The sequence below is a fragment of the Chionomys nivalis genome, chromosome 15 (assembly GCF_950005125.1).
Source record: "Chionomys nivalis chromosome 15, mChiNiv1.1, whole genome shotgun sequence".
Classification (NCBI taxonomy): domain Eukaryota; kingdom Metazoa; phylum Chordata; class Mammalia; order Rodentia; family Cricetidae; genus Chionomys; species Chionomys nivalis.
Genome location: NC_080100.1, coordinates 52,313,025 through 52,601,382, shown reverse-complemented (window position 1 = coordinate 52,601,382; position 288,358 = coordinate 52,313,025). Strand labels below are relative to the sequence as shown.

Genomic DNA, 288,358 nt, shown 5'->3' with positions numbered 1-288,358 from the left:
ACTCAGATTGTTTAGGCTTGGTGGCAGGAGCCTCTGCCAGCTGAGCCATCTCTCTAGCCCACACAAAGCCATCTTACCAGTGAGAGAGGAAGGGGTTTGGAGGAAGATGTTCTGAGGGTAGCTGCTCTCAGTGTTGAATTAAACTCTAACTCAGAGCTGGTGCGGGCCTCTGTGCTGGGGAATAGCAAGGCTTCTAACTCATTGGGGTGAGGAGAGGTCGGGCAGGAACCTTTCTAATGCAAAGCCCAGGAGCGTTTTCTTCCCATGGGGATCATGTATTCTCTGAATCAGGTGTTATGACATCTGCCCTTTAAGCATGTGTGTGGGGAGGGTAAGGATGAGGGGGTGGGCTTAGCTTCCTTGTTCTGTTCCTAGCAGAATGCCAACCCCATTGGAATCAGTGCTGCCGGATAGAGTGTCAGCTGTCACACAGTAGAGTGTGTCCCATAACACGGCTGAAATCACTGACATTCACTGCTCTCAGGGTTTCAGCTTTGTTAATCCAGACCTGGTGTTCCCAGCATCCCACACTTCTCTCCTGGCTTCCTGCTTTTTCCTGTAAGAGAAAGAGTACAGGGAAGAGGTGGATGCTCACACAGGGAAGTGTGGAGTCTGCGGGGAATGCAGCACACAGGCGCTCAGAAATCTGGATGGAATGGTTTAATCTCATTGCCACTGCCTTTCAACGAATGCCAGCAGCCCCAGCCCGCAGCTCAGAGGGAAGGGTTACAGGGTTGAAGCCCGTTACTTCCACCAATATTAGTTTTCTTTTGCAAGCAAGGCAAGAGTTATTTTATTTTCAAGAACCCTTAAAGGCATGATCGTATTTTATGTGAGCAAGCTATCCAGCCTTGTTTTGTTTCTGATGTTATTTTTCTGACCCACTTAAGACAAGCAGGCCATATGCCACTCCTTCTAGCCTCTAGCACATGGAAAAGACATTATCACTACGCTGCACAGGACCAACCAGCTCACTGCCGTGCCCCACTCCCACGCTACCCTGCTTTGCCCAGTGATGGTTTAGAAGGGACAATAACTCTCCACAGGCGTTCCGCTGTGACATCTGCCCCCTCAGCAGCTCACAAGGCGTTAGCACAAAGGCTTCCTTTGCTCCTTGGGCCATTTTCAAAGAGTAAACTTTCTAAACAGTCCTGCAGAAATCACCAAAAAGAGAGAAAACAGGAAATTAAATGAATTACTATGAAAGTCTGCATATGAATCAAATTTTATTTTCCAACTAATGAAGATAGCACACCCTGAACACTGCACAATCCTATAAACTAACAGAACATCACGGTAGCAGTAGTAATTGATTTAGCATCAGAATTCATATTACAAATGTTCTCTTTTTTCTCCTAGTGCTTGGTGGAAAAAGACATTTCTCTTAAAAAAAAAAAAAGGATCCAGGAATTTGCATGTGTTTCTGTCACAGGAGGTGCCTTTTAAAAAGTTTCTTGTGCCCTTGATAAATAGATTATGTGCCTTTAATTCGTAGAATAAAATGTACAAAATACTGAGATAAATGGAAATATATTTTGATTAAATCATATTGATCCAAACGCTGCTGTTGAGACAAACACATTGGGTTTTTTTTTCCCCCTAAAAGCTCAAAGCACAAAAACAAAATAAGCAATCAAACAACCAGTGAAACAAAAACAAAACCCCAAGGCAGATCTCAGTGGGAGGAGCTGGGTTGTGACAAATGTCAGGCCCCTGAAGAGTAGGGAACACATGAAGCCAGCATCCTGGGGTAACTGGCAGGCAATCAATAATTCTGAGACCTCCTCCGGTGTCCAGGGCTGCTAGGGATAAACATCACGCTGCCGATAAGATGACCTGCCACCCACACCCGAGTCTCTACACCTGCCCCAAGGTGAGATGTTTTTCTAACCATGGAATCCATAGCAACCACCCCATACTTTAAAAAAAATGTAACTTTTAAAATTTATTTGTTTATATTTATTCGTGTGTGTGTGTGTGTGCGTGTGTGTGTATTTACTGTGCCCAGGGAGGGCATCAGTTGTAAGCAGCTTGATGTGGGTGCTGGGCACTGAAACCAAGTCCTCTGCAAGAGCAGCAAGGGCTCTTAACTGCTGAGCCATCCTCTCCAGTCCCTGCACAATGCCTTAGGGCAAGCTTGCCATAGTTAAGGTGGTTAATCTTCATTGTCCCCCTGACTGGAAACACTTCTGAGTATGTCTGTGAGGATGTTCTCAGGGGAGGCTTCCTCTGAGTGTGGGCAGCACCACCCTAGTAGCTGGGCTCACAGACTCAATATAAAGAAGAAAGGGAGCTGAGCCCCGCGTTCATCTCTTTCTGCTTCCTGGCTGTGCATGCAACATGGCAATGCCAAGCTCCTACCGCCTGTGTCCCCCACCAAGACGAGCCGTACTCCAAGGGTGGAGTCAAAGCAAACCTTTCCTTCCTTAAGTGGCTTTGTTATCTATTTCATTACAGCAATAGAAAAATAATAACTGCACACATTTAATACTTTGCGCCCTAAGTGTGAGGAACCCAGGAGCATCCCTCCCCTCAGTCCCAGGCTCCATGAACCTAAGACCGGGTGTGAGCAGACAGCTGGATTTGGCTGTAACTTTAGACGCTCACCAGGCTCCTTGAGCAAGTGATCTCCAGTCCTGGGGCATTCCTTGCAAGAAGCTGACTCAGTGTCACGTTGGTATGGCCAGCCAAGATGACAAGCCACCAGCTTCAGGAACAGGCCATCTGGAAAAGGTGTTAACCTGGTTTTGCCAGCTCTGGCCACCAGAACCTTGACTCCAGTTTTTCTTTGAGATCTTCTCAGTTGAAGATTCTTTCCAACATGTGGATTTTTTTAAAAACTGAGGACGTAATAATCAAACTTATTTATGTTGATTGTGCCTTTCATTTGAAAAGAGAACTGTGCAGTTTTTCTAAGTCACTAAGCTCATGACACTGGGGTCAGTTTTCCAGGAGAGAAGGGACCAGCTCTCTGGTGCCCAGGTCTCTGGGGCCAGATCTCCCATGACCTTTCGTAGTAACATGAGCTATGGACACCTACATAGACCCGGGCTGTGGTAGAGCCATGGACCCAGACATGGCCTTTGGTTGCAGCTCAGGCCTAGACATCCCATGGCCTCAGGTCAGGCGGCAGCGTAGGCCATTAGAACAGCATGGCCTTTGGCTGCAGCCAAAGGCCTGGACATCCCATGACCCCAGGTATCAGCAGGTCATCCATATCAGCCTCTTCCTCACAGTCCACTTCATCTTCAGGTCCGATTCTCCCCATTTCCCAACCACACACTTCTCCATCACAGTGATGCCCACCCGCCGGGGCCACTTGGAGCAAACCAGGCTGGTGTCCCCTGCACTGCCACTTTCTTCCTCTCTCTCTTCTGTCTCTCCTCGTCCTTTAACTGGTGGGTCGGGGGAGACAAGTTATCACTTAGCATCTTTCTTACAGATCTTTTGACTGATTATAGCCTAAGAAATGACTCTTTACATCACACTTCCTGAGTCTGCACTCAGTGCTGAGACCCCAGTACTGAGAGGGCTGGCATAAAAGAATCAAAGGTTCAAGACCAGCCCAGTGCCTTAGTAAGGTCCTTAGTAAGGGAAAAGAAAAGTGCTTTGGACCTAATTCAGAGGCGGCTTGCTAGCCTAGTGTGTGCGATGCTCTGGTTCCATTTCCAGAACTTAAAAACAACCCATGCAATGCTCATCTATGTAGATGGTACATCCGTATTAATGTGTTATTAACCTATCAGGGAGCCAGCCAAGAGACATGAGCTGCTAAAGACATGCTGAAAGCAGGGACTGTGTAGATAGTGAGAAAGGAATAAGAGAAATGAGATTGTTAAATAGATACAGAGCAAGCTAATGTACACACACACATATACTCACACAAATACTCCTGGACACACACAGACTCTTACACACAGTCCCCCCCCCCACATATACTCACACAAATACTCCTGGACACACACAGACTCTTACACACAGTCTTCCCCCACACACACACACAAATACACACAAATACTCTTGGACACACACAGACTCTTACACACAAACTCTCTCTCTCTCTCTCTCTCTCTCTCTCTCCTCTCACACACACACAAGCACACACACACATACTCTTACACACAGACTCTCTCTCTCACACACACACACAAAACCATGTAAATTTTGTAGCTCTTTTATTTACAAGCTTCTTCTGTTCCAAAGCTATGTCTCAGTTAGGGTTTCTATTATAAGATAAAACACTATGAACAAAGCAACTTAGGGAGGAAATGATTTATCTCATCTTACACTTTCATATCATAGCCCATCACTGAGGAAAGCCAGGACAAGAACTCAAGCAGGAACCTGAAGGCAGGAATGGAAGCAGAGACCATGGAGGGGTGCTGCTTACTGGCTTGCTCTCCATGGCTTCCTCAGCCTACTTTTTCTGTCCCTCAGGACCGCATGCTAGGATTGGCACTGCCCTCAGTGAGCTGGGCCCTCCCGCATCAGTCATAATCAAGAACATGCCTTACCGACTTGCGTACAGGCCAGTCTTCTGGTGGCGTTTTCTCAGCTGGGATTCTCTCTTCCCTGATATGCCTAGGTTTGTGACACACTGACACAAACCAACCAGCACATCATCACACCTAGTTATTTTTCTGCAAAGTCATCTTTAGATTTTTCAGAACTATGCCATGCCTGGCCCACAGGGCTGGTCATTTCCCTAGTGAGGCACATGACCCTTCAGAGGGGTTTTAGATTGATCACATGACCGTATTTTTACCTCATGTCTAAACTTTAGAGTTTTTCCATAGCAGCACACACTTTCTGACAGAGCCTTTCTCCTTCACTGTTGATGAGCCCTGGCCTCTTCTTTTTCTGCTGTGATCATGCCGTCCTTTCTGACCAAGGGAAGCAGAATTACAAGCTGAGAACTGAACCAATGTCTTAGGAGCAAATTGAGAACTGAACCAATGTCTCAGGAACAAGCTGAAGCTTGTTTTCTGGCACGGGGGTCTGACCGGGTAAGCACCAGAGTGCCTGGAAAGTCAACCAAGTGGTTGGATTTTCTGAACACTGAATATAGACCCTGCCAGCCTGTCTCTGTAAGCCGGAATCATGGTACCCAGACCTTTACCCTCATAAAGGCTTCTCCAGCCAACGGTCCACCTTGCTCTCACTACGGCAAAGGATGGGTTTGTCAGGCCTCCATAACCAGAACCTCTAGACAGCCTTGGCATCTTCAGTTTTTTATCATGAGCTACTAATTAAAAGCATTAGGCATTTGAGGGAATCTATAACTTGAAAGGTAGAGGCAGAAAGCAGCCTGAAGGAAATCAGGAAAAAATATTTTAAGTAGCAAATATGAGTTATATGATCAGAGCTGGGAGAAGGTGCCAAGCAAGAGCGTGTCTTTCCACGCTGCCTCCTCCCAAGGGCAGTCAGAGGGCAAAGAGCTCTGGGAAACTGAAAAGCTGAGGGCATCAGGAGGGTAGACGATAAAGCTGAACTCTGACCCCTAGGAAGAAAAGCATACCACACACACATCACACACCACGTGCACACACACACACACACACACAGAGATTATTTAAAGGATGAGTTTTTGTGGTTCACAAACTACGTGGATGAAGGAAGAAGGGAGGAAGTGGGGAGAGGGAGAAATTTGCCAGTGAAATAAATCAAGAAAATTTCCCAGACTAAAGCACAAGGTTTCACACGTTGGAAAGAAAACTCTGGAAGCCAGACATTGGCAAGTGAGACCTTTAAAGTTCAGAACCTAGGCGCTTGCGTAGATCCTTAGTGCTGCTCAGACAAGAGCACAGAATCCAAACAGCTTAAAACAAAGTTTCAATAAACCCCCCTTCTGTGCACCTTCCCTCTGTCCCTGCCCAAGAATCTACTAGACGGCAAACCTTACTCAAATCCAAGAAAAGACTGGGTATAAAGGAAAGTGGAGGGGCTGGAGAGATGGCTCAGAGGTTAGGAGCACTGACTGCTCTTCCAGAGGTCCTGAGTTCAATTCCCAGCAACCACATGATGGCTCACAACCATCTGTAATGAGATCTGGTGCCCTCTTCTGGTGTGTGGGAAGCAGAATGTTGTATACATAATAAATAAATAAATTAAAAAAAAAAAAAGGATAATGGACAATGAGGACTACTGAGAACTCAAGAACAATGGCAATGGGTTTTTGATCCTACTGCACGTACTGGCTTTGTGGGAGCCTAGGCAGTTTGGATGCTCACCTTACTAGACCTGGATGGAGGTGGGTGGTCCTTGGACTTCCCACAGGGCAGGGAACCCGGATTACTCTTAGGGATGATGAGGGAGGGGGACTTGATGGGGAAGGGGGAGGGAAATGGGAGGTGGTGGTGGGGAGAAGGCAGAAATCTTTAATAAATAAATAAACAAACAAACAAACAAAAAGGAAAGTGGAAATTTCACATAGGAGGGAAACAAAGAACTCTCCAGGGTGGCAGAAAAGCAAGCCCACATCAGCTGCACAAGGTCCCAGCTCTAAGCAGAGACACCAGTCAGCCTCGGTGCTGGTCCCACGAGTCTGGGAAAGGGACACTGGGGCCTGTGAGAAGGGAAGCCTCCTGATGACGCTAAACAGCACCTGGAGAGAAGCGGCTCTTGTCTTTAAAGGCCCGTGTTCTTAGAATTCTCACAGGGAAAAGAGAAACCAAAACTTTGGAAGGACATAAAGCAGTGTTAACAACACACATCTCTTAAAGGGCAACGTAGTTGATAACTAGCTCCTTGGCTTGTGTGTGTCTCCTGTTATTTTAAGATAAAAGGAGTCCCTGTGTGAAAAAGGCAAAAGTCAGGCATGATGGATGCACACCTGTGATTTTAGCTACTGGGGACGTTAAAGAAATCAGAGTGATCTTGAGACTGTTGGGGCTGCATAGCAACGTGTGTGTGTGTGTGTGTGTGTGTGTGTGTGTGAAGCGTTCTTTAAAATAACCCAACACTATCGAAGTGTATGATTCAGTGAGTTTTAAGACATCAATGTGCAAATGTCAATTCTGTGAATTGCATGTGGGTCTCTAGAGAGAAGCCCACACCCTAGCCCAATCCTGTTCCTGTCCCTGTCCCCAATCCCCAGAAAGCAATAATCTGTTTCTTGACTCTAAATTCCCAATTCTGAGTATTTCATAGCAACAGAGTCACATGACACATGTGTATTCAAGGTTCCACATGACACAGCAATGTTTGGCGTTGTGCACATGACTCTCATCCCATCGCGAGGGTATAGAGTGTTTTATGTACCCGCTCTCCAGTTGACAGGTATCCTCAGCTCGGGCCGCAGTGCTGCTATGGATTCCTGCGCCAGTGCGTTCTATGGGCGTATGTCTTCAGCTTCTCTGGGTAAATACCCAGCAGCAGAACTCAGCCTTATGGTGTCTCTATATTTAACTCGTCAAGGACCCGCCAACCTGCTCTGCAAACAGCGGCACAATTTTAGATTTGGACCAGCAGTGTCTGGAGAGCTCCAGTTTCTTCGCACTCTTGCCAGCACTGTGTCTTCATCCTAGATGTCCTGCTGAGGGAGACGTAGCAGCCCCTGGGTTTGGAGTAGATGCACATGTTTGCCTGCATGCATGCGTGCGCGTGTGTGCGTGTGCATGCGTGTGTGTGCATGTGTATGAATGTGTATGCATGTGTGTGTGCGTGTGTGTATGTGTGTGGGGGTTCGTGTGTGTGCGTGAGTGTGTGTGCATGTGTGTGTGCATATGTGTGTACGTGCCTGTGCATGTACGTGTGTATGCATGTGTGGGTGCGTGTGTGTGTATGCATGTGTGGTTGCATGTGTGTGCATGTGTGTGTGCATGTGTGCGTGCGTGTGTGTGCGTGTGTGCATATGTATGCATGTGTGGGTGTGTGTGGGTGCGTGTATATGCATGTGTGGGTGCGTGTGTGTGCGCACATGTATGTGTGTAGACGGAGATTGACTTCAGGTCTCTTCTTCAATTGCTTCACCTTGTCTTTTGAAACAGGTTGTCTCACTGACCCTGGAGTTTGCAGATCAGTGCCTTGTGCCTGCCTCGCCAGATGTGGGGTTTCAGGTGTGTGGCTCCATACCTGGCTTTTCCAATAAGTGCCGAGGATCTGAACTTGGGGCCTCGTGCTTGCCCTGCAAACACTTTATGAATGAAACTACCTCCTCAGCCCTCCTCGCTCATTGGGTTTGATTTGCATTTCCTTATAGCTAATGAAGATAAGCCTTCGATCCTAACGGACTGTCTATCAATATATATATATATATTCCTGGAGAAGTGTCTACTTAATTAAGTTCTCTACCTATTTTGAATTGGGGTGTTTCATCGTGGGATACTTTGCTGTATGTAAATTCTTTGTCAGATATGTTCCTTGAAAACTCCCCCACTCAGCAGCTCTTACCTTCCTTGGTAGTATTTGCAGCACAAAAGTATTTTAACTGTGAGGATGCTTTGGATGGCATATCTTAGCCAAGCTGTTAAGCGAGCGCTACTAGCTCAGCAGCAGGAGCTCGGTCCCCTCCCCGCCAGCCTGACAGAACAGGCCCTGCAGCTGCTGTGAGCCCTGAAGGTGATGCCCCTCCGCTCTTCTCCACACCCCCTCACTTTTAACTTTCTTCCGGTCTCCTCTTTCACTGTGCTTCCCCATGGCAGGGTCGATGGTACGAATGCCTTATTTAGGGCTGAATGTTCATCAGTCTCTTTATTCTCAATGCCTTGAGCAGTTCCGAGTCAGTGTCTTCCGCTGCATGAGACCTGGGGTTCCACCAGTCTCCAGAGTATAGAGCCAAACCCAGGCTCACACAGACAGCCCTGGCCAACCTTACTGAGTCACAAAACAAAAACATGGATGTGGAGAGAGGGTTTATAGGGAGGAGGGAGAGGTTACAGGAGCAGGGAGATAAGAGAAGTGAGGGGTGAGAGTTAGCACGATACATTATTATGTGTGTGTGTGTGAAATTGGTAGTGGACAGTGTGATGATCTGTCTCTTTAAGAGACAAGCCATGCCCATTGCCTCCCCCATCTGTCCAGGCAGGCAAGTCTTCCTTTCTGCTGGCAGCTTGAGTCTCTCTCTTTTCTGGCTCCTTCTCAGAGAGGCAGCTTCTGTCCCTCCCCCCCCCCCCCCCCCCCCCCCGCTTCTCTGTTCTCCCCTTCTCCTTTCCTTTCCATAACCACTAAATAAATAACCAACCTCACTCTGCATGGTGTTCATGGTGTGCATAGTGTACCTATTCATCTGTCTCTCGCTTACTGCTGCCACATGGCTCACTGTCGGGGACCAGCCACCTTTAGAGACCTGCTGTGTGGTCTCATGTGCCATCCCTGCCTGGGACCTGCTGCCCCCTGCCTGCCACCACTTGGGGACCTGCATCGTTTCTGTTGCCTGCTGCTACCAGGGATCCTGCAGCAATTTTTAATAATCCATTACAAACAGTTTACAACAGAAGCCCCCAAAAGATTTACACTTACGTTTCTATTAAGAATTTCAGTTTTTGCTAGGCGGTGGTGCCGCATGCCTTTAATCCCAGCACTTGGGAGGCAGAGAGAGGCAGGCGGATCTCTGCGAATTCGAGGCCAACCTGGTCTATAAGAGCTAGTTCCAGGACAGCTAGGACTGTTACACAGAGAAATCCTGACTCAAAAACAACAACAACAACAAATAATAATAATTATTATTATTATTACAGTTTTAGCATGTACCTTGTAATCTTTGATTCATTACAAATTAGTTTGTGTATTTGATGTGAGGTAATTGTCTTAGTTAGCTCTGGCTACTATAATGAAATGTCACAGGCTAGGTGAGTTGGTTAATTATAGATATTTATTTCTCATAGTTGTGGAGGCAGAAAAATCCAAACCAAGGTATTGGCAGATTCATTTCTTAATGAAGTTCCTCTTGCTGGTTTATAGACAGCCACCATCTTACTACGTACCTACACACGCTCTTTATACACAGGAAGAAAAGGAAGGAGAGAGGGGGGAAGGAGGGAAGGAGGGAAGGAGGAGGGAGGAATAAGGGCTCTCTGGTCCCTATCCCTCATCTTATAGGCCCAGTTTCCTTAGTGGGCTTCTGTTTCACAATCTCATATAAACCTAATTAACTCTCAAAAGTTCCCTCATTCCACTGTGTTGTTAAAATGCCAATACATGAATTGGGGGCGTAACTCAGTCTGCAGCAGTAAGTCCTAACTAATTCCTATGCAGCGTCCAGGCACCCTTTGTTGAGAACGCGGTTCCTTCCCCCACTGAAGAGCCCGGATGTGCGTCTCAGCTGCTGGCACAAAACCTCCAGAACTGACATATTGATGTGTATTTGAACAGAAATTATTTTTTCCTCCTAAATCTGGAGGCTGAACAATGCAAAACTAAGATGTCAGCAGGCTTGGTCTTTGGCGAGTGCCGGTCCTCTGCTTCCAAGGTGACCTCTTCTCCCTTCTCTGGAGGCGAGGAGCACTGTCTTCACACAGTAGAGGGGGCAGGAAAGGCGTAATGACAGGAGGACCACACATTTCCATCCCGCCACCTCCTAATGCTCATCTTAATACAGTTGAATTGACTCCTAGGTTCCAACACATTAGTTTGGAAATTTGGAGCGAAACATTCAAAGCAAACACCTTTGTCAAAAACAGGCTATCTATAAAAACAATGGTTTTTTTTGGATCCCCAGTTTTATTCCATTGTCTGATGCTTGCCCAACGCATCTGGACTATGTGTGTGTCACGTATCTTTCTTGATCAGTGCTGCTTTGTAGGAAGTTTGGGTATCAAAAATTATACAATCTCTAATTTTGCTCTTTTTTGAGAATGTTTTGCTTATTCTGGGTCCCTTGCATTTCTATGTGAATTTCAGAACCAGGTCATCAACTATTGAGGAGAAAGATACCTCAGATTTTACAGTAATTGTGTTGTATCTGTTGGCCATCTTTTGCCATTTAACAAAATCAAGGCTTCCAGTCCGTGAGCATATACGCTCTTTCCCAAATATTTGAGAGTTCCCTATTTTCTCCCAATGCCGGTCTCATACTCCTCTTGCTGTCTTCATTGCCAGTGTTTTATTATTTCTGAGGCAGGCATAAAGGGATTGTTTCCTCAACTTTGGTTTCATAGTGTTCAGTGCTAGTTCACAGAAATACTGTTTATTTTTATATACTGTTCTCTTATCATAATTTATTATTTCTACATGTTTTGTGTATATTCTTTTGGGATTTTCTTTATAGAAATAAAGGTCTTGTCATCTGGAAATAGGAATAGGTACACGTCCACACGCTGTCGGTTTTGTTTTTGTGAAGAACCATCCTAACAGACCAAATTCAGTGACTGTTCAAAATGGCACAGTTTGTATAAAACCTGGGAGTACTCTTCTATATATTGTAAATCACCTCTTGATAGCTTCTGCCACCCAGTACAGCATGACGGCGGTGGAGACAGCTGTAGCGCTGATTATGTAGGGGATCACAGCAAGAAATAGATACCTATATGTGCTCAGTATAGACGAAGGATGTTTTTTTCCTCCTGAATATTTTTGACCCATGTGTTGGTCGAAAGGCAGATGGAGTGGCTGCAGACATGGAAGGCCAGTTGTACTTGAAACCTACCATAAGAAGACACACTATAATTTTGAGGTTAACCTCAGTCACCCCTTTTTATGGGGATATGGTGAAGCTCTTCGGTGTGTGGTTAGGGGCAGACCAACTCCTCTGGTTGAGGCTTTAATCATCTATTGCCACTCACTAGCCCTTGCCTCGTGATTCTCAGTGGTTTGGTTTTTTGGTTTTTTTATTATTATTATTATTTGTTTTGTTTTCCTACATGCTAAAAGGAGAAATGTCAGACTTTTTAAAAAGCTTCTTTTTATATTTATTTATTTTCATTTTGTATCACTTGGTACTTTATGCTGGAGGAGGCCAAAAGTGGGCCTTGGATCTCCTGGAACAAACAGTTGTGAACAACCATGTGGGTGCTAAGAAGCAAGCCCAGGCCCCTTGGAAGAGTTCATCTTTCCAGCCACCCAATAGTATATTTTAATATCAAATCCCTTATATTAAAGAGAACTCTCTTTCCCTAGTTTGGAATTTCTAAGGACTCAGATTTATATTTTTAAAACGCAAGATGAAATCAGCTTTTATTCTACTTGTGAAACCAGTCTATATTCACCATAAAATATCAAATATGAGAGTCAAAAGTCACATAATCTTTTTCATGAGTGATATAGCTGCTAATGTTTGCCAAATATTTGCCCAGATTTTCTTTTCTGTGCATACCTGTGCATTCACACACAGAAAATCAGACACAAGCACACATAAAGTCAAGAATATGTTGTAAAGGATAGGTTGTCACCTTTTTATTAACAAATATGTTTTGTTTTGTGAGGCACAATCTTCCTGTGTAGCCCAGCCTGGTCAGGCCCCAACTTGCAATTCCCCTGCCTCTACTTCCCTAATGCTAGGATTACAGGAATTTGCCTCACACTCAGCTTCCATTTTAACTGTTAATGGTTCCACATCATGATGGACATGGAGAATCGACCACTCTGCGTAAACAGTTACTAATAGATATTGTATCTGGAGTCTTGTGTGTTAAAACGTCAACACTTGCCCTACCTTTATATTACGCATCCCTGGAGATGCAAGTACTGAGCCAAAATAAACACCCATGCAATACATTGATATGAATGCTAAGTCCCTCTTAAGAAACGTCCCAACTCACAATCCCAGCAGTGTGAGTAGAAGTGCTAGCTTCCCCAGCACTGAGTATCACCAATCTTCCTAACGTGGACTGATACTTTGGCAAAGAACGGTGTCTTATAATTCTTAATTGAAATTTTTGAGCCTTGGAAATAATGCACAGATCTCCGTGTGTTGGCCGTGTGGTAGCTGCTTTTATTTTGCCTGTCATTGTGCTACAGATCACTTTTCCATAGAACCGTTAGTTCATTCTCATCAACTTATTTAAGCATTCAGTACTTTAAAGACACTTGTTCTCTTCCTGTGTAAAGCACAGAGGCCCAGTCTTGTACAGTTTGTCTATAACTCCTCCTCCTCCCCCAGATCTGTGCAGTTCCAGGGCACCTTATCCAGCCTGTCATGTGCTGCTGCTGTTTCCTTGACATTTGGCTGTGGGAGAAAGTCTGCTCCACGTGAGAGACCCTTCAGTAATGAGGGAGCATACAGGCCGGGTGGTGGTGGCGCACGCCTTTAATCCCAGCACTTGTGAGGCAGAGGCAGGCGGATCTCTGTGAGTTCGAGACCAGCCTGGTCTACAAGAGCTAGTTCCAGGACGGGCTCCAAAACCACAGAGAAACCCTGTCTCAAAAAACCAAAAAGAAAAAAAAAAATGAGGGAGCATACAGGACAAAGAACAACTTCTATTTTCCTCACTCGCTGAAAAGCATTCCCCACCAAGTACGGAAACATCAGTCTTGTGACGCTTCTTCACCGGGTAACATTGAGACATGTCCTGCCCCACCGCATGGAGCTCCGCCATCAAACTGCCTTCGCTGGTGCCAAAGGCATGGCTCCTTCTTTCCAGCCTCCTGACTAGGACCTTGCACACTTCAGAGTCTTCCTAAAACCAGAGAGAGCTCTCACACACAGAGTCCTGCTTCCTGCCATCCCCCTGAGCTGCTCCCCTCACGCAATTCCTCTAGCTCCCATTTTAATGGATCCACTTTCTGTGTGCTTCCTGTCCTCCCCCTTTACCTGTGAAAACAGCCATTTCACTCCTTCTATAAATAATTCTGTAGTAAGGAGCGTGGGCCCCTTGTTGCATCCAGTCCTGCTAGCTTTACCCCCGAAATAATTACATAGAAACTGTATTCATTTAAACACTGCCTGGCCCATTAGCTCTAGCCTCTTACTGGCTAGCTCTCACATCTTGATTAACCCATTTCTATTAATGTGTATCGCCACTTGACTGTGGCTCACTGGCATGAGTCTAACCAGTGTCTGTCTGGGGCAGGAAAATCATGGCGCCTGCCACACTGCCCTTCTTCCTCCCAGCATTCTATTCTGTCTACTCCACCCACCTAAGGGCTGCCCTATCAAAAGACAAGACAGTTTTCTCTATTCAACCAATGAAAGCAACACATAGAAAGAAGACCCACCTTGATGGAGGAAGGTCATTGGTTAATTAATAAAGAAACTGCTTGGCCCTGATAGGTTAGAACATAGGTGGGTGGAGTAAACAGAAGAGAATGCTGGGAGGAAGAGGAAGTGAGGTAAGATGCCTCAGACAGACGCCATAGCTCTGCTCTCTGAGGCAGAGGTGATGAAGCTCCTACCCAGGATGGACGTAGGCTAGAATCTTCCTGGTAAGCGCACCTCATGGTGCTACACACATTAATAGAAATGGGCCAAGCAGTGTTTAAAAGAATACAGTTTCCGTGTAATTATTTCGGGGCATAAGCTAGCCAGGCGGCCAGGAGCCAGACAGGAATCTGCCCGCAGCTCCTTCAACACCACCTACACCATAATTCCCCTCAGAACCAAAGCTTTAATAATCCTGGTCCTGTCTTTGTAGAAAAGCTGAAGAAATTACCAGAAAACTTTTTTAAATTACCACAGAGAAATGCATAGGTTGAAAGTTATAATTTCACTGCTAAGAGACAATTACTTCCGATGACATTTTTCTGTTGGGATTTTCAGACCTTTTTAGTACCTGTATTTCTGGATATTTGCAAACATCAATGCCACAGATACATAGGTTTTCTGGAATGAAATGGATCACACTGTGGTATTGTTGTAAAATATGAAATGTCCATGTTTGAAAATGACTGGCTGTTGCCTTTGTCCACAGTTGACAATACCAGTTGTCCCAAGCATCCTTGAGTCATACCCTCAGCCTCAGGAACGCCTGTGTTTTGTTCCACTCTCTTCTGTAAATAAATGTCTCCACGGAGAATTTGGAGGCCATCCTGCTCTTTCTTTTGGTGACTTCTTTTGTTCTAGGTGGACATTTAAAGAATCCTTCCATGTTAAGTAACTCAAGCAGGCAAAATACCAGTACCTGCTGCTCTGTGTGTGTTTTCCGGGATGCAGACGCAGCCCTGCAGCAGACATCTGTCTGTCTTTCACTGACAGCACATCTTCTGCACCCCCCCCCACTGCTTTGACAATTCTCAGTGTGTCCTTTGCTTCCCATCAGCTGGACTGTATAATTCAGCAAACTGATTATGTGTTGTATTCTCTACTGTTCAGATACACTGTACGTCTGCCTGTTTCTGAATTGGTGGCCGTTGCTTAGAAGCCTCGGGGCTTTTGCTGACATTTGCTCAGTATTGATCACAGTGACACTGGGTAATATCTGTACTAGAAGTGATGGGGGGCTGCACTTGAACTTCATGCAATTTCTCTATCAATACTGGAGTGCCTCTTCTTGTCTGATTAATGATGATCAATTTGGGGGGACTTTCTCCATTTTTATGATAACTATAAGCTACCAAGGAAATAATTTTTGTTCTTGTTATTTGGCTTCACTTAACCATTCACATGTGGTTAGATGGCATCTCATCATTTGGGATGTAGGTGAAATATTTTACTTACAAATACCAAATTGATGGACATATAAGTAATGTATTTATAATTATTTAAAATAATTGTCCAGATCTAGGTTTGGTGGCGACCCAGCACTTGTGAGGCAGAGAATGGGGTGGTCAAGGCCAAAATGGGCTACATAACAAGAGACCTTATTTCATAAAGAAATACACACATTGAGGGATATCAAGGGAAACATATAAATTGGAAAATATATTATCACTATAGATAGAAAGATAGGCTTATTTAATATGTCTATTATCCAAAATTGATCCATAAAATATGTGCACTCTGTATTATCAGATTTCTATAGAAGTCATCAAAATACATACGTATATATATATATATATATACATACAGGAATGATATAAAATATATATATATAATATAAAATAGCTAGAACTGATTCTGAAAAAGAGCAGGCTTACACTCCACTACACTATGCTACAGGATTTTAGGACTTCCTCCCGAGTTAGCGTTGGGCGCATTGTGTTATTGACAGAGAGCAGGCATAGAGGTAAACAATAAAGAAAAAAATCCAGAAACAGGTTTACAAATATTGGTCAACGTATTTTAATCTTTCTTTTACAAAAGCTGAAGTGAAACGTATCTTTTGTGTGTGTGTGCATAGTCCTGTGAGTTTTGACAAACACATTCAGTTACAGAAATATGACTGTACCCAGTGCCTGTAAAGTTCGGGTGGAGAGCACCGATCTTGTCTGGAAAAGAGCCGCATCTCTGTGGTTCTTGTTTTTCTAATGCTTGCCCTCTCTACAGCATTTGTTTGGGTTTGGGTCTGCTGGCGGTGAGTTTGTTTTTGTTGTTGTTGTTATTTTTTCTGTTGCTTCTCTTGAGAAACCCTTGTCAGTCTTCCCACATTTGTCTTTTGAAAATATAACCACTGTTTCCTCTCTAAGCTGCTTCTATGTGTCTTATGGGTTTGATGTGGTTTTGCTCTAATGTATCCAAGCGCAGTTTCTTTATATGTATTTTTGTCTTTGAAATTCCTTGTGTTTGTTTTATTAATGTGTGTGCTTGTAAATACCTGTGTGTGTGTGTGTGTATGTGTATGTGTGTGTGTGTGTGTATGTGTATGTGTGTGTGTGTGCGTGTGTAAACACGAAGTTCCACTCTAGTTGTCTTTTGCACTGCCACTCTTCCTCAGTTGCCAGAACGTTCCATTAAAGCTGCTGTAAACACAGGCTTGGTCGTGGCCCTTTGGAGTCTGAAGGGACTCCATGGCAGTGTTCAGCGTCTCAACTTGATGCAGTAAAGAGGTGATATTCACATGAGAAAGAACTCGGGGGCCAGACACTCAACTCCTCAGAAAGAAGCTTGGTAAACAGAGGCCAACTTTCTCCCCAGCACACTAGAACAGTAAATGAGTTAGGTGTTAACTGAGCCCTGCATGTCTGAAGGCCTGGGGGACAACCAAGCTGCTGCTATCCAGACCATGGCTGGATTCCTCATGGCTCTCCATAGCTGCTGCTATCCAGACCATGGCTGGATTCCTCATGGCTCTCCATATTGCACCTTATTCTCGGTAGTTAGAAACCAGAATGGCTGCTGTGGGATCCACAGAGTTCCCAACAGCACCAACCACAGTTGCCTCCAACATCATTGGTAATGGTAACAGGTCTCAGCTAGACGATGGTAAACACTAGGTTGTGGGCCTTGACTTGGGGTTCTAGCAGCTTCCTGATCTCTGGGCTATGCCTCCACCTTTTACCCTCCAAATCAGCAGTAGATAATAATTTCCAGGTGCACAGCTACTTGTTTTTGAAATAGTTCTGTGTCACTTTAACAGCAAACCAAAGTGTGAATGTTTATTACTTGTCGGGCTGTGGTCTGTTCCCAGTTTGCTGAGTGATTTTGCCGCCTGCAGGCTAGCTGATGGTTATCTTGTCTGATGGTTATCTAGGCTGTTTTTCACAGCAGCAGCTGGACTCTGTCTTCCTTCCAGGTCCACCAGGGTGTTCTCCTAGTGACAGATCTGGGAGAGGGTTCAGGTGGAATATGCAGGGTCTCACAAGTCTGGCTTCAGCATGAGCTCATCACTTCTGTCCCACAAGTCACACTGAGTGGGGACATGTATTCCACATTCAGAGGAGGTAGTTCAGAGTCGCAGGCTATGAGTTCTGAAAGCCTCTTGGAAGCATTGTGGCCGGAAGCTAGGGATGCTTTAAGGGTGCAGCGCTAGACAACACCTCCCGTCAGGTCCTCCAGCCTTCTGTGGTGTTCTCACCAGTCCTGCACGTAAATCTCGGTTTTAAGGCTTTAGGGAGGTTTCCTTTCCTGGCAATGTCACCTGAATCAGTTGTGCCTTATACACACTTCCATTTGCTGTCACCAGAAATCTCCAAAGCTTGGTAGCTTAAAATAATACCGACTTACTATCTTGCTGTTCTGTGGGTCCAAAGTCTGATGGACTCAGCTGGCTTTTCTGGAAAGACTCCTAAAGCCAAAGTCAAGGTTTTGACAGGGTTGTGTTTACTCCTGCAGGCTCTAGGAAAGAGTCTGTGTCCTTGGCCATTGTAGTAGCTTAAATGTAACTTAAATGTAAATGTAAGTTCACACGGTGTGGCACTATTAGGAGGGTGGCCTTGTTGGAGGGAGTGTGCCACTGTGGGAGTGGGTTCTGAGGTCTCCTATGCTCAAGCTAGATCCAGTGTCATAGACCACTTCCTGTTGCCTGTGGGTCAAAATATAGGACTCAGCTCCTTCTCCAGCATCGTCTGTGCCTGCCTGCCACCATGTCCTGACATGGTGATAACGGATTAATCCTCTGAAACTGTAAGCCACTTATAAGAGCTGCCATGGTCATGATGTCTCTTCACAGCTGTAGATACCCTAACTAAGACAGCCATGCAGGTTGCTGGCAAAAAATAGCTCCCTCCTGCTGACATTCTTAGCTTCTGAAAGTTGTTCATACCCTAGGCCTCTGTCTTTTAAGCTCCCAACAATGGGTCTGGTACCTTTCATGTGTCACACTTCCCTGTCTTCTCTCCAACAGACACTTCTGCTTCCCTTGCCTGGTCTTTGAGGGCCCATGAGGTGATACTGGGTTAGTTCCTCCCCAGATAACCAGGTTATAAGTGTCACCGTGTCTTCAAAGTCTCTCTTGCGTGCTACTGTGCTGTATCCACAGGTTTGGGGAGTAGGGTGTGAATCGTCTAGGTTCATTAGTCTTATGATACTCACATCATCTTATGGCACTGCTCATCATCTCACCTCTTGTTAGAAAATGAACCCTGTGAAGTCAGAGGTCATGCCGCATTTGTCCTAGTGTGGTGCCAAGTGTAGACAGAATCACCACATAAAGAAATGAAGTTTTTGAAGAGTCCAAAGAGTTAAGCTACTGACTTTTGTTTTGCCATTAACATTCCTCCATCTCATTTCTTCACATATAAAATAGAGCTAATTGCACTATTGCACTTATTTCTGTGGCTTTTATATTGTTGAGAGTTATATTAAATAACTCATATGTTGGATATCCATGTTTAGGATGTAAAATGTGTTCTCTCTCTCTCTCTCTCTCTCTCTCTCTCTCTCTCTCTCATATCCACCCCATTCAGGCAGAGATAACCTTTTCTATTCTGGATAATCAAGTTTAATTTAAATGATAGTACAAAAGATGGGTGGTTATATGTAGTTTTTTATATTTTAAGTATGACTTAGGACAGAGAAGTAAGAGCCTTCAAACTGAACTTTATTGAGAAGGAAAGAGAGTCAAAATGCTTTTCAAGAGCATGTCCCACTGTGATGGGGCCACAGAATCTCTTTCCTGGATAGAGGGGCTCCTTTTCCACCATCATGATTCCACCTGAGAACTCTAGGGAAGAAAGAGAAGATAAAGTTCACAGGAGACACGAAAATGAAGTAAGAAGTTGACCCTCCCAATGCCAACAGTCATAAATGAGTGAGGGAATGGAGAAGGAGGAGGGGGAGTCCCAGGGAAGGACAGAGCTGGGGAAGGATAACTGGATGAGACCCTGGGAGCAGTCTGCTCTGAGCACAGTTTGGTTGAAGCTGCCATGTGTTTCTAAGATGCTGCCCTATAGAAATTTTATATGAACCATACACATAACTCTAACTTTTCCCAACAGTTATATTTTGAGAGTAAAACAAACAAGTGATCCCTATCTGTAAGGAAGAGTGGGAAATGTGTATTTTGCTTTTATGTTTTTTTTTTAAACAGAGGCTGGCAAAGCAGGAAGAAGTCAGGGATGAACTAAGCCCAACCATGTGTGTAGAGAACCACCCAGTGGCTCTGACATGAGTCACCAGTCCTTTCCTGGGGAACCCAACCGTGACCAGACCTTGGGCTGCTTCCTCTGTGGCCTTTATATGTTATTAGATTAGTTGATCTCAAAGCTTCTGGATGCAGGCATACCCTTAGATCACTTCACTAATGAGGCGTAATTATAGGATAACATAGGGAAACACACAGGGAGTGTCTCAGGCCACATGGAAACTAGGGCATGGTCCAGTAAGCAGCTGTGGTCCCACCATCCCAGTAGATGCTCTGGTGATGTTGTTAGCCAATTCCCAGTGGGTGACGTTAGTGAGGCCCTGTGGGTCCCCATGGGGCTCACCATGATGGAGAGGCATGCCTGTGCCTCTGTACCACTTGAGCAGCCTTTGTCTGTGTCAACGCCAGGTGCCCTCATCCGGCTGGTCAGCTTTTACCACCAATGGAAAGGCGTTTACTGGATAGTGTAGTTGCTCGAGGCTATCTCAGGCTTTCACTGGTCTGTCAATCAATGGCTTCTTGGCTTTATCAGCGATGGGTCAAATGTTGTCACTCTTGGGTACTCTCAGGCGGGATTGTAACCGCAATGGGCCCCAGAGAGAAATGAATAAAATGGTTGGTCCTTGATGTGGCTCAAGAGCATCTGCTAAACTGTGTCAATCTAGCCATGCTTGTATCTGTAGCTGTCTTCTTCTTTATGGGTTTTCATCTTTGTAGTTACCTTTATTCAAGATGAGAGCTCTAAGTTAAACACTTTGACTACCCGGAATACCAAAACATCAGGACAAATAACCAAAGAAAACCATCGCCACCAACAAAATCAAGTACAAGCCACCAGAATATAACGAAAGACACTGATTTCAGTAACAGGTTTTTACTTAAAACCCACTATATCCAAAATCTTTCAGATGCAATCAACTGAAAACAAAGTCTTTATTCTTTTCCTTTGTCTCCGTCGTTGGAACCTGATGTGAGTTTGATATGCCACATCTCAGTTAAAAACAAACTCTTTTCTAGTTCATCATGAGGACCAGCAAGGTGGTGATGCAGGGGGTGAAGGGGCCCGCCACACAAGCCTAGCAACCTGCGTTCAGTCCCTAGGACCCACATAAAGGTAGAAAGAGAGAGTTGACTCCACTTCCTCTGGCCTCTGCTACTATACCTGAGGCTGTACACACACCGCTGCCTCCTCCACTACCACCTCCACTGATAACCATGAGTCTATAGGGAAACTTAAAGAATTTCTGCATGCCACATATAGACTGTGTTCTGGTGCAACATTAGCAGAGGCCTCATATGTGGCCCACACCCAGAACAGGGAGGCAGCACTGCTCCCGAGTTCCCATGACTTGACTGGCATGCAGAGGGTAGGGGTTCTAGAAGTTTTCCTGTGTTTAAGTAAGTAGACAAAAGAGCTGTTTGTAGACTGAGTATAGAGTCAGGCCTTGGCACACCCTGCGTCCATGAACACCATGACTGATAATACGTATCAAGAACCACAGAGCACACTGATAGGTCCCTGCCCATCATCACAAAAGCGTGCCACTCCGGTGGTTGCCAGTCTTAGAACTGAACCAGAATATTCACAATGCACCCAAAGTCACGCAGTTACAAATGCAGTCTGGGGCTCACATTCTTCTCATTTCTTTCTATACCCAGATGTGCCTGGAAGGTGTATCCAAACAGGTGGAACCCGGGAGACAGGCCCTAAGATGTGTATTCAGCTGTGTGCCCCACCCTAAGAGCCAGGAAGAAGCCTACAAGGGCCCTGGAAGTGGACTGAAGAAATCTGGGGAACTACTCCAATGCTTTGGGGAGTTGATGTGCGGTGGGGAAGTGGAGGTTCATAACTCAGAGAGCACATCCCCTAGACCCACGGGCTTGTGTCTTTGGTGTGGCCATGACTAGAAAGGCAGAGGAAGCTCCATCAGGGAGAGCACGGTCCACTCTTGCTTAGGTCTCCACAGATTTGAATTCCCTGTTCTGCCACTGTATAGCAAGTGACATGATTCTACCCCAAAATAAATAGGCCAGAGGTAAAAGCAGAAAATCTGAAAGGCTGACAGTATTCTCTGGAGAGCTAAAGTGGTAAGGGAATGTGTTTATTGAAAGCGATTCCCATATTAAAAATGACCGAACTCAGGTTCTGTTCGTTCTTCTCAATCCATTCAATGGCTGAGAACAAGCGTGGAGATTGTGAGGCAAATAAAACCCATGGCGTGGGTGGCATTTTCTTTGCATTTTTGAGTGAACTGTTTAAACCTGGGGGAGTTCTACTGTACATGCACAGTGCCCTGAGGTAAGAATCCAAACACAATAAGGCGACGATAGTAACACGGCAGCAGTGGTAACAGTGGTCTACTGCATGCTATTCCGACCCTACCTCCTTAGAATTTGCAGAGATGCTGACAGTTTCAGGTCACAGCTCCAACAAATCTCCTCTCACTTCAGATGTCACCTGCTGAGTTCCAGGACTCTGGGCCACTTGCACTTTCTAACCAACTAGATCTATGTAAAAGTTCTTCCTGCCTCCTCGGGTTCAGTAATCCCTCTGAAGACCTCAGAAAACTCAGGAAAGTAGTACACTTGTATTGTGACTTTTATATAAAGAACACAAACCAAGATCAACAGGGCAAGGCCTGAAAGGGTCACATGGGTAGCGGGTCTGTGCCCTCAGGGCCCATCACCCCCCTGGTACCGCTACCAGGAAGCTGGAGCCCGCTTTCAGGCTGCTTTTATTCACAGCATGATTGACAGATACACCAGGTATGTTATTCGCAGCATGCTTTCTTGTTCAACTATCTTTGAACGGCCAGCCCTCAAATAATGACCCAGAAGGTTATTATTAATTATGAAAACTCGATCTTTGCTTAGGTTTGTTCCAAAATAGCTCTTATAACTTAATTAAGCCACATTTTAAAATCTATATCTGCCACGTGGCTCAGTTACCTCTTCTTAGTACGGCATGTCTGACCTGCTCTGCATCCCTTCTGGCATCCCCCACATGCCTAAATTCTTCTTCCCTCTCAGTTCCTCTCTTTCCCCAGAAGTCCTGCCTATTCTCTCCTGCCTAGCTATTGGACATTCAGCTCTTTATTAAACCAATCAGAAGACTCCTTAGACAGAAACACATCTTCACAGTGTGAACAAGTATTTTACATCAGACATTAGATCCTGGATCAGGTTGAGCCCATGTCATATGACAAAATTAGCAGCCTTTGAATCATGTAATTAGTCTTTCTGGCCTAGCCAGCCCCCATCCTGGATCATCTCATAAGCATACATTCAGGCATAGTCTTAGGTGCCCACCATGAATAATAATACCCTTGTTACTCGGGAAACTCCACTGAGCTAGAGGCTGCCTCTCAGATACCAGGGGCTAAGGTCAGTCACATTCCTTTCCACAACTGTTGTAAACTGTTTCACTCTTTTGTCTTTTTGAGGGGCCCACCACTCAGCTCCCTAATAAATCGTACACTGAGGCTTACTCTTAGTTATGAATGCCCAGCCTTTGCTTGACTTGTTTCTTGCCAGGTTTTCTTATCTTAAATTATCCCCGACTACCTTCTGCCTCTGGGCTTTTTCCTTTTCTTACTTCTGTCTATCTTACTTTCAATATTACTCCGTGGGTGGCTGGCTCCTGACATCCCCTCTCCTCTCTTGTTCCTCCTTTTCCTCGGATCTTTTTTTATTTATACTCTGCCTGCTAGCCCTGCCTATCCTTGTTTCTGCTTGCTATTGGCCGTTCATTTCTTTATTAGAACCGTCAGGTGTTTTAGACAGATAAACAAATGCAGCATAAACAAAAGTCACACACCTGAAAATAATATCCCCAACACACAAGTGATGGTAATAATAATGACAATGATTAATTATGAGTGTATCCCACTCCTTCCACTTCAGAGATAAAAACACCCCAAACCAGTTAAATACCTGTTTTTTGAGAGAACCCCTAGGATGTAATTGTTCTAGGCAAAGACCACGCATCAAGTGTGGATCTACTCTTCAAGCCTGTTTTGGGATAGAGAATACTCAGGGCCTCAGCAGCAGCTAAGAGGCTTCCTGTTCCTTGACTCTCCCCATACACACCCTGAAATCTCATCAGACTGTTCATTTATTTTCCCGTAAATCCTTCTGTTGCTAACCAATCCTTGGGCATTTTCCAGTGGAAAATGGAGTTGCTGGCTTTCCCTGTTCACAGTCCAGTAAGTTAAGAGATGGATAAATAGTTGCCATATCCCATACTGATGGAACACAGAAGGGGGATTGACAGAGGGAGACTGTGGACTCATCCATTCAGATGCACTGAGATCAGCGGAGGGAAAGAAACCGGCAAAGCAGTTGCAGGGACTGGAACAGGCAGACACAGTCCCTAGACAGGAGCTACCTTCATGAGAAGGCGTCACCTCAGGGCCACCATGAAGTCAGCAGATGGGAAGCATCTGTCCCTTGGGAACTTCACAATGCAAATCAGGCATCAAAGCCCAGAATGGAAGCAGGAAAACCAAATCCAACTCCTCAGATACACTTCAGTAAATAAACTCTCAGCTTGCAAAACAACAGGTGTTGCTCAGACAGGCTACGGCCACCAGTTCTCCTCATTCCACTGCATCCCTGAGGGCACAGCACTGATCTGGACTCTTCGATTGAGTATTCATTATTTCATTTTTTTTTATTTTTTTGCTTTTTTTTTTTTTTTTTTTTTTCTCTGAAGCTTTGGAGACTGTCCTGGAACTAGCTCTTGTGGACCAGGCTGACTTCGAACTCACAGAGATCCGCCTGCCTCTGCCTCCCGAGTGCTGGGAATAAAGGCGTGCGCCACCACCGCCCGGCTTCCTGGTCGTTCTTAGACTGGTGGATTTCCAGCACTCATTCCTCCGCTGAAATGAAGTCTGTTGGCTTTGGCTGATGTTTAAACAGCTTAAGTCTCTGGGGTCTGTGTTAGGAGAGGATAATTTTAACTCAGGTGATAAATCCACTGGGATTTGGGGAAAGAGAAAAAATCTGGCAGAGCCTTTATCCAGCTCTCGAAGACAGGACTCAGGAACTCTTGGACCAAAGCTGTTAGGAGAGGGACCGGTTGGCACTTCAGAACCAACAGATGAACCCAGTTCAGCCTCCAGTACACAGTGCAAATAGTTACTAAAATTTACCATCAGATGAGGCAGCTGCCAAGAAGAGATCTGTAAGTGACGCTCCTGCCCTGCCAGCTCAGAAGCCCACCGCTTGCCTCAATGTGCTTGTGTTAATCACCCCCACTGTACAGGGTGATTTTACAAGCTTCCACACCGTAGGTGCGTCCAACACTCTCCAGTCCCTTGTCATAGAATTGCCCATGCCAAGGCTACACACAGACATCAGCGGAAAGGTTATTCCAGAAATTCCCCACTCTGTCTCCAAATGGTAGTGCTCCAGAGACAGGTTTAAGCTTTCTGCTCATCAACACAGAAGCCAACAATGACTTAAGGAGAAAAGAAGCTGGAACACAGGGGTAAGTGATGACCGAACCCAGAGTGGAGTGTGACGACCACGTCCCCACCCAGGTTGTCACTTCTTCCACTCCGGCTGCCCTGGGGGTCTCTGTTAGAATTGTTACTGAGCAGAGGTTTGGCTCCCCCACCTCTTCTCCATCTCCACATCCTTCCTCCTGCCTCTGAGATGTTATACCATTTTCAGCCCCGGGATCTTGGTAGTCCCCTGAGAGGCTTCAGGACCTCAGCTAGAAGCAGGCTGTTCCCTGGCTTCTCACAGGGCTGCTTACTCACAAAGATTCACACTGCCAGGTAACAGAAGCTGAGCGGTGGTGGGAGGCAGGCCTCAGACTGTTTGTGTCCCTGAGGGAGTCTCAGAAGTAAGTGTGAACAAGAATGACAAGGTTTTAGTTTTGTTCAGGGTTTTGGGTTTTTTTCTTTGTTGTTGTTGTTTTTTCATCTTTAAAAGTACCTGAAGGAGTGCCTCAAGTCGGAGCTAGATCAACACCATGAAAAGTGGAGGGGAGGTACCCTGGCATCTACGGCCCCCTTCTAGCTCCCCATCTATCCCTCCTTCCCATGCTCATTCCTTTCCCCCTTTTCCAGAATTACGTCGCTGGGGAATTGTGCGAATGCCAGGAATGGATATGTTCCCTGGGCCCACTCCAGAATGGAAGAAAAGCGGGGAGTGGGGCTTCAATTCTGTGCATTTTCAATGTCGCCTCGGCATAGTGGTGGATTCAAGGAAAGCTGTGGGTGTGGGACTAGTTATCCATTGGTTCATTCAGAAAACAGTCATTAACTACACATTCCGCTCTGGACCCTGATGAGGGCAAAATGGAGGCGCCCTGTTGGTCAGTCAACACCAACGATGTGGCTGGTTTCTATCTCTGCTCACCACAGTGGACCCTCATTCCTTTCCTAAGTCAATAAATCCTATTCTAATTAGTAACTTCTGAGAAAATTACTAAGGCATTAAGAAACATTTAAATGTTCTTGGGTCAAATTCTATTACAAAGCTCCCTGTTCTGGCTGATAATGACTATCAACTAGGTAAGTTCACGGTTAGCTCAGATTTACACGTTGGGATTGCTCATGTTCAGATGTCCTATACATACACCCATATCCTTACGTTTAATATCAACCTCACTGTTTTCCTTACAAGCCTTCTCCTCCAGGGCACTCCCCATCCCTGAGCAGCTCCATGCGTGCCTCGTGGGCATGGTGGACATTGATCCTGCAGAGTTCTTCTTGCTCACTCTATTGGTAGTTTTGCTGCACTGGTTAAATACTTGGCACAAAGGAATCAAGGTTTTATTCTGGCTTCAGGGGCTACGTTCCATCATAGCAAGGAAGGCGTGGTAGCGAGGGCAGGGTACCAGCTGCTCACATGGCCTCTGCAGTCGGGAAGCCAAGAGTGGACAGGAAGTGAGGCCAGACTACAAAACTTCGAGTTCTACCCCTGCTGACCTACTTTCTCCAGCAAATCTTCACCTCCTAAAAGTTCTACGACCTTCCTGAATAGTACCACAATCCAGGGACCACCATATTGTCCCCCATGAGCTTATGGTGGCATTGCACATTCAAACCACAGCTCATACTCCCAAGCCAACCACCAGGTCCTGACTTTCCCATAACATAAGAAAGCACATGGCTTTGTCCCTTGTTTGGGTCAGAATCCATCCAAGGTATGCTTTAATCCCAAGCCTTTTGCAAGGAAAACAAACTAGAGCAAGCTGTCAGATACCTTCTGGCTCACATGATGCTGAGTAGTGGCTTACTGAACGCAATCCCAGAGCTCACCCACAATTTACACAAGTAAATTTGCTTTCCGTACCAAACACATTTCCAGTTTAAGTAAACAGCTTCTCTAAAGAACAGGCTTTCTATCCTCTGGGATCTCTAGAAGCCTGTAAAGCTCAGGGTTTTGAGAGATTAAGTCACAACTTCACAAACAGTTGTGTGTCTTCCCCGAGCTCTTGTTCTTTCCATTGTAGGTCTTAACCACAAAGGAGCCATAATTCATGTTTCAAAACATGTACATCTTAATCTTACTTGACATCCTTGCCCCACCTGAATTAATTTTTCGTTATAGTCCTGGGGTAGCTAGAATGCAAATATTCTATAAATTTTTTTTCCTCGTTTTGCTGAGAAGGGCTATAAATAACACACTTAATTTCTTAAAGTGCTCATGTCAACACTGTGATCTATTTTCTTTATAGAGATCTTCATAAAACACCACGGTGAACTGCTTTCAATTTTAACTGAGGTTAATAGGCACTTGGGACTTACAATTTTTATATTATTTTAATAGAATATTTTTATTGAATTTTTTGAGAATTCCACACATGCATTTTGATCATATTCACCACCCCTCTCTTCCCCCTAACTCCTCCTAGATCTACCCCCTTAGTTCCAACCCCGTTACAACTTGGTATCTTTTGTTTTCTTTAAATAGCCCACTAAGTCCAATACTCATAGGTATGCGAGCAGCCACTGGAGCATGATCAAACTCTCAGGGGTCACACTCTTAAGGAAAACTGACTCCCCTCTCCTGGAAGTCAGCAATTGACCATCACTCTTAAGTTAAAGGTAGTCTCATGGCTCACTTTGTATTTTTAAAGGGCCTTACCATACAGCCTCTTCTAACATCTCCACTGCCCTGGTTTCGGCCCCACATACTTTGCCCAGAACACTGACCAACAGCTGCTCTGACAGGTTCACCCTTCCAGCCTTCTCTCCCTCTCTCCCTCTATGTTTCTCTGTCTCTCTCTGTCTCTGTCTCTCTCTCTCTCTCCCTCTCTGTCTCTCTGTCTCTGTCTCTCTCTTTCTCTCTCTCCATTATGCTCATAGATGGGATAGACACATTTTAGCGTAGCATTAGAGCTATGTCTTGAAGATTCTGACATTTATGTAGATTGAGTCATTAAATCCCAACTCTCTTTGATAACTTAAATCTGTGAAAATGTAGATGGTTCCTGCCATCTGTCTCATCACTAAACTGGAACCCAAACAGAAAATCACATGTCCTGTGTCCACCATCTCCTAGTGATCACGATGTGTTGTTGTCATTGTGAGATGTTCCGTGTGGGTGCTGGGAATGGAACTGTGGTCTTCTGTGAAAGCAGCAAGTGCTGCTAATGGGCCATTCTTCAGTCTTTGGTGAGACAGAACCCACATCTCAAACATCTTCGTAACTCTGTGTCAAAGAGTTAGTAAGCCAATAATCAGTAAAGAATTCTGGGCAGATGGAAAAGGAAAAAGCCCCCTGAGCCTATTTCTATGCCTGAAGGGACCTACCTGATATAAATATTTTGGAACACTGGAACCTGTTTGAAGACTTTTGACGTCCGTGGAAATGGAACTTAGCATGCACGCTCATCCCTACCTGTGAGATTCATGTTAAGCGACTACCTACATGTAGCTGTGGGAGCCCAAACAGATGGTAACCATCCTGTTCTCCAGTATCAAGAGCTTCTGTTCTGACTGGTGATTGGGATTTCCATCTGTACACATGCAGACCCAGAAGAAACAACCTTCCTATAGCCTTCACTGCCATGGAAAGGGTCTCACCTCCCTGACTAAAGTGACTTTCAAGAGACTTAGAGAAATCATGTCTTTCCCTGTGCCCAGTTGTGTGTCCACCCCACCCCCAGACTCTGTCTCTCTCTCATCTCTGTTTGGAAGCTGGAAACATAAGGACTTAGCAGCCGTTGAAAGGCAATCACATTTGTGAGAGAATTTAGAAAGTTACCATGAATTCCAGAGAAGATCTCAGGCTCAGAAAGGACTTGGGTGGATCTAGGTTTGTATCTCAAGCTAATGTTGGATGGTCTACCAGGAAGGAAAAAAAGAGGAGGAAGAGGAGCAGATAGAGAAGAAGAAGAGGAGGAGGAGGAGGAAGAGGAAGAAGAAGAGTAAAACATATAAAAACTAAAAGTAAAAAACCAAAGGCAGAAATCAGACCTCTAGAGTTGCAAATATCTCAGGCTAAGGCTGGATGTCTACACCAATTTAAAAAAGAAAAAAAAAGAAGAAAAAAAATAAAACACTTAAAAATAAAAATAAAAAACCAAAGGCATAAAATTGTACCTCTAGAGTTACAAAAATGCAGAAGTCCCATTTCCAACAACAAAAATCTTAAGACATAGAAACCAGAAACAATGTCTTATTTAAAATTAAAAAAAAAAATCAAGAGAAGCTGTCTCTGAGAAAGACCAGATGGTGAGCTTACTAGACAAAACTTCTAAACAATTGCTGCAAAGCTATCCAAAGACCGAAATAAAACAGGGAGAAAGGTTTTTGGGGTTTTTTGTTGTTGTTTTGTTTTTTTAATGTATGAATAAAACAGAAATATCAATAAAATATGGAAAATGGAAACAGAAATGAAAAGAAAATCTAGAGATAAAACTACATAAAATGAAATGAAAAAAATCACCTGGGGGTTCAAAAGCAGATTTGAACAGACAGATGTGGGCCAGGGAGTTTAAAGATGGTTCCACCAAGTTACCTTCTAACGAATAATCAAGAAGGATGATGGAGACTGATGGAGGCTGGCTGGCAAAGCACGCTTTGTATTTACTTGATTGCTCCTATCTATAGTACACTTTCACCTACTTCCTTAGTGTGTCAGAGGTAAAGTCTAATGGCTCAAATAGATTCAGATCATACGTTGGGACAATATAACTTCATTGTTGATATTCATAGGTCATTTTATCTCAGGGGAATAAAATTTGCCTCCCTCTAACTCATTTTTACAGTTTTTGTTTTGAAATAATTATAAACATGTGGAGTTGTAAAATAATACCAAGATTCTCTAGAACTCTTTGCCTAGTTTACCCCAGAAGTCTAATGTAACCATAATATAGAATAAGAACTAGGAAATTAGCTTTGGGATAATGCTGTTTTTTGAACTACAGACTTTAATTTTTGACAGAGTTACATGTATGTTTGTGAATACATGCATGTGGCAATCTGATCACATGCTTGAACCCACTTCTAATTTGCAATAGAATCCCAAGGAGACTGCACGGCAAGATCATTTCATTCCCAGGTAGTAAGAGAGCATGTAACCCAAGCACCTGGGCAATTTTGAGCCTATCCCTCTAGGAAAGCTGGAAGAATTCAAATTTAGGAGAAAACTTATTTGGGAGAGGGAATGCCCTGAGCAGAACTGGCTTAGTCAGGGTGTCTACTGCTGTGGAGAGACACCATGACCACAGCAACTCTTATAAAGAAAACATTTAATTAAGGCAGTGACTCACATTTCAGAGGTTTAGTCCCTTATCATCATGGTGGGACATGAACCCAGGAATCATGGTGCTGGCTACATCTTGATCAGAAGGCAACAGGAAATAGACTGATCCTGGGTGGTATCTTGAGCACAAAAGACCTCAGAGCCCGCCCCCACAATGACATACTTCCTCTAACAAGGCCACACTTCCTCTAACAATGCCACACCTAATAGTGCTGCTGCCTATGAGACTACTGCCACCAGTACCTTCCCATGAGCCTTTGATATCGAAAGAGGAGCCATACACTTCCTTCTCTAGTATAGCAAGGATGTGGCCATGAGGAAAGAACATGTCTGCCAAGTTTTGAACTGTCCACTTTGAGGTAAGGTACACCACCTCAGAACTCATTATCTTCTAATGGGGAGCTTCCTCCATATTTCTGAGGAAATTGAGCTGAGAGCGAACCCAGAGCCTTGGGAGATGTTCAGAACAATCCCATTTGGAGGCTCTTGGTGTAGGAGGTCCTTCCGTATTTGTGTTGCTTTCATTGATTAATAAAGAAACTGCTTTGGGCCTGGTGATAGGGCAGAACTTAGGTAGGTAGGGAGACAGAACTGAATTCTGGGAGAAAGAAAGAGAGTCAGAGAGAGAGAGCCACCATGGAGATGCCAAGTCAGACATGCTGAATCTTTCCCAGTAAGCCATGACCTCGTGGTGACATACAGGTTATTAGAAATGGGTTAAATCAAGATGTGAGAGTTAGCCAATAAGAGGCTAGAACTAATGGGCCAGGCAGTGTTTAAATGAATACAATTTCTGTGTGATTATTTCGGGTGTAAGATAGCTGGGAGGCCCGGATGACAAACATCCTGCTCCTCCTGATACAGGGTGGCTCCCCACGTGGGGCACCAGATGAAGGTGTACGTCACAAAACAATCCCACACCAGTTTGGAATTATAATTAATAAAAGAGTTGTTTATTTAAAGAAAAAACTTACAAGCCGGGCGGTGGTGGCACACGCCTTTAATCCCAGCACTCGGGAGGCAGAGGCAGGTGGATCTCTGTGAGTTCAAGGCCAGCCTGGTCTACAAGAGCTAGTTCCAGGACAGGAACCAAAAGCTACGGAGAAACCCTGTCTCGAAAAATCAAAAAAAAAAAAAACTTACAGATCATCGTCCTAGACAAAAGCCTTCTGCATGACCAGGAAAAGGAGTCTAGTAGCTGGAAACCGAGTCCGGAATCCGAAGCAAGAGAGAGAGCTCACGGCTACCGCTGCTTTAAAAAGCAGCAGAGACCACGCCTAAGTGGGCTGGTATCTTAAAGGCTATTGGCTGAAGGAGTGAAAGGAGCACCCGCTGCAGACTCTCAGTGATATGGTGGGGGAGCTGGTGCTTTCTAGAAGCGTAATTTGGCATCATATTTTAAGTTTGCTGGGTTTTCCTCTCTCTGGCTGTCACTGCCACCATCACCATTTGGTATTTTCTGTGCCTTGAGGAGTTAAGGAAGCTGTGCAGGGAGCCAATTTGGAGGAAATGCTAGAAGGCAGTAGTGCAATTCAGAGTCTGGCTGTACATCTGTTAAAATGGGAAGCAACATGACTGCACCGTGTTCAACCCCTCGGCAGGAATAAGATTAGGATTAGAACACCGGCCTCCCAAATTCAGAGCTCCACACAATGGCATGTGAAGTTGTGAGCTTTGCAACCCTGTCGGAAGCAGGCAGACAGACTATAAGTTGCAGCAATATTCCTGTCAGCTTCAATAATTCAGAAATTTTTTTTTTGCTACCAAAATGACCCTCACACTAAACTGCCAAACTCAAATGGACATTTTTATTTCGTATTGCTCTCTCGGCAGAACTTATTTCAATCAATAATTCCTTCCTTAAAGATTCTGTACCAGTTAAGACTAAATAAGAGAAAGAGAAACCACTTGGTAGTTTAAGCAGAAAGGATTTAATCTAGGAACCAAATGTTTATTAAAATGCTGGGAAGTGTTGAAATGCAACCGGTCCTCCTGGAATATCCATCCTAAGTGGGCTGCAAGGAGTGGTGTACCTCTGTCCAAAGCAAGAAGATATGGGAAGGATACAGAGCACACGACTATGGCTACAGTCTAAGCCTGAACAAACTGCTGCCGTCACCATGACAACAAGCAGACACGAAGCTAGCTAGAGTCTGTGAAAAACTGCTGTTGAAAAAGCTCCACATCTCCTAAAGAAAACAGGCCCCAGTGACAGGATCACCCTCTGCTTCAGTTCCCTGTTATACATCAAGAGTGGGATTTATTGGTGGGCTGCAGCTTTTACCCAGGCCTCTGACTGTATTGCCCTGCGATGTCCAGGAAATAAAAATAGACAGGGTAGAAAGAAGGAGGGACGGGAAGGGCTCAGCAATTGTGCTCTCCTGCCTTCTGTTACAGCACATCTGTCTCCTACTCCCAACTCCGTGCCGTCTCACCTGCCGTCTGTGCCTTACATGCTGTTCCTCTGTGGTCTACCTTCCTGTTCTTACTCTGTATGAGAGTCCATAGTCTCTTTCTGGGAAATTCCATCTGGTAAGTGTGCAAGGTTTGCAACATTATCATCTCCAGCCAGGCCTGTTTCCCCTGTGAGACTCTCATCTCTAACCATCTATGGAATCTCTGCCTGGATATGTCTTAGGTTTGCCAAAGGGAGCATGTCTCAAACTAGATGGATCAGCTCGCCTCCCCAAAGGCATCTAGACTCCTGATTTCCCTATGGTGACAGCAGATGGTTAGATATAATTGAGCTAAAGACCTACTAGGGAAACCTAGGAGTTATATCTAACTGGTCCTCCTCTCGGGGGGCCTCATCTAATCAGTTGCAGGGTCACAAGAATTAGATGTATTAAATCTCCTCTCCCTGCCAGGCCTCCTGAGAAGGCGTCAAAGCTGGCAGCCTAAACTCCAGCCTGTCCTTTCTCAGAAAACCTTGCTGGAAACAGCGCAGACCTCTTAAGTCCTCATGGCTCTCCATCCCCTTAAGATGGAGTTCAGAGCCATGGATATGACTTTCAAGGACAGTATCCAACTTGGTGTTTCCCTGGGCTTTACTGTTTAAACATTGGGATTCTTCCTTACTTTGAAGCCACCTCCTTACCTCCTACACTGAATCTGTTCTGATTGGCTGATCATTGGCAGATCCTGTGTCTCTACCATGAGAGAATTATTTCATGTTTGTGTCCCGTATCTTGGAATTCTGCTCCTCCTTGCCCCTGGAGAGTGTTGCTCAGGGATTATTAAAGTTATTTATTATATATAATTATGTGTATTGTGTAGAGTTATCTATAATAGTTATGATAGTGTTCTTCCCTAATCAGACCAGCTCAAAACCTCCAGCCCTTCCCCTAGTGAGGTCCTCTAACTACAATGATCTCAAAACTCATGGTAAGCAGTAATGGTATCCTTCATGGATACAGTGGTACTCAGGGTATTCCAAGGCTGTGACCAGCTACTGTGTCAGGGCTTTCTCGATGCTTTCCTTGCCTGACCACATGTGAATACCCAGGCTTCTATTGGACTGATTCCTAGAGTGTGCAGCAAAAAGTGAGAAAGAAGATGGCTGTGCTCTCTTCGGGAGCTAGTCAGGGTTTCTTCAAGAGCAACCTGTACCCATAAGGGTGCTTTGGAAACCAGTGTGAAACTCATCTCTATGGAGGTCTTTGTAAGGCTTGGCTAAAATTTACCCAATGCTCACTTGATCTGGCATTCACCAAATTAATTTAATTCCTGGAAATGAGAGCTAACGGGTAGAGAGTGCCAGCTCCACTAATGTATGCGGATTCAGTTGGGGACTATAGATATAATGATCTCCATCTTCTAAATGAGAGGAATGAAAGCACATAGAGGTTAAGCTGAGTGGCTGAGCCAAAATTCTGAGCTCCCGGCCCAGCTCTTTACTGCCAGCTAGAAACCCCCAGCCAATCATGGCAGAGTATTACGGTATTCTAATGTGCAAATTTCATGATTTAGTCAATATGGGAATATTGAATAGATAAAAATCTAAGACAGTATTATAAGGGCTAAGAAATTTTGCTAACACAATTGTTAGTTCAGCCAATGTTGAGAGAAAAGCATCTTGCAAAATACTGCTGAAGTGAATTGTCATGCTCTGGAGATGACTCGTTATTTAATACCCAGCAATTCAGTGGAAAATCGTTAGACAGTTTTATCAGAACTCGGGGCACTGTTTATCTAGTTTGCAGGTATATAATTGAGCAAAAAGAGCCAAATCTATGAATAGTTTGTACTATCCCTTAAATCTTTTAAGAGGAGACTGGCTAATATCTACAATCTAGCCAGTTTAGAGGGTAAAATGGCATATATTTTAAATTTTGGGGTTTATGTGTTTATGAACTCATATTTATGACTCAGTTGTTAAATATTTTTACGTTGTCTCTGCCTGTGTCTCAAGACTTCTCTCACCGTTTCCCAGTCTGTGTTCTAGCAGTTCTGGAATCTTCAGCTCCTCCAGATCCTACCTTCTTGGAGTATTCTTGTCGCCGTCACCTCAATGAGAATTCAAGCTTATTAATCACTACCATTAATTTATAAATCACTTCCTCGGGTAGATTGTCCCCAACCCCTGCCTGTACACTAGCAGACCCTTCTAGATGTCCCAAAGGAAAACCTCAGGAGCTATTTCTGCGGTCACTTTTAGGGGCCCTGTCCCTCTTTCCAGACTATGGGTTCCACAGTGAGAGGTGACCTTGGTACAAATCCCCAGTGCCCAGCAGAAGACCTCTACCACACTGGCAGCTTCAGAGTTCTCAGAGGAATGAGCCAGCATTTGCACGTGTTAATCCCACTATTTGAGAATAAGACCACTACCACATTTTAAGCCAAATTCAAAGAAAGCTTTCACTAAATGCTGGCCAGATTGATGGGCTCTCTGACCAGGTCTATCTCTGGGTTTCTAGAAAATGACCACAAGCCATGCTTTAAAAAGGCAACCACACACGGCCACCGTATTTCCAGTTAAGTCTAATCAGGGGCAAGAATGGACATGTTTCTTTTTTTTTTTTTAAATATTTATTTATTTATTATGTATACAGCATTCCTTCCATGTGTGCCCACAAGCCAGAAGGGGGCGCCAGGTCTCATTATAGATGGCCGTAAGCCACCATGTGGTTGCTGGGAATTGAACTCAGGACCTCTGGAATAGCAGTCAGTGCTCTTAACCACTGAGCCATCTCTCCAGCCCCGACATGTTTCTTGAGTATGTTCCTCCCTCATACCTACATCCAATCAGGTGCAAGGATACATCCTGGCGTATTTCCTGCCCACGTGTGACCAAGCACATCCAGTGGCGGTGCAGAGGGGTCAAACAAACTTATTTAGGGGAGTGAGAACATAAATAGCCTCCGGCACTTAACTTTGGTTCTCACGCATGCGCTCCTCAAGTCACTTTACGTTTGCTATTCAGTTCTCACGCACGCAGGTGCCGATTCATTCCTCCGTTTCTCCAAAAGCTCTGAAGCTGCCAGTGTGGTCAAGATGCTCTGCCAGGCTGTGGGGATGCATGCTGAGGTCACCTCTCTACTACGGGGCATCTAGTCTGGGAAGGAGGACAGGCCCCCCAAAGTGACCACAGCATGGTTATGTTTCTTTTAAAACTGATCATTGACACCTTCCAGAAGTTCAGATCAAATGATTGTTGAAATGGATTAAAACTGGGATTTGCAAACAAGGTTTGTGACTTCCAGGATTTTGCTTTATTGTCATTTGAGATGGAGTCTCGTGTATCCTAGTGTGGCCTCAACACCCTAGTAAGCTGAAGTTGGCCTTGAACTTGTAATCCTTCAGTCTCTACTTCGTGAGGGCTGAGGATTTGCTTGCTGGTTTTGGTTTGGTTTGGTTCTCTTTCTTTCTTTTTCTTCTTTAACATGCATATACAGTGTTTGATTGAACTCTGGTTAAACATGTTTTGAAATTTTCAGACCTCAATGTGCTTAGTGATCTCATAATGCTTCCACCAACTGTGTGTCATTCACAACCTAAGGACTGGAAGGAAACCCGACTTTCAAACACAGTGCCCAGTGATTTCAGCCTGAAAGGTGATATGTCTGTTTTTCGAGAATCTTCCAGTCTCTGGAATGTGCATTGGCAATACTTCTAGGCCAGATTTCTGGGGAACTGGCTCACTTGCCTCAGAAACACAGTTAAAGACACTGAAATCTCAACAAGCCTCTTGGCTACTTCACTTCAGCCGTGTGGATGGCTTCTCTGGAGACGAGCATGTATATTAGCTGGGATAAGCTGGCATCCGTCTAGGAGGAAGAAGAGGATTGGTCATGTAACATAGACCAAGGGTCTGGAAAACCCATGAAGTAGGCTGCCCATACCCTAAGCGGTGGAGTTCAATGCTTCCTCATTTAGTCAACATTTATTCCTACACTGTCCCAGAGACATTTGTAGCCCAGTGTATAGATAAGTAATGATGATGGAGGTGCTTTGTAGAGTGAAAGCAGGAAGCAGCCATGCTCTGGAACGCCAAGGCTTCTTGAGAAGAGGATCTAATTAGCACTGGACTTGAGCTATGTTACCAACTGGGCAAAAGGTGGTAAGACCAACTAGAAAGGAGACAGTGTGAGCCTAGCACCCCAGGAATATAAGATGGTTTTCTCCCGAGAACTACCAGGAACTTTAGCTCAGGAACATGGTGCTTTGTTCTTCATAGGTTGACCTTCATACCAGTGTAGCTAACAGCCATGACTCCTGGGGCCTGTTGTTAATTTTCACCTCAAACCCCAGGGGGATGATGGGTTCCATTCAGAGGTTGCAGGCTATGTAAAGATTGACTTCCTTTAAATGTCCAAAAATACCTCCTCAACCGCAGGGTCATTTGTTCCTTCATACTCCTACCTAACCTCCAGGCACCACTCAGATGAAGAAAGGATCTGAAAGACACCATTGAAATCCTGCCTGAGGAAGCCACGCCCACCTAGCAGTCCCAACCCACCCTCACTTACCTTCACCAAACACCCACAGGCTCCACGTGGCTTTCTTGTTACCCTGTTCTCTCTGATGACCTCCCTTGATGTTAATGTTATTCTTTTCCTTGTTTTAAAAATAAAACCAGAAAAATCTATTTATGAATGTGCAGTGAGAACTTACTTGCCAAGTGACTCGTGGCAGCCAGTGCTGGGATGCTCTCCCCAGGCAGCCTCCAAGGATCTGAATTGGGACTGTCGATTAGAAGACTCTAGAAGCTGAACGGCATCAGTTACAAAGAGCCCACAGTATCTGTTTCTATAGTAACATGCCTGATTCTTGGACTGGTCCAGCCTGAGGTCTGACTAGGCTTCTCCCAAGTCTGGAGTTGACCCTACAGAGATGACTGTAGGCACCTTCTTCTGCCACCGTAGGGACTAAGGGGAAGGAAGACAAGATTTTGTAGGTAAAATAAAAACAAAACAAAACAAACAAACAAATAAAACGATTCTGCAAACAACTTCCTTACACCCAGAACCCTTTGAAGTTGTGTCCTGAAAAACCACGCTTCCTGTCAAAGCTGGTCTGGAATTTTGAAGGAGGACTTTGCAGGTTTGACGTGTCTCCTGTGGGAAGGAAAGTGCGCAGACCTGCCCTAAGCCCCTGCCCCTTTCTCTGCCTTTGCTTCTTGGCCCTACTCAACTACCCCTCACCTTCCCTGGGGAACATCATCTACTCCTGTGGCACACAGGAGAATGGAGCAAGTCTGCCTCTGAGTGAAGGAGAAAGTGGGAAAGGCTGGGCAGAAGCGATGGGAAGTTCTTCAACAAGGCTGTCGAGGTACCTTAGGTCAAAGGTGGCACCAACGAACCATGCTCTCAAAGAGCAGGCTGCCTTAGCATCCTAGTCATACTCAGAGGCTGGGAACTGCCATGGAAACATGGCTCCAGTACCGAGGTGGCGATGGATTGGAGAACACAGGAGGGCCTTTCGTCAATTACGTTCATTGATCACAGTGCTTGTCAGTACTTAGTCCCTGAAGGACATTCAGTAAACCTTTATTGAATGAATGAGTGGATGATTGATCACTGGTACTAGTGAGGTTCCTGAAATTGAATGGCGATCTCAATTTCAAGAACTAAGCCTTTGAAATAGATCGTTCTGGAAATAAGCTCTACTTTCACAGCGATTTAGACTTTGGGGATGAGTTTTTAAGACCCTAGGGGAATTGTTTCAGGTTAGGGCAATGTTCCTGCAACAGAGTGGCGGTGACTTGGAACAGAGTGAGAGACATGGGCACAGAGTGATCCGGAGGGAACTTGTGTTCTAGTCCTGGACAACCCTTTGGCCAATATGGGCCTAAAGGACATAATGGCTTGGCCATTTCTCCAAGTCAACCCAAACACAGACTGCCTTGATGTTGTTCGTGGGTGACAGGTTTAAGGGTGAAGGAGATGTGGGGACAAGTGAGTTAAGGTACAGATGTCAAGACTCCCCGAGATGTGGGGGAGGCAATGCTTTGGCAAGTGGAGGTTCAGAGAAGACAGAATTAGTCACAGCAGAACAGAGCTATCTGCTGAGCAGGGGAGGGCATGGAAAGCACGGACTCTCATCCACGTGACTGTTCATCGCGTGTCCAAAGGGCAATCTGGATCGCCAGACTCTGAAGGGACCAGTCAGCTCCAGCCAATGTTCTTCACTGGGAAAACGTAGGCAGCTTTGCGGTTTGAAGCAGAATGTCCCGACAAAATCTGTCGATCCACTCAGGATACTTAGAACCCTGGCCCTCAAGATGTCTAAAATGCCGAAGCCAAGTTGGCCAAGGCCCTAGGAAACATTACATGTGGCTGAGAACAATGCGTGTTGGCAGAGGCTGTTATGTTTGTGTGGACAGCCCAGTTCGGCCTCAGAGAACCACAGACATGCTGGGGCCTCTGTCTGGGGTCCAGGGGAGCATCAGAAGCACCGAGGAACAAACGTACCATCCTGAGTTCCTGAAGTTTCATCCATCCACATTGGACTGAATACCAACATCAAAGAGCCCAAAAAGACCTGGATTCAAAGCCACGTTCACCAAATTAGCTCATGGCCTTCAACAGTTTGCTGAACTATATGACCTTGTCATCTATAAAAGGATGGCAGGGACCTTTGTCACTGCTTGTTATGAAGATTTCAGGTATCACATTCCAAAAAGCCAATAGCAGGCACACAGGTATTCAGCCACCAACAACCACTCTGACAACTGCTGTTGTTATAGTAGCATTATTATTGTTAGCAGACAGCGCGAACTGGACTTGGCTTTGACATTCACTAACTCTTTTGTCTTCGCCAGATCGTTTAGCCTCTCTGGACCTCATCTTCCTTATATTGAAATTGGAGAAGATACTATTTAATCTGGCACGGTATTATACAAATCAGAGTTAATCTAAGAAAGTGCCTAATTATGTGTCTGGATCAAAGTCATCCTCAGTAAACATTACCCGGGATCAGTTTTCATAGACCAAAGGCAACAATGAAAAATTATCGATGCTGGTTCCTATAAATCAATAATGTCTGAATATCACAAGTCCTTTGAATTATTCTGTGGGAAATAAATTCTCTTTTGAATCTGGTTGCTTTATTCTGGAGGAAGCTGTGGGCCACAGAAGCTGAGGCTGGCTACAAGCCTCCTCTGCACTCCCCTTCCCTGAGACCTCCTCCCCCTGTGCACCGTCCAGGGAGACGCTTCCCAGCCAGCTTCAGGTCCCCTGAGGAGAGCAATAGGCCACTCTTCTTAAACGGCTGCTGAATTTTCAGACCATGAGACTCCTGTCTCTCTTCACTCTGGCCTGGCCCAGCTCCAAGAAGAAAGCAAGCCAGAAGGTGGAGGAGGTTATAAAACCATTTTGTATCCATCCTGTTTTTAATTGATTTCACAGCAGGGGAAGAAAACTCGGTATCTTTCCCTTGTAACCTTTCCATGAGGGAGGCCTTCTCTGGTCAGGAAAGCCGGCTGGGGAGAGCTGGGCTCCATCTGTGTGCTGTGGGCTTTCTTCCCTAGTCTGTAGAGCCCTCTCTTCTAGCGCCATGCTGGACATCAGTGGTTTCTAAGGGCCCCCTGGGGACCCCTTTGCACACTAGCTCCTGGCAAACAAAGAAGCCCTGTCCCTGCCTCTGTCTCAAGCTGCTCTGGTCCCACCTGAGCCTATCTGGTCTCCATCTGGGGCTCCCAGTGCCTTAGCTATGGGTCCTGCTCCTCTTGGCTCAAACCCACAATGGAAGCCCAGTAGAAACCCGAAGTCTCTGGAGATTTTTGTGGATTTCAGGGTTGGGGCAGGGACGGTTAACATTGGATAATTACCTTTGGTCTCAAATTTTCTGCATCTTGAGGCAGGAACTCGGCCCTCAGAATGGTGTGTGGAGTCTTTTATGTGGAGTAGGTGGTTGGGAAGAGCTGCCACAGAACTCACCACAGAGAAAACAACGGAAACAGGCGTGCTTGATTCTGTTCTTAAAAGATGGTTCAACCATCCAGCCATGAGGGAGGGAGTGGATGGGTTCTCTGCTAAATATATATCAGTATCAAGATTACCTCTAGAGAAAGAATCGGGTGACTGAGGACCCAGGACACACAGACCCTGTGCTACATCTAAATCCTCTTGAATTTTGTTTTGTCTTTACACATATAACTATGTTATACATGTGTCCAATATATTACTATATCCTGTATGTTCTCGCCCATAATTTATCTTAATTGTCTTCTAGAACCTTCTTTCTACTGAGCCAATCCTTTTTTTTTTTCTTTATGGATTTTTGAGACAGGAATTTTCTGTACCTTTGGAGCCTGTCCTGGAGCTAGCTCTTGTAGACCAGGCTGGCCTCGAACTCACAGAGATCTGCCTGCCTCTGCCTCCAGAGTGCTGAGATTAAAGCTGTGCACTACCACTGCCCAGCGAGCTAATCCTTTAAGGACTGATTTCAAAAAGTCTTAGCTACCTGGGAGGCTAGGAGACAGGCACTCTTCTCATTTGAGCCCAGTAGATTAAGGCCAGTGTTGGCAACACAGCACAGATTCTTTCTCTAAATATAATATAACAACAACAATGTAGTCATCATTATTATTTTGTCTTCTAATTCTTCAAGCCTTTATAGTACTTCTTGCCCTCTGTGAGCTCTGACAGACTCTCCAGCCAGTCTTGCTAAGGCTGGGCCACTCACACACATGTATCTCCCTTTAGAAATTCGCTGAATGGAGCAACTTACCACTTCCCCATGGATGAAAACTCACATCATTGGCCGGGCGGTGGTGGCGCACGCCTTTAATCCCAGCACTTGGGAGGCAGAGGCAGGCGGATCTCTGTGAGTTCGAGACCAGCCTGGTCTACAAGAGCTAGTTCCAGGACAGGCTCCAAAACCACAGAGAAACCCTGTCTTGAAAAGCCAAAAAAATAAAAAATAAAAAAATAAAAATAAATAAAAAAACTCACATCATTGGCCAAATTGGAGTACTAGAAATAAGGGCATGTGAGACAAATCTAGGGTAAGGAAGAGCTAACACAAAATGTCCTTTAGAACTGAATCAAGGCCTACCCTCATTCTCATTGCTCCCGTGACCAGTGAAGTCCCAGCTGTCAGTGATCTCATTACTCATTAGTGTGTGTGTGTGTATGTGTGTGTGTGTGTGTGTGTGTGTGTGTGTACTGGAGATGCATTTTGGACCATCAAAACTCATAGGAACTTGTAACTCTGTGCACCACTGTGAGCTGGATGTCTAAGACCAAAACTTGAACAGCTCATTTTTTTTTCACTTAAAACATGTTAAGAAAAAAAATAAGTCCAACAAAATACAAAGTGCATATTCTTGTCCAAACTCTCCTCCGAAGATGTTATCCACCTCCCGACCTCCAGACGCACAAGTCCCATCTATTGAAAGCTTGGCTTCCAGCTGGTGACAGTCTTGAGAAGCAGTTGAATCATAAGGATATTAACCCATCAGTGAAGCAGCCTCTTCAAGTTTACAGCTGAATATGCTATTCGAAGGAGGGACCTAGTGTCATTGAGGGGTCTGTCTTTTCCTTGGCATCTTCCTCTCTCTGCCTCCTGTCCACTGTGGAGTGAGTCATTCCCCTTTGCCACATGTCCCCAGCCATCATGTCCTGTCTCATGTCAGGCCCTGCAGCAGCAGAGTCAAATGACCTCCCTTTAAAGTTGCCACCATGGCCAAAACCTAACTGCCATAACCTCCTCCAACCTGTCACCCCAGAGGGCAAGAAGCCACCATGACTTCTCTTGGTCTAATATGTCTTCAGGCTCCACAGTCCACCTGGCTGTGGGAACTCCCCTTTCTTTCAGGACTAACCATGAGCTAGGAAGAATATCTGGTATTACTTACAACTGTAGACAGAAGTTTCTGTCTCACCTGGTCCCAATCCCAAAGCCATTCAGTCCCAAAGAAACACAGAGAGGCTTATATTAATTATAAACTGTTTGGCCTATTAGCTCAGGCTTATTATTAAATAGGTCTTACAACTTAAATTAACCCATAATTCTTGTCTATGTTTAGCCATGGGATTTGGTACCTTTTCTCAGTGCAGCATTTTCATCTTGCTTCCTCTGTGTCTGGGTGGCAACTGCAGACTGAGCCTTTCCTCTTCCCAGAATTCTCCTAGTCTGGTTGCCCTGCCTATACTTCCTACCTGGCTACGGGCCAATCAGTGTTTTATTAAACCAGTACTAGTGACAAGTCCTTACAGAGTACAAGAGCATTATCCCACAGCGCTCAGCAGAGCGGCAGGCAAGGAAATCCTGTGTTCTTGGTTGCTTTTGAAATGGGGTCTTGCTATGCAGTCCCAGGCTGGTCTGGAACTCCTAAACCTCCTGCCTTCACCTTCCAAGTGCTAGGATTACAAGCACAAACCATTGCCCTTGATTTCCTTTTCTCCCTCTTGTTACCATTTTTTGAGGTTTAAGGCAGGGCCTCCTTATCCAACTCAAACAGCTCCACATCTCAAAACCCTCCCTCAGCTTTCTCTGCAGTAGGATGAGAAGCATGCTACCATGTCCCAAATTTGTAAAAGTAGAGGACAAAGGAAAAATGAAGGCTCAGAAAAGGACCTGTGACAATGAAAGATGCGTCAGGGAGATACTCTACTTCTAGTTTTGAAGAGGCCACAGGCCAAGGAGTTTGAGCAGCCTTCAAAAAACAAGAGTCTTGACTGTAACCTAGAGAAAGCCACATCAGACTTATCAACAACAGTCCTACATGAATAAATTCATGCTTTAACACAGCAAGTTCATGGTAGTTTGTCGCAGCAGCAAACAGGTAACTAATACCAATAGGCCAGTGTAAGTCCTCACTTGAGGAAACACTCTTCTTGTCTCATTCTGCTGCTGCTACATCCAGGTGTGTGAGGTCACCATTTTATTCCAAGAACAAGTTCTGTTGGGGACTGTGGACCCCCAGACCCTGAATTTCCTGTAAACAGCTTGTTATGCTTGCAGCTGGTCTGAGCAAAACAACTTGTTTTCCTGTATTTGCTGCTGCTCTCAGAACGAGACCCTCAGGAGTTCCTGATGGCAGGGGAGTGGTTTCTGGTGGGTTTGGCTGGGGCGTGGCTATCAGTCAAGGATCTCTATATAAGCTGCCCTGGAACACAATAAAGGGGGCATTCTTGTTTCAAGGATGACCTGTGTCCCCACGTCTCTGTCTGTGTGCATATGTGTTTAAATCTCCAACCCCTTTCCTGGCTCACGTACCATCACGTAGTACAGGTGAACGGTATAAAGTTCCTTTATTTTGGTGTTGCCATATTGTTTATCCTGGTGATTTCCGAGCTGACAAAGCTCTCTGTCCCAAAAGGAAAGTGTCCATCTCCAGACCCAAATGACAGTTCTCCTTGCCAACAACCTCAACTGTGGGTCTAACTTGGCTAAAATAACTCTTACTGGTGCCCTCTCAAATGCCATGACAGACTTGTCGGTCAGGGATGATTCTCCACATGGTCTGCTTTATATGCCCAGCACCACTATGGAGGGGCAGGCCAAGGCCCCCACTTGCTCAGCTCACATCCTATGCCAACCCCGTTCTCAGAGCTAGGGCTGGAAGAAAGAGCTTTCTAGAGCCTGATCCCCCTTCTGCGTGTAAATATTCCGTGGTTGCCATGGCTATTCAAAAAAAAAAAAATACAAAATCTTTACAAGGTCTCCAGGGCCCTATATGACTCAGCCCATGCCCACACCTGTGGCTCATTTCCCCATGTGATGAACTAGCACCCAGGTAGTTCTGGTCACAGGATAGATGAGGGTGCTGTGGGATGGGCTATGCACAGGCAGATCCTCTTGATTCCATACAGTCCCATGGGTAGGATGTAGTGAGGCTGTCGCTGATGGAGTTGTATCACCCCAGCCCAACCAGGTTATATGTTAAAATCTTAATACCCAGCCTATGGAGCTAGAGCCTCCATCAGAAGTGTTCTGGACTATTCGTTGCAAGTATACTGGGACCCAATGCGATCACAGGGAGTCTTAGAAGTAGAGAGAAAGACAGATGTAATTAGTTAGATGATGTCATTCTGGAGAAGGGTGGGCTTACCCAACATGACTGATGTCCTTATAAAAGAGAAATCTAGACACAGGCACGCACACCAGGAGTATGCCACATGCAGACTGGGTTTATGGCACACAAGCCAAGAATTAGCAGAGCTAAGAGAGAGGCCACTCTACACATACACACACACACACACTCCAAGGGGAGTGTACTGCAGCAACCCCCAGTCTCAGAACTGCAAGACTGTATGTTTCTGTTGTACTCAGGTGCTTGATTACTAGCCTGTTGTTATAGCAACACGGGTAAACAAACAGTAGCCTCACCGCTTTCTCACTGACTTCAGTTTCTTCACATTGCGATCCTGGTGGAAGCACAGAGTTCTAGGTGTGTAAACGTATATATATTGAAGTGTCGATCTGTGTGAGCAGCACTTGTTAGCAAGTGACAAGTGAGAGTACCAAAGCAGGCTGCTAAGAACTCATTCAGAAAGACTCACTAGTCAGTGTGCCTCCCACGGGCTGGCTTTGCTGTCCTCCCCTTAGACACAATGGTGAAGGCTCAAACATTAAACTTTCCAATAAGAACAAAGCGCAGCTTTAATCTCTTTTCTCTGATATCTTTCATCATTTACCCAAGGTTCAGCATCTCTTAATCAAAGCCAAAGTGGACAGGACGCCTTGCAAGCAGTTAAAGAGAGATGAAGTCAGCTTGGCATGTCGAATGCTCGTTTGAGAAAAGGGTTTTTGCAGGGACTGAAGCCATCACTCACCCCTTCCTAGCCAAGAGAACTCTCCAGCTGGGGAGGCAGACTCGCCCTCAGATGAGTCTTCAGGGCCCTTTCCTGAGAAGAAGCTGTCACTGGCCGTAGGAGCTCCATTTTGGTTGGGCAGGGCTGTAGCATAGAAACCACTCAAGGGCTAGCACCAGGCTGGCTTCTGGAGTTCCAGGCCCTGAGAGCAAGCTGCAGGTCCAGGGACACTCAGAGATGGGGGCTTGGTGTGAAAAGCCAGCAGAGGAGATGGAGAGGGTGTTGGAGCCAAAAGAATGAAAAGGAACTGGAAGAGGCCAAAAAGCAGGGGAACGCTGCAGAGGAAGGAAAGAGCCACCGGTTTCTAATCCTGTGTCCTCTGCTTAGGCAGGAGGGTCTGTCTTTATCCTCATGAGAGTCCCTGCTGATATACCCACCAACGCAGAGGTGGCTTGTGTCCCAGTAAGGTCATGGAAGGACCAAGAAGTACCCTGTAAGGACTGGATGATGGCCAGCCCTCCCACAGAACAGCTTAGGAAGGTTCTTCAGGTGTCTGTTGGTTTCATCTGTGCCATAGCATTGAGAAGTGTATGCCGCCATACTGTTACCTTCTATTTCAAAAGAGGAATCTGAGGCGCATGGCCTCCCGCCAGGTAATCCGTGCACTGCCCTCAAACTGGTAAGTGGGAGAGAAAGAATCTGAAGCCAGTCTGGAAGCCTTCAGTGGCCACATTTTCCACTGGACCACTCCAATTTCTAAAATGAAAACCAGCACATCGCGAATTTACCACGACTGCTGTCCGAGCCATACATGGCTCTCTAATTGGGGTTTTTAGGCTGAGAGTTTGTTTTGAAGATAATTAATGAGAAACATTCAGAACCTTGGCTTCAGAGCATCTCCCCAGCGTCCTCCAACTGGGCTTACTAACAATTACTGTTGGCGCTCTGTGCCTTCCCTCACGCCCCACCCCCCTGAGGTGGCATGCAAGTCAGTAAGGTGGATTCTGCAGACCAGGGAGTTCAGCCTCACCGCTGTGTGACAGAAGCTGTCAATCAGGTCCTCTGACTGCTTGTGCCCTTCATCAGCTCCCATTCTTTACCTTGGGAAGCTGAACTATACATTATAGGACAGAAAATCTAGCCCGCTTGCCATTTGAATTTGTGGATCCCTTTCTTTCAGGAAAACACTATCTAAGCTTCTAAAAATCAGTGCGATTGCGTAATGGTATTAGAAACAAAAACAACCGTGGCAACTGTTGCAAAAGCCGCCAGTCCTCTCTCAGGCGATTGCTATGGATTGGAGTCAAAGATTACCTCTGCAAACTGCCTGCTGCTTCCTGTTGTGTCAAGGGCATCAGGGCACAAGAGGGGACAAGGGTCAGCCTGTTTACTGCAAGGGCAAAATGCCTTTGCCACTGTTGCTGTTACCATCGTCTCCTAGCCAAACTCAACAAGCAAGGAAAATTCCCAAATGCCAAGAAGACAATAGAAAATCAAAACTGTAGCACTGAGCAGATACTGAAAGCAAATGGTTCCTAGGGATGCAGCAACTAGGTGCAGCCGCAGGAGCAGGGCCGAGCCTCGGGCTGCAAGTGATAGGAGACAGAACTGATCTTGTTGAGGAGAACTAAAAGCCAGATGGGGCTGTTCCATCCATATAAGGACGAGAAAAACTCTGTCCACTGGTGGAAGGCTGTGGCAGGAAGTTGACTGTCTGCCTGACGTTGTGGGTGGCAGAAGAGGAGACCTCCAGAAATCAAACTTCCAAAATTGTGCCATGTGTGGGTGTTCTTCAGAGTTTTCTCCTAACCATAGCTGAAGGAAGTCAGAGTCAAAAAATAAACATAAAAATTATCTAAGAACGGAGCCAGCCGAGGGAATGCGAACCAAGTCACGCAGATGCCGGTACAAGACAGGCCCGCGGGACTCCACAGGAAGTGGTTCCTACTGCAGATGCGATCAAGGCAAAACCCATCTAACCATGTGGAAAAGGAGCTACCTTGAAATATAGTCAACAGATGACGCATCGGTACCGGGTACACTCCCGAAGCTATACATAATGCAACAGGATGAAAAGGGTTTTAGGTGAAGACTAAAGCATTCAAAACCAGAGGGGACTACGAAAGGCCCTCTCAGGACTGTGTGAAAAGGACATTCAGCTGCAAGAGCGCACAACCGCTACAATGCAGGCTTGAAAGAGCACCCGCAAATGAATGGGGAGTGGGAGTGTATGGAGCCCGGTGGTTGGGCCCACAATGGTGGAGAGCAATGGCTTCCCACACTGGTGGAGAGGAATGGCTTCCCACACAAAGGCACCTGAGGGCAGATAACAAGGAGGCACTATCTATCTACTACAGGAACAATTACAAAAATAGGAAAGACTGCCAAATACAGTAAGAAATATTTAAGAGCTATTGGAGGACATTTTTTTAATGCTGTGTAGAAATGTAAATGAACGCTTGAGAAAAGGTGAAGAGACAAGCTTGCTTCATACACATAGGATCAAAAACGTGTTAATTACTTCCAAGGTAACCTATACATGGAATTTTTAAAAATATTAACAATAAGTTCTTTTAATTAGACAAGATGTCTAAGATTTTTGTGGGAAAAATAAATTAGAGGGAAAAACAAAAGAATGGAGGAGGAACTTACCCTACTAATTAATAAGCAATAAGTCACAATAATAATAGAAGTTACTAAAGGAAAAAACTAATAACCTAGAATCTGCATCCAGCAAAAATACCTTCAAACGTAAAGATAGCAAATAAGGCATTGTTAGGCTACTGAAGCTGGGCACAGTTATCATTAGGGAGGCTTCCCGGGAAAGAAATGAAAGATTTATTTATTTATTGTATATAAAACATTCTGTCTGCATGTATGCCTGCAGGCCAGAAGTGGGCACCAGATCTCATTACAGATGGCTGTGAGCCACCATGTGGTTGCTGGGAACTGAACTCAGACCTTTAGGAAAAAACCCAGTGCTCTTAACCTCTGAGCCAGGAGGTAATTTTTAAACAGATGCAAGCAATTCCAGATAGGAATGTGGATGTGCACACAGCAATCAAGAAAGCCAGGCAGTGAACATGTATGAACCACAAAACCTGTAAGTTAAGCCTTTAAGAAAATGAAAAAAAAGATGTTTTTATTATCTAAACTTTCTGGTAACTGCATGCAAGGTTTACATTCATGTAACATGTATGACATGGGTAATTACAGAGGGTGGACGAAAGAAGCAGAAATACAACACTATGAAGGAAAAGATTATCTCTGAAGAGAGGTTTGCCAGGTTAAAAATTCATATTGTAGCACTCACTACAAAAATAAGTTTAAGGGGGCTGGAGAGATGGCTCAGTGGTTAAGAGCATTGCCTGCTCTTCCAAAGGTCCTGAGTTCAATTCCCAGCAACCACATGGTGGCTCACAACCATCTGTAAAGAGGTCTGGTGCCCTCTTCTGGCCTGCAGACACGCACACAGACAGAATATTGTATACATAATAAATAAATAAATATTTAAAAAAAATAAGTTTAAAAAAGGAAAAAGCTATAAGCAAAAAAATTAACAGAGGAGAAACAGTACAGTGTGTTTTTCTCTTTTCAACGTCAATGGATTCGAAACTGGATCTTAAAAATCAAATAAAGAACAAAGATCATTTGGGGGCAATTAGAAAACAAACAGCAAACTATTGTATTTTAACCCAATTATGTAATAATCACATTAACTATAAATGACTGAGCTAGGGAAAGACACTGGCGAATGAGGGAAAACATCAAGCCCATAAATGGTTCCTATAGGAAAGCCCACTTCTCAGTTTAAATAAGAAAGGCCCCAGAGAAGTTAAAGGCTGGGTAGGAGACACGCCAGAAAAGAAGTAATTATGAGAAAACTGTCATGGTTGTGTTTATATCATCATCAGGAGGAGATGATGTTTGTCCTCAAAGACAAAAGAAACCTTTCACGATGTTGAAGGAAGAGAATCCTGCCAGTGTATATGGTAGCCTGTGGGTATCTATGGGGACTGGCTCCAACATCTCACTAAGACACCTAAGCCTGGGGCTGCTCAAGCCCCTGTCTAACATGAACTATGTATACATTCTGTGTTCTTTAGGGCCCTCTGGATTTATTGTGGTTGCCAATAATAACACAATTAGGATGATGCCCAATAATTACAAGGAAAATAGTCTTGGGTGTTTGGTGCAGATGTAGATTTTCAGATACTTTTGGTTTGTGCTTGGGTGAATCTACATAACCCACGGAGTCAGAAGGCCAACTGTCTACCCAAGCTCAGAACTTCACGGAAAGATCAACTGGGAGCTGAGGACATGACTCAGCGGTTGAGCACCTCAGGCACGCACCAGGCCCTGTGTGGAATCCCCAGGACTGAGACAGGAAAAGCAAAACAAAAACTAATACAAGGGGAGAGGTGCAAGACTGTGACATTTGCTCAGCAATTTACCGGAAAGACGGAAAATTAGGGCAATAAACAGGTGCTGACCACACTCTACGTAATTAACGTTTATAAATCATGACTGTCTGTTTCATGAACTTCACACCAGCATTCACTAGGGTGACAATCATATTGGTCATAACACAAGCTTCGGTATACTTGACATACTTAATTAGCAGAAACACTTCTTCATTAACATACCAGGATTGAATTAGAATTCAAGAATCAAAACACCGTATCTGGAGAAGATATTTAGATATCGGGGGACTAGAGAGATGGCTCTGTGGTTAAGATCACTGACTGCTCATTCAAAATATTCAGGTTAGAGTCCAGCACCTCTATGTGTGGCTCACAACCATCTGTAACTCCAGTACCAGGAAGGTCAAGGTTCTCTTCTGGCCTCCATAGGCACCAAGAATACATACAGTGCATAGACATACATGTAGATGAATCGTCTGTACACATGAATAAAAATAAACTTTTAAACCAAAAATATAAAAGTTTAGAACTTAAACCAAGCACTTTAGCTAATTCATGGCTCAAACAAGAACAAAGAAATTAATGAATATTTTGAACTGAAAAATATTTTGAACATAGTCTGTCAAAATGGAACACAATTAAAACAGTACTCACAGGAAAATCTAGAGCTTTAAATGTTTATCTGGGAACAAAACCCTCAAATCTATAACCCAACTTCCATATTAAGGAGCCAGGGGCTAGAGGGGGGTGGTAAAACCAAACACAGAAGAAACAAAATAGAGTAAATCAATCACTACAGTCTGTTGCATTGATTATAATCAAAATTACTGGACACAAGAAAAAGACACCAGGTCTACAAGATCCGCAGAGATGAGTCTCTGTCTCCCCAGTTTTAAGGAATATTTTTATCCATTGATAATTTTCATACATCTATACACTGTATCTTAATTGTATCCACCCTAATTTCCTCAGGACACACCCAACCTACCCTGCCCATCTTCATATACTCTTCTTTTATATGACTGAGCCCAGCCAGTGGTGCCCATACATTCATGGGTGTGGGGGCCACCCTCTGGAGTCTGGGATACCTAGCAGTAGCCACATCCTGGAAAGAAAATGTCTTCCCTTCCTCTAGCAGCCCTTAACTATGGATAGCTCCTCAGTTATGGGTGAGGCCTTCTGAGTACCTCTCAAATCCATACTAGAATGTTGAAGATTGATTTTATGTTTGTCGTGTGCAGGTAGTCAGCCATGGCCGCAGTGAGCTCGTGAGCACAGTGGTCCCATCACGTCCACAGGCAGGATTTCACAACACTGCTCCTCTTCCACCTTCTGGCCTTTCCCCTGTCTGCACCCTCCCTCTTCTGCAGTTTCCCGAGTCACCAGGGTTTGATGTAGATGTCTCTTTAGGGCAGAGTGCCAACTTCATGCTTTCTTAGGACTTGACCTGTTATGGGATGGGTCTCTGCATTAGCTGTTGTCTAACTGTTTTAAGAGTTTCTCTGTGGCTGGAGAGACAGCTTAGCGGTTCAGATTATTTGTTCTTGGAGAGGACCCAGATTCAATCCCCAGCACCCACATGGAGACTCGCAACTGTCTGTAACTCCAGTTCTAGAAGATCTGACATCCTCTTCTCATGTCCTCAGGTACCAGGCACACACATGTGGTTTGCATTCATACAAGCAGCCAAAAGATGCATAAAGTAAAGCAAATACTAAATATTAAAACAAGCAAATGAATATTTTTTAAAAGATTCTCTGATCAAGGTTGGCAACAGCATTAATTTATAGGAATAACCATTTATATAGAGAGTGTGGTTAGTCTGACAACACGTCCATTTAATAAAATATTAGTAGTGGGTTTTCTGTCTAGGTCCTAAGACCCTCCAAGCATGAGCATGTGAGCATATTTACAGGGGAGGCATGAATTTTCTGTTGTGCAGCAGGCCTAAAATACAATTTTTTTAAAAGGCTGCTGGCTACTCCAATAACAGTCGTGCCACTACTGCACTGGTCTGCACATCTTGACCAGAAGGTCAACGTTGTAGTGTACAGGGTCCAGTACGAGGTGAACCCATTTATGACCTTTTCTCCCCAGGAGCCTGGATAGCACTTCCCCCTACACAAACTTGGAAAACTAGTCGACAGGAAGAAGTCTGCAGCTTGGTTTCCTTTTCCTGTAATGGAAGCACACAGCATCATCAGCTATAGGGTTTTACCATCTAGTTACAGTGCACAACCTAGAGAATGACAACAGTCTGTTATTTGGGGGTCTCTGGGCCTCCTTGGCCAATAACTCATACAGGGGTATCCCGTGCCTGGGCCCTGGGATTTTCATCTAATAACCTTAGCCTTCTGGGGAAAGGCATTTCAATGTGGGTACCTCCTTTCAAAGTCCTCCCTTTAAAAGGTGTACTTTAAAATTAGTTTGCCAAGTAGGGAATTTCTTTAATCTTTCCATTTTTGTTCATTTGATCAAAAGTAGGGTCTAATCATGATCACTGTGGTTTCCTATGTCATGAAGCAAAAACAAAAGAATTTATGACCAACAGACCTACCCGAAAGAATTGCTGATGATCTTCGGGCTGATGACATAGGGAGATGACATAAAGGAAGGCTTGGGATGCAAAGAGCCACAGAAGACAAAGATGCAGCCAGCATCTGTCTATGTTAGCAAGAACGACTCTTCTCTCATTAGAGTTTAAAATGTGTATGACTGTTGAAAGGGGAAAACAATGTATAGCAGATAGTATGTCTACTGTCTGTAGACATAAGAAGGAAGGTAAAAGGACTGAGAGATTTGAAGGGGCCTGTATTTCACCTGAAATGGTCAAATGGCACCTGTTGGTGGAGTGTGATGGTTTGGGGGTGCACATTGCAACCCCTAAAGTATCAAAAGCCAATAGGTAAATAGAAACAGAATACTAATTACCCAAACACAGGTTAACCCAATATAATACTGAATATTAAAATAACCTAAACTAATTTAGAAAATAGAGAAATATAAATTGGATGAAAAACAGAATTTAAGAGTCTACCTTCAAACATAAAGACAGACAAAGGATGAGGGAAATACGCTGAACTGAAACGGCCATGTTCTCCTCAGAGTGACATTCAGAGCACGGGATATTTCAGAGATAATGAGGAACATTTCAGAATAACAGGGGTTCGGTTCAACCAAAGACACAGCATAATTCAGACAGATTGTCAAAGTGTGTGAAACTGGACGAGGAGGGACCTAAGAAGAGATCACCAAGTCTGTGACGGCCGTGGAGATTGCAACACCCTTTGGCTGTTCAGAGAACAGGTAGAGGGGCTGGAGAGAGCACTGACCCCTCTTCCAGAGGACTCAGGTTCAATTCCCAGCACCTGCCTTGTGCCTCATGACCATCGAGTAACTGCAGCTGTAGGGAATCTGACACAGTCTTCGGGCCCCAGCAGGCACCAGGGGCACACATGGTACACACAGAGACAAAATACTCATACATATGGAATAGCAACAAGTGATTCAAAAGAAAAAAGAGCAGGAAGAAATGCAGCAGCGATGAGTAGGATCTGAGCTCGGTCCGCTACCTTGTCTGGAGTGTTTATCTAGAGAAAATCAGCGACGCTGTGCACGATCTGAGCTCCGTCAGCCCCTTGTCTGGAGTGTTGATCTAGAACACTTTCTCCAGTAACCGCACAACGGTCATTCCTGTCAAGCGTCCACAGAACAGTCTCCAAGACAGTCCACATCAAGATATACCACCACCAAACCCAGTGACAGTAACAGCATTGGAAAACTGCACAGGAACCTTTCCAGAAGGCCAGACTCATGCACTGGGCTGAACAGATAAACCAATACAGACACTAAGCACAGAAACTGAGCCTCGGCTGGACACAAGAGACCACATAGCCAGCTCATTAATGAAGCTGTGACCATTGGCAGGGTGATTGATGAGGTTATAATCAATTAAGTTGTTTTCTGTTTCTCATCTTTGTTTTGTTCTTATGAAGCTGCCTGGTCACGTAGCTGACTGGCTGGAGCGGGAGGGGCTGTCAGACAGGAGCAAGAAATTGTGCTGCTCTGTCCCACAGAATGGTGGCTGTGGGTAACAGCGAGGTACTGTGTGCTCAAAAAAAGCTGGAAATGAGGATAAGTGAGGACAGGTATGTTTAACATAAAACATTATGCAATGTATACATATATGGAAATATCATATGGTACCCTTTAGTATATTTTTTTTATGTGTTGGTTAAAAATAAAGATTTGAAAAGCCCCCTTCCCCCCCCGCCCACACACATACACCAAAAAAAAAGCCTTCTTTGGTTCTGAGAGCTGCCTAATTAGTAAATCCTTCTTGTTTTGTTTGCTTTGCTCAGAGAAACGCCACGGAACTTAATTAGTCTAGAATGTTCCTTTCAGCAAGCCAATGCATAATCTCCAAGGATCATGGGGTTCATATGGAAATCAATAAAGACATTTAGAAAATGCAGCTATTTTAAACTTGTTATCAGGTATCTACCTGTTTCTGTGTTCCTTTGCTTTTGGGTGGAGACACTCCACAAGGAGAATAAAACTTGAACTATAATAAACCGACCCCAAATGACAACTTGGTGATCATAAAATCATTGCAGCTTTCTCCGTGATAAAGACCGTGATGAAAGCGGGGACAGGAAGATGGGAAAGCAACCCAGGACCTCCTGCAGCCTCCCAGAAGGACAAACCTGTGACAGCCAACTACGTGAGTGAAAGAAACTCTCCATGTAGGTCATCACACCATTACAGGAGCAGAATAAATCACTTGACCCGGCTGTGAGAATATGGGTGAAATCGAAATGCTTGGTCTTACTTTCCTTACTTGTGAAATACGGGCAATTAGCTGCTTCACAGAGGTTGCCAGGTTTAAACAAGACGACAGGCATAAAGTGCCCCGTCAGCAGAAAAAGCTTACAGATGACTCAATGCTGAAGACCCCCTGGGGTAGCTGTCACAGGAGAGTGGTGAACCAGCTTATACTAGGACGGATGCCAGAGATGGGTAGCCGGTCATCAGAATCTCTGCCCTCCTCCTCCTCCACAGGGTGGAGTTGGTACTTGTAAGCTAAGCACAGGGGAGGTGGGAACGGGTGGTCCCCTGGGGCTTGCTGGCCAGCTCTCAAAGTTTAATTGGCAGACTCCAGGCCAGTGAGAGAAACCATCTAAAAAGTATTAAGGCTGGGAGGCGTTGACACACGCCTTTAATCCCAGCAGAGGCAGGTGGATCTCCGTGAGTTCAAGGACAATGTGGTTTGCAGAGGGAGTTCCAGGATAGCTCCAGGGCAGTTACACAGAGAAACTCTGCCTCAATAAATAAACAAACAAACAAACAAACAAATGAATAAATAAATAAAAATAAAGTTTTAAGAAGGTGGACTGTGCCTAAGGAATAACACATTCTCTCTCCCTCTCTCCCTCTCCCTCTCCCTCTCCCTCTCTCTCTCTCTCTCTCTCTCTCTCTCTCTCTCTCTCTCTTTTCTACCTGTACATAAATTAATGTGATGTCCAAAAGCTGCAGCGAAACCCTGTCTCGAAAAACAACAACAACAAAAAAATTAATATGATGTACAAAAGGTACCATGCTCATTCCATGTTGGTCATTATTGTTAACATCAAGAAATTATCAGACATTATCTGAAAGTTAGGTAATTCTAGGAAATTATTCTAGTTTTATAGCCCATCTCCAAGTGACTGTGGCCATTATAGGTACATTAAAATGCTAAAAGAACAAACCTTTTTTTCAAGCCCTTAAGGTTTTTCATAGAGCACATGTCTTGTTAGAATAGTCAACTAGGAAGTCTAAGAACCAAAGCTGCGGAATCAGTCCCTAAGGAGCAGGAAGTGTGGATTTAATGGTAGCGTGTCACTCAATTTACAGTGACTCAAAGCCCAATTCACCTGCGCTCTCTGTGGTTCCCTGTCAAGATGGCTGATATGTGACATTCAACTGCAGAGCTAGCTGTGGCCAGAAGAGGGCAGTGTTGCATACAAACCTCTCCTCTCTGGAAGCTTCCCGGGGACTCTACATTGTCCATAGTTTGGGGTCTTTCCCCCCACCCCCTTTTCTTAAATTACTTGTCTCTGAAAGAAAAGCCATGACGTTTTAGAAATGTGAGACACTGCTCGGCTTTAGCGGCCTGTGATGCGTGCGTTTTGTTATCCTGCCTGTTTCTGCTGGCTGCAACAGACTCAGATGCCATGTGGAAGTATTGTCAGCTGAGAGGTTGGGGATAGGCACTGCAAGAGGTGGAAAGTGGGGAGCCTCCCAACCCCCACCTTTTCCTGAAGTCTGCCGGTGCAGGTACCTACTCCTCTCGTCTTTTCTTGGGTCACTTTTCACCCACCTTGTTTCTGCCACTGACTCCACCCCCTTTTCTCACACACTATAGCAAACCTGGGAGTCCCATGACTTCCGGTGATGCTGAGCTGTGAGTATGCCTATGATGATATTCGGAAGCCCCTGTGTGAGAGTTGGGACACACTGGTGAGCCCTGTAAGGTAACGTGGGGTCTCGTCTATCACTTCTCTCTTCATATTGCTCCAGCATGGCTCCGGCACCACCTTCCCGGCAAAGCCTCTTCTGGTCCCCTGGACTGATGCCAGCACCCGCGCCGTGATGAATGTGACTTAATGTCAGCTCCTCACTGTAGCCCCTCCTTCTCTAAAGCCTGGGAGTCGGGACTGCTTCTCCTCCCTCTGTCTTCGCATTTCGGGTCCTTTCTCATGGCAAGCTTTGAGGACCTCGAGGACAGAAACCGAGAGTGCTCCAGGGTGGAGTACCCTGACTCACTCAGTGATTAGGGGCTGAACTGGGGTCCAGAAAGTTGTTCCTTTCTTCCTTGAGGGCTTCTGCCGACAACAGCCCCTAGCCTCTGTCTTGGGAACTCCCACTCTCCCTCGCAGGGCTCACATCTGTTTCCCTCCCATACTTCTGACCTTTCAGAGAAAGATGAGTCAGCCACCCTCTCTAGAGACTGTAACCATTCCCTTTGTCTTCAGTCTCTCCAGATCGCATGCACTGTTGGCCCCATCTCTCTTTCTCTTTGAACTTCCTCCCTTGCTTTCTCCAGTGGACTTATCTTTCCTGAGCTTCTGTCCCACCTTCCCCTTGGAGCAACCTGTTGTCCTCCTATGGGCAGCCCAGACTGTCCCCAGTCCTCTATAGACAGCCCAGACTGTCCCTGACCTCTATAGACAGCCCAGACTGTCCCTAGTCCTCTATAGACAGCCCAGACTGTCCCTGACCTCCTATAGACAGCCCAGACTGTCCCCAGTCCTCTATAGACAGCCCAGATGTCCCTGACCTCCTATAGACAGCCCAGACTGTCCCCAGTCCTCTATAGACAGCCCAGACTGTCCCTGACCTCCTATAGACAGCCCAGACTGTCCCCAGTCCTCTATAGACAGCCCAGACTGTCCCTGACCTCCTATAGACAGCCCAGACTGTCCCCGACCTCCTATAGACAGCCCAGACTGTCCCTGACCTCCTATAGAGAGCCCAGACTGTCCCCAGTCCTCTATAGACAGCCCAGACTGTCCCTGACCTCCTATAGACAGCCCAGACCGTCCCTGACCTCCTATAGACAGCCCAGACTGTCTCCAGTCCTCTATAGACAGCCCAGACTGTCCCTGACCTCCTATAGACAGCCCAGACTGTCCCCAGTCCTCTATAGACAGCCCAGACTGTCCCTGACCTCCTATAGACAGCCCAGACTGTCTCCAGTCCTCTATAGACAGCCCAGATTGTCCCTGACCTCCTATAGACAGCCCAGACTGTCCCCAGTCCTCTATAGACAGCCCAGACTGTCCCTGACCTCCTATAGACAGCCCAGACTGTCCCTGACCTCCTATAGACAGCCCAGACTGTCCCCAGTCCTCTATAGACAGCCCAGACTGTCCCCAGTCCTCTATAGACAGCCCAGACTGTCCCTGACCTCCTATAGACAGCCCAGACTGTCCCTGACCTCCTAAACACAGCCCAGACTGTCTCCAGTCCTCTATAGACAGCCCAGACTGTCCCCAGTCTTCTATAGACAGCCCAGACTGTCCCTGACCTCCTATAGACAGCCCAGACTGTCCCCAGTCCTCTATAGACAGCCCAGACTGTCCCCAGTCCTCTATAGACAGCCCAAACTGTCCCTGACCTCCTATAGACAGCCTAGACTGTCCCCAGTCCTCTATAGACAGCCCAGACTGTCCCCAGTCCTCTATAGACAGCCCAGACTGTCCCTGACCTCCTATAGACAGCCCAGACTGTCCCTGACCTCCTATAGACAGCCCAGACTGTCCCTGACCTCCTATAGACAGCCCAGACTGTCCCCAGTCCTCTATAGACAGCCCAGACTGTCCCCAGTCCTCTATAGACAGCCCAAACTGTTCCTGACCTCCTATAGACAGCCCAGACTGTCCCCAGTCCTCTATAGACAGCCCAAACTGTCCCTGACCTCCTATAGACAGCCCAGACTGCTCCCAGTCTTCTATAGACAACCCAGACTGTCCCCAGTCCTGTATAGACAGCCCAGACTGTCCCTGACCTCCTATAGACAGCTCAGACTGTCCTCAGTCCTCTATAGACAGCCCAGACTGTCCCCAGTCCTCTATAAACAGCCCAAACTGTCCCTGACCTCCTATAGACAGCCCAGACTGTCCCCAGTCCTCTATAGACAGCCCAGACTGTCCCTGACCTCCTATAGACAGCCCAGACTGTCCCTAGTCCTCTATAGATAGCCCAGACTGTCCCCAGTCCTCTATAGACAGCCCAGACTGTCCCTGACCTCCTATAGACAGCCCAGACCGTCCCTGACCTCCTATAGACAGCCCAGACTGTCTCCAGTCCTCTATAGACAGCCCAGACTGTCCCTGACCTCCTATAGACAGCCCAGACTGTCCCCAGTCCTCTATAGACAGCCCAGACTGTCCCTGACCTCCTATAGACAGCCCAGACTGTCTCCAGTCCTCTATAGACAGCCCAGACTGTCCCTGACCTCCTATAGACAGCCCAGACTGTCCCCAGTCCTCTATAGACAGCCCAGACTGTCCCCAGTCCTCTATAGACAGCCCAAACTGTCCCTGACCTCCTATAGACAGCCTAGACTGTCCCTAGTCCTCTATAGACAGCCCAAACTGTCCCTGACCTCCTATAGACAGCCCAGACTGTCCCTGACCTCCTATAGACAGCCCAGACTGTCCCCAGTCCTCTATAGACAGCCCAGACTGTCCCCAGTCCTCTATAGACAGCCCAGACTGTCCCTGACCTCCTATAGACAGCCCAGACTGTCCCTGACCTCCTATAGACAGCCCAGACTGTCCCTGACCTCCTATAGACAGCCCAGACTGTCCCCAGTCCTCTATAGACAGCCCAGACTGTCCCCAGTCCTCTATAGACAGCCCAAACTGTTCCTGACCTCCTATAGACAGCCCAGACTGTCCCCAGTCCTCTATAGACAGCCCAAACTGTCCCTGACCTCCTATAGACAGCCCAGACTGCTCCCAGTCTTCTATAGACAACCCAGACTGTCCCCAGTCCTGTATAGACAGCCCAGACTGTCCCTGACCTCCTATAGACAGCTCAGACTGTCCTCAGTCCTCTATAGACAGCCCAGACTGTCCCCAGTCCTCTATAAACAGCCCAAACTGTCCCTGACCTCCTATAGACAGCCCAGACTGTCCCCAGTCCTCTATAGACAGCCCAGACTGTCCCTGACCTCCTATAGACAGCCCAGACTGTCCCTAGTCCTCTATAGACAGCCCAGACTGTCCCCAGTCCTCTATAGACAGCCCAAACTGTCCCTGACCTCCTATAGACAGCCCAGACTGTCCCTGACCTCCTATAGACAGCCCAGACTGTCCCCAGTCCTCTATAGACAGCCCAGACTGTCCCCAGTCCTCTATAGACAGCCCAGACTGTCCCTGACCTCCTATAGACAGCCCAGACTGTCCCTGACCTCCTATAGACAGCCCAGACTGTCCCCAGTCCTCTATAGACAGCCCAGACTGTCCCCAGTCCTCTATAGACAGCCCAGACTGTCCCTGACCTCCTATAGACAGCCCAGACTGTCCCTGACCTCCTATAGACAGCCCAGACTGTCTCTGACCTCCTATAGACAGCCCAGACTGTCCCCAGTCCTCTATAGACAGCCCAGACTGTCCCCAGTCCTCTATAGACAGCCCAAACTGTCCCTGACCTCCTATAGACAGCCCAGACTGTCCCCAGTCCTCTATAGACAGCCCAAACTGTCCCTGACCTCCTATAGACAGCCCAGACTGCTCCCAGTCTTCTATAGACAACCCAGACTGTCCCCAGTCCTGTATAGACAGCCCAGACTGTCCCTGACCTCCTATAGACAGCTCAGACTGTCCTCAGTCCTCTATAGACAGCCCAGACTGTCCCCAGTCCTCTATAAACAGCCCAAACTGTCCCTGACCTCCTATAGACAGCCCAGACTGTCCCCAGTCCTCTATAGACAGCCCAGACTGTCCCCAGTCCTCTATAGATGGCCCAGACTGTCCCTGACCTCCTATAGACAGCCCAGACTGTCCCCAGTCCTCTATAGACAACCCAGACTGTCCCCAGTCCTCTTTAGACAGCCCAGACTGTCCCCAGTTCTCTATAGACAGCCCAGACTGTCATGTTTTCAGCCCTTGCAACTTAAGTATTGTTTTTCTAATTGTGGCCCAAGATGAGTGTGGACTTAGCTCTAACCATCAGGGCAGAGCGACATCTTGGCCACAGAGGCCGGCTTAGAGGTGGGCAGTAAGAGCAGCCGTACCACGGTCAGCTGACCGCAGACACCATTGGTGGAATTGGCGGGAGATAAATTGTTCTTCCCGTGGGAGGACCTAGAACAGGAGTTGTCCCCATAAGGAGTCCCTGAGCCAACACAGGAAAGAATGAAAGGAAGGGAGTGAAAATAATGAGTCTTTTCAATTACATGAATTTATATATCCCCTTTTCATTGAACCAGCTGGAGATCCTTTTCCAGCGTTGCCTGTCCCCACACATACTCCCTGTTCAGTACAGTTGTGTGAGCCCTGCTTTTCATGCAGACTGTCAGTCTTGTGTCTCCTGTAAGCAAGATCAGCTGTGCTCACTGCTGACCCATTGATTGTACTGTTCTTACCAACATAAGACAGGAAAGGTCCTCTGGCTGGGCTGCCGGACCTCAATGGTGATTCCTGAGGTTCTTTGAGCAGCTCCTCTCCTCAGGAGCACACTCTCCTTCCCACCTTGGGAAGATCGGTGCCTCTCATAAGAGGCCCTGTGCCAGAGCTTCTCGGCTCCCCCCCCCCCCACACACACACACCATGACTGTTCTCAGTGAGTGTCTGCTGTGGGGTTTTTATTTTAGTTCAGTTAGTGTCTGTGGGGAGGAGGGGAATGAGGAGAGCAGAAAGCATGAAGACACGCAAGCCAAGAAATCTGCTTTCCTCTGGGTACAGTGGCAGGCACCACTGACAGGCCAATGCCAGAACTCAGTGGGCTGAGGCAGGCGGACCTCTGTGAGTTCGAGGCCAGCCTGGTCTACAAGAGCTAGTTTCAGGACAGGTTTCGAAGTTACGGAGAAACCCTGTCTCAAAAAACCAAAACCAGACCAAACCAAGCAAACAAAAAACCATGAGATCTATCTATATAGCTTGTCATGTTGTTAGCGGCAAGATTTGCACAGAAAGTCTTCGTTCTAAACCCCAATTTCTCTCTCTTCTGATTCGTTTACTTCGGTTTTGCTGTTGTTGCTTTGCTTTTTGTTTTGTTTTGTTTTTGGAAGGGGGTAATTTTATTAGTTTCTTTAATAAATATTTTAAACAGTGTTCAGACTACAGGTACTTGGCTTTCAATGGTATATCAGGGAATAATTGCAGAGGATACTCCCAGAATCCTTTAGACAAGTGGCACCATGGCCTACCCTTCCTAGAGAAAACCAGATATGAAGTCTTAGTAATCAAGAGAACCCTCCCCGCAAAGTGACAGAAGCCAATGACCTGCCTGAGAGAAGCCTTCTGTCTTTATCAGACACTCCACCAAAATATAGAAACCATCACCAAAAGTCCCCACCAGACATCTGCCTTCACTGTCTGGAAGGATTTTTTTTTTTTTTTTCTGTCTAGACATGCCTTGAGCAACTAGAAGAGTAATCACAGGTCCAGCTGGCCCAGATTTTTCTTAGAAGCCCTCTCTGCATTGCAGCATATTTAAAGTGATAGTTTCTGCCTCCAGGGGACGGGAGGTCCGAGGAGGGGATGGGAGGTGGGGGGGGGGAGGGAGATCCAATGAGGAAATGGGAGGTCCGAGGGTGAGACAGGAGATCTAAGGAGGGGACAGGAGGTCCGAGGAGAGGATGGGAGGTCTGAGGAGGGGATGGGAGGTCTGAGGAGGGGACGGGAGGTCCGAGGAGGGGACGGGAGGTCCGAGGAGGGGATGGGAGGTCTGAGGAGGGGACGGGAGGTCTGAGGAGGGGACGGGAGGTCCGAGGAGGGGACGGGAGGTCCGAGGAGGGGACGGGAGGTCTGAGGAGGGGATGGGAGGTCTGAGGAGGGGATGGGAGGTCTGAGGAGGGGATGATGCTGTACATCTGTGCATCAAGTACTCACGCCTGACTATTAATCAGACCCCACTGTGGGTGTGCTCTGCAAAACTCTAGGAAAAGATGCCAAGGTGTGACGCACTGTCCCAGGCGTTCACACACTAAGCTGAGAGATGGGACACGTGCCCACACATACAGTCTTCCTCTCAACTGGAAGCCTCTGGTGGGGGTTCTTACACACGGCCAGAGAGACTGAGAACTAGTATCAGTACCGGAGCCTCACCCCAGGCAGCTAAAAGAGAAATGGCTGGGTGTGGCGCAGCATGTGAGCATTGCCTGTGATGTGATTGCAAGGTGTCGTCTGAGCTCAGAAAAGGTGGCCCACACCCAACCTTTCCTTCAGAGATCAGTTTGCCTTTCTTGATTTCCCCAGCCAGAAGTTGATCAGTCAGTGCTGGTAACTGATCCTCAGGTCCCTTGGACTTCCATTGAAGAGTTGACAGTAAGCCTCAGATCAAGCATCTGAGTGAATGAGGAAGAGGAGAGAACACTTAGGATGGTCGACCCCCTGCAGCCCCAGTTCACCCCCCTCAGGCTCCTTCACTCAAGTGGAGGACCAGGAGCCCTTGATGAGGCCTAGAGATGGGAGAATGTTTTGAAAGCCACGATCTATCGAACCACAGTTGAATCCCAGGGCTAATCACGCAGTTCTTGGCAGCAACTTAAAAGTATTCTTCTTCATAACTCAGAGTTCAGCTCCCGTCTGTATCCAAATGGGAAGTGGGACAGTCATGACCGGAGGGGTGATTAAGGGTAGAGCACTTGTTTTACATGTATGGCGTTCTGGGTTCAACTACTGGTACCTCCAAGTAAAAACAGGCTCACAGCTGGAATCTTTGGGAAGCAGCAAGAATGATCTAGATTGTCTTCCCCAACCTGAATCATTTGAGCACACTGCTGTCCAGCGCAGGTGCAGGGCCCCCACTCACGAGGCAAGCTGGACCATGGCGTCCCAGATCAGACATTCTTAGGCCCTGACAGTGCTGCCTGGCTGAGGAAAGAGGCTCCGTCTTGATTAACGTTGTCTTTTAATTCCCTTTGTCTGACTGGGTTAGATCAGCCAACACTAATGCATGTCCAAAGGATCGCCAACGCTCGCGGCCAAAGCCTCCAATGCCCTGACCCGCCTCTCTAATTGTCCTGACCAATATATCTGCCTCCTCTTGCTGTCCATTTGGGCCAGCCAGGCTCCAAGCGCCCTCCCCGCCTTCCGAACCCTGGCCCAATGTCATTAATTGTGAGCATCAGGGGAGGTGCAGATTGGAAACTTTATACACGAGCCACAGAGAAGGCATGCCTCTGAGGGGAGGAGACGCGCGCTTCCAAGTCGTTGTTCCTAAGCGTCTGGGTGGACATTAGTTCAGAGGTGGCAAGTTTTCCAGAGCCTCAGATGAACGCCAAGGGCTTATTCAGGACCTACTGTTTCAGGAAACAAGAATTTTTTCATCAGTGTTTTTAAAAAATCCTACTCTCAGGCCCATTTTAAGAGAGACAGGCCTTTCAGAACAGACCTCGGTATCACAGATCTTTCCCCTGGACTTCAAGGAAAGTGTTTCAAGCGTCAGTGACATGTAATACAGTAGAGTCCTCTACACACTGCTGACGGAGCTTCCCTGGGCTGAAGGGTAAGCTCAGACCGTGTAACCATCTCTGTTCTCAGGTCTCTTACCCTATACTCCCAAAGGTTTTTATTTCAAATGACACTTCTAGAACCTTCTGGATTGTGCTACCAGTCAAACTCAATATTTTTTCTTTCTCTGTAGAGACCTGATCTGTACTTGGTGTAAACATCGGCCTCTGTAGGGCTGTATACGGACTATGGTAGGGTGGGTTACCTCAGGGAACATTTCAGGTCTCCAACCTCCTGCTGCCCCATACCCTAGGCACCAGATTAGCATACCCAACATTTGTATAAGTTCCAGGCTACAGTAGCCTGGGTCTTTGTTGATCTAGTTGTGTATTAACACTAAGCTGAAGAAGGACAATCCGACTGAAATATGAACGGGGCCAGTTCTGAGGGTTCTGGGTACCAGAGACTCACATCTTGAGGAAGTGGAGTTTGACTTAGTTGAGTAAGGTTAAACTTTAAGATAGAGTGGTTGATAATCCCCAACTACATTTGTTCCTAAGCACACAAATAACTGTAGCTCTCTCCCTTCAACAAGGAAACCTCTCTGCCACAGGAAACAACAACCAAACAGAATGAGGAGTCTTGGAGCCCAGTCCCAGCGGACACATCCACAAAATAACTCCCACGTGTGAGGCTCAGGGAACATTGCAGAAGAAGAGGCAGAAAGATTGTAAGAGTCTGAGATCATTGAGTTTGCCCTGAGATTGTGTCTGCTGGAAATGTCAGAACCTACGAGCAAAGAGCCTTGCAAACACGAGCTGAACAGCAGAGATGCCAATGTGGACAGCCAAAGACCCGGAGGCCTCGACCATACACAAAGAACTACAGGTAACCAAGGAACCAGGAGCAGAAAAATAGTCTTCCTCGGGGAAGAACTTACCAATGGGTTTGTCTAAAACCAAAAGTCATCCCTGAAAACATAGGTAACATTATAAGTAGCTTATGAAAACATAAGTAGCATTATACAAACTGAGCAGATTATATTTATATATTTAGTAATATGTATTTATGAATATATTATCACATATGTAATGAAAAATGATTCCATAAGTTGAAAGAGAACAAGGAAAGATATATGGGAAGGTTTGGAACATGGAAGGGACGTGGGGGATGATGCAATTATGTAATTATATTGAAATCAGAAGAAGGAGAAGGAGAATAAGAAGGAGGAGGAGAAGGAGAAGGAGAAGGAAGAAGAAGAAGAAGAAGAAGAAGAAGAAGAAGAAGAAGAAGAAGAAGAAGAAGAAGAAGAAGAAGAAGAAGATGATGATGATATATTGGCTAAGAGCTCATTTCAATGGCTATAGAGTCATAGCATAGCTCTGGACCCAACCCAGGTGGTCCCTACTCTCATACAGGCTTACTTACAATCTCTAATAAACCTTTCTTGCTATTTATTATGTTTTAATCTGAAAAGTCCCTCCACAGGTTCAGTTTTAAAACTCATAGTCTCCAGCTTGTGGCACTGTTTTAGGGGATTCTGAAAACTTTGTGAAGTAAGGGCCTCACTGGGAGAAGTAAGTCACTAGGGGAGAGTCTTTGGCTATCATAGCCAGCCTCTGGTCCATGTGGCCTTTGAACGTGATAGTCAGCCTTTGGTTCCTGTTGCACTCTGCTTCCTGATCAGCCAGAATGTGATCAGCCAGAATGTGGACCTCAGCTGTGCAATATGCTCCAGCCATCAAGAGCTGAGACGTTCTACTGTGTCCTCCACACCCATGATGGACTGGAAAAGAAACAGTCCCTTCAGTTGTTTCTATGAGATTCAAATGCAGATATTTTTCAGAAGAACTCATTTGGTCAATTCTGCCCTTCCTTGACTCCGTTCTGAACGAGGTTGGGAGGAAAGGGGAGATGTCTCCTTGAAGCCTGTACTTATGGACAGCATTCTCACTTACACTGTTATAATAGGAGGTGACATGGGAGAATTTGGCTTTCTAAAAGACCCTAGCTACACTCATTCCATCACCTTAGCTTCCTCAACACCTTAGGATTTTTAATATGTGTATATATAACTAAATAATTATAATTTTTTGAAATATAGTTTGCATCTACTCTATTTGGCGAAACATTTTTATACCTTCGTTTGCTCTCCTAAAGCATGCATTAGTCACAAAATAATGAGCTTTGTAGTAACATCTCGTTCATATGCATCACGGCTCAGGTGTTACCGCAGGAGATGCCAGGTTGCACTTTCAGGGAGGGAAAGCGGAATAAGCACGGCTTTAAGATCTCTGGCTCAGCTTCACTAACAGACCGTGAGGACAGGATGCTAATGACCCCCAGCCTGGGCTCAAGACCAGCTACCGACATCCGTCAACATTGATCTAAACAAACACAAAACTTTATTCAGATCAGTTACAAAAGAAAAACGATTCCTCATCTAGATTCAGCCTTAGAATAAGTACGAGAAAGTGATTCAGTTTTTATTTTCATCACACACTATATACCAGACCCTCCTGCCACCAACTTTCTTTAGTCTTGGGGTGTGCTGGCACAGCCAGGGTACTTTCTGTAAGAGAAAGGCAGACTGAGGGGTCCTACATAAGCACTCTGTCAGGTGAGAATCTTTTCTCCCCAGCTGCTGTAAGGTGGAGTGAGGCCAAAACTAGAGAAATGTTTCATTAGAAAATAAGGTTGGTTAAAGCAAAGGGAAGAACAGCTTGGGGAGAGGGGCTCAGTGCTGGGATGTTTGTCTAGCATTACAAGGTCCTGGATTTGAGTTCCCCAAACCATCAAACGCAAGAAAAGAATTCATTCAAAACATTAAATTGTACATTATGGCACACTCCTGAGACAGTAGATATGGGTTCAAGGCCAGTCTGAACTATATCTGGGAGCCTGTCTCAGACAACAGAAAAACATGTTCTTCTATGCATGTTTCCAATAAAGTCCCATCTTGGTTCACAGAAGTGCATTCAAGACAAATTTGGCCATTCTTGGCTACCATACCTGATCATTCTGCAGTTTGGCTTCAGTATTTGCTCAATGCACCTTCTCTTCCTCAGTCAGTCTTTTTTGGACAAAACTCTTAAAATGAGTCTTTAACCTGGATTGTCCATGACACACACACACACACACACACACACACACACACACAAAACCTTCAATTATGTAAAAAAAAAAAAAAGAGCTACAGTATTTTTTCATTTTTACTTAATATGATTTTGACATGCTTCTTCTTCTAAAGATATGTTTTTTTCTTTGGAAGAAGAAATGAACTATTACTCAGGTGGCCTGTCTCCAGATAGCAAAGGGAGGGAAAGGTGAGAAAAACAGTGACTCAGAGACCTGGGCCTCATAATTGCTCAATAATCAGGTGCCTGTGGCAAAAATCGTTGATGTCCCCTTGTAGCAGGCTTTCTCCTGGGCCACCAACCAGTCCCAAATCGTGACATGAAGACTTCTTACTAGTTATGAATGCTCGGCCTTAGCTTATGCTTATTTCTTGCTAGCTCTTATAACTTAATTTAACCTGTTTCTCTTCATCTACCTTTTGCCTCAGAGGGTGGTTTTTTTTTTGTTTTTTTTTTTTTGCCTTTATTTCTTCCTTCCTCCCTTTCTCTGACTTCCACTATTTCCTTCATGCTGGCTGGAGGGAAGCTGCCTGCTTGTCTGGCCTCAGGCTTCTCCCTCTCTTTCTCCTTCATTCTCTCTCTCTCTCTCTCTCTCTCTCTCTCTCTCTCTCTCTCTCTCTCTCTCTTCTTGAGCCTAGATTCTGTCTCCTATTTATTCTCTCTGCCCACCATCCGTGCCTATCCTTCTACTGCCTAGATAGTGGTCATTCACTTTTTATTAGACCAATCAGGTGCCTTAGGCAGGCAAGGGGAAACAACAACACCTCTTTACACAGTTGAACAAATGCAGCATGAACACGTGTAACATCTTTGCATAAGGTAATATTCTACAACATCCCCTTTCTGTTATCTCATTATAGAATGGAAGACAGAGTTTGCAAAACATTTGGTGTTTGGATCCATGGTCTGGATCCAAAGGTTACTGTGAAAATCGAATAACTCAGTGTTTGTGGCTGCAGTTGGAGTTAAGAGTTGGCACTCTTTGATCAGGTGAATTTGAGGGTTTCCGTGAAGAAGCAGAGGGTCTCCCTTGCTCTCTTGGTTATCTTCCGGATTGCTTTAGAACACTTGCTGGCATTCATGTGACTGGAGCTTTTGCTGGTCCACTGGAGGTTTTTCATTTTCTGAGAAGGACGATCCGCAGTTCTGGGGCTGTTTCTGGAAGTCCCATTTCAGGAGGAAACCTGGTGAGCTTCCATCTCGACATCTGCAGCTCACATCCACAGGGAAAATGTGACTCACCCAAATGACTGTGTCAAGTGTTCATGGACATTATTCAGAGAGTGGGTGTTGTCTCAGAGCCAAATCACTTGAAATCATAATGACATCAGCCCTGTTGCTAAAAACCTGACTATATACCCACAGGAAACAGGGAGGCGGTAGGTGAGGAGACTCCCATAAAAAACGCCACTGTCCTGGCCATCTGGGGTATTAGACTAATGCAGTCAAAAAATGAGGCAAAGTACTCAGCATGGAGCAAGAGCGCCACGGAAGGTAGAGCAGCAGACCTGCAACGGAGCTTCCAAAAATAACCATACCCAAAATATAAGTAATATGACTCAAGTCCTTTGGGAAGGAGGAGATATACAAACTAACCACAGTTTAAGCTGCATAGGTGGGAAGGACATTGCATATCTGCTCCCTTCTCCTCGATAGGGTACATCTGACGTCACTAACTGGTCATTTCATGGTTTTGCAGATAACATTAGCTGCATCTCAGATGCTTCCTGACACAGCTTAAGTGGCTTCTATCAACTAATCCAATATGCCAATACTCAAGAGACTGTCAGATATGTCCAGTCTAAACCAGTAACCTGGCAGGTCTGCGCATGGCACTTGGTCGCTCAAGCTGCATCATTATGACTAGTGTGTTTCCCCCTCAGCCTTGTCTTACCACGAATGACATTGTATATGTCATCATAACACAAATTGGGGGTATTTTTATTGAAAGACGCGTTGATTTTGCTGTAGACTCTGCCAGAATTGGAGAACCCTTCCTTTCTCTGCTTTTGGGCTTCACTTTCAGTAGCTAAACCTGTTTCCTAAACTTCAGCATAACCTTTTCCATGACTGCCCCTTAATTCCACCCAAAACCAAACACATTTCAAAAGAAAGAAGACAAAGGGAAGAAGAGAGGAGAGAAGCTGTGCTCACTGTCCCTTTTAGTCCAGGGCTCTCTCCCATGACGGCAGTGTGAAGCCACAAACCTACATTTTAATTTTAATGCATCTGTGAATCCAGAGGAATAGGTGAGGTGAAAGCAGGGAATACCCAATAGAGGTTCTGTAATAAATCTTAAAGGAACCAAAAAAAAAAAAATTAAAAAGCCAGGCAGTAGTGACACACGCCTTTAATCCCAGCCTTAGGGAGGCAGAAACAGGCAGATCTCTGTGAGTTTGAGGCCAGCCTGGTCCACAGAGTGAATTCCAGGACAGGCTCCAAAGCTACAGAGAAACCCCGTTTCAAAACAAAAATAAAATAAAATAAATAAGGAAATTAATTAATTACAATGGAGCTCAGTCAAGGGAAGCCTCTGGTGGGGAGAAGAACATCCCACAGCAAGGTAGAAAATGTTCAACAGTGAAGTTCAACATCATCTGGTTCCTCTCAGGACTTTTGGTGAAGTTATTTGAAGGAGGCAGCAGTTTTATGTACCGATAAATAGTCTGCTAAGGGTCTTCCTGGCCCTTGAGAAACAGGGAACTCGGCCCGATCTCCCATAGCTCAGGGCTCTTCTAAGGCATCTGAGCAGGTCATCAGTCATACAACTATGGTAACTCAGCCAACAACTATGCAGGACCAGAAACACGGCCACCTGACTTCCTAAAGATGCTCCATAGAACTGTATCTCCACAGCAGATGAAGACGCTTGCCTGCTCACAGCCAGGCTTCCCCAGTGTGGAGATCAGATGAGAATATGCTCACATGTAGGTATAAGGTAGGTAAATGCAGGACAAGAAAACACTTAAACCTTAATGAAGAGAATAAAAATTCAAGGTTGAATAATCCTAAGTTGAATAATTGAATCATGAGAATGGATTCTGCTGCCTCCGAACTCAGTGCTCCAGAGAAACAATGGGCCCCGTCAAAGAGAGAAACACAAAGTCCTTGATCCACCAGGCAGCAGAGACGATGACCCAGATAGGAGCAAGCTTACCAGAGAGCATCTCATCTAGTTCCCGTGGACAGCCATGCTGATGCGGGACTCAGCCACGAGGAGCACACGTGCTATTGATGTGTGTGTCCATGGCAGGCAACCTGGTTCAACCTAGATCTGAAGGCACATCACAAGACCCAAACAACAACCACCGTCTTAACAAAGAGGGAGAGCAAAGGAGGAAAGAAGGGAAACAGACCGGAAAGTCAGGGTAGGACGTGAATGAAGCGAAATTCAGATGGGTTTGGGACAGAAGCCCCTACGCTCTGACTCGGTGGCATGAGTGGTCCTCTTCCTACTGAAAAGATGGAAGCTGAGTGACAGGTGAGTTATTGAGACCCTGGGGAGATTTGATGAGTTCATCGCTATGAACGAGCACTGGGCCAGACTTTATCCAGTCATAATTAAAGCCTGAAAAGAGAAGTATGATATTCATCTAGAAAACATCTTTGTCAGGTTCTATACTAGATACTGGGAGTACAGAGGAAATAAGAACAGGCCCTGCCTCCTGGGAGACCAGCAGAAACCTGCCCAGGAAATGAGCCATGCGCTGCCCGTGGTGTGCCTGTGGGTAAAAGTCTGCACACACAGCTCGTACACATTACAGGCAGTCGGTCCCTGGGACTGCCATACTCACTACCCTGGCAATCCTAAAGAACAAGGTGTTTTGCCCTTCGTGACGAGCCTTCTTCTGGCATCCCTGCATGTGAATAAGAGACCTGGTGCCTGTGTGTTTCCACAGAGCACATAGGCGTAGCTTAAATTAGACTTGATGTCATGGACAGGTGGACATGAGAGACTGCCCGGTCAGCAGACACTGGTGGGAGGCCCAGGGGAGAGGAGGCCGAGAGATGCTTCACTAAGCTCAGGGCAGAGGGAGCAAATCTCCCCCAGACGACAGCCCGCCTGCTCTTTCCTGGGCCTCCTGTTTCTAATGCTCCCAGGGCCAGTGGCCAGGCATCTGTCCCCTAGCCCACAGACATGACACAAAAGGCCTGAGAAGCAGGACATGGCCCAGTAAAAATGGGTTTGATAACTTTCTGTCCATAGGCCGCCACCTAGAAGCCAGGCAAACAGAGCGGACTAGCCCGACAGTCTCTTGGTTGGTCTTGAACTTCCTTGAAGTATGACTTCCACAAGTCTGGCCCATATCTACTGAGTTTTATTAACAATTGACAAGTTTTCTTTCCTAAATCTTGTCGACTTCCCTGCTCGCTATGATATTTGTAAGGAATGTATTACCTTATGGAACAGATGTGTTTATGAGTGATTTCTAAGCAACAGCAACGGAAAAGAATTGCGGAAGCTCTTTCCTCCAGGGTCAGAAGGGAGTGGATACGAACTGTCTTCTCAATTAAATCAGCAAGCCTGAAGTAAACATTCTTTTCATCCGTCTCTCTTCCCTTCCCGTCCTTGTTTCTGGTTGACTGCGGGTCTGACAGCGAAGCGGGGCTTGTTTTCTTCCTTTCAAGAACCTGCAAGAAATTGGGGTTGATTCTTGTCACCAGGAAAAGCTTTGGAGTTCTGCTTAACAAGGAGACTCATAAATGAAGCCTTCCCTCGACCATCTGCCTGCTGCCTGCCATGATAACAAAGTACTTAAACATAGCAGGCTAAGTAGGAAGGGGACCGTGGAGGCTCTGTGGAAGGTGGCAGCAGGGACGCTTCACAGAGAGGGGCTTCAAGTTGAGACTTGAAGGATGCTTGGGAGTGTGTTGCACACTTAAACACCAGCAAGGGCCCTCAGCGTCCATGATTTAGACAAGTAAAGCATATATATATAGTATCGGGGTCTCCCTTGTAGGACAAGCAGAGGGACTGGACTGGGCATCTATTTCAGCCAGGTGGGGTTTCCTTCCAGAATGCAATTAGGATTCATGTTCCAGTTACTGCCCTTGACAATACCAAGAAGTCCCATGTTCACCATTAGTAATTTTTGTTTAAGGTGAGCTAAAGGCTTGTGGGAAGCTTTTTATAAATTTGGGGTTAAAAACAAAGAGACCGTGCCTCTGTTTACAGTTAACTCTGTATTTCTTCAACAATGTTCATTCTCCAAGCGGGTTTGAGTTTGGGGTTCCCTACACCTTCCACTTTGGGCCGCGGGGCTCCTGCCTCTGCAGCAGCATTGTCTTGTCTTGCCTGCTTCTCTCCCTCCCGCCTTCTCAGCTCTCAGAACCTGACTCAGCCGGAGCTGCGTGGGAACCAGCATGGAATGAGTCACCGAGCGGAGACGCTGAAGGGGACTGATCACCTGGCTACCCCCAGTTCAGCCAGCACATCTTGTTCCTGCCTAGCTGACCATTTTCATGGAAGCTATTTTTGTGAGTGAGGGCACAGCCCTGGACTCCAGGCAGAGTATAAAAAGCAGAGAACACATGGCGTCGTTGGTCAGAATCATGCTTCCCAGGGCACTGGGCTGGGATTTTGACAAGACACAGCTGGTTGAGGGAGTGTGCAGGAAAACTCAGCCCTGGGGTGAGGAAGAGGAGGAGGAGGGGCCCTTTAAATAGCAGGCAGCTCCGCTGTTTCTATAAATGAAAATGGTACCTTTCCACTGAGCGCTGATTACAAAGACCGTCTTTTATTAGACAGCTGGACTAAGCCGTAGGCCAGCCCTTGAGGCTCTATCAGGGAGAATTTCCCTGCGGCTCATAAACATGCCTGGCTGCACCTCTCTGTTTAGTGCCAGGCTGTTTGTTACTGATTTCTGCCTGTGGATTCTGCGCAGGCCTTAGATGAGCGGCCTGTCAGGGATACAAGCAGAGTCGTGGGTCAGAGCCGTGTTTCAAACACTGCCAGACTTAATTACCCTTCCCATTTGTGTTTACCTGAGTGCCCTTCACCCTCCTCTTGAAGAGACTGAAAAGAAACACAGGGTGCTCTGGCCTGGGGTGGGGTGGGGAGGAGAGAGACAGAGAGGATGGGGAAGGCGTCCAAAGCCCTGCAGCTCTCTCCGCAGAGGAATGCCAACTGTGCCTTCAATCGGTTCAGAAGTCCCCCTTGAAAGTGCAGATGGAGGAGTGTGAGAATGGGAGGTGTGTGGCACCTTTTCCCAAACCACCTGCCTTTCACCTACCTTGCTCTTAGGAAGCCGAGCATCTTAGCTTGTGGAAGGTTAAAGTGATCCAACTCATTAGACAACGTCCCTGAAAACGAGGTGGCCCAAGTGGTTGAGAAGTCAACGTGGCTAAGTCAAAACCTCGCTGGCCAGGTCTCCACAGCCTTCACTATTGTCTCTTAATTAGGCATACCTAACAGCAGCTAATATCGCCCAGGAATCTACACTATGCCAGGCACCCTGCTCAGTGTTTCACACCGTCTAACTCCTTACGTTTTTCAAAGCTTTATATTACATCTTCCAAATGTAAGATAAACAGTCCTAAATTCAACCCGATAGATGCAAAAATAAACTAAACCTTATATAACGTATAATTATTATTGCTATCACGGTGGGTTCATATACATACTATAGCGGAGGAATAAAGAGGTCAGAGGATTAAGGTGTGGGGTTTCTGTTCTCCTTCCAACTTTCTATGTGGTAGGGATTGAACCCGGGTTATCAGTCTTGAGCAGCAAGCACCTTCAACCAATAAAACATCTTGCTGACCCTAATCCTAGCAACTCCGTGACATGCTTTATATTTTCAGACCAAGCCACCAAGAACCACTCAGAGTCCCAGCTGGAAAATAGCATGGCTAGAAATGAAGACAAGTGGGCTGAGGACCAGTGCTGTTACCCACTGTCTCGCAGTACCTCCATTCATACTACTGGTCCCTGCCACATGCCCCTACTCCTCACAACTCATTTCATCTCTCCACGTCTTTCAAGACTTTCCCACGAAAGTTTGGGGTCAGTATATTATCCTTCTTGCAAATGACAGATTTCCTTGGTTTGGTTAGCTTCATGTGAGATTTTCCGCTGAGATGTCTGGAGATGTAGAAACCGTGAAAACATATACAGAAGTTCTCCCCAATCTGTCTGCCATGCAGGGAGAAGGGGTGTGTAAAGGCTCTCTGAAGGAACAGCCTTCTTTGGAAACCCAAGAGGACCCAAAGCCCCTAAAAATATACACACCTCCCCTGTCTATTGTAAGCCCCTCCATGAGAGAATAGTAGAGGCCACCACTCAAGAAATAGCCACAAAATAAAGGTCTTTCCCAAACACACTATGAGAGTCCAGTTCTTAGCTTTCACTGTAGCCCTGGGGAGAGAAAATACCATGCCTAGAACACTCAAGCAAACAAATCAGCTAGATGCTCCAAGTAAAGCTTCCTCAATTATAAAACTTCCCTCCTGGGAGGAGGACAGTAGGTTGGCAGAAACCCACATATTCCAGAAGCAGAAGTCACAGACATTTTGTGGTATGTCCACCCCCCAGTGGGAACAGAAGGCAAGCACATTCACTTCCCAGATGGCTAGTGTTGGAAGACAGGGGACTGGCTGGACCCCAAGCCCTTCCCTGACCTGCTCTTGGATTGGGGTACTGGGGTGGAGGCCGCTCCTCTGAGAAATGCATTTGTCCTTTGCTTGCAAAACATCTTTAAGTGATTGATGAACCTGTCCCAGGGCAGAAAGGAATGGCACCAGCCTTTGAAATATAGCCACTTTTAAAAGAAAATATTTCACTGTTTCAGGAAGCCTTGGCTATCTGGATGTAGAACAGGATCAAAAGGGATCAGATTGCCATGGCTGAGGTAGGGACACCACAGTTGTGCAAGATGAGCCATTGTCATGGTCATTTGTAACAAGATGGAAAAAGCACTCACACAAAGTTGTGACCCCTGTTTTCTACATTGGCTAATGTCCCTAGAAGCAGATTCATCTCCCAATAGGAGCCATGACTCTTTCTTGGCGGATTATGTCTGCCTTGGGAAACGGGTTGGAGGCCTCCAGTCTGCAGGTGGGAAGGTCATAGACCATGCTGACCCAGTGCAAATGGGTGGCCCAGGACAGTGCCCAGCTTAGAATCACCAAGAAAAGGAGGTTGACCTCTATCCTTTGACCTGGTGTCCATGATTATTCATCCACAATTAGTTGGACCATGAATTCTTTTTATCTAAAAGGTAGATTTGGGATGAATAGGACTTTTATTGGCAGCTTAAATCCTGTAAGCACCCAATAGCACAGACCACGTTCAGCAGAGCTTCCTCAAGGTTAGGATAACACTGTAGTAAGGGTTTTTATGAGTTATGTTCCTGCTCTGGCACTTATTAGCTGTGTGACCTTGGAGAAGAATCATAGTAATACCTTCTTCACAGAGTTATTGTCGAGATTGATGAGATCAATCATGGAGAGTGTTTCCTATAAAAGAGTTCGGAAGCATTTGCTGCTACCCATTTAGCTATTATGCACCCCTATTCTATCCCTTTGCCTCAGTTAGGGGCAGGGTGTGCCTCCAAATGATCCCTGTGTTCTCAAGGTTGCCTGGATCAGACAGACAGAGACAGGACCCATGCCCCATCTCTTAGGGGACTGTCAATTGGGACACCTCAGACTTACCCTTCTGCTGATCTTCGGGACTCACCCTCTGTCTTCTTAGCTCCTGAGATCTCAGGATCTCAGAAGTGAGATCTCTACTTAGCCCCCCTCCCTCTCCCTTGGCCTGCCTGTTCTATTATTGCCAGCATCCTGGTGGGACAATTTCACGGGGAGGTGGAATCAGCGCATTAGAGTAAGAAATCTAAAGAGACACCATTTTCTGCCTAATCTGTTTTCTCCCCAAGGGTCAATTTGGCTGCACTTTTACTTTGAAAGAAAAAGAACCCAGAAACCAATGAGCAAACACCTTATTATTGAGAACCATCTGCAGAAAATTCCACACAGAGCTTCCAAGGTCAAAGCTATCTGATCTGCCTCGGGCACAAAACAACAGACTGGCAGCCTGAATAGGAGTTCAGGTGATCACGAGAAGCCTGGGCAAGAAAGAGCAAGCAGCGTCTTTCCAACTGCATCTAACAGTTCCCTGTGCAACTCGAATCTTCAAGTTCATATGTGGATTTAACAGAAACATCTATGATCACTTGAAGTAAGCTGAGGGGACAGGGAGAAAGATTGACAGCAACCATGAGCCTGATCTTGGCTCTTCCCTTCTCTCTGATCCCAGATTTTCATTTTTTAGAGAGTGCCATCTGTTCTTCCTGTGACTATCTTGTCTAAGGAAATCATTTTGATTTTTGAAACTGTCTGTGCTCTCTTTCATGCTCCTAAGCCGGTTCTTCTGACTGCATAGAGGTGGGAGGGAGTTAAGAGGCCAGTGTCTGCTATCACATCAAAGAGACTGGCTTCCACAGGGGAAGGCTGGGCCCTAGATTGCTGGGCTATTGTGTAGAATTAGAAGACAGTAGTGGAATTTTCTTTAGATTGCTGGGAGACCTAACCAAGGCGATGGAAGTGTTCTGTCTGTGGCATCAATACAATGGTCAGATGTGGCTATTGCAAGGAGGGAACTACACTTTAAATTTTAATTCATTTCAATTAGCTTACCTCCCAGTCTAAACGCAATATACAGATATTTAAATGTGACACAGTTTAGGAATCTACATGCGGGAGGGGCTTCAGGGAGTTAAGAATCGCTGAGCTCCAACTGCAACAGGCTCAGGCCCACTCCCCACTTTTTCTGGCCCTTTCCTGGTAGATGGATAATCTTTCCACAAACCACTACCAACTCTCTGAACACGTCATGAAGCAGCTTCCTGTAGCATATAGCCACACCGATTTTTAAAAAATGATTATAGTTTCAAACTGCTATTGCTGCATGGGCTTTTCTGATATAACTATATATTCTGCAAATATTCTATAACAATAATAAAATAATAATAATAAAATAATAAAATCCAATTGTTTCATTTAAATGTTAGCTGCAATGCAAACCTTAAAGCATTTTGTTGAGGAGGAGTGTGAGTTCAGCCTCAGGTCAGAGAGGGAGCAAGAGAGCGAGAGAGCTGCAATCCATTAGCAATGTCTGCTGAGGTGGGAGACATGGCTGAAATGGTCAGGCTGGTTCTCGTATTGGCGGATCCCATCATTGGTCTTTGCAGCTTTGCCTCAAGAACTATTGAACTAAATGTATTTTACAGTAACTGCTTCATGTTTTCTTTTTCTTTTCCCAATAGCTTTAGTGTACTAAGTCTCTTGACAAGATAAAACAAAAATAAGGAAATCGTTTTGATTTTTGAAATTATCTGTGTTCTCTTTCATGCTCCTAGGCCAGTTCTTCTGACTGCATAGATGGAGCAAGGAGTTAAGTTTATTTTAATTTTGTTGTTGTTGTTGGATGAAGGCTGAGGTAGGCCAGTGAAATTTTATTAAGAAAAGAAGATCCAGCCTTCACACAAATTTACCACTCTGGGCTGATAGACAACACAAGCAATCAACTCCATTTTTCTCCAAACTCAGTTGTTGGAGAGACTTGTGCACTTTTAAAGAGGGGTTGACCATCATTTTCTCACTCGAGTCTCATAAACTGACATGAAAAGGGCAGGTCACGTGACAAAGAGAAAGATGCTCAGAATATGCAGATGCTTTACAGATGGTCATACGGCTCATTTTCTGCTTGGTGTAGGATTCCAAGATTGAGGCCAAGAGCAGATCCAGCATTGGGAGTACATCTGACCTGTTGTTTTAAGTTCAGCACAGTGGCTGCACCCTAATCTACCACTATTTCAGCCAGCTATTGCAACTCCACAGTTATAGGTCTGTTTCTCCAGCAGCAGCCAGGCCACTCTGGCCACAGCCTGGTGGGGATTCTGTTCCCACAGGCATTGGCTCCGTCGCTGACACTAAAGGCAGCTTTAACTAAATGTCTGTCATTCTATTTATAAATAAGACTCAAAATTCAAGGGCTGGGGTAAAAAGCTGCGAGCTCAGAGAGGCTGAGTAGCAAAAAACTAATCTTCTCTCCTTGCTGGTGTCTTTGAAAGACCCATGCTTCCACTCTGTCAAACCAGAAAAGGCTTTGCCACTCCAAATGCCTCCCTATTCCTCCCTGTCTCTATCTCTTCAGGAAGACCTCTGATGCTCTATGATTACTTTCTGTCAACTAGTTGCTAACTCAGCCTCCTGGCCCAAGGTTAATTTTATTTAATTAACACAAATGCAAACTTGGGGTTCACAGTGTGATCAAATGTTCCCCAACACTGACCAGCAGAGGGAGAGTCCATGTCAGGACGACTGGGACACCTCCTCTACCAGTCTGTTGAAGGCTCAGGAATGAGGTGTAGATGGCTCCCCAGCTCCCTAACACGGAGCCCTGTTGCCACTAACATGGGGCCCATAAGCGACACCGACACTCAAAACCATACAACCAGGGTGATGGGGCACAGAGGGGACCACAGAACACCAACGACATGGTCTGAGATGCCACAGACAGGCCCTCAAATAACAGAATGTGCTTGGCCATCTGTCGAGGTCGGAGACAAGAAATGACGCTTGGGTTATTTTTGCTCCTGCAGCTTATCTTTACCAATAGGCTAGCGAGACTTGCAGGAGCTGAGTCACTCGAAGCTCTGGTCTGAATGCTGTGTTCCATCAGTGTTCCTGTGTTGAAACGTGGAAGCCTGACCTCCAGCTAGCAATGGCATTAACAAGTGAAATCTGTGGGCGATGATTAGGTCATGAGGACCCACCCTCCCCGGGAGTCAGGACACTTCCAACTGAGTACTAAGGGGCTTGTTTGGCTCCTTAGCTATATGAGGGTTAAGCCAGAAAGCAGAAGAGAGCAAGCCCTCACCAGGCACGGGATTTGCTGACCTCTTGACCTTGGATCTCCCAGCCTCTGAAGCTTTAAGTTATCGATTTCTGTTGTTTATACAATGCCCAGACTAAGATATTTCATTATAGCAGCAGAAACAGACAAGATACAAGGTAATACACAGAAAAGCCCAGGCCTGAATGGATGTCAAACGCTATCCCTGGCTCTTGGCCGTGTATCTTCCCTGTTGTTGCTTAGACCGTACAGTCAAGTCTGCCATGCCATCTAAGGCAGAGACAGCGAGGGAGGGAGGCAGAGATATAGCCAAACACATTTGTAAAATGTCCACTGGAAAAATAAACATGGACCTAAGCGAGTCCCAGGGATCAAATGTCCCCTCAAATACATTGTCAGAATGACACTCAGTAGGCCCTTGTAATGAACACTGGCCTTGATTCAGCTTCATGACTGTCTGGTGGCAACCCAGGCCAGGATGTCTGTTCTAGTTGCTTCCAAGGAAGGTTGCCTGGAACATGGGATACTCAGCAAATACTTGTTAGCTGATTATCTAATTTTAGATTCTCACGCATTTACTTTTTTTTTTTTTTCAAAGAAATTTGGCAAAGGAAACCAAAGAACTATTTCTGGTTCCTCTTTAGACTCCACTTTCTTCTGTTCGATTCTGTGCCAATACAGTAAGAATATATAATCCCATATGGAGTAGCTTTAGCAACTTTCTGTGAGATGAACTTCCTTGCCACTGGCGTTTGTGTTGTGAGGCAGACGTGCGAAGAGGTGACGCTACCGGATGGCTCCATTTCTGGACTCTTTATCCTCGAACCTGGTTGGGTATTTGCCCCACCCCTCCATGTCTTCTCTTTCTTCTCTGGGGTCTGATCACGTGGAACTGGAGTTACAGACAGTTGTGAGCCACCATGCAGGTGCTGACGATGGAGGCCAGGTCCTCTGGGAGAGACGTCAACGCTCTTAACCACTGAGACCTCTCTTGAGTCCCCCCTGCAACCCACCTTTTGTTTAGCTGTTAGAGTTTGGATCTTAAGTGCCCCCCAAAGACTCACATGTCACCTTGCTCCTTAGCTGTTGGGGAAGAGATAGGAACTTTAGACGACAGGGCATCGTGAGAGGTCTCCAGGTCACTGGGAGTGTACCCTGTATGGGGCCGGTAGATTGGCAGACACTCTCTCACACGTCCTGGTGAGTGGTTTTGTACAATTGCTCACTCCTGCCGTGACTTGTTCCCTCCATAGAACAGTGGGACCTCAGTCATGGGTTTGAACCTCTAAACGGTGAACCAAAATGAGCTGTCTCTGTACAAGTGCATTGTTTCAGGACAGAGCCACACGTGTGAGTCTTTAGCTGTTAACGCTACTAACACTTTTTAATACCTACCTCATGGATCTTGGCTTTTATTTTAATCATGTGTAGCATAGATTTTTAGGTTGCAGTCTCTACTGGAGTTCTTCCATGTATGTTATTTTAAATCTCTTCTTCTAGTTGTATCTTGGTGTTTTTTTTTTTTAAATATACTCTGAACATTCTTTAATTAGAATTCCAACTTTTCTTCTAACTTCCTATACACAAAATGTCTTTTATGTTTTAGTTTTTTAATTTGGAGCCTTTAATTTCTCTCATTTTCAGTCTAAGGTATTTGAATTATTTTTCCTTTATATTGAAATGTTAATGAAAATTCTGTTTGTTTGTTTGAGCACATATTGGGCTTTAAGCCCATCTTGAGCTCTCCAACTTCTTTCAGTATTTGACTTAAATTTTCTGAATTACTGCCCAGTTCTTCTTAGATCTCTTTGTCTTTCCAGTGGGAAAGAGTGGGGTTCCAGAAGTGCTAATATGGGAAGGTTCAACCCAGCCAGACTAGAGGCCACTTTCCCTTCAGCTGTCTCTGCAGACACCTTTGTTCTCTTAACAGAGAAGCCACCTCAAGTCAGGGTTGTCTAGCAAAGGCTTTCCCCCCTCTCCAACCCTTCCTTCCCAGCCCCCACCCCGACTTGGAGAGTCTGGGACTGCTCCAAGCAGATCTCACTGTGCAGAGGAGAACCCAAGAAAACAACCTCCATCTTTCCATCTCCCCCGAGCACAGAAGATCTTTAAGGTCTGGGATTGTGTCTGAATCTCCGTTTCTCCAAAGTGCTTGCTCTACCTGCTCTGCCATCCTTCCCTGGGAAACAAGGTTTCAGATGACACCTGAACCAACTCTCAGAGCTTTGCTAGGTAGATGAGGTGCCATTTCTAGACAATTTGACCCCAAAATCCTTTGGAGGAAGTCCCAGGGTAGGCTATCTTTCTTCAGCGGTATATACCCCACTACTACGTAGCTCAGTTCTCTGAACCCCCACCCTATTTGGACCCTTCCTTACCAAGAGTCTGTATGTACAGATCACCCTCGTCTCACACCAAAGCCATTGTGCTTGGTAGTGAGCCTGGAGAACTCTTCGGCTCCTTTACCAGAGAGCTTTCTCCTGGTGTAGCTTGCCTGGTTCAGAAATCTTATATGCCCCCTAATTTTAGAAATATTTAAGCACAAGCTGTTATAGCTTGAAAGAGCTTACTTCACTAAGTCTTTGGACCATCTTACTGGGAAAAGATGAACCAAATCCAATCTAAAACCTTTGCCTAAATCCCCCAAATATCTGAGTCTCCAGATAATCTGTATCCCAGCAAAGAACCAAAGCTTTAAACACATTTAGCCTCTGGAATCTTCTTGTTATCCTAGGCAGGAGCCACCAAGATAAGCAGTGTCTACAAGATTAATTTTACTAGGTTATGTTGTTCTTTGGGGGAGCCAAGAACTAAGTGCATTCTTTTTTCCCTGGTAAATATAATCGATTTGTATTTATCACAATCCATGCACCTGCCTGTGCTTCTGGGGAAGACATGGAACTCCACCCAGAAATCTTCATCCTCTAATCAAGAGGCCAGCAAATGGGCTGGACAGAGGTGAGGATCCAGAGAACTAGGGCTATAAACATCTCTCAACAGCTATGAAATCTCATCTTTCCCACAGCACTGACTCGCAATACCTCATCCCACAATAGGTGTCCCTGACAATGTCTACTGCCTCACCCTGTTTAGAGGCCGGAGGCAGGCGCCCTCCAGATCCTAGGGGGGGCAACTTCAGTGGAGTAAGTTGGTCATACGAACCCGAGAGCTTTTGAAAAGTCAATATTCTAAATTAAAAGATCAACTTTTATTTTCTTTTAATTGTTAAAATTATTATTATTATTATTTTTTTTTTTTTTTTTTTTTTTTTTTTTTTTTTTTTGGTTTTTCGAGACAGGGTTTCTCTGTGGTTTTGGAGCCTGTCCTGGAACTAGCTCTTGTAGACCAGGCTGGCCTCGAACTCACAGAGATCCGCCTGCCTCTGCCTCCCAAGTACTGGGATTAAAGGCGTGCGCCACCACCGCCCGGCAATTGTTAAAATTATTATTATTAGTGTGTGTGTGTGTGAGAGAGAGAGAGAGAGAGAGAGAGAGAGAGAGAGAGAGAGAGGTAAGTGCCAGCACCTGCACCATGGTGTGAGTGTGAAGATTGAGGACAGCTTTGTGGAGCTGCCTCTCTTGAGGGAGTGAGCACCTCTAACCCCCTGAGCCATCTCATTGGCTCAAAGACCAAGTTTTAAAGGGAAAAACTATTGGGACAAATTAGGGACAAGGAAGTTTATCACACTATCTATAATGTAGGGTTTAAACAGCAGAAATGGCCAAAAAGAAGTACCAAGAGGTGGGGATTATTGAGTTCACGCTTGTACGTGCAGAAGCTCAACTGTTTCATGGTCGTCCAGATATCATGTCTTCTCTATTAATACAGAGAGATATTCTAATATAATAGATACACTTAAAATCAAAACCAATGATGCTTCTCGATTTCTGAGATATGAAATTGAAAGAACCAGAGGTTTAACAACAAAATGTTTTGTGAAGAAATAATAGAGTGTTAATTATAAAATAAAATGCAAAATTCCATCTCAAAAGACATTTGAAGATAAGAAATGCTTGCCTTGGAGAGCAGAAACAGCTCTGGGGTTCCTTGTCACTTCTGCATTGTTTTTTGGCTCTGTGATGTTTTCCAGCTCTTTTTCAGTAAATCCAGCTCAGCAGTCTGGATCCTGCTCCTACCAGGCTTCCTCATGGGCCCCACCTTGCTCTGGGATGCAGAAAGATTTTCTAGACTGGATTAAAAGAACCTGGAAATTTCTAGCCCTTGTCCTTCCCCTTTCTCTATGGACACTCTACCAGCACCCCAGCTCACCCGAGCTCACAAGACTGGAAGCAGTGACCCCGCCCGTGGAAAGGACGGGTGATGGGATGGGAGGTCCCCAGAGTGGAAGGGTTAAATTCAGAGTTTGGAAGCCAGCTTCCTGGAGTCCTAAGTGCAGCTCTGTGATATCAGTCTCACTAAGGAATGGTAAGTAAAGCACAGAAGACCGGTGCTATTTATTTATTGGACCCCTTCAAAACTTCAACAAATTGGTTGACTTTTATAGTTAAACAATGGTTACACACAGAGGAAATGTAATAAAACACAGCCAGTCTCAGTGGGAAAGAAGCTCCTGGCATGGCAAGCTCTTCATGCGCCTTGGGGATGGGACTGAGCATTCAGGACTGGACTTTCCGGCAACCGGGGAGCAAGCAGACCCAAAGAGGTCTGCCCCCCCTTCCAGCCCTGCTCCTCAGCAGCTCAGTCCCAAGATGTTGCCGGGAGAAGCATCTGCTTCATCTTCTCCTTGCAGCGACTCTTGGTTGCTAAGCAGATCCCTTGGGTAACTATGTGGGATAAAACCTTTGCAGAACTGCCAGCTATCTGCTTCACCCAATTGTCAGAGTGAAAAATGAAATCACTCCTCTCTCCTGTCACCACTTCGCGCAAAGCTTGCATTATTGAATGGTGATGGTCCGGAATGTATTCTCACCTGCTTGCGGGAATGTAAATGAGTTTTGCATATCCTACCTCCCAGAGAGTGGGAAGGGAGAGAGGGGGTGTTGGAATCTCTGGAGCTGATACTTTGGGGATCCAGTGATTGGGGAGCAGTGGGTGGGACAAACCAGCTCACGCCCCACCATTGGCAAATGGGTGCTTGGAACAAGAAAAGACTTCCTTGCTTTCAAATAAGCTCCCCTTAGGTTCCATGGTGCCTGGGGACCCCACTGACACCAAACTATTGAATCAGTATCTCTGGAGGTGAAACCAAGGCACTTTGCTTTCTAAAGAGATTCCTTAGATGAATCTTATAAGCGCTGTTGAAGCTTAAAGAGAACACACACGTGCACACTGATAGATATGGAATGAGACACACGTGTGCACACGGATAGATGCAATGAGACACACGTGTGCACACGGATCGATGCAATGAGACACAAGTGTGCACACGGATACATGGAATGAGACACACGTGTGCACACGGATAGACGCAATGAGACATTATAGGCATTCAAATGAGTGTCAGACAGGAGTGAGATGCTGTGGGTGGGACGGTTAATTTTAACAGAATATGGCTACTCTGAGCCTTAGGCAAGCAGCATGTCTTGGCCTCACCCTGGAGATGCTGATTCAATAGCTCAACTTCAAAGGGGTCCCCGGGCACCCCTAAACCTAATGGAATGGTAAGCTGGCCTGACGGGCAAGGAATACAAGATAATGAGCAGGACTTGAGTGGTGGTGAGAGCCAGAGCTCAGGCGAGGATGTGGGTGGAGGGTGGGGTCAAACTGTGCACTGTGGTTGGTACGTGAGAGAGTTATGACCAGACACGCATTCAAGAAAGGTACCTGTGACCTGTGCAGGTGCATGCCTGTAATCCCAGCACTCAGGAGGTGGAGGCAAGAGTACCAGGAGTTTAAAGCTCGCCTTGGCTACATAGTGAGTTCTGGGCCTGCCAGGGCTTCATAAAATGCCACCTCAAAACAAAGAAACTAGCAGGGGAAAGAGAGAGACAGAGAGACAGAGAGAGAAAGGTAATTCTGAAGGGTAATGCAGAAGGCGGACTGGAAGAAGACAGAGGGGAGGCAGGAAGAACCCACTCTTCCTGCAGCTCCAGGGAGGCTCAGGCGGGATTGAGGGGGTGGGCAGAAACCATGAGCTCTCTCTTGGTCTTATCCACCCTGCCTCTGGCACACAATACTGAACTTGTATGCCGTGACATTGTTCAAATAGTGTGCCTGTTCACTTTTTTAAATTAAGACATATGGAACATTCGGTGTAGCACCAAATATGCGGGTGATATTTATTTTAAAGAATTTAAAAACAGCATTTAAATGAATCTCACAAAATGAACCAGTTCTCAGGAAAGTTAATGAAGTTGCTGCTTTTCAAAGAGGGGTATGAGGGCGCTGAGAGTTATATAAACTAAGACATTTTCAAAAGCAGCTTAGGCCTAGGGGAGTACATCAGTTGGGAGGGTGTTTGTCTGCCAAGCACAAAGTCCCAGCGTTGCCTAAACCAAGGATGGTAGCACACAACCTCAGTCCCAGCACTGGGGATGCGGAGGCAGGAGGATCAGAAGTTCAAGGTCATCCTTGGTTACAGACCAAGTCTGAGGCCAGTCTGGGCTACATGAGACCCCTTTAAAAAAAGAAAAAAAGGAAGACAATAACAGCAACAACAAAAACAGTAACAAAACTCTGTGTCTTTAACAAGGATACAGTTGCTCTGAAGATTAGGGATTATTTCTTTCTAAAACATGCAAACGTATTATACCGTGTGGACCAGCTTGGACAGATGGCTTGTTCTTTCTGGCTGTTGGCCCAGCAGGAAAATGCAAGGGTTGGATGCCGTGTGATCTCTAAGGAACTCTTAGAATCCCAACCTGCAGTGACTTCTATTCCTAGCTAGTTAATATCCTCATCTTTTCTCTCTAGATATTACAGAAAGGTCATTTTTTCCCCATTTCTGTAAGGTCACCTCTTTAATTCATATTCCCGCTCCTGGCAGCTTTTCACCGGTTCTCAGATCCTCCTACACCCAGGGTGGGGCCCCTCAGCCTCTGGCCTTCACTTCTTGCTCAGCCAGCAGTATCTCCTGCTTTCCCCCATCTGTCTTCTCAAGGGCTCATCATTCTCCTCATCCTAATTTAGCCCTTCACTCCTGGGGAGAACGCCATCCACCCTTCCGCTGACTTTTCCCTCAATTACTGCTGGTTTGACAACTTTCCCCTTCTACTGAGCAGTCCTTCCCTGAACTCTCTCACTCAGAATTTGAATTATTTTGCATTCAATGACTTTTCAGCTTTTGATTTAACATTTAGCACTGTTGCCTGTCAGCCTCCCCTCCTTCCCTTCCAAATGCTGAACGAGCTCACGGGAGCTTTGCCCACTGAAAGTCATAATACTGCTTAGAGTGGAGTTTTGCTGAAATTTGAACACAAATTTGACTAGTTTCATCAAACAACGAGGTAGAGACAGAACCCTGGTAGTTCGACCTCATTATTTGCCCTTTCCTAAGTCTTTAACATGTCTTTGACATGGATGGATGGACATACACACACATGCACACACACCATTTTTTAAAACTTTATTTTTGGGGATTGTGTGTCAGGGATTGCCAAACTTTGTCATAGAACACTGATAGACAGCAGAACCCCAATGATGGGAATGAATTAATCTCTCAATGGAGTAGAAACCACAGCAGGGTCTTCCCAGGATTGTTGCAAAACATCTCTTATTTAAATTGAAAAGAGAAAGAAAGAAAGAAAGAAAGAAAGAAAGAAAGAAAGAAAGAAAGAAAGGAAGGAAGGAAGGAAGGAAGGAAGGAAGGAAGGAAGGAAGAAAGGAAGGAAGAAAGGAAGGAAGAAAGGAGGAAAGAAATTAAATCCAAAGGAGAACATACACCATGAAATCTTGCTATCAGCAATCTATTTGGGCAATGAAATGCTAATTGTATCAGGAAAAAACACAGAATGGTCTCACAGAGAGGTGACTGCAAGATCTTTGAGAAAGGATCGTATGAGAAAGTTCAGTTATAACTCCAGAAAGAACAAATTTAAATTGTACTCAGAAGGTAATAACAGCAGAGTTTTCTATTAAGTCTCGAGAAGAGCACAGCACTGTTCTGATCAACGCCATGAATCAACAGGGAAATGCAAACTCAAACCACAAGGAGCTGCTTCAGTGTGTCTGCTGCAGTTTCTAATCTGGAACCTAGGAATCATCGAAATCTGACCGAGAGAGTTCAGCTGGGTCAGTAAATGGAGCAAAGATAGAGGGATGGTTTGCGTGTGTTGGAAGCACCATGGTAACAAGGTGTGTTTGCCTTCATGAAGAGAACAAGGATAAGGAGGACTCTCTCTCTACCTCACCCACTCTATTGTGTCGAGCACTGGGTTTTACATCAGCATATGCAAATGACTTTTATCTATTATGTGGTGTGTGTGTGTGTGTGTGTGTGTGTGTGTGTGTGTGATGAAGAACCACTAGAATACACTTTATCACATTTCAGGACACAGACGAAGAACACACAAAGACTTTTCCATCTGCAGAGACATAGCTATGCTAGGGGGATTTTAACTATGTTTGCAAACATTCTTAAGAGTTTGGTCATTATCATATCATAGGTCATTAGACCAATTGATTTGAAAATGCTAAAAAGTAATTATGCAAAAACATATATGAAGTGCAAAGTAATTATGATAATGAGGTATTGGTACAATGGTAGATACTGATTGGTAGAACAAAATGGGGAATCCACACAAGTCTGGTCAACTGACTTTGATAAAGATGCTAAGGTGCTTCAGCATAGGCAGGGGATTTCTCAGTGAACAATGCCAAAACAACTCCATCTGTGCAAACAAACAAAAGAATAGCAAACAAAAACAAACCAGGTCAACCCAAGGCAGAGTTAGTATTGCTATGAAGAGACACCAGGGTCAAGGCAACTTTTAAAAGACAGCACTTAATTGCTGGCTTGCGTAAGGTTTCAGAAGAGAGACTGGGCCTGGCAATCTTTTTTTTTTTTTTTTTTGACTTTTTCTGAAGTTCAAAAGCCCCACCCCCAGTGACACGCCTCCTCAAACAAGGCCACACCTCCTAACTCCTCCCAAACAGTTCCATTGACTAGGGACCAAGCTTTCAAACATCTGAGCCTATGGGGACCATTCTCATTCAAACCACCACGTTTCATTCTCTGCCCCCATAGGCTTGAAGTTATATTGTAATGCAATATGCATTCAGTCCAACTTCAAAAGGCCCCCGTAGTCTTCCACTTTCTGAAGACTGCTTCAAAGTCCAAACTTTCTTCTGAGACTCGGGGCAATCTCTTAAGTGTAACCCTATGTAGAAGCAAAATCAAAAACAGATCACATATTTCCAACATAGGATGGCCCAAAATATATATTCCAAAAAGGAGGAAATGAGCATAGTGAGGAAATTCTGGGCCAGAGCAAGAATGGAACCCTACTGGACAAACTTCAAATTCTGCATGCCCATGTCTGATATTACAGGGCTTATTAGATGACTTCTCGTATTTCCTGCTCCTTCCAGCTTTCCTGACTGCAACACGCTTCTCTCTTAGGCAGTTTCCACTCCCTATATGCAACTCCTGTTGACAGGTATCCTCTAGCCCTGGCGCCTCCCAATGCCTTGGGGTCTCCAATGTAATCCAGGCTTCACCTTCACAACTTCATGAATGGCCCCTCTGGGCCTCCATGCAAGGACGCCTCTGCCAGAAGTCTGGCCTTAGTGACTGTCCTTAACCACAAAAGAAGTTTCCACAGCATTTTATTTCTATATCCATTTTGATGAAACCAATGACATGGTTGAAGCTGCCAAGCTCTGCTACCCACTTAGGCTGAAACCTGCCTCACTCTGTGACCTACATTTGCATAAGCTTTGACTTGTTAATGCTTTTTAAACAAAGAAAACCTCTCAGGTTTATTACCCTCCTGGGCTACAGGATTAGCTGGGCATGATATTGCCCCAAGGACATCACTCCCTCCATTCCATTTAGCATCTGGGCTTTCTTTAAACTTCTCCTTTCCTTAAGCAGAAGAGTTGGCTCCCACATTAAATTTCTCCTCAAACTATACGGTTTGTATTTCCCTTTCCCCACTTGCTCTATTTCATTGAAGATCTGAGAAAGAGTAATCACTAGTAACCATGGGAGACGGTTGTCTTGAAACTCCTCCACTAACCGAATTAGTCCAAAATTTCATCCTCTGGCAGATCTTTTTTGACAAAGGCAGAAAGAAGTCAAATTCTTTGCCAATATCACAAGAACGGTCTCTAGTGTTATCACCCCTAAAACCTTTTAAGCTGGGTCTCCACAGTGCACATTGCTCTCAGAACTACTGTCTTTCATTCCCCCACCAAGATGACCCACTAATCTCTGCTTAAAGTGATCAACAACTTTTCTAGTTCAAAGTAACAAAATCTTCCATATTTCTCCCACAAACAGCATGGTCAGGCCTGTCACAGTAATACCCCAATGCTTGGTACCAACTTTTGTCTTAATTACTGTTCTATTGCTGGGAAGAGGCATCATGACCAAGGCAGCTGATAAAAGAAAACATTTAATTGGGGCTTGCTTGTGGTTTCAGAGGGTGAGTCCCTGACAATCACGGCAGGAAGCAGGACAGCAGACACCCAGGCATGGTGCTGGAGCAGAAGATGAGGATTAAATCTTAATTTGCAGGCAGCAGGCAGAAAGAGAGAGAGAGAGGGCCTGGCATGAGTTTGAATTTTCAAAATCCCACTTCCAGGGACATACCTCCTCCAACAAGGACACACCTCCTAATTCTTCCCAAACAGTTCCACTACATGGGGACAAAACATTCAAATATGTGAGCCTTTGAGGGCCATTCTCATCCTGGCCACTGTATTAATCAGGGTTCTCTAGAGTAGCTGAACTTATAGAATGAATCATTATTAGAATGACTTGCAGGTTGTGGTCCAGCTAACCCAACAATGACTGGCTATTAACAGAAGTTCCAACAATCCAGGAGTTGTTGGATCCACGAGACTGGATATCCCCGCTGGTCCTCAGTATCCCCTGGAATCCTGAGGAAGTAGGCTCTGTTGTCAGTGAAGGAAAAGGCTTGCTATGGAGGCAAGAGCAAGCAGGCAAAGAGTGAACCTTCCTTCTTCCGAGTCCTTACATAGGCTTTCAGCAGAAGGTGTGCCCCAGAGTTAACTCTTCCCACTTCAAAACCTCTGGATTAAAGGTGTGCCTTCCCACATCAAAGATGCAGACTAGAGGTGGAACTTCCCACTTCGAATTCACAAAGAATCCCTCACAGCTGTGCCCTCCATCTGGGGACTTTTAATCAATCCCAGAGCTGGTTGTGCGGTTGGAACCTCCAGCTCACTCCTGCTTGATTCAGAAAGCTCCATTCTTCTCTCTCCAAACCCTGCCCTCTCAGAGAATCGCCAACAAAGAGAAGGCTCCAAAAAGCCCAGTTTTGATTTCTTGGCAGCTGCCACAGCTCCTCCCTTGAAGTTGCCAGTGGCTCAAGACCCTCCCTAAAGTGGTCAGCTTTTGACCATACTTGGGCACAAATCCAACTTGTGGAGGATAGATACCTCATTACCCCTCACCTATGGGCTATATAAACTCACTGCTAGATGGGGCATGTGACTTCTCCTACCCCAGTCTCTGGGGCTGGGGTTCCCCCCTGGAATTGTATTGCTCAAATAAACTTGTTCTTTTGTTTTTCAGTTCTGCTTGATTTGGCTTACTGAGTTGGCAGAGAAACCTATTATTGTATTATAGAAAACCTATTAGTAGTCAAGGTAACAACCAATAGCCATCACAACTACCACATAAAGCCATAGTTCTGGGATAAAATCTTGGTACTTTTGAATTATTAAGTAGGGACCGTGAAAAAGACAAAGTTGGAGAACTAGATTTTGTTAAAATAAAATAAAAACTCTTGTTCATTAAGTGACTCTGTGAAGATCCAACGAGAAAGGCCCAGGTTGAAAGGAGAATATTATGGGATAAAAAGGGAACTTCACAAAAAATACAGCTAGGAAAAGCTTGCAGGGGAAGTGGTCATCTTTGTCAGGGAGATATGAACGGAAGCTACAAAGAGATACTAACCTGAGCCCATCAGAGTGACCCAGATGAAAGAGCTAGGAAGACAGAGCCGCCAGGTCATGAACTTCTCTGGCAAGTCAGCACTTCTCTTAGAGGTGAAGTTCCTACAAATGACCTCACGACCCAGACATTCTAATCCCAGGAATTCACCCAAGGGAAATGAAAGAATTTCTTGTACACAGACTTGTCCATGACTGTTTGTAGTAGCTGCAATTGTAATAACTCCAAACTAGAAAGAACCCATAAGCCTGCCCACAGGTTAATAAGTAAAGTGTGCTGTGTAAACTCCGCAGTGAACTCCTTCTCAGTAGCGAATAGCAACGAGCTATTTACAGACAATAGAAGAGAATCCCCACATACCTCGGCTGAGTGACGACACTTACCTAAACAAGGGATGTATGCTATGATTCCAGCTATATTGAATTCTAGAGAATGCAAACGAGTCTGTGGTGACAGAAAGCTGGTCAGGGGTTTTGTGAGAACAGATGGAAATGGGGATCAATTATGAAGAAGTCAAAGAAACCTAGACTGATGGATAGGACCCTTGTCTTAGTGGGGTGTATGGATGTCAAAATCCATCAGATCATATACTTTTAAAAAGTTTGATTTTTATTTTATTCTTTAATTTTAATTGTTATCTTCTTTTATTTTTTAAGAAAAGCACTTTGCCATCTAGGCTCTTTATTTCTTTCTGTACATTAAGCCATGAATCCATAGGGAGTGGGCACCAGCAGCTTTTTCTCATTGTGCACTTTGTGGGTGCTCAAACCTGGCACTTGGGTTGGACCCAGGTAACTTTCTCTTTGGCCTCCCCACCCCCCTTTTTTTTAAATTGTTTTTCTTCACCTTTTTCAGGAAGCCATCTTGGTGTTCAGTATGCTCAATCCACACATTAATCCTCTTGGCAAGAATCTTGCCCGTAACTCGTTTGTTTACAGAGATGCCCATAGCACGATGAGTGACGTAGACACTTCCTCTTTTGCCATGGTAACACTTACTGGGCTTTTCTGTTTGAACAGTGCCCATCCCCTTGATGTCTACAACAGCACCCTTCTTGTAGCTGCACGTGGCCAAAGGGACAACTCCATGTTTCCTAAAAGGCCGAGAGAACATACAATGTGCGCCCCTCCTCTCTCCCTTCGTGTCTGTCATGTTCATAAACCATTGGATGATGGCCGCCACTGTTGAAGGGAATGATTGCAGTTGTAATGTAACAGTTATAACTTGTAACATTAACAAGTAAAAAACAGAGGGAGTTCTACATTTGTACTGTTTTTTGCACAGATGAATGTAGTTTTCACCTTACAGGTCTGACAGTAAATGAAGAGAATCCTTTACCCCTATGTTAAAGCTACCAGTGCTTCTGAGACCTGCGCTAGCCACTGGCGTCTTCTTAGTTATGGGTGGCTGGGCCTCTGGCCTCCATCTGTACCCTTATCCCCACCCAGGCCATGAAGGACAAGAACTCTTTCTGACGGCGACTGGGGAGCACATCAGTGCGATGGACGGAGCTCTACGCAGAAACATGGCCATGGTCTGTGGACTTTTTAGCTCATCATGACAGGTGAGCTCTCTTGCATAAGGAACGGCACTCTACGAATCATCATCCAGCATGTAACAGATGAGGAAGGACTCCTGACTTATGCTCAACCGCCACTCACAGCCCAGCAATCTGCTGCATGCTGTGAAAGGGCAGCTTCCTGAATCTCGTTCTAAATCTACAACTCAGCAATGTCAAAGCAGTCAGCATTTTCCAGGTTCTCTCTTAGCCTTCATTGAAGACAGAGGTGACACAAACCCCAGACGCACTGAGGGAAGGCGGACAGGCTCAGAGTCCAGTCTCAGCTTGGGGACCTCTGAGTGCAGGACAGAACTCAGCCACCAATTCAGGGGGTCTCCTATCCCCCAGAATTTGGGAAGGAGGTGAGTTCTCAGGATTCTGAACTCTAGAGAATAAAGGTCAGACACAAATAGAACTTGGTATCATTATTACCCACAGAAGAACTTCAAACTTTTTTTGTTTGTTCATTACAGGATTCATAGGTAGGAGCTTAAGAGGGGAGAAAGAGGCTGTGCCATCTAGTTAGCCATAGAAGTCCGTCAGACGGTGGACAATTGAACAGTGGGGAGGAGAGCTTTGAGAAAGAGGGAAAAACCAAATACCAGAGAAAGCACACTTGAGTTCTGGCAAGCATCCAGAGTGTGGCGAGAGAGACAACAAGAAACAACGCAAAGTTAGGCCTTCCTGGGTTCTCAGGGTGGCTTGTGGGGCTGTGCTGGGTACAGGCAGGACTTCTGGGAAGGGAAAGTATAGGGTGTCATTAAAGACCTAAGCTTTCCTCCTATCTCTTTAGTGTGGCATAGGGTAAGTCTACTTCCCTAGAGGTGGTCTTTTCGCCAGGTGACTAGCTGGCCCAATTGGATTAACTTAATTATGGGATGTCAGAAGGGCAAGTCCCCACCCATGGTAGGTTTCATTCTTTTGTCCAGGGGGCAACATCTTTCCTTCGATGCTCCTGTAACTTTCCCTCCTCTGGAGAGGTAACTCTGAAATCATTTAGGAGCCAGGATCAGAGCTCCTGAACACTCTTGACACCCCAGCCTCTAGTTGGGACAGAACCAGGACATCAGCTTATAGATGAGGACATGAATCAAGGTCCCCACCCCTAATGTGCTTGCTCATTTCTGTCTCCGGTCCTTATCATTCCACCCTCTGGAAAAGCAACCCCAATTTCTGTTTAGGGAATTGAGGTGATGGCTGAATCTGACTTCATCTTGCTGGATGGAGTCACCAGACAATTGGGTGTGGCGATTGGAGTACCCCTCTAATAGTCCTACCTAAGGGACCATGAAATTGGTCTCATGTAGTCCAGGCTGACCTCAAACTTGTTCTGCATCCAAGGATGACCTTGAACCTCTTATCCTCCTGCTTCTGTCTCCTAAGATCTGGACTAACAGATGAAGCTATACCGCCATCTTCAGTTTTTATGGTTCTGGGGTGAAACCCAGGACTTCATGCACGCCAGGCAAGCACATTGAGCTACATCTCTGGCCCCAGCAGAATTTGTTTGAAGGCTTCTTTATTAGGCTGTGACTTGAGAGGTGACTTAGTTGGTAGGTACAGCATTTGCCTCGAAAAGCACAAAGAATTGAGTTCAATCTCCAGAGCCCATATTAAAAACTGGGTGTGGTGTGGTATAATGGCACCACTTCCGGTTTAAGGAACCAGTAACGGGAGAATCCCTGGGGCTCACTGACCAGCCTGGCTTAATTGACAGTGTCCAGGCCAGTGAAAGATCCTGCTTCAAAATAAGAATGAGTGACTCTGGCTTTTGAGTAACAATATCTAGGATGACCTCTAGCTTCTAGGTATGGGTGTACCTGCACATACATGCACAACCCAGCAACACACACATGCACACACACACACACACAGAGAGAGAGAGAGAGAGAGAGAGAGAGAGAGAGAGAGAGAGCAAGAATAAGTAAAAGGTTGAAGTAACAGGCAGATCCAAAGACTATAATGAGCACATCAAAACAAGTGTTCAGTGTAAACTCTATGAAAATGCTGTGTGAGGACCGGGCAGTGGAAATAAGACTCTGAAGCATCCCTGGAAGTTTCCTGATGGTTTCCAAGGGCTGAAGACCAGAAGAAACGTCCCTGAGCCTACTCTTGTCAGCAAAACAAAGTAGAGAAATATGTTCTATGGTGTTTTTTTTTTTTAAATTGCACTCCAAGAAAAGAAACTTTACAAATTATGTAGAAGACATGGAAGAAACAGCAAGAGGTCTCATGAACCCCCTCTTAGCCACACCCCCAATCCCATGGAGCACTCTGGGGCCAGTTCCTTCCGTCCTTCCCAGAGCCCAGGTCCCTCTATTTCAGACACATTCACATCCCTAGAACACATTGTTTTGTGTTTGTTTTTTATGGTGCTGGCGTTCAAAACAAGGCCAAAACACAGACTCCCCGCCCCCGATCTCCTTGAAATGGAACCACTCAACCACTCAGCCCTTGTGTTCCTTACCAGTGACAAATGCAGACAAGCCTGTCCCACTGAGTTCACACTTCCTGTGTAGCAAGGTGCTTGGTGTAAGCCTGCTTTTGGGCCTCCATGGACGTGCGGCTGCGGGCGGGGGTGCTACTTCAGTTTTGCCCCAGGATAGGCAGTAATCTCGGTGTTACAAATATGGCCACATCTAGAAGGCAGACCCCAGAGGGCAAGCGGTGATGTGCTGCACCTGTGAGCTTTTCCCGCAGGCACCAGCCTCTGCTCCTTGTGCACTAGGGTTGTCTGTGTGGGGTCCCCACGCCCAACTCTGCCCTGTATGCTTTACATCAGCCTGTCCCAGGTTGCCCAGGACAACACTGGACCAATGCCTGCAGGTATTGCCCCACCTTGTTTTTTGAGATACCGTCTCTCATTGGGACCTGCAGCTCACTGAGTAGAGTAGGCGGCCCAGACACCTAGCCCAGGAGTCCACTTCTCTCCACCTCCCAGGCTGAGGTTACAATGCACAGAACCACACACAGGGCCCTTTACAGGGTTCTGTCCTTGTGTTTACAGGACAGCACTTTATTGACTGATATTATCCAGCCACTCAGACATTTTCTCACACAGATTTGTTTGACCAAGGCAAAAATTGGAAGCTTTTGAAAGTAATGTTACAAGAAAAGTAAAAACACATATAAATACACATTCAACCAAACACACATAAACACACACATACAAACACAATACACATAGCACATACACAAACATATACAAATGCATATACTCACTTACATACACAAAACACATTTATACACATATATACAAACACAGACATACACACATGTGCACACACATGCACTCATATGCATACCTATAAATACACATACATACAAACGCACACATGCACATACAAATACATTCACATATACACAATCTACATATACATATGAATATACATATATACGTGTACACAATATACACATGCATGCATACACACATACACTCACATATACACAATACACACATAAACATGCATACACATACACACATATGCATGCATACACACACATACATTCACATACACACATGCACATACACATATCCACATAAACACACACATATTTCATACACATCTACACATTCACGCATAGACACACACAGACTCAAGTACACATACATACATGCTCACACATGTACAAATATATGATACACACATGCTCACACATACAATAAAACATAACCATGAGAACAGAAATGTTCATTTAATGATGGCCTTCGTTCTTCTTGCTTGCTCAGGAAGCTCAAGTAGAAGCCCACCCCAATGGACCACGGCAGTATCTGCCTTCCAGGGCTCCAACAGGTAAGGCAGGAATGTCCGATATGTGTTCCCCAAAGGATTTATACCTTCACGCTTCTGCACGGGGCCATTGGCTGCTCTATCCCCTTCCTCACTGAGAAAGGAAGAACGTTCCCCTAAATGCATATGCTGTGCTTCAGACCCACACAAAACAGGCTTGAATCCTCCTTTGGTGCCAGCCCAGGTGGCAGTGGCTGACCAGCCAACAGAAGGGAGGGAGGGAGGTGCTGTCACTGTGACCCTGGTGAGCGTGCAAAGCACAAAGGTTCCTCTCTCCGAATGATAAGGTGTGTAATTTTGACTTTGTTCTGAAGAATAAACTCTAGCTTTGTAAAGATAAGTAGGCGCCTTCCCATGAAACCCTCCATCACCATAGTAACCAAGAGAGTCCCATTCTCTAATCCAGAAGGAGCTGTGTGCTGAAACTGCAGAGCAGCTGGCATGGGTCCTCCGTCTTGGAGTACTCTGGGATGGCAAAGTGACCACAGTCACTTACGATCTTCTTTGCAAAACAGGACTTTAGAGATGGGGTTCCCTGTCCTCTCGACCCTGCTTCTCCTTTTTTATCTCGTCTTTCTTTTTAATTGAGCTAAAAAGTAAAGCAGGAAGCCCTGTGGAATGCTAAGCATTTCCTTGCGGCCGAGTCCCCTTTACTCTAAGGCCTTCCCGTGAGGCCTTGCTCCTCGAGAACATGCCCTGTGATGTTTCCATTTCACTATTGACCCCTGCATGGCCCTGGAAATAAGGGAAGATGACAACGGATGAGAGGAAGGGAAGGAACTCGTGACCTGAAAGAGCTTCACGAGTGTGCTGAGTGTGAGCACTGTGTCCCTCGCTGTTACCTGCATTTGGGGAACTCAAGTACAAGAAAACATAGGTAGTCTTCAACGTTGCATTACTTTGTATTTGTTTTTTAATTTTTTCATACAATACATTTTGATGACGTTTTTCCTTCCCCCAATTGCTCCCAGATGCTCCCCATCTCCCTACCTACTCAACTTTATGTTCTCTCTCTTTCAAAAACGAAACAAGGAATACAAAAGCAAAAAAAAAAAAAAACCAATGAAACAAAAAACAAACAAACAAGCAAGAGACCAATAAGATAAAAATGCAGAGCAAAGCAAAGTAAAGCAAAAAAGTCTACAGAAATGTTGGGTTTCTTTAGATTTATTTTATTTGTATCAGTGTTTGCGTGCCTGTTTGCAGGTGCACTACATGCTTGCCCAGTGCTTCCAGAGGCCAGAAGAGGGCACCATATCCCCTGTAACCAGAGCTAAGATGGTTGTAAGCCATCATGTGCATGCTGGGAACCAAACCTGGGTCTTCTGTACAAGCAACAAGTACTTTTTATTTTCCGAGACAGGGTTTCTCTGTGTAGCTTTGGAGCCTATCCTGGAACTAGCTCTTGTAGACCAGTCTGGTCTCGAACTCACAGAGATCCGTCTGCCTCCCAAGTGCTAGGATTAAAGGTGTGTGCCACCACTGCCCCACAAAAGCAACAAGTACTCTTAACCCCTGAACCATCTCTCCAGTTCCTGGAATTTTTTTTTATTGTCTCTTGGGACAGCTAACTTCACATTTAGATTAAATAATTTCCAATCTGTGGAAATAATAGAAAATAGTAGAAAAATCCTGTAGTTTGTGAGAAGAAAAGTTAAGCAAATCTATTTGTATTTGAAAAGTGATTGTGTTGGCTTCTCAGCTACAGAGTGAGAGACTTCAACATGCACAGACCACCTGTCCCTTCAGCTGGGGTTTAACTCTGCGCTGGTTTGTCAGTTCCTATCAAGAATTTTTAAAATTCCATGTGTGTGTATGTGTGTGTGTGGTACATGTATGGTGTATGTACATGTGTGTGTGTGTGTGTACATGCCAGAGGGGGATATAGCTCTATCCTTCTCTGCTTTATTCCCCTGGGACAGGGTTTCTCAACAGACATGGAGCTATGCTGGTGGCTCAGCAACCCTAGCCATGTGTCTGTCTCCACTTCCTCCTCCTTCAAACCCCACCACAGCACTGGGGTTCCGGGCATGTATGTGGCCAAGCCCAGCTTTTTGACATAGATGCTGGGTTCTGAACCCAGGTCGTTATGTTTACACAGCAAGCATTCTTCCCGTTAAGCCAGCTCCGCATCCCACATTCTGTGCATTTAACCCACAATTCTACATCTAGGAGTTTACCTAAAGGAAGTAATAAAACGTGTGTGTGTGAATAGTTATTAATAAGGATAGGACCTTTGAATCATCTATTATAAATAGAAGTTAGAGGATACATATCTCTATCAGGAAAATGATTGCACATATCTGTGGTAGACTATTAGACACATATTTAAAACTATGTTCTTGAGACGACTTAAAGATATGGAGGAAATGCCGGGCGGTGGTGGCGCACGCCTTTATTCCCAGCACTCGGGAGGCAAAGGCAGGCGGATCTCTGTGAGTTTGAGGCCAGCCTGGACTACAAGAGCTAGTTCCAGGACAGGAACCAAAAGCTATGGAGAAACCGTGTCTCGAAAAATCCAAAAAAAAAAAAAAAAGATATGGAGGAAAATGTAAAGATATACAAACTCATAATCTACGCCAATGTTAGTCTCTGGCTTCTTCTAGCAGGAAATAATTCACGAGGATGCATATAGCTCGGTGGTTGAGCCCTTGCCGAGCACACAGGAAGCTCTGGATTCAGCCCCAGAACCACCTACAAAAAAAGTTAAAACAGATCAAGTGTCTTCCGTACTTGTGGCAAAAGGAAGGGCACAGTGGAGTCATAGCAGCACTTAGGGGCTGGAGAGACGGCTCAAAGGCTAACAGCTCTGGCTGCTCTTCTAGAGGACCTGAGCGTGATTCCCAGCATCCTCATGGTGGCTCACAGACACCTGTTATCCCAGTTCCAGGGGATCCATAACCCTCTTCTGGCCTCTGTTGGTATCAGACACACACATTTGCACAGACATATATGCAGGCAAAACATCCATACACGTTAAATAAATAAATCTGGAAGGGAAGGAGGAGGAGTAAACAAGCAGTCGTCTTTTATGAATAAGGGCTGGGTCTTTCCCACCCATAATTTAAAAAATCAATTTTTACCTTTGCCTCACACCATACACAAAAAATATAACATGAGCCTGATATGCATGAGAAAAATAAATACATTCAAATAACCTAAATGTGAAAAGTAAAACAACTTTTAAAAGGAAATATATGTTAATAGTTCCATGGTCATTCATCAATAGGCAGAACTTTCTTAAACTGAGTATAAAAACCTCTAACCATAAAGGAAAAAAGATACCTTGAATCTTACCAAGATATATATAAAAAAATTCACTTATTATAAAATGTCTTTAGGATGCTGGAAACTGAAGCTGTAGAAATGAGAAAAATGCTCACGAGCACATATCCCAGGGAAAAACTCACATTTAGAATCCACACGGAAATTCCGGTAAAAAGAGAAACGAAGTGTTGAAAATGAGCAAGAGTTGATCAAGAAAGCTTCTTAAAATGCAGGTGCGGAATACATCTTGTGAAGGTGCTCAATTTGCATAACTGTGAGGAAGATGTAAATCCGAGAGATGACAGTGTGGTCCTCTCCATATTCACCCACTTAAAATAAGAACCAAGCAGCAGAGCCAACTGACAGCAAGGATGTGACATGTGAAGCTACTGGAATGCCCAGGTCAGAGTTAGAACAGAGTTGGGTGCAGCTTTGGAGGCTCCTTGGCAGGGTCCCCTAAAGCTGAACACCTCCTTGACACAGCCCCCATTCCTGTCCCCAGGGACTGAGAGGAAGTGTGGGCGTCTCACAAAGCCTTCATGTGCAGAAGTGCTCCTAAGAGTAACAGTTTCAGAGAGTCGAAAGCCAATGTACTTTCCTAAACATACAACCGTAAAAGGAAGCTATTGTGATGGCCTCGGATTTATCTAACTTGTGGAAAAATTTAAATCAAATCGTTGAAAGATTGGGGGATGCCAGAATGTTAGTCCTAGAGGACACCAGAGACCGGACTTCAGTCATGACTCCTCCCAATGAGCTTGCACCACACATGGCTGCTTGCACTTCTGGAGAGAGGGCCATTCCCAGTAAAGCAGGGCATTGCACTCCTGAATAATTGTATGTTCAGAGAAGCACATCACGGTTTAGAGCATAATGAAGTTTTCATAGCTAATATGGGAGTAGACACTTTTCAAAACAAGGGGGAAACCATTACTATCACTAAGCAGAGACTTCGTGGTGTCCAGAAGTATCAACAGATTCCCTTCACTTGTTCTTGAACTTTGTCTGAAGAGAATCATACAGTATGCTTTTTGCTCCATGACACCAGGGTCCCCCACTCATTCCTTGTTTCTTTCCCTTAAATGTCTTTGTTCTTGTCCTTTTCTCTCCCTTTCTGAATACTGCATCATCTGTATTTTGTCCCCCAACCCCTTTGCACACAACGCCTAGCTGCTCACCCTCTGCACTGGTCTGTATTGGTACAACCGCCTCCCTACTTGTGGTTTTCCCCTTTAAAACTTGATAAAACAAGTAAGGCACATGTCAATCCCCCAATCTCTCTCTCTCTCTCTCTCTCTCTCTCTCTCTCTCTCTCTCTCTCTCTCTCTCTCTCTCTCTCTCTTTCTCTCTCTCTCTCCTAAGTGGCAACTCAGATCAGCCTGCACCAGTCAGCTTTTTCCATCACTAAGTCAAGATACATAACAGAAACAACTTAAGAGAGGCTCTATTTACCTATCTCTTTATCATGTTATATGTCTTTATCTATCATCTATCTATTGATCTGTTAAGTTTTTTCTGGCCCGACAAACCTCTCCATCGATGCAATAATACAAATCTGACCAAATTAGAAGAAGCCCAGGTTTAATGGAAGCCAGCGCTCCTAGGTAGCCCTCTGGGAAAACACAGAGAGGGGAAAAGGAGAACCGGGGAGACCAAGGAGAACCAGAAAAACCATGTGTTCATTCTCTGGGGGGCAGTTTAAATACCTGTGGGAGTGGTCTTGACCCTCCCTGGAGAGGGGTCACCATTTGGCAAACTTTCTCGGAGGTGGAGTTCGAACTGAAGCAACTCCCAGGGAAAAGGTCTTGAAATCGAACTTTTTGCCCAACATTCCAAAACGGATGCCAGGACCTGGGGTGATGCTTCCAACTAAACACTATCTATCTATTGATTCATGCTTTAAGGATCTATCTATCATCTATCTATCTATCTATATATCTATCTATCTATCTATCTATCTATCTATCTATCTATCTATCATCTGTCTATCTGTCCATCCATCATCTATCTATCTATCTATCTATCTATCTATCTATCTATCTATCTATCTACTTATCTATCTATCAGTTCCTACTTTCAGGACATTTCAGCTCGTCAGGGCTGGGAAGAAATGACAGCTGGGGAGATTCATTTCATGGCAGCTGGTCACATCATGGCAGTCAACCAACCACCAAGTAGATTACGGGCAGAAGTAAGGCTGGTCTCTAACCCTCAAAGGCAGTTCTTCAACTGACCCTCCACCTGCCAGGCCCCACCTCCCAAAACAGCATATCCTAGCTGAAACCGTGTCCAGTCACGTGTCCAGTCCTGTGTGGAATATTTCAGATTCAGAAACATCTAATGTTCCAACCATTGTATATTGGAGCACCCGATGTCCCTTAGCCCCCACACACACCCATCTGCCTTCATCAGGACACCCCTAGACAAATGTCAGTCAATCAGGGATCATGAACCTTAGAAATCCCTCACCTCAACCTCTGCTACGATAAAAACCGCACCCCCACTGAGCTCGAGACTCTGATTGTGCCAATGCATTGGGCACACAGAGAGTCCACGTTCAAGCTTGAATAAAGGTTCTTTGCCTTTACATATGGGACTTGGTCTTCTTGTAGGGTTTTGGGGGACTCCACAATCCAGGCATAACGATGGTCAGGATGTGAATTTTATCTTCAGGGTGTCAAGATGTCTGTGACACTCTGAGGCCTTCCTTGCATCTGTACGTGAGAAGGGACAGGCCAAAAACAAAACAAAACACAAACAAACAAAAACCACCTTCAAACAACATGTCCCCATTCTGTCTGTGGCACAGAGGTCACTTGCCATGTCACTGAAATTCTTTGCTGCTTCCTAGTGTCCCACAGTGATAAGTACTAATGCTATTTTTAAAGCGATCTTTACTAATGAGATAATGAAGCAAACTCCTTCCCTGAGTTTGAACTCCAAGTCCTGTGGAAATAATCCATTGGGTTTCCTGTTGGACCAAACAATCTGAGAATCCTTGGTATTCCGTATTCCTCTGGGGGCAGAAAAGTAGCCTTGGTACTAGTCTTGAGAGGATACAGAACCAAGACTGCTCCATGACGCTCCTAAAATCATAGAGAGGCCTGCATGTCTGTGTGTGTGTGTCTCTGTGTGTGTGTCTGTGTGTCTGTGTGTGTTTCTGTGTGTGTCTGTGTGTCTCTCTCTGTGTGTCTGTGTGTGTGTGTGCGTGCGTGTGTATGTGTGTGTGTCGGGGGGTCTCTAAATGGCGTCCTTTGGGAGCAGAGGTGTTTCTGACCTGAAATGACTTGCGAGAAAGGCGGCGTCCCACACAGCCGGGTTTGCTGTGTAGGTGTCTGTCGCTGCTGCTTCACACACAAATGCATATTTTATCCATCTTTCTGGAGTTCCGTGGGGGAGAGCTTAGCTCAGAATAATTAAGAAAAAAATGCAAACTAAGAAATAAGCTTGGCTAGAGTTTAATTCGCTAACAGAAGACGAAGTAATAGACAGTGTAAATCGTAGTTCAAGGCAGAATTGATTTCCCGGAAGGTATCATTGATCACCACTTCTGAAGAAAATCTCCCTGGAAGTAGCTCCTGTTTTGAGCAGACTTGAGTGTATCACCTCGCTCAGGAGAATTCTTAACCCCTAGCCTTCAATCCTTCTCCACTATCATTCCCTCTGAGAGAACCTGACTTCAGCAAGCAAATTCCAGCACTTCTGTCTGTGAAACAAAGGGAGCCATTTAGCTCCCACTGACCTGTAGCCCGAGAGCTATTTCAAGGGAGCCCTAGAATCTTCCAGAGGTGATAAGCAGGAAGTTGATGCGTGGTAGTTTTAAGTTATGAGAAAGTGAAGTGGTGTTCAAAAAGAAACAGTAATCTTTTCAGAAAACACTGTCAGCAGTATGTTTTTCCTGCTCACTTGGTGTGAGGCCTCTTCCAAAGCCTGACCTGTGCAGAGAAAATAACACTCACTACAGGTACCTTCAAAACCACCCCACACAATCGCTCCCTTTGTGGTCTCTTCCCAGACATCTCCAAAGACACCCCACCAGTCACTGGATTAGTCACGCCCTTGATTGCTGTAAAATAAGAATGCCCCCCCCCAACAGAAAAACAGTGTGAGGGACAAACAAGGTTTATTTGGGCTCACAATCTCAGGGATTTCTGTCCATCACGGTGGGAAGAGGCCTGGTGGCACTGAGCAGCCCACATCTGGAAGCCAGGAAACGGGAGTGTCTGTACTTACAGTCTCCCCTCCCTTTAATTACAACAGGGTCCTCGGGCTAAGAAATGGGGCCGCCCATACCCCTTAGCTAATCCTGTCTGTCTGGAAAACCCTCCCAGGCACGCCCAGAAGTGTGCTCGGCTCTCCTCTAGGCCTTTCCCCCTCCAGTCAAGTGGATGATCAGGGCTAACTATCACAGCCACCTCCCACGGGGCCTCTCAGATAGCCCGCACCCTGGCGTGCTGTCTGCTCTAACTGGTCAGCCTTTAGTCAGTCATGTTGGGCTTCAGTTTAGACGTTTCTCCTAGAAAGACCACAGAAATTCTCTGAGCTCCACTACCTACATTCTCACTTAGAACTTCTCCCCTGAATGAATTTTAAAAGGACGCAAAGAGACAAAAAAAAATCATTTGTCCCTCCGGATGATTTTGTAGGATTCTTGTCACTCAGCGTGACGACATAAGCTAACTCGTCTTGAGCACTTATTATGCAGCAGACTCTGTGCTAAGAGCACAGAGCATCTCAAATGCCATTCCTCGCCACAGCGTGAGGAGTAGGAGGAGGAGATCTATTAGTGTCACAGTCTTGCAGGAGAAACTCAAGGAAGAAAAGGTTGGATTACATCATTTCAATCGCACAGAGCAAGTGAGTTATTTAGTGCGGACTCCAGAATACATTCCCCGGGCCTTGAGTGCGCCCAGGAGTCTGGGGTTTAAGAGAGAAGGGGATTGTACTCGTCCCGAGTTCAATTATGTCTCCAACCGAACCAGTCTCTCTCTCCACACTGCAGTCCTTTGCTCTTGACTTAGGAAATGCCTGAGAATCCCAAGTGGTCAGTGGCTCTGCTCTTGCCCCCCATCCCCCCACCCCCATAACCTATAGATCCCATAGCACAATGGTCTGGAGTCTGATGGTTTCCTTTCTCCTCGTGTGTATTCTACTTGAGAATGTCATCACTATGTCTGTGAGGCTTTCTGGCAACCACAACTGTAATGGCTCTTACTGCCTCCACTTCATTCACACACCTGAGATCTTTATTTAACCCTGCTGCAAGCTAGAACCAAGTAAAAACTGTTGTTTTTTTGCAACCCAATAAGCCTCTCCACTGACAGAATAATGCAAACCAGACCAAATCAGACCAAATTAGAAGAAGCCCAGGTTTAATGGTTGCCAGCACGCCTGAGCGGCCACCCAGGAAAACACAGAGAGGGAAAAGGGGAGACCACATGTTCCTTCTCTGGGGAGCAGTTTAGATAGCCTATGGGAGTGATCTTGACCCTCCCTTGGGAGGGGTCGCCCATTTGGTGGGCTTTCTTGGAGGTGGAGTCTGGACTGTGGCAACTCCCAGGGGAGGTGGCTTGAAATGGAGCTTTCCACCTAACATTCCGAAATGGATGCCAGGGGCTGGGGTGAAGCCCCCAACCAAACATTCCAGTCTCTTTGGATAAGGGGTGCTAGGGAGCTGAGGTGACACTTCCAATCAAACAGAAACAGTGTTTTGGGGCTCAAAGTACCCTTCAGGCCTGTTGTCTATTTCCTTATGTTCTCTCTGTGCTGAAGAGGATGGTCACATGTGTTTGTCTCATACTATTGCCCTATCTAGACCTTCTTGATTCTTGTTGGGAGGTAGGACAGTGATAGAGTCCCAGCCTAGCACACATGAGGCACCAATGCCACAAATACACTTCTTTTTCATGTCTTGTCCTCACCACCTCTGGTTTTAATCACATACAGGACACCCCAAATGCTCTGTCCCATTCCCATCTTTTGATGGCTGTGTCAATGGGGTCTCCCCATTCTGAAGCTCCGTAATTCTATCCATATGTTGTGTTGCAGATACTTGTGTGCCTGCCATGGACTCCTTGAGGGCAAGGTACTGTGGAATAATCCTTCTGTACACTGTATGAATATATGTCACTATGATCGGTTTAATAAACAAGTTGACTAGCCAGTAGCTGAATAGGATAAAGTTAGATGGCAAAGTCAAATTGAGAGGGAACAGGAGAGATAAATGTGCCATGCTAACAAAGGTACTGCCACATGGAAGATTATAAATAAGGAATATAGGTTAACTTCAAATGTAAGAGTTAGCTAGTAATAAGCCTGAGCTATTGACTGAGCATTTATAATTAATATTCAGCCTCTAAATCAGTTATTTGGGACTGGATAGTCAGACTGGCAGTCAGCATTGGGAAAGAAACATCAGTTTACAGCAAGGATCACATCTTACTCTTCTTCATTCTTGTCCTGGCTAGTTTATGTCAACTTGACAAAAGTTAGAGTCATTTTGGAAAAGGAAATTGCAACTGAGAAAATGTTCCCATCTGATGTGGGAAAGCCTGTGGTGCATTTTCTTGATTGATAATTAATGTGGGAGGGCCAAATTCATTGTGAGTGGTGCTACCCCTGTGCTGATGCTCCGAGGTTGTATAGGAAAGCAGTCAATTCACGGGGAGCAGGCCAGTCAGTAGCACTACCCCAGGGCCTCTGCATTAGCTCATGCCTCCAGGTTCCTTCTCTATTTGAGTTTCTCCCTAACTTCCCTCAGCAATGGACTATAATATGAAAGTATAAGCTAAACAAACCCTTTCCTCCCCAAGCTGCTTTTGGTCATGGTGTTTCGTCACAGCAATAGAAACCCTAATTAAGACAATCTAATGGAAACCAATATGGTATCCTGATATGTAAAATATATACTTGTAAAATACATCACTTAAGTTGAAAGTTGAAATCATTCACATTGAGTAGACTGTAAAAAGAAAAAAAAAAGTTGGCATGGAACTATCCCACGAGAGTGTTTTACTTATTCTTCCCCAGATGGGTCTATAAAAAGCAATTAAAATTCATGTAAATATAGAAACAATACTTAGTTTCCCATGACAAATCCAGTACATACTCAGGCCAAACAATGGGGTAGGTACCTTCATCAGAAAAGGATTCTCTAGAAATGAAACTTGGGATGGAAATGATGTGTAGCATGAGAAGTAGCTGAGAAGTTTGGAATCAAATCTTCTCAGTGGGATACATCCAAGCAGTGACACAGACGTCTGAGCCCATGGCTTCTGGGGGAGGCACATGGCCGCTGGGGGAGGTGCATAGCCGAGAGAACAGTGATGGGAATGGATTTATTTGCATTTTTAAAAATGTGTCCAAAAGAAGAGAAGAGCTCGGGATAATACTTGTCAAACACAAACACTGGTTATCTCTGAGGGATGAAGTTAAGGAAAACTTATCTTCTGTTCAAAATATTTTCCTAGATTTCTATAATTAGTAGAACCAGGAAAATTTACATTTTCTTCAGGATTATGAGGATCATGGATAGTGTGATTGATTACATGCGAAAGTACAGAGACGTGGGGTTTTCTGAGGGGTCCACTGTGCTCTGTAATTGTAGCTGGATCAAGAACAGCTGTATTTCTTATGCTGGACACTCTAATAAACATACATATGCATCATATATATATAAATGTGTATTTTCCATTTATTTGTCATAACAGCCCTGTTATCCTTTATTTTTCTTTATAGCATGTATCACTTTCTGATGTTAAACAGGTTGCTAATTTATCCCTTTTACCGTCTGTCTTAGCCACCCTTCTGCTCCTGTGATAAACACCACAGGGCCATTTACAGGGTTTATGTGAGTTTTCCGGAAGGAGAGTGCATAAATGTGGAAGAGTTGAGAGATCACATCCTCAACTCTTCCACAACAGGAAGCAGAGAGAGTGAACTGAAAATGGAGCAAGGCTATGGACTCCCAAAGTCCACCCCCAGCAGATGGACGGCCGTAAGCAAGATTTCACTACCTCCTCAAACAATGCCACCAACTGAGGATCATGTGCTTAAATGCCTGAGTCTATAGGGACTGTTTCTTATTCAAACCAGCACACTGTCTATCGCTCCTCTCTGGAACATGGACTAGACTCCTGGGAATAAGAATACCTGTCTATTTGATGACTTCCGTGCCCCTGGGTACCTACCATAGTTCCTAGTTCCTTACACTTGACAAATGCTTGCTATGTGCATGCATGAACAACTTTCTGACATGATACCGGTGACTAATCCTATATTTTTACAGCGAGGTCTGTAAGCGAGGCTAAAGTTTACCCAAAGCCACAGAGCTCTGAAGAAGAGCTGTAACCCCAGATCTCGGAGATGCCAGGAGCTGAGCTCTGAGCAGCGCTCTCACATCAATTACAGCCCACCTGTAGTCAATCTGAGTGAGAGACAGTGAGATGGGACATGACATCTCGCAGGGACGCTTCCTTCTGACTAATAAGCTAGGAAGATTTGCACATAATACACTGTGTTCCATCTTCTGCAATAGTCAAAGAGACAGACATGAGCTTGTTCACATCCAAAGTAGGAGGCAGGAGCCCCAAACCTCACACCAAGCATGCACTGAATAAAGAAGTAACAGTCTTTGAAATGGTTCGTATTGTCTTCTTTTCAGTGCAAGGATATTGAACCTGGGGTCTTTTGCCTGAGAGCAAGTGCTTAACAACCAAGTTTCATATGCAGCCCGGGGTCTCTATTTAAGGCCATTTTTAAGAAACAGATCACTGTGAATGTGAGAACTTGGATAGAAGAGATAGGAATGCCCCCAAACCATGAGGTTTTCAGGGGATCCCACTGTCAGCGCAGGAAGAACAGAGACAAGTAAACCCAAATGTATCTGGGCCTGTGACCACTTGGGTCAGTAACACCGACCATGAAGATCATCCATTTAACTTGCTTTAACCACCGCACAGCTTACATGAGGCCTGGGGCTTCCACTGTGAGCGAGCATAAGCTAATTCTCCAGGGTGTGTGGATGTTGAAAGAAACGTGGTCTGAGGCAGTGTACAGTCCAGCCCCAAACCAAGTTGGGAGACTACAAGTGACAGAGCCTGAGGACCCCAGAGTCAATGCTCACACAGAAACTATATTATTTAAATCACTGCTTGGCCCATTAGCTCTAACTTCATATTGGCTAACTCTTACATCTTAATTTAACCCATTTCTAGTAATCTGTGTATTGCCACAAGGCTGTGGCTTACCAGCAAGATTCCAACTGGTGTCTGTCTCTGGCAGGGATACATGGCTTCTCTCCACCTCCTTCCTCCCAGCATTCAGTTTAGTTTTCCCCCGCCTTGCTCTGTTCCCCTATAGCTCTGCTATAGGCCCAAAGCAGTTCCTTTATTAAGCAATGATATGCACAGCGTACAGAAGGGAATCTCACATCAGCATTCTAATTTATGCAGTTTTCATGGGTTGGTTAATGTGGGTGAGACCCATGGATCATGACAATTTGGAGGACACTAACAAATCTAACTTCTGGATCTTCAGTGAGAAAACCAACCCTGTACTATAGTGGTAAATCTGACCCTTTACTCCCCCAACCCCTCCTAAGCACACATATTTCATAGATGCACACACATTAAAAAGTCATATTTATACACGAGGAATGTACACACCCTAGCACACATGTATGGATACCTCTGAGGTTCTGCTTGGTCGGCCACCTCCCTGGGTGAAAACACCATCTCACTTTCCCTGGAGCAACAAAATGGTGCAGTCGAAATGCTAGGAACCCTATGAGCCTGTATTTCTCCACCTTTGGGGGTGCTGTCTTGTCGGGAGGGTGAGCAGGTTGCTCAGCACAAAGAGCCTGGATACAATGGTAGGAGCTCTAAAGCAACCAGGCAGCAGGGGGCTACTCCTTTTGAAGCAGGAGGTGAACAGGGCCACAAGGTTCCTGCCAGAGCTGAGATGTAGACAGTTGGGTGCCTTTTCATCTCTCGGCTTACAGGAAGCCTTTCTGGCCCATTCTCTGCAGGGTTTGAGACCTAGCAAAGGCCAGCCCGGGGAGTCTTTGGGAAATGCCTGTTGTATGTTGAGAAGCACAACACACAAACACCCGAAGAGCAACCTCTCTGATGATATGATTCCCATTCCCCCGAGCCACAATCAGCATCGGTACCTGCGCTGAATGAATTAACGGTGGCGTTCCTTTCCCATTTCCTCTTTCTTCCTCCTTTTGTAGTTATTCCCTGAAGTTTTTAAATACCTGAATGACATGTGGACTCCTGAGGGGTATGGAGGATGCCTTGAGTTATGTTTAAGGAGCAGATGAATACTGCGTGAATGTTTGGTTGACATGAACACACTCATGTCAAGGACCCCAATGCTTCAGATTGTGGGAGTGGAAAACCTTTCCTGGGGGAAGCTCTGAGACTCAGAGGGATGGAAGACCCTTCCTCTGGTCCAAGTACCAGTGCTGGCTGTGGGCGTGGGAACTAGCAGTCACGGCTATCTCCTCCAGGTGATCCCTTGCCCTAAGAGAATTCCACAGAAATCAGCTAATCCTGCATCCTCATTCAACCACATACAGTAAACGCAACTAACTCCTCGATTCCAGTGCATTAATTAAGTAAATGAGCTAAGGGTCCAGGCTGCTCTTGCAGTTGGTGCCCTCCCCCAGAGTGAGCACAACCCGCCAGAGACAAGCTTTACTGTGTCAGTGTGTCCGTCCTTTCCCCATCTCCTCCCCATCCCAGTTATGGTGATCCTCGAAGCCACACAGACTCATGCAGGCTGTCATTTCTCTTTAACATCTTCCAAGGAGTAAAATCCTTCAAGGTATTGGGGTAGCTCAGCACAGCCTAGGAGGTTCACTTGGGTCGAGAACAGATTTTTTTTTTTTTTAGTTACTCACTGGCTCTGTGAAAATCCATTAAAGGGGGGTGCAAAGGGAATTCTAAACCATTCGAAGAGGTAACAGCCCAATCCGTCTTGGGGAGAAGAAAGTCCTTGAGTATGAGGAATCGCTTTACTGCACCTTTTAGTTCTGCGAGGTCCGGGACGGAGCGAGATAAAAGAGGCGGAGATAAGGAAGGCATATTTGCTCTCAGACAGTTATAAAAGATGTCTATTCTAGTAAGAGATCTGCCCGTTTTGATGTTTTCTAGTTCCACTGTCTGCCCTAAAAAAGAAACTCAAGTGAGCAGAAGCTAGAAGTATAAAGAAACAAAGCTAACTGGAGGGGGCTGAGCCTGCTTGCTGCAGCGGGAAGGCTGGGCTGAAGACAGATCAGAAGGGACTTAACAAAGGTAGTGTTTCACATCGGTGGTGAGTTTGTGTGCTTTGAAAATGTCCCCTACTGGCCCCAACTCTTTCTTTTTCCTTTTTCTTTTTCTGCTTTTTCTTTCTTTCCTTTCCTTTTCTTTTTTTAAACATAGGGTCTATTTGGCTATTCTGGAACTCAGTATGTAGATCACACTGGCCTTGAACTCATAGAAATCCACCTGCCTCTGCCTCAGAATTCTGGGATTAAAGGTGTGCGTCAAGATGCCCATATGTACCCCTACGTCTTAACGTAACTATGTCAACCACAGCTTTGTGTTAGCATCCTGGGAGACACCCAAAGGCTCCATGGACATGTTTGGGGACAATCCTGACCAAATAGGCTTGGGAAAAATGAAGGAGTGATGAAATGACCAGAGGTGAGGAAGGGGAAGTCTGGAATCAGAGGAAGAATCAGAGGAAAATGTACCGTGGGCAGGAAATCTAGAAATTTGGGCTAGGGGACAAAACATCGTATGGTCAAGGTTATATCTGAATTGGAATAGAAAGGGTGGATCCTCTAAAGACTGTTGGGTCACCCTGGATCACAGGAGTCAGAAGAGGCTATCAGTTTTGGACCTCATTTAACAATAGAAGCCCTCTTATCAAATGTATTAACCCAATGTATCAAAATATAACAAGTGAGCAGAGAAATGAGAAGGGATTTGAACTCCTGCCCCTTTGGCTTTCCCATGGGATGCCACATTAGGCTACAAGCATTTCTGTGCAATGACGTCCCACACTCAGGAGCAGTTTCAAGCCATGGATCTAGATCCCAAAGCTGGGGTCTGTTGGGTTTGTTGTTGCTTGGATGGCTTTTCTCTTCTAGTGCATGTATTCACATATGCGCTGCAGGGTGTATGGGGGAGGATATGTCTGTGTGAGAACAAGCACACCATACCTGCCACGTATTTGGAGACCAGAGGACAACTTGTTTGAGTTAGTTTTTATTGACCCTCTTCTTCTACCATGTGGAGTCTAGGGAACAAACTCGGGACATCGGTTTCAGCACAAGTACACGAACCGCTGTGCCCTTGTCTTGATCTTATTAACAGTATCATTGAAACACTCCAGGAACTGGACTCAGGACTACAATACCATAAACTTCTAGAAAATGCTCAGCCACTCTTATTAAACACATGCATCTCTACAGAGCTACTGACACTTGGGCAATGCCATGGACCCTAACGTTTGAAAACAAGTGATGTTCTACAATCTTGTCATCACTGGTCACTTCAGAGCACAGTGTCTTGGCCTGTCAGCACGACTGAATAACAATCACTGGATGTATAACTTGCACGTGGTTTTGGCAGAGCACGGGAGGGTCAGAGAGCTGAATTTCAAAGGTTAGGGCTAGTTGCAGAGTTAGAGTCTCCCACAAACCATCCTCACTACCACAAACAAGATTTGAGCTTCCTCGTATCACGGCTTCCAACACACAGTTACAGTGATTTAAGCCTGGAGACAATGTGGAAACCACATGAATCAACAGTGTGTGTGTGGAGGGGGGGTGTAAAAATGTTAATACGTGAGTTGTCGGGACCCCTGTGATGCCGAACTTTCGTCATCTTTACCAGAAACAAAGCTGTCCCAGGAACATGAATAGTTGGGTGCTCAAGAGTTCTCTCAGCAACTGGACACGTGTTCATTCATGGGTAGGAAATGCAGTGAGCTGAGAAGGGATTTCAGAAACCTGTGAGATCGAAAGAAAGCTGCCAGTTTAAAAGGGATGGTGTCTGGTTTTTAAAGTATTGTGTTGGTTTGTGGACTTAAGGTGACAATACTTCAGGCTTTAGGGAAGTGTTCCCAGAAGAACAATAGGAACATGTTCTACTTTGCTCTAACTTTGATGAAGAATTGCCCCTTTACTGTTGTTAAGTGTACATGCAGAGAGAGAGAGAGAGAGAGAGAGAGAGAGAGAGAGCAACCACAGCATTATTCTTCCTTTTACGGGGCTCTATAGAGCAGGTACAGGTCCAGACTGGGATTTTTAGGTATTAAAAATGTATTTTAGAATGTATCAGGAGAAAAAGGTAAAATGTTATTTCTGAAATCAAGAAAATAACTGAACTGCCAAGCACAGAGACACACACTTCTAATCCCAGCGCTCAGGAGGCAGAGGCAGGCAGAGCTCTGAGTATAAAGCCAGTCTGATCTCCAGAGTGAATTCCAAGTTAGCCAGGACTAGAGCCTAGTTTTTAAAAAAGGAAGGAAGGGAGGGAGGGAGGGAGGGAGGGAGGGAGGGAGGGAGGGAGGGAAGGAAGGAAGGAAGGAAGGAAGGAAGGAAGGAAGGAAGGAAAAAGAGAAGGAAGAAAGGGAGGGAGCAAGGGAGGGAGAGAGAAAAATAACTTGAGTGTATAATATTAAAACAAAACCTTAAATATAATTAAAGCATTTCCATTGTTGAGAGCAGAATCAATCAGCTCTGCGTGCCTTCTAGGTCCAGGAATTTTGCATACATACTTTAGGAAGATTTTTGAGAACTTTCAGTATAGAGAGCTAAAAAAATACATAAGCCTACTTTTTCATAAGAAGAGATGCACAATTCCTGATGGCTGACTTTGTGAGCAACCGTACAGGTTCTATGGTCTGGGAGCATTTTTATTTCTAAAAAAAAAAAATCTCTGTGCAAAACCGGCTAATGAGAATCAATAGTAGCATTGTCCCCCTGGAATGTGATGGCATTTTTTCTCCACTGTGTCCTGGTCCAGAGATGCTGGACGAAGCTATGTGCAATAAGTTCACACAATAGATTGTATTTTATGAGAGTCTAGCCATTTATTTAACAAAGTGGAAACCTCTGTTATCTAGTATTTTTCTACTTTGAAAATTTCAGAGAAGTGGGGTTTATGTTCTACAGCATATACAACAGTAAAAGAATTCGTTGTAAATTTAGATCGGCTAAAACATTTTCTCTAATGACTAGGATTCATTATTCTTCAGTGAAGTAAGGTGACATTTTCTTGTGGAAGAAGCCTGTGTCTCTTTGTCAGAGGAGATGTGACACTAACAAACCTCTCCTCTCTAGCCTGGCTACCTGGGGATTTGTTTGACCGATAAAACAGGCAGAAGTCCATTTCTCTGGATTTGGTTCCCAGGTCAAATACAAAGCCTTCGAATTTAGTCAACAAGGCCAACTGTGAACCGAAGGGTGGAGGCTGTGTCTGCACCGTCTCCACTTACCCACTCCGTAAGGTCACGGGGTCCCTGGCTTTCCTGCCATGCTGACCCTGGCACCCTTAGCTATTGTTCGAGCAGGTGTGTGGGAGACCATCTGAATAACGGTACCTGAGAGAGAATGACAGCTCTCCACCCCAAACCTAAATTCTCACTCTCATAAACTCTGAAGACCCAGTATCACTTGTGCCTGGCAGAGTCTGGGGGCTCTAAGCCCAGATGAAGAGTACATTTCCCAGGCTTCTCCAGGGCGAAGGCAGGATGGACGCCCTCGCTAAATCGATGCCTCACGATGAAGAGCAGCTGTCCACTCTCCGCGTTTATAAATAGAAGTCTCTGGTTGGTGTAGTCCAGGAGAATACCCACTCGGCCTGGACGCTCGGTCGCCTGTACCTCGCTCACAACACCACTATAGAAAAACGTGTACCTGAAAGGAAACAGAACGAGAATTTCAATTTTTCAAAATCTCTGGGAATCCTTAAGATTTGAAAAGAAAAATCACTTGGAAATAATCAGGGCCTCGGCTTGTCAGTTTAGCTCACAGGGATGAGTGGCAGTGATGCTGGCCTCGGTGCTTTTTGCTGGAGCCCTTCTAGGCAGCGGCATGCCTAGTGCATCCAGCAGAGATGCTTCGTCATCCTTCTGCTGCTCCGTATTAGGGGGCAGTCCCAGAATAACCAGCCTGTGCCACCCCTGTGATTCTTCTCCACCTTCTAATTCTTTCCCAGCTGCCCACGTGCATTCACTGTCGCATTCACGGCGTGTCATTCTTCCCAACAAAACTCCTTTGAGGCTGCCATGCACTTAAACGGTACTGTGGGCTTGCCTTCCATACAACGTATTAATTTTACATTTTTAAAGATTTATAGGTAACTTACGTAAGGGCCTTTATGAAGCTTAAGAGCAATGCCATTAGTTCTTGCCACTTCAAGCTCTGAATAAAGCCCCACTTTGCCCAAACCAATTTCCCCCTTTTATCTCTAAGTTTTCAGCAGCCAGAGGGAGCTTTAGTGTTACCCTCCAATACAAACACATCCACACGGGTTGTACCGTGTACCATGTACCTCGTTCCTCTCTAGGCCCTCTGGGGAATGTGGGGGCAGACGAGCTCACACTAGGCCACCAGGAATGGGCAGGACAGGAGTGTGTGGGAAGAGGAAGGAGAAAGCTCAGTAGATAGAGTAGCAAGAGCAAAATGGGCGTGGACGTGGGAAAGAGCAGTCGCCATCTGCCCGGCAGGCTGGCGAGGACATGGGACCCTGACAATAGATCTGGGTAGTGTATTCAAGGTGGCAGAGACCCCCAGGCTAGGCAGTTCGAGTATTAAAAGTTGGAATTCTGGATGATTCTTGTTTGAATAGAGACCAGCAGTCCCAAATAGGGACAGTAGCCACTAACTACATCTGGCCACTTAAAACGAACATTTAATGATGTATAAAATTCAGATTATCAGCCTTACCAGTCACAGTTCAAGAAGAGCTGTGACACCATTTTTCTGTTATTATAGAAGGTACTATTGTACAACACAAGTCTAGACCAGTGGTTCTCAACCTTCCTAACACAGTTCTTCTTGTTGTGGTGACCCCAGACCATAAAACTAGTTTCATTGTTGCTTCATAAGTATGATTTTGCTATTATTATGACTCATAAAGTTATCTGTTTTCTGAAGGTCTTAGGTGCCCTGGTGAAAGGGTCATTTGACCCTTCTCCCAGGGATCGGGACACATACGTTGAAGACTACTGGTCTAGAAGGTTCTGAATGACCCAGTGAACTGATGTCCTTCACCTGTGGTTTGGCCAATCACCAGTCAGTCCCGAGATGATCCCCATTATAGTGGCAAGAGGGAAATACACCCCTTAAAATCTTGACCCCATCAGTCTCAGGAGACCTGGGGTACATTCCTGCTTCTGTTGTTTCCTTCATTAGCATACCAATTTCTCGTGGAACTCTTCAGTGAGGGGACCTGCAATTCTCACAGGCTTTTGTCTCTTCGGTCCTGGTCACCAGGATGGTGGGTCCCTCAGGAAATAGGGGCTCCATAGAGGGCAGTTAGGCCACTGGGGAGCCCTTCAAAGGGGGTAGGAAGACTGTGATTCCTTCCTCCTTGTTTTTGCACACCAGCCTTAAGAGACAGTTTTCCTCTGCCTCATGCTGTCACAAGGCCCAAAGCAACCATGACTGTCAGCTAAACAGAAGGTCTTCTTTTGGCTCGCTTGGGCGTGACCCCACTCCCCCCATTTGCCTGTCCCCATTTGGGACTGCTGATGTCTATTCAAACAAGAACCCTCCAGAAGCCCGACTGTGGCTATGACTCTCAGACTTCCTGCCCTGGGGCTTCCATCACCCTGAACACAGCTGACCCCTTTTTACACAATAAACAACTTCCCTCCTCCCTTTGCCTGGTTATTACTTCCTGGTTTCCCTTCTTCCCTGTGTCCTGTAAGTTCTGTTAGCACCAGAGATATCTGTGGGTATATTTTAGAAGAAAATGGGGGGGGGGTATGATAAAATAATGTTTGAAAACACTGTGGCCTTGAGGTAAACAGCAAAGTGGAGAAGGACAAGGAATGGAACCACTGGTGTCTCCCAGGATCATCTTATGCTTAGGTTCAATCAAGAGCCACAGAACCGGTTTAAAGTCACTGAACTAGAAAACTGAGAACCACAGGAGGGCTTGCTGTGCTGCACCCCCAGAATCCTGAAGGGCACAAGTGCCTCGTGTGGCACCATCAGAGCATGAAATCAAGGCACCTGAGACTGGCCACCATGCTGCAACCACAAAGGTAGGAATATTGGCTTCCCAGAAGGCCACACCGGGCTGAAAGAAACAGTGACGAAAGATACAGGAAGAACTCGTCACAAAATGAACAATTGTGTTTCCTACAAAGTTAGTCCTGGGAACTTGTGATTGGAGGGTTTGAGGCTAGCCTTTGGTTTGTGTTCTCAAGTACGTAAAAGATCATCATTATCACCACCACCATCACCCCCATCATCATCACCATCATCATCACCAACACCATCATCATCATCACTACCATCACCATCATCATCATCACCACCATCATTATCACCACCATCACCATCATCACCATCACCACCACCATCACCATCATCACCATCATTACCATCACCAACACCATCATCATCATCACCATCATCATCATCACCACCATCATCATCATTATCACCACCATCACCATCATCATCATCATCACCATCATTATCACCATCACCAATACCATCATCATCATCATCACCATCATCATCATCATCACCATCATCATCATCATCATCACCACCACCATCATCATCATCATCACCATCATCATCATCATCACCACCAACATCATCATCACCACCATCACCATCATCATTATCATCACCATCATTATCACCATCACCATCATCATCATCATCACCACCATCACCATCATCATAACCATCACCAACACCATCATCATCATCACAACCATCACCATCATCATCATCACCATCATCATCATCACCACCAACATCATCATCACCACCATCACCAACATCATCATCACCATCATCATCACCACCACCATCCCCATCAACATCATCACCATCATCATCATCACCACCATCATCATCATCACCACCATCATCATCATCACCACCACCATCACCATCAACATCACTACCATCATCATCATCACCACCATCACCATCATCATCACCATCACCATCATCATCACCATCATCATCATCACCATTGTCATCATCACCATCATCACCACCACCATCATCATCACCACCATCATCATCATCACCACCACCATCAACATCACCACCATCATCATCATTATCACCACCATCACCATCAACATCATCACCATCATCATCACCATCAACATCATCACCACCATCATCAACATCATCACCACCGCTGCAGGGAGCACTTATGAGCCACCATGCCTGCGTGCTACTGTACACATGCAGACGTCAGAGCGGAGCTTTTGGCAATGGCTCTCTCCTTCTACCATGGATGCCAGAGCTTACACTCAAGTTGGCAGGCTTGCACAGGAAGCACTCAGCCATGGAACCATCTTATCAGCCTAAAGAGGTTTGTTTTTTATTAATACCTATTTGGGCTCCTATAATTGCTGAATGTAAATTCCAAGTTTAAATGATTTTAAACTCTGGGCAGGGGCTGAATCCTGACACAGCACTGAATATCAATTAATCATAATTGCTCTGACTTGATGCAGTGTGACTTTAAATAGCACTTGGAGATGGCACCCTCATGAACCATCTCAGAGAGTCAAGCTGTCAAGGAGAACACAGGAGGAAATGCACAGCTGAAGATATGCAAAATCCCAGGCTGGGGGCCTTTCCTGAGAGCCCACAGCAGGAGTACCAAAGGACACTCTTCAAAGTCTATCACTGGAATAAAGCCTGCCACTTGGGTCACATCTTCCAATGCCAAAGCTCTTCCTTGTCTTTGATTTTATGAAACCCTACAACCCCAAAAGGTAGCAGGCCAGGCCTCAACCCTACCAAGCCTTAGTCTATGTCAAGCACTGGTAAACCAAGGCCTTTTGAGATAGACAAAATGCATGAAAGATTGATCAAAGGGTTAACAAACGAATGGAGAGTAACCAATAGGAGGCAGAATCAAGGGTAAAGACAGGACAAAATTCAGACCATCCTGTAAGCATACTTCAGTCATGGTATGTTCTCCTGTGCCCTCAAGACTAACACAGGCTAATGGCTTTGAATATGCACCCACCAAACAATATGGGTTTGTTTTGTAAACTTATCTATAAAGAGACAGAAAAAAATATCTTGACACGTGACAGCTAATTTGTCTCTCTCCAATCTACCACATTAGTGCAAAAGTAGCCATAGGCAATACATAAATAAACGAAAATGACTGCCTTCTAATAAAACTTTATTTACCAAAAAGCTAGCATGGACCAGGTTTGACTTATGTGCTATAATTTGTCAGTTTCTGTTATAAATCAATGCTGGACAGGGTGCCAGGGAGCCACCTCTTTCTCACTCCCACCAAGTCCTTCTCTGTAGAGGGAGCTCGAGCATTATTGTGGTACTTCTCTCCATCCTGGGTCCTTCTGAGCATTATTGTGGTACTTCTCTTCAACCCAGATCCCTCTGGGAATCACTGTGGTACTTCTCTCCACCCTGGGTCCCTCTCAGCATCACTGTGGTACTTCTCTCCATCCTGGGTCCCTCTGAGCATCGTTGTGGTACTTCTCTCCACCTCGGGTCCCTCTGAGCATCACTGTGGTACTTCTCTCCACCATGGGTCCCTCTGAGTATCATTGTGGTACTTTTCTCTCCACCCCGGGTCCCTCTAAGCATCACTGTGGTACTTCTTTACAACCCGGGTCCCTCTGAGCATCATTGTGGTACTTCTCTACACCCTGGGTTGAGTTTAGAAGGGAAAACTTCCAGATTCCTCCTTTCCCTACCTCTTTATCTTGGCTGATGAGGGAATATAACACCCTTCTCTGCCTCTTCAGACATAAGTTGTGCCCCACAGAGCAGGAAAGCTGGTCCCATCCAGGCTCTGGCTGGGTCTATATGGCTGAATATAAGAAGCCCTCTTGTCTAGTTTCTGTGGTAATCAGAATGACGCTTTAACCGCCACACCCTTTGTGCTTGCTGTCTTACTTAGTTTAGAAGTTGGGCAAAGACATAAGTTCCCCATTAGGTCCCTGCCTAGATACTGCAAGTGACCTTTTGATTAAGTTAGGAAAGCCAGGGCACCAGCTTACCTCTGTGGCTCAGAGCAATGCATGTACCACGAGGTCTCCCCTTGTCCCAGGGCCCCAGCCCTCACAGCCGAGCTGGAGCAAATGCCAAGTCGATAAGCTGGACAGTCTGTGACTGTGGTCTCCCAGTAATGCTGGCCACAGGCAGGCAGTTCCTCCCCCAGCACAGAGGGGATCCTGTAAGCAACGTTGATGAGCTCGAGGTTAGCACAGAAACCACCAGCCTTTGCCCCATGCACATCAACCTTACATGCCCCTTTAGGCAGAGGTCTGACTTCAGAAACTGATGACAATTGACTAAAGACACCATCTGTTCCTTATGCTCTGAACCCTGGCCAGACCGACCCAGGATTCACCAACCTCCAGCACGAATTTGACATATGCCCACTGTCTTATGCATGCACATATGGTACATAGTAAAGGGTCTGGGCACCAGGCGATGAGTGGCAATGGCAGGAAGGGAAAGAGCTGCTATAACCTCTGCTCTTAGGGAAGCGGAAGGGAGAGAACAGAGGCAGGTGGGAGAGCATGGCTTACAGAGTTTTCCTCTTCCAGAACCTGCAAAAATAAAGGTGGAATCTCCAGAACTTTTCACATTTTGGGTTTTTGCCACAAGGGCTCAAACTCCATGATGCACCTGCCTCAGCCTCCTGAATGTTGGGATTAAAGATGTGCACGGTCAAATTCAGCCTTTCAAACCTTCTAAAACTGAATTCCAGTATGAGCTGACCTTCCTTGTGGCAGTGACCCCATGGGGCACAGCTTTAAAATGTGAAGACAGCAGGCAAGGCCAGAGCAGAGTATAGAACTGAGCAGTGTGACCGTGGCTTTGGAGAGGTGCTCCACCGTCGCCGTGGTTCAGGGGCCTCCGGGAGGTGAGGTCAAGGCCTCTTTCTGCCTGAGCCTGGAATGAGCCCGAGCCCTTGCAACCACGGACACATGACCTTGTATGCATGGGTTGCTCAGTGGTGCTGGAAAATGGCTGAGACAGCAAGGAGGTGTTTTTAACTTCTCAGTGTTAATATTCAGTCAGCACCCCTCCCTCTGCCCTTGAACAGATGAGAAAATGATTAATACAAGTAAATGTATTTCACAGGCTCCGTGTCTTTACCCAATAACTTCATTTTAGAGAAGTGCCAACTGACAAACCCTCACTCCCTGGAGTAAAGCCAGGCTCCCTGATATTTACGATCTTATTTTCATACTAATAATAAATAAACAAAATTCTATAAAAATACATTCCAGTTTCTATCAGATACCATCTGTGAACTCTTAACAATTCCAGTCTACTTCCTTTTTTTATTACTTTTAAAAGAAACCCCACATACTTCTCTTTTTAAGATTTATTTTTTTGAATTATATGTGTGTATTGTTTTGCGTGTGGATTTGTGAACATGAGGGCAGGAGCCCACACAGGCCAGAAGATGGCATTAGACCCCGAGAATTTTGAGTGGCAGGTGTTGTGAGCTGCCCAACATGAGTGCTGAGGATCTAATTCAGATCATCTTAACCTCTGAACATCTTTCCAGCCCCACCACATCTACTCTGCAATCGTTTTTTAAACTCGTTTTCTCAATCCGTGAATGGGTATAATTTTAGCATATCAGTGTCCTCTGCAGCATGTGTCTGAAAAGTTTGCTGCTATGGAAAAGTCTTTGTACACCGTAAATAGGTATCACTCTCATTGGTTTATAAAGACCTGATTGGGCAGGAGAGCCAGACTAGGAGGATGCTGGGAAGAAAGACAGAGTCTCAAGGTTGCCAGGAAACACCATGAGATGCAGACCAAGCAGGATGGGAAGTATGTAGATGAGGTAATAAATAAATAAATAAATAAATAAATAAATAAATAAATAAATGCCTTGTGGCTGCATATAGATTGATGGAAATGGGTTAATATAGGAACTAGAAAAAAAAAAGCCTAAGTTACTGGTCAAGCATCTATAATTGCTAAGTCTCAGTGAGGTTATTTGGGAGTGGCTGCCAGGACAGAGAAACTCTACCTACACTTTGCCCATACCTTCTCCCATTTGGCCATTTCAACCCTCAAGATAGCTGAGCGAGAAAGAGAGACAGAGACAGAGACAGAGAGAAATAGAGATGGAGACAGATGAGGGGCAGGTAAATTGCCAGGCTTCCCAAGCTTTTGGTTCCTGTTTTCTTTGATGTTACTGCCTTTTGTGGGGGCTACTGGAGGGCAAGATTCTGTGACTAGAACTAAAAACTCAATAAAGTATCTCATTCCTATCCAAGTGGTCAATACCTGGGTTGCTACAGAAAATAAGAGAATCATCACTGGCTTCCGTTTTCCATTGAACCAAAGATAATACCTTAAAGTAGCCAGTGTTTCAACCAAAACCATCTGTGTTTAGGGTCCCAGTAAAAACATTGACACTGCTCCAGGTTGTGAGCTATGTGTGTCACTGCACACCTCACAGTGAACAGTGCCTGTTGCACATATATTCTTCACATAACTGGGCAAGCTCGTTAAACCAAGAATGCACTCAGTTGATACAGTCCTGGGGAAACCCATCTACAGCAGCATCAGCCCAGCTACGGTTGCTTCTACTCACTCCGTCAGCCGCCTCCTCTCAGAAAAGCTGATCACCGTTCCATTAGAGGAGATCTGGAGAGCTGGGTGAGCTGTTTCTCTCAACAAGAGAAATCTGGTTCCTATGGGAGAAAATATGATGACAGCATTGTCACAATGCCAAGCACTAGGCCAGTCCACACATGTCAAACCACGGGCTCCCATTCTCCCAAAGTCAATGTCCTGACTCTGTGCTTGGAAGTCACAGCTGCAACTCCCCATGAGTAAGCATTAGTGGATGCCCTGGGCTGGTCACACCCACCTCCTGCTGCAGGTGGGGTCTATGCTAGGCAATGTCTGCTCCTTGTAGCATCCTCATCACCTGGAAATGAAGACCCTACCCTGGATCTATTGAGTCGGAATGTCTACTTGAACAAAATGCTCAAAGAGCTGGGCGTGCTTTAAAATTGGGACATATTAGAAGAGCCCACAGAGGCTCCAACGATGGAAAGTACACGCAGAGTACTGAGACAATGGGAAACCATCCCTGGCTAGGCAGCTCTCCCATCTTTGCCTACAACTCATGCAAGCCCTACCACCACCACAAACAGGGCATGGCACAGTGACGTAATGTGCCCCCCTCAGTATTGTGTCATCTGTGGATCCACGATGAGACAGCATAATTTCCACCTTCCCATCCCTCATTCCTCATAATTGAAAACTACCCAATGTTTCTGGTTAACATTCTCTGGGGATGTCCCCCCGAAATGTTACTGGACTGTTTTATCACGTATTTGAATTATTCATTTGTTCATTAATTTGTTGGCTCACTCATTTGACAAACATTAATGAGCACAAACGAGGATAAGAAGAACAAAACTAGAAACCCGTCACAGAGTTCAAAGGATAAGAGAATGAGAAAATCACTACACACATCCCGCACCTACAAATTAAGTGCATTCTGAGTGAGTCACAAAGTGCCTGGGGAGATTTCTAAGACCCCAAATGCTCCAACTCGCCTCCAGATCAAATACGTCCATTTCTCTGGGGTGCGACCAGGAGATCGGTATCGTAAGTACTCTGGCTGATTGCTAAGCACAGCAAAGCTTGGGAACCTCTGAAGATTGCAAACAAAGGAGCCATTTTGTTGCTGGCTCAGGCTTGGGGGCCTTGTGGCAAAACCTCTCACTGACAGCAGCTGTGAAGTTGCCTCAGGTGTCTCCTCTGGATGGCAGAAGGGGAGGAATGGAAACACCCAGACATCCCTGCTTGGTGCTAAGCAGAAAGTACCTCTGGTAGAGATGAGGGCAGCTTCGCTCTGCTCGCTCGTCCCGAATGCGTTGATGGCTCTCACGGAGAATAAGTAATTGTCGTTGGGGTGCAGGTTGACTTTCAGCTGGAGTCCTTTGATTCCAGAGAACGATCTAAATACAAAAGGAAGATAATTCTGAAGATAACGCCATACAACTAATACTTCACTTCTGTAGGGAATGGACATCTTTCATTATCAACAAATAACTTACTTATTTTCTTCCCTTTCTAATCACTGACTTAGCAAAACTTAAAAAAGAAGAAAAAAACAGAAAAATCATCATTGTCCACTAAGACTGTTTCTATTTTTGATCACCTTTTGTTCAGTATATATTTTCCAGAATATTTGTCAGGACAAAAACAGACACCATTTTGAAAAACCTTCAGAAAAAAGAGAAAAAAAAGAATACTAGTGATCTTGTGTTTAATGAGCCCCAGGAACATGTTGTTTTCTTAATTGATTTTGGATGAGGTGACAGTTTTGGATTAAGATGATGGGAAGTCTGTTTACGACACAAAGGACCCCAATTATCTCATCATCAGATGCAAACTGTGAAAACTTCAGGGTGTGTGATGATTTTGCACCTGACTGCGCCAGCGCCACCCAGGTTAGCAAGACAGCAGCTCTTCCGAGAAGACAGTATCTTTTCAAAGAAACGATCTTGGCAAGAAAAGAGGGATTCTAATTGCCGCCTCCCCAAGTCCTCAAAGCAGCTATTATTCCTAAATTGCCCACTTAAATTAAAGGGGAAGCGCACCTAAGTGGCATTGGCCTGCAAGTGAACTGTGATAGCCCTACCATTTAAGCCAAGGAGGACTTGCTGAGTTTGAAGGTGGCGCTCTCCGGACCTGCTCATGAGCTGGAATGGCTTTAGGCTTCTTTCCCAGTCTCTTTTCTGTGTGATAATCTGGCCTAGAGCGTGGATACAAGCCCTCAGGCCTCTCCTTCAGAACGCACTTGGAGCAGCCTACAGAGTTGTGAGCGGCCTGGCTGCTGGAGTGTGGTGCTTTCCCGGAAGACAAAGGCACCCTGTTGTAGCTCACTCTCGGGGGCCATGGAGATTGTTATTGTTGTTATTAAAGAAATGTGGTATGAAAGCATTAAAATAAGATTTTTCAGCCCCAGGGGATTTCTACATTTTTTTTTTCCTCAATACCTGTGGGAAAGAATAACATGGAGAACCAGAAAAAGAGAAAATGCATTGTGGATTCAGAAAATAAACTACTTTAGATTATCGTCAGTGTTAGGGGTTGAACCTAGGGCCCATGCCTGTGCTCTAGCACTCCGCTAAACTGCATTCTCAGCCCTTGCTCTGTGGAGACAGAGGGTTACCATATAACCCAGGCTGGCCTCAAACCGATTCACAATCCTCCTGGCTGCTGCCTCCTGAGTGCTAAGATTAGGGGTGCTAAGATTCTAGGCTCAGACATCTGAAGACTAGAATGTCTTCAAGAAAAAACAATGAATGCAGTGCAATCCTGGCCCCGGCCCATGACTGCAAACACAAACTCGCAGTATGGGCCTCAGGAGGGTGGGGGGTAGGGAGCAGGTTGGTTCTGCAATTCTGCTGGGCAGTGCCTGGAAGAGGTCAGCACACACTCCTCAAATGATCCCGGTTGTTATTTCTGGACCCACCACCTCGCCAGGACTCCAGAGAGTGGTATATTTAGCTACGCTGAGAGCAGAGGGGTGAAATTGAGCCATTTGACCACTAATGACTCACTGCGCTATAGTTAATTGGTGAAAACCCATGTCCTACAGCGGCGAGTGTAATTCCCAACTAATATTCTAGAATATTAGCCCATGGCAGATGCATTGCTTGTCTTATTTAAGTTGACAGCCAAAGGAATGTTTTAAATAAACACTGATAAGAATCAGTAATAAAATTATTGTTTTAATACACACACTCAGCATGAACTGAATTTTACACTTCATCTGCTCATTAAATAACGTATGGGTTGTTCATTTGTCATTTTTGCCAGCCCTGCCACCCTAAAGCCTGGAGGGGAAGGGGCAGGGAAAGGAGAGGAAACTTTAGCCCCAGAGACTACACGTCATACAGCGGCCTCGTTTTGTAATGGCAGAGGTGTTATAGATCAAGGCTGTTTTCTGAAGTCTGTCGAGGAGAGCAAACGTCACGTACATCATTAACTTCACACCATGTACCATTACTTGGGTAAAGTACAAAGGTGAAATGGCGCCGAACTCAAAGCGCAGCATCCTATCCCGCCTTCATCACACGAGATGGCCACACAGGTGTGTACGGGGCCCTCACCCTGTCTGTAAAACAAGAGCACCAAGCATAAAACCAGAAGACAGAATGTGAGATGTGGTGGCATTTACTGTCGCAAGTCACTGCCCTCTGCCCGAGCACCAGGACAAAGGCAGGTACAAATGCGCTTTGTCCTGTCTCCTTACTAACCTAGATGTCACCCAAGTTCTCAAGTCAGCCGGGACCGTTCTTCAGCCAAATGAAAACCAAGTTTGCAATGCGAAGTCCCTTGCATGGCTTAGGACTCTTATACCTCAAAACCAAAATCCTGTCAGGATTTCAGCCGAATCCATGTGGAGCTTGGCCGAGACTCCAGTAGACTTGACCTAGACTCCAGTAGACTTGACCTAGACTCCAGTAGACTTGACCTAGACTCCAGTAGACTTGACCTAGACTCCACTAGACTTGACCTAGACTCCACTAGACTTGACCTAGACTCCACTAGACTTGACCTAGACTCCAGTAGACTTGCAGGCAGCCTGGAACTGGACTTAAAGCTGTGCCCAGCAAGTGTTCCAAGGACTCTTGCCTGCTCATCTCCCCAGCAGCAGGACAATTCTTGGTTAGGTTCCTGAGCCGTATAGCAGAGACTGAAAAGGCCCACTCAGCAGGCCACAGGGCTGCTTCCCAATGAAGGACACTGTCCTTCTCTGTAGCGTAGGAGAGCAGCTGAATGGAAGCCAGTGGGAAATGGTGTTTAAGGTAAGGAAGACGTACCTAACTTGAGTCCTATAACTCTACTCTTTCCAAGAAAAGACTAGGAGTTCCGCCCCATGAATGATGTTGGAGAACAGTTCATTTCAGGTAGGGCTTGAAAATGAACTTTCAGGAAGAAATCTTTCGGGACGTCGTGTTTAGAAGAGAAATTGCTAAAAGCATTCCCACTAAGTCAGAAAGAGAGATAAGGTTAAAAATTAAATTGGGAGGTAGGAGGAAAAAAAAAAACTCCTGCCATCTGCAGATGAGATGCCTATTTATCTAGAATCAGCTGAAAAATTCTTCCCTAAGAGTATCCGGTAGGATGGTTAGATACGAAACTAACATAAGAAGCCAGGGTCCAGTTGCCTCACAAGCTTGAAGCCCTAAGCTCCAACCCCAGTACCACCAGCACCTTCATAAAACATTACAACCAGACAGAAGATAGAACTGAAGCTGGGAGAACGGCAGCAGACATGAAGTGTGTAGAAAAACATATGAGTCCCACATTAGGGGCATCTGTTGATGCTACTGAAAGAGACATGCCATTTCTTTTGCAGGAAAACAAGGGGCCACCGCACCTTCAGTTTCCCCGAAGATAATCTATCAATTCAGCATACTCTCTGAAAACAACAAATTGTCCAGAGTCAGTTGGTGGAGGAAGCTACACAAGCTAACTCTAAAAATAAAATTCAAACTAGAAGTAGAAAAAAGCATGATGAGTGGACCACCTAAGCCCCAAGGACCCTAGACAGGAAAGCTCTGCACTGAACACAGTGTGGTGCTCACGCGTAAAGTTCAAGGTCAGAAATGGAGCCAAGTGCGCAGACTCTTGAGTAAGCATTTCAGATCACAAGAAGAAATAAGAACTTCTTTTTGAGACAACCAGATTACCATATGAGAGAGGGGAGAAGGGAAAAAGAGAAGGAAAGAGGGAAGGAGGGAAGGAGGGAGGGAGGGAGGGAAGGAGGGAGGGAGGGAAGGAGGGAGGGAGGAAGGGAGGGGGGAGGAGAGAGAGAGAGAGAGAGAGAGAGAGAGAGAGAGAGAGAGAGAGAACTGAGTGTAGTGGTCCGTACCTGTAACTTGCAATCCAGCACTTGAGAGGCAGAAACTGGGGGATTGCAGTAAATTCAAGGTCAGTCTGGTCTATATAGCAAATTCCATACCAGAAAGGGATACATAGTGAGATCCTGTCTCAGAATCAGTCAACCAATCAAATAAAGTTGGAATCTCTATTTCATACTTCCTAACAAAGTAATTCCAAATGATAAAACAGATTTTTCAAACAAAACTAAGAAAATGGGAGAACATGTATAATATATACATGCATATATTCAGAGAGAAGACATTTTAAAATATTACAAAAAAACTGAACACTTTTTCAAAAGAAATTGATAAATTCAACTAAATTAGCATTTTAAAATATTCATGACAAAAATATGTTTTAAGATTCCAAACTCACACATGAAAGCTAACTTCCTTTAAAAAAAAAAAAACACAAAGAAGAGGAACTATGAATAAAAAGAAAATGGCATAATCTAACAGAGGAGAAATGGGAAGAGAAGCGAACAACCGTAGAAAAGGAAGTGTGCAGCTCAAACCATATGAAAAGGCGCCAGCCCAACAACAGAATCGAACACTTAAACTGCTGTTGTGTGTTCCTGCTATCTAACTGCCCAAAGTCAGGCAAGGTGTGGAGAACCAGGTATCCCTAGTACCGCTGGCCAGGGAAGAAGCCCTGGTAATCCCTATGAAGTTTACCACAGTTTTCAAAATTCAAAAGATACAGTCTTTCTATTTTGAGAAATTCATTCTACAAATAAATGTAGATCAGTGAGCTTGTCTATGCATGGGGTTGTTTCCTACAGTGTGGTTGGGGACAGCAAGAGACGAGGAAGTGTCTCTTCCATTGGTCAGATAAGTTAAAATTACATCCTGGAATATACAATGGAATTGTTTTTAAAAATTGAAGCAGTCCCTCGGGTATGGTTACTCACAATGGTATATGTTTAAGCAGAAAAAGCGAACTGGCAGAAATATGTGCAGGATTGCCAGCATTTGTTGGGAAATTATAGATGCTTTTATCTGAAAGGTTAAAAATGAACCACGTGACAGTCATTGCATTTGGGGACGGGAATTAAGAGATGAAGGATAGATACAAAGAAAATTAAGGTTCTCTGTCTTCCTTTTTGTCTTTTGAATTTGTACTATAAGTACATGTAATGAACCCGAAATTAAAAAAAAAAAAAACCTTTAATAACACTATTACTAGACAGCAAAGAGTCCAAGAGCAGAGGAGCGTGTTTAGAGAATCTGGAGGTATATGTGCCTTTGAGCTCTTTAAAGTAGCTTCTCATGCATCTGATGATGTGACCCTGAGGGAAAGTACACATATTCAAGGTGACTAGAGAGGCTGACAAGTGTGGGGGGCAGCTATTCGCCTCCTGCTGTGTCCTGGGGAGGAGGTGGCCTGTGTACAAACAGTAGGGAGGAATCCAGTGCCACCGCACCCGCAAGCAGCCTAGGGATAGTGCCATCACCAGAGTGCAGAGCAGATGGCTAAGTACGAATTGTTGTTTAAAAACACAGTTGGCTCTTACTGGCTTTCATGTTGGCAGCACCAACATCGAACCAGCCAGTCAATACCACTTATTGCGAACCGTGAACAGAGTGCATGCTGCTCTATGGGAGCAGGGAGCGAAGCGGCGTTTCCCAACCTGCCCGGACACCAAAACTGGCAATTTTGAAATTTTCACTTTTTATCTGACTCTTTTTTTGGTTAGGGTCTCACTCTGTAGTCCAAGCTGGCCTGGCCTTCACTGTGTAACCTATGTTGGCCTCCATCTCCTGAAACTCGTGCCTCAGACTCCAGCGTGCTGGGATTCCAGGCACTGGCCACCACACCCAGCTTCTGAGCTGGGCTCCTGAAGGGCCCAGGCATCTGTATTTGCAAATATCCTAGCTGACTTTTATGACCGCTGAGGTTTGGGAAACACTGTCCTGATAGGAGATGGAGAAGAAAAAGGAAGGAAAGGAGAAATTACATAACATAAGCAACATTAAATATATAAACAAGCCGGAACAGTGGCTCGTGGCTGTAACCTCTGTGCCTGGAAGGCTAAGGCAGTAGGATTGCTGTAAGTTCCGGCTAATGAGCTACAGCAAGAGAGCCTCTCTCAAAACAACAATAAAACTAAGTACAAACACAAAAGACACACTAGTCAGTGGGTGCTTCAAGCTGTTTATAAACCCTTAACTTATCATAAATATAGAAAAATTTTAAGATGGCAAATATCAGTTAAATCGGGGTTAAGAATAAAATTCTTTATATACTAATTTTCCATGATTAAAAAGACTTGGTAAATAAAATTTTAATAGAATCATTTTTCTTTTGATAAATAAGAATATTGTGGGACTCTGTGTTGCTAAATAGCATCATTATTTCATAACAATGCAGAAAACAACACAGGCACTGCACGCTGACAGCCACAGGGCATCGGCTTTCCTGCGACTCAGATCTGTCAGAAAATCAATGTGAGCCAAAGGATCGGGAAGAAGGGTCCTGAATTTCTGTTTTCCCTATCTTTACTCTCCAAAGCCTGGATGATGCTGTTTATTCCAGACAGAAATTCCTCAGAGTCTTGTAATATTCACTTCTCCGGCTCCTCCGAGCTCTCCTTTACTGCCCCCTGGTCGTCTATGTGGACGGTTGCTTGAGGTCCCCAGGCCAGTGCGCTGAGAACAGCAATTTAACACTATGCTTTCAGACACTGTTGGAAATAATTAGTGGGTGTGTGCACATCTTCTGTAAAACTGCTCTTAAAGACGGCCACTATTATCTCAACCGCCCTTACATAAAGATCTCTATGAAAAATTCATCTCTGAGCTGAATGTCATGGAATATAATTGTCTCTCTTAGTGAAATGTTGTACTTCCTTTCTAAAGAGAAATGAGTTATATAACCTCCTTCATCCTCTCTCTCCATCTCTCCCCCTCTCTCCGGCTTTCACTTGAGCTGCCAGGAAGTTCAGATTTGGATTTTATCTCCCACTGAGGTTCCGTGCTCGGCCTCATCTTTCTAACAGTCCTCTCTTCCTTGGCATTCCTCAGTTCTCATCCTCACAGAACTATCTCGGGGGCTCTGTTACATGAGGGCCCTTCACTAGGTCTGCTTTTCGGGAAACTGACATAACATACATGCAGTGCAGGACAGGTTCCAATCCCATTACCCGAGTTTCTAGTGCACAAGCAGGAGGGATGTGAGGTACCCAGTGGCCAGTTAAGTTAGAGTCTTTTCGGTAAAAGGCTTTGCTTAGAAAATGCTGAATGCCAAGAACACTAGGGGAACCCATCACATCACACCCCTCCCAAAGGCCTCTGCAAAGGGACCAGGAAAACAATTCCATATAAACACAGTCGGTTACTTCTTAATCACTCAGTGAATGTGGGCTCTGCCATACCCGTGATCGTCCTACGGCCAGGTGAAACATGTCTGGAGCCCTTTAACCCACAGGCTATAGAGGAGGTCAAAATATTTGCTGCTGGCTGGTGGTCAGTCACCCATCACCTATCTACCTGGAAAGGTACTAAGAAAGCTTTTCGAGAGATTTCTGAAGTGATTCCTCCTTGCTGCCCTTAAGGACAGAGCAGCAGGTGACCCAGCTGGAGCACCTGCCTCTGAGTGGCAATTCTGTTCCTGCTCTATGGTTGGTCCCACAGTTGGGTGCAGGATAATGAACCCACAGACCCAGCACCCATGAAGACCTTTTTAAGGATATTCACCCTCGAGGTTAGGGTTCAGAGAGGATCTCTGGATGCCACAGCCTAAGGCAGAGGCAGGACAGGAAGCTCACCCCCAACTAATTGGTGGAGAATTGCGTCTCACAGATTTGCCATTCAGTGCACAACTTCTCTACACAGCCCACACAGCCTGTCCCTGTCTATATTTCTCTCAGTCATCCTCCTCCACCCACACCTCTGCTGACTCCTCTCTGCAGAGGAGAGACGGAGCAGCTGAGGAAACAGCAGAGCAGTGGAAAAAATTCAAAGTGTTTTGAGCCCACCCAACCCGAGGAGAGCATTCAAAGCAAAACAGGAAGAGTAGGAGACCCTCCATCTCTCACACAAGCCAGGGACTGTCACTCCCTCCCACCCACCTCCAGTCCCAATAGGGACTGACTGCTGGGACCAAGCTTTAGTGCCCACATGCACAAAAAAAAAAAAAAAAAACACCTGCAAATTTTTAGCAGAATTATGAAAGAGACTCCATTGCTCAGCTATTTTAGATATTGTGTCATGGATCATAGGGCACAGTAGGATCACTCATCCAATTCAAACAGCTCCCCCCCCCCAATTCAACCATTCAAACAGCGCTCCCCAATTCAACCAGCATCATTGGTCTTGAATGAGACTATCTAAGAGGTCATCACACTGGGAGAAGGAGCACAGGTCCTTGGGTGGATGGCTTCATTCTGGCAGCTGAAATGAGAGTGCCCAGCCTACAGCACAATCAATGAATCAGTGCCCACCCTCCATGAGTGCCAATGTGTGTGTGCGCATGTGTGGGCATGGGAGTAGGTGTGACTCCTTATGACTCATTCTTCTTTCCTTTTTTTTTTTTTTTACTTCAACTCTTTCTCCTACAGCACTCCAGAGTCTTTAAGGCTCCTTCCCCACCACCCAAGGATCTAGGGTGGGATAAAGATAGAAATGAGAATATAGTTCTTGCTCCCTCTCTTCTGCCAGAGATTCCAGCTGGTTAGATGACTTGAAGTGGGCAAAGACCAAGAGAGATTGACTCAGCCTCATTCATTAGTAGACCTTTGAAGATGTTCACACAGACGAATTTTCAATCCTCATCCACTTTCTGATCTAGGCTCTGGTAAGCAGAGCCACATGAAAAATATGCCACCTCTGGTAGACTTCTCCTTCAGGAACCTCTAAATTAGTTTTTCTACAAACTTGGAACACATGTAGGGGTTATATAACCAATGATTAAATCAATTCTACATGCTTTTCTCTATCAGTGATCCACAGAAAGGTTTTCTGCTAGCAAATTAGACTCATCTTTTCCTATGTATCTGAACTCTGGAGAGAACCCATTCACCATTCTTCTCCTCTTTGTTGGCAGTTTATTAGTTTGAGATTATCCTTAAAGCTGATCCAACTATTCTGATGGCCAGTATTATGTATGTGATGCTAATTGATAATTTATCCATTTCAGGATCACACACATATTCATTGTGCCGCTACGTTGCCAGATACTGCCTCAGTCAGACACCCGGGCTGCAGTTGTACATGCTAATCCCTTCAAGGAGTCAACAAATGGAGGAGATCAGCCAACACTCAGCACAGCTCCTTCCAAGAGACAACACCACCTTAACTATTGGCTTCTATGCATGGAGTCAACTGAGGTTCTAATATGATTGGAAAAATAAGTAGGAATTATTAGGTAGAGGCGACAGGAACAATTTATGTTCCTTATGTATTGATTGCACAACCTGACTAGTTCTCCATAGCTGGCACCATAAAGATTAAGCTATATATAATACAGATAAATGTATTTTGCAGAGTTTTAAAATACCATGCTCTGAAGTGATGTTCTCTCAGAAGATCTGAGACACAAGGCCACTTTCGAAGAACAAAATTTCCCTTGCCTCTTGGATTCTTAGAGTAGAGAACCAAAAGATGAATGCTATCCCAAGTCTCCAAGATCAAGGATGAGCTATTTCAGAATCTAGTGGAGGCAACCTGGGATCTAAAACACCAAGGCTTCTGTGAAGAAGAGACGGCCCTGTTGTGGTAGCTTGGCAATAGACTTGGCAGATGGGCATGGTAGTGATCTGTAGCCAAGGAAATTCTGCTTCCTCCAGAAGATTATCTACTGTCAGACTCAGCAGAAAGCCAGCCATGAGCTGTGGGCTGGACATTGCACTTCCTGCCCCCAGGGCCTTCGAGCACCTAACTGGATCAACTCCGACTCCGACCCAGCTCTAACTGTAACTACACTTGGGAGACGACAACACTTGACAACACGATCAGTAGCTGAGATCACTGCCAGGCTCCTGGGTTCGCAGATTTTTGCTGATTGAAGTACCCAACTGTGCGGAAATGATTTTTGTGTGTGACAGCTGGGGACAGACTGCCACAACCGATGAGTCATTCGAAGCGTTTCTGAACAGGCTGATCGTCCCTGAGAAAGGGGCCTCCTCACGGATGGTGAGAGAGACCACCCCAAGACTCAGAGGTTCCTGAGGTATCACCCTTAGAGCACCCACGCTTTTAACAAAGAGGGTCCCAGACACCCTAAACAATCTCCCAGGGGTAGAGAGTTTGGATCTTTAAATTGACAAGCCTGTGATTAACTCTGCTTACTTTTCAGCAGCTGAGGAACTTCTTAGCCACCTTGTGAGGACGACCTGAAGCAACACACCTGAAGCGCCCGGGCTAGTATCGTTACAGAGGAAGGACTCAAGTCCCTTACCCTCTGTGCTGGCCAGAGTTCACCTCTCAGATGTTGCCTGACACCTGGCAACCTTTTCTGGGAATTTGACAGCACAAGTGCCAAAGGAAGGCTTCCTTCTTAAAGCCTTGCATTTGGGTAGCATCTCACAGTGCCAGATCTCCTCCTGATCCCTGACTTCATGTGACTGGCATAACCCCAAGCCTCCACCCTACCTGGCATTTGGTCTATATCAGGGACTGGCTAACTAATGACTGCTGGGATAGATAGGTGTGTAAGGATTGCACAAGGGGTAACCAACTTAGGGTGAGTAGCCAATAGGAACCAGAATCAAGGGTAAAGCCAGGACTAAAATAAGGCTCTGGATGTCAGCACAGTGCTCTCTCAGGCGGCTCTGTAAGCATACTGAGATCACAACATGCTTGTCTGGGCTCTCAGACTGAAACAAATTAGTGGCTTTACATAGCAATCAACCGGCCAACATGAAAAATGTAATGTATGATAGCGTAATGATTCCTGAAGCTTGCCTTCCAGCAGTCAGAATAAAAGCAGGCAGGCCGCTACTTGTATGTTTACCACACTTCACTTCTGCAGAAATGTCTGCATCCCACCCCTCCCCATGCACCCAGCCCCAATACACACGCTGATCATTATTTAGCAATGCCTGTCTTGAACCTGAAAGAAACTATAATTATTGTTCAGTCGCATGAACCCTTATATCATAACTACATAAACAGCTGCTCGATCGCGGCGCTAATCAAGAGCTTGAATGTACTTTATTAAAAGGTTGTTTAATTTCATACCATTACTCCCAACTTTCTGCTAAAATAGTTTATCTCAGTAAACATGCCTAGAAAGGAAACCAGAAAATATCCTATCAAAATATAAATATCAGTTAGAGTAATCTGAATATTCATCATGGCATGTGAAGGGGTTTTATACATCCGGGACTTCAGAGGTTAAGGAAATACCACCTCATGGATGGGCTAATATTTTCTAACTGACCAACGGATGTGTGGTCCTTTCTTGATAGATTTTAGCTTTCTGATTTCAGTGAGAGAGCCTCGCATTTCTTTTACAGAAGAATCTCTATATTCTTCATGTTCTTGGAGAGGCAGGCCTGTCTCCGTGATAATATATGCGTAATTGGCTCCTTTCTGTTGCCAGTATATCGTGGAGACATTCTGATTTACTTTACACATCAGCTCACTATTAGTTTCCAGGGATAGGTGGGACCTATTCTGATAGAGCTAGTAAAAACGGCACAAAATGTGCATAAATCCTGACTAATGACTGAAGTTAAACATCCCTCAAAGAGGGTTCTATCTTATTAAAATTCGCATACATTTTTCTTCCAAGGGAGTTATTATTCTGCGCTGTAGCATGTGTTTTATGGTAAACGCAGAGTTCATTGATGAATAGTGATGGGGCTGCAAATCAAGTCAACAGCTTAATTGGCTCAGCGGGGTTCGAGGGTGCTATTCTTGCTGGCTAAGCATTTGCTCTGGTAGCCGGAGACCTGGAACATGGTTTCTGGGCTCCAGGCAGTCTCCCTCTGGAGAGGGACCCTTACCTCAGGCCTTCACCCTCAGGAGAGTGCTGTCTGCAGTACTCCAGAGTGTAGGTCTCTGTGGCCTCAGGGTTAGCAGGCCGCCATCTGATGGTGGCCATATTCCAGCACACAGTGCAGTCTTCCGCATGAATCACAGGCGTGGAAGGTGCTGCCGGGACAGAAACAAGTCAGTAACAGAGTAAAGCCAGCTCTCGGGGCAAACCTTGGGTATGGCTTTATTTTTAAGTTTTGCATCAAAAATTTATCCTGAGCTAAAAACTCAAAAGAGATAAAAAAAAAAAAGAAAGAAACAAAAGATCACTTACATAGCTGAATGTCTCTCTCCCTCCTCTACATTACATATTGTCAGATTCTAGCTCATCTCAGTCCCTAACAGTTGCTTTTCTATAAAGTCTATCCTGTTTTCTTTATAGAGCTGCTACATAAACAAATAGAAATATTCATTCCCTTCTCCTTTTACCCAAAAGGCAGACATGATTTTGTTCTCAGTAGGTGGTCAGTACAGGTTTGGGTAGGGGGACTGTCCATTTTTTGAGTCTCATGTAGCCCAGGTTGGCCTGGAACTTGCTGTGCATCTTGAACTCCTGTCTCCACCTCCCAAATGCTGGGAGTATATGTGTGAGCCACCATGCTGAGCCAAATATTTGTTTTTAAAGGCAAGAAGAAAAGATACAGGACTAAGAATAAACTGCTTCCTCCCTGAGGTGGCTGTAATGACCGTAAAGGTGGGACAGCCTTGGGCAATACTGTATCTTCTGTTGCAGCTCTGTGTAAAAAGATTCCACCAATAGACTATATTCCCACTTGAACACCATGGCTTCAACCACTCTGTGTTTTCCTGCATCTGTATAATGAAGCCCAGTCTTACTAGCTTGCAGTTAAAAGCTCTATATGCTAACCCTTTTAAAATGATGTCTTTCCTTATTCTCAAGCTTAAGAAAAGCAAAGGTCTTATAGAGTCCCACGCCCCAATGTATACCTCATGTCTGCTCATTGTTTGTTCAAGAAGACTCTGCTGCAGTTAACACATCATGTCCCACTGACCATGTAAAATATTCTGTGCAGGCACCATCAGCTCTGGGGAGCCATTTCCTTGCCCTGTCTGCTTTGGTACTCCCTTGAGGGCGCTCACGATGATCTAGACTCTTACCAAACATTCCCAGTGATCTTCCGGCTTTTTTAACTCTTCAGCTCAACTCTGATCATCTTGTAAATAGGAACTCAATCATGTTGTTATCGTGCTTGAGGAATGATCATATGGCCTCATGTTTCTGGACCGACCCTCTACCCCTGAGCTCCATCCTAGGCCCCACCTTGGTCTTATTTTATACCATCATTTTGCCCAACATTCAATACAGAGCTAATCCTTCCTAAATACACATTGGTTGACCTCAAGAGTCTGTGAAGAATTGAGTACTACCTTGTAATGATGTCTTAGCATCCACTTACCTGTTCTAAAAATCGCTCTTTCACTGGGCAGGCTACATCCAGTGAAGTTGATGGCCATCACCCACACTTGATAACATCGGTCAGGCTCTAGGTCTTCAAAAATGCAGTAACTTTCCTTCACGGTCAATCTGTATTCTTCTACCAACTCTAGCATGAGACACAACTATGAGTTCAAAGGTGACTTCTAAAGTAAACTAAAAATTAATTATTAGAAAAGGTAGTCTAAGTTGAGCCATGGGGTGCACACCTTTATTCTCAGTACTCGGGAGGCAGAGGCAGGCGGATCTCTGTGAGTCTGAGACCAGCCTGGTCTACAAGAGCTAGTTCCAGGACAGCTAGGACTGTTACACAGAGAGACTCTGTCTCAGAAAACCAAGAAAGAAAGAAAGAAAGAAAGAGAGAGAGAGAGAGAGAGAGAGAGAGAGAGAGAGAAAGGGTAGTCTATGACTTTTGCAGAAGGCTCAAATTGGTAACTTTACAAATATTATTGTGTGATAATTGATAATTATCGCTTTAGGATACATAAGAAAGCAATAGCACTCTAAAAACTGATACTTAGAATGACATATGTGAACATCTATCACAAAATAATAGCATGCTAGGACATGTATGCAATTCATAATCCACAATTAAAGTAACCTGTTTCAAAGGAAAATATCAAACTTGTATAGAGTTTATGTCACTTTAAATTTCAGTAATATAATCTCAAGGAAAGCTTCAAAACCCAATGCCAACTTCCCACGGGAGTCCATCACTGGAAAAGACCACTCTGGGCTTTTACTTGCAACTCTGTAGGACATCTTTACAGACTAGTAAACAAGTTTGCTGTCAGTAGGACTTTCTAGGTTTCAGATCCTGACAGTCGCTCCAGAACTTACTTCAGTGCCACCCTCTGCAAGCTTTGGGGATTAAGAAATGACTGACACACGACCACATACAGAAAACGTGGGATTCAGTTGGGCATCCACTACGAGTAGCTAGAAACTTAGCATGTTTATTCTACACAGGCTCTCTCTTGTTGAACAAGGAGGCAGGTTGACGGCAGACAACTGAACAGGAGGTGGATTCAGGTAACCTTGGTAGGTCTTTAAAGGGGAGCTACCTCAGGCTGTAAATGTCGGAAAGGAGAAGCCTAGGGTTGATAGTCTCTATGTACACTGGTCAATCATTCCTAATCACTCATACTTGCTCACCAAGGGAAGACTTGGCCATCCCTATGGGTCTGAGGCATTGAGGTCCTTGGCATGGTTGTGCTTATGTAAACAACACACATTCAGTCACTCAGAGTTTTATTCTTTCCTTATATATTCACCAGGTCGTCTTCCACACCCCACATTTCAGAATCCTGTTAACTATCAATTTCTACTTACATAGGAAATGGTTAAATTTGATAGGATGAGGAGCTATTACAAGAAGTTGAAATTGGTTCAATCAAGATTTTTTTCCTTTTAAAAATTCTTGAATGGTTTTACTTTAAATATTTTTACAGCAAGTATGTTAAATATTATTGCAAATGCCCACCCCTTTGGTTTTTTTATTTGTTTGGGATTTGGGGCTCTTTGATGCAGGATCTCACTTCATTCTGGAGCTCAGTCTGGCATGGAATGTTCCATTCTCCTGCCTCCACCTCTGGAGTCTAGAGTTACAGGTGCAAGTTACCTACCATATCTAGTGATACCTTTAAAAGAATAGGTTTTTATTTGTTTGTTTGTTTGTTTCACAAAAGAAACTTAAGACTCTAGCTGTCTTTCTTTGCCAAGACCCAGGTCATCCTCAGCTACAAAGCGATTCCAGGACAGTCTGGGATATGGGAGACTCTGTCTTTAAGAAAAAAATAATTAACTTTTAAAAGTGATTTTCTTTTACCGTATTTTCTTTTTTTTTATTTTTAAATTTATTTATTTATTTCTTTATTAAAGATTTCTGCCTCCTCGCTGCCACCGCCTCCCATTTCCCTCCCCCTCCCCCATTCAAGTCTCCCTCCCTTGTCAGCCCTAAGAGCAATCAGGGTTCCCTGTCCTGTGGGAAGTCCAAGGACCTCCCACCTCCTTCCAGGTCTAGTAAGGTGAGCATCCAAACTGCCTAGGCTCCCACAAAGCCAGTATGTAAAAGTGATTTTGAAGTCTCCACAAGAGTGAAATAGTCTACAGTTCTTTCCTCGTTACAAAGTGGGCTCCTGCATTTGTAACGGAATGTTGACGCTGCCACATGCTCATCTGATTTCCCAAGTATGTGAGTCTGTCTTCAACAAGCAACACAGACGCCAGCATTCCCCACGCTGATTCACCAGGAAGTACAGCCTCAAGCTGCCTGGCTCTCAGGTCTTGGTGGAAGTTCTGAGCAGAGAGATCTTCACAAAAGCTCAGCTTGTAAGGCCTGCCATCTGCTTACTACAGCAAACGATGTCACTTCTATCGACCCCTTACTTTGGGCCACTGATACCATCCTTGAGCCACGCCTTGGGGCTTGTGAACGTGAACTATCTTACGGGCTTCTTTGAACCTGCAAACCTGACATCCCATGTTGTGTTTGCGTTGGACTTATTGTGGAGGACACAGCCCTGTGTATGGCTCATTGTCCCTTTACGGAGCAGGACACATCATGCCCCTCTTCAGACTTCAGCACTGGCTAAGCCTTCATTCTCTCTGAGGCTTTGGGTCCTGTTATTTTGAGAGCTCAAAGTCTAACTTTAATCTGAATCCTAATTATAATATTCATGTTGACCATTAGGATGATATTTATGTTTTTTTCCAGGTATTATTTTATACATTGTTCTTTCTGCTAGTATTTTATTATATGGGTGTTGAGGGATTTTGTTATCATTCTTGTTTTGTAAGTGGCTATAAATGCTTTGTGGAAATGTACACATTGAAATATGTACATATTGAAATTATACTATATTATAATTAAAATATACATAAATTTATATGCAGGTATAATGACTATGAAGGCCTGCATCTGTCAGTGCATAGCAATCTTACCGTTTACTTCTTGGTCGTCTTGAGGCTCCTCCATGCAGTACACCTGGAAGGAGTCCACAACATCCTCCTTGTTCATGCTCCAGTACACTGCAACTGTTGTGCTGGTGGCAGAGTTTGGTTCCTGAGGTTCTAGTCTGGGAGGCTGTGGAACTGGAACAGAAGCACAATTCCCTATGACTAGTGTCATTTTATCGATCGATTGTTTCATTTAAAATATGTTTAACATGTTGTTAAAATTTCAACAATATAGAAACTTAAGTGATAAAAATAGCTGGAGTCCCCGTTTCCAACACACAGCCCAACTTCATTCCTTGGAGACAGTCAGTGTTAGGACTGTCTGTATGTCCCTTCGGGATGCTTCCCAGGCATAAGAGCATATGCAACACAAATAGAAATAAACAAAAGTGAACCCCTAACCACGTAACATTATTCTATATCTTATACTTAAAGAAACTGGCAGTGACTAATGGTTTATCAAATAACTTGATTTTACTTCTTAAAATCCCCTCCAATGTGTTTTTTTTTAGATAAGAAGTGCTATACTATTCTATACTGACATAGTTTATAACAATAAAAAGCAGTGAGCCCTTTCCCAACATTGTTATAGTATCTTCAAGGTGAAGGAAGACTTGCATTAAATATTAGGCTAGAATTTTTAAAGCTACAATCCATCTTTTCTTTCTAACATGGTATCGCTACAGATTTTTTAAATTAATATTTAAAGGTTAGACAGGGGGTAGAAGTAACCTCTTAATGGAATTCCAAGTAAATTTTAGATGCCTAATGTAATTATGTGGCTCTGAATTTTAAAGACAACAATATTCTTGAGTGTTTTACTGGAGATTTTTGAAACTTATAATTATGTCTATTGGACATTAATGCAATACAAACCAATCTCTATGCAATTATCTTTCTGAGCTTATTAGACATGATCATTGAACATATTTTATACATCATAGAAAAAGGTTATTCTCACAGTTGAAAAGATGTCACACTTTTAAGATTTGTGCCAACAATTTCCTAAGAGATAAGCTTACCGGAATAATGTAGACCAAATTTATAAGTTGACACTCAGAGAAAAGAAAATAAAGGTTAGCTCAGCAATAAGGTCAAAATGAGAAAGAAAATAAATGGATTTGAAGAATGGAATAAAAAGACAAATTGAAATGATTCAATAGAGATAAAGAGGTAGAGGAATAATGCAATTATAAAAAGTGAGGAACAGACAAGGAGAATGGTCAAGTTCATAGGCTTCACAACTAAGGCTGGCTTTAGGCTAAATGCAAGACCCCCAGCTACTTGTATTATATTAGCCTCAGTTTCTCCATTTAAAAAAAATTGAATGACTAAAACACCATTCCATCCTAGGGTTGTTGCATGAAGCAAGACAATGTGTATCAAGTGTTTAATAAATGTGCCTGGCTGGGGGCAGCATCCGGAGGGCAAGACAGCCTTGGCAGAAAAACAGCAAACGGAGGAGAGAAGAGGGAACTCCTGACAGGGAAGGCTGAACTGGAGTTCCCGTACCTGGTAGGTCACAGTGGCCACTGACACAGGACATGCTGAACAGGCTGCATGGGAAGGTGTATGCCAACCTGCCCTGCCTTTCCCCAAACACTGACAGCTGTATCTTCCAACAGAGAATCCGAACTACCCTCAAAAAGTATTCATCCAAAGAGAGGTAATCCAGCAGGTTTTCAAGTTACCCAGGTTTATGGAAGAGCCCAACAAAACATTTCAGTTGTTATTAATCTTCTTTGAAGCAGTGTGGAGAGCTTGGAGCATGAACAATGTGAACTCTCTTCTTCCCACTATAAATTACACATGGAGCTGGAGTTAACCTTATAAAAATGGCAACATCTTTCTATATCCTTTTCTCTCTAGCACAGCTTAGCAAACCTAAAACTGATAGCCAACCCCACCCCATCATCTCATTTTAAGGTAAAGTCATTGTAGAAGATTAAGCAAAGTATGTAGGCTACAAGTAATTTTGCTTCCACATATGCTCCTCCGTCCAAAGAATTAAAGTTAAAATATCCTTTTCTCCAAGCAGGAAATAGATTTTTCTCTTGAGAATGCGTCAAAGGGAAAGAAGAATATCCCATAGACACGATCTAACAATCATGACTACATTATAATTCATATCTGGCAGAACACTGGAACCCAGATTTTACATGTTAGTAATTATAAGCATAATTACTTTTACTTTTTTTTTACTTTTACAGGAGGAAACTTGAATAAGTGTGATGCCAAAAAATACAAAGGAAATCTTGGTGTTTTTTCGCCAGGAGCTTGGATGCCACAAGAGGAAGCACCCAGTGCAGCCCCTCTGATTGACTGAAAGTGCCAGGAGAGAGTTTTCACAGTCAGGGACCTAAACATTAATCTGCTTGGATTTCAGTGCCTGGGGCCAAATGTAGATTCCACTCAACCTGGTTTGCAAAATTTCCACAGAAGATACAGTCACAGTGACATGCACCTATGATTTCAGCACTCAGAAAACATGAGTCTGATGCCAACTTGGGTTACATAGTGAGACACTATCTCAAAAAGTAAATACAAGTCTCCAGGAAAGCAACCTTAGCCGCAATAGCCAAGAGGTAGAAACAACCCAGGTGTCATCCAGGTGGATGGATGGATGGATGGATGGATGGATGGATGGATGGATGGATTATGGATGGATAGATGATGAATGGGATAGAAGGATAGATGGAGGATGGATGAAGGATGGATAGATGGATGGATGGATGGATAAATGGATGGATGGATGGATGGATGGCTGATGATGGATGGATGGATGGATAAAGCCCATGGCATAGGCATGTAGTTAAGTCTTGAACACCAAAGTCGTGACACACCTTACAAACAGGAGTGAATATGGAGGAAAATAAGCTAAGGAGAATAAGCCAGTTACAAAGATACTATCTGATTTCACTTACTCAAGGCACTGCAAGTCATCAAACTCAGAGAAAAAGAAAAGGAGGGTCTAGAGGAAGAAGGAGCTAGTGTTTAATGGTTTAGGATATTCAGAGATTCAGTGCTGCAAGAAGAAATTCTGGGATATATACGGTGGTAGTAATTGTCAAGACATGAACAGACTTCGTGCTACATTTATACGTTAGTGTACATAATTAAAGATGGCTGATATGCCAGGTGTGGTGGTGCACACCTTTAATCCTAGCAGTAGGTAGGTAGAAGCAAGCAGATCTCTAAGTTCTAGGCTAGCCTGGTTGAGTGCCAGGCCAGACAAGGTTTAATGATAAGACCAAAATAAATAACAAATAAAACAAAATAAAAATAAGATAAAAATGAGTAGTAGTATGGTAAGTTATTTTTTAAAGAAAATAAAGTTGTCTTTTAAAATAGTTATTTTATTAGTTTTTTAATTATGGTATACATGTGTGTTCTATGTGGGCACATGTACATATGAGAACTGACACCCATGGAGTCTAAAAGAAAGCCTCAGAGTCCCTGAAGTTGGAGTTATGTGCAGTTGTGAGCTAAGATCTAAACTCAGGTCCTCTGCAAGTGCAAGACACACTCTTAACTGCTGAGCCATCTCCCCAGCCCCTATATAGCAAATTATATTTTTATCTTACCACAATTAAAAATAAATCTAAGATCCAGAGTCAAAGAGGCCTAGCTATGATGTCATTGATGTTTCTCTTCTCTTTCCCTGTCACGGGGGCATCGGATGAGGTACAGAGACTCAAGGCCTGATTTCCCCACATCCTCAGCCAGTCATGTAGTCCTGAGCAACACGATGCTTTGTGCTCCTCTCGCTCCTTACCTGTCGAGCGGGGAAACTAACTAAACCTTCCTCCTGGGACTGATGTGGGAGATGAGATGACCAAAGGCCCCGCCCCTGTGGTACCTCTGCCTCCCAGAGGGGGAAGGGCCTCGTATCTGAGTGGTTTCATTGGTCACAGAACAAAAACATCTAGACCCTGGGCCACTTACTCTGCAAGGCAGACACACAGCAGCGTGGGCCATTCCCAGGCCTCTCTCCCCAGAAGGGCTTCCTGGGGTGAGGGCTACTGGTCTGTGACTGTGTGGTTCTGTGGCTTCTAAAACATGTAAAAAGCCTCCTTCGCTCACTAGTCTTGTAAATGGGCAGGTGTGTAAATGGGCAGTTGTGTATAACCAAACCTTAAAATGGACAGCAAATACCCTTCCATCTGGGACAGCTCAGCAGAGAATTCATTGGTGTAAATGACTCAACTTTCCACTTTACCAAAGGTGTTGGAGTTTGAGTATTTTGCAGGGAGGGAGTGTTTATTGGGGGAGGCTGTCTTTTTAAAAGACACAGCAGATTCTGGCTGGTTCCTAAACTAGAACCCTTTCGACAAGAATGTGATTTAAACACAGCTGCTGTCTGTGAGGTAAATTTGACAAGGGTACCTCTTGATGAGGACATCTGAGCACCCTGTACAGTAAGCAGAACTCAGTAACCAGGAAAATGGCAGCTTCAAGCATTTAAATGTTGCATTGCCTTGTTTGCTAAAATAGAACATTAAAAAATAATTTGAAAAGCTGGCAGGATGTGCTGACAGCTGAGTGGGAGGCTCCTGGCTACAGACCATGATGCTGAGCTGTGAGTTCTCTAAGCTAATCTGTTTGGCTTGGGGAGGGGAGGGGTAAATAAAGAAGAGGAGGAAGGAACTGAGTTGAAGAGGGGAAAACTACTTATAAGGTAAAATTCATTCGCCGCATGTGAAAGTATTTTATTCCTTTTTACCTATCTGCTGGGTCGCTGGTATGAAGTAATTTTCTTGCACGGAGGGAGAGAAATTCTAGTTTTCAAAAAATAGGATAAAAAAAGAGGGAACCCTTCAGTTCCAGTCACTTCAGCTCTCCTGTGCAGGCCCCAACAGAGTCGCGGAGCTTCCAAGGGAAGAGGATGACATCACAGAGATGAGCAGCTGGCCCCCCGAATCATCTCAGAGCCGAGCTTCCAACCCTGACAGCCCACGCCCATCTTCCCCCAGTTACAGAAATTTGACAGAGCAGTCAAGCAAGAGCTGCCAAGAGCCATCGAGGTAAGTAATACATTAAAATGCTCACCGGCCGCTTGTTTCAACATCTGGTCACCTCGCGCCGAGCTGTCATCGTAGTGCTCAAACAGCGAGAAGGCGGCGGGCATGTTCTCTAAGGAAGCCGTACTCTCCATCGCTGAAAGCAGTCTGCGGAGGGAACAGAGCTCCACTCAGTCGGGAAAGCACCAACACAGAACCGGTGGGAGCAAGGTCCCGGCACCCCTAGGTATCCAAAAGCATCGGGGAATATCTGCATCTAAAATCCATTCATTCGTAGACACCTGGTGATATAAGAGGTCTCATCCCTGGACTCTCAAAGTTGAAAACTTTCAAATTATCTAGCCTTGGATTTACTTCTAATAAATGAGTCTTGAATATGGCTTCACATGAGTGATTATTTCCTAAAGGATATAATATCCCAAGCCAGTCTGGAAATTTCCACGCTATAGGGATGCGGATGCTGTTCTCAACCCTCAACACCAAGCCTCCGGTCGTACAAAAGATAAAACTCACCTACTATGTGGCAGGCTCTGTTCTAGGGCCTGGGAGTCTAAGTGTGAAAGCAAGGACAGCCATTTTGGAAGACAGGCCCCGGCTTCCAAAGGGATGGATTCTGTAACCCAAGCCCTTCTTAAGGAAGGTGCCCACCTGGTGCAGGAGGTCCTTCTTATATTTGTGTTGCTTTCATTGGTTGAATAAAGAAAACTTGCCTTGGCCTTTTGATAAGGCAGAAAATTAGGTGGGCGGGGTAGACAGAACAGGATGCTGGGAAGAAGGCAGGCAGAGAGAGCTGCCATGGAGTCGCCAGAGTCAGACATGCTGGATCTTTCCGGTAAGCCACGATCTCGTGGTTCTACACAGATTATTAGATGTGGGTTAAAACAAGATGTGAGAGTTGGCCAAGCAGAGGCTAGAGCTAATGGCCAGGCAGCGATTTGATTAATACAGATTTCCGTGTGATTATTGCCGGCATAAGCTAGCCGGGTGGCCGGGGTGACAAGCAGCCCGCCACAGCCTGCTCCTGCTTTATACTACACCCACCAGCACAAGCACTGAGCATTTGGGGCCAGGTACCACACAGAAGGTGCGTGCATAAACGACTGAGCCGGGTTTGCTCTGAAGGGGAAAAATGAGAGGCGAGTTTCCAACATGACCTGTCTTTGGCCACAGCAGCCTCAGAGTGGCCCAGGGCTCCTCGTTTGGTGCCTCACACAGGCCTGGAATGCTCTTCTAGCAAGGAACTTTGAGGAATTGCATTGGCTCCCTTCCCTGGACTCCTGGTTTTCCAGCACCAGAACCAGCCTGAGGCCTTCGTGCTGGCTACTGGTACTCTCCACCCGATTCGCTGGCTCAGTGCCTCCCTTCACCTAGCTCAGCTCTCTGTTCAAATGTCGCGCCCTGGAGAAAGGCTGCGAATGGAGCAAGACTGTCCCCACCAGCCTTCCTGCAGCCCCTGTGCCTGTTGTTTGATTTCCTGCTATTTATCAAGGCCTAGTTAGTTCATTAACTGTCAACTTCACAAAAATATAATTTACATGCAGGAGAAGGTGGCCTTGTTCAATATTTTAGTGCAATGCCTTACTTGATGCGTAGTAAGCGTTTAGTAAATATATCTTGATTTAATAAGAGGCCAATGGTTTAGTTTGTGTAGAAATCAGGATCTCACAGGCTTAGTAAATCTGGTGTTACAATAAGGGGCGGGGAGAAGATCGTGAAATGGCTTAGAGTCCCTTCTATGCTTACTATTGTGAAACATGATCAAATTCACTACTATTTGATTTTGGGGGGGGATGCTTCAGTGAGGCCTTCGGGGTATTAAAAATGAGCAGGAATTTCTTAGGCAATAGAGAGACAGTAAAAGTATCGCAAATGGGAAAATGGCACGAGCACCAGCCAGAGATGGCGAGGAGTACAGCTCACTGGAGAGCAGAGCACACACGGGTGCTAGAGAACAGAGCTGGGTGTGAGAGGGGAAGTTTTGTGACTTGAGGAGGAAGGGCCTTTCACACGCCCTGAAAATTTCCATTTTATCTCTTAGGATAAGGGCAGTCACAGAATTGTTTGCCTAAGGGACCTGTAGACAGCCCTGACTAGCCACTGAGGAAAGATTAGAGCCAGCACACAAGGTAGGCAGTCCCCACAGAGGCTGGGTCCCACGAAGCATGCAGAGCCAGGCCATCTCCTCACCCACACCAGCTCCAGGAGGAAGGCTTAGTTGGTATCCTCTCAACAGGTGAGGAGAGAGAGGGCACAACAAAGCATGTGTTGAGAGGCCCTCACTGTCAGCACCCCCAACCTAGATGGAGGAGATTAAAAGCCCATATTAAGGCTTTGGGGTGTAGAATATAAAAATAAACTAAGAAAAATTATAATTTTTTAAGTGGTGATCAGGGCCAGAGAGGAGACTCAACAGTTGAGAGCACTGTTTCTCTTGCAGAGTAGCCAGGTTCAAGTCCCAGTACCCACATAATGGCTCACAGCCCAGTTCCAGGGGATTCCAGTGCCCTCTTCTGATCTTGGGCATGAGGCATGCATGTTATACACAAACATACATGTAGGCAAAACACCCATACCAAAAAATAAAAATCAAAAAAAATGTGGACAATATGCACACTAAGTCTTCTCGATATGTTTCACTGACTAACTCTACAGAAGCTGCCTGTAGATACCACAGTAAAATGTCTGCGTTTTCTCTTGTACACCGACCCATTCAATTTTAACAGCAAGTTGATAGCTGATATCCTTTTACAAGTCAGCCCTACAATGGTGGAGACTCCCCTGTTCACTATTATAGGACAGAAGAACAAGACACCCAGGGGAATGCATCCCCTCAACACAGCAGCATTTGTAAAGCAAAAATGTGGTGTTGAAGATATGCAAATGTTGCGTCTAAATATGCTTGACAGCATTCCTTAATTGAAGCATATGAGTGCCAAAAAATCAATTAATATAAAAGCTCTGTCTTCAGAGATATGAAGTGAGAGAAAAAAGCGGGGAACAAACAAGTAAGAAAATAAGAAAATAAACTAGACTTGGCGCTTCCTATAGAGAGGAAGTAGAAGTCATGTTGAAGACTCACAGTTGTTCATGTTCATAGTGTTTTCTTTATGTGCTCATATTTCTACCAAATCTAGGTTTGTGTTGTCCTTTAATTCACTACGTAAAAATATTGGTTATCCCAACACCTACACAACTCATTGAACATGGAGATATCAAACTGATGGCCTACCTAGAGTCTCCACCCCTACATTCTGGTGTCTTTGGTACAACAGTATACTGTGCACAGTACCAAAAGAGAGACATAAACACCAACCCAGCCACAAACTTTTTGATCCATAATGGTGTCCACCCTGCAAGATATACTAGGGCCATGGTGGCACAAAGTTTGTGGGAGACACCAATTAGTAACTGATTAGTCTTCACACACACTCCATGAGATGGAACTCATGCCCAACACTGCTCGGGTGACCAGGAATCAGGGACCAGATAGCCTAGAGACCTAGGATAAAACCAAATAATGCTGGTCTGAAAACAGAAAAAAAAAATGCAGGGGTAAAATGACTCCTGAAGATCTTCTGCTATCCTCACAGATCAGGGCCTTCTTCAGCCATCATTGGAGAAGCTTCCTCCTACAGCAGATGGAAACAATACAGAGACCCAGAGCCAGAGACCCACTGCAGACAGTGAAAGAGACCTTGGAACACTCAGCCCTAAATGGGATGCCTTCACCAAATCCCTTCCCCCCATACCTCAGGGAACCCCAAGGAAGAGGAGACAGGAAGAGTTCAAAGCCAGAGGGGAAAGCCACTGAGAAAACAAAGCCCTCTAAATCAACAAGAGCAAGAGCTTATATGAGCTCACAGAGATGGAGGCAGCATGCACAGGGCCTGCACGGGTCTGCATGAGATCCTCGGGGCATATATTATGACTGCCAGTCTAGTGTTTTTATGGGATCACTCTGTGTGTGTGAACAAGGGGGTCTCTGATTCTTGTGCCTTCTCTCGGGCTCTTCCTTCTGCTGCTGGTTTGTCGTGTCCACCTTTGATGTGATAGTTTCTGTTTTCTTATTGTATTTTATTTTTGTTATATTTTAAATGAATGAATGAATTAATGAAAACCTGGCCACTAACTAACAACTGGACTGTCATTTATGCCTTCTGGGAGAGGGAAAATCAGTTTTCTCCCATGGAGTGACACTGGATAGACCAGTATCACTCCAGGGCAGGCCTCATGCTCAAGAGTCGTTGACCAACATACAATGGACTCCACTGATTTTTGTGTGTGCTTTTATTTGGTTGCAGTTTTGTATTTTATGGTTTGTTGTTTTGTTTTTTTGTTTGGGAGGTTGTTGTATTGGTTTTCTGTTTGTTTGCTTGTGTGTTTGCTTGTTTGTTTGAGAAAGAACTTAAAGTTAGGTGGGTAGGATATGGTGGGGAGAGGATCTAGAAGGACTTGAGAGCAAGAATATGATTGATGTAGATTTAAATTTAAAAGTTATTTTAAATAATAAAATATAATAAAAAGAAAAAATATTGATTATCCCAAGTAAATTCCCTTGTGATATGCAGCAATAGTAAAGATTAATTCATTGTCAGTTGGGAGTGAAAAAGGAATTAATTAAAATGACATATAAATTACCAAGTTAAAACATAACACCAAAGAAATGGTGTTTAGTATGCAATGGCTGTCATTCATATTAGTGGTGATCAAGTATCCAGAAAAGTAAAACCATCCTTCAGCATTTTTAAAGAAAAGGCGTTTATAAGTTTTCAGCCACCAAGTTTTCTTCCTGATCATTACCTTACACATATGGAAGGGATAAAAATAATTAAATTTGCATCATATCGTTCAGTATATGTGAAGCGGCACTGTGAGTCCACCTATTTTTAACTTAAAAATCAATAATTACATTACTGATTTTTAAGTTCAAAAATATGTGGATCACTCCTTGGGTACGAGTTCCTGAAAGGCATCGATGGGAACGAGTAAGGAGCCTCACACTAACCTACAAACCTCCAAGGAGTGGGGTTGGGACTCCAGTCACCCAGGAAACTTTGAAAATGCCCAGACACGCTTCAAATCAATGAAGCCCTAATGCTAGGGTTTAAGAACCACACAGCAGCAGCAGCAGCAGCAGCAGCAGCAGCAGCAGCAACATCAGCAGCAGCAGCAGCAGCAACATCAGCAGCAGCAGCAGCAGCAACATCAGCAGCAGCAGCAGCAGCAGCAGCAACATCAGCAGCAGCAGCAACATCAGCAGCAGCAGCAGCAACATCAGCAGCAGCAACAGCAGCAGCAACATCAGCAGCAGCAGCAGCAGCAACATCAGCAGCAGCAGCAGCAACATCAGCAGCAGCAACAGCAGCAGCAACATCAGCAGCAGCAGCAGCAGCAACATCAGCAGCAGCAGCAGCAACATCAGCAGCAGCAGCAGCAGCAGCAACATCAGCAGCAGCAGCAGCAGCAGCAGGTTTCAGTTGCTGGTTTTCTTTTGTTTTCTCCGAGACAGGGTTTCTCTGTGTAGTCCTAGCTGTCCTGGAGCTCTCTTTGTAGACTGGGCTGGTCTTGAACTCAGAGATCTGCCGCTTCTAAGCCTGGAGCACTGGGATTAAGGGATGCGCCACCACACCCGGCTCAGCATCAGTGGGCTCAGTGCTCCTCGAGTGACTATTTACAGTGCAGCCACTGTTATTAAACTTTGGCCAACTAATGCCAACACTATCCTTAAATAGGTCTTATAAAGTATATTGGAGCTACATTATAAGCAAATAAGATTTATTCCTGTGGCTTCAGTTATCTGAAAAATATCAGGTTTCCTATTCAAACTCCTTTATTATATACATCCAGATGAATATTTCCAATTTCAGTCTCAGCTGTTTACTCTCTGCCACTGAACTTCAGTAGAAATAAGCTCAAGATAATATTTATAACTCAGAAATGGACATTTACGATTCCACTAACATCATAAAACCTTGGGCTCAACAAGCAGGAGAGAGCTCAAGTTCTTGCTGTTGGACAAAAGCAAAAGGGGTTGGATCAGTGTTTGGATGGCAGCGGAGATAATCCAGGAGACAAACAGAAACCTGATGTCTGTGTCTTCACACACACCACTTTCCAATCATGCTGACACCTTGCCTCTCAGAAGAATGAAGAATCTCTTAGACCAGTGATAGGAGCATCATCAAAACAGAGTGCAACCAATGGGTAAGATTGATTAGATTAGCTGAGCAGAACAAGAAGGGTAAGCACAGAGCTATCTTCTGAAGAGAAAATGAGTGAACGTGCCATTGGGGCAACCCAAGTCCTAAAATGGTCCATGGCAGCAAAGAATGATTGCTTCAAATTCTCATATTTAGCCAATAAATCTAATCATTTATAAATTTTATTTTTGTACTCAGTAGCAGGAGAGATGGTTGAGATTAGATCGAAAATACAGACTACATCTCAGGAAAGCAGTTAAAAATCTACACTACGATAATTGTTATTTAACCAAAGCACATGCAATTTTCTCCTGAAGCTGTCATTTAGTGTTTAAAAGCACTATGTCTAAGAGCGAAAACCCAGCAGCTCCAGTGATGTGTTTGTTGTAATTGGCAGCTCACCCCCGCCCCCCCAAATATCCCACCATGCTTTCCTCAGCCTGCTGCACAGCACCATGCTGCATGTACCTTTCATTGATTTCCTCAAACGACTTGGGTTGGGGGGGGGGGAGAAAGAGAGAGAGAGACAGAGAGAGAGAGAGAGAGAGAGAGAGAGAGAGAGAGAGAGTAATTAACAACAGAGTAAAAGCATCAAGATCAAACATACTAAGCAATCTTTCCACCTAAGCATTCCTGAGGCCATTTGTCTTTGGGACTTAGGTTAAAAAGCAGAAAGGGTGGTACTCAGAGGGGTGAGAACTGTGTGGAGGGAGGGGCCTTCATCAGCAGTTTGCCTTGCTCTCTTTGATAGGCAAGGCAGACGGTGAGCTGTTGTAGTTTACTTCTATTTATTGACAAATATTTTAGAATTCTGTAAAGCAAGGAAAAGATGACTTTACTAGCAGTTATCTTGAAGGACTATCTTCTCTCTACTTCCAATAGTCTCCAATTTTTCTAGGATAGATAAATATGACCAAAAGCATAAACAAATGTTTTCCCTTCCTAATCTGTTCTCCTAGAGAGAAAGAAATATTCTCACTAAACAAAGGTTACTGTGAAGCACAAAGTGCCTTATTAATGTCATACTTCATGAGAGGGTTCTAATTTAAACATATTAAAGCTCTGCCTCAATTAAACAGAAAGCCACGTGATGATTTTAAATTCTCCTTTGAGGATGGCCATATTCACTTGATCTGAATTTGCCCTGGCTAGAGGTGTCTCCAGGGGCCAATCATGAGATTTTATAATGCCTGGTTTTGCCTCAGTCTATCTCCCAACTTCACTGGGGGTTCTGGGAAAATGGGGAGCTTTGAAAGGGGGGTCCCCTCTCAGCACAGAGGGAGAGTTTCTACTTGACAATTAGGCTTGTGTCTGTTATCTGGGGAAACATCTGTATTAGTCCTGGTTAATCATGAGTGTGTAGAGAACCAGCATCTTCAGGAACATTCTAGGGATTTATGAGGAATGACCTGAGGTGCATCCAAGAGAAGATTGTTCTCCACAAGTGCCTTGTTTGACTTAAGGAAACTTGTCACGAGGAAGCTGCTCCTAGCAATATCCCTGTCCTGTTTGAGGAAGGTGTCCCTATTAAGTCTCCCTTATGCATCAAAAGGGAAACAAAATGTTACTGTCAGCTGCTTGGTAAGAGCAGATGGAATGCCATGTGAGAGGTTACCTCAGATGCCAGAGTGTATAGGACAGACCCAGAGACCAGCATGAGGATGCTGGATCACAGGAGGCTGGGCAGGAAAGGCATAAATAAGGCTGTGAGGGGGTTCTCCAATCTCAGAAAGCATCAACCTTCTGTCACATGATGCTAGGGCAGTCTCCTTCCATGCATCTCTCCAGGATCTAGGAAATCGGACCACTAGGGTTTCTGAACCTTTTCTGTAGTGGAAGCATCATAGATGACCAGAGAACTTTGTCACCTAGAGAAACAGATCTTTCTGGGTTTGCTTTGGAGTAATTTCTTGCTTTTATTTTTTTCTGTAGTTTTTCTCGACAGGGTTTCACTATATAGCCTTGGCTGTCCTAGAACTCACTCTGTAGACCAGGCTGGCCTTAAACTCACAGAGAGCTGGGACTAAAGCCATGTGCCCCCAAACACCTCTATTTGTTGTTTGAGACAGAGCCTTGAGGTATAGAACCGACTGGACTTGTACCTGGGGTTGTGCTGCCCGGTTTCCCAAGCGCTGTGATTACAGGGTTGTGCCTCTGGACCCAGTTTATAAACAGATTTAGGATGAGTTTTCAAAGCAGCCTTGTTTCAGTATCAGCACCAAGCATCGGACCTGCTTCCTGTGGTACTTACGGCCAGGAAAACTGTCTCATCAAGCTCCTCGGCTTCTCTCACAATGGTCTCCAAGGTATCCTTGGCCGTGTCCATGCTCTGCAGAAAGTGGACCATCTGGTCATGCAGGAACTCCATTTTCTTCTTCTTCACTTCCTCGAAGCTCTGGGCTTTCTCATCGTACTGTGCCAAAACCTTCTTCATCATTTCCTCGTTCTGCTCTTCCAGGCGTTTCTCGTTTTTGCTGCAGTTTTCCTAGCGGGACAGGAGGACAGCAGTTCTTACTGCACAGGGAAGTAATGCCTTTGTTTTCCCCTCACCTTTTTTTGCTTTGGAAGAACTGGCCTCTGATATACCAGCAAAAGAGTCAAACACTAAGAACGTGATCTAAACTTCCAGCTTCTCTATCAGCTTTGCTGTAATTAACTTTGCAATGGAATTCACTGCAAGAATTCCATCAAAAAGGACCAGAAACATCAAAATTCAAAAAGAAAGAAAAGAAAATCACATCTGGGGAGGATTATGATTTTCCCTCCTCTACACCAGTGTTCTCTGGGAGGGGCAGTTTTGCCACCGTGGAAGAAACTTTATTGCCCACCGGGACACAACTGGCGATTGGCTATCCTCACCAGCGTGACAGGGGAGGAGACAACCAAACACTTATTCACTGATCTACAGTGTCAGCAAGGATTGGACAGTCAGCCTGTGCAGTCCTAGAGCCCTCTTCAGTCCTGATTGACAGCCGCAGGTATCTGGGCCACCTCTAAGTGAGGACAGAATATTCCTACCCACAGTCTTCACAGAGAGGAAAGAAGATAACAGCCAGAAGTGTGTGTGTTCAGAGATGCCCGAGACACCATTGGCCCCAGATACAAGACTCAAGTCAGTGAGCAGAGCATTTCTGGAGGCCACGCAGTGAGAGGCAGGAAAGTGGAGGAGATGATGTATCTTTGTCTCTCACCCATGCAGTAGAAGCAGTAACACATCTTAGTAGCTGTCTGAGGGCTCACTCTCAGGGAGCATCTGCCTTCGCATGCCAGGACCCCAGGAAGTGAGCATCTTTAGAGGAAAATCCTTCATTCTTAAACATAAAGCAGTCTTGCTGCTCACAGGAAGGAGAAACTATAAGAAACTTCACATTGAATTAAGATAACCAACAATTTGAACCAAACACACACACAAAACATCACACACAAAGATATGCACTATATACTACACAACACACACTCTATAACACACACACATTCACACAATACACCACACACAGCACAAGCAAGGAACTCAGGACCGCGAGGGGTGCACCCACACACTGAGACAATGAGGATGTTCTATCGGGAACTCACCAAGGCCAGCTGGACTGGGTCTGAAAAAGCATAGGATAAAACCGGACTTGCTGAACATAGCAGACAATGAGGGCTGCTGAGAAGTCAAGAACAATGGCACTGGGTTTTGATCCTACTGCACGTACTGGCTTTGTGGGAACCTAGGCAGTTTGGATGCTCACCTTACTAGACCTGGAAGGAGGTGGGAGGTCCTTGGACTTCCCACAGGGCAGGGAACCCTGACTGCTCTTCGGGCTGCTGAGGGAGGGGGAGTTGACTGGGGGAGGGGGAGGGAAATGGGAGGCGGTGGCGGGGAGGAGGCAGAAATCTTTAATAAATAAATTAATTAATTAAAAAAAATAATGATGATGGTGATGATGGAAAAAAAAGAAAGCACCATTTCTTTAATGGCAAAAATGGATTCACAAATCTGAACTCTTCCTGTACTATATATTCAACTCTACTAATTGTGTAAGATAGAGTATATGTAGAAAAAAAATAGTGCAATTGTTGCCTTAAAGCAAAAATTATTCTTCTATACTGTGTTTACTTACGAATCTAATTTCAACTCTGTGCTTAAAATGCTCCAAACAACTGAAAAGTTTTTGTCCCTTTTAAAATAAAATGATGGAATAGTTAAAAAAATATATACCACACACACATACATACATACACACTACATTTTATACCACACAATACACAAACACTGTACACCACGCATATGCATACATGTAATTAGTCTTTCTTGTTCAATTTTATTTGGATTCCAGCCCCCAAATAATAACACAGAGACTTAAAATTAATTATGAAATCTTGGTCTTGGCTTAGACTTATCCAACTAGCTCTCATAACTTGTTTCTATTAATGTAAGTTATGTCATGTGACTCTTTACCTCTACTTCATTTTGTACATTTGTGTCTCACTGGCTAATATCCACACCTAGATTCATTCCCTGAGTTCCTCTCTGTGCCTGGAAGTCCCGCCTACCTTCTCCTGCCTAGCTATTGGCCATTCTGCTTTTTAACAAAACAGTCACAATGACACATCTTCACATAGTGCAAACAAATATTCCATAACACATACATACACACAAATACTATACTCCACACACACATACATACACACTACATAGTACACCCCTCCCACACACAAACACTATTGAGCACACACACCACATAATACATACATGCACACTCACTATACACCATACATACTACATACTACACCACACACACATACCACACACATACTACACACAACATACACTTTATAATACACACACCAATTTAATTCCAGATAGTTTACTGTAGATACAATAAATAAAGCAGGATCAAATAGAAAGAAGGATGCTAACTTACCTCAATGGTATTGAAAAAGGATTCAATCTCACTAACAAAAGCTTCAATCCTCAAGGATTTTTCTTGTAGATTTTCAAGAAATTCTCCTAATTGAACCTAAAGGGAAGAATTAAAGTGTCTTCACTGAATAACATAGGAGGGAAAACATTCCAATCAGGGCATTCTGGTTCCCTTAATATCTCTGTAGAGATTTACTATACCATATTCACTAACAAATCAAATTTTGGTTATTTTTGCTGCTTCTTTTTAATGGATTGGACACAGTTATGTATGACAGCCAAGTTTTGTCGAGTTGGAGAAGCAGATCAGTTGGTAAATCACCTGCTTTGCAAGAATGAGGACAAGAGTTTGATTCCCAGAACCACTGTAAAACCAGCTGTGTGTGGTGGTGCTTGCTTCTAATCCAAAAATGGCGAGGTAGAGATAGGCAGATTCCTGGCTCTCTAGTCAGCCAGCCTAGCCTGTTTGATGATTTCCAGGAAAGTGAGAGACCCTGCTAAAAGTAAAAACATGGCTAGTGCCTGAAAAAAAATACTTGAGATTTTCCTCTGACTTCCCATAAATGTAAGCACACATGTGCATGGGTGTTCTTGTTTAATAAACTCTTAATTTGAATTATTACTGTTCATAATGCCTGAAGTCTTCTACAGTCTGAAGTAGAACTCTGTGGTGTTGGTTATCAGTTTGACAAGCTCTACAATCACCTAGATAGACTGTAGATACAACGTGACCCACTGCCCCTAGCTTCTGTCTCCGTGTCTTCCCCATGGTGAACTATACACTTGAAATTTGAAACCAAAACAACGCCCCCCCTTCCTCCCTAAAGTTACTAGTGTCAGGCATTTTCACAGCAACAAGAAAAGCAAGTAACACACAGCCTTTGGGCTGAACTGACCTTCCATGCCTCGGCTGTTTCTTCACATAAGCATGCGCAACCCCAATGTGCCTGGTAGAGCGGAGAGGGTGATGGGGCACCACCAGCCAACACACCAGCACACCGAGTGATACAGAGGACTGTCAACTAAATCTCAAGGTTCTAACCATCTTGGAAGGGTCAAGGTCTGCAGTAGTGGCAACCATGTGGGAATTTTATAGAGTGGCGAGAAGGGTGCCTACTTCAGCCATAGTTCTAAGCCTAGTGGTGTGGTCTGCTGGCCCGACAAACATAACAGAAAACAAAACTGAACAACAGAGCTTCAAGTGCCCCTAGAACGGCGATGACGCTCCATAATGAAGTCTCTTCTAGGGGCCTCTAATTTCCTGTAGATCTCAATTCCCTAGCACACCCCCCTCCCTAGGCTCCTGACACACGGCTACATGTTTTTGTAGATTCTTCTCACACGTTTCCCTTAGAGTTTTCATTTCTAGAATGTCCTCTCTGCCACTGGCTAACAGACGATCTCTACCTCATCAAAGCTTAGCCAAGCTTCAGCTTTTAAAGATACCTTCCCTGGTCCTCCCACATCCCCTCAACTACTGAGCTCGCTAAAGCTTAGTCTCTCAGCATCCTGTACTCCTGAAGACCAGGGCTGACCATCTCACACTTCCCTTTCCTTCCTTCTCACTCCCAATGATTGGCATCCTTCCTGACATAGAGCAGGAGGCCAATAAATACCAGGAAAGTGGGAAAGAATTGAATCAAGGATAAAGATGAATTAATGAAGACAATCACCATGATGGGGGTAGGAAAAGGAGGAAGAGCCGGGGCTTCAGGAAACCGGAGCCAACAGTCTCAGAGGAGGAACAAAAGTCCACCTAGAAGATGCCACCCAATTCTCAAGTTATCATTTTTGTGATATCCCTTTTTCTTAATTTTTTTCAGATGTACTTATTTATGTATATGTGCTTTGCCTACATGTGTGTATGTGCACACATGCCTGCCTGATCAGAAGAGGGCATTCTGTTCCCTGGAACTGGAGTTATAGATGACTGTGAGCCACCAGATGGGTGCTGGTACTGAACCCAGATCCTCTGCAAGAGCAGCAAGTGCTCTTGACTGCTGAGCCATCTCTCTAGCCCCCAGTTTTTCTTACTTTGAAATTTGTCTCCAACACTTAATTTTCATGGGTAACTTAATGGGGAAAAAAAGCAAGCCTTCATGACTAGTCACTGATTCTAACTTTTATCCTTCCCACATTCTTTAGAGAACATCAAACAAACAAACAAATAAACCCTTAAAACGTTGTTTTAAAGATAACACCATCATTCTACTTCTGAATTGTTTTTTTTTAATTGAAAGATTTATATGATCTGAAGAGATTAGAGTATTAATTTTGGACTTTTAAAATTGTCAACATTTTGGCAAAACTTAGATAAAAACAAAACATAATTAAAAGGTATGGGCACATTTCTGTGGAGTTAATACACCTGATATGTGAGATTTCACAACAGAGATTGCCTCACCCCTCCCTCCAAACTTTAACCAGAAAAATGCCAATGAAATTTCACCCTAGAGAAATAAAAGAGAATTAATTTGATAAGAAAAAAATACCCAGATTCTCAAATGCAATCATATTTAATCAAAATGATCCTGACAATATTTATCAGCAACATTACCGAAGGATCGTTTGAGAACCACTGATGGCAGACACTGTCCCTAACAGTATGGACAGACAGGAACGTAAGCCCCAAGGTCAGGCCAACCTGGGTATCAGCCCCAGCTTTTCTCTTGTCTCTTTCAGCAAACCACTTAACCTCTCTGAGCCCATGCCATTATCCGCAAACCGTGATGGGGAGCTATGTGAATAAAATGTACTTTGTATACAAAGAACTCAACACTGGCCTGGCATGGAGAAAGTGGTCAAGTTGTGTTATCATTTGCTAATTTTAAGATCATTCTGGATGCTATATGTAGAATGGAGATGTGAAAATAGCTGATTGAGAGGTAGGTGGGTACACAAAGACTCCATGCTTCTCAACAGCATCCCTGGGGAGGTGGGCTATGATGAGAACCAAAATCTTACAGTTTCAAGAATGTTTTAACACTTAGGGTAGAATCGGTCAGTGCAGTAGATGCATATTTAAAGGACAATATTATTGATGACAGAAATTAACTTGTTTTGTGAGAAAATGTATAATTACTGAGAATAAAAACATTTTCCTTTTTTTTATAACATTAAGGGTCTTTGCTACGGGATAGTAAGCTCCTCGATAGCAATGACCCCCGTGTTATTTCTTGATATCCTGAGCACCTAGACAAATGCTCCGACACACCGTATACCTGTAAGAATAATAGATAAGGTAGCCTTAACTAAGTTCTTAGGGAAATAGTCACACTTTTTCCAGAACGTTGTGCTTCAAATAAATACCAAATATTGGTCATTTTAAAGAAAATGTGAAAGTAACCCAGTGCACATGTGTGATGTGTGTTAAGCTGGCTTACCTTCACAGCACTTATAGCTGTGTCAAGGGCGGAAACCTCGTGATCTTTATGAACACCCACCACCTTGTCCATTTCAGAGACCGGGCTTTTGCAGGTGTAGCAGTAATAGTCAACCTGGGCCTTCGTCCGTTCCTTTTGGGTCTTATCTGTAATGGACTCTGGTGCAGGCCGGTCATTTTCTATCCTCCTTCCGTCCAACTCTTTCTGCTTGGCAGACATACTAGGTCCTTCTTCCTTCATGAATTCATGTTCCTTGGTACGCTTGGATGATTCTGCTCCTTGAGACAACACATCTTCAGGTGTGGATTCTGAAGATGCTTCTTCTGAGAAGATGCCTCGACTGACCACGTCTTGATTCAGAGAGTCAACGAACTCATACTCATCCTGGACAGGGATATTGCGGAGCCTCTCTTCACGTGGCCCAGATGGGATCAACTCTGCTTGTGGCATTTCTGGAGCGTAAGTGGCACCAGCTGCAAATTCTTCCTCTGGGAAAGACACTTGTACTGGGACATTCAGCTGCACCTCTGGACTGGCATTTCCTGCTTCGTTACCCTGACTGCTCGGTTCATCCACACTCTCTAGAACATGACGGGTATCTTCAAATGGAACTGCGTAGCTCATCTTCTGGGTGACTGCTCTGACTTCCTCTGTAATGAGAGCTTTCTGCTGCATCGCCACCTCACTGTGGGTCGCCATGTGGCCTATGGAGTCTCCTTCCCTGACAACAGCCTTTTGCTGTTCTTCCAGATTCTTCTCCCAAAAACCAGTTTCAGGCTTTCTGCCAACTTCCCTTTCTGCGACTCTCAGCTGATGTGAATCATTCTCCCCAACTGGCTTTCCTTCCAGGCCTTGGCCTTGATCTTCTTGAGTTACAGATGTGTCGTGAAGAATGTCATCTTTGAGTACGTACTTCTCAAAATACATACCTGGCCCATCATCAGTGTCAGAATGTCTCCTTGGAAACGATGCCTCCGAATCTGCACTGCCACCTTCAGAGGCCGTCTCCTCTTCGTTCTTCTCCCCAGATGCCTCTTCATACAGATCCTTATATAAAAATGAAAGTGCAGGTGGCTCCTCCAGAAGCTCAGGATTGACAGCCTTGGCGGTGGTAGGGAATATCTGGTTTCTCGATAGAACCCCTTCGTCCACATCAAACAAAGGCATCCCAGGTGATCTGGAGTCCCCATCTCTACTGATAGCCTTCGGAACATTCCTATCACCTGGTGTTTGGATGGCCAGAGATAACTCACTATAGTCCTTTTCTAGCCCATAAAAGCTTTCATCTAACTGTACTAAGTCATATTCGTGTTCTGGGCCGCGTTCATCTGAACTCTCTGGGAAAGAAGCCGCTGCTTCCGTGACTTCCTTAGAGAATCCCTCAACAGTTAATTTCGGTTTCTCTGAGTCTGGGGAGAGGTTATAATCAATCAACGTGTATTTTTCAAAATAATCCTCTTCATTGGAAGCTGCGGGTTGAATAAAAGCGAAGTCGCCTGTTTCTGGCTCGGTGGCTCTCTCCTCTTTTGCTTTATGAGCTTCCTTTGCCTCGCTTTCCACCAGCGATGTGACTTCCCTATCAGAGTCTTCTAACTTGCCCTTCTGTGTCTTACGGGCAGCAAATGCCTCACTCTCATCGTGCAGGGGAACAGTTTTAAATGAGGCTTTCTCCTCCAAATAATGCAACTTATCTTGCATTTGTTCACTTTCTTCCTGATCCACCGAAGGGATGAAGGCGGGAGCGTGGATATTCAGTATCTCACAGCCTTCGGAAATGATACTAAAGGCACTTTTCTGATCCTCCGAAAGTCCGGCGGGCTTGCTGGTTACTGCAAATTCTCCGCCTTTTACTGAGGTGCCTTCGGGCTCCATGGGAGTCGTTCCTTCAGCACTGACGGCTGATGCATGAAGCATAAACCGAGTGTAGTTGCTCGCGGCTGAAGAGAGTGGCTCGTCCCTGTGTGCATCCTCCACAGCTTCTGAGGGATGCTTTGGAACAAGAGCAGACTGTTTCGGCATCCCGGTCAGGCCATCTGTAGACGTCTGGATGGTGTGCACTGTAGGCCTCTCCAACCATGTTTCTAGTCTCTTCACTGCATATTCTAGAGATGTTCCTGACACAAGAGTTTGTGGTTCTCCTGGCGACAGCTGAGTCGGCGGTGCTCCCAAGTGCTCCGCTTCCTCAGGAGTGTGCTCCGGTGCGCTTTCAGCATCCTCAGAGAGAGACCTTGACGGCATGCTTTCAACCGCAGCCGCCACCGAAGCGCCAGTGGATGACTCCGGCATTACTAACTGTCTCCTCTCCTCTTTGAGGCCCACCCTATCCTCACTGGCTTTCTCCAACTCCTGATTTCCTCTCCGAGTCAAAGAATGGCCAACCATTTCCTCTCCATGGGGAGGCTCCACATGGGAGGACTTGGTTTTTTCTACTAAGACTGTACTTTTTTCCAGGACATGGAGTTGGGTTTCTGCTGCCTTTCTCTCCCTAATTTCTGGGTATACCTCTGTGAACATGCGTTCTGGTTGTTCAGTAACTGGTGTTGGTTTAACCAATGAAGGTGGTTGGGTTTCACCCAAAGAGACAGCTGATGCTCGGGGCACAGGCAGGGCTGCAGTTGGAGAGTAGGGCCGGTGTCCCTGCTTTCCTTCTGAAGATGCCCGTGTCTGCTGCTCCTCTTCTCTCCTCTCCACCGAAGCAAGAGTCACGCTGGGTTTTTCTGTGAGCTCTTCAGCTGGAGAGATGCGCTGTTCCAGCTTCTCGGTAGCTTTTGATTCTTCCGGTTGGAAAGGTCGAGATTCCGGCGGCATTTGCAACTTTCCTGCTGCCTTATTTTCCCTAAGCTCCAAGGGAGCCATGATTTCTTGTGTCTCTGCCAGCTCCCTCTTCTCTGCCAGGGAAGATGATCTGATTTCCCAGCTATCCTTCTCCTCCATTGGGCGTTCGACTTCCTCTTCACTGTGTTTCAAAGAAGTGGGCTTTGGCATTTCTTTTCTTGGTCTGTCTTCACCGAAATCAATTAAACTGCCTTTTGATTCCACTGGCAAAATCACTGGTGCTGGCTTCTCTGAGTCCTTCACCCTCGTGAAGTCGGACGGAGCTGATTTTGGCTCTTGTGGCATTTTATCTACTCTGTCAGATGACAAGAACAATGTTTCTTTGCGATCACTGCTTGGTTCTTCCTTAAGAGCAGAAATAGTCCATGTAGATGAAGGAGAGATTTGTGGCTTCTGGTGTCTTTGGCTCTCAGTAACACGAAGAGGAACAGTGTTTGGGGCTTCTTCCATAACCGGTTTCTCACCCGTGGGGGAACAAGGTTGAATTCCAAGATGTTTGTCATCAGCTGATGTAGCTGAGCTTACCCTGGTTGCCTCCAGATAGCCTGGAGCTTCCTTTTTCCTGTAATTTTCAGAGTTGGATTCGGGATGTTTTAAAACTTCTGTACTTGATAACAATGTGGGTTTTTCTTTAAGGTCTTGACTTTTGCAGGCTTTAACTGACACACCATTGGATTCTTCAGCCAGTTCAGCTGTGTTAACCTCAGCAGGAACTGCACTTTTGGGGTCCACGGCTGTCGTTGCTTTCTCTACAGAGGGACGCGACTGCGTTTCTAAGTCTTCTTTGTCACTGACCTTATTATCGGGAGTGCTTGATCCAAAGAATAAACTAGACATCCATGATCTGAAGGATGATATTCCTTTCTTCCCCTTCTCTGCAGGAAGACCTTGTTCAGCCACCAATGACTTCTCAGATGGCCTGTGTGTCACCTCTGGTGTCTTCAGGGGTTGAGGTGTAACATTTGCGGTAACTTCAGGCACAGGTTTACTTTGGGTGGACATGTTCACATCTGGGGCTGGCTCTCTCCTTTCCTCAGCATCATTTACAGCCTTTGATGAAACCCCTTTGGGTTCTCCAGATGGCTTCTCACCAGACACTGGTGCTGTGCTTGCCTCTTGGTCTTTGTCCAGTGTGGGTTCTGCAACTTCAGCTGGAAAACGAGCTGCTCTGGTAGGAATCGGGGGAGCTTCTGCCTTTACCTGTTCCGCGGATGGGCCAGGCTCTGATTTATGGAGAGTTCTTTCAAGAGGTAGTTTGATTTCTTCCTGAGTTTCTTCTTTGCAAGGCCTGGGAAATTCTGCATTTGTTTTCTCTGATATCAAATTTTCACTCTTTGTAAAAGAATTGATCTGCCTCTCCTCTGCTCTGCCTCCCTCCACCTTCCTAGCTGGAACCACAGGCTGTGGTTCCTGAAGCAACCTTATTTCTTCCAAAAGGGAAGCCTCAGTGGATGAGGTTTCTACCCTGTTAGTGGTAGATACATGAAGGGTGGATTCTTGGTCTTGCGATGGCAAATGGGTTTTTTCCACAGCTTGGGACAGAACCTGCTTTCTGATTCCAGATTTGTGGTCTGTATCGAATGGAGCAGCCTCAAGTTTCCCTGGCATCAGATCATTGCTAGCAGAGGACTCTAGCTGCCTGGACCCTGATTTTCTATCTTTGTGCTGATTGGCCAAGTCATCTGGCTTCTCCAGAATCCAGGTGTTATCCTTCGGAGGAAAGATAGTCTCCTTCGCTTTTCTTCCTGTAACATCGGCAGGGTCCGTTCTCATAAATGATTTGGACTGCTCCGAATTCTCTTTCCTATCTGAGAGTTGTTGGATATCCAGATCTGATTTCTCTGTGAAAGAGCTGTTCACATCAGGTACCTTGATAACATGCCCCTCGTGCAGGGTTTTTTCAAGCTCCCTTTGCCCTGCAGGGAGGTCAGAAGAGGCAGTCTCTAATGGAGATATGGCAGGCACAGGGAACTTCCTGTCTTCTTCTTGGTCTCTTCCTCTGCTCCTAAGCTCAGTGGGGCTCATTTCTGAGACAGAAGACCCTGGTTCAGGTACAAGGGGTTGTACTGGTTCTATGCTTAAGGATCCACTTCTGCCTCTACTACCAATGAGTTCTGACCCAGCAGCTGCTGCTTCTAACTGCTTGTGTTTTTCCTCAGGCTCTGGGGGCAGCTTTGCCAGCTCTTGCTTTCCTGACAGGAGACCCCTCAGGACCAAAGATGTCTCCTCTGCTTGTTCGTTTATCTCATCCTCGTAGGCTAAATTGTCGGACACTGAATTTTCACACTCAGGAGACCTTCTCACCCCCTCAGGCTTGTCGTTTGGAGCTATTGCCGGTGAGGCTTCTGATAAGAGCTCACTGTCTTCTTTCTTTACCTCACCGCCCAACTTGGTGCGAAGTTTGGGTTGAGGCATTGACACCTCTGAGACAGACACCAAGTTCTTTTTCTGTGATGAAATCGAGCGTTCAGAATCGAGATCTGGAGGGAATGGAAGGCCTTGTTTGTCTTCTGCCCTGGCTTCCCCAGACACATCTGCTGACGCTTTGGATACTGGCAACTCAGGTTTAACATCTTCAGCGTCTACTTTTGACCGAACAGAATGCTCCGATAGAGATAATGGACTCGGAGATGAACCTAATTTCATTTCTTGCTCTGCTTCTGGCCAAGCTGAACCTCCAGACGAAGAGCTATCAATGACAGCAGCAGCTTCTTTAATTGGTTCTTTCTCTTCCCCTATGAGAACTGAGCACCCGGCTACCGAAGGAATGAGTGGCGGCGAGCCTCTTCCTAATTCACTCCTCCCTACTCTCTTTTGGCCCTGGTGTCCCTCGGGGCTGGTGAGAGATGAATCTGTCAGGATTTCATCTCTGCCTGATTCGGTTAAATTCGAATCAAGCTTAGTGATTGGCACTGTGGTGGCAGAAAAGCTGGCTGTGGGTTCTTCCTGCATTTCTTCTGACAAAGCTGAAAATGCTGGTGGGGCAGGGGGATGATGTTCAACTTCCCTTTCTATTCCCGACGAGGCTGCAGGAAGCTCCCTGGTTATTCTGGAACCCTGTTTCACTTCCGTTTTCACTCCAGATAAAACCTCATGTCCAGAAACAGCCATTTCCTCTGGAGGTGAATATGACTTTGCCACTTCGGGCTTATGCTTTGACAACACTTTGCGTTCTAGTTCAGAAGTCACAGTTGGAGCTAAATCGGGCTTAACATCCGCCTTTGGCTCCTCTGCCGAGTCAGACAGAGCTGAATATTTCATCCCAGATCCCGGAACATTTGGGCGCCGAGGTTCTGGTGTCTGACCCTGTGATGCGTGTGCTGTTGCTTCTTGAGAATCCGGCACAGTTTCTTCCGTCCTGACTTTTGGCAGAGCCATCTGTTCCTGTGCAGATTTTAGAGTGGGTGATGCCTTGGGTTCCTGTTCTGTCTTAAGGACACGGGCCAACTCAGGTGGAACTGAGGACTGAGATGTGGGCAAAACGGGTTCGGCTTCTTCCTTCACCACCGAGGACGGTGCAGATGAAGAAGCGGCTATCGCAGCTGCTGCTGAACTACTCCTAACCTCTCCCGTCTCCCATCTGCTGGTTGAAGGTGGTGGTACCAAACTCTCTGCCTCAGGCTCCCGAGACGCCTGCGTTTTCTGCTGCTGGGCCAGGATGAGATATTCGGATACAGATGTTGAGATTGTCGGAGCATCTGGGATACTCTCTGCTTGGCCCGTTTTATTTGCGGAAGGTGGCAGGCTCAGGTCTTCAGGTATAGGCATGAAAAGGGAGGGTTTGGCCTCCTGTTCCTGTGAAGGATCAAAAGGCTCGGGCACAGGTGTGAGCGTCCTTGATCCTGACTCTTCTTCGTCTGCTTCTGAGAAATAGGGAGATTCTGGAGCAGACCTTGTAGCTAGGGACGAGTCTGGCTGGATCTCATTTTGCTCTCTTTCTGGGAGTCTATATGGTGGGACGGAAAGTAGTGACGCCGAATCTGGGGAAAAAAGCTCAGCCTCTTCCGTGTCTTCATCTGACAAAACAGTATGCTCAGATGGCGATGTCAAACACAGTGGAGAATCACGCCCCAGCTCTCTCTTCTCTATCTCCTGAGTCGGATATGGGAAGAAGGAGAACTCCGACGCAAAGGCAGAATCAGGGGAGAAGGGCCCGAGGCTTCCCTCTTCCTGCTCTAGCTCCGATAGAGTGGTGGGTGAGGAGGCACCTTTTAGAAGCAGAGGGGATGTGGGGACAATGTCTTCCTCCTGGGACTCTGGTGTCACAGATGGTGTTGGTACTGAGCGTTCGGAAGCAGGTGTGGAGGACAGCGAGAACCGCTGGTCTGCTATGGTCTCTCCTTTTGGTAGGACCACGTGTTCAGAGGCTGCGGCTGAAGGAAGTGGGACCTGGCATTCAGAAAGCATCTCAGTTGCGTTCAGTGGGACAGCATGCTCAGATGCAGACTCCACATCCGGTGGAGATGGCCCAACAGCTCCCTTTTCTTCTTTTAACAGAGTCACGGGTTCAGTAATGCCTTTTGGTCTGAATTGGGGCATGTCATCAATTGCTTTCAGGGGGGATTCCTGTGTTGCATTTTGGGGAGTTGAGGATTTCGACGGCAGTTTCGAATCTGATGTGATATGTTCACTTTCTCGATCCCCATCTTTTGATACAACTGCGTGTCTCAGTGTGGCAGCCAGGGATGGCGGTGGGACAGGACATTCCGAAGCCTTCTCAGTTAATGATGGAGAACGAGAGTATTCAAAGATGGCTTCCACACCTGGGAGGTGTGGCCCCATTTCTTCTTTCTTTTCTTCTTCCAGAATCATGGGCTCAGAAACATATTGGGACTTTAATGGGGGCTTATGGTCGCCTGTTCTCACCAGCGACTCCTGCGCAGCACGCACTGGAACTGAATTCTCGGCAGCAGATGCAGTCTCTGGTGTTTGACACCTACTCTCTGAGGCTTCGTCTCCAGATAGGACCAGATGGTCTGGAGTAACTGGGGGAAAGAGCGGGGACTGGGGTGCTGATGTCTTCTCGATGGTGGATGCAGAGCGAGAGAGCTCAGATTCAGATGCAACAGCTGGGGAATAAGACTCGCGTTCGTCATCCTCCCCTGAAAAAAACGCAGGCTCAGAGCAGGATTTCACATGAGAGACAGAAGCTGCCTCGGCTTCTTGCTTCTCTGGTACACGGTTCAAATCCTGAGGGACCGAATACTCAGATACAAAAGCAGAATCAGTAGAAACAGACTCGCTTTCCTCTCTTTCCTCCTCAGACAAAGAGACATGTTCAGGTGTAAATGTCATTTGTGATGGCAGAATGGGCTCTTCTCTGTGCTCCACTTCAGGGGACAAAGGTGATGAAAAAGACCCCTCAGAAACTAAAGGACTTTCCGGATAATCAAGTTCTATGATCTCTTCTTCTAGACTAGAATCTTCTGGTTCAGTGGTATCCGTGATTTCCACCGCCTTTTCTAGTTCTTGTGACGCTTCAGCGACAGAAGGCTCAGGCATACGCTCCTCCTCTCTGTGGGGTATGAGCTCAGGCGCATGCTCCTCCTCTCTGTGGGCTATGGGCTCAGGCGCATGCTCCTCCTCTCTGTGGGCTATGGGTTCAGGCACATGCTCCTCCTCTCTGTGGGCTATGGGTTCAGGCTCATGCTCCTCCTCTCTGTGGGCTATGGGCTCAGGCGCATGCTCCTCCTCTCTGTGGGCTGTGGGCTCAGGCTCATGCTCCTCCTCTCTGTGGGCTGTGGGCTCAGGCGCATGCTCCTCCTCTCTGTGGGCTGTGGGCTCAGGCGCATGCTCCTCTTCTCTGTAGGCTGTGGGCTCAGGCGCATGCTCCTCCTCTCTGTGGGCTATGGGCTCAGGCGCATGCTCCTCCTCTCTGTGGGCTATGGGCTCAGGCGCATGCTCCTCCTCTCTGTGGGCTATGGGCTCAGGCGCATGCTCCTCCTCTCTGTGGGCTATGAGCTCAGGCGCATGCTCCTCCTCTCTGTGGGCTGTGGGCTCAGGCGCATGCTCCTCTTCTCTGTAGGCTATGGGCTCAGGCGCATGCTCCTCCTCTCTGTGGGCTATGAGCTCAGGCGCATGCTCCTTCTCTATGTGGGCTATGGGCTCAGATGAGGTCAGGTGTTCAAAGGCTGGTTCTATCTCTTCTACTGAATTCAGCTTTAGCTCTTCCTTATCTGGCCTCAACATTTCTACGATGGATGGTACCAGTCTTGGTGGTCCTGTCTCCAAAGACTCCTCAGCCTCCCTTGACATGGAATGGCCAGCAGAAACCATGCCTTCCTGTTTTACGTCATCAGCTGGGCCTGAGAACAGTGACGCATCATTCTCTGAACTTTCCGTTCCCTGTGAGTCTGGTTCAAATTCTTCCTTTGCGTGTTCAGGGAACGTGGTTGCTGGCGAGCTGGGTGGCTCGGTTCTGTGGGTCTTCAGTTCGTCAGCTGGCTGCTGTGGCACTGTCTTTGGAGGTCTTAGATGTTCTTGATCTGCTGTGTCAAGCAAATTTCTGGAATAAGAAGGCAATGTGTGCTCTGTTGCAGACGTGGCTTTTAAGGGGGAGTCAACATACGTTTTCTTTTGCTCTTTATGATTAAATAATGAGGTCGTGGACTTGGACCCCTCGGAGAAGGCACCTCTCCACGGTGGAGCAAGCTCTCTCCCTGTGTCATCTTTGGGGCTTTGGGCTACTAATTTACTTCTTTGGGAAGCTAGTTTAGAACCACTATTGCTCAAATCTGGCTCTAGACTAATGGACGCATCTTTCCCTTTCCTGTAATGTATTTCCTGAATTACATAACCTTTTGGCAATGTCCCATAAAATTGTAGAGGAATTAATTCCTCTTTAACTGAATTGAACATCTTAATTTTGTATTGTACTGTTCCTATGTACACTGGCCTCAGCACTAATGGTTTGTGCTCTTTGTATATTGCCCCAGTGATGGGAGGTGTATTGGATGTTGTCTTCTTCCTTCTTGTTTTATCGTAGGTGCCAATGGATGACTTGTCTTTCTCAGTATTGAGCACTGGGCTTCCAGAAATTAGAGGACCATCTTCCTTGTTTGCCAGAGCATCTTGCGATTCCAGAGAATTTCGTTTTTTGCTACCTTTCCGACGCAATGATGGCGAACCACGCTTGGACTTATGAGTTCTTTTACGCGTCTTTTTAACTTCATCCACAATAAAGGAAACGTTCCCCGGAGGAGAATTCAGAACTGACCCTTCCAAACTACATACACCAGAAGTTTGACTTTCTTCTGAAGCCCAAGGAGTGGACGATCTACTTGAATTGGTCTCCCATGTTATCCCGCTGTCTTCCCGTTGGACTGTCACCATGGAGAAGGAGGGGTCAGAGATGATACACTCCTGCTTGGTCTTGCCCTCTCCATCCTCATCCGATAACCTATAGTGAATAATAGCAATAATTATGTTATAGTAATAAAATAAGATTCGTATTACTAGAATAAGCTAAGGTAAAAATATAAAAGTTGATATTGCCATCTGCCTCAACTGTAGGGGTCAATATAAAATAAAGTTAAAACATTAAAGTCAGGATGGCCAATGCAGTAACATATCCCAGGACAGAATGACTCAACAGCCTTTAAACTAAAGTAAGCCTGAAGTTCACATCTGCATCTTCCCTTTTCTGGCTTTCTGCCCTGATCCTCCCTCGTTCCCCAGTCACGGAGGCTGCCTGGGCTCACCAGGACCCTCACTGTGACTCTGCATCAGTGCTCTTGGTTCCTGCAGTTGCCCCCAAACCCAGCTTTGAACCACCCACTCCATCCGCTTCCTAAACGTCCAGAGGTGTGATGTTTGCCTCTTACTTACCCATTCCCAGCCCCTCCTATTTCCCTTCCAGGCAGGCTTTATGTAGCATTTCATTATCATGCTTCTCATTAAAACAAATCTCAACAAACTCTTTGTACTTACAGAATAGGAAGATCAAAATCCTCGGCTCCTGAATCCCTATCTGCCATTATTTCCAAGTACCTGGCATGGCCTCCTCTTACATGACTAACTTCTACTATAAATACAGGCATGTACCATAGAATGGCATGTGGTTAACTGTGGACCACATAAACAACCATGGTCCTAGGAGATTACAGTGGAGTTGGGGACTCCCTTTTTCCTAGTGTTACTGTAGCCATCTTAACATCGTAGCTCAATGAATCACCTATATGTTTGTGATACTGGAAAAAAAAAACTAATACACTTCCAGTTGTATTAAAGCATAATGATTGGAAGCATCACCCCAGCCCCTGGCATCCATCCTAAGGCCCCTGCCCTAGGAATTGCCTTGGTCGAGACTCCACCTCTGGGAAAACTCACCAAGCAGTGGCCCTCCCCAGGGAGGGCCAAAAAAGCCTGCCAATCAGTGGACCACTCCCACAGGCTACTGAGGCTGCTGCCCAGAAAAGGAACACATGGTCTCTGGGTTTCACATGGTCTCCCCTGCTCTCTTTTTCTCACCGTGCTTTCCCTGGCCACCCAGGAGTGCTGCATTAAACGTGAACATCTTTTATTCGGTCTAATTTAATCTGATTGGAATTATTTGTGTTGGCGGAGAGGCTCATCTTAAAAAAAATATTCATAACATATAACACATACAATCACATAAAGTCTAAAATGCTTAATATTGAAGAAGATATGTTACTAATTATGCTACATGCTCTTTATTTTGGAGTGTATTTCTAAAGTCAACAACAGAAACAAACAAAAACATGACATTTTTCTAGTATGTGATAGACTATGGGTTTGATTTCCAGAACCATAAAGGAAAATTTATATAAGACTGTGTGCCATGACGTGGTATGCCAGCAGCTGCCTGTCCCATATTTACTGTGCCCCTTAGTGGCATCTGGAGGCTAGAAGCAGTATTGACTTCTACCATCTAGTGCCAGTGCATGCTATGATGCTTACAGAGCAATCCCCACCCAATGCATTTGTTGGTGCATGTTCCTGTAGTAGTGTATCTAATTCACTATCTAGTAAATATTTATTATAACTCAGTTATAATAAAGTCAGATGCCAGCCCTCTGTGCTTCACTTTAATCATCTGCAGAATAAGAATAATAATAGAATACATTATGGAGTTATAGGATTATATAATACATAAACCGAATGCTAAGAAAACATGCCTGGTGTATCCTGGTACTCAAGAAATGCTGTTTGAGCCGGGCGGTGGTGGCGCACGCCTTTAATCCCAGCACTCGGGAGGCAGAGGCAGGCGGATCTCTGTGAGTTCGAGACCAGCCTGGTCTACAAGAGCTAGTTCCAGGACAGGCTCCAAAACCACAGAGAAACCCTGTCTCGAAAAAGAAAAAAAAAAAAAAAAAAAAAAAGAAATGCTGTTTGCAGTCAGGTTTTCCATATAATCCTTGACTTAGTAAATAAACCTAGACCCAGTTATTTTCAGTGGTACAGATATTTGGAAGGGCTGTGTGCTCAGCCTGCTCCTATGTGTCCTCTGAGACGATCTGCCCAGACTACCCGTACGGTTGCCATCACGCCCAGCATCAGTCTCTGTGGCCCTCTTCTCTGGGTTTTCCTTCTTCTGTCCTTGCTTTTGCTGTTCAATCCTTTGGACTGCTTCCCCCACCATACCCCACCTCTCGTGTATGTCTAACGTCTATCGACCCAGCAAGGCTTATTTTGAAAACTTCTGCTGCGGCTACTCCTGACTGATTTAAGCAGCTCTGTTGGATATTGGCCATTGCTTCGTAAACACTAAGCTGGAGATTAAGACTCCAGGAGTCTCTTCTCCTAGGAATATAGCTATAATTTGAGATAATTCCAAAATGCTGATTGGCCCATTGTACACTTCTACAACAAAAGAAGCAAAACTATACAGCCGTTACATGTAAAGGGTAAAGCTAAGCACTTTTTAAGAAAAAGATAAATCAAACCTAGGCCCCTCATTAACATTTAAAAAAATCATTAGTCTCTGCTTCTATGACTGGATCTAGACACTGGAGTGCTTTAGAAACACCTCTAGGAAGCCTTGAGAACATACCGACACAACCCACACCTCGGCACAAACTGGTTTTACTGTTAGGACAGCGCCTGGGCATTGCTATACTTTTGCTTTAAAGCGCTGGGAAGCTTCATCGTGCACACAGAGCTGTGAAACACTTGCCTGAACAACCCTGCCACAGGAACTCACACAGCAAGTTTACAGAGCCTTGCTCGCTCTGACCCCTCCCTGATGCACTGGGCTTTGCTGAAGAACAGGAATGAAAGTGCCTACACCTGTAGACAACAGCATCACTTAGGTGTCTGTATTGCAGAGGGCATAGGTATGCTTAGCTCTTACCTCCTCAGCACCTAGCACACTGGGACATTAGCCTTTCCCCGTGCTCCAGTCTGCTATAAGTAACAGTTTTGCAAATTCCTTTGGAGGAAAAGCCTGGGAAGAAGTGGGAAGAGTTCCTTTTTTCATTTTTCTGGCAACTCCACTCTCCTTTACTTATTTTGGTATTAAACCACTAAGCTAATTAGGAATTTTGGTCCTCGACTGAATCCTTATTTTTTTTTAGACTCTTTTATATATTTAAGTGAGGTTATTCCTCCAAACGCTCACCTCCAAACGTGCTATTCTAACAGGTCACTCAACAAAAACAGGCTAGAATTAGAAATGAAAGTTATGCCCCAAGTTTGGAAGTCAGTGTAGGGAACACCTGTGAGTGTAGCGGCCTTATAAAAATCAATTAGAAATTCAATTTGGAGTTCATTGTTGATTGTAAATTCAGTGTCCTCAAGCAGAGACAGTTTCATTACTAGCTAGAATGAGTTCAGGAGTGCTGAACAGAGCACCAAAAAGGCGGTAATAGGAAAACAGAACCCTGCTGAGATAGATGCACCTAATCAACCCCTCGTACATTCATTTGCTAATTATCTCTACACTTAATAAACTTTTACTAAGTTTAGATAGTAAGAAATATAAAGACATAGGTCCTTCCCGCCCCCCAATTGTAGAGGTCAAAGCCTGTGTGTGCTGGGCAAAGAGACCACAAACCTCCATCTCCAGCCTGGGACCGTCCTCAAGAAATTCAAACCTACCACAGTGTAATAAATACTACGAGGAGAGAAAGGAAAAACGGGAGGTTTCACCAAAGAAAGATGCTTATGCCTAGAGCCATTTTACAGAAGGCATGGAAGCTCAGGAATGGACAAAAAGATGAGGTGCTGTGAGTATGGTAGTGCTTATTCCAGGAGAGGGCATGGGCTGTGGGGACAGTGTCTGTGAATAAGCAGCCTGGCTTACTGAGAGACTACGTTGAACTACCAGAAGTGTCTTAGTCACTGTTCTAGTGCTGTGAAGAGTTACCATGACCATGGCAACTCTTAGAAAAGAAGCATTTAGTTGGGGCTGTTTACAGGTTCAGAGGTTTAGTCCATTTTCATCATGGGAAGAATGGTGGCGTGCAGACTGGCACTCAGGCAGACATGATGCTGGAGAAATAGCTGAGAATTCTACATCCAGATCCACAGGCAGCAGGAAGAGTGAGATATTGGGCCTGCCTTAGGCTTTCAAAAACTCAAAGCCCAGTCAGGCAGTGATGGCGCGTGTCTTTAATCCCAGTACTCGTGAGGCAGAGGCAGGCGAATCTCTGTGAGTTTGAGACCAGCCTGGTCTACAAGAGCTAGTTCCAGGACAGGCTTCAAAGCTACAGAGATAATCTGTCTCGAAAAATCATAAAGAAAAAAAAAAAAACACCTCGAAGCTTACACACAGTGATATTCTTCGTCCAACAAGGTCATACCTCCTAATATTTTCAAATAATGCCATTCCCTAGTGACCAAGCCTTCAAATCTGTGAGTCTATAGGGGCTTTATTCAAACCACCATAAGACTATCTTCTCTTGCATTAAACCATAACCTCCACCCCCAAATTCACATTATATTCCACCTAAAGAAGCAACTAACTGTGTTAACAGGAAAGAACTTGTCCCCAGAGGGCTCAGGAATGTTCCAATGGCTGTTTCACACCATACAACACAAGTGTTTGCATTTGGCTATCATCTTCTTTTGTATAATTAAAGATACTGGCTCTGAAGATCATCTCTCCCCCACTGCATTATTGTACAATAACTTCCTGGTCCTTTCTTAGCTTCTCATGTAGACTTGGGTAAGGGTGTGGGGTGAACACCCCTTCAGAGTTGGACAAAAGAGATTCAACAGATGTGAATCAGATCAAGAAGACAATAGACCAATGTCAAACACAAACTCTGAAGGCTCCTTTTGAGGACTCCTTTAGCTGAGTACGGAAGTTTTTATTCTGTTTGCTAAGACTGTTCTCTAAACATTATGAATTAATGCCAATTTTATGAAAACAACATTTATGTGGCAATAGAGATATTCATATTTTCTCTTTTATCTTACAGCGACCAATATACCAAAACCAACCTTGAACTCCTGAATTGCACTCAATATGGATATGATGTTATACTTCTTGGACAATGTTGGGTTTGGTTCTACTACATGTTTAGGAATTTTGCTTTTTTTTCATGAATAACACTAGATTGCACTATCCTTGCTTATAATGTGTTTTTTCAAATTTTGTATCAAGATCAGGTTTCTTCGTTACAAAAAAAAAACCTGAAAGTTATTCCTTCCTGTACTATTCTCTGGAGGGGTTTATTGCATTATTTCTTTTTCAACTATTTGGTAACATTTCTTGAAGTCTTTCAGATCTGGAGGCTTTTTTCTATGGTAAGGTGTTTATTTGATTATTTGTTTTGGTTTTTGGAAGCAGGGTCTCTTTCTATAACTCAGACACGCTTCCAACTTGTTATCCTCCTGTCTCATCCTGGGATAACTGGCATGTACACTATGCCCAGCTCATAGTAAAGTCTTTTATAAGTAACTTGTTCAGTAGATAAATGAGTATTCAGACCTCTGTGGTAGTTTATTTTCTTAAAATGTGTCTATTTTAACTAACTTTAAAATTTTGGGGGGATTAAAATTGTTCATTCTTTCAATATCTTTTAAGTATAAGGTGTAAATTTTCATCCACCCTGCTTTCCTTCTTGGCATTTATCTTCTGAGGGTTTTTTCTTCATAAATATATAAGCCAAACATTAGTAGAACTACAAAGGTTGAAAAAAGTTTGTATAATTATGGCAAAGACCATGTCATATCTCTCTAGTGTTAGAGCAAGTGGACAAAGATATCACTGTTGATTTAAAAAAATTGATAACAGAACTAACCAGATAGGTTTAGATGACATATGGGATGCACTGCTGAAGGAAGAATTTTATTAATATTTTGAAATAAATTATGGTTTTATTGATGTTTTCTCTCTTATGACTGCCTTCTATTTTTTCTTTCTTCAACTATCCTTGGATTAATTGGCAATATTTTTTCTAACTTCTTTTTTTTTTTTTTTTTTTGGTTTTTCGAGACAGGGTTTCTCTGTGGTTTTGGAGCCTGTCCTGGAACTAGCTCTTGTAGACCAGGCTGGTCTCGAACTCACAGAGATCCGCCTGCCTCTGCCTCCCAAGTGCTGGGATTAAAGGCATGCGCCACCACCGCCCAGCTTTTTCTAACTTCTTAAGACAAATTCTTGTATCATTAATTTCTGAGCTTTCTTTCTAACATGTACAGTCAGAGTTCTACCCATCACTTTATAGCTTGAGATAGTTCATGTAGAAGTTTTATGCAGCATTTATTATTAATTATAAAATGTTTTAACATATTCTTTGTGATTTATTTGGTCCATATGTTCTATAAAAATCTGTTTCTCAATTTCAAAATATATAAAGATTTGTCATCTTTTCATTATACTTTCTAGCTTGATTGCATTGTGATTGAATGACTCATTTTGATTATGGTATATTTTTAACTTTGTTGAAATTTTATTTCTGTATGGTCATATTGAAATGTCTTTGTGTTAATAAAAAGAGCTTATATTTTACATATTTCAGCAATGCATTTAATATGTCAACAAAATAGTCTGTTTAGTTGTGTTACCAAGTTGTTTTTGCCCCAAGTGATAGTCTTGTCTGCTTATTCTAATCCTAGAGAGATTTCAGTGTCCTCTACTATGATTGCATGGATTTTTTTCAAGCTTTGTAATTCTATTAAGTTTTGATTTTTGTGTTCTGAAATTGTATTGACAGATAAAAATGAGTTTAGAACACTCATATTATCTAGATATTTAAATTTAATATTAATAAAATGTCCCTTTTGTTTGTGTGTATTTTTCCTAATCTATCAAAATATTGATATGATAAACCCTGCTTTATTAATAAATCCATAACAGATATTTTTGATTGTTTGCCTGATTGTTGCATTTAAAAAAATTTTTCATTGCCCTACATCCTTATTGTGATGGTTTGAACAAGAATGGCCCGCATAGGCTCATATGTTTGAATACTTGGTCCCCAGTTGGTGGAACTGTTTGAGAAGGATTGGGAGGTGTGGTCTTGTTAGAGGAGCTGTCATTTGGGCTGGGCTTTGAGGTTTCAAACACCCATGCCATTCCCAGTGTGCTCTCTCTTTCTACCTGGTGCTTGTGTTTCAAGATGTGAGCTCTCAGCTTCATGCCATGCCTGCCTGCCTGCCTGCCTGCCTGCTGCCATAGTCCCTGATAAGATGGTCATGGCCTCACCCTCTGGAAATATCCGCCCCAAATAAACTCTTCTATAAGTTGCCTTAGTCATGGTGTCTTATCACAGCAATAGAAAAATAACTGAGGCAATTATGTTTCAGATGTATCTTCTACAATAAATTTATAAATCTTTTAAAAATCCTTCTGATAACTCACATGGAACACTGATTCATTTAAGCATAGTTGAGGCTAAATTCACCATCTTACTGTTTCCTCTTTGTATTACCTATGATCTTTTTTCTCTCCTTTTTTTTTTTGATTTATTTTGGATTGAATATTTTTATTATTAAATTTCCCCTCTATTAGTCTATATGTTCTATTTTACTAGTCTTGTAGTGATGACTCTGTTTTACTAGTCTTATAGTGATGAACCCAGAGATTTCAGCATGCCTGCTTGACTAGTTAATGTCTAGCATAAATTGATACTTTCACCTTTTCCTAAGCAATGGACATACCACGAATCACCTTAGTTTCAACTTACAGGCCACTGTAATTATATATTTTAAGTCTATATGTATTTTTAAGTTTCACAAGACATAATTACTTTTGCTTTTTAAAGCTGTCAATATTTACTTAAATATACCTACCTAAACCTTTGAGCATGCTTCCTTTGTTCCTGCATCTCCAGTACTCTGCCTGGAATCATTTCTGTCCTCCCCGAAAGATGCCTCTTGGGATTTCCTCTGTTGTGAACTTACTGGTGATGAATTCTTAAGTAAAGTCTTAACTTTTCATTAAAGGTCTTTTATACCCTTCTTCCTAAAGACGTTTTCTAGATTATTAGATATTTTCTCTCAGCACTTTAAATCATCACTCCAGTATGTTCTGTCTCCCATTGTTTCTGTGGATAAACTAGCAGTCAGTTTGTGGTTAATTTTGTAAGCAACATGAACTTTTCCCCCAACTCTTTTGGGAAAATTTGATACTGTCTTTCATTTTCAGAAGTTATTTTCATATGTTTAGCTCTACAGTATTGCTCAGACTTTGTATTAGTCCTCAAATCTGTACAATAATGTCTTTCATCATTGCTGACACACTCTTAGCTCCAGTCTCTTTTCAAATACTACTTTTGCTGTATTATCTTTCATCTCTACCAATGTTCAAAATTTCCATAAATTATGTCCTCATTATTCTCCTTATACTATTATTTGTGCTTGGTTTGGTTGCTTTTCCACCCAGCATGCTAATTCTGTATTTGATTGTGTCTGAACTGCTCACTAAATCATCAAACATATCATTGTGTACTCTGACACTTTTCAGCTCTAGAATTTCCGTTTCTTTGTTTCTAGTTCTCTGACAAAGTCCTGTCTTGTCATTTATTTCTGCTCACTCAACTTTATAAATAACTCATGCATTGCATAAGCATCGTTGTGCTGCAGAAAGCCCTCTTCCTATAGCAGTCCAGCTCTGGCCTGAATGAGTATTGCTCTTTGTGAATTGACAGCTTGAAGGACTGAGAATGCTCTACTTTTCCCCAGCTCTTCCCCAATGGACCATTTGTACTTCCTCTATGTGGCCACTCCCCATAGAGAAAAGGTATGTTGGTATCTACATGGTATCTTATCTGTTTGCTGCTATTTTTCACTTTTTTATCATTTGACAGTTTTATAGATGTATATAATTAATTTTAGCCCCTTTCACCTCCATTACCGGCCCTTACCTCTCCCACTGGCACACACTCTTCTTTTTGGTGAGCCCCCTCCTACTTTACTGTCTTTTTGTCTGTGGGCTTACTTACCCCAGCATGGAGGAAAGGCAAGGTATCTGTGGATTACCACTGAAGAAAGTGACATCTCTCCCCTAACTAGCATTAATTGTTAATAGTCTCTTTGGAAGGGTGGGGTCTAATGGGTGCTTCCCTCACCCATGATGCAATAATGATGGGTGCAGTGTTGTGCAAGCCTTGAGGAGATAACCACAGCTTCAGTGAGTTCGTGAGTGCAAAGCTATGTCATATCCAGAAGACATCTTTCATGTCGTCTACCTCCCCATCCTGGGCTCTTATTCTTTCTGCGTCCTCCTCCACAATGTTGTCTGAACTTTGTGGGGTATTACAGCTCCCAGCTAGGGCAGACCGCCTCACCTGTCACTATTCTGGGCACATTGCCCAGTTGTGGGTTTCTGTATTAACCACAGCCTGCTACAGTAAGAAACTTCTCTGATGAAGTCTGGTCACAGCATTAATCTGTGGGTATAAATGAGTGTTTAGAAGGCAGTTTAGCAGTGCAGTAGCAGTAGAGTCATCTCTAGGGCCTTTGACTGCCAAACCAAAGGCTCTGGGCCAGGCTTATAGAAACAGGTAGGAGCTCCCATGGAGCAGGCCTCAAATCCTACTGGGAAATGGTTGGTAACCTCCTTAACAGTCTTTCCACTATTGCACTAGGAAGCACATCTGCCTTAGTAGGTCATTATCGTGGCTCACAGGGTAGGCAGATAAGCAAAAGTGTTGACGGCTTTTCTCCTTTAGCATGGCAGCTTCTGGGACCATGTAGCCTAGCTGTTGTAGAAGAAACTTCCAGCTAAACATCAGCTTGACTTCTCTATGACCTGCAACCACGTGTGTGATACTTTTATCAATGGGGTCTGACCATCAAGATCTAGTAGTCCATCAAGAGAAATGGCAACATCCTATATTGTTTGCTAGGGGCTTTGAGGATCTCTCTTACTCCCCAACTCATAAGGAAATACCCCACCCCTGATGCTGGGATTTTGTCTACTAGCCCAAGGCTTTGGGGAGGAACATTATCCAACTTGGAGGGCTTGCCCATTTAAATCCCACCCCCTTTTGTGGGTTGTATTTTTTTTAACGTTTTTTCTTGTTTCTTTGGGGATCAATCATGCATCCCAATTCCACTCATTTCCCAGTCCCTCCATACTCACCCCTCACCCTTGTAGCATCCCCCACCCCACCCCAGATTGTATTTTTCAGTAAGCTTGTGAAATAATGGGTTTCTATATGGCTTTTTTCATATGTCCTGGACTTGGTTATGCTTCTTCCTCCTCTTCTCCTGTTCTCTGTCCTCCCACCTCCCTGTTGTGACCTTTCCATCCTCAGTGTTCCTCCTCCATTGTCATGACTGATGTGTTATACTATCAGCAATCGCTCCCTCGAACAACTCTTCTGTCACTCTGAATTTAATAGACTTGTATCTCACTGTTATAATCATTTTGTTTTTGTAAACAATATCAACTTAAATCATATGGATTTCACTAAAGCTGCAAAATATGCAATTTCTGACATTCTAAAATGATCAGGTCTGGGATATAAAGATCACATCAAGTAAATTGTTTCAGTGGGCTAAATAAGAAGGTGAATCCAAAGAAAAACATATAGTTATCCTCCTGGATATGGGAAGTAGACAAGATTGCAGGGCAAAAATTGGGATCTTGGGAGTGGGGTGGGATAGGGGTAAGGGAATATGGGGAGAGAAAAGTGAGAAGGGGAGGATGGGGGGAACTTGGGGAATTGGGATGGTAGGGATAAAAGAAGGATGGATATGGGAGCAGGGAAGCATATATCTTAATTAAGGGAGCCATCTTAGGGTTGGCAAGAGACTTGAACCTAGAGGGGCTCCCAGGTGCCCAGGGGGATGTCCCCAGTTAGTTCCTTGGGCAGCTGAGGATAGGGAACCTGAAATGGCCCTATCCTATAGCCATACTGATGAATATCTTGCATATCACCATAGAACCTTCATCTGGCGATGGATGAAGATAGAGACAGAGACCCACATTGGAGCACCGGAATGAGCTCCCAAGGTCCCAATGAGGAGCAGAAGGAGGGAGAACATGAGCAAGGAAGTCAGGACTGCGAGGGGTGCACCCACCCACTGAGAAAGAGGGACTGATCTGTTGGGAGCTCACCAAGGCCAGCTGGACTGGAACTGAAAAAGCATGGGATAAAACCGGACTCTCTGAACACGGGAGACAATGAGGGCTGATGAGAAGCCAAGGAAAATGGCACTGGGTTTTGATCCTACTTCATGTTCTGGCTTTGTGGGAGCCTAGCCAGTTTGGATGCTCACCTTCCTAGACCTGGATGGAGGGGGGAGGACCTTGGACTTTCCACAGTGCAGGGAACCCTGACTGCTCTTTGGACTGGAGAGGGAAGGGGAAAGGAGTGGGGGGGGAGGGGGAGAGGAGGGGGAAGAGGGAGAGGGAAATGGGAGGCTGGGAGGAGGCAGAAATTTTTTTTCAATAAAAAATAAAAATAAATTGTTTCAGTGGGTGAACCAATCATGGTCTTGACCCCTTTGCTCATATTCTCACTCCTCCCACTCTTCAACTGGACTTTGGGAGTTCAGTCCAGTGCTCCAATGCAGGTCTCTGCCTCTGTTTCCACCAGTTACTGGGTGAAAGTTCTATGGTGACATTTAAGATATTCATCAGTCTGACAACAGGGCAAGGCCAGTTCAGGTATCCTCTCCTCTATTGCTTAGGGTCTTAGCTGGGGTCATCCTTGTGGATTCCTGGGAATTTCCCTACTGCCAGGTTTCTTGCTAGCCCCATAATGGCTCCCTCAATCCAAATACCTCTTTCCTTGTTCTCATTCCTGTCCTTCCTCCATCACGACTATCCCATTCCCTCAAGTTCCCCTCTCCCCTTCTCTGCTCATCTTCCCCTTCCACCCTCCCTACTCCCCCACCACTGTGCTCCCAATTTTTTAGGTGATCTTGTCTATTTCCCCTTTCCAGACGGATCTATATATGTTTTTCTTAGGGTTCACCTTGTTACTTAGCCTCTCTGGGATCATGAACAACTCCAGCCAGACAGGGAAGGAAACAGCAAAGGTCCAAACTAGTCCCTCTGAATGTGGTTGACAGCTGTATGGCTGGGCACACTGCGGCGCCACTGGCAGTGGCACCAGGTTTTATCTCTACTACATGTACTGGCTTTCTGGGAACTTATTCTCTTTGGATGGATACTTTGCTCAGCCTAGATATAGAAGGGAGGGCCTTGGACCTTCCCGCAAGCAATGTGCCTTACCCTCTCTGAGGAATGGATGGGGGTAAGATGGGGGAGAAGGTGGAGGGAATGGAAGGAGGGAAGGGAGTGGGAACTGGGATTGATATGTAAAATGAAAAAAGATAGTTTGTTTTTTTTTTAAAAAAAATTTAAAAATTACATCAAAAATTTCTATCTTTCCTGCTGAGGTTTCGGTAGCCTTTTCTGGGTACCTTCTATCTTTTCCTTTTCCTTTCACCTTAGCTCGAACAGAAGCCAGTAGCTTATTTTAAATGAAGTTATTAAGGATCAGGAGGACTGGGGAGATGGTTGAATGGGTAAGAGCAGGTGGATCAGATCAGATCCCCAGGACCAACATAATAGCTGGATGTTATCATGCGCATCTGTACGGTACCAGGGAGACAGGAGAATGATGGCATCTGCTGGCCAGTCTGCCTAGCCATAAAACAGAGAGCTCTGAGTTCAGTGGAACTCTGTCTTAGAGTGGTAGAGGAGGCCACCTGGCATCCTCATCTGGCCTCTACATGCATACACATGGGTACATGCACCAGCACACACATGTGTGCACACTCAAAAAACAGAAAAGAAAAAAAGAATTGCGAATGAAAAGAGGTCTTGTAATATGTTTTAGTCCAGGGGCCAGAGAGATCGTTCAGTAGTTAAGAGCACTCACTGGCTGTTCTTCCAGAGCACACAGGTTCAATTCCCAGAACCCACATGGCAGCTCACACTTGTCCACAATTCCAGCTCCAGGGGATCTGACACTTTCTTCTGGCTTTTGCAAGAATCAGGCATGAACATGAAGGCAAAACACTCCTACACACACACACACACACACACACACCACACACACACACACACACACACACACATTACAACATAGGAAACAAGAGAGAGGGACTACTTATATCCAAACAGGAAGTCTTAAAGAGTGAGGTGTAGCAAAGTACAGCTGCCTAAACAAGCTCTGACTTCATGGTCTCTGCTTTTGTTTTGAATTGGTACTCTCTGTCCGTCGCTTACAGCGCCACTCTTGTGAACAACGGGAAAAGGTCCCCAAATGGCTTTGTTTCTGTTGGCATCCAGACTTAGCTGTGAGGAACTTGCAGTTCCGTTCTCTGATAAGCAGTTAAGGTTGAATTAAAGGTCTCTGTAGGGATAATAACCAATGCGTTGTGTCTTCATGCCCATTTCACTTGCAAGCAATCACCATGTGCTAACAGAAAATGCATCGAGTTAAAGAATGCACTGGCATGTTTTTTCCCAGCTGCATCTTTTAAATACATTAAATATCTATTTTACTATCACAACAATGGGAAAGTCACATATGATCCTTATGCTTCACTTTGAACATTGTATTTTGAACCAAAAATGTCAAGCAGGGTTGCAACCTTAAAAGAAAAATTTCTAGTACCTTATCATGTCATCTCTTTTTAAAAAATCAAAAATTCTTAAGATAATCAGTCATTCTATAGTTTTCGTTTCATCAAGAATTTGACATCCTGCCTGGTGTGCCAAGACAACAGAACACTCCTTTAACCCCGACATTAACTAAGGAGGCAGAGGCAGGAGGATCTCTGTGAGTTTGAGGCCATCCTGATCTCTTGGACAGCCAGGATTATGAAGAAAGACCCTGTCTCAAAACAGCAGCAAAAAAAAAAAAATTTAACATCCTTGTCCTTAGCAGAAAAAATAACATTCCTTAAACAAAATAATATAAAATTGGTAAGTTTAAAATCAGTTTATTTGCCATTAAGGGGATAGGAAAAATATGAAAAAGTGAACACAAAAACAGACACAAGAAAAATTATGAATCAATAAGTGAAGAAATGATGCCCTAAGAAAAAGCTCTTACAGATAGCCCAGAGGACAGTCGGGCTCATTGTGGGTGGAAAGAGTACACGTCTTGTTCCCACGATGACCAGACATTTCTCAAGTCTGTGAGCCTCTTCTGCCCTGTGCAACCCAGTTACTGCGCCCTTCCCGAGCTAGGATGCAGCCGCGTGGGGGCCGACCCTCCAGGGTCCTGCTTACATCTGTCTCTTCCCTTGAGATGGCTCATCTCTGTACAGATTACTGATTCTGTCTTTGGAGATCAGCTCCTATAGCAACTTCTTCATGGCACTGACAGAGTCTGCAAGCCAACACAATTTCCTTCCTCTCAACTTGTAGAATCTGGATGTTGTCTCTGACTTCGTTTGTCATTCTACATTCAAATACTTTTTACACATCCCCAAACTCCTCTCCAGCACTCTAAATTTGCTTTGAGTGGGCATCATGTCATTTAGCAATTGTTGTCCATATATTTCATTCATTTGTGTATCCGTGTGTGTGTGCACGCGCGCGTGTGCACACACATGTTTGTGCGTGTACTGTTTGTGTGTGTTACAGCGTCCATGTAGAAGTAAGAGGGAGGACAGCTTGAAAGAGTGGATTCTCTACTTCTACCATGTGGGCTCAGGGATCTAACTTAGGTCAGGTTGCCATATTTGGTAGCAAGTGCCTTTTATATTGAGTCATCTGGCTGACCCTTATCGATATTTCTTCAATATTCTTCTTTTATAAATCTTCCTAAGCATTCAACTTTATTTTCAGAGTAACAAATCTTTTACTCTTGGGCTCACATTTCACCAGCTTAAGCAAAATTTAATTAATTGTGCTGTAACAACACAAACACAACCAGTAGAAGAGAGGTTCCGAAGCAATCTAAGAAACACAACTTAGGGGCTGCAGGGGTGGTTCAGAGGTTCGGATGCAAGCTGCTCTTGTGGAGGCCCTGAGTTTGATGCTGAGCTCTCCCATTAGCATGCTTATATCCACCTATAACTCCAAGGGAGATCTGACACCCCCTTCTGGCCTCTTCAGGCACTGCACTCACATGCACAAACCCATACACATAATTAAAAGAGAAATTAGGAATAAACCTTTAAAACAAATACAATGTAAAGTAATAGGTGTTATTGAAGAGGAATCTGCTAAGTAGAGTGATTAGCTTGCCTTGAGCATCAGGGTTTTTTTTTTTCTGTAGGGAAAATGGAAAGCTCTGGTAAACCATTAGGTTTCACCACCGTGGCTCAGGCATGTCCTTCTTTTCAATGCTAGCTTCCATTCCTTGGTGTTACCCCTGTGCGGTGTCTGCTAAGCGAAGCTGTCAGACTTCTGCAGTCCACAGTGGCTTCCAGCCAACTTCAGGAAGGTGGAGACTCACTCATGCAGCAAGTCTTTATTAAACCAAATTAGGGGCTAATGCTATTTTAGGCATGGTTTTATAGCAAGATTGCCGTTCAATGAAAAATCTCTAAAAGTTCTTAAGAGTTCACTTAGAATTAACCAATTTTGGCTGAGCTACAGATTTGTAGAAGAAATAAAACTTAGTTCTGCCGTAGTTCCATCTTCTGGAACTTAGGGCGTGTCCGAATGAAGCAACTAGAGAGGCTCGTAGTAAAGCAAGCTGGGCATCTGCCTAAGCCTCTGTCTGTGGAAGCATGTCACTAGACACAACACTCTCCTAGCCGAGCTCGAGAACACTGTCTCCTGCTCCATCTGTATAACAGTAAAGGGGGAAAATGTGTGACGTAAAGATTTACATCTTCTTAGTGCTTTTAAAGGAGCATTATATCTGTAAAATATCTTAAAATACATGACAGCAAGTTACTTAAGATAATCAGTCAGGACATTCATGTTTCTCCTCATGTAGAAAGATGTTTGTTAGCACGATCTGCCTGGCCTGACTTCCTTTTCTCATGCACCTCCAGTTCTCCGGATTCCTCCTGCTATGGCTTAGGTGGGAAAAGGCTTGCAGCTCGCTGTGTCTGGGTGCTTCCATCTGTCTAGTTCTAAACCTTGGTTTTACAAAGCACATTGTTGTCCTCGGTACCTATGCCACACTCTCTGATACCAGCTTTGTCAGTTAACAAAGGTGGCAGGTTTGCCTTTATCTGCCAATCCCTTGATTTGCCTATCAGTTGTCGGAGAACTTGGAGAAGGAGAAGGGTCTCATGTTGTAATTCTCCTTGCCAAGTCTCAGTGCAAACGACAGCAGATGTTGAGGCCTGAAGGCTGCTTCTTGATAGCAAGGACAGCTGCGACACATCATCCAGATGCTCGTTAGTCTGCACCACACACTGATATGTGAAGCTGTCAGACCAAGAGCTACCCATCCGTCAGAAATTAGCAATACTGATCTTCTGCAGGCTTCCCCCAGACACCCACACATCCTCGTCATGCACACGCTTTAGAAACTTTAGAAATGTAGTGGCTGTCATAATACTTCAGCAGCAACACAGATCAGTTTTAAAGGTGTTTTACCTGTGATCAATGATGAATAATGTATATACTGAAAAAATAGCTATTAAGTTGGAAAGACTAGGCTTGACAACCTGAATTTGATGATGGAAGAGTTAAATTTGGTATTCTTTTATTTTTTGTTTTCTTGAGACGGGGTTTTTCTGTGTAAACAGTCCTGGCTGTCCTGGAACTCTCTTTGTAGACCTAGCTGGCCTTGAATTCACATCTGCCTGCCTAATACTTTTACATAATAATTTTCTTTTCTCTATAAATTCACTTTCCTGGCTAGTTTTCTGTCAACTTGACACAAGCTAAAGTCATCTGAGGGCAGGGAAACTCAGCTGAGAAAATGCCTCCGTAAGATTGGGTTGTGTACAAGCCTGTAAGGTATTGCCTTAATGGGTGATTGATGTGGGAGAGTCCAGCTCTCTGTGGGTGAGTGGGTGACAACATTCCTGGGCTGGTGGCCCTGGGCGCTATAAAACAGCAGGCTGAGCAAGGCATGAGGAGCAAGCCAGTAAGCGGCACCCCTCCATGGCCTCTGCATCAGCTCCTGCCTCCAGGTTCCTGCCCTGCTTGAGTTCTTGCCCTGACTGCCTTGGTGGTGAACAGTGATGTGAAAGTGGAGGCAAAACAAACCCTTTCTCTCCGGACTGTCTTTGGTCATGGTATTTCACACAGCAACAGACCCAGCTAAGACATTCACCACTCAGTTTCTTCAACAAAACTTAACACCCATTACATCCCGGACTCAGTCCATGAACGTACAGCAGAAAACAAAGGGCCAGCTCTCCTATTGCTTAACTTTAAGAAGACAAGCACTAAGAAGAAAATTAAAGGTGGCAAACGGGGTAGGAACGAGTAGCTATGAGTTGGAGCACCGTGTTATGTGTGTGATCGAGGACGCCACCTCAGCTAAGGAGATATGTGGACAGAGCCAGGAAAGAACACAGAGACTAAACATGAAGACCAGACCAGTGACAACCAGCACGCAGAAATGGGACTGGGATCACCAGGGGTAATAAAGGGCAGAACTGGGAGTAAGCTGGAACAGGACAGAATATTTAAGATGAGGTCAGAGCTACAGACAGGAGCCAAGCCAGCAGGATCTGTAGGAGGCTTGACTTTATACTACATGAGAAGTTCGCCGCTGGACCACCAGCCCTGCCCTCTCCTTGTGAGTCAGAAATGAACAGCTTCTCGGGCTAGGAGAGCTGGGGGCTTAGTCACCATCTTACCCCAACACTGAACGTCTGTGTACTCTTAACACTCTCTACACTTTGTATGCATATGTACATACAAATACTTTTCATTGCACAGGCAAACAAAGACATTCCTATTATGTAACTTAACATCTAGACAAGCTTTTCTTAATTGCCCACCACTTTAATCTCTGTCCTGTACCACAGATAACTCAATTAATAAATGACATTTTTACAAATTTAAAAAAGCGAGCATGAAAACAGAGCCTGGAAAAATAAATCATAGAAATTTTCCTTTCGAGTTCTAATGAAACCTTCCAATGTGCTAATCCGCAGCAACCGAGAAAGGAGTCAGAGTCCGTTCATTCCTGGAGTGTGGAGACTGACATGGAGTGGTGACGGCAAACCCACCCCCGCAATACAGAGTGACATCAACTGCAGCCAAGAGGACAGTTTCCTCTAAGATGAAACCTTTCGTCTTGGAAGGAGGCTCATGAAGACCCAGGCTGTTCCTAAGGGGATGAAACAAGCATTCCAACCCCGGGGGGACTCTGCTCAAGTTCAGGAAGTAGACAATGCAAAGCAGGAAGTCCCTGAAACTGACCAGATCCACTAGGCTATTCCTTCCCAAGCATATATAAGCATCAAGGCCTGTTGAGAGACACTCTTTACATAAGCTGAGTTGTCTAGACGAGACGGAGACCAGTCAAGCTGCCTGGAAAAGACCGGTCTACTTGTCGAGCAACCTGAAGGCTGTGCAGTGTGTGCCAGCTGTCGCGTGGACTTTTGGTGATACAGTTGTCTTTGGATCATTTCTGCTCCTGTAAGTAACTGTTGAACCCACCTTCCTGGTCCTACCCCAATAAAACAAACTGGTTCACCAAGTTGGACTTGTTCTCGCCCTTACTTTGGCCTGTTGTCAGTTCCCTGTCTGGGGTGAGTAGATGTTTGTTCATGTGTCCCCGGGGAATCATGTCACAGAGCAGCCAGAGTCACCAGATAGGGTACACAAGTGGCAGGGTTTCTTTTTCTAGCCTTTGAAATCAGGTGGATAACCTATAGGTGTGAAAGGAGAGGTCTGGAATGTAAGCACAGACGGTGAAGACTGGTGTGAGGGTTTGCAGGGTAAACGTGAGCTGTCCGGGAGAGAAGAGGAGCATGTGCTGTAGGGAAAGGTGTGAAGGTACAAAATGGGGCATCTCCACAGTCTGTAGTCACCTTGAAAACTATAGGTCCGGGACAGAATTGTTAGCATCTACAGGTGCTTTCAGATGCCATTCCGAGGAGCAAGCAGGCTGGAAGGTCCCTATTGCCCTGACTTTCCCAAGGCTTTATGGGTGGGGGAGGGTTACTTCTCAACAACCTAAGTAACCTGATTCAGCAGACGTCTGTCTAAGCCTAGAAAACACTTTTGGGGTGCTACAACAATGGCTCAGTTGGTAAAGCCTTGCCACACAAATGTGAAGACCTGGGTTTGAAAACTAGGGGTGACAAGTGCACCTGTAATCCTAGTGCTAGAGGGGGGTGGGGGCAAGGACACCATCCCTAGGGCTCGCTGGCCCGCCCTTGGAATAGAATCAGTGAGCTCCAGGCTCATCGAGAGGCGCTGTTTTAAACAAGGTGGAGAATGCACTGAGGTGGAGGTGTCCTGAGAAACACACCCGACATTGTCCTCTGACCCCCAATACACACCACACACACACACACACACGTGTACACATACACACATTTAACCATATAAGTAAATAAAAACATCTTATCATAAAAAGTATCATCTATAGAGCTGGGGTTGTAGGTCAGAGCTGGAGTGTGTGCTTTAAGTGCCCAAGGCCCTGGGTTCAATCTCTAGAGCAAGCACGTGCACGCACACACACACACACACACACACACATAATCTAACACAGACAAAGTCTCTTTCAATTACCACCACCCCGTCTCTGCTCTATTACCAGAGAAGGACTTCTTCCCAGCTGTTCAAGTTTTTTTTAAAAAAAAAAATCCACAAAAACTATATTTATAACTCTCTAAAAGCATCTGTTATGAAGCTCAATTCATCCAAAAACCATAAGACCAGATTCATAAATGATTTGTTAAAAACTATTAAGTTTCAAAATAGTGGCTATCTTCTTTTTTCCCCAGTCAAGCTCTGGTCGGTGTAGCTCAGGCTAGCCTCTAGCTCATAGTTCTTGAACCTCATCTCCCTGAGTGTTGAGGTGTGGAAGCTCTGACCCAGCTGTTTCTTTCATTTAGTACAAGGAGGATTTGTCTAGTTTACAGAGGTAGTGATGCATGCAGAACCCTAAAACTGTGTGAAATGCTTATGCATCTGGAGTCAAAAAGAATGAAGTTTACCAGTAGCAATCCATAGATACCTTTGACAAGATACTCAAGCGGTGTCTACTCAAAGACTGGCCATGGGCTGTGTATATGACTCAATGACATATACTGCAAGGGAATACCTGAGTCTGCTGGGAAAAGGAAAAAGGCCTACCCACCCCCTGGGCACAGTGGAACACCCCTGCAATCTCAGTACTCTGGAGGAGTCGAAGTTTGTGGCCAGCCTGAGCTATATCTACAGTGGGCACATGGAGACTCCATGTCCAAAACCAAGGGCAGGAGATGGAGCTCAGTGGTAAGAATATTTTAGCATGCACCAGGGCCTGGATTTGATCTCTAGAACTACCAATCAAACAGACAACAACAACCAAAAACTCACTCACCAATTTCTCCACTATGATTAAAAACTAGAGGATTAAAATGATGCCAGCTGCAGCACAGGCCGTGGGAGTTCACACCTGTAACCCTCGTGTCTCTGGAAGCCAAAGTGAGGTGAGTGCAAATCTGAGGCCAGCTTGGACAGCTCAGTGAAACCTATCTCACGATGAAATAAAAACAGAAGGAGTGCCGGGGGGGGGGGAGTTAAATAGAAAATTCGTTTTTAAAAATTAAGGCTGAACGTAGCTTGCTGGGAGAACATTTGCCTAACATGCACAAAGGTTTAGGTTTGATCCCCAAAATGGAGAGATCAGCATTTACACAGCATCAAAGGCTCCAGGACTGGTTCACGGATATAACTGCTTCACCTTGTACACAGACAAGTTGGTTATTTGTGGTCTTGGGAGCTGGGAACTCCTCCATAGTGACACGCCCGACCCTGGGGCTGAACAGCTCTGCTATAGGAAGTTGTCGTGCATGATCAGATGTTCTGTATCATTCCTGGTCTCCATCTACTAGATGCCAGTAGGACGCCAAGTCCCACTGAGACAATGAAATGTCTTCATACCTAAGAACCTCTGGTGTAGACCTAAGAACCTCTGGAATGGACCTAAGAACCTCTGGTGTAGACCCAAGAACCTCTGGTGTAGACCTAAGAACCTCTGGAATGGACCTAAGAACCTCTGGTGTAGATCTAAGAACCTCTGGTGTTGACCTAAAAACCTCTGGAATGGACCTAAGAACCTCTGGTGTTGACCTAAGAACCTCTGGTGTAGACCTAAGAACCTCTGGTGTTGACCTAAGAACCTCTGGAATGGACCTAAGAACCTCTGGCGTAGACCTAAGAACCTCTGGAATGGACCTAAGAACCTCTGGTGTTGACCTAAGAACCTCTGGAATGGACCTAAGAACCTCTGGTGTTGACCTAAGAACCTCTGGTGTTGACCTAAGAACCTCTGGAATGGACCTAAGAATGAACAAAAAATTAAACAAGTGGGTAAGGATGGAAACATAAAACAATGGAAAATAAGAATATCCGAGGAGCTAAACACAGGCTGAGTTGCTTAGCCCTGAGATTCTTCAACAGCTGCTGAGTATTAGCTTGGAGCAGAACTCCCCCAACCCCTGCTGGGAGATCCCTAGGACTGCCTAGTGGTGGTTACTAAGCGACAGGATGCTTTATCTGAGCTGTCAGTTTTGGGAGCTTTTAAATCACTCACCGAGCCAGGGTATACTTCTTGGCTGCTCCGCTTTTTTAAACCTACAATTGATGACTGAAGAATGAGAGAGAATTTATCTAAAAAAAAAAGCAGGAGAAATCTGGTGAGCTTTCCAGATGGTGGAAATGGTGGCCCTCCAGTAATTTTTCTTGCTACATTTGCAAGAACGAACCCCCACATCATGGACCCTAAAAACACTGCTATTAATAATACACTGGAAAAAAAAATAAAACCAGTTCAGCTATCGGATGGTCCGCTGATTAAACTCAGCTGTCCGTTTGTTTGGCTGTGAGGTTATCAAAGAGACTTTCCTTTGGGGAAATCTGTGGGGTATTTTCTGGGAGGAAGACCCTCTCCCACGGTGTGCAACAGCAGCCCAGACACGAAGAAGCCTGGACTTTCGCCTTCTCTCCTGCTGCCATGTCTGTCATCAGTATCCCCTTCCCCCAGTGAACTAAGGACCAGGACTTCTCCAGGATAGTCCAGGCCTCCAGCCTGGGGGTAATTCTCATCCTCTCTAGCTATAACCAGTCATTGTTTGGTTACCCAGCATGCATCCTGCACGCCAGTCTAACAAATTCCCTCTGCAATACATATTCTTTCTATCAGTTCTACGCCTCCAGAGAACCATGACCGGTCCATGTGATCAGGATTCGTCTATACATGTAGTTGGATGTCGTGGGCCCCAGGTCTGTTTGTCTCACTTGAGTCCCGGGGGCCACCCTTCTACAATGGAGAGAAACACCATGAAAATTGTGACAGATCACAGCCATACACCTTCTCTTTAATTTTCAAAGGGCTCCTTCGCCGAATGCTTCTGTTGTTCTGTTAACTATGCTGCCAGCAATCCATTCAGGGAAATCAATCACAATGTTGCAATTCCTGGCAACTCTTTGGATACTTTCTGTAGATCAGCTCCAGATGGTAACTCACTAACATAAAAGCTTTGTCTTTTCCACAAGTACAGTATGAGAGAGTAAGTTCAGTCGGTAAAGCCTTTGCTGTGCTAGAGGCCCCGAGTTCAGTCCCCAGCACCCACGTCAAAAGCCAGGCATCGTAGCACGTACTTAGAACCCCAGCAATGAGAAGATGGAGACATGCCTATCTCTGGGACTCACTAGCCAAGCGACCTATCCCAGTTAGTGAGTATAAGGTAGAGAGACCCTGTCTCTATTTAAAAAGTGGACAGCATTCTTGAGGAAGGACACCCTAGGTTGACCTCTGGCCTATGACCTCTTCATGTATGCGCACACACACACCCCTATGATCTGTTCATGTTTGAACACATATGAGACAGAGAGAGAGAGAGAGAGAGAGAGAGAGAGAGAGAGAGAGAGAGAGAGAGGATTATATTCTTCATTCTTGAAGTGATGATCTACAATGTATGTGTCCCAAAGCTCCTCAGTTTTGAAAGCCGTTGGCTTTTCTCTCCCACGTGGAGACCTGGATGGAACCTGAACGGTTTCTTTGTAAGGAGCACAACCGGGGTCTCTTGGCCGCTGGCCTTTGTGCTGCTCTCTTCTACTTTCCCAGAAGCTCTCTAGGCTTTTTAGACCCGTCACTGTCTGCTTTTTAAATGGTAATGACCCTAGGTCAAAATCTGCCATTAGGCTGGTTACCCCGGGAACCTGGTTCCTATGGAGACAGGCCTAGCTGAGTTGCTGAGTAAGAAAGCTCTGGAGGGCCTAGCCGGTGGTCCCACCAGCAAGATGGAGGTCAGCGCTGGAGAAAAAGAACACGAAAGCCCTCTTGCTTAAAACCCAGCAGGCAGCAAAGCCAGGCTTTAGGGAGTCTCTAAAGCTCCAGGGGAGGACAGGAAACAGACTGAATACAGCCCTGGCTGGCTGTTGGCACACTAGGAAGCAACTTGTTAGTGGGTTGTCATCTCAAACTTGAAGGTCTATACAACTGGTCCACCAGCTTAACTTGTTCTGTTGAAGAGTACAGTTGGGATAAATGGGATTACCAAAAAGCTCTACATCCCCCAAATCAGCTTTATGAGACAGGAAGCTGCCTAGATATCTCTGAAGTAGTTCAAAAAAATGAAGTTGAATTTCCCATAATATCTCTTCATAAACACCCACAAAAGAATTTCATAAAACTTCAGAAAAAAAATTCAGTCTTTCATCCACTGAAATGTTTTTTACGAGCTAACACAGACCCTTGGAATTACTTCCCCGCTGACTTCAGGTCACTGTGGGCATTTTCTCTATCCTACACAGAACTTGAAACTAACCGTCCAACCGACTGCTGCGTGGAACACAGGTTATCAATGTGCTTTTCCCACACTCTACATTCATACGGGAGTAGGAGTAGGAAACGGGAATAAGGCCTAGACCACTGTGAAAATGGTTTTGACCTTGTAAGTGATAGAACAATCTTTGAAAACACAGTTCCTCTACATACACTATGACATTGATTTACACAGTACCTTTCTGAACATTTAGATCATTTCCATGTTAAAAGAAAGGTGCCTGCCCATGCTCCCTGTAGTAGGGAGCTGCGGGCCTCTTCCCACAGCCCGGCTCATGGCTGCCTGGCTAGCTTATGCCCCAAAATAATGACACACAAACTGTATTCTTTTAAACACTGCTTGGCCCATTTCTATTCATGTGTGTAGCACCCCAAGGAGCGCTTACCGGGAAGATTCTAGCCTACGTCCATCCTGGGTCGGAGCTTCATTGCATCTGCTCTGGAGAGGAGAGCATGGCGTCTGTCTCTCAGAGGAGCTGCCCTGCACCTGAGCTCACTTCCTCTTCCTCCCAGCATTCTATTCTGTTTACTCCACCCACCTAAGGGGTAGCCTATCAAATGGGCCAAGGCAGTTTGTTTATTGACAAATGACCTTCCTGCATCATTTCCCTTTTTTCTGTTTAAACAAAAAAAAAAAGGAAGGCTTTAACATTAACATAGCAAAATTACATATAACAAAACAGTTATTAAGTAAAAATTACAATATTTACATCTCTTTTATCTTTATCATAACTAAGGAAAACTATAACTATAACTATCTATTATTCAACTCCATCAAAGACTCCAGAAGAATACAATATTACCTAAGCAAACAAAAAGTAAGCAACTTCTAAACTCTAGAAATGACAGAGACATCTCGCTGCCTGGACAGTCACCCAAAGTTCCTCTGTACCGTTGGGACATCAATCTTCAGCCTTCAGGCCCATAGTATCCAGCAGACTTTTCCATGAAGCAGGAAATTCAAAGGCAGTTCAGTCACTATCTGCTGGGTCCTGCAGAATGTCTCGCAGACTCTTTCATAAATCAGGAACCCCAAAAGATCATCTCACCTTTAGGCAAGTTCAGTAGTCCTCTCTCTGTGGGTTCTCTGAGTCCAGTTTATACAATAGTCCAGGCAAGAACAGTTTCTTGCCCAAATGGCTATCAAACTCCATAAGGTGCCTCTTCGATGCCCATCTTCTTCTTGAAGTAGATTGGTGCTGCCAGGAGCAGAGTGTCTCATTGTCATGAAAAACCCTAAGTTATTAAAGCACTTAAAATGCCATATTTTATAATCTTTGAAAGATATGAAGAATGTCTATCTAAAATATAAGCATGCACATCTAGAAAATCTAACATGACTACAAACTTGACTATTATTGATAATTATCCATTAACAACCTATATACATTACATTTTTAAGTAAACTACACAATCACAATACCTTAATCAATATCAGAAATACATATACATATAAGAAAATTGACCTTAAATTAATATCAGTAAACCAAGATTCATATCAATGCAAATTATTCATATCTATATTATCTCCCCCTTTAAATGTAAAAGAACATTTATAAACAATATATGGGAACATGGGCGCAGTTTTTTCTCTCCAAACTGCTTCCTGCTGAATGGGGGCGCTGTTATTCGGGTCTTTTATGGGATAACCTGTCTGCTAGGTTCCTCTCAGTCAGCAGTCGAGTGAAGTAATTTTTTGAAGGTGTTCACAGCAACCCTTCAGGAGGACGTGGTCTATCATACCATATTGAAATAGAAAAAATCGACAGGGTCTCATCCTCTGTGAAAACAAAAGAAGAAACTCCTTTCCAAAGCATCATGTCCTTAGATCCAAATTTTAAAGTCAAGGTATTTTGAAAATATCTATCTTGGATTAGTTCAGCAGCATTTATAAACAAATATCTTTTAGCATCTGTTGCTCCTTCCTCAGCATTCAAACAATTCAAAGAGAGCATAATAGCATACAGTATCAAGTTTCTCTGTGTATTTTCCATCTTTGTGCAGCTTTATTTTAACTCTATTTTGTTTATTTTTACTTTTGTTTTATATTCTCTGTATATATTTGTCCTGGAATAACTCTGTAGACCAGACTGTCCTTGAACTCTCAGAGATCCTTCTGTCTCTGCCTTCCAGGCATTGGGATTAAAGGCGTGTGCTACCACACCTTGAAGTCACAGAGGTCAATCTCCCTCTGCCTCCCAAGTGTTGGTGTTGTACTACCACACCCAACTACTCTCTTTCTTCCTTATTTTACTTTTAAGAACTTTAATTTTCAGCCTGTATATATTTTTAAACACACTGTAAATCATTTAAAGTTTTCTTTGTCTTTGAATCTCTCTTTACTGTATCTCTCTCTTTTTCTGACCACACGAGCCTTTAAATTACTGAGCAATATGGGTAGGATTAAAGCCGTGGCTTTGCCAGCTAAATCCAGGCCATTCCTTAGCTTTCCAGCCTCATGGCGGAGGTACCGGCTGTAGCCATGTTTACCACCACAACTCTGTGGCGTTTCAAGGTCCTTGCCAGCAAACAAGCTGCAATACTATATCCACAGACAACACTCAAGTCCTCTCTCTGTAGTTGGCCCTCCTGCCTCAAACAGTCAGAGTTTGCCCTGGCAGGATGGACCAGAATGCCAGAGTTTTAAAACAGCACAACTTTTTTCCTGCTACGTCTGAAAACAAACAAGTATGCAGTCAGCTTTTATCAATACCTTTTAAGTGTTTCGTGGCAGGACCTCTTAATGAGCTGCAGGGTTCTGCAGCTGAAGCTGAGTCAGGAAGCCTCTCTTAGATGAGAGCGCTTGCTTGCCTCTAGCAAGCAGAGCAGACCCGAGAAATTGCTGCTACCAAGAAAACACGCTTTACTCTATTCTTTCCCAAGCTTTCTCAGGCTTTCTGTGGATTCAGTTGTCCACACGTTGGGGGCCATCTGTAGTAGGAGCTGTGGGCCTCTTCCCACAGCCCGGCTCATGGCTGCCTGGCTAGCTTATGCCCCAAAATAATGACACACAAACTGTATTCTTTTAAACACTGCTTGGCCCATTTCTATTCATGTGTGTAGCACCCCAAGGAGCGCTTACCGGGAAGATTCTAGCCTACGTCCATCCTGGGTCGGAGCTTCATTGCATCTGCTCTGGAGAGGAGAGCATGGCGTCTGTCTCTCAGAGGAGCTGCCCTGCATCTGAGCTCACTTCCTCTTCCTCCCAGCATTCTATTCTGTTTACTCCACCCACCTAAGGGGTAGCCTATCAAATGGGCCAAGGCAGTTTGTTTATTGACAAATGACCTTCCTGCATCAGCTCCCAGCACTAGGGAGGCCTTGGCAGGAGGATCACAAGCTCAGGATTAGCATGGGCTACACGGTAAACTCTTGTTTTTAAAAACACAAGTGCTCTAGCAAAAACTCCCTATAGACACAACTTTCTACATGCTTGTTTTCATGGAACATAATGCTTTAGGAAACAGAATTGACAACCAAAATCAAAATTATTTTTCAAGCTTTTTAGACATACTTCCCAAGTTTTCCCTCTGGATAGCATTTCTATCAGCAGTGTGAGGAGGAACCCCACACTCTTCCTACCCCCTTGTCAATACTTCCTACCCTGTGAGTTCTGTCTTGATAGCTGGTTTTAGAAAATCAGTGTATGGTGCTGGGCAATGGTGGTGCACGCCTTTAACCCCAGCACTCGGGAGGCAGAGTCAGGCAGATCTCTGTGAGTTCGAGGCCAGCCTGGTTTACAAGAGCTAGTTCCAGCTGTAACAGCTAGAGCTGTTACACAGAAAAACCCTGTCTCGAAAGAAAGAAAGAAAGAAAGAAAGAAAGAAAGAAAGAAAGAAAGAAAGAAAGAAAGAAAGAGGGAGGGAGGGAGGGAGGGAGGGAGGGAGGGAGGGAGGGAGGGAGGAAGGAAGGAAGGAAGGAAGGAAGGAAGGAAGGAAGGAAGGAAGGAAGGAAGGAAGGAAGAACGAACATGGGGTGGTGTAAGAAATAACATCTTTACTTCCAAAAGACTTGGGTTTGAGTCCTGGCTTTACCACTAACAGCTGAGTACAGTCTGAATATGTCCCAAAAATTCAAGAAAATTAGTCAGCAATTGACCGTATTGAGAGGGTTAAGGTAATTGGGCCCTGAGGGTGGAGTAATCACAAACGAGGTGAGGGTGGCTTCTTGCTCCTTCCAGAATATATGGACTCAGCAAGAAGGAACAGTCTCTACTAGTCCCCACATCTGGGGCATTCTGCTCATTGGCTTCCCAGACTCCAGGACTGTGGACAGTAAAATTCTGCTGATTATGCACTACCCAATCTCAGACATTTCGTTACAGTGGGGAAGACAGATTAAGGCTTTGTGCAAATGAAGTTTACTATTTTTCTCCTCCCTTTCCTGGGCTTGAAGGTTAAACAGGCGTCTAACACTATTTTGCAGTAAGTAGGAAACACCTCAGTCTCAGATTGTCAATGGTTTGAATTACAATTTTTCAAATATATGAATTGTGAAAGCAATAAGCATTCATTATAAACCATACTTCGTGTTTTGAATTTTGATCTTTTCCTGATCCAATACTCTATCTTGATGCTGGGCAGTAACAGCAAACCGCAGCTCCCAGTCAGCCAGGCTAGGTACCCCGAGGGCAAAGGACTGGCATCTATGCGCAGTCTGCTGCTAAGCAACGATGGTCACTGTCTTAGCTGCATTAAATGCACTTTGACTTGTAATGTTTCTAGCTTACCAGGGGTTTATCGGGACACCAAAGCCAGCATCAGCTGAGGGACATCTGAATGTCCTGTTCTAACAAATGCTCTGGATGTTTCTTCTACTTTTCCCTCTCACCGTTGAATTCAAACGTGCAGTCCCAACTCTGAAGATCTGAACATCCACTCTGATTAATCAATAAGGTCATAATCAAGGCAGACAACATCTCTTTCATAATGACTGCCTCTGGGAAGCATAACCAAGCAAAACTGATATATTTTATATTACTCCTCTATATAGCACCCATTCATCATTCATTCATTCATTCGTTCGTTCATTCGATAACAGAGATTTCTAATTGAATCCCAAACCAAAGCATGTCCAGGCCACATGGCGGAGATGGGGGTTGGGAGCTGGAAACCCAAAAGGAGTTAAGAAAGATGCCCTCTCTGTCTCTCTCTACACCTCTTCCTTCCTCACCCCTTTCCTCTTCCTCTTCCTCACCCATTCCCACCCCCGATACACACTCAGCACAACTATCCTCAGATGACAGGCCCAGTCCCAGAGACTACAGAATTGTACTGAGTCCTTGTTTTAGGTGGAGGTTGTTTGTTGGTTGTTGTTTGGCATAGAAAACTATTTCAACTGAGATTAAAAATGAAACTCAGAACAAAGGAAGAGGCTCTTTTCCAAGAAAAGATTATTTTCTTGCTTTTCCTTCTTCTAATCTCTGTCTCCCAGAACAGGAGAAGAATTGGTGAGGGAAGCGATACAAGCTTGTGCCATGTCCTGGCATGCTTTGTTTGTATGAGGCGTGGAGCCTGCGTGGATGGTAGGGTACGGTCGAGTAGTGCTCAGACCCTGACACCAGAAGGTTTGCTTGCAGACTTCTGAGCGGAGGCTGGGGGATGCCTTGTTGGTAGACTGTATGAGGAAGACTGCTTTACAGTTTTATAAATAGGCTTGGGCGTGAGCTCTCACTCAGACCCTGTCTGGATGTTATCTCTTGTGTTTGCGCGCGCGCATGCGCGCACACACACACACCTTCTGTGCTTTGGAATACCCATCCTAACAACGTTTATTTAACATTAAATACTTTTTCTTTTGTAGACACCATCTCATATGCCAAATTATTCCCAGAAATTTTAGCTAATGTGATTCTCTTAAAAATCCACTTTGAATAGCTTAGTTAGAGAACATACTTAGTATCTTTTACAGATGTATTTGTGTGTATGTATGTGTGTATGTATGTACACGGTTATCTGTGTGAGTATATGCTACGTGTGTATGGGTGCCCATGGAAACCAGAAGAGGGCATTAGATTCTCTGGAGCTGGAGTTACAGGAGTTATGAGCCACCTAACATGGGTTCTGGGAACCAAAGTTGTCCTCTGGAAGAGCAGAAAGGATTCTTAACCACTGAGCCATCTTTCCAGCCCTATATTTACCACTTTTTACTAGCAAAAGTAATTGATAAATTTCAAAGACATAACAAATGCCATATAATACAATAGTGCCTGAAAAGCAAAATATAGTTGAGTCGGTCTCCCAAATGTTGGTGCCCATCCCATGTCCCCTCTTCAAACACAAACAAATGGGCCCTGACTCTCTATGTCTATGTTGACAGAGAAAAGAACTGAGACCACGGGAGCCCCATTTCTATCCCCTGCAGATCTTACATAAGCCATAGCGTTATCCACACTGTGAGCTGAGGCGCCATTCTCCAGAAAGGGACTGGTCTGGTATCTAACTATACGGATTAGATGGGATTCGCTCCCTGACAATACCAGATAGTAAAGGGATCTCTTTAGAGCTCTAAAACCCCAAAGCAGACACCATCATGTACAAGAAAATGCGTTGAGCACCCCCTCCTGGGTGCTTTCACTGTGAAATGGAAAGCCCATGCTAGAACACACAGTATAAGCAATCAGAACCTGCAGGTGCTGGGAAAGGTACTTCATAAGACTCTGTCTACTGCTGGCTGGTTTGCAAGGCAACTTTGAGATGTTTTAACTATTTTGTTCCACACTTCAAAAACTGCAACATGTTTATAGAAAGAGAATACTATTTTACGCCACATGTGAAAGGAGCTGAGGACCAAGTAACCAGTTAGAAGAAAGTTTACCCAGTAACGCTGCTGATTCCCTCACCCCTCAAGTCCTCCCTGGCAGAAATGCAGTTTGCCACCACATTTTTCTCTCAGTGCTAGGCAACCATTAACATCCTTTCTGTCGCTATGGTTTTGCTAGTCTAGGTATTTTATTAAAATGGGATCATAAAATATATGCTCCTCCATGTCTGGCTTCTTTCATTTAGCCTGATGTTCCCAAAGTTCATACATACTGCAGCATGTCAAAATGCTTATGATGTTTATGGTGAAGTAACATCCTCCTGTATGGGCCATATTTCCTTCATCTGTTCATTGGTTGGTATACACTTGAGTTGCTGCCCTCACCAATGCCCATTATCTTGTGGTTTTAACTTACATTTTTTTCTATGGGTAACAACAGTGAGCATGTTTTCTTACATTCATTGGACTTCGTATAGTCTCTTTGGAAACCCATCCATTTGGATCCTTTCCCCAATTTCCAACTGGCTTGTCCTTTTCTGACTGAGTTACAGTACTATCAGACCTGTTCTGAGGTGTGGTTTGAGGAACTGTTTCCAGTCTTTTAAAATCCTATTTCCTACCCTTCCCAGGAGCCTCTGGTCTACCAGGTCATCTTCCACTTACATTGATCAGTTAGCTACTCTTAACAACTCACAGCCCCAGCTGACAAAAATTCAGCCCACTCACCTGGAGACAACAAGCTAGTAGGGCTCTGTTAACAATCTGCAATCTGCTCAGTAGCCAGTCTGTGCCCAAAGCCCAGGTGTCTGGGCGGGGATTCTAAGCAGCTAAAAGGCAAAGGTCAGTCTAAGGAAACCCTAGGGAACTGACAAGGGTCAGCCAGAATTGTGAACTGGAGCAGAGAGGAATAGAAAACTCTAAGAAGCAGTTGGCCTTTCTTGCCGTTTTCTTCTAGAATACAAGAGGCCACTGATCTGACAACTTTTCTTCAGTTTCTCCTGCCCTGGCCCACCAGCTGTGACCTCACCCTCTGCCAGCTTAGGTGTCCAAAGGCTCCACAAGTATTTTTCCCCCAAAAGTCAGGTATATAAATAAAGTAGCAGTTCTAATTATCAGCCAATCAATTTAACCACATATTTGGTTGCCAGGCAGGTAACCATTAACTCTGTTCATGTTATGTCTCCTCCCATCTATCCTTGGGTTTTTAAAGGAGCCTAGGAAGAATGTCACTTTCCCTGGGGACCTGAGGACAAGGGTTTGGAGGTTGTTTCCTGCAGCTTCCTGGAAGGTGCCCTGTGTGCACACCTGCCAGCGAGAAAGACGGGGTACAACTGCACAAATGGAGCCCACTCCTTGCTAAGTGCCACCCTCCCCTTCCTAGGGTCCCCTGTCCCGGGACCATATGTGAGGTGACGTGCCCCTGTTATCCCAGCTCTTGGGAAGCTGAGACAGGAAAACTGCTATGAATTGGAGGCTATCTTGGGCTACATATGAGTTCTAGGTCAACCTGAACTAAAGTATGAGATCCTAGCTCAGAAAGAAGTTTGTGGGGAGCAGATCTGGAGGCGCTAGGGGAGGAAAGGGGGTGAGTATGAAAGAATACTTTATGTGAAATTCTCAAAGAAATTATAAAAGTATTTTTAAACCCAAAAGAAAAAGAAAGCTAGATTGAAAAACGTAGAAATTTACCACCTCACACTTAACGTAAATTCTGTCTTTTAAAGAAAGTATCAGAATGTCATGGATATTATGGTAAGTTCCCACTGGGTGTGCATCATGTGGCCCTATATGGCATGCAGAGGAGTGTTTTGGTGTGCCAGCTTAGGCCTTATGAAACCCAAGTGCACTGGGTTGCCTAATGTCTATTTTTAAACATGAGTTTGACTCTATTACACATTAGGAAACCTAATACAGCAAAAGTTCCAGTCAGGGTTAGTGACTACTTTCCAGGCGTTTTACACCTTTTTAAAAATAAATAAATAAATAAATTTAAATAACCATGTTAAAATGGTAAAGTTGGGGTTGGAGAGAGGGCTTAGCAGTTGATAGCACACGTTGTTCTTAGAGAGGATGTGAGTTAGGTTTCTAGCACTCAGGTCGGGTGGCTCACAACCATCTATAACTCCAGCTCCTGAGGATCCAACACTCTCTTCTGGTCCCTGCTGGCACCCACACACATGTGTGAATAACCACAACAGACAAATACATATACCCATAATCTTGTAAAATAATAAAGAAATAAATATTAAAATATTAAAGTTATGCTCAAACAAAAAGAAGTTGTCTAATAATGAACAGGCATCTGTTTAATAAGCACTAAAGGGAGTATATGTCTTTATATCTATAGCCTCTTATATGTTGTGTGTACATGAGCTGAAGAAAAACAGGAGAGTTACAATACTTATTCTTCCAAAAGCCATGCTAACATCCTTGTTTATGCCCTGCAAGCTGCTGAAATTATGTAACTCATTTACCATTTTTACCCCAGTTTCTCTCTCACAAAATAAGCGTGAAAGCAAAGTCGGTATCATTGAACTATTATTTAAAAACACAACAAGAATCCAGATAACAATGACAGCACTCAGAATGAGTTAGGTGTTCCTTGAGCCAGCGTTGATTTCCCTTCCCTTCCGTGTGCCTCTGTCACTGGTCCCAAACATAAGAGGGTCAGGGAGATGACATCAAAGCGTCCCTGTAGGGTGAGTGCTGTCAGCAGTCAGGCTCTCCTGCCAAGTCAATGACAAAACAGTGACCATCTTTTGCTGTGGGTGGAGGGAGAAGGATAGGTAGTAGGGACCAGAGACTTAGAGAAAACCAGGACGGGTTCAGACCAGTATCTCAGCTTCCTAGGACCGTCCAGTGACTTCGGGGACAGCCACCTATCTACCCCTCCAGGGTCTAGAGTAGATGTTTTAGAAACGTTGCCTCTTGCTCACTCCGTGTTTCTGTGCCTGGCACAGAGTTGACCCCCAGTAAACACTGCGGAAGGATAAAGATTTTCACTAACTATGGGTTCTTTTCAGCAAGGGGAGGGGACTATTTTACATACAAATCAGCAATTCTAAGTGTCCTAGTGAGGGCAATCACTAGGAGGGAATCCGTGGTGAGTGCACATGCCTTAAGTTTTTAAATTTGCAAGTAAAAATTAGAAATACTTGGGGTACCAAATGATGAGTGACTTTTAGCACGAGGGTTTTCTTTTTTTTTTTTTTTTTTTTGGTTTTTCGAGACAGGGTTTCTCTGTGGCTTTGGAGCCTGTCCTGGAACTAGCTCTTGTAGACCAGGCTGGCCTCGAACTCACAGAGATCCGCCTGCCTCTGCCTCCCGAGTGCTGGGATTAAAGGCGTGCGCCGCCACCGCCCGGCTACGAGGGTTTTCTTAAAGACAGCTCATGCACCTTCTTATTTAGCTTCTCTAGAATCACGAATTATAGTCTCAATGTCCTTTATTTATGACTATAATTCGTGATTCTAGAGAAGCTAAATAAGAAGGTGAACCCAAAGAAAAACATATAAGCATCCCCCTGAATATTAACCTTCATCAGGCGATGAAAGAAGACAGAGACAGAGACCAACATTGGAGCACTGGACTGAAGTCTCACGATCCAAAGGAGGAGCAGAAGGAGAGTGAGCACGAGCAAGGAACTCAGGACTGCGAGGGGTGCACCCACACACTGAGGCAATGGGGATGTTCTATCGGGAACTCACCAAGGCCAGCTGGCCGGGGTCTGAAAAAGCATGGGACAAAACCGGTCTCGCTGAACATAACGGACAATGAGGACTACTGAGAACTGAAGAACAATGGCAATGGGTTCTTGATCCTATTGCATGTAATGGCTTTGTGGGAGCCCAGGTAGTTTGGATGCTCACCTTAATAGACCTGGATGGAGGTGGGTGGTCCTTGGACCTCCCACAGGCAGAGAAACCTGCTTGCTCTTTGGGCTGAGGAGGAAGGAAGACTTGATTGGGGGAGGGGGAGGGATTGGGAGGTGGTGGCGGGGAAGAGGCAGAAATCTTTAATAATTAAATAAATTAATTAATAAAAAAAAGAAAATCCAAAAAAAAAAAAAGACAGCTCATGCAAATGAGGCCTAGGAGGTCTGGGGGGATGGGTCTTAAGGGTTAGCTTGGTAGACAGAGCAGTGTTGATCCATCTTCCCACAGGTATTGAACTTTACCCGATCAACCGGTTGAACTTTTGAACTGAAGACATTCCAGTTGGCTTAACAGAGAGTTCTCCTCTGAACGAAAAGAAAAAGTTATTCTTATCCCTCATCTGTGATCTGGCTGATAGATTAGTCTAGGGCCGTGGTTCTTAACCTTCCTAATGCTGCACACGGTTGAACTATCGTTCTTCATGCTGTGGTGAGCCCCACCAACCATAAAATTATAGCATTGCTACTTCACAACTGTAATTGTGCTCCTGTTATGAATCATAATACAAATATCTGATGTGCAGGACATCTGATAGGTGATCCCCTAAAGGAGTCACCGACTACAGGTTGAGAGTCAGTGGTCTAGGGGCAGCTTTGGGACGGGTCACAGAAGACGTGGATGTTCCCTGCAGACAACAGAACCGAAGAGTCCTTTAGGACCTATCACGCCCCCTCCCAACTGGATCGGGAGTCACGGATCGTTCTCAATCCCTGGCTCAACAAGTGGTCAGAAACCGGCAATATTCTCCCTGATCCAACTTCAGTATCCCAATAACATCCACTCCCTCATCCACTTACGCATTCGCTCGATCAACAAATATTCTCAACCCTGGGCTACCCGAGGATATAAAGTTTACTCCAGCGATCCGCAGCTGCCCAAGAGGCGGGAGTGGGAATTGAGGTGTATCGAGCTGCCCATCATGTTTGGTTGATCTTTCTCATTAGCTGGTGTGGCGCTACCAACCCTTTCTAACTAGTTTAGGAGACGAGCCTCTTTACCTATTCTTTGACGAGCAACTACCTCTGTGTAATGAATCCGGCATTGTGTTGAAGGTCACTGGTCCTCCACCCCCACGCCCAGACTGGGAACTCCTCGACGCTATCATTTTAATGTCCCTGATAGCTGGCATGGGCTCTGGCATATCCTCTGAACTCATTATCAGTGAAGCAGTTGTCCCAGGGAGTCTCTGAAGCTAGATAATCTCTACATGCTGTCAGTGTTTTGTGTGGTTGCCCCTCCTCGATGTGGATACAGAGCCCTAGAAATGTGTGTGGAGAGGGAAGGACAACGGAGACCTTCTCTAAAGTAAAGCATGACCAGCTTTTTAAGACATAGTACAAGATAATGTAAACCTAATGACTGCATTTTACAAATGTCCATTACAAATAGGACCTTGACTACTGAATTAAACAAAATACATTGTTAAAATTACTTCCTTTTGTTTCTTTGTCTAAACTTTAGTGGCTACTTAAATGGCTGGGTGGTGGTGATACATGCCTTTAATCCCAGCACTAGGGAGGCAGAGGAAGGTAGATCTCTGTGAGTTTGAAACCAGCTTGGTCTACAGAGCAACTTCCAAGAAAGCCAGGATTGTTATGCAGAGAAATCCTGTCTTGGAAAAAGAAAAGAAAGGAAAGGAAAAGAAAAGAAAAAGAAAAAAAGGAGCTAAATTTTTTGTGTGGTTGGCATTGTATTTCCATTGGTTGACGCTAGACTACACGGAAGATTCTCTTCATCCACACAGATCGCAGCTAGTCTCTTGCAACTGACTCTACATATCCTGACATGGAAGAAGGATTTTGTCCCAATGTCTGAGTGGTCCCCTGCTTTCCCTAAGTCCTCGCTCATAACAGCCAGGCAGCATAAGGTTCCTGCCAGTGCTGCTTTCGACATGTCCTGCACTTTGGCAGGTTTGCTGTTTCCAGGAAAACAAGTTCATTGCAATTCTTGCATTTTCGTCGCTGTTCAAAGTCTCACCAAGGGCATATGACAGCCATGCAGCCAGCACTTCAGCAGTGCCTAGAATTCTGGTTCCAAGGGCCTCGGTTTTGTCCTCCATCAGCCTCTGGCATCCTAGGCAGCCGGGCACCTCCACCCCCAGCGCTCTCCACTGACCTCAGAAGAGGACTAGCTCGAATGACACACTTGTCAGAACACCCTGGACAGCAAACCCGTGAGAGACACCACACAGATAGACGTGGGACACAGAGTGCCCTGCAGCGCTGACCTCCATCTCCCGAAAGCTTGCTTCCCTGAGCGGAGGGCCCTTAGGAAGCATAATGCTCTCGGTCCAGACTAGCGTGTTCTACACGGCCTACTAACGCCCCTTTGGAAGGCACTACTGTAAAAGCCCACCCCCACCACCCCGTGCTTACATAGAGAAAATTAACCTTGACCCAAAGAAGCTGCTGTAAAACAAAAAGAACCAAAGGCTCCTGGGTGATCGTGGGAAAGGCCGGAAGTAACGGCCTCAGTCAGAAACCAGCAAAAACAAAAGAAAACTGCGTGTATTGTCACTTCTCTCTGCATACAGGGGACTGTGGGCTTGACACATTTAGAGCAGTGCTTGTGCCTGGCGTGTGTTCTAAGAATTCAGACGAAAGACAATGTGATCCCACTGGTGTTTAGTCTTTAAGGAATTTGCTGCAATCACTGCTTCTAAAAATGCTTTGTTTTGACTCCCGAATTGCACGATAGAGAGAACACAGCTTTTTAGTTTTACAGAGAATAAAACCTAAGTCCTGGCCGCCACCTGGGGTATGTGTGGAGTGAGGATGTGGTGGCGGTGGTGGGGGTGGTCTGTGTGTGTGTGGGGGGGGCGTTGGTTGCACATATGTGTTCGGGGAGAAGCCAGAAGTCCGTATTCGTTAAAGCAGAATATTCCACTTGAGCCTGGAGCTCCAAGATTTGGCTAGTCTAGCTAGCCAGCTTGCCCCAGGGACTCCGGGTCTCATCTTGTGAGCACTGAAATTACAGGAAGGCCATGGATGCATGCTGGAAAGCCCAACCCACTCCTCACACTCTCCTGACAAGCGCTGAGCCTATGGAGCCATCTCCCCAGCCTCAGATCCATCTCCGCAGCCTCAAATCCACAGCCTGGGTTTCTCGCACTCACCCTTGACCTCCTCTTTGCTCACGCCGCTCCCGCAGCCTCATCTCCTGTGCTCCTATGCCAGCCACACATCCCCACCCCAGTGCCATTGCACCTACTCTTCCTCTTGCCAAAGACACGTTCCTGCAGGCTCTGCTCAGATGTGGTCTGGCAGAGGACCTTATAGTCACCATCCTATCCCAAACACACCACCATTCTCCTGCTGCGTTGATCCCCAGAGAACGCACCTCCAGCTGGGACATTATATATTATCTGTTTGCTCATTTTGGAAAGCCCATTTCAAGAGCTGTGCACTTTGTTTTCTCTACTCGTGGCTTCTTCGCTTGGGCCTAGGAAGTACCTGGTACACTGTGGGAGTCAGTCCAACGGTGGAGCTGACTGCAGATGGAACGAACTGGTGAGCATTAGGCTGGGATCCACACACCTGCGATCTGGTCCAAGTTCTACCCGGGAAAAGCGGTTCCACTTTGAAAAATTGTCCCTTGACACTAGGTTTCTGAATCTGTAAGATGACTAGCCAAGAACAGATGTTCCTATGGCCTCTCCTGGCTCTAAGATCTGGAGGTTTTACAAATTTGCTTTGGCGGATGATCTTAGATAAGATGTTGGCAACACAATTTTCTTCTCATAAGCATGAAATGCCAGCCTTCTGGGACACCTCATTCCAAAGTCCTCTCCCAGGGGTGCTGCTTCTCAAGTCCCTCCTGCTAAGATGGAGCCTAGGATTCTCTCCACTCTTTGGGAGGCTTCAAAGAGAACTTTCCCTTCAATCCTTTTGATGGCTAATAACATAACTGTGGTTTTCTGTCACTTTATCCAAACGTGCGTTCCTTGAGGACAGCAGTAAATTCTTGATTACTTTGTCTGTGACAGGTGTCACAATCCCTGGCTCTCCACAAATATCTATAGATACCCTCCGCTGGGACAGAGCCTCTGCTCGGCCTGTACCATCTCCTCCCCCCTCTAGTGAATGGCAGGCCAAAGCAGGGTTTGCTCCTGATGATGCCCTATCTGAAGGCTGGTGAGAAACTAAAAGTCGCTGGGAGCTCTGGGCGCCAGGTGTGCTCTCACACGTTCTCAGTTGATTTATTCCTCAGGAGTCTTATAACTAGGAAGTAGAACTGACTTGGGGCCAGCAGTATGGCCCACTCATGCCTAACGTGAGAGACAGCAAGCAGAAACCAGGAAAACAATTGGCTCTTGAAATGCTGAGGATGAGCTTTCTGAACTCCAAAATCATTTTGTCACTGGAAGGGATATTTTTTCAACCATAAAGGTAAGTAATTCTACATATCATACCTGGGAGGGTAAAGAGAGCATTTAGATTACAGTTTGTTTGCAGTTTTAATAGTAAAGGCTTTTTATATGATACCATGTGCTATGCATTCACTTCTGTGCAGGAGTCCAAAGAAGCACAGGTGAGTCTCACCTTCCATCTCTTAGCACCTATTCCAAATCCTCATTTCCATTCTCAGGGGAGCAAAGAACTTCTAGACTTACACACAGTGAGGTGGATTGATTCCTGACCACAGTGAGGTGAGAAAGAGCTCCCCACCCCTTTCTGTTAGCCCAGCGTGGTCCATGTTCTAGCAATCACATTTCTTTCTGCTGACTCCCTCAGAGAAACTCTGCTGGTGTCTGCCTGCCCAGTCTGCCTGTTAGGGATCTGCTCTCTGAAAGGAGTCTGTTCTCTCAAATCCTGTTTAGAAGTTAGGTCGTTGCTGGGTGGTGGTGGCGCATGCCTTTAATCCCAGCACTCAGGAGGCAGAGGCAGGTGGATCTTTGTGAGTTCGAGGCAGTTTGGTCTACAAGAGCTAGTTTCAGTATAGGCTCCAAAGCTACAGAGAAACCCTGTCTCTAAATAAAACAAAAACAAAAAACCCCTCAAAAATGGGTGTTTTTCCAGGTCTCCATCTCCATCACCACCTGTTTTAGTCCCCTCCGCTTATTCTGACTTGTTTCCTTAACAGTGTCTGCTTTAGCATCTACAGTCAGGACAGCTGCAGTCTACCTCAGATGAATTATAATCTCTGTTTTTCTCTACACCTCTTCCTTCCTCACCCCTTTCCTCTCCCTCACCCATTCCCACCCCTGGTACACACTCAACGCCACTATCCCCAGATGACAGCCCCAGTCCCAGATACTACAGAATTGTGCTGAGTCCTTGTTTTAGGTGGGGGTAGTTTGTTGGTTGTTGTTTGGCATAGAAAACTATTTCAACTGAGATTAAAAATAAACTCGGAACAATGGGAGAGGCTCTTTTCCAAGAAAAGATGAATTATAATCTTGCCTGAAGGTCTTAGCTCTTGGCTATTTGAACTCTCCATAGCCACATTGTAATGTAAATGAGCTTCTTGTTGCTTCAGAAAATAATGGCTGGGCAAGAATCTGAGCACCCTGAGTCACAGTGAAGAGTGTCTCCTCTTCCTGCCTGGGGGTTGTTGATCTCCTTCCTTTCTCTTCGGCACTGTCTCTGTACTCCCTTCCTTTATGCGTCTCCTGCCCATCTTCCGAAATCTGGCCTGTGGCCAGTACTCCATGATTCTAGAAGCTCTACCCTCCCTTCTGACCTTCCACCGTACTCATGTGCACTGCCTGGTTTTGTGTGTCCACTTGACTCAAGCTAGAGTCATCAGAGAGGAAGGAGACTCCATTGAGAAAATGCTTCCATGAGATCTAGCTGTACGGCAAAAAAAAAAATAACATCTTGAAATTTGCATGTAAATGGATGAATCTAGAAAAAAAAACCATATTGAGTGAGGTAACCCAAACCCAGAAAGACAGATATATTTACTCACTCATAAGTGGTTTCTAGACATAAAGCAACAACAACAACTACAACAAAACCAACCTACAGTCCACAACCTGAGAACCTAGACAACAAAGAGAACTCTAAGAGACACAGACATACACGGAGCTACATAGGAAGGAGAAAAAGATAAGATCTCCTGAGTAAACTGGGAGCATGGGGTTCAAGAGAAAGTAGAATGGGAGGAAGAGGAAGGGGGAGAAGTGGAGAAAAATTATAGCTCAATAAAAACAATTAAAAAAAAACAAATAAATATAATCAGGACAGCATATTTTGCAGAGATTTGAGGTGTGAGTTGAGTTTGCCTTTTAGCTCGGACCTTTACTGGTCTGAGTATGTCAGAAAAATTACCAATCACAATCACACAAAGGTTTAGATTCTGTAAGTGTCGGTGTGTACAGTGCGATCATCTCAGATATTTTAGGTTTCCATATACATTAAAGCAAAATATCAAGAAAATGACAAAAACATAGAATCTATGAACTGCCTAAAGAAATAAACCAAAGAGGCAGAGACTAATATGTTGATTTATGTAATAAGCATGAGAAGGATTTTATTGGCCATAGAAAATGAATTAAATAATTAATAAGGTGTGCAAAAAAAAGAGAGAGAGAGAGAGATCCAGCTATAAGGAATTTTCCTAATTAGTTATCCATGAGGGAGGATCCAGCCCATGGTGGGTGGGGACACCTGGGCTGGTGCTCCTGGGTTCTGTAAGAAAGCAGACCGAGTAAGCCAGGGGAAGCAGGCCTGAAAGCGGCACCCCTCCATGGCCTCTGCATCAGCTCCTGCCTCCAGGTTCCTGCCCTGTTTGAGTTCCTGTCCTGACCCCTTCAGTGATGAACAGCAATGCTGAAGTGTAAGCCGAGCCAGCCCTTTCCTCCCCAACTTGCTTTTTGGTCATGGTCTTTTGTTGCAGCAATAAAAACCCTAAGACACCATGCTTTATTCTCTACTCGAAGTCTAACTTCTTTAGCATGCAGTCAGATACTCCTCATGATTTCTCTCTTTTCCCTCAAAGTTCTTGAAAGCAGAAGCTGCTTGGTAAGCATGTAGCCCATGATTCAAGATTTCCAACTGACTATTTTACCTCATCAGTGTCATGCTACGTGTACACACGGGATTACATGTATATGCATGTGGAGTACTATGTGTACACGTGTATATGCACGTGGAGACTTACTCCTCACAGTCAATGTAATGAGCATAGTGCAAACAAAACAAAACGCCTTTTAGACATGTAAGAATGGCTTATTCTTACCCCACTACACCCTGAAAAACAGAACCCAGTGACATCACTCACTCACGATAACCAGACATAGTCCTAGACTTCATGACACCCACTGGACAGTATTTAAGCAGAGACCAAGAGCAATGCTTTGCTCTGAACATCTGGAGTGACCAGGGTCCTGACCCTCAAATCAGAGACTTCTGTTAGACTGGACCTGACCTTCAGCTAAGATACATCACACAGGCGAGCAGCCTTGGGGAGATAGGCTTAGGACTGTAATTGGGAATCTTGTGTGACCCTTGTGTGATGACCTTCGGCATAATATAACTTTTGTCATGCTAACTACAAGTAAAAACCTTCTTGCTTGCAACATACACATTACCTTTCTTTTCTTTTTCTTCTTCTTCTTTTTTTTTTTAAGACAGTCTGGCTGCTGTTACTGTCCTGGAACTCACTAACTAGATGAGGTTGACTGGACAGTGAGCCCCAGGGATTCTGTTTCCATCTCCCTAACATGGAGATTACAAGCACGAGCCACCATGTTGGGATTTTTATCAGAGCTTGGGATTGAACATAGGTACTGGGGATTGAACTTTGCCCCTGTGCATACAAGGCAAACACTTTACCAGCTGAGCCACCTCCCCAGCCTCCTGGGCCACTCTTGGGCTACTTCAGTTTCAGCTCTTCTGGCCTGAGTGCGCCATTCTGAAATGGTACACATTCACTTGCCCCGCCCCCAGGTCTTCTGATAGGAGCACCTAGCAAGAGCTATCACTGACTGACACGCACACCACTATTCTCATTTTAGGCCTGCATGAAAAGGCTCAAAATGGAGAGTCCCATTTTTTAAAAATATAGTATTACTTAATTTCATTCAGCTTATTGATAAGTAGATATTTAGGACCAGAACGATTCTTAGGACAGAAGTTGCTGAAATATCTCTCATTACAGACCAGCCAGCCTTAAAATCATGGCGTTCCTGCTTCTGCCTTTCTATTATTGGAATCACAGGGGTGGGTCATCACACCTGGCCTTCACGATTCTTTCCTCTAAGAAATGTATGGGGTGTTCGCATATACAAACTAGCAACTAGCTAGTTTGCATAAACAAATACAGCAAACTAGCCCAGTGCTAGAATTCCAGGAGGCCGCCATACGTTTGAAGGTAATAGACAGAGCTTTCTCTGCCTCAAGATCCTTCCCCACACTCAGGCAGGCAAGATTGATCAGGAGCGGGGAGCCAGCGGCAAGCATTCCAGCACAGTTTTTGCGGTTAGGCAGAACCCCAAGTAAGTCTCCAAGAATAAATGAGCAAGTCACAAGGAGCTGGGAGGCGGGGGTGGGGGTGGGGGCCGACTGTGAACTTTGCTGCAGGCGGACCTGTCACTCCAGCTGACAGCAAGAACCTTACACCTTCAAGTTTTTAAAGAAGGCGGCGAACCCCAGAGCTTGGCTCCAGGGAAATGAACTCCTGAGGTTGTAAAGAGAAAGGAAAAGGCCCCGGGGGCTGCCAGCGGTCCAACGAGACACCTGTGGGGTGGGCAGCTTTGCCAGGCTCTGGGCGATGCCCCGGACCCAGCACAACAGGCTCAGGCTACCTGGCGTCGGGCTCCTCCTCCGACTCGGCCTCTTCATTTTCTCCCTCCTCTTCATTCTCGCCCTCCGACGACTCCTCCGTCTCCAGTTCCTGGGTCGACTCCTCTTCTGCACCCCAGCGGAGGAAGCCCTCAGCAGCGTGTCTGTTGTCACCGCTCGCCATCGCGCCTGTCCCGGCCGGAGTCAGAGCAACCCACGCCACCCGCGCCCGGTGTTCTCCCTCTGACTGCACTTTGCCGGGGCCCGCAAGGCTGCTCGGATTCCCGGCACGCAGGGCGGGGGCGCCCCAGGCCTTTAAATAGAAGGCGTCAAGAAAGTTTCGCCACTGAGCTTCTGGGGCCCGGCTTAGCTATCCTTGGTACCAGTCCCTTGCCAACTGTTCCGCCCATTCTGGCAGACCTTGGGAACAGGGCAGATTGCAGTGCTGAGGGCTGCACCTGGGCGTCAAGCGACCTGCTAGCCCAACCTTCCATCCAGTGATCTGGCGGGTTTTACACTTCAGCAGAGCTGCTGGATGGTTCTTTTATGCCAAAGGAGGCAGCACGCTGCCTGGAACTTGCTTCCCTTATTCTTGATAGACATGGTGCCAGCTTGTAGATAGTTTAAGGTCTCACTGCTAGTACGGTGACAATAGGGAACTTGCTAGATAGACTTGCTAGTGGATACAATATCAGGCCCAAGTGTTCACAGAACCTCTATCTTAGATCCACACTAAGCAAAGACTCATTGGAGCCAGTAAAGCCAGTGCTAAACCTCTCAGCATAGCTCTAGGACTAAAGCCTAAGATTCTCCGAGATGAAATCCTGACTAATCCACTTTCAGAAATCAGGTATTTACACCATATCAAATAGAACGCCTTCTGCCTGAAAAGCCCGCCTATTTACTTAGTCAAGTAATGCCCAAGTCCCAACTCACTGCTCCTCTCCAGGAACTCAAAGCGCCTACTAAGTATGCTGATACCCATGTTTATGCTCTTTGTCCCACCACCCAGTTCTTCCGAAGTTACTGGGCTGACCTAGGGCAAACCACGGTATGTAATGAATGCTTCTAAAAAGGCCAGACCTATGTAGTAGTACAATAGGCAGGAAAGTATTCCTTTCTAAGAAGGACTTTTGGGCTAGAACTCCAAACATTTATTTTTAATCATAGCAGATTCAAGTCACAGTTTAGTTTGTAAAGGAGACGGGTATAGAGGTATTCTCCAGCTACAGCAGCCTGTATGCTGCACAGTGAGCCTGTGGACTAAGGGACAGAGCGGCAGGCTTTTTTTTAAACCACTAAGAACCTATTTTAAATAACCCTAAACAGAACTATTTATAAAGCCCACACTTTTAACACTAACAATACTTTAATAATACATACAAGCATACAGAAATGGAGCAATCCACACAAAATAAAATGTAGTATTCATACAAAATTAAATAATTTGTCTCCTGCTGAGGATATTAGCTCAATGGGTAGTGCACTTGCCTAGCAAGGATGAGCTGAGTTCAATCCCCAGCACAGAAAATAATTTTTTAAAAAGTCTCATATATTAACAGCCCACTTACCTGATAAATCTGGACTGTTACCAGTACATGATCTTAGGTGCTGACCCATTAGTTCCAGGATACAATGTATCAGCTTTTTGGCCAATTTGTTAACAACAAATTGGCTCAAAAGGAGTAGGGTGGGGCCACAGAAAACGAGAACAGGTGGCAATGCAGGAGTCCACACTGTGGGTAACTCTGAGGCTTTATTAACATCATGAAGCTGTGAAGCAGAACACCGTCCCTAAGCGACCACTATTTACAAACAGTACCGAGTCCCCTTAACCATCATACTCAATACATTCTGAGAAGGAGCTGCACAGCATGCAGTAAATCTCAGGAATAGTTCCCAGAAAAAGAATTCATATATAAAACGCTTAATTGCATCAAAAGTACTACAGATAAGTAATCTAAAAAACTGACTCACTTTGAAAGTTTATTCCCAATAAAGCCAGAGAAATACAGTGGCTGACGGGCTTAACCACAGAATTGGATTCAGACCAGTTCAGATAATTACAGCCTCAATCTTATTACAAAACCAATGACTTTCACAGAAAAATTACACCTCAAAAATTTCCAGATATAAACTTTATTCCATTTGACAGCATACAAAAATTTAAACTTAAAGAAAAGAAAATACGCACCCTTTATAAGTCAAAGAAAGCAAATATTTTAGTTTTTTAAATGGTCTGCAAAAAATAGTTCCGTGGTACAAACTGTACCACCATAGGCCTACAAGAAGTCTGCAATCTTTGAAAAAGTTAAAACTGCTTTCAAGATTACTTTTTATATTTAAATTTACAGGTACTGACCAATTTACAAATATTTACATGAACTAAAAACAATCTTAATAAACAGAATAGCTTGTATCTGAAGCTACTACTTTTGTGTGGAAAAGAAATACTAAAAAAGATTTTTGTATAAACATTAAACTTTTATTTATAATTTTACTGTCTTATCTAAAACACTTTATAGTGGCTTACTGCCTAAAAATTCCAGTTTAGATTATAATCCACAGAAATCCGATTCTACAAATAGGATATAATCTTAACTTTGATGTTCAATTTTCTATCATGAGGAAAAAGATCAGGAAAACAGAGGTAAAGCAACAGTGTACACTGCACTATGCTATCAGAAAGCATAGGAAACGCTGTCTCTCCAAAGTGACAGTCCATTAGCAGGTCACCAACTGCTGCTAGTGGTCCTGTAACCCCCGGAGTGGATCAAAGCGAGGTGTGAAGTGCTAATGAAACACGAAGACAGACACAGGACAAAGACAGGCTGTCCCAGAGTCAAGTGGAGACTTAAGGCAATTGTCCAGTATTTCAAGACTCCAGTGACTTCACTGAATGAAAGATTTCATTTGCTTCAAGTAACTGAATAACTGACTTGAATCTTCCCTTGACTAGAACTGAGTTAAACAACTGTCTTCTGCCGGTTACACTGTAAATATGTATTACTTAGATCCTTTGCAAAATTCCACATGGTTCTTCATTTGCATGTGGTACAATTACTTAAAATTATATCAAAACCTTATTAGTTCAGGTAATTTCTCAAAATATATTTTATGCCGAAAAGTCATGCCATAATACTACTAATCATCAATGTAAACATTTTCAAAAATACATTTTTAAATCAAAGAGTTTATTAGGAAATGTCATAATAAAATATGTAATCTTTATATAAGTATGTCCTTTTAAAAATAAAACAAAAACAAGAACAAGATTAAAAATAAACCATGATGGAGGTAAACAAATGCATTGTGATGTAACTATTGTTCTTTATTTCTTGGAAGAGTTTAAGAATTAGAGGGCAGCTATCTCTTCAGGGTAGCAGCTCTCAAAGGCAGAACACTGTTGAGATCTCTCTTGTTTTTCAATCTTTGCCATGACTAGGAAAGGAAAAAATAAATTAAAAAATCAATCTTAAAATACAAACTATATACAGAACAAAAGACTGATTTTGAAAAATTTAAAAGAATATTAGTAGTGGTTCTTTCTATGTATACATTTAGATTTTTTTTCTTATTTTTATTTCCCAAGGTATGTTATTAATCACCAAAAAAGAAACAATTATTTAATATTCTATGCAATGATTTTTTAAAAAATGGGCACACAGTTGGCGAAAAAGCTCCAAGTGACAATAATAACATAACTTACAGATTAAATTATTTCATCTAAGATAGCAAAGTATTCAATTTGAATTTAAGGGGAAAATGACTGTTTTGTAGCTTTTTTAAAGCGAAAATCAGTATTTTAAAAGAAGGCAAGAGTAAATGTAAAATTTTGTGCAAGCACCTGGGAACCAGTGAAAGCATTCATAAAAGATACTGCAATTCTTATTCATGCTAAAAGTTCAGGTCACAATTTTATGAAAACATTAAGTGTCCAAGTATCTAATGGTATTGGTTTTACTGCTAAATCATTCTAAAAGAAGCTCACCCACTGCTAAAGAACAAGTGAACAACAGGAAAACTATGCTCCACTTTGCTTGTTGTGAGGAAGAACTAGTCTGAAGAGAGTCTGCAGCACACTGCTTGCATTTTAATTACATCAAAGTCTGCCTGTCTATCCGAATAATGAAAACAGTATCTCTAAAGTAGCTTCACTTCTCTGACCTTTGAACCTTTCCTTCCTAAACTTAGACGAGTAAAGCCACTAGTGTGACAGGAAAAGAGTGTATCACTTGAACTTACATATGTCTATCAATGCATTTCCACACTGCCAGTCATTGCCAACTGGTAGCTCATTTAGCAAAGCTACTGATGAATAAATTAACATTGTGGACACAAACACAAAACATATCAAAGATAAAATGTCATAGTGAAAGTAGCAGGAAAAGGAAAAGAGGGTACAAGTCACACATCAAATCCTTCTCTTTAATAAATGCCCCGATATTTTAATAAAAGCGTCCTCTGAGTTTTATTTCATCATCTGTTGAGTTTAATAAGCTCCCTAGCTCTCTCTGGAGGAAAAGTGCCTCTAAGTTCAAGTGACACTACCCTCTTCTTTTCTGTCACATTAGTGGCTGTATTCTAACTTTTTTTTTCATTTTTAAAACACACTAGTCCACTAACATCTTTAGGGTCAACATGATACACTGTTTACCTTTAAAAACTGATCCTTGATCATATCAAACTTCTGCTTTTCATGCACAGCTCTGGCGGTATTAGTTCCATCAAAGGGTTCTGCATAATGAAATACACAGGTAAAAAGATTAGTACAATGGGCTTTTCATTTTTCCCAGCACCAGGGATCAAACTTAGGACCTCATATATGCCAGGCATATATCCCAGTCCAAGAACACTTTACATTAGGTTCAGTTATATGAAACTACCGGTATATCATATGGCTTAGCCTAGTATTTTTACTAGATGTGTATGCACACAAACACACACACACGATCTAGTTATGAGCTGTCTGGTAAGGTAGGTGGAAGTCAAGTCAGAGGAATGACAAAAAATGATCAGAGGAGTAACTGAGTTGATAAGATCTCTAAGGATTAACAGACGGTCAAGGACGTATATTTAGCAGAATCAAAAGTTACATAAAGAATATAGCACTGTGGTGGCTGGAGAGATGGCTCAGAGGAATAGAGCACTGGCTGCTCTTCCAGAGGTCCTGAGTTCAATTCCCAGCAACCATATGGTGGCTCACAACCATCTGTAATAAGATCTGGTGTCCTCTTCTGTACTGCAGGATACATGAAGGAAGAAACCTATATACATAATAAATAAAAAATCTTAAAAAAAAAAGAATATAGCACTGTATTTAAGAGGGGGCACAATGTCAGGTGTTATAGAAGGATAAGCTTAAACTCAATTTTAATTTTAAGTGATCTTGTCCAGGATAGAAAAGGTCAGGAGCCTTTAAGTAGAGCAGTGGTTCTCACCTTCCTAATTCTGCCACCCTTTAATACAGTTCCTCATGTTGTGGTGATCGCAACCATAAAATTATTTTTGTCGCAACTTTATAACTGTAATCTTGCTACTATTATGAATCATAAATATCTGTGTTTTCTGATGGTCGCAACCCACAGATTGAGAACACTGAAGAGAACGGAGGGCAGTGTGCAGCACACTATGATACGAATAGATGCTTAGCAGGAGATCCACTGAGAACTCTAGCATTGAAGAGAGAAAAAGAATTCCAAGCAGAGAAGACAGGAGTCTATGCCTCAACCTGTGTACCCCTCACCCATAGTACACAGCAGAAGAGGTCACAGAGAGACAAAGCAGAATGGATGGGACATACAGATCACATGAAGTTTGGTTTTGTTTTTCAAAAACAAGTCTTACACATGCCTTAAAGCTAAAAGGGAAGAATGAGAGCCAAAACTCAAAGAGATTGCTGAAAAGAAAAGTAGCTAAGAAAGAAAACCTGAAGAAAGCAAAGAAATATGATGGAGATGTTCACCTTAGTCATAAAATCTAAGCAGGCCCATAATTCTTAACTCTTAATTTTGTATGTTTTAGCAGGTGTGTGTGTATGTGTGAATTATATAGTTTCAATCAACTACAGTATGAAGAATGCATGAATTGCTCAAATCATACCAACTACAATGCTCAAATTCACATTTAGTATTTCTCATAACTAAGGAACTCTAAATGCTTTTCCAAATTAAAAATGTAAAGGTAACCATATAAATCACCTCAGAACATAAATAGATATTTTAGCAGAAATAAAAGTTGGAATTAGTACCATGATGATAATTCGTTGGCAGACAGTGGTCAGGGGAAACCTACCTTCAACACAGATATATTTATTTCTCCATTCAATGTCATCAGGCCTTGGGATGGCTTTGGCTTCACGAACTGAAATCATCTGAGTGTTCCAGCTAAAAGAAGAAAACAGAATAGAACTGACTGCTTTCCTAATTTCTCCTTAATTCCATCAGCTGGACAGCTGACCCTGACTGCCTGACAGAACGCTAAACCTTGGCTCCACCCCTCAGCGCCAGTTCTCCATGTCTAGTATTTATGTTTATTACGTGTGATTCTGTATACATCTCCAAGTAGAGTTAAGTTCCAGGACACTGAGATCTTTCTTTAGCTGTTCAGCTAGTTCCTCAGTATATACTAGATACTGAATACACATTTACTAACAAAGGAAATAGTACAAAAATGTTTCTTTAAAGTTCAAATAAGGAAAACACATAAACACTGTCTACTGCTCATACTTCAATAAGAATTTTTCATTGGTTGTGAGGTAATCTTGTGGCGTTTTCTTTTTCTGATAACACTGTAATTTTTCGCTACATCTTATAGGAATTAGGATAAATCTTTGAAAGCAGCTAGCAGAAGCAAGGAAGAAAACAAAATTAATGTTTTCTCTCTTATTATATAAGCAGTAGCAGTAGTTAACAGTACCAAGACAAGGTTTCATGTAGCCCAGGTTACCTAACTTGCTATGTACCTGAGAGGACCCTAAACTTCTGATCCTCTGACCTCCATCTCCCAGTGCCGATTTATGCGGCTGGGAACAGAGCCTAGAGCTTTGTGCACCCTAGGAAGCAGTTTACCAACTGAGCTATATACACCCCACATCTAGTAATAAAATATTTTGAGTGCAACAATTTTGTTTACATATTTGAATATAAGCCTTCTGTCTGCAGTATCCACTTTTACATGTTTCTTTAAAGATTATAAACATTTATTTTTATTTCTGAGTTACTATAAATAACAACACTTTTCTTTTTTCCAAGGAACACTCCAGTACATGACCACTCAGCTGGTATACAAGAAAAAATAAATTTGAAGATGAGGTGAAATCTTTTTATCAACAATATTTGGCTTTCTCTATCATAATAGCAATCTAAGAAAGATCTATGTATCAAAAAAATCGCTAAAGACATAATCATGGGTCCTAAATGGAAGGTTTCTGGAAATAGAATTCATTTTCAATTTTAAATATGTAAGAAATAATTTGCTGCTTGTGAAGTCTGATCATTGCAAAGTTTCCTCCAAGCATAGTTTTATATTCTTGCTTCGATCAAAGGCTGGGCAAAAAGCCTAAGATGGTGGCATGCACCTCTAACCCCAGCATTCAAAAGGCAGAGGCAGGCAGACTGCAAGTTCAAAGCCAATCTGGGATAGAGAGAGACCCTGTCTCCAAAGATCAAGGACCAAGGGGGTATGTCAGCAGTAGAGTGTTTGCCTGGCATGAACAAGGCCGTGGGTTTGAACCCAGGCCAGGGAAGGAGATTGGGAAAGACAACTAAGCATGGAAATACATCATCAAGATGTACACATCATATACAAGAGTTTTCATTCTTTAAACTATGCATCATGTAAGTGGACTGTCAGTGGAGACATTCTAACACTGGTTGTTGTTTACAGTAAGATGTAACAAACACAAGTACTGTAGTTGAGTTCCAAAAAGAAAGGGAGGACTTTGTTCTATTACTACAAATGCTTCTAAGAGTTTCTTTAATAACAATGGAATGAAAAAAAAAATGTTATGACTACATACTGAACCAACTTTAATCTTTACCATTCAAGATCTTCTTTTGTTTTGTTTTTGTGACAAGGTCTTACAAAGCCCAGCCTAGCTATGTAGTCAGGAACATTCTTGAAATTCTGATCCTCCTGCCTCCATCTTGTGTGTACTGGGAACGCATGCATATCCCACCACACCTGATGCTAAAAGTTGTAGCCCGAGTCCTCAAACTTGTGAACCTTCTGCCTCATCCTTTTCAGCATAATAGCTTGCGGAACTACAACCGGAAGTAACTTTTACTAATTCATCTTTATTAGTTCCTTTGTTTTGTTTTAGGAGAATGCAGCCATATTGCATAGCCTGACCCTTAACTTCTGGACTTAATTTTTGCTTCAGAGAGCAAGACTTGGAGGGAAAAAACAAAAAAACAAAAAAAAATCAGCAATTTTTAAATGGTCATAAAAAACTACTGCAAAATGTACTATATATACTCAAACACCCCTCAGCAGACAGGTAATTCTGGCTTCCAAGTAAAGAGGATGCCTCTAGTTGAATAAAATTCAGAAGAAATCCTTACAAACATTTTAGCAGTTGCCAGGAATCTTTTAAATGGTACCTAATTCATTACTTTGATCATATTCTTGGCTGAGCTCCCTACAGTCAACTATGTGAAATTATCTTGTATAAAATAATGTACTTGGCATATATACATTATGGGGAAGTCTTTTTTTTTTTTTTTTTTTTTAGTTTTTCGAGACATGGTTTCTCTGTAGCTTTGGAGCCTGTCCTGGAACTAGCTCTTGTAGACCAGGCTGGCCTCGAACTCACAGAGATCCGCCTGCCTCTGCCTCCCGAGTACTGGGATTAAAGGCGTGCGCCACCACCGCCCGACTATATGAGGAAGTCTTAAAATCTCATTTCAAACATTAGCCTCCCAGCTAGTATTATTTGACTCAGCAAGTTACTTTTTATTACTGTTAAACTAACACAAAACATTTTCCATCTCCATTCTTGTGTCAATCCAACAAAGCACCTATATACAGAAGAAATCCATTGTTCTGTGAATCTTTCCCTTTAACATTACACCAAATGTCTAACTTATATAACAATAAAGATTGTTGGTGTAGGGGCCAGTGAGATAGCTCATCATGTAAAGACCCTTGCCACCAAGACTGAGGACCTAAGTTTTAACCCTGAGACCCATATGGTGGAAAAGAGAAAACTCATGCTTCATAGTTTTGCATCTTTTGTTAATGAAGCCTCCTTCTTTCTCACCATCCACTGCCTGATGATTATTTTTTTGTCTGTTTGTTTGCTTTGTTTTTTTGAAACAGGGTTTCTCTGTGTAGTCCTGGAACTTGCCCTATAGATCAGCCTCTCCTCAACACAGAAAGCTGCCTGCCTCTCAGCACCCCCAGTTAATCTGGGTTATTTTAACTCTGTTCTCACTCAGTTCTCCTCTAGCACTTTCCTGACTCCTTTCCTTAACTTCCTTCAGTGACTTCTAAGTTACTTTAAGGATCTCTGATCCACACTAAACCCCCCCCCCCACTCTCTGCATCAAAACTGTAACAAACATTTTACCGTCTTTTCACCAGGTGAGGTGCTGTGGTCATCACTACAAACAAAAGATGCACAGAAACTCTACTTCTAACATACTGAATTGTATTTCTTCTTTCATGTCCTATGTTTCAAACACAAGTCAGATTTCTTTAGAGTTGCCTACATGATAACAAATAAGGCAATTACAATGTCACTGTAATCATTACAGTTAAATATGAATTTTGGAATCAAATGATCTGAAATCATTATCCTTACTAGTTGTAAGTTCTTTGGGTATATTGCTTCATTTCTTACTGAATCCTTCTGTGACTCACTGGTAAAATATAAGGTACAACACAACTTCATACAGTGATTATAGAAACTGAATGAGGTAACAGATCTCCTCTGCTTAGAAATTAGAAACCCTTTTCCATCAACTAACAGCCATTTATTAGTGCTATCACTCCCCTCTCCAAACCCTTCAAAAAAATAATACTAAAGTCACTATGGCTCTTTGTATAACTCCTAAGGAACCCCCCTCCTTCAGACTTCCCGTATTGACCAGAGTACTTCAAATCACCAGCCTTACTCTAGTTGGACTTAGAACTCCCCAAAGAAGTTTTGCTGTCTGGTTGTACACTGTTTGTTTCATGTTTAATATTGTCTTCAAATCAAATAAAAGATGTATTTTTTTGATTTGCATTTTACCCTAATACAACTACTATTCAAATATTGATCTTTTTTTTAAAAAAAATCCCGTTTGCCTTGGCTATATTTTTTCCTATAAATTTTAAATTCCTAGAAGACAGATGTTCCAACAATATACAACCTACATAGAACTAAAACACAAGACCAACCTAGACCCTACTAGAGAGTCCTCAACATGAAATAGAAGCACAAATGAAAAAAAAAAAAAAAAAACAAACAAACCTCAAGCATTACCAGGGCTTGAGAAATGGCTCAGAGGTTAAGAGCATGCACTGTTCACCCATACAAAGCAGCCCACAACTGTTACTCCAGCTCCAGGGGACCCACCTCCCTTTTCTGGACTGTACCCACACATGCACAAAACCTACACCAAACACACATATTTTAAAAACCTAAATCTTACAACCAGGTTTATTAAACTATGAATACTTTTTTTTACCAAAAAATAGGAACTGAAATCTTAGTTGCTATTAATTAGTTGTTAGGTGCTCTATCTCATGAACCACTTACAGCACTGAAATTAACAAATGCAGCTTCCCTAAATCTAGAGCAGTCACTTATGAATAAAAAAACAAAAACAATTTCAAGTTTTACTTACTCAAATTCTGTAGCATAATATTTAAGAAAGCCCAGTAAGAGGTCCCCAAGACTTGACTCATTCTTTGAGAGGTAAGGAGGAACACTGCACGGAGTGTGATGCACAAGGTGCAGCTGTACAGAAGTACTAAAAGATTCCTGTTGAAAGAAAAAGGGAAAAGGACACAAAGCCATTTAAAACATATACTAAGAACTTTTATCAAACCTTATCTAGAGTTTTTGAAGTTAGATTTTTTTGTGCTAGCCAGTTAGAAATTTGAAAACTTCCTTTCATTAAAGGTCTCACCAGCATAGTACCTGGAATAGGTCATAAAATAAATGAAAAACTAAGATATTCTAGTTCTTGGCTTGAGTGTATCATTATGGTTGCAAAATAATTCAAGCATGAGTCAAACTTTATTATAGATTTCATGATTCTACCCAAAGACATATATTCATAAAATATACCTCCCTAATTATTTCTGCAGTAAAGTTGTACTTTATGTATGAAGAAGATATCAAGCACAGGGCAACAGCTCTTCCCAGTTGCAACTTAACACTCCTCTCAAAGGTCACAAAAGTGTCAACCTATGATTAGTATAGTTTTTGAGACTTTCAACACTGTTTGATTTTCCTGTTGTATTTTAAGGGGAAACAGAAAGATAGCTGTTCCACGTGAGCTGAACTTGAAAAGATGATGGGAGGGAAAGAAGACTGAATACCTACAAACAACACACATTCAGTAAACTTTATTTATGTTTTTTATGAACTTATTTATGAAGGAGTTATTAGTTGTGTGTGAACTAGGTCTCAATAAGGCATCCAATATAAAGAATATGAATTGTTACCTTCTGTACTAAAGCTGATAGCACCCATTTACATATCTGACCTTTCCTCTATTAGCAGCAAGTTCTGGATCTGAACAGGGTGATTTTCAAGTAATATATATATTCATAAAGATTCACTACCACCACTCCCCTCAAATGTCGGCTCTCTAACCCTGGCTAGCCTCAGAGTCAGTACATAGCTGAGGATGACCTTGAATTTCTGATCTTCCCACCCCTATGTCCCAAGTGAAGAGATGAGAGGCATGCACTACACATCCGCTTTCTTTATGTGGTATTAGAGTCCAAACCAGGGCCTTGTGCATACTAGGAAGGCACTAGCATCACTAAACTCAAACTACTTTTAATTGTCTAGCTGAAGATGAAAAACGTGGAGACAGAAAAACAGTTCCATTTCATAATAAAGACTCAAGAAGAAAGAACAAATGCACCATCTCTACCTCACTTTGTCTTTCACTTTATAGGTAAAAAGATGGACTTAGGGCAATATTATTTAGAACTGTAAAACATTTTCTGGCAAAACAAATATAATAAAGGTCAAATGTAAGAAAGGTGGTAGCTTTTTACTAATTGATTCATACCACTTATCACTGTAATACAACACTCGATTCAAAACAGAACACACATTTCTTTAAACTGTTTGACTTTCCATTATTTTTTCTTTTTTTTTTTTTTCGGTAAGCTAATGAAAAAGATCAGCAACTATAAGATTAAACTAAAGAGACATGAGACCTACTCTACTAAATACTGAATGACCTGGAACAACCATATGGCCAGTCTTACTTCCTTTTGGGACAACTTTATGAGTCATGCGATGATGACAGAATATTGAAGTACAAAATGAAACTTAAAAAAAAAAAGGACACTCCACACCTAAAAGAAGCTAAACGTAAATACAAATTAATTTTTTTTTCTGCAGAAATCCTCAGCCTAGGGTAATAATTCACACTATAAAAAGATTCTGGCTTACAAAAAATATATATAATGTTAATCATTAAGCAGGCGAAGAACTTAGGCTAATATGTTAGAAAGCACAAAGAGCACTACAAAGGGAAAAGCAGCCTTAAAATTACAGACTACAATCGATGGAAAGCAATTCAACCAATTATAGTTCCTGTGAGTATATTTTCCATATTAACATCTACTGCTGCTTAATCTTTTCTTAATTTAAGGAAGGTTTCCTTATACTTTTAGGATATTCTTATTTTGAGCTTCAAAAGCAAAATTTGTAATGATCTTTTCTATATCCTGAGAGTATTTTTCAAATAATAAATAAATGTTAACTTTTCTGGATAAATATAATCTCCCATTTCTCTTCCAACTTAAAACAAATTTAAAGAAAACCATGAGAAATATCTGACAACCTTTTGTAACTGCCTACCAATAACACAAAAACACTTAAACCCACACTCCGCCATCTGAACTTTGTCAGACTTTATCATTTAGGCTGTTCTTCCTTAACGTAAAGTATTAGCCCTCTTTTGAAGGCAATGATATGTTTACAGTTTCCTGTCACATTCAGTATCACAAGTGAACTGAAATACATCAATTTTCAAAATTATTTTACCTCAGGGACTGAGGAAATAGTTTGAGGACATGAATTCAATCCTTAGAACTCAAGTCAAAGGCTGCCCCAGAGAAAAGTCAAAGCCAACTTGGGCTACAAAAGAAGTACTGTCCAAGACCAAAAAAAGGGGGTCCATATTTTATTATAATTCTTGAGAAATAGGGAAAATTTTTCCCATTTCAATGTAACTTTTAAATCATTTGTAAGTTAAGAATATGCCACTTTTTTCAAAGTTCATATAGGAATAGGAGCCATATACTAATAAAATAAAATGCAATACACAACTATAATTATACTACTGAACGCTACAGTAATTTTCCCCTGGGAAACACAGTATTGGGGGAAATGCCAGCTTCTGAACCATTCATTTGTAACTACATAGCTTGATCAAACTATGAAAGCCGTTTTTATCACTGACTTAGGCATCAATCATACATATCTGTATGTCTGGGATTAAATAAATTTTATACACTAAGCAAGTGATGGTGATTTGCTTGTTCTACCAGATAGACCACTAAAAAAGTATTCTGCTGAATAGTAGGTAAATTACATATTAAAAAAAATTTAAGAGGGGGCAGTAAGTTCTTAGGAATATAAACATAAATCTTACAGCAAATATAACTGTAATTTAAACAGTTAAGATGTCAGCCTAACCATACACGAATATAAATTAGACCATTTCTAATACAGGAGATTTTACAGTTAGTTTTTTGTCTTTTGCTTCAGTCTGGCTCAACTTGCTTCCTCTTGTCTCTGTCTCCTATATACTAGATTATCAATGTGTTCCTTCTGTACCAGATACACTTAGTATCATTCAAGGCTGTGGGCTAAGCTAGTAGTAAGTTCATTTACTCATCACAGTCATAGAAACACAACTATTAGCAAAAGAACGGAGAGTAGAGAACCATAAAAAGCGAATGTGACCAGAAATCAGAACTCTATTATGAGAGAAAAGTCAAACAATTAGAAAGTGAAACATGAAAGTAAAAAACAGGGTGCTTACTGCCCCTTCCACCTCAAGCACAACACTGAACTGATGTCTATTATTAATAAAAAAGGACTTTACATGGCACAGGATTGCAAGTGAGATTGTCAGAGATGTGCTTTCAACATACAGTAAAAGATAGTTTTTGTTTTTTGAGACGGGATCTTGCAATATAGCTTAGGTTAATCTCAAACACATCATCCTCCTGGCTCAGTCTCCCAAATACTGAGCTGCAGGTATGTGCCACCACAACAAACTAAGAGTCTTTTAGATTTAAGTACTGGATTTTTTTGTATGCTGAAACATGTCACTCTTTTTACATCAAAAGCTGGGCCTTAAAAAAAGTAAAGCTGAAACAATAAAACACACAAACATTATTTCAGACCATTCAGTATGAGCTAAAGTATAAAATATTTGTGGAAAGAGGAAAACATCCAACAATAACAAAGGCCACTTCCCATGCAGGGTCACTTGTTAGGCTCTTTACCTGTCTTGTTATTAGTGCATTTCATTTGAAGGAGGCTTGTGCTGTGGCTAACTGCTCTTCTTAGCCATGACAAAACATTAAATTCATGCAACTGGAGCTTCCCACTGCTCCCCAGAAATGATGGGAATGATTAGATTTGTATACTCCCTAAAGCATATTAAAATAAAAAGAAACTATTGCTACTATTTAAAAAAATGACAAAAAGTTAAATAAGCTACTTTTTGTTCTATACTTGCTATTGTTATTCTTTGTATCTAAGAATATAAAGACTGATTCTAACTACATTAAAAGCCCATGAGAGTAATTCTTCACAACAGTAAAAATTTGTTTTAAAAAAGAAAACAGCCAGAGGCCAGAGGTTCTTATCATAGTCTGTTCTAGCAGATGACCCACAGGATACTGGGAGATCCACTATGCTATCTAGGAACCTGTATTAGGCAGCATCCCATGTGTGCATCATAACAACTAGTACTGAAATACAAGGATATCAGTTTACCTCAATTATCACAGACTTATTTAAAAAGATGTTGCATGTCGAGCATCCTTGTATTTTATGTACAACAATGACTAACTTCTTTAAAGAAAAGCAGGAACTTGATGACAAGAGTGGAAGAATATGAGAACAATAAAAAAACATCAAAATGCCTATAAATGATGACTATGCACATTACTTCATATGGGTTTCTCTCAACTGAAATAGTACATACTAAACTTCTGCTAGCAGCACACTTTATTTTCTATCAATTTCATGAGAAGTCTCAATATTATACAAACAAGATAGTGTACTATTGTTACCTTTTGATTTACTGCTTAACAAAATGATCCAAAATGTGAAAAGATTATCCAATTGTTCAGCTTAATTTTCCCCTCTTTTCAAAATACAAATACACTAAGATGAAATTTTTCTCAAGTATTAACTAAACACAAATGCTAAAAAATTATATAAAATAGTATGAAGAAAACTGGAGTAAGGTCAAATGGGCCTTGACCAACTGAGTATATGTGATCCATATTAATATAGCCATGCATAACATGCAAGAAAAATCCAAACATCAACATAACTGACCAGATTATAAACCAATAACTAAAAAGTACCAGAACTTTCTGAAAAAGTGAACAAAATATTTAAATATTCTAGAGGTCAATGCTTCAGCCTATATAGAAAATGTTATTATATATTTAGCTTTATAACTTTCATATTTACATTGATACTGAATATAATAATTCTATATATAATTGACATACTATGTATTATAATAATTCATAAGAAACACTTACTGGGTAAATTTTTTGGAGGGATGGAAGGATGGGTTCAGGTAGGGCTATAAAAAGAAAAAGTTCAAAGCTTCTGTGATTCACGTGATTCATATTACAATGCAAAAGTTTGTCAGTTATACCCCAGGTATGAGACCACAAGGGTTGATACTAAAATTCAAATTTTCATGTATTTCATGAACACAGCTCCTAAATTTTTTAATTCATTTAACAATCTAAGGTTGTTAATGACCTATATATCTTCCTATGTGAATCAATGTTTCCTACAACGTTTCAGAGTAGGACTCTACCAATAACGGTACACAAGTCATTCAATTAAACATCAAACACAAACAAAATAGGCAAGGCACAATTCTTCTACAGATTTTGAATTCCACAGAATTCTACAGATTAACTACCAAAACATCTAATCTTAAGACTAAGTTCAGGGTTCTTATACCATTAGTTCAATGATCCCGTATCACTGGAGAACACTGTCATTACTGTCCCTTCACCATTAGTTCAATGATACCGTATCACTGGAGAACACTGTCATTACTGTCCCTTCATTATTTAATTTCTATTAACAAGCAATATTAAAATTATGGTTAGAAAATTTAGCTATTTAATAATCAAAACTGAAGTCACTTTCAACTTCATAACACTGCTTTAAAGAACCTCAATATAGATTGGGTATCTAAGTCAGGAGATTTGCACAGCCATCCTAGAAATATAAATAAAATATATCACAGGGGAACCATTATCCTGTTACCCTCATTTAAAATTAAATTTCTTTTCTTTTTTCCAGGCAAGGTCTTACATAAACCAGGTTTGTCTCAAACCCACTATTTAGCTGAGGATGACCTTGAATTTTGGTTCTTCAGGCCTCCATCTCCCAAGTGTTAGAATCACAGAAGTGCACCCACATGCCCCTGTTCTGGATTGAGTACTGGGAATAAAATCTATGGCTTAATGCATGCTAGAAAAACACTCTATCAACAAAGCAATATCCTCAGGAAATTCACAATTCAATGATTAAGCAAACCTAATCTCAATAAATGTATAAACAATAATCTCACATCATTATAAATGTAATGCAAAAGACATAACCCTACAATATGTGGAGTATGATAAAATACCAGTACTTTAATTCCAAGATTTCTTTCATATTAGTGAACAAATAAAACAGTATACAATAAAGTCTGTACTTAAGAATAGGGTCTATATATAATTGAAGCTCAGTAAGAAAGAATACCTAATACTTTACTACCTATAAAAAGAATTTAAATGATCTCTGTGCTACATTTACAAACAAATAATTAAGTCTTGTAACTAACCTATATAACTTCCAACTCTTTATTTCTAAAATGTAGTATGATATAGTTAAATTTCCCTTTTGTATGCTATATTACTAACTTGAAAATTGCAGTGAAATAAAATTTTGCAATGTGAGCATGTGCAGAGTATGAATGGGACTATAAAGACAAATATTTAATTTACTACTTACCAAAATTACCCTGATATGTAATGATATATACAAGCACAGTCAAGACCCTTTCACCCAGAGGCATTCTGACATCATTCCACAAGACCCTCCATGTAAACTCAAGCCCAGACACTTTAATTCTATATCTCTCTATATTTTTACAACACTTTTAGTGCTTTTAATAAACTTCAATAAATGTGACTCTCTTACCAGGAATTAGTTTACTTAAAATTTCTTCCATTAAATACTTCATAAATTAAAATTATTATTAAAAAAGAAGACAAATTCACAAAGAATATTTTTACATTCTAGAACCATTATTTGGAAGGACAGGGGAGAAAAAAATACCAATCTCTGAGCTTAGAGCCATTCAAAGAACAAAAGAACTTTAAAAACTAAGGAATTTAGAAGGTTTTGGAAGTAAAGATATTATGGTGGTTCGAGTGAGAATGGTCTCGAAAGACTTGTATATTTGAATACATTCCCCACTTGTTGGAACTGTGGGAAGGATTAGGAAGTATGCTCTTGTTGGAGGAGGTATGTCACAAGAGTGGGTTTTGTGTGTGTGTGTGTGTGTGTTCCTACTGCTATGCTTTTGTTCCACTATCATGAACTCTCTCTGAAACCATAAGCCCAATTAATTGCTTTCTTTTATAAATTACCATGGCTATGGTCTTTTGTCATAGCAACAGAAAAGTAACTAAGACAGAAGTTGATACCAGGGAGTGGGCTATTGATGTGTCAGATCTGACCATAAGTTTTGTTTTTGGAGGAATGTGGATTTGGGACTTAGTTCCAGAGAAATGGTTTAACGCTCTTAAGTAGATTTTAATGAACCATTCTAGCAGGATCTTGGAAGGCAGTAGTACTGAGAGCTATGTTGACTGTCAAGACCAGGAGGTTTCAGAGTTGAACAATATTACTAACTAGGCTAGAAATCATTCTTGCGATATTTTGATAAAGAATATGGCTGCTGTTTGTTGTCCTATGAATTCTCTTGAAGCTACATAGAAAAGTAGCAGACTAATTTCTTTGGCAGAGATTTCAAAACAACCTAATATTGATTCTGTGATATGGCTATCAATTATTTCTCTTACGCACTTCCTTAATGAAAAAGAACATTTGGAGAAAAAAGAAATACAAAATATACAGTTGAAGTAGGAAAAGAGCACCAGGAAAATTTATGTAGGAGCTAAGGCTATGATAAAAGAGATGAAAAGATCAAAGAGAGTCTGGTATGGAATGCAATAGAGGGAAGGGTGCCTTCAAGACAAGACCCCCAAGCAGCTAAGTTTACAACTTGCACAAAAGAAATACCTATGAGATTGCTTATAGACCGGAAGCCGGGACCTTAGTTCTCTTTCCCATCTTGCAAGATGGTGGGTGAAAAAGCCGAGAAACCTGATACAAAAGAGAAGAAACCTGCAGCCAAGAAGGCTGGCGGTGATGCCCCTGCCGCTGGTGCAGCCAAAAAAAGTAACCCTAAGGCTAAAAAGCTCAAGAAGGGGAAGCCCCATTGCAGCCGCAATCCAGTCCTTGTTAGAGGGATTGGCAGGTACTCCCGATCTGCTATGTATCCCAGAAAGGCCATGTACAAAAGGAAATACTCAGCTGCAAAAACCAAGGTTGAAAAGAAAAAGGAAAAGGAAAAGGTCCTTGCCACTGTCGCAAAACCAGTTGATGGTGACAAGAATGGTGGTACCCGGGTGGTTAAGCTTCGAAAAATGCCCAGGTATTATCCTACCGAAGATGTGCCTCGGAAGCTGCTGAGCCATGGCAAAAAGCCCTTCAGTCAGCACGTGAGACGCCTGCGAGCCAGCATCACTCCTGGGACTGTCCTCATCATCCTTACCGGGCGCCACGGGGGCAAGAGAGTGGTTTTCCTGAAGCAACTGGGCAGTGGTTTACTGCTGTGACAGGACCTCTTGCCCTCAACAGAGTCCTTTGAGAAGAACACATCAGAAGTTTGTCATCGCCACCTCTACAAAAGTTGATATCAGCACAGTTAAAATCCCCAAACACCTGACTGATGCTTACTTCAAGAAAAAGCAGCTACGTAAGCCCAGGCATCAGGAGGGCGAGATCTTTGACACAGAGAAGGAGAAATATGAGATTACAGAGCAGCGCAAGGCTGATCAGAAAGCAGTGGACTCGCAGATTCTGCCAAAGATCAAAGCTGTTCCTCAGCTGCAGGGCTACCTGCGCTCTCAGTTCTCTCTGACAAACGGGATGTATCCTCACAAACTGGTTTTCTAAATTGCTGACGACCTAATTAAACAGCTTTATGTGTCAAAAAAAAAAAAAAAAAGAAAAAGAAAAGAAAAGAAAAGAAAAGAAAAGAAAAGAAAAAAGAAATACCTATGAAATTTTCTGCTCCTAAAAAGTAACAACCAAGGAGAACTGTGAATGTGATTCAAGGGAGCCTGGCTCCATCCCAAGCAGGGGGTCAAACCTGGCAGTGCTGTCCACATGGTTCTGGCTTTAGAAACAGGAAAGATTCATGAGTAAAGAGTTAGGCTGAGACGATAAACCCAAGCGTGTCCCAGGGAAGTACCTGCATAAAAACCTGGAGAAGCCAATTGAAATTATCAAAGTGAGGACAGGACTGCACTGGAGACCCCAAGATGTTGAAAATACCAGAATCAAAAGACATCACCAGGAGAGCACAAAAGGAATATAACCAGTCCAAGAAAGGTGTATGTGTCAGGCAACACAGAGAGAATGGCAGAGGCAGCTAAGTTACAGGCACATAGTTACAGGGTTTGGAGTTTATCCTGCTGGGTTTCAGTCTTGCTTTGGTCCAGTGTTTCCTATGTCCCCATGTCTCCCTTTTGGAATGGTAATGTATATATTCTGTATCACTATATGTAATTGGAAGTATATAATATGCTTTTTGAAAAAAGAACAATTTAAAAATGGATGTTAGGAAATTCTATCCCAGAAAGAAGCTAGCTGATCATAAATGTTCTTAATTCTACCCAACTGATAATTTTACCTCAGTTAACTCTTCCTCTTAGAATCTTTTTCCTCTTATGCTTTGATTGGTCACTTATTGAAACATATGTAGTCTATTACTGACTACTAACATATACCATAAAAATGCTATGACCTTTTATCTACCAATATTTAGAACAACTGTTTCCTTCATGGCAAAAAATATGTATTAGAATATCTAGAAAGTTAAATAATAATCATTATCCAACAACTTATATTATAGGTAAGAATATGAAGGTCAGAAAGATAAAATAATGTTAGCAATTTCACAAAAACTAGTCCTCTGTGCCAAAGGCTGAACTGCTTCAGTCTCTTGTAGGCCATTTTCTCTCCCAATAAGGAGATAACAACAAAGGAAAAAAAATTACCTATCTCATCAATATTTTGGGGGGAGGGCAGTAGAGGATTACATAAAGTTGGCCAATGGAGTTACACATCATAGAACTGTTTTTACATACAAGTATTTGCTAAGAGTGTCATTATACATGGACAACTTCAGTAAGAAACCAAATCTTAAAATAATTTCATTACCTGGTAAAATATTAATTCTTGATAAATTTTCAATTTGTTTGACAAATCACCTTAAAGTGCCTCCGCTTAAAGTACATTTGCTAATAATGCACTTAACCGATTAAAATTTTAATGTGACCAATAAGGACAGGGGACAAGGTATATATCAGACAAACATTTACTTGTATCAGAGATACATACAGTAAATATATCAGAACATACAGTAAATATATCAGAGATGCATGCATGTTAGAAAGTAAATGTAATTTATGAATTACTACTAAAATTAAAATGATTCAACTCTGGATGATACTATGATTTCTGTGTTATTCTTTATAGTATCTGTAAGAAACCCTTTGAATTTTTAATAAATATGAGCTGTCAGGCAAAAGATGAGAGCAGTTCTGAAAAATTTATCTAAGAGAAGACACAACTAAACAATTGGAAAAAATGATTAGTGACAGTGATATACAGAATAGATTAAAACAACACACACCATATTCCAAATAATTTTGAAGGAGTGAATCAATCATCAAATCAACATATAACCAAGACAATGACCAATAAACACAATTTGTGATTGGCGTAAGACACTTTAACAAGCCTTTCTGACGACTCATCTAGAAAATGCTTGGTATACTTAAACAACTTTAAGTCTTAATTCTTTTGAAGTCTATATTCAAATGAACGTGACTTGTTTAATATAGAAAACACCTACCCAGTATATAGTAAATATTAGATAAAAATTCTAATTTTTCTATTAAAAATTGGAAAAAATTTTGACACATTACTTCTTGGTATTTGCACACATATGAATATATACAAACAGTCATTCTTTAAACAAAATTATTGATATTATGTTGTATAAGACAGTACGTCAAGAGTATCTTATCCTTAAAAATCTTAAAAACATGATGGTAGTGACTATATAGTTTTCATTTTAACCATACTTAATTTAGCCATTTCACTCTTGAAAGCTCAGATTCCTTCTTTTATTAATTCAATAGACACTATAAAATATTTTTATATGTAAATCTATTGATCATTGTCTTAGGATAAATCTCTTGAGAAAAAAAGTAGAGTCAACATATATGAACTCTGTTACCTCTTTCAGAATCTAAATGCAGAAAGTACCAAACAACACAATAAAACTTTTTCTAAACCACTACACTAGAATAGTTGGTTAAGACCACATGGTATTGATAGTGATCTATCAGTAACTTCCCTCACACAAGCAACTTACATATAGTAGTAAAAGGTAACATTCTGTTAGTAACCCACCAGCTGCAACAGTTGTTAATAATGCTTATGGTCCTATTCGTTTGTTTTTTGTTTTGAGACAGGATCTGGCTATAAAGCTAAGACTCTTCTTTCCTAAGCCACCAGAGTGTCAGAATTACAAAGATGTACCGCCACATATAGTTAATGAAGTTATTACAATTAAATGTTACTCAGTAAGGAACATCTCAGACTCCTAGTTGTGATTAACTAGAAATAGTTTTTCTCTTTAATTTCCCTTAGCATCTAGCTGAGTAAAATATGTGGATTATATTATTTATTAGACTGGGTATACAAAACATTAAATACGAAAGTAAAGGTTCCATCCAGAGCACATCAGTCTGTACTATATTTCTGGGGAACTTCACTACTACGTTATAAAAGGGTAAAAACTATAAGTGATCACTTACTATAATTACCCAGTAAACACAGAATATATAGCCTTATCAGAATGACCTCATAAACAATGGTAACTGTTTTTAATAAAATTGGTTTAAAATCTGGAGACTGATTTGGAATTTGAGGACTGATTTGGAGGTACATCAGGGGACTAGAGCTTTTTTGTATATCCTTGAGTCAAGAATGGTCCTCCTGTCTCAGAGAAAGCCACCTTCTCAGACTGTGCAGTTCTAAAAGGGATACACACGAAGGAGCACGGGAAGAGAAGGTAGACAGCCACATTATCCAAATGAACTAGCAACAACAGGGTGACAATGTCTCAGCCTGGCTACCCTAACATCCTAGAGGATAATCGAACAGAATAGCCCAAAGTAGCATAAATTCTAATTGGTATTAATAATAAAAACCCAGAGTCAGATATAAGATTAGTTAATGCTGAAGATAAGAGAAGTAGAGTGACCATCTACTAGAGAGTTCTTACCTCTGACAATGCTTAGACCAAAGGGGCGATCCTGTCCTCAGACTGGCTCCTCAGACTGCATCTCCAGACTTATTGCCTAGACGGCACTGCTTCTCAGACTACACTGCTCCTCAGACTGCCCTGAGCGCCTGTCTCGTACAACCTTATATTCCTTTCTCCACCCAGTCATATCATTCCTACCTCCACTTCTCTAGAGCTGGGAGTTAAGGTGTGGGATCCCAAGTGCTAGGATCACCTTTGTGTGAGTTCTGTTTCTCTTTTGGACTGGATCAATTATATGTAGCCCAGGGTAGTCTTGAACTAACAGAGATCCATCTGCCTCTGTCTCCCAAGTGCTGGGATTAAAGTGTGTGCCACCACTCCCTGGAATCTAGTGACCTTAGCTCTGCACTCTGATCTTCAGGCAAGCTTTATTTGTTATGGAACAAAATAACATCACAGCCCAGCAAACATAAAACCTAATTAAGGAAAAGGAGCCAAAGCGGACAGATTATAAACTTTTTGCCCAGAATACCATTTAGTTTCTGCCTTATAAACTCAAAACCCAGCCCATGAGGACCTTCAACCACCATGCCCCAAGCTCTGTCCTACATAGTAAAAGCCTAAGATCAGATCATCAAATTCCACTAATCCCTGAGTTCTCCCCAAGATCAGGCCACAACATCCCACCATTCCCAGGTCACCCTGGAAAATGCTACCCCCAAGAAGCCCTATATAAAAACTACCCTTTGCTCAGTTCTCTGCTCCCCAAGCAGAGGCAGCCACCCTCCTGTGTTTTTCCCCAAAACCATCTCTTGTGGGAGGTTTGTTGTGCAATGTGACTTTGTGGTGTTTCTTAGCTCTCTACTGCCAGGACACCTTTCCCTTCAGAGCTATAATACGTCTCAAATAAAAAATAGTCTTTCTGATCACTCATCTGTTGCAAGACAGTGGATCAACAATACAGCAGTGAAAGTTCTTTAATATAAAAGTGCAATAAGCACTATCAAAAGATAAAAAACACATTAAAACTTCTTTACAATGTTTTTCAGAGAATGAAATTTCTGAAATATCAGTTCAAGGCAACAAAACAGGATAAAAAAGTTGTATAGGCCTTAGAAAGAAAACTTTCTAAAACAATGCAAACTGGAGATGAGCAAAAAAGTTTTGTTTGAATTTCAGTTTTAAAAAGTGAAAAACTCCCATAATACTTACTTTGTAAGTAGTGCAAAACCATCAATACAAGACTGTAGCTGCTTAAAGTACCGCGACTGGCGTCATTTATATCATGGTGACTTGCCCACTTCTTAATCACCAACACTAACGGACGAACTCGATTTTCAACTGCAAGTAAAATTAACACTTAAAAATGATACCAGTTTCTTTGAAAATCTATATAATTTCCTAATTCTATGACAATAAGAAACACTGCTTCCCTCCATACTAAAGGCAGAGCTCACTCAGTGTGATACAAGCTTCCCTTAGTTACTTTTAAATCATCATTCAGTGAAGAATATTTGATTCATCTGCAACTATCATATGATTTTACTGTAGCAACATATTATCAAAAAATAAGAAACCATATAACTAAGAACAATGGGGTATTGCTATTTACTGTAAATATAGTTCAAAAGTCATAAAAGGAGAAACAAAAGCTGAAGGTTATTTAGAAACAAACAAAAACTTACGGTAGGCATAAGTTCTGAGAAGGAATGTGTTTCTAATTCCAACAGTATTGTTTACATTTAAGTCAAATTCCACACAACTATTTAAAAGAACAAAGGAAAATACATTTTAGCACAAGTACAAAAATCCACTCTTTCTATTAACTAAATTAATTACAATTAATCCACTGATGCAACATGAACTGAAAAGCCATAGACTGTGGTTTTAAAATGAGTCACTAAAGAAGGAAAAATATATACATAGTATGTCATTTAAAGTTAAGATTACTCTTTAAAAGATCTATATATACTGATGTTTCTAATTACTCCAAATGAAGTTTTAAATGATGTAATGTTTCCTAGATAAATAAAAATCACAAGAGCTAAATATTCTGTGTAAACCATCCCACTAAGGTACATCTTACAAAGCACAGGTTTACCTACTGATGGAGGAAGGTCATTGGTTAAAAAATAAAGAAACTGCTTGGTCCTCATAGGTTAGAACATAGGTGGGTGGAGTAAACAAAACAGAATGCTGGGAGGAAGAGGAAGTGAGCTCAGACTCGATAGCTCTGCTCTCTGGGGCAGATGCAATGAAGCTCCGACCCAGGATGGACGTAGGCTAAAATCTTCCCGGTAAGCGCACGTTGGGGTGCTACAAACATTATTAAAAATGGGCTAGTCCAGGTACGAGAGCTAGCCAAGAAGAGGCTAGATATAATGGGCCAAACAGTGTTTAAAAAAAATACAGTTTGTGTGCTGTTATTTCGGGTAAAGCTAGCCAGGCAGCCATGAGCTGGGCTGTGGGAAGAGGCCCACAGGTCCCACTACAACCTACTTTCAACAATACAAATAAAAAGCTAAATAAAATGCAAGTTTAAAAAAAAAGCTGATTCTATATATCATATTCCATCTAAACTGGCTAGAAATTCTATGTCAGATGCAGCTGCTGATAATCTGGGAAGTAATGCAACATTCAAATCATCACCAATACAATGCTTTTTTGAAGCAAAGATATTCAACTTGCAACTCAGAAAACAGGGTAATTATTGTTAGAATCTACAAACAAGAATTACTTTACATAAATTAGTTCCACTTATACTCATATTCTATTGGTCTAATTTCTTTAAATATTACAGTTTTCTATGGAAAGACTACCAAAAGGGAAGGCAAGATGACTTAGGGAGTAAAGGTGCTTACTGCTAAGACTGACAACGTAAGTTCAATCCCTAAGAACCAATGACGGAAGAAGAAAACTAAGAAGTGACTTCTGCACATACACCATAGTGTGCTATACATGCATGTGTGATCACACATATACTAAATAAATGCCCTTCCAAAAACATTATCAAAAATAAGATGCCAGGCTTACGATGATAAAGCACGCCTCTAACCCAGCACTTGGGAAGCCAAAGCAGAATTGAGAATCTGAGGTCAGTCTGAGCCATGTGTGAGATCTTATCTCAAAAAAATTAAAAATCTCAAAAAAGTTCATTAATTAATTGCTTTCTACATGTTATTGTTTTTCTTTTTTTGGAGATCCAAAAAATATTACAAACATCCCCTCATTTCTATTCATAGACTATAGATAGTGGTGTTAGTGTTACCAAGATATAAGCAGCTAGCTTTGGAAAACTTATACTGACAATATTTAATCTTTATGCTTGGGTAAGAAACACCAAAGCCAATTTAGATATCCTCTGCAAAACTCAACACAACCATATAGGTAGAGACCGCAGAATGGAATCTTTTGAAAGGGGCTGAAAAAAACCCTTTTGTGTTGGCGGTAGATTACTTACTTGCCTGTACACCTAACGCCCTATGCAAACATTTTCCAGCACTAGCAAAAAATAAATAAATTTTCCAAAAATATGAATTGAATATCCATTTGTCATGTTTTCTCCACAGGACGTATCACAGGTTTCTCACACTTATGAACTACTAGAAAATTACGTTTAAGAGCATTCTAAATAGTGAAAGGTGCTAATTAGATGATGAGGAAGGACGTCTGTCTGAGGGAAGAGAAAGCTAAACCAAAAATCCAGAAAGTTATCTTATTCAACTTAACTTTGGAGCACAGGTATTAAACTAACCCCAAATTTTTGCCACACCTTAACAATACAGAAATACAAAAGAAAAATTTAAAAAGAAAATAATTCTTAATTATAAAATCCATAAATAAGAAAGCTCAATTCTGTATATAATATATACGTGCATATAATTTCACTATAAATAGCTAGAAAAATTAACCTGCTTTATCACAATCCTGTGTTTAGAAAATAGTTTATAAATCTTTTCAACAAATCAAATACCAATCTACACTTAACTTTTCTTATTTCTGCTTGCCTGTTCATTTGTTTGGGGACAGACATTCACTAGTAGCCCACTCTGCACTTGAACTCATCATCCAACTCCCAGTGTCACAATTACAAACCTGGTTGAACCATTTATTTGTAGTTTATACCCAAATATCATGTAAGAGCTTCTAATATAATATTTCTAGGAAATCAAAATCCTGGCTAGGAGAATATAAAGAAAAATCTAAAATTTTAAAATTGAGTAAGTGTTTTTACAGCTTTTTTGTTATTATTCCCTGTATGCTTTATATCTTTCTCTAAGTGATATATAATTTGTTTAATGATACTTAAAGTTAGAACAAACCCTTTTGATATAAATACACACTGAATTTTATCAAAGGATAGGTTTTGGGGAAAGAATTATTTGTCCCAAAGACATGAAATCTTTACATTTTAAACAAGGTCCTCACTATATAACCTGATTGGCCTGGATCTCACTGTAAAGACCAGAGGTTCTCAACCTTTAAGTCAAGACCCCTTTGTGTTCACCTAAGAACCACCTGCATATCAGGTATTTACATTATGTATCAAAACAGTAGCAAAATTAAAGTCATGAAGTAACAATAAAAACAAACTTTACGGTTGGGAGTTACCATAACATGAGCAACTGCATTACAGGGTCACAGCATTAGGAAGGTGGAGAACCACTGGTATAGACCAAGATGAATCTCTGGTTCAAACTCAGAGAATCAACTTACAAGTGTGTGCCACATGCTGGGCTACAGGAAAATCATTTTCAAACCCAAATACTTTTTTATATTGGACAGCCCCAAATACTCAAAATTCAAACAGAGTAGATAAATCAGTTAGGCACGAAGGTTGCCCAGATTGTTTTAAAAAATAATCTAAAAGGCAATGGGTATAGTAGCACACAGTACAATCCCAGCATTCAAGTGGAAGCAGAGCTGTCCTCAGTTATAACAAATTCACAATGAACCTGATTAATGAGACTGTCTCAAAAAAATAAATTTATATATATATATATATATATGGAGAGAGAGAGAGAGAGAGAGAGAGAGAGAGAGAGAGAGAATTATTTCTAGAACACTGAAGATAGCTGCTGTGCTATAACCTATTTGATTTCTTGGCAATCCACATTAGCCACATTAGAATGACTGTCCAAAGTTAATCTAAAGCACCTGAAAAAAGAGGGACTGGTAATTATTTACCTGACTTTATCCCTGAACTTCACAATTGGCACTTTCGCACGAATCAGCTGAGGTCTCTCAATGTAGCCAGCTGAAGGAGAAAAGATAATGTGAATATCTACATGTTTTCCTGCTCACAATATACGAAAGCAGTTTTAAAAGCAGTATTTTACAAAATAAAACCAACTTAAGAACATGCATGCTGTCCTTGAGAAAGAAAGTGAAGAGTAAGAGCACAAAGAGTTCCAAGAAGCCAGGGCTACCCAGTGAGAACCTCTGAGAGAGAGAGAGAGAGAGAGAGAGAGAGAGAGAGAGAGAGAGAGAGAGAGAGAGAGAGAGAGAGAGAATGACAGACAGACATCAAGACCTTTTAAGGATCAGGTCTATACTATTGAAGGGGTTTTATTTTCGAAAATACAATCTTAATATATAGTAGTATCTATAACGACATTTATTGGGACATCTGAGTAAAAAAAATAGCTAAAAGTAAAGAATAACTAAATTCTGGTATAACTCACAGAAATAGTAGCCATAGAAATGTTGTAATATGCAAATGCTTGCAACTTGGTAAGGCAAGAGTACATTCAATTATGCATGATTTCAAAAAGGATAAAATAAATAAACATAAATGTATATTTTTTAATTCATTGAAGGTATAAAAATGTACTGTAGAAAATAATACATGTAAATTGCAAAAATTTAGAAACTTTTAGAATTAAAGCTGGAAAGGTATCTCAGTGGTTAAGAGCACATATTGCTCTTCCAGAGGACTTGAGTTCAGACCCCCACACCCACGTAGGGCAGCTCCTAACAGTCTGCAACTCCAGCTCAATAGGATCCAACACCCTCTTCTGGTCTCTACAGCACCTGCACTGTTCCCATACCCACACACAGACACATAATTGAAAACAAAAGAGAAACAGTTTTTTTAAAAAAAAAAATATGAAAACCTTTATGAATATTCTAAATCTTTAACTATAGAAAAGGAAAATACCAGATTTTCTTTCTTAAAAGCCAAAAACATTCTTGTTAGGGTTTTTGGTAGGGAAGGTAGTTTCATGTTTTCCTCCAATATACATGCAAGTCCACATGCATGTGAGTCCATGTGTGGAGTACAGAGGTCAAAATCGAGTATCTTCCCTCTTCTCCAACTTTTTTTTTTTTTTTGAGATAAAACCTCAATGAAACGATGCTCAATAATTGGACAGAATGGATGGTCAGAGCCAGGCTCCCCATCTCTGCCCCACCCTTGACCTGTAGTGCTGGAGTTATACACATAAGATACCACACCCAGCATTTTTCACATGGGTGGTAGAGATCTGAACGCAGGTCCTCGTGTTTATCCAGTAAGCACTTTACCTATTAAGCCATTCCTCTCCTCTAGATCCAAGCAAGATGTTCAAAAATTTCCTCTAAAATCTCTATCCAATATGAGGCAAGCTACCTGACTACGTGACAGAGAACAGAGGACAGACTATTCCCAAGGGCTACTCCTACTCGTCTCGTACTCTTGGTTTTGTTTGACTCTCTAAAGCTTTCACTAAGGTATAACTCTTATCTCAAAGTGTGTAAGACTATTTAGTGTAAACTTTCTGTACCTCAAGATTTGCAAGCATACAAATCTGCAAAATCTGTCACAAAAAGGTTAACTCAAAACTTGGTAGTAAAAAAAAAATCTATAGATATGTAATCTTAAAGGAAACATGTGGCTTTCCTTCATCTTAGCTGCTGTCCCCACAGGGGGATAGCTGTCAGCCATCTTTGTAGGATTGGAAAGGATGGATTTTTGTCAGGTTAACTTCACTCCTATCTTGATTAAAAGTGACCACACATATAAGCCAACTAAGGAAAAAACAACTCCGCAATGAAGCCCAAACTAAATGATTCCTCCGTTATTTTCAATCACACTAACCCCTTTCGGCCTCAACCCAGTCACTTCTCTCCCTCTCCAGTCTCTTTGGTCCCTGTCTCCCTCCTTAATGACAGGCCACCTGAACTGACATTCCCTGGCACCTACTTTTAGTTCACCAGCAGTTCCTAGTCCTCCTCCTACTTCTTGCTCCACTTTGCTGCCCCCCCCCCTCCAATCTGGACTAAACGGGCCATGGTTCTTCCTTTGCAGGAAGTTGCCTGTGTGGACCACTTGGTCAGGGTACACGCCCACTTTTCATTAAGCAAACTCTTAAATAGAAGAGATTGGGGTCCTGCATTGCTAACTCTTCCACCTTTATTAAAGAATTCCAATATATTACCCAATCTTACAACCTCACCTTCCGTGACGTTTATATGATTCTCACCAACACTGAGGAGCATAGGCGAGTCTAGGATCAGGCTAGAGCACATGCAGATGAAGTCCAGACAACTTGCCTCCTGGCCTGTCTCCGTAAGCCTGGCCTTAAAGTTCTACTTCTTCTCCCAAAGTTTCCCTGACATTAGGGCCAAACTTAAACGTCTAGGGAAGGAGCCCCTGACTCTCCAGGCAGAAGTCTTAGCGATGGCCTTCAAAATGTACCATGGAAGAGATGAAAGCAGTCTGAAAACAAAAATAACTGATGCTAGCTTGGGTCTACTGGCCAGTTATAGCAACTTACCAGGCTCCCTTGCCTCCCAAAACCCAAGGACCTCAAGATCTATGCCTAAAATGTGGTCAGGAGGGTCAGGAAGCTTGGATTTATTTGCCCAAGCCTTCATAAACCACCTCAACCGTGTCCAAAGTGCCACTGCACCCATGTCCCTCTTCACATGATGATAGCAAGCCCGGATTGCTCTCCAGCCAACTTCCTAGGTCTGTGATGGACTAAGGGGGTCTGGGCTCCCTTGGCCCAACCATAGTCATCTCTGACAGGGAGCTTGCAGCAGTTATCACAATATCAGGGGATCCATCTCCTTCCTTCTTAACCCCAGGGTCACCTGTTCAGCCCTGATGTTTTGGGGAGCCACCTTTCCTTCTCATTCTCCTATTGTTGGGTAGGGTTAGGAGACAGTCTTACCAACCTCACCAAACCCCACCACCTAGTTGCATTTTCAGGGGAATCCCCCTACTTACTCCTTCCTAGTGGTACCAACCTGTATCATCCCCTTGCTGGGAAAGGACCTCTTAGCCAAAGTGGAAACCTCTCAATCTACTTGACTCCAGGCTCACAGGCTGTTACACTCCTCCTTCTAAACCACACAATCTAATACACCATTCCCTTTACCAACCTCCCGGGTGGATCCCTGAATATTGGACACCCCCAAACCCTGTATAGTCAAACATCATTCCCCTCTTGTCATCCAATTGCAAAACCCTACCAATTACATCACCCAGCTCAATACCCACTCTCTCTCCAAGTCTCAGGGGACTTGAGGTTCTCATCTCTGACCTCTTAACAAAGAATCTTCCACACATCACTTTCTCCTCCCTTTAGTACTTCCATAATTCGTGCTTTCAAAACCCAACGGAACCTCCTGCTTAGTTCAGAACCTCTGACTTATCAATTCAGCAGTGTTCCCCTTCACCCTGTAGTATACCCAACTCCTATACTCTCCTCTCCATCAGCCCCTGAGGGAACTCCCATTTCTCTGTCTTAAACCTCAAGGATGCCTTCTTTCCCATACCTCTCAATCCCTAGTCACAAAGTATCTTTGCCTTTACTTGGACTGACCTAGATACTCACCTTATTACCCACTCACTTGGACCATCCTACCCCAGGGATTCCAGGTCAGCCCACATCTATTTGGTCAGGCTCTAGCCTCTGAGTTACTCTCTTTGTCTCTTCCTAAATCCAAGCTTTCCAATACATAGATGATCTTCTCCTTTGTGGTCCACACATGCAAACTAGCCAGGCAGACACCTCTACCGTATTAAACTTTCTGTCCAGGCAGCAATACAGGGCTCCATCCTCTAAGGTCCAGCTGTCCACTCTGCAGGTTACTTATCTGGGATCAGCTATTACTCCATCTCACAAGGTCATTACCCTAGATAAGAAGCCTCTAATTCAGTTGCTTTCAGTCCCTACCACCATGGACAAAATTCTATCGATACTTCCTAGGGATAGCTGACTTTTTATGCTCTTGAACTTCTTTCTTTCTTCTCTCTTACCCTTTATATAAGGTGGCCCTGGGCCCATTCACATGAGCTCCTCCTTGTGTCCATTACCAAGCCTTTTAGTAAGCTTCAACAGGCCCTCCTCTGGGCCCCAGCTGTACATCTTCTGGAATTAACTTGTCCTTCTCTCCCTATGTTACAGAAAAGGAGAGATATGCTCTCTGGGTCCCAAGTCACCAACTGGGATCTTCCTTTGTGTCCACTAAACACTTATCAAATAAAATTAGACCATACTATTCAAGAACAGGCACCTTGTCTAAACACTCTGGCCACAGCGGAACTTCTTACACATGAATCAAAGAAGTTAATCTTTGGGTCACCAATGACTCACTGTCTTTTCCTACCTTCTAACTCACAATGGTCTCAAACACTAGCCCTTTTCCAAGTGCTCTCTCTTCAAGTAGCATTAGTAGAGGACATTACACTTACCTTTCAGTCATGCCCACCTTTTACCATTTCAAATATCCTTCCCCAACCAATTCAGAATACTCCCTATCTCGCTCTTCAATTGATACCCTAAAGAGTCATTGCCCAGCCCCTAGAGACCCAAGCAGCCAAGGCTTACCCAACAAAGTAAAAAGTCCAAGATCAGGCCACAAATATCCCACCAACCCCAGGTCACCCTGGAAAGCTCTGTCCCCAAGACCCCCCATATAAAGCCTGCCTCCCACTCAGATCTCTGCTACTTCTCTCCCAAGCAAAGGTATCTAACGTCCTGTGGTTTTTTGTGAGGTTTGTTGTGCAGTGGACTTTATGGTATCCCTTGGCTCCCAACTGCCAGGAGACCTTTCCCTTCAGTGCTGTAAACCTTACATTTTATATCACACTTTTGGCTCTTCAGGTAGTTGCCTTACAACTCATACATGCCTATCTTCCTGAAGGTCTATAAACTTCTGAGAGGAAGGAGGGAAACCTAGACACCTTCTCAAGATGCATTCAATAGAATAGTTTTCAAGTAAATTCAACAACGATTTGCTAAATCATGCTTTTTAATCAAAAGTAAAAAGGAGCCAAAAGTTAAGAGAAGATGGGCATGATGGTACACACCTGTCACCCCAGAACTCAAGAGCTTGAGGCAGGAGGATCACAAGTTCAAGGTCGGCCTGGGCTATTTAAATTTATAGCAAGATCCCATCTTTAAAAGAGAAAGAAAGTTTAAAAGAATTTAGTTAGAAGAAAACAATCCACAATACATCTAGTCTCATCAGAAAATAAGCAACTCTTCCCAGAAAAATGAAGTAGTCAACATTTTAAATACTAGTTAAGTCAGAAGGCATTAAGACTTACACAGTCGAGTACAGAAGTGTTTATGGACTAAGGTAAGTATATGGCGGGCTTCAGTCTTCTGATTCACCTGAAAAAAACACTGAAAAGTTAAAGTGTTTTTTTCATTATTTTTCCTTAGCTTAGTGTTTGATTTTTTTAAAATAACATAACAGCAAAACACAAAACATATTTTTCTTTCAAAATACTTTTCAAATTATACACTACAGAAAAAGTCAACCCTCAATGCTTATCTTTCAGATTCACATTTCAGAATCAAATTTTTTTTTAACTGAAAAGAACCATGTCATTTTTCTCTTCTGTATAAATGGTGTCTAAAAGAAAAAAAAAAACTCTTCCAAAAAAATGTAACAAAATCTTAACTTTGCAACTTAATGTGAAGGGCTTATGGATTATATACAATGTAGAGTCAATTTGTATATAAGCTGTGGCAATATGACTTGAACGTTTGATGAAGACCACAGAGCTAGTAAGACATGCTTGAATGTAGTCTTGTAGTCTAGCTGCACGGCTTACAATCTCCATTATAAAGACGTGTAAGGGGTTCTTTGCTTGGTTTTTCCCTTTCTTTCCCTTTATATTATCTCAAATCACAGAAAAATAATACATTCCTCAACAACTACAAGAGGCTGCAGTAAGTTTACTGAATATCTATTATGATAATACTAAAATACAGTCAAAAGATCAGTTAACAGGAAATCCAAATAACTATAATTATAAATAATACAATTTAGTTATTAAATAAAAATAAATCAGGAACAAAATATCTTAGAAAAATTGTTAAATAAATCACAATAGTCTTACATTAAATTTTTATAAATTTTAAAAATTTATAAATTTTTAGTTTTTTTTTTTTGGTTTTTCGAGACAGGGTTTCTCTGTGGCTTTGGAGTGTGTCCTGGAACTAGCTCTTGTAGACCAGGCTGGTCTCGAACTCACAGAGATCCGCCTGCCTCTGCCTTCCGAGTGCTGGGATTAAAGGCGTGCGCCACCACCGCCCGGCAAATTTTTAGTTTTTTTATAAAAAAAAAATTCAAAGCCCACAGCATTTTCAAAGGGAAAACAGATATAAAAAAGGGACTGAGAGCTCAAATGGGGAGAAAACATATCGAGAATACTGCCATATGTTTTGCTTTATCGCATCCTGTAAACACCTGACCCACCCAGTGACATTCCACAGTAAGAGGCTACACTTTAAAAACCACACACTTCAGAGCTAGCTGACTTCAACAGCTCAGAACTACTACAGCGGCTCTTATGCACACCATGCTGGTGCCTTACGTGTATGGGGCAGGGGAAGATGTCCTTCTGGAGCTAGAGTAAACAGACATTTCAAATAATTAATTAAAATAACTCAAGTTCCATTCCTTATCTGATTTAACTTGAGAAACAGATTTGGAATAATGTCTCATCACTTACTGGTTCTTCTTTAACAACTAAGCATAAATCACCGTCACTGCTCCGGGCACCAAATCCATTTAAAGACGATCCAACCAAAAAAAGTCTGCTTTCTAGAGAAGCAGAAGAAAACAGTAAGAAAGTCTGCAGTTTGTAAACAGGAGCATAGACAAGAAAGGCATGCAAAGCAGGCAGACGTACGAGGGAAGAGCAGCTGGATCTCTCTCTGTAGCTGTGCTCTACAGAGTTCTTTCTTCTTCAAGTCACTTATTTGCTGCTGACAAGTTTCAAACAACTCTAATATCTGCTGACTCAGCTTGAATACACCACAAAAGAAAACAAAAAACAAAATATTTAGTCAGAAATTTAACTACTCTACTAAGCAGTATAAATGAATGAAAACATTAAAAAATAAATACATACTCTCTTCTTAGCACTTTCTGATTCAAAGCTATTGTTACTCACATACAAAAAATGGCCTGAGAAACTATACATAAATTTAAAAAATAAAATATTATTTAATTGACAGTAGTCAGATAATTCATGAGTATAATTGTAGCTCAGCAAACTAACACCTTTTCGTCATTGTCTGTTTTTATGAGGATCATGAATAATTTTTATACTTTTAAGAGTCATAATCACAAGTAAGAATATGCAAAGTAAATAAGAATAGTCAACAGAAACCATTTGTACATTACATATTCTAAAATATTTACTACAGGTTTCTCTCAAGAAGTTTTTTCTACTTCTAGTGGTCTTACTGATGAATGTCATACAGAGCAGGTTTTAGAACATTCCCATCTTCCACATTCAAACAAACGACCCTCTATTCTACTTTTTATAACTTTCTCTGAACCCTGACTTCTTCCAATGCAATTACTATCTGCCAATCTCCCTTATTTAGATAGTTATGTTAACACTTCCCTTTCACCCCAACTATCACCATTAGCACAGGATGGTAAGATGATAAAGGACGCCCTTATCTGTAGTGAGCTACACTTATCACAATATACTCTACTTCTGAAATTCTTTCACTATAATATTTCTCATTTGTGTATTCTCATAGCTATGTGTTCTAGTCCTGATATTTTAAAACCCATTACACTACTTCAGCTTCAATTTCCTGTTCGACGCACTCTCTTATCACCCCCACCTCTAATGGATCTGCTCTAGACCTAGTCAGGAGTCCCTTGAAATGCTTTTTCTTCCATTCCATCAGCACCCAAATGATCCTAATGCCCTTCCCTATGCAGCCACTATCCCAGAATGCATCTCCCAAACCATTCTCTTTCATCATGTCTTAGAAACTTTAGGCTCTAATGTCTGTGCTGCAAAATTCTCATCTGAAGGCAAAGAAAACACTAAAAGTAAACCTAAGGTACTAAAAGACAAAACTGAAAACTTTTAGGAAAGTCAAGTCTTTCAAAGGTTTGGTATAAAGGTTAGCCTAGTTTAGTGTCCTTAGCATCACTTAGCCTTTACTCTCTTGTCTCTGCTTAGACACTGTTCCCATTTTTCACTATTTCATTCCAAAATGTTTACTGTCTAAACTTACTTTCTCTTGAAGATAGCTCATATTAAATTTTCTAAGAAAAGCCAAGCGCAGTGGTGCACATCTGCAAATGCCAGCACTCAGGAGGATGGTGGTAGGAGGATCAGAGGTTCAAGGCCATCCTTGGCTTCATAAGGAATTCCAGGACAGCCTAGGCTACATGAGATCCTGTCTCAAAAGAAAAAGAAGGGGAGGGGAGGGACTAAGAAAATTAAAAATACCAAATATGATTCCTCATCTTGTTAAAGCACATAAATTCATAGCTCTGAAGGAAATCTCGCCTCCTTCCTTCTGTTAAGACAAAGTGTCCTGTTGCCATGGCCCTCTACCAGTGTTTTGTTTTTCCGTTTTTTTGTTTTTTTTTTTTTTTTTAATCCAAGCCTGCTGTTCACCTCAGGAGCAGAAACACCTTCAACAATTCTTCAATCTCTTTTGTGTTTTCAGCCTCCCTTAAGCCTCCCACAGTCTACGTATGACCAGACAAAAAGTCTCATTCATCATTTAAGATGTTTTATGTTTGTTTTTGTTCTGTTTTGATTTTTGAGACAGGGTTCCTCTGTAGCTTTGGAGCCTGTCCTGGAAACTAGCTCTTGTAGACCAGGCTGGCCTCGAACTCACAGAGATCCGCCTGCCTCTGCCTCTGCCTCCCGAGTGCTGGGATTAAAGGCATGCGCCACCCGGCAAGATGTTACTTTTTAAACCATATTCAGAATATTTAAGAAGGCTCAAGAGTTGTTGACAACTAGACTATGAAACAATTTTAAAAAAAAATTCTGTAAAAACCTGTCCCACAAAAAAAGAAACAGCAAGTAGGAGAATAAAACAGATGAAAATAAACCAAAATCAAACACTGGTAACAAACACACCTAACTGACTATGTAGGTATTCTTGATGAACCCCAAACCTGACTGGTGAAGGTCCAACACTAATACCAGAATGGCACAGTATCAAAGCAGTAAAGCAGTAAGAAGGGAAAGAGCATTAGAATAGCCCTACAATCAGATTCCCAGAAATCAAATGGTCTCTAGCTACTACCTTTTGCTTCTTTGCCTCCAAACTGAGGGTTCCCTCAATGTAGAATATACAATTCTAGGAGAAACCTTCACAAACTGTAATTTATAAGCAAACCAAGGCCATTAAAAGTTCAGGAACCTCAAACTTACGTGAAAACTCCCTTATAAAGAAACAAACAAACAAAAAACACTAACAAAAATACTGTCAGGTCCTGAAATCTAAACAAGGCAGGGCTGTCAGAGGTAAAGGAAAGGTTGGGAATGATTCTAACTACAGAGAGATAGTTAGTAATGTGTGGAAACTATTTTAGTTACCATAGCAAGGAGTAGAGCATGGAAGACCAGTGACACAACTAATCATCTTACAAGACACAGGCCTGACCCTGGAAATATCTGCTCTAATAGCACCAATAATGTAAAAGCAAAAATTCCTAGTCTAGACAACAGAAGAAAAGAAGGAAAACAGAAAAGGCTCAGAGACATGAGGCTAGCCTGCCTAGCCTTCCCCATCTAAGAGCACAGAAATCTATCTCACTCAAACAGAAATAACATTGGGGGAGGGGACTAAAATCCCAAGAAGAATAAATTTCAAAATGAAAAAAATAAAAACAAAACAAAAAAGGCTTAGGAATAATACCTAAAAAAGATGTGAAATAATTTCCATAAAGTTATTATAAGAATGAATAGAGAAACACTGCTAAAGTGAAAAACATTTCCCTGGAGACATAAGGGCATTTTACATATTTTAAAGGCCTTTTCTCACTTTAACTTGCTAAGAAGATAAAGAACAATTTAAATCACATATACTAATAAGAAAAATTTATACTGAAAAACCTTATGACAGAAGCAAACTGCATGAAATTATTAACAAGTATATTTTCCAAAAGCTATGCAGGATTTACAGGCTGAAATCCACCAAAATATTGATGCAAGAGACATCAAAAATGTGAAGAGGTAAGCCTGGGATGTTCATGCCTGTAATCCCAGCACTCAGGAGGTAGAGGAAGGACTGGTGTGAGTTTGAGGTCAGCATGGTCAACAGAACAAGAGCCTATGTCCAAACAAAAATAAATAGCTATACCATGTTAACAGATGAGAAAACTATTGGTAAACAAATCAATTCTCCTGAAACAGGTACACAGAGTCAAGATAATCAAAACAAACAAAACAGAAGCCTTCTTTCTAAAAATTAAGAAAATGTGTTTACATGGAAAAGTGAAAGATCAAGAATAGTCAGATGAAAGAGGAGAAAAAGAAGCTACATTAATAGAGATACAGCTGCAATGCCAAAAAACAAAACACAGAAATGTGCATATATTCATGAGAAATACTTAAAAACTGGAAGCTGACCCTAATTAAAAAGGAAAATATGAACTAAATTAAGATTGCTCCTATGATGGTATATAGTAGTGACATAATGTTGGAATAGTTAAGTTAAAGCTGAGAGGTTTAATAACACTTTGACATTTTATGTACATGTTTGCTATTTGTCATATCAAAATATAGGCACCCAAGTTTGTAATAAATTATGTAAAAATGGTTAATGTAAAAATTAAATGTCATATAAGGGTTAGATTTTATTTACCCAGAAGAAGGATTGGCAAACTAGGGTTCACAGGTCAAATACAGCTTCCTAGTCTGTTATGTATGAACAAATTAAATTATTTTCACATTTTATTAAGTGGGGAGGAAAAAAAGAGCTAATAACTCAAATAGCTTGAACACCTAGAATATTTGCTATCTGGTCATTTAAAGAAAATGCTTGTTGTAGTGGAACAGTCTTTCACACCATAGGAAGATGAAGATATGTCACTGTGATTGGTTTAATAAAAAGCTAAATGGCCAACAGTCAGGCCGGATTTTTAGGCACAAAGAATGCTGGTAAGAAGGGCAGAGAGGCAAGACAGCCACAGAACAAATCAGATACACAAAATGGGATAGAGGTAAAGTCATGTGTCAGGATGTAGATTAATATACAGGTTAATTTAAGCTATAAGAGGTAGTTAGAAACAAGCCTAAGCTATTGATGAACAATCATAATTAATAATAAGTTTCTGTGTTGTGATTTAGGAGCTGGTTGGCAGGACAGAGAAAGACTCACAACAGTTTGTTAACTGAAGTCGAATAACATAATCCCAGACATTACAGTAAGTACTCCGTGTCTGTTGCATCACAAAATAAGGAAATTCTAACAATGCTTAAATGAAACCCACTATAGTTACATATGGGTCAAAATGGTGTACACTTGTAATCCCAGCACTTGGGAAGTTGAGACTGGAGGATTGTGAATATGTAGCCAAGCTTAAGCCACAAAGCAAAGTGGAAGTGATGTGTGGACACTATCTCACACATCACTTCCACTACCATCTGTCACAACTTAATGCAGCAGTACCTCTTATCCAGAAACATTAATAACCTATGAGATGACTCTCCACCTCCAAGGCCACCTCATTCCAAACCAAACAACTCTGTTCTCCCAAAATACAAGTAATTATGCTTTTTCATCTATTCAAAAACTTTCAATGTCATTGGACTATGCCTTCAAGGGCCCAAATCACTGCCTATTTATCTCACATCAGATACTGTATTCACTATACACTCTACAGGGGATAACATAATTGTTTATCACATTACTGGCAGCAACAGACACTCAGTAAAATTGTTAGTTATTACTATCACAGATCACGTGATGTTACAACCAGGTCTCATAATGTGGTCTCTCTATCCTAGACTTTAACACATTAAATTCCTCCTCTTTGTATTTTTAGACACAGATGTCAGATCTTGGCTTTAGCACTTATCAGATATGACTTTGAGCAAACCATTTAACTTTCTGAACAACATAAAATTTGAGACAATAACTATATGCTACTAGGTTATTGAAAGAATAAATAATATAACATGAATAGAATGTCTAAAGAGTAAACATATCAATGAACAAATAATATAACACGAGTGGAATGTCTAAAGAGCAAAGATATCAATGAAGAAATAATATAACATGAATGGAATGTCTAAAGAGCAAAGATATCAATGAACAGAGAAGTGCTTGAAAAGAGAGCACTTAAATCAGGTATGGTGGCACACACCTGTAATCTGACTTTTCAAAAAGTAGAACCAAGATCATGAGTTCAAAGTCAGCCTGAGCCATACAGTGAGATACTGCCTCCAGAAATAAAGTATTCATTTAAAGAACAAACAGAAGCACTTTTCTTTAGTATCACTCAGAGAAATTGATTCAACTATAAAATCTATCTCTACTTTTCTAGGGGAAATGCCTTAATTCCAAGGATAGGATTTAGGAGAAATTTTTCTATATGACTAAGCAAAGAAAGATATGGAATCACATCAAAAGGGATAAAGTTTTTTTTAATGAATAATCCCGTGACAAATGAATCAACAAGTAGAATATAGCTGAAGCCTACTTCAATGGATCAAAGTCCTAAATGTAAGAACTTAAAAGTAAAAATTCTTAGAATATACTCTAGCATTCAGGAGATATATGTGAGTTCAAGGACAGCGTGGTCTACATATCAAGTTTCAGGCTAGCCAGAGTTACATAAAGAGGCCCAGTCTCAAAATAAATTAACAAATCTTACAACAGACAGGCATCAATACTCAAGACACTGCATTGAGTAGTGGTTTCTGAGATTCAACACTAGTAGCAAAACAACCAAAGAAGCTGAATAAACTATAAAGAAAGAAAGAAACCAATAAACTGAATACATAGAAATGAAAAGGTTTTCAGCTTTAGAGGTCATCAACAAGAAATCTACCTCCTAAATTCTGAATTTGAATGACATCTCTCCAAGGAAATGTCCAACAAGCAAATGACATTAGGGAATGGAAAGTGAAACCAATCTCATACCAGAGCAGCTCCAATAAAAAGAGGCAAGATAAAAATAAACCTCAACAGTAGTTCAGTGTTTGCCTAGTATGTTGAAAGTCCTGGGTTCCATCTCTAGTACTGCAAGGAATTAAAAAGAGAGAGAGAGAATCACAAATAAATGTCACAAGTGTTGACAGGGATGTAAAGAAAGTGGAACATCTGTCTACATATAAAATCTACTTTCCAGAACATCTTGACAATGTTCAGGAAATGTTAGACAAAACCAGTGGGAAATTAAAATTAAAATGCTCCTAAAAGGTTAAACATATTTTAACATATTACCCAACAATTTCACTCCTGTGTATGTATCAACAGAGTGAAAACAAATATCCATGCAAAATTTTGTACACAAGACATTTACAGCACCATTATTCATAAAAGCTAGAGTCAGAAACCTAAAAGTCCATTAGACTGATATGGTGTCTATCTACACAACAAAATACTATCCTACTGAAAAGAAATGCAGTTTCAACACTCAGTGAGCTGAGGTAGAAACATAATGTGTTCAAGGCTCATCTAAACGACATGGCAAGTAGTCTCGAAAATAAAAACAAACATGGATAAACCCTTTCCTTATGCTAAATGAAAGAAACTGGGCACAAATGGCCATAGATCAAAGGATTCTACTTACAGGAATTGGGAAGGAAAATGAACACTGTTGAGATACAAACTTTCTTGGGAGTGTTGAGTATGTTTTGAAAAGATATAACTGCACAACTTTGTGAACTTAATAAAATCTACTGATCTATACATTTGAAAAGGGTGAGTTTCAATCTAAGGCCAGCTTGAACTACAAAGCAAGACTCTGTGAAGAAAGAAAGGGAGGGAGTAGAGGGGAGGGAAGGGAGGGGAGAGTTTACAGTATCACTCTATGAACAAAAGGATGGTAGACATTTACACCCTTCCCAATCACCTACAGAGGAGAGCAGCATTCTTCTATTAGACAGTAAAGAACTTTGTTCCCAACACTAACATCATCGTCCAAGGAGGAGCAAGTACTTTCATTTAATCGAAATAATTCTTACTGATTTTTTGATAAATCTTTATTAATTTATTTTTATCTACTGTGTATACAATATTCTGCCTGCATGTATACTTGCATGCCTAAAGAGGGCACCAGATCTCATCACAAATGGTTGTGAGCCACCATGTTGTTGCTGGGAACTGAACTCAGGACATCTGAAAGAGCTGTCAGTGCTCTTAACCTCTAAGCCATCTCTTCAGCCCCTTGTAAGTCCTTCATGATCACACCATTTAATGTATATCTTCTCAGAGAAAGTCCAAAAGACAATACTTTGTAACATTTTATTACAGTTACCATATGAATATTCATGTTTTCTAGAGTAAAAACAAGTTTCACTGGGCATGGTGGTACACACTTTTAATCTGAGCACTTGGAGACAGATGCAGCCAGATCTCTGAGTTCTGGGCCATCCTTGCTTACAGAGTGAGATCCAGGATAGCCAGAGCTATATAAAGAGACTGCCTCAAAAACCAACCACCACCACCATTAATAATTAATTATTTGAGAAAGAACCAGTTATAGGAGAATTCTCCCTGAAAAATGTACTTATGCTAGGAAAAAAAAATCAAAGTGAAATTTAGAAAAGTAAATAAAACTTTAAACATTCAAAAAAGCACATATTCTAAATGGTAGAAAAATAGGTTTTCCTGATCCTTTTTTTTTTTTTTGGTTTTTCGAGACAGGGTTTCTCTGTAGCTTTAGAGCCTTTCCTGGAACTAGCTCTGTAGACCAGGCTGGTCTCGAACTCACAGAGATCCGCCTGCCTCTGCCTCCCAAGTGCTGGGATTAAAGGCGTGCGCCACCACCGCCCGGCTCCTGATCCTTTTTAATACATTTTTTTAATGTAAAATTTCCAAAAGGCTATATGAACATCTGCATTATAATTACCTTATCTTTGGCCTCAGGCAGTGTGATTTCTCTCGGTTCTAACAGTGGAATTTCTCGAAGAGGTGGAACACATCTTACTATATCTGGTACATAGTGTGTGTGAAACAATGGCGGCATGGAGTATCTTCGGTCACCTGATAAAGGCACTATCTGGTTAATTATAGTTGGCTCTTGGTGGGGTGAATGGAAACGCTGCCGTTTACCATCAAGAGGAAAGGCTTTTTCATCGCTTATTCTCCTGAAAGCAAGCAAATACACCTTAGTGACTAGAGACACAACTTTCTGAAAACAGAAGCATACAAATATAGAAACAGATAATAACAGCACTGTGGCTCTTTGGATAGAATTACATTATTAACTCCCTAGTGGACTTTTAATATTCATTTTAAGAACAAGAAATGTCTTCCAATGTCTTCCAAAAACAAAGATAATTAATGGCGTTTGAATTACCAAAATGAGTCATCCCCCACAGTGAAAACAATACAGAAAAATGCATACTTGTGGGATTATACAAGCACTAAGAATTAAAGATAAATTCTAACAAGAGGGTAAATAAACTGAGTGATGTGTGTGTGACATTTTTAAAAAGTTCTTTGCATATACCTATGTTCTGGCTCATCAATGGGAAAAACTAAGTTGACATTTTTATAAAAGCTATAAAGGGTATTAGACAACAGGAGACACTTGAAAACAAGCTGCATTTCAGATAATGTACATTAACACAGATGTATGGGCATACTTAAAGCATTCTGGTTATATGGGGACTGTCTTTACTTTGACACGGAAAAGGCTGAAGTATTCTCAGATAAAGTAAATAATGCCAACAGTTCCTTTACTATAATTTGGAGAAAAAGTGTGAAAGTGAGAAAAGAGAAAAAAACAAACACAGTTAAACTTTACAACTAATAAATCAAGGGAAAATATACTTTTACATTTTTCAGAAAGTTTAAAAATTTTAAAAAAATAACAAGAAAATAATTAGGTAAGCACAGAGAACCTGCCAAGTACTGGGGCTCAGACCCCAGTACCAGGAAGAGTAAAAATGAGTAATTTGACAGGGGAAATGATATTTATTTCATTGATAACCTAAGCTGTTCACATGAAATATTTTGTAACAGAAAATGGTCCAATATCTTTCAAGCTCTAAAATCCTATGGGCCAATGCCACCTAAAAGTTTATTATTACACGGCTCCTCGAAGATTATCCTAACTGTTTATAGATCTGGAACTCCTACTCATAATCATATACAGGGCTAGACACATAAAAGTACATTTGCTTTTTTTAAACTTGAGTTTAAGCATATACACTGAGTAGTTTCAATTAAAAATACAAATCTTAATTTTTAACAATATGTTACTATGAACTAATTAAACTAATCTTCACTCATGAGTTACCAATTGGTTACTAAGGCAATTTCAAAATTATAAAACTAACAAAGTCAATATTCTTAGAATCATTATATAACTTTCCCAATGATAATCCAGAAGAACTCATAATGTTTATCATAAGCCTTGGTTCTAGAAGCAGCTATACCATCTCTGCTTAAATAACTATAACTTCTGTATCTTACAGCTTTTGTATAAGCAGAAGATAACAATGAGACTTAATGACACTATTGTAATTATTTTTAACTAAATAATTATTGTAATAATTATTTTTAACTAAACACAGAAACTATAAAATGATCAAATAGGTTTTAGAAGGTATACTGTACAAATATTATGAAATGTTATTTTAACAAATACCTCTGAAATTCTATTATTTATTTTAAAATTGACTGGTATCTGAAATGGCTATAGAAAGCCCAAGTGTGGTAGTGCACACCTTTAATTCCAGCACTTGGAAGGTAAAGGCAAATGGATCTCTGTGAGTCCCGGGCCAGTCATGTCTACAGAGCTAATTCCAGAACAGCCAGGCTACATACATACATACATACATACATACATACATACATACATATATCTGTACATGTATATATATGTATATGAAAACCTGGCTCAGGAAAAAAAAAACTAACAAAAAATATCTTACAAGATAAAACTTTTCAAAAGACAATTAAGTGTAACTGGGCTCCTGGAGGATGGACCCTAATGTGTTATAATGTGTCCTGAAGAGATCAGATCACCACATAGGAAAGAATACAAAGTACAAGAACAGGTACTTTGTACATGCTAAGGAAGGGCTGCAAAGGAACAGAGCCATGCTAAGTATGATCTCAATTTTTAGTCTCTTTATGGCATCAAGTATCAGTTTACAGCACTTTGCTATGGCAACCCTAGTAAATTCCTAAGAAGGCATCTGATGAGGCTAAAATTATCAATTAAAACACAGATTTCTAAAGAAACATAGCTTTATTCCATCTAAAACACACAGTGGCAAGAATAAAACAACTCCAGATTTATTAAAATGTTTGAACCCAAAGATGTTTTAAAATTCTTTGACTAATCTAACTGCACAGGTATCAGAAAACAAAACCTAGGCCATACTCTCCACATAATTTCATACAGCTGCTACATAGTCGACTATAATATTTAAAAAAAAAAAAAGATGAAAAATACTTACTTCCTTCCTCGAAACAATGGGGATGTGGAGGTCTGTATTGGACTGACAGTTCCATATGTCAGGGGCTGTAAGGTCACAGCTCTAGACAAGCTACCAAAAACACAGAATAATAACATAAATATTTTTCTTTAGAACCAAAAATTCCATACAAACTAAATACTTAGAAAAAAGAAAACAAAGTTTAATAATATTTTCTTTGCTTTCAAATATTGAATACAACAACATTATACCAAAGAGGAAACAGAACGTCATGACATGGTCCAAAATAACACGATACTTACTCTACATTTTGGAAGTTGTATTGTGCATCAATAAGTTGCTGGTGTGAATAAAGAGTTGGTGAGAGAGCAAAGAAGTTATTATGCTGTTGGTGGTTTGGAGTGAAGGGTGGACGACCCAAAATTGAGTTTGGGAACATGCTCTTGCTCACTGAAGGTGAACATGTATTCTTCTACCTATAATTTTAAAGGATAATACTAAATTATTATAGCTTAAAGACACAGAACTCTTTGGTTAGTATTATCAATACTTACAACAATTATCTTCAAATTAGTCATTTCATTTGCAAAGTTATTTCTGAAAGTTAAATACATCTTAAATTCTACTATGGGCAAAAAAATCACTAGTAGCTCATTTAAAATCTAAACCACAAAAAGCCAGGCGGTGGTGGCGCACGCCTTTAATCCCGGCACTCGAGAGGCAGAGGCAGGTGAATCTCTGTGAGTTTGAGGCCAGCCAGGTCTACAAGAGCTAGTTCCGGGATAGGCACCAAAGCTACAGAGAAATCCTGTCTCGAAAAACCAAAAAAAAAAAAAAAAAAAAATCTAAACCACATTCAAAGGCTTTCAATAGTGTGCATGTTTCAAATTTTCTGATGAATATGCTCTAATCAATTTACCTTAACAGCAACATAACTTTTACCACCACTATTCTAAACAACAAAAGAAATCATTCAAGAGATTTAATTAAATTGCACAGATCCTTACATTTATTCACAACCTAACTCATAAAAAGTACATGTTATCATGTGATAACCTGATATCTAGGATATGGTACTTTACATTATCTGAAGAAACAAGGAATATGTGTCACCTACTAATTCATAAAATTCCAAGATTCTTCTCAGCAGTTATACATAAAAGACTTGCAATCAAACAGTTCCATAGAGGGAGAAAAACTATCGAGGACAATCAGAACACATCACTAACCTAGTAAGACACTAGATGCTTTTTTTCAATGACTAATCCAGCAAAGATCTTCAAAAAGGTGGGTGAGATAGCATACAAAAATCAAGAGCCGGGAGGTGGTGGTGCACACCTTTAATCCCAGCACTCGGATCTCTGTGAGTTCGTGGCCAGCCTGGTCTATAGAACTAGTTCCAGGACAGGCTCCAAAGCTACAGAGAAAGCCTGCCTCGAAAATTGAAAAAAAAAAAAAAAAAAATCAAGAAAACAAATTTAAAATGATACTTGAGTGACCATTTTCTTAAAACATGTAATTAGAAAATTCTCAACCGAGAGACAGTGTACAATATAAGGAAAAAACAAAACAATAAAACACCATAAAAGTTAAGGGTCTACCACCAAAAAAGTCAACAGAATTAAGTGTTCAGCCTACCTACAAGAAATGCTAACCGCCACCACGTACCACTCACATATAAAAAGCTTTCATTTAGATTTCTAGTAGCTCATACTCAAAATAATGCATCCACAGATCACCAAAGAGGGAGGAAAAAGAAATAGGAAATAAGCAGAAACTATATCAAATAAACATTCAAAGTATATTTTTTAAAAAAAGCCTAGAGAACCCAAGTATGTGAGCCAAAATTATAACAGAAAAGTCCATGAAAAACAGAAACACAGAGCAGGAAGAGGGAGAGAAATGGAATTTTAGAATATCCAGAGAAAATCAGTTTATCAATATTCGAAGGGAGGAAATATTAAAAAGTTGGGGATCAAAATGTCTTTGGACTTTCTAAAATAATAGTGGAAGCCACAAGACACAAATTAAAGCCTTTAAAGCTTTAAAGCTTAAGTAAAATGTAAAGCCAGAAGGCTATCCCTGTGGATAATATCAATAAGGGAAAATGAAAATATTTGCAGATATGAAGGATAAAAAGAGAAAGGTGAGGCAGGTGGTGCACACTAGTAGTCCCAGCACTAAGACTGAGGTGCAAAACTGTTTAGCAGGAATAGTGACACACACAGAAGCAAGTGGATCGCCAAGTTCAAGGCCAATCTGGTACACATAGAGAGTCTCAAGCCAGAAAAACCACATTGGGGCAATTTCCCAGAAAGGTAAGGAAGGGAAGTTAACAGTAGCTCAAAGTCAGAGTAGAAAGATGGTCTCAAGATGATACTCAAGAAATGCAAATCAAAACAACTCTGAGATATCATCTTACTTCAGTCAGAATGGCAAAGATTCACAAAACAACCAATAACAAATGCTGAAGGGGCTATGAGGGAAAGGGAATCCTCATTCATTCATTGTTGGTGGAATTGCAAACTGGTCTATCCACTCTGGAAAGCAGTGTGGGTAAATCCTCAAAAAGCTAAAAATAAATCTACCTTATGACCCAGCTCCACTTCTTGTAGCTAGGAAATGGAAACAACATAAATGTCCTTCAACTAAGAAATATACAATGAAACTGTGGTATATATAAAATATACTAGGGAATCCCATTTAGCTGTATAGAAAAATGAAATCATGAACTTTGTCAGTAAATAGGTGGAACAAAAAAAGATAGAGTGAGGCAATCTAGATCCCCCCCAAAAAAAATGTGGCATGTTCTCTCTCATCAGAGGTTCCTAGCTCCAAATCTTCAGATGTGAGGACATACCCTGGAATTACTGCAGAAACCAGGAAAAAGGGACCATTGCTAGGGCACTTGGGTGGGGGAACAAAAGAGGGGACTAGCAGGGTACAAGTGATCTGATCCAGGAAATAGTTAGGAAGGGGGAGGGAAATAAATATAGGAGGAGGGGAGAGGGGAGGTTAAGTAACAGTAAGGACGTTTGAAAAATTCATAAGGAATTGTGCTATTAACTAACCTAAAACCTTCCAAGAACCAATAACTAACAAAAACCCCAATGCCAGGCATGAGAAAAGAACCCCACCCCTGCCCTTTGGTTTTGTCATAGAACTCATTTTGTAGATCAGGCTGGCCACAAACTCAGAGATTCACCTGTCTCTGCCTCCCAAGAACTGAGATTAAAAGCGTGCACCACCAAGCCCAGCTGCGAAGCCCTTTTGAATTGTTGGTCAAAGTTGTACCACAACAAACACTAACATTGCACGATAACCCTAAGGGTGAAGTAGTGGCATGCATGCCTTCACAGTAACCAAGAGCTCTTTAATTTGACTCAACAAGAGGGTCATGCCTGGTACTGAAAACCTACTAGTCAACTACCCAGAGTTAGTGAAATCATGGATCTTGGAGGAGAGCCTTACTAAACTAACATGATGCCTAACCACATTCTAAGTATTTGTCCTTAATACCCACAGATTACTGCAGTTCTCACCTCTCGTTAAGGAAAATTCTCTTTAAAATAAACAGAGACCATTACGAAAACCACAACCAGTGAAAATGCAGAGTCATATAGCCCACCCAAAGAATACACAATTTCCACACCTAAGGCATGGAGAACACTGTGGGAAGAGGGTTAGGAAGATCTAAGAGACAGAGGATCAGGGAGTTTGCTGTGAGACTGTGTCTCCTAGTAATGTCAGAGGCTACACTCGTACACAAAGAACTACAGTCAACTAAGGTATGCTGAGCGTGGGAGAAGTAGTCTTCCCCAGGAAAGAGCACACCAATTGGCTATCCAATACCAAATGGTCAGCCCTAAAATAATACATACAAGTAATATATACAAACTGAACAGGTTATAAGTAAGTATATATTGTGTTTACATATATGCAAGCAACAATTTGAAAAAAGGCTGTGAATTAAAAGAAAGCAAGAAGGGGCAAATGTAAGGATTTGAAGAAAACAAAAAGAAAAGGAAATGATATAATCCTCTTGAAAATAGAAAACAATAAATACTTTAGTACTAATAAAAGTCACTACACAGAAGGATATTTTTTTTTTTTTTGGTTTTTCGAGACAGGGTTTCTCTGTGGTTTTGGAGCCTGTCCTGGAACTAGCTCTTGTAGACCAGGCTGTTCTCGAACTCACAGAGATCCGCCTGCCTCTGCCTCCCGAGTGCTGGGATTAAAGGCGTGCGCCACCACCGCCCGGCACAGAAGGATACTTTTAAAAAAAAAGAAAAGAAACTTTATAGAGTATTCAATGAGTTATTAGTGCAGGCAGAGTTTTCTGGCCCCAGGAGCCAACATCCAAATTACCAAACAGAGGCTTTATTAATTATAAATGCTCAGCCAATAGCTCAGGCTTATTAATTAGTTCTTAAAATTTAACCCATTTCTATTAATCCAGGTACTGTCCCAAGGCTCATGACCTTTACCTCTATCCCATTTTGTGTGTTCAATTCATTCAGCATCCGGCTGGCAACTCCCCCAATTCTGCCCTTTCTCTTCCTATCCTTCTCATTTTGGCTTTTCTGCTTAACCTTATCCTGCCTGGCTATTGGTCAATCAGCTTCTTTATTAGAGAAATCAGAGCATAACTTACAAAAGAGTACAGACAGATTTTGACAGTATGTTCTCCTTTTTTTCCAATTAAAAAGGAAGGTTTTAGCTTTAACATAGTGAAATTATATACAACAAAACAGTTATTAAATAAGAATTACAGTCATAATATCTAATCTATTTGTATTTAGTAAAATCAGAGAAAATACTCTATTATCTATCCTATCTTTGTGAGTCTAAAGTTTTATACCTAATTTGCTTTTTGTCATAATTAAAAAAAAAACTGTAAGTTTAACTATTTAGTCTTTAACTCCTTCAAGGATCCCAGAGGGATAAAATGTTATCTAATGGCAGGAACATCAGGCTGCCTGGACAGTCACTCAAAGTTCCTTTGCAATACTGGGGCATCCACTCTGGCCTACAAGCCTAGGATATCTGACAGACTTTCCTGTGAAGCAGGGAATTCTGATGGACTGTCCTACCTTATCTGGGCAAAGTTCAGCGGTTGCCTTGTATGTGTCCTGCTGGTTCAGTTTGGATAATATACCATCATTAGTTTCTTTACCCACATGGCTAGCTTTTGCCATAAAGAAAACAAACTCCATACGGAGTTTCTTTGATGCCCATCATCTTCTCTAAAGTAGATTAGTGCTGCCAGGAGCAGAAATGTCTCACTGTCATAAAAAGCCTTATATTATTAAAACATTTTAAATGCCATTTTCTGTAGGTCTTTGAAGTATTTGATGACCATCTATCTAAATGTTTACCCTTGAATACATACCTTACATGACTATAAGTTTGACAATTATAGATGACTATTAACCTATATTTTTAACTATACATTATATTTTTAAATGAGTTGCTTAAACATAGTATCCCAAACAAAAGTAGAAACACACATACAGCATAACAGAAATAACTTTAAATTTGTACCAATAAACTAAAATTCTTACCAATATAAAATATTGAGATTAATTTTTGGAGTAAAGTAGATTCAATAATCTACCCTTCCTCCCATCATTTCCATATCAGACCTGAGTGTTTTTCTATTTTTTTTTTTTTTTTTTTTGGTTTTGGTTTTTCTTTTTTCCAAGACAGGGTCTCACTGTAGCTATCAGGCCTATCCTGGAACTAGCTCTTGTAGAACAGGCTGGTCTCGAACTTACAGAAATCTGCCTCCCAAGTGCTAGGATTAAAGGTGTGTGCCACCACTGCCCAGCGGTACTTGTTTTTTTTGTTTGTTTTGTTTTGTTTTTGTTTGTTTGTTTGTTTGTTTGTTTTTGAGATAAGATTTCTCTGGGTTGCCATGACTGTCCTTGAACTCACTTTGTAGACCAGGAGGGCCTCCAATTTAGAGATCTGCTTGCCTATGCTTCCTAATGCTAGGATGAACAACAGTAGCCACCACACACAGCCTGGCAATATGTTTCTTATAATAATATAACCATTAAATATACCAATTTAGTTGTTGTATTTGTTATATATCATTTACTATATATTATACAGTATATTTACACATTTTATATTATGAAATTATATACCGATATGTTAAGTTTTAGGTGTGTATATAGTGTGTATGTAAAAGATTATTCAGGTTACAAAAAATGCTAAATTTTCTTTTCTGACAAGCAAATCAGAGAATGAACTACAAAAGCTTAATTTTTTTAGCAGAAGAAAAACAAAGTCTAAGCAGATAAATGTATTAGAGAATGACATTAAAAAAAATTAGAAAAACTGTTAGAATCAATAGAATGGGGTTGGGAGGGAGCCTGAAAAGCAACTAAAACTCACACATACAAATTTTGTTCCTTGATTTTCCAATTCTGTGGGATTAAAATTTCCTAGGTTGACCACTATGAATCAGTTTCATTAGTCCAAGTTTCATCATAAGTAGTGGACAGGCAACTTACCATCATTATCATACCTCATTCCAAATGCCTGACTCTAATTTTTACCAGAGACAAAGTATTGTCTATAGGAAATAAGTCTGTCAAATTCTTCATGAAGTCTGTACTTCCTATTATTGGGGGTGGGGGGTTGCTTGGTTTTGTTATTTTTTTTATATCTGCTGACCTGTACTCTCTGAATTTCACTGTTTTGAGGGAAATGATGGTTAAGATTTGGTTCCCTTTATTCCACTTCCGTGAACTAACTTCTCATTTTAAAACAACCTTTTTCATGGGATTTATCAAAAAAAAGTCATTAAGTGATTAGCTATAACAAATTTTGCTAGACATTTCGTTTTGCGGGAATACAGAAACTACAGACCTAACTAAAAGAAGCCATCTCTACTTAGAAAAACTAGAATTAAAAAGTTCTATTTTAAGTCATGCATAGTGGCACACACCTGAAATCCCAGCACTTGGAAGGATGGTCAGCATTTGAGACTAGTTGGGAAGACACATCAAGTTCAAAACCAACCTGGACATAAGATTGTCTCAAAAAACACAACATCAAAGTTCTACTTCAAAGCCAGGAGTAGTGGTGCATGTCTGAAATCTCAGAATCCAGGAGGCTCAGGCAGGTGGGTCTGAAGTTAAGCACAGCCTGGGTTCCATAGGAGTAAAAATCCATCTCTAAAAGCAAACATGAGAGCTGGAGTGCTCAAAGGTTAAGAGTACTTCCTGCTCTTACAGAAGACCCAGGTATGGTTCTCAGCACCTGCATGGTGACTCATAAACTATCTGTAACTCCACTTCCGGGAAACCCAATGCCTTCTTCTTTCCTTCCAGGGAACTAGGCATGCACATACTAGTATGTGTGTGATACACACACATAAATAGACACATCTGAAAAACTAAAATAAAAACAACAACAAATGCTATTTCAGGTTCATTTACAGAGGTTCACTGTTCAACATCTAGACAATCTTTTAACTACAAACAATAAACTGTCTTTTTCTTCTGGACCCAAATAAGGCCCTATATGTCTGCATTCAGACTTAAGGATGCAAAAATGCTAATGATACACCTCTCACTTTGATTTCTATCCCATTACACAATCAACTCCAAAAAAGTTAAAATATGATACAGTACCCAGAACTACTCTATAACATTAAAACCAAATGATTCTACGCTTAAAAGCTTAGAAGCCTAGACAATTGTTAAAAATAATTAAAATTTTACTCTAGGGTATGTATCTAGTTCAGCATATCCCAATGCAAAAATGGAGCATTAGTTTCTATTATACTATTTTATTGAGAAAGGGTTTCACTGTCCTAAGCTGGCTGGCCTGGAACTCTCTAAGCAGACCAGGCTGGCCTTGAATTCACAGAGATCAGTCTGACTCTGAAAAGCATTCATTCTTCTGGAGTACTTCTAAAATAAAATACTACTCAGGCTCTCTCAAGAATCTTGACCCTTAAGTCAAACTCCTAACTGGGCAACCTTCAAAATAGAACCATTCCTAGAATTAACAAATAGTATTCGATGTTCACCCCCACAAATAGCCCATCTGACCATCTAGAGAAATGAAATCCTTTTTCTAATATATTTCAATGATGATTGTAATGATACTGAAACAATGATCTATTGCAAAAATACAAGGGAACCAGATGTAGTGCCACACACATTTGATGCCACTACTGGAAAGGCAGAGGCAGGAGGATCTCTGTGAGTTCAAGGCCTGCCTGGTCCATAAAGGAAGTTCCAGGCTAGCCAAGGCTATGCAAGACTTAATAGCAAAACATAAGGAATCTTTATAAAAATATAGTTAAATGAAATAAAATCACTATACCAGAACGTCATAAAATTTTAACTAATTTACAGTTGTTTGTTTGCTTTGCTTTGTTTTTCGAGACAGGGTTTCTCTGTGTAATAGCCCTAGCTGTCCTGGAACTCGCGCTGTGGACCAGGCTGGCCTTGAACTCACAGACAGTGCTGGGATTAAAGGCCCAGTTTCTTTATAGTCTTAATGAAGCTTCCTCACTAAAGACAATCTGTAAAAAATTATTCTTTGCTATCTGTGGTAGTATGATAAATTTTATACTAACATCCAGAAATGGATAGCATCAAACTTTTCTTACCTTGAATTACTGGCTTTTTAATCTGTACTAAACAGTGAAACAGAATAACCTAGGTAAAATCATTACTGTTTTTAAAACCATGAAACTGGTTCCTGCCTTGAAAAAAGACCCTTAAAGACTGCTTTGTCTAATATGCTTAAACCAGTGCAAGATTAATACAGATTTATGTGCAAATGAGCAGACATGAGACAAAATAAATAGTTCAGAAAGAATTTCTAATGATAACAGTATTTGGTCTCTTAATTTGCAACTTAATTATTGTCCTCCAATTGATCTCTCCTACAAGTTATAGAAGACTCAAGTTTACATAATGGTCTCTTCACCAAGACTCCTTGGAAAGCAGCACCTCCCAAATACAAACAAGAACTGAATGGTTAGATCAAGTTCTCTGTTCACATTAACTAAGTATCTTTGATCCCCTAAAATGTCCGGTTCTTTTCTCCACAACAGAAAAAGTCTAACTCCTAAATCCTGCTCGCCCACTGTCAAAACCACCTTCGGGTTTTAACGGAGCATTCCTTTCCTTATTAAAAATTAAATTCCATCCAAGAGTTAAAAGGAAACTCTAGCAACACGGCTCCAAATGGACATTTCTCAAATAACCGAAAACTGGCCTGTTTCACACGGAGCCTATGTACGGGACATTTCTAGATCCCATACAATTGGGGCTATTCACACCTACCAAGTAATGTTTCTAATACCAGTTATTAGTCAGTGCAAATTAAAAATGTTATTGTGGTTAGCACACCAAAGCCTGGTAGGACTGAACTATATGATGGAAGTGCATCTGTATTCAAACACAAGACACACACACACACAAAAAAAAAAAAACAAGTACTTAATTTTCTAACCGTACTTGCATTGTTTCTTTCTCTTCCTTATATCAACAATCTTACTTTTAAAGATGAAAGAAGCGAAACAAGAAAGAAAACTTAAGTATCTTGTTCTTTTCTTTTATGCGCAATCGATTTATCTTCAACAAAGCTCAAAGAGGCCAAACCAAGGCAGGGAACTTAGATCCGAGCCTGGTAAACACATGAGCCCCACCACCACTCTGGTGCTCTTAACCAGATAAAAGGAGGGAGCACCTAGCGACGAAATCTGACCGGGGAAACCATCCGCCCGTCCCAACCTGTGTTTTGACCGAGGGGACTTCACGCTATTTTAATTAAATGCCTCAAAGATAAATGCCTTCCACGATAGTACATTAATGTGGACATTTACCTTGGCTCGCCACCGCCTTTTGGAATATCAGATGGGAGTATCTAGCCAGTCTTACTCTTTCGGTCTAGGGAGTGAGGACAGCGCGGGAGGCGGCGTGAGAACTAGAGAGAAGGCGGAATCAGAGAGAAGCCAGCGGCGCCAACATTCTTCACCGAGTCCAGCACCCGGGGAACGCCCCTAGTCCGGTAGCCGCAGGGCAGCGCCAGGCTCTCTCTCTCCCGCGCAAAACACAGCGCCAGTTTCAGAAAAGTTTCGCGCGCCCGGCCGGGGAGCAGGGCCTGCACGCGTGCATCCCCTCCGGAGACCCCCACTCACCGGCGTCCACGCCGAAGGGCCGAGCAGGGCCCAGCGGCACCGCCCGCCAACGCGGCCGCCCGAGCAGCCCGCAGCACGGCCAGGCCCAGCTCGGGCGGGTGACCCAGGAACCGGCAGGGCGGCGGCGAGGCGACAGCCGACACGGCCAGGCCCGCGCGGCGGTGGAAGGTTGGGGGCGGCGACAACAAAAAGAAAGGGAAAAAAAAAAGCGGAAGACCAAAAAGTCGCCGAAAAGGCGGCGTAGACAGCCCTGTCAGAGATACCCGGAAGATCGACGTGACCCCGGATGGGAATAAACAGCGGGAGCCAAAGGTCAGACTTCCGGCAGCCGCCTGTGGGGAGCGCGTTGGCTGAACTGCGCAGGCGCGAACTTACCCGCCTTGGGATGGCTTGGCGGTCTCCGGCGAGGCGCTGGGCAGGGACCGGACGGGGACCGGACAGGGACAGAGGGGCCGGTGCAGCTGCTCTTCCGTTGGCCATTTCCTGCGGGCCTGCTCTGTCCGTCGCGGGCCTTCCAGACTATCGAAAACCAGCCTAACCTCGCCCTTACTGGGAAGATCAGTATTGAGTTTTAGTTGGTCTTGGAGACAAAAAAAAAAAAAAAATGCCTATAATGCCCAAAACCCACCCAGTACCCTGTCTCACTTGTCCAACAGGCACTGCTGTTTCTCACAGAGTGACCTCTAATATATTGTGAAACTGTCTAAACTGCTGGATTTATTGATGTAAATCTGTTAACGATGGTCCCGATATTGTCCCACTCGGACAACATCCGACTGCTTCCATTCCTTAAACCGATAATTTGTCATCTTTGTAGATGTGATTATTGCTTTCGTTTTTTCTAGTTGTTTCTTTATTATTTTCAATGCTTTTAGTTAATAAAATTTTATTTAAACTTTAAATTTTCTTTCTTAACTCACAGAGGTCACCGTCATGATACTTAGGGTCATTTAATAACTTACTATATACTATTATAAAATATACTGATTACTCTATAGTATGCTATCTTACTATATACTGATTGCTCATTGTATAATGATTATATATAATGAATACTAGTTATGAAATACATACTATATAGTACTATATACTGATTTAGCTGAATTCCACATCCTATTTTGAAATCCTATATAATTTCCACGTTATTTCTTCTTTGGCCTGTTGGGCGCTTTACAAGTACAGTAATATCTGAAATTATAGAAATATTTCTAAATATTTTCTGTTAATAATTTCTAATTAGTCATTTTAAATGTACTAAAACTTGTCACATGAGTCCAAGTATCAATGAGGTAATGGTCATTGTGCATTGGAAATAAAATATAAAATGATTGGATAGCATGTCTTACAAACATCAGTCAAGTCTGGTCAGGTGATGTTATTACTCAGATCTTCAACATCCCTACAGTTTCCTGCCTTGCTTATCCTTTTAGTTACAAGAAAGGCTTACTGGTGGGCTGGGACTGTAGGTCGAGTTCAGCCTACCGTGTGAGGCCCTGGGTTCAATGCCCAGTGCTGAAAAGTACTGAAATATGACTATAATGTGGCTCCTTCCATATTTCTCGTATGTCTATCAGTTGTTGCTGCCAGTTTTCATCTCCTACATAAGTTTTATTATTATGGACTGCCCCCCGCCGCCCGTGTTAAGTGACCTGTTCTTTGCTGTTACTGTTTTGCTCTAGAATAAGGTCTATCTGATCATAATGCTGGCATTCCAGCTTTATGGTGTATACTACTAATGGGCATTCTAAAGGGAAAGTGTGTTTACTTTTTTCCTCACTGTGACCAAAAAATCTGACAGGAAGAAGCAAAGAAAGGGTGTTGGTGGAGGCTACTTGTCATTCCCAGCTACCCAGACCACGAAATAATCACTCAGAAATTATATTATTTAAATCATTGCTTGGCCAGTCACTTAAGCGTATTGCTAGCTAGCTAGCTAGCTCTCATATCTTTGGTTAACCCATTTCTGGTTTGTTTGGTTTTTTTGTTTTGTTTTGTTTTGTTTTTGTTTTTTTGAGACAGGGTTTCTCTGTAGCTTTGAAGCCTGTCCTGGAACTAGCTCTTGTAGCCCAGGCTGGCCTCGAACTCACAGAGATCCGCCTGCCTCTGTCTCCTGAGTGCTGATATTAAAGGCGTGCACCACCATGGCCTGGCTTGGTTAACCCATTTCCATTAATGTGTATATCGCTACATGGCTGTGGCTTACCCACAAGATTCCAGCATGTCTGTCTGCCATGGCAGCTACCCGTCTTTTCACTGACTCCACCTTCTTTCTCCCAGCATTCAGTTTAGTTCCCTACCCTGCCTAGCTCTATTCTGCCCTATCACAGACCAAAGCAGCTTCTTTATTCATTAACCAATAAAAGCAACACACATACAGAAGGATTTCCCACACCAGAAAGGTTTTTGTTAGCTTGTGGTTTCAGAAGTTTCAGAGCATCATAGCTAGGGAGGCATGGGGGAGTTCAGGATAGCAACAGCATGCTCACACTTGTCCAGTACCCAAACCTATATACCCCCTTGGACGTCTGTACATTAGAATGGCTGTTCTGAACCACTAAGCTTCACCGAGGGCTCCGCATACATTTTCACTGTCAATATTTGTATGCGCTGAGCCACCACACACAGTCAAAACAAAGCCAACCAACCATGACCGAGTTGGATTATGACTCGTAGATTCTGTCCTTCCTCATCTCCTAACTCTGTGCTTTCTTGATCTCATTTATAAAGTATATACCCTACCCAAACTACTACATCTTTCAGCTTCCACAAATATCAATCCAAACTGCATCAGAAACCTTAATTTAAGACAGGAAATGCAGAAACTTCTAGAGGAAAACATGGTGAATGCTCCTCCAGACACTGGAGTTCGGAAAGTGCTTCCTGAACAGGATTTCAATAGCACAGGACCAAGCCCCAAGCATCAAACAGATGGGCCTACACGTAACTAAACAGTTTCTGCAAAGCAAAAGAACTATAAGGGGCTGGAGAGATGGCTCAGTGGTTAAGAGCACTGACTGCTCTTCCAAAGGTCCTGAGTTCAATTCCCAGCAACCACATGGTGGCTCACAACCATCTGTAATGAGGTCTGGGGCCCTCTTCTGGCCTGCAGGCATACACACAGACAGAATATTGTATACATAATAAATAAATATTAAAAAAAAAAGAACTATAAGAGAGCGAACAGCCCATAGAACAGAAAAAATCTATGCCAACTATACTTAAGACAGTGGCCTAATGTCCAGAATTCCAGGACTGGAAGAATGAAATACCAAGAAATTCAAACTTCCAGTCAGCAGTCAGGCTGCTGAACATATGCTTTATAAAAGAAGAAACACAAATAATTACTTTTTAAAACTTCAACAGCCCTAGTCGTCAGAGAAATGGAAAAGTTACTTTGAGACACCATCTCACTCCAGTCAGAATGCCATCATAAATCTGGCAACAAATGTTGAGGATGTAGGGGCAGTCCGGCACCATCATACCAAATGCCCTGGGTTCTACGCCCAGGCATGGGAGACAGGAGCAGCCACAGCTCCGTGCCGTGCCTTGCAGCTGAGCAGGATGGACTCAACCAAGCCCTACTTATGACCTAACCCAGAGCCCTGGTGCCAGGCAGTCGGGCATCATTGTGGTAGGAGAGTACAGGAAGGGGAGGTAGAAGAGAGAGGTGGAACGGTTCATTGGCTGGGGAGAGAGGCAGATCTGGAGAGGTCAGTGTGGTGAAGAAAGGGCTGACATGAATGGCCTGCTGACCACTCAAGTCCGGGGGTGATTTCTAGGCCTTACCTAGGGCCATGGGCCAGGTCTTGGTCTGGGACCCTGGAGCAGCTGAGGGTGCCTGTGTTCATATCTATGGTTCCTGTCACCACTCGGGGCCTGTGTGGGGACCTAGTCTGGGCTGCCACCTGGGGCCATCCTGGCATCCAAGGGCCACACAGCTGCAGGGCCATACCAGTCTGAGTGGCCTGCACTGCTATCTTAGACCATGGTGACATTCAGGCCCAGGCTGCTGCATAAGACCATGCCTGAGTCTGCGGTTCTACTCCAGCCAGGGTCTGTACTGATGTCTGTGATCCACGTTGCCACCAAAGACCACAGATCTCTAGGGGTCTGGGTTGCAAACTGTCACCAAGAAAGTGCTCAAGGGCTGTGCTACCTCCAGGGACATGCTGATCTGAGTGGCCTGTGCCACCATCGGGGGCTATAGTGTCATCCTCAATGCTGAGGGCCTTGTCTGTGACCCTACAGCAGCCAAGATCTGTGGCTCCTGTTACCACTGAGGGCCATGTGGATGACAGGGGTCTGGTCAGCCACCTACGACCATGTTGGTGTCCAAGGACCATGCCACTAATAAGGGACCATACTGATATGGGTGGCCAGTACTGCTATCTTGGGACAAAGGGACATCTAGGCACAGGCCACTGCTGAGGGCCTTGGCTGTGTTCATGGTCCAGCAGTAGCCAGGGTCTGGGGTGGTGTCCATAGCTCCTGTCACCACTGAGGACACTGCAGATGCCCAGGGTCTGGTCAACCTCGTGAGACTATGCTGTTGCCTAAGGGCCTTGCTGCCAATGGAGCCATACTCGTCTGGGTGCTCTGTGCTGCCTCCGGGGCCGTGGTAAAGTCCTGGCCTAAGCTGCTGCCAAGGTCCATGTATGGGTCTCCATGATCCTGCTGCAGCTGAGGTCTGTGACGAGTCCAATGACACATTGGAACCACGCTGTGTTGAGCCAGCCCCACCCTTCATTGGATACAGCAGCAGGAGTACTGGCCCTGGACCTCAGGGGCAAGCTGTGCCCTGCACTGGGGAAAGATGGTCCCACCCCTCACCACAGGCGGCACCTCATCTCTAGAGCTAATCCTGTGATCGGAAACACGGTGAGCCCCCCCCCCAGGATGTGAGAGTAGGAGAGTTGACCCCGTGATCCCCTCATCTGTGGTGGCATGGATGAGAGAAAGATGCCCTCGCCCCCCACTATTACCTGCGGTCGGTGAGAGAGCCCTAGAATCACAAGAGTGGGAGAAGCAGCCCTGACCCTCACTGGCTACAGCGCACTAGAGAGCTGGCTCTGCTCCCAATCTGGGCCAGCGAACTAGAGCTGACCCTGCTGTTGGGTGTGCAGGTGAGGCAGCCCCGAGGGTGTGAGAGCTGACCCCCTCTGTAGAGGAACAAAGAGGCCAAAGGTCAGAGAGTTTAGGACTTGTTTTTAGTTCATTCAAGGTTTGCTTCTAACTCAAAGTCCCCTCTAGTTGTACATTGGTTCTGCTGAGGCTGTTGTCAACAGGTGTGGCTAGTTGCCATACCCTGTGCTCCTGAAACAGGAAAGCAGTTGGTTCCTACCTGAAACAAAAGCCTAAGGATCCAACTAACTTCCAGTTCCCTTTATGGAAATAACTTGGGATTCCGTCCAGGGAGTGGTTTGCCTACAGAGTGTTTGGTCTAGGGTGTAAGTCTAAGGTGTGAGCGATGAATGCAGCCCGTGAATTTCAATTTGTACGTTAATGCAGCCTTTTGTTTCACTCTTATATTTTGGGGTCAGGGGTATATTAACCAGCTGGAAATTAAACACAAGTGAATTTTCAGTACTCACTGAAAATTTTCTGAAAATTTCCCTCCCAATACCATCCTATATGTTCGCGTCTTCGTATTTTTGTTTGTTTGTTTGTTTTGAGACGGGGTTTCTCTGTGGCTTTGGAGCCTGTCCTGGAACTAGCTCTTGTAGACCAGGCTGGCCTTGAACTCACAGAGATCCACCTGCCTCTGCCTCTGCTGGGATTAAAGGCTTGCGCCACCACCATCTGGCTCTTATTCTTTACTATATTGTAAATTCCCATGCCTCTGCTCTGGAAAGGGTATTTTAGTCAAGGTTGTCCCCCGACACCCTCTCCTAACACACACACACCATATGCCCCCTATAGTAATCAGGAGAGAGGGCTTTACTCCTTGTTTGGGCAAAACAGTAGAGCTGGCCCTGGTGATGTGAGTGTGGGTGACCCAGATCTGAGAGAAGGAGAAATGGTCCCCCTCCTTACTGCAGGCTGCGTTGGGTGAGCTAGCCAGGGCAGTGCTGGAGAGCACACCCCAGTAGTGATGATGAGGGAAAGCTGGCAGGCTGAGCAGCCCAGCCAACTGCCACCCAGGCCCAGAACCAGGGCTATGAGTTAGCCCACCCCAACATCCGCTGAAGCACATGAAGGGAATGAACCTACAGATCCAAAACAACAGGATTGCCAGGATCCAGGACAACAGGATATCCGAGAGGAGCCCCAGTGAGAGCCCATTACGGGTGGTGTAACAGAAACCATGAAAGACTCTAAATGCATTTGTAAGCCCCCTCAACCCTAAGAAAATGTAAAACTTTAAGAAAAATCTAAAGCCATTTCTGATGACTCTCAGTACTTCCCCACCTCCCCTGGGAACCAAGGACATAACAGCTATGCATGCACGTACTGAGATGTTGGAAACTTTCCATCTCCCTGAATAGGGGCATGATAACCCTTAGGTGTTGACTCAGTTACTGATGTTTTGACTTAGTCCCTGGGAAGGGGCAAAGTGACCTTCAGAAGTTTCCCTTTACCTCATCTGATCTGGCAATCACTCTCCAGCTAATTATGGGTAAAAGCCTTTTTGAATAAGCCAATCCAATAAGTTGGAAAACAACCTACAGGTTCCCCACCACCACCTTGTCTCTGTGGCTTTTTGCTTTAAAAGATGGGCTGTAACAGCTGTGGATGTCCTTCATATCCCGAACTTGAGGGACCCTGTCATGACAGAATAAAAATCCTCTTGCTGTTTGCATCTGCACGAGTGGTCTCGACTGATCCTTGGGTAGGGGGTCTCTCCAGAAAAAAGACATCCTTCGGGGGGTCTTTCAACCAGAGGCCTCGACCACACCAATGACTCGTGGTAATGAACATGGGCAAGTAAAGATGAATCTACTAAAGGTAACTGTGTGACTCATGCCACACTACAGCTTCCACAACAAGGTTCTTCTCCCTGCCCCCTTTTTAATTAATTGCTTTGTTTGGTTTGGCTTTTGGTTTTTCTTTTAAATTTGGTTTTGATTTTGGGGGGAAGTTTGCAGGGGCAGAGGGTGAATGGGGGAATACAGGGAGAGAAGTGAGAATACATGATTTGAAATCCACAGAGAATCGATAAAATTTAAAGAAATAAAGAAAGGGGGAAAAGCAACAATACACCAGATACCAAGGTAATTCAGAGAATCGGAAGAATATACTTTTAAAATCTGTACTCCATAAAACTGAAAATTTAAGAGAAATGGATAAATTTCTTAAATATATTCAACCAACCAAAGTTAAATAAAGATCAAATAAGCAATCTAATTTAGACCCATAATGCTTAGTGAAATAGAAGTTGTAATTAGAACTCTTCCAACCAAAATAGCCCAGGGCCAGATGGATTCAGTGGAAAATTCTATCAGAATATTCCAAGAAGCCAGGCGGTGGTGGCGCACGCCTTTAATCCCAGCACTCGGGAGGCAGAGGCAGGCGGATCTCTGTGAGTTCGAGACCAGCCTGGTCTACAAAGGGAGTTCCAGGACAGGCTCCAAAGCTACAGAGAAACCCTGTCTCGAAAAACCAAAAAAAAAAAAAAAAAAAAAAAAAAAAAAAGAATATTCCAAGAAGAATTAGCACCAATACTCTTCAAATTATCGTACAAAATAGAAACTGAAGGAACAGTTCCTAATTTTTTTACAAGACCACTATTACCCCAATAACAAAACTACACAAACATACAAAGAAATTATAGGTCAATGTTTGTTATGAACATAGATGAAAATATTCTCATTAAAATACTTGCAAATTAACTCCAAGGACACATCAAAATGATTATTCACCATAATCAAGTTGGCTTCATCTCAGAGATGCAGGGGTAGTTCAATATATGTATGTCAATAATTGTAATCCACACATAAACAGACTGAAAGACGGAAGTCACATAATCACCTCAATAGAAGAGAAAAGGCCTTTGACAAAATCCAGTATCTCTTTGTAATAAAAGTCCTGGTGAGATTGGGGATACAAAGGACATAATATAATAAAGGTGGTTTGCATAAGCCCACAGCCAACATCTACCTAACTGGAGAGAAAAGTAACACATTTGCATTGAAATCAGGAAGAAGACAAGGTTGTCCACTCTCTCCAAACATATTCAATATAGTGCTTGAAGTCTTAGCTAGAGCATTAAGAACACTGAAGGAGATCAAGGGGATACAAATAGGAAGGGAAGAAATCAAAGTATCTTTATTTGCAGATGATATGATTTTACAGATAAATGAACCTGAAAACTCCACCTGGAAAATTCTACAGCTGATAGACACTTTCACAAAAAAACACTAGCCCTCAGCCAGGCAGTGGTGACACACACCTTTGATCCGAGCACTCGGGAGGCAGAGGCAGGCGGATCTCTGTGAGTTCGAGGTCAGCCTGGGCTACAAGAGCTAGTTCCAGGACAGGCTCCAAAGCTACAGAGAAACCCTGTCTCGAAAAACCAACCTACCAACCAACCAAACAACAACAACAACAACAACAAAAAAAAAAAAAACGCACTAGCCTTCCTTTATACAAGTGACAAACGGACTGGACAGAGAAAGTAATCAGGAAAACAGCACCTTTCACAGTGGCCTCAAAAAAAAAAAAATCTAAATCTTGGGATAACTCTAACCTAAAGACTTGTGTAATAAAAACCTTAAGACACTGAAGAAAGAAATCAGAGAAGATGACAGAAGACGGAAAAGCTCCCATGCTCAAGGGTGAGTAGGACTAATACAGTGAAAATTTCCTTCCTACCAAAAGTAATATACAGATAAATGCAATCCCCATGAAAATACCAACACAATTCTTCACAGAAATTGACAAAACAATCTTTAAGTTTATGTGGAAAAACATAAACCCAGGACAGCTAAGACAATCCTGAGTAATAAGAGAGCTGCTGGAGGTTCACTGTCCCAGATTTCAAGTCGGGTTACAGAGCTGCAGTGATAAAAATAGCAGGGGGTTGGCAGGAAAACAGACATTTGATCAATGGAATATAATTGTTTTTTCTTTTGTTTTTGTTTTTAACCTTATTGTTCCTTTTTTAGAAGAGAGAGAGATCTTTGGGTGGAGGCTTGGAGGAATTGAGGGAGGAGAAAAGCATGATCAAATTATATTGTATTAAAAGTTTTTGTTAAAAATGGAAACGGGGGCCTGGAGAGAGAGATCAGCAGTTAAGAGGAACTGCTCTTTCAGAGGACTGAAGCATGATTAATAAGAATTCAGAGACAGAAATTGGGATGTCAGTGTGGCAATTTCTCAGAAAATTAGGAAACAACCTTCCTCAAAACCTAGCAATACCACTTTTGGGTATATAGCCAAAGGATGCTCAATTGTGCCACAAGGACATGTTCTCAACTATGTTCATAGCAGCATTGTTTGTCATAGCCAGAACCTAGAAACAACCTAAATGCCCCTCGACCAAAGAATGGATGAGGAAAATGTGATACATTTACACAATGGAGTACTACACAGCAGAAAAAAATAACGACAGCTTGAATTTTGCAGAAAATGGATAGAACTAGAAAACATTATTTTGAGTGAGGTAACCCAGACACAGAAAGACAATTATCACATGTACTCACTCATAGGTGGTTTTTAAACATAAAGCAAAGAAAGCCAGCCTACAAACCACAATCCCAGACAACCTAGACAGCAATGTGGACACCAAGAGAGACTTACATAGATCTAATCTACATGGGAAGTAGAAAGTAGAAAAAGACAAGATCTCCTGAGTAAATTGGGAGCATGGGGACCTTGGGGGAGGATTTAAGGGGGGAGGGGGAGAGTCAGGGAGGGGAGCAGAGAAAAATGTAGAGCTCAATAAATATCAATAAAAAATGTATAAAAACAAAGAAAGAAGAAACAGAGGATCCCATGGGAAAGCTGACCAGCTGGACTAGCCAGAATTGGTGAGTTCACACAAAGCATGTGCACATATGAGGAACTTGCAGTACTTACATAGAAACACATACATACATGTAGTGTAAGCAGGGGCTGTTTATTCATTTCCTGGCTGCCCAGACCGAAAATAAGCTCACAGAAACTGTATTAATTAAAACACTGCTTGGTCTATTAGCTTCTACATATTTCTAACTAGTGCTTATATCTTAAATTAACCCATTTCTATTAATCTGTGTATCACTATGTGGTTGTGGCCTACCAGTAAGTCTCTGTCTGACTTCCAGTGTCTGTCTCCTATGGCAGCTACATGGCTTCTTTTTGACTCTGACTTCTTTCTCCCAGCTTTCAGTTCAATTTTCCCACCTAGCTCTATTCTGTCCTGTTAGAGGCCCAAGCAGTTTCTATATTCAATAACCAAAAAAAGCCGCACAAATGCAGAAGGACTTCCCATATCACATACATGTAAAACCACATGTTACTTCCTATCTAATTAATGGTAAAATAAAAATTCTAACCAGGATTGGAGATCCATTTGGTGGTAGAGCAATTGCTTAGGTCCACAAGGACTGGCCATACCAAGAAGCATTCATGAGACTATGGAACAACTGAAACTCTCATGCCATACTATTGGAAACACCAAACAGTGTAACTGCCATGTAAAACATCTCAGCAGCTTCTTTAAACGATAAGTATTCAGTTCAGGCCTATTGGTACATTTATATAATCCCAGCACTCAGAAGTGTAGGCCGTATGTCTTAATGATGAGAAGAACTAGACCAGCCTGTCTATATTTATCCATTCACTAGACTACTGCTCAGAAGAGAAACAAACAAACTACGGCTACTGGCAGCAACACAGACCATTGAAAGGAACTGGACCGAACCCAAATGCTAACAAACCAACATTGATTATAAAAGCATGTCCACATAGCCTGGTAGATGGCGTAAGAGCAGAGAAGGGCAGATGGGGGAGATTGCAAAGGAATTTGAGGAAGCCTTCTCAGAGTAAAGCTCATGCTCGTTACCTTGATGATTATAGCTTGTGTGTGTATTTGTGTGTCCGAATATATGTAACTCATTGTCTCAAATACACCACAAAATGTTATTGAAATTAGAAAGTTGTTCTTGGTCTGTGTTGCAATTAGGCTAAATTTCTGTGCATGGTTTTGTTATATGTTATAACATACGCTGGTCATTTAGAAGTATGGGTTTTACTGGGTTTTGATGTTATTTCTAGAGAGAAATAACTGAGGAGAGAATATTCATCCTGATTGTGAGAAGCACCCACCCCATGGTCTGGGAACTTTTGTTGAATATAAAGAGCACCACATTTTCTTTCTCTGTGTCCTAGTGCACAGGAAATGTGAGAAGCCCTAGTCATATGCTATCACCACCACAGTTCCACCATGATAAACACTGCCATTTCCAATTGTGAGACGAAAGAAAGCCTTCCTCCATAAATTGCTGGTTGTACTATATTTAGTTGTAATGACAAAAGTAACTAATATAAGCAGGTTATTTAGAGAGATGCTAATAATCACTAGCTTAAAAATATTTGTTGTGCTTAAAAGAGGAAAGGAGTCATGATATATCCATTGACGAAACCAGAAGGAATTTATCACAGGACCAAGATCTCCTCCCTCCTTCTTTATTTCTCTCTCTCTCTCCCTTCCCTCCTTCTTTCCTTCTTTTCTTCCTCCCTCCCTTCTTTCTTCCCTCCCTCCATCAATTCATCCATCCATCCCTCTCTCTGTCTCTGTCTCTCTCTCATGACAGTGTCTCTCTACATAACCCCAGCTGTTCTAGAACTCCCTAGGTAGACCATGTTGTCCTTGAACTCACCAAGATCTAGCTGTTCTGGCTGTTGAGTGCTGGGATTAAAGACATGAACAACCATGCCCAGATCAAGAGCTCTTTCTTTGTGTATTAGTTATATTAGTGCAACCATAAATCCATCTTCAAAGCTTCTCCACTTTTAAATAAAACTTGCAGCTGGGTGGTGATGGTGCACGCCTTTAATCCCAGCACTCAGAAGGCAGAGGCAGGCGGATCTCTGTGAGTTCGAGGCCAGTCTGGTCTATAAGAGCTAGTTCCAGAACAGGCTCTAAAGCTACAGCGAAACCCTGTCTCAAAAAAACAAAACAAAACAAAACAAAACAAAAAAAAAACAAAAACAAAAACTTGCTAATATGTTAAAAAAATAATGCTTTGGAGAAAATAATATTAATATGTAACCTGTAATTTTTCTGTAGTGCAAGACTAATTTGAATAAATTCTTTAATGTGTCAAATAACAGAAAGAGTGGAAACAAATGATAACTACTATGTGCCAGTAATCCTAGCAGGCAGAAACAAGAGAATCAAAAGTTCAAAGCCTGCCTGGGCTACATAATGCATTCAAAGTCAGCCATTGATAAATACTGAGACTGTCCCAAAAAAGCAAAGGTCACCCAAGCAATAACAAACACAGACTGCAGGTTGTGGCTCAGTGGTAGAATACTTGCCAAGCATGCTGTGGGGTCCTTGGGTCCAAACCTCAGCCCTATAAAAAATAATAGTCACAAGCCGGCGCCGTGGTGGCGCACGCCTTTAATCCTAGCACTCGGGAGGCAGAGGCAGGCGGATCTCTGTGAGTTCGAGGCCAGCCTGGTCTACAAGAGCTAGTTCCAGGACAGGAACCAAAAAGCTACGGAGAAACCCTGTCTCAAAAATCAAAAAAAAAAAGAAAGAAAAAAATAATAGTCACAATAATAATGACTATTAATAAATATATTTGTCCCTATTAGTGCCTCTCGTGTAACTTAAGAAGAACAGATGAATAAGATGAATCTAATGACTATCTTTATATAGCTCCTAGTTAAAGAGGAGGGCAGGAGCTTTTTAACATTTAGAAGACAATTATTTTCATGATAATAACAGAGAATAGGAAAATATATTTTACTGTAAGAGCATATAACATGGGCAACTAACTTTTTACAGAAGGCAAGGTGGCCACACCTATTGCTACCAGGCTCTCCTAAGTGGAGGGTGCAGTTGACTGACAAGTCAGGCTACTGTGTCTTTGGAGCTACCACCACACTGATGGCTGAGACTGCTCCTCCTATAGAAACTAACTAAGGACTGAGCATGTGTTGTGTGTCCTGGAGAGATGTTAATATATGTCTAGTCATCCTAGATAGGGATCTAATGATGGACTGAAGTAAGGATACCCAAGTCCAACTTGGTAATCCAGTGAATTTTGTTGGGGTTACCTACAGAAGTATGGGTGAGGGCGATTACTTGTAGGAGCAGAAGTGACTCAGACAGCTGCATCACTAAAAGACCACCCCCAGCATCAGTGGCAGCTCACAAGCGCTGGAAACCTGGAGCTCATTGCACAGCCTGAAGGCAACTGGACAGGTAAAAGAATGCCCTTTCCAGATAGCTCAGTTGGTCTTATTCTCTTTCAAGCAGCTTGGCTGGGCTGAGAGAGTCTCTTGGCAGTTTTTACTGCCTGTATATTCAGGAGAGGGAGAAGCCTAGTGAATCTGCTGGGTTTCAGGGACTTACTAGCAATTCAATTGCTTACTTCCTAAACTTAACCTGTTTCCCTGCAGGATGGAATGTTTTAGATTATCTGTTGTTGCACCTCCCTTTTAACATTCTATGGCTTACCAAGCTTTCCTAGAAAATGGAAGCTTTTAGTTTGGAAGAAATTAGCTCACAGCAGCATGGCAGGGACCCAGATGTTAGCTCATGGCTACATGTTGCAGAATGGGTAAAGCTGGCTAAGGAATTTCCCACTGACCTAACAACAGGGCTGCAAGTCCTGTTCAGTCTCCTCCCTCCCTCTCCTTCTCCCTCTCCCTCTCTCTCTCTCTCTCTCTCTCTCTCTCTCTCTCTCTCTCTCTCTCCCTCCCTCCCTCCCTCTCCCTCTCCCTCTCCCTCTCCCTCTCCCTCTCCCTCTCCCTCTCCCTCTCCCTCTCTCTCTCTCTCTCTCTCTCTCTCTCTCTCCCTTCCTCGCTCCCTCTCCCTCTCTCTCTCTCTCTCTCACACACACACACACTTAAAACAAAATAAGAAGTCTTTTTAAAATAAGTCCAAATTGTCTCAATTTTCTTCTCCTTTTTTCCTTCTGGCATCAGGGAATATCTGTAAAACATGTGTAATTCCATAAGGACAAACTAACATCATGACTCTTAGCTTTCATTACTTTGAAAACTATAAAAGACTAATGCGAAATAGCATTCTGAGCAATAATTTAGAATGTAAAATAATATGCAAATAAATATAATAGACAAATTTTACAAATAGAAGGTGAATTTTCTAGTAAATGAGGATCTACAATACTGTCTTAGTGGTAGATTCCAAGTAGCTGAAGAGAATAACTGTAATTAAATGAATTAATTAGACAAAAAGAATTTCACTGAATTAAAAGTCATATTTTAAATTAGTGGGGTTTTATTTTGAGCCTAGAACTGAAAATATAGACATGTGGACCTTCAACATTTTTGTACATGTTAATAAAGGCTAAAGTTATGTAAAAATATAATAGTATAAAAGGCTTCTCTTTATTTCATGCCCCTTCTATTTTATCATTGTAATATATGTAAAAAACAATAATAAAGGCAATATATGATATGCACTTACTAATATATAAATGTATAATATAACTTGCTAGACTCATTAACATTGCTCACGTGGACATGTTTTAGAACTGACTGATTGGGATTAGAACACCTCTCAGAGCTTACTGTCTGGAGAAAACTGGTCCTCCTTTCTCAGCAGCCATCAATAGCCTATAGCACTTTATCTAGAGGATTTCCTTCTTAGAGTTCCCCCATCCACACTGGTATGTCAATTGGTATTGTCATTTGTTTAGAAACAAAGGTTTCTTTATAATATTTGTGGGTAAGTATATGGTCCACATTAATCTTCCTCCATACCTCTTTACTCCCTGATTAGGTTTTTATTCATTCATTCAACTATTCAACATATTTAATAGCCTCTGTTTACAAGATTCTGTTCTGAATAGTCTTGGTAAGGTTGTCAACATTTAAGAGATGGGCTTGATCGTAATGAATGCCTGCCTAGAAGAAACGGCTGCACAGAAAAGGAGCCCCAAATTCAAGACTAGAGAAGCTATAACTGAGCAAGATTTGAAAATTTTTTATGAAAGACAAAGATTTCGCTCTCTGCTCCTCCCTGTTCTAGAGACAGCCGCTTCTTTTCGTGCTGTGCCAGCCTCATTCCAGAGACACGATGGTGAAGGTCGGAGTGAACGGATTTGGCCGTATTGGACGCCTGGTTACCAGGGCTGCCTTCACTTCTGGCAAAGTGGAGGTTGTTGCCATCAATGACCCTTTCATCGACCTCAACTACATGGTCTACATGTTCCAGTATGACTCCACCCATGGCAAGTTCAAAGGCACAGTTAAGGCTGAGAATGGGAAGCTTGTCATCAACGGGAAGGCCATCACCATCTTCCAGGAACGAGATCCCGCCAACATCAAATGGGGGGATGCTGGCGCCGAGTATGTTGTGGAGTCGACCGGTGTCTTCACCACCATGGAGAAGGCTGGGGCCCACTTGAAGGGTGGGGCCAAAAGGGTCATCATCTCCGCCCCTTCTGCCGATGCCCCCATGTTTGTGATGGGTGTGAACCATGACAAGTATGACAATTCCCTCAAGATTGTCAGCAACGCTTCCTGCACCACCAACTGCTTAGCCCTCTTGGCCAAGGTCATCCATGACAACTTTGGCATCGTGGAAGGACTCATGACCACAGTCCATGCCATCATGGCCACCCAGAAGACTGTGGATGGCCCCTCTGGGAAGCTGTGGCGAGACGGCCGTGGCGCTGCCCAGAACATCATCCCTGCGTCCACTGGCGCTGCCAAGGCTGTGGGCAAAGTCATCCCAGAGCTGAACGGGAAGCTCACGGGCATGGCCTTCCGTGTTCCTACCCCCAACGTGTCCGTCGTCGATCTGACATGCCGCCTGGAGAAAGCTGCCAAGTATGACGACATCAAGAAGGTGGTGAAGCAGGCATCCGAGGGCCCACTAAAGGGCATCCTGGGCTACACTGAGGACCAGGTTGTCTCCTGTGACTTTAACAGTGACTCCCACTCTTCCACCTTCGATGCTGGGGCTGGCATTGCTCTCAATGACAACTTTGTAAAGCTCATTTCCTGGTACGACAATGAATTTGGCTACAGCAACAGAGTGGTGGACCTCATGGCCTACATGGCCTCCAAGGAGTAAGAAGCCCACCCTGGACCACCCATCCCAGCAAGGACACAGCAAGAGAGGCCCTCGGCTGCTGAGCAGTCCCTGTCCTAACTCAACCCTTGACACTGAGCATCTCCCTCACAGTTTCCATCCCAGACCCCCAGAATAGCAGGAGGGGCTTAGGGAGCCCTACTCTCTTGAATACCATCAATAAAGTTCATTGCACCCCTCAAAAAAAAAAAAAAGACAAAGATTTCATTCAAAGAAGCCTCTTCTCAGAAAAAAATGTGAAAAAAAGGCTAGCAGAAATACCTTTATCACACAGGAATTTATCGTACAGGAAGACAGTCACAGATATCAGAATTTAATGCTTACTGTCTAGATTTCTCTATATTCTGCCTTGCTTTATCCTATACTCTTTGCTTGCAATTTTTCCTTAAGAAAGTCCCCTCAGAGCGCTTTTCGGGGTGACACTAGCCAGATGGCTTTTTCTAATCTTCCACAGGGAAAAAAATGCAAAGCAGGGTTTGAAACTAGCATTGCCACCTACAAGCCAGTACTTCGAAAAGAAAAAAAGACTGAAATACCAGTCATCTGGGTATTTGTCCAAGCTGCCAGAAAACTAAGAATAGACCTCTGGAGTGGGACTTCTGGTTTATAGAAAACAGAACTGTGTTTGAAATAAAATTAAAAAAGAAAAAGAACTTCAAAGTCATGGCGTTATGTAAAAACATGAAGTCTATTTGCCTATGGATTTCATGTTTATTTTAGCTTTGTCATTCCATTCACTGTCTGGGGCCTTTGGCAAATTACCTTTCTTTCTGGCATGTGTGCATGTGTGTCACGCACGTGTGCTCACTTCATTTGTGTGTGAGAGAGAGGGAGCATCCATGTACCAAAGCACATATGTTGGAGTCATGGGATAGCCTAGGGTACCAGTCTTCATTTTCCACCTTGTTTGGGACAGGGTCTCTCTTGCTAAGTGCTGCATATGCCAGGCTAGTTAGCTCACAAACTTCCAGGGATTCTCCTGCCTCCACCTCCTGTCTCCCAGTAGGGGCAAATGTAAGTTTCCCTACTTGGAACTTGAATGGAAATACCAGAATTACCTCTTTGTTGGGATGAGTAAATTCTCAGTACTATTGAAATTTTGAAAAGCTAAATATTAATGCTTAGTGTTATTAGTGCCATTAAAACTTGAATTACAAGACTATTGTCAAATATTCAGTGAAGTTGATTGAGAATAGTTGGAGTTTTTCTCATCTGCCTGTCTATTTCATATTTTTTAGAGTATGAACATGATTAATCTTAACCATTATTAATAACTTTACCACCGACCACTGACATCCACCAAAAGACCAAACCAGGATTTGTGTAAAATGTTCTTTCTTATAGGTGAGAAGTATCCTCTGGTTCACCCTGAAATGTGCACCTGCACGGCTTGATTGCTACTCTAATGAATGAACCCTGAGTGAGATTTTAGCATTAACATCTAGAAGAAATGTCTGCCAAATTGAACTCTTCAGTTTTAATTTCTACAGTTGCACAATCTATCAGGTGGCTCCAAAGGCAGGAGTATGGATCCTGATACCTAGGTCACATGATGTGCATTAGAGCTCTGCCTCGATTCAGGTACCACAGCACGGTCACCCAGTAAACAACTCGATGTTGGGGAGGTGGGTGTGTGTAACTGAAGGAAGGGATAGAGGATGGGGCCAGAGTGTCACTGAGAGGGCGCCAGGCTGATGAACACCAGGATTACTTATTGATCGACCTAAACACCATTCCACACTTTGCTCAGCATCTGAGAAACAGTTTATGTTAAAAACCCTAGATGAAAAGTGTGGGTCATGAAGGGAAGTCATGAAGAAGAGAGACATGCCAAGAGTAATCAGAAAAGGTTTTTCTATGTGTTCTGTCATCTGTAGAATGACATGCCTGAAATATTCAAGCACTTGGAGTGAACTTGTCAATTGCTCAAGACCATTTTTTTTTTAAAAAGACAGCATTTCAAATAAAGCTGAGCACATAATCTGGCTACTCTTTGCCTAAATAAACACCCACAGAAATTCTTACCCAAGAGATGTTTCCCATCAAGAAATGAAACACCAAGAGATGTTTCAAAAGTAATGTAAATAAACAAGTACATATATTCTTAAGGTTGGTCGCACAAATACAAGAAGCTGAATGAAGGACTGGAGATATAATTCTATGAAACTGCACTTGTTTAATGTGTATGGGTCCCTGGTTTCACTTCCTAGGACCACCACTACCAAAATAAAATAAATGAATAACTGCAATTGCTCATAAAATCATAAAATAAAAGATAAGACTGAATTCAGTGAAAATTAACTGCAGCAACATATGTTCATATAATGAATTTCATAAACTTGCACATTGAGATAAGGGGCTAGACAGGAAAAATAACATTATCTCAGATATAGACAAAGAAGTAGGAAATGAAATAATTTGTACATTCATTTTTGAGATAATGATCAAGAAAAGCAAGAGAAAGTACAAAACTCAGGGCAGAACATCATGATGGAAAAGGGAGAAGAATGAGACCGTGAAGGGACA

The 288,358-nt window shown here is 43.2% G+C and overlaps 2 protein-coding genes and 1 pseudogene across 6 annotated transcripts; 1 reads left to right on the top strand and 2 right to left on the bottom strand.

Moving 5' to 3' along the window:
- Positions 1-113,895: 113,895 nt before the first annotated feature.
- Positions 113,896-213,754, bottom strand: Cmya5 (cardiomyopathy associated 5). Its single transcript, XM_057789579.1, has 13 exons — positions 213,539-213,754; positions 160,008-170,241; positions 156,626-156,721; positions 153,967-154,200; positions 152,184-152,206; positions 145,544-145,662; positions 140,480-140,629; positions 137,499-137,645; positions 136,050-136,197; positions 124,025-124,158; positions 122,778-122,877; positions 120,208-120,381; positions 113,896-114,871 (listed from the first exon to the last, which is right to left on the bottom strand). Exons 1-13 carry the CDS (start codon positions 213,697-213,699, stop codon positions 114,625-114,627), a joined length of 11,967 nt encoding a protein of 3,988 aa, XP_057645562.1. The 5' UTR covers positions 213,700-213,754; the 3' UTR covers positions 113,896-114,624.
- A 1,510-nt stretch (positions 213,755-215,264) lies between these two features.
- Positions 215,265-269,884, bottom strand: Tent2 (terminal nucleotidyltransferase 2). 5 transcript variants are annotated; one of them, XM_057789575.1, is made up of 17 exons: positions 269,614-269,884; positions 269,299-269,362; positions 259,742-259,915; positions 259,461-259,550; positions 256,898-257,135; positions 248,733-248,847; positions 248,553-248,644; positions 248,415-248,447; positions 247,137-247,203; positions 241,784-241,853; positions 238,282-238,358; positions 237,809-237,937; positions 229,491-229,534; positions 224,351-224,487; positions 219,810-219,901; positions 218,173-218,252; positions 215,265-216,956 (listed from the first exon to the last, which is right to left on the bottom strand). In XM_057789575.1, exons 3-17 carry the CDS (start codon positions 259,876-259,878, stop codon positions 216,882-216,884), a joined length of 1,476 nt encoding a protein of 491 aa, XP_057645558.1. In that variant the 5' UTR covers positions 259,879-259,915; positions 269,299-269,362; positions 269,614-269,884; the 3' UTR covers positions 215,265-216,881. The 5 variants fall into 5 exon arrangements, with proteins under 5 accessions (XP_057645558.1, XP_057645556.1, XP_057645557.1 ...); XM_057789573.1 differs by having other exon boundaries at positions 269,299-269,884; XM_057789574.1 differs by lacking the exon at positions 269,299-269,362.
- Positions 232,329-233,208, top strand: LOC130887262 (60S ribosomal protein L6-like; annotated as a pseudogene).
- Positions 269,885-288,358: the final 18,474 nt, after the last annotated feature.

Excerpts from the sequence above, each read along its gene's own strand:
- Tent2 (XM_057789573.1), bottom strand. The coding sequence starts at position 259,878 with ATGTTCCCAAACTCAATTTTGGGTCGTCCACCCTTCACTCCAAACCAC. Across the intron at positions 259,551-259,741 it reads TACAACTTCCAAAATGTAGA|CTTGTCTAGAGCTGTGACCT; the intron begins GTAAGTATCGTG and ends TGTTTTTGGTAG. Across the intron at positions 216,957-218,172 it reads TCAAGGATCAGTTTTTAAAG|TCATGGCAAAGATTGAAAAA; the intron begins GTAAACAGTGTA and ends TTCCTTTCCTAG.
- Cmya5 (XM_057789579.1), bottom strand. The coding sequence starts at position 213,699 with ATGGCGAGCGGTGACAACAGACACGCTGCTGAGGGCTTCCTCCGCTGG. Across the intron at positions 154,201-156,625 it reads CCTTTTTCAATACCATTGAG|GAAAACTGCAGCAAAAACGA; the intron begins GTAAGTTAGCAT and ends CTGTCCCGCTAG. Across the intron at positions 124,159-136,049 it reads CCTGAGGGTGAAGGCCTGAG|ATCGTTCTCTGGAATCAAAG; the intron begins GTAAGGGTCCCT and ends TTTTGTATTTAG.